This window comes from Lithobates pipiens, unplaced genomic scaffold (genome assembly GCF_037356315.1).
Source record: "Lithobates pipiens isolate NorthernLeopardFrog02 unplaced genomic scaffold, aLitPip1_a1.2 Scaffold_30, whole genome shotgun sequence".
Taxonomy (NCBI): domain Eukaryota; kingdom Metazoa; phylum Chordata; class Amphibia; order Anura; family Ranidae; genus Lithobates; species Lithobates pipiens.
In genome coordinates, this window is record NW_027507791.1 from 60555345 (window position 1) to 60792608 (window position 237264).

At 45.1% G+C, this 237264-nt stretch overlaps 1 protein-coding gene across 13 annotated transcripts; it reads right to left on the reverse strand.

Moving 5' to 3' along the window:
• Positions 1-26047: 26047 nt before the first annotated feature.
• Positions 26048-202535, reverse strand: LOC143942903 (CD48 antigen-like). Of its 13 annotated transcripts, none has more exons than XM_077464319.1 (8): positions 202471-202535; positions 131269-131589; positions 91373-91639; positions 82036-82134; positions 76139-76216; positions 74520-74592; positions 55093-55208; positions 26048-34164 (listed from the first exon to the last, which is right to left on the reverse strand). In XM_077464319.1, exons 1-7 carry the CDS (start codon positions 202523-202525, stop codon positions 55118-55120), a joined length of 984 nt encoding a protein of 327 aa, XP_077320445.1. In that variant the 5' UTR covers positions 202526-202535; the 3' UTR covers positions 26048-34164; positions 55093-55117. The 13 variants fall into 13 exon arrangements, 10 of the variants coding, with proteins under 10 accessions (XP_077320445.1, XP_077320444.1, XP_077320443.1 ...); XM_077464318.1 differs by having other exon boundaries at positions 74520-74596; XM_077464317.1 differs by having other exon boundaries at positions 55104-55208; positions 76139-76240.
• Between the last annotated feature and the right edge of the window lie 34729 nt (positions 202536-237264).

Sequence of the window (237264 nt, forward strand, 5' to 3'; positions counted from 1 at the left end):
TGCATACTGGAAGTTTTCCAAGTTCCTTTTTTGTCCTTCACGCATATTTGCCTTCACTAACTTTCCCAGCATGCTCTTCTGGGCCCATAAACTTATAGCCTAGTCACTTAGCAATGTATTTTGTCAGCTCCATAGTATTGCTTTCCCCTAAACACCACCTAAAATGTGTACAAATGTTATGTGTGTGCTTAAATTCATACAGAGCCAGAGGGTTTTTTTTGGTGGGCCAGACTCATTAGAAACCCCCCCCCCAACTGCTAGGTCAGCTGATAGCAATCCTCTATCTGATGACTTTGCCAAACCCAATACATACTATACCTACCTTTTTTTCTGGTCAGATTTATGTATGAATTCACCAAATCATGTAGTGCAAGGGCCTGCCTCATAATTTTCAAATGCTACAGTTTAAAGTTTTTTTTTTCTCATATTATTATCTTGATAGGTAATAGCAGAATGTGAAAATGTGCTTCCATTTGTTCCTTTTTTTTGTATTATGACACTTCTTACCTGTCCGGTGGGCTGCCAATAGTGTAAGTAAGGAGGGGCTGGCCAAAGTATCACACATTATTTATGCATTCAGCTCTCAATGAAGTGGAGAGGGTTACCTGTCCAAAACGACCCCCCTCCCCTAATTTTTTGCAATGGGCCATCAGATGGGGGGGGGGGGGGGGATCTGGTAAGGGGACCTCACACTTTTGGCTTTAAATACTCATTTCCTAAAATGTTATACTGATCTTGGCCAAAAGTGTTTGTGTCTAATCTGCTTGCAATGTTGATGTGCAAAATGACAATTTTTTTTTCTTGTTTGACTCCACAGTTTCCTTCAACGCCACAGGAATGGCAGACTTTGGCCTCCCACTTTGCCAGCCACTGGGACTTTCCCAATTGTGGAGGTGCAATTGACGGGAAACACATCCGCATCGTCCCACCCCCCAACTCGGGGTCCTACTATTATAATTACAAGAGGTATAATAGTATTGTGATGTTGGCGGTGGTGTCAGCGACATATGACTTGTATGTGGACGTGGGGAAAAATGGCCGTATGTCGGATGGTGGAGTGTTTGCACGGACGGAGTTCTACTGGCGTCTCCAGAGTGGCAGTCTGGGCTCGCCACCTCCAGAGGAGAATGTCGAAGCACTCCCCTTTGTTTTCGTCGCAGATGAGGCGTTTGCTCTGGCAAATCATCTGATGTGGCCTTTCCTGATGAGTACCCTCACCCCGGATCAGAGGATCTTTAATTTGCAGCTGGCCAGAGCCAGAAGAGTCGTGGAGAACACTTTCGGGATAATGGCCAGCCGGTTCCGCCTATTTTTGACTCCAATCCACATGGCGGAATATAAACAAAATCATTTTGTGCTTTCGTGCTGCGTTCTGCACAATTTTTTGAAAAAACACTCAGCAAACTATGTGGCTTCAGTTGGGCCTGATGCAGACTTGCCAGAAAATGTCAACCTCGCGGCTAAAAGCCGCTTGGCTGTTATGCAGGAGGAGCGGGAGGGGACGTCCCCCCCTCCCGCCACCTCCTGCCGCTGTTACCGGTGCTCCCGCTCAATGGGGAGCACCGATTCACGATCCGATGCTTCCGGCTGCTGGGGAGGAACTGGAATGATGCCGTAAGCGGTGTCATTCCAGTCTCCTAACAGTAAACACGGAAGCAACGTCATGACGTCACTTCCCGTTTACTCGGCTGCCAGTGGCACCGGTTTTAAAAATATATACAGCATTCAGAATCGCCGTTTACAGCGATCTGAATACTTTGAAGTGTAAAGGAGGGATTGCGGGTCTTTTAGACCCCCGGTCCCTCCATAAAGAGTACCTGTCACCACCTATTACTGTCACAAGGGATGTTTACATTCCTTGTGACAGCAATAAAAGTGATCAATTTTTTATTTTTTTTAAACAATTTATTCATTTTAAAATAAATAAAAACGAAAAAATGTTTAAAGCGCCCGCTGTCCCCGCGAGCTCGCGAAGCAAAGAAAACGCATACGGAAGTCGCGCCCGCATATGTAAACGGTGTTCAAATCACACATGTGAGGTATCGCCACGATCGTCAGAGCAAGAGCAATAATTCTAGCACTAGACCTTCTCTGTAACGCTAACCTGGTAACCGTAAAAAAAAATTTAAGCGTCGCCTATTGAGATTTTTAGGTACCGTACTTTGTCGTCATTCCACGAGTGCGTGCAATTATAAAGTGTGACATGTTTGGTATCTATTTACTCGGCGTAACATTATCTTTCACATTATGCAAAAAAAAATGGGAAAATTTTACTGTTTCTTTTTTTTTAATTCATGAAAGTGTCCCTTTTCCCAAAAAGTTGTGTTTAAAGCACCACTGCGCAAATACCACGTGACATAAAATATTGCAACAATCGCCATTTTATTCCCTAGAGTCTCTGCTAAAAAAAATATGTATATATAATGTTTGGGGGTTTCAAGTAATTTTCTAGCAAAAAATATGGATTTTAACTTGTAAACACCAAATGCCAAAAATAGGCTTAGTCATGAAAGGGTTAAAAAAAAACAACCACAAAATTTAAAACAAAAAAAATGATTGGGGAGATGTGACAAATTAAAATATTGTATTCATGAAATGAGGAAAAGAAATAAAGAAATATGTTTTGGAGAAGTGTGTGTGAATATGAGCAGCAAAACAACTTCATTCTTGTAGCATTATAAAGAAAAAGAGAATGCGCTGCATTAAAGAATTTTTAACATTGCAGCGTGACGAATGTGCTATATCGATTACGAATAGTAGTTTAACCTGACCGAGCACTACCGTCTCAGAATTTATTCTGAGCATGCGTGGCACCCTGTCCGTCGGACTAGGCTACACACGATCAGAACTGACGCGCATTGGATCATGTTGTCGGAAAAATGTATAGCCAGCTCTCAAACTTTGTTGGTCGGATATTGCAACGGAACCAAATCCGATGGAGCCCACATATGGTTGGATTATCCGACAAACATGGTCCGATCGGACATTTTCCGTTGGAATATCCGACCGCGTGTACAAGAGCTAAGGCATATGCAGCTGGTGAGTGCAAGATTTGAAGGGGAGTGGAGTCAAAGACACTGTGGTGTGGTGGAAGAATCCTGCTTGGAATTTTTAGAATATTTTGATATTTACTGGCTTTCATTTAAATTATGAACTTTTGACACTTTTTTTATTACTTATTGGACTCATTTAATTTCACTTGTTTTGAGCCAGAGTTTAATTGTCACTTTATATCACTGGCTGCTATTTATTTATTTATATATTTGTATATATACGCTTAGTATTGTCCAGACAATGTGGTTTGTTAATTTCATTATATCATTTCCTATTTTAATTTCACAAAAGGAAAAAAGGAATACTGTTTAAACTTTAGTTATTTTACAGAGTTCCCAGCTCTTTCCCGCGGCTCCAGCCACTACAACTGATATCACCTGCTGGGCGATCAGGGGGTTAAACCTTTTATTAGGTAATGTATGGCAGGTGCCCTGAAGCTATAAAAAATGAACTGAACTAATGAATGCATTCTCTGGAAACCCTTTCATCTCAAGTAGGTAAACATGGTTGCATTTATAATGCCTTAAAAGTTAATGAGGTGAATCAACATTCATTATTTACCAGAGTTTCCAGCTCTCTCCTGCACCTCAAGCCACTACAAAGCCAAGTGTTCTTTCTTTCTTTCCTCTCTAAAGGAACAGGCATGCGTGTCTGCCCAATGTGGAACATTAACAAATCAATTGCTGGATCATGCATTTGTAGCACCCTCTACTTTAGGTAGGTGCTAGAAGTAGGATTTTTGTTAGTGCAGGTAAATGTAATCAGGCCTAGCTGCTTGTTTTGATCTGTGTGGGCTGGGAGTGGTCTAGAGCAGCAGCAGGTGACTTACATGCAGCATCACTTCTCGGTTACTTCCCTTTGGCTTCTAGACGATGCTAGAAGAGAGGAGGGGAAGAAAGGTGGAGCTGCCTGGGGTGTCCCCAACTTGGATTGGCAGGGGTCAGGCCTCCTTAAATACCTAGAGTCAGCTCTGCTGGGGAGGAGTTGTCGGGTAGAAGAAGCTGGAGATGGAGCACTAGGTTGTCGGGGCTTTTGAGGTACACCCCAGACTGGGGGGGTGACCTTGGGCCTGTGGGGTTCGGGTGCAAGTCGGAACCTTTCTAAGTAACAAAGAAGGATCTGGACAAGAGACACAGAGAGGGACCGAGAAGGACAGTGAGAGCTAGTGTTGCCAGGCAAGTCTCCAGGAGGGATCCATCGGAGTGCAGCCAGGAGGGCTGGTGAGTGACAGGCACAGTTGGGATAGCTGGGGAGGCATGCTACAGCAGACTAGGAGAGTGCAGTCTGAGATGGATGCAGAGCCAGCAGGAGAGACTGTGATGACATGGGAAGTGGAGTCGGGCAGCTGCAGCCAGGAGGGCTGGCAGGGCCTGAAGAGGACTGACTAGGAGCAGTGGTCCACCAAAAGTCCAACAAGCACTAAAGACATTCCTATGCTGCTACACTAAAGGTGCCCGTGGTCCCTGCCTGCAAATGGCAGTTGCTAAGGCCTGACAGTCAGGGTTGGGCCTACCATGTGCTAGCTGTGCCTGGAACCAAGTATTGTACAGGAAAGGGGGAGACAGTCTTCAAATAAGCATTGTGCTGGAGGAGACTGGAGCTCTAGAAGTGTAAATAGAGGTTCCAACTAATCATCCAATCTATTCTACTATTGACTTTGGGCATCCCATACTTTCCCTTACCCCATCCAAGTTCAAAATCCTTCAATAAAATACAAAACAAACATATGGACTGTTTATTGTTTCAAGAGTGACTGGGAAGTGAATGTAGGCAGGGCAGGCTGACAGGTGGACCACAACTTTCAGCAGACCCTACTGGGGTACCGATACACATTACCTGACAGCTGGATTATTAAAAGAACATTAAAAAAGGTTTTGAATAAATGCCCAGTTTAAATAATTATTACAGTGTTTGCCTTAATCAATCAAGGGTTTATAATAAAGATTAAAAGGTTGTTCACTTTGGAAGGAAATTTTTTAAAGAATTAGATGAGGCACCATTGACTTCCATTATCCAATCATGTGCAAACAGTGTTTTTTTCATATGATTGAGTATTCTTTTCAATGTGAATTTTCATCCTATTCACTAAACTAAGGGATAATCCCCTTTGAAAAGTGAAAAACCTATCTGCCTTTAGTAAATAAACCCCACCGTCACCTTGCTCAGGCAGATATTTGTAAAAGGACCCCTTTATATTTACTTTGCCATCAATCCCTGTCCAGGGGTCCTTCCTCCATGCTGCAGGCACCATCATCTTCATCCAGTCTTCTTTGACCATCTTGATTTTCTGTAGTGAGATGATGTGACTGTGCGCATGCACAGCAGTTTATTCATCTTGGTGTATGCTGAAATTGGCAATTGTCAAGGTACCGTATTTATCGGCGTATAACAATCGGGGGAAAGTCGTGGGTGTGTGTTATACGCCGATCCCTACTGTCTGTGAGTCTAAAAGACCGAGCGCTGCCGAAAAAGACCGAGCGCCGCCGAAAAAAACCGAGCGCCACCGAAAAAGACCGAGCCGTCTGCTCGGCTCTGCTCGTAGTCCCGCCTCCCTGCTGTTTCTGGAGCGAGCGCTGCCGAAAAAGACTGAGCCGACTGTACTGTGTACTCGGCTCGGCTTGGCTCGCAGTCCCGCCCATACTGGGCGGACTGCAAGCCGAGCCAAGCTGAATACACAGTAGAGTCAGTCGGTCTTTTTCGGCAGCGCTCGCTCCAGAAACAGCAGGGAGGAGGGACTACGAGCGTAGCCGAGCAGACGGCTCGTTCTTTTTCGGCTGCGCTCGGTCTTTTTTTGGCCGCGCTCGCTCGGTCTGTCTCGGCGGCGGGATATTTAAACAAAAAGTTAAGCAAGGCTGCAAACGGTGCTGGGCAAGCTGGAAATGACACTGGCAAGCTGCAAATGACACTCTGCAAGGCTGCAAACAGCGCTGGGCAAGCTGCAAATGATGCTGGGCAAGCTGCAAATGACACTGATCATTCTGCAATGATGGACAAGGCTGCAGATGCACACTGATAAGGCTGCATTGACGGGCATTTAAATGTAAGTTTTTTTTTCCTTAAATTTCCCTCCTAAAACTTTTTTCCTTAAAATGCCCTCCTAAACTTGGGGGGCGTGTTATACGCCGGTGCGTGTTATACCCCGATAAATATGGTAAATAAAAAGGCAAACATAAAAAATAAATAAAAGGCAGGTAAGAGTCCTTTATTGCAGAGGAGACATAGTGGTAATGATTTACTAAGGAAAAATAAACCGTTCACTTTGCAAGTGAAATTGCATATTCTTTAATTCAGATTTTTATTTATAAAAATGTTTTTCCCATTTTACAAACAAAAATACAAAAACAAAATAACTACACACCTCTCAGGATGGCACAAACAATCCAACAATACAACACAAAGCAAAAAAAAAAAAAAAAGAAGAGGAAGAAAGAAGAAAGAGGAAGGAGCACAATCATCATATGAGTAAAGGAAGGATAGACTTCCTTATAGAGTTCCTAAAATAGTAGGGGGTGAGATGGCGCAAAAGACCAAACACAGAAAAGTCTCTTATAAATTATAAAAAGGATGAGGAATACAATAATTTGTCCAAAGTTTTTGTTCAGGGTAAGGGAGGATAATCAATGTAAGTATAGTAGTAGTCAATATAAAATATGCACCGTTGGCAGCAGCCTTGAGAGGAAAAGCACAACTCTGAAAAAATACAATTGGAGAAGTTGAACACGGACTCCCACACGGACACGGACCCCCAGTGACTCCGGACCCCCCTTTTTACTTATATGCCCGATTACTGCATTCTCTTGTGAGTAGCCACTTGGTCATTTGTTATATTACATTAAATGCATCTTTAAATACTGCACTTTTCCTCTTCTCTGAAAATCCCCTTGTTAATGAGTATTTGCCTTCAATAAAGTTTCTCTTCCGCAATAAAAAGCCTGAGCGCCTCTTTTTTTTATTTTTCCATGAAATTTCAATTTAGCAACTATTGAGATAAGATAGCAGTAACACAGAGTGCATTGTTTAAAATGATTTATTGGATGTTATAGACTTTAGACTTGCATTGGGATAAGGAGCAATACAACCTCTGTATATCTCTGAGCATCTCAGACTCCTAAGTCCTTTTTCCTGACAGACTCCATGGCAGCCTACGTATGGGTTAATCTCGCCTCTCATACCTGAAAGGACCCCACTCCCATAAATCTTTGCTTCTGAACAGAGACTGTGTTCCTTTTTTGTCCTCCTCCTAGGACCAAGGTGTTTGCTTACCTCATGAAGAGTTCCGGTCCAGTCCTGTTTGCACGAAGATCCTGAGGGTGATTATGGATTCCAGCAGTCCCAGCTATTAGCCGGGGGGAGACGGGCAATATATGCAATGCCATGAAGAGCTTACTAACCTGCCATTGGCAGGCAAGGGGCAATTTGGCCATACATCCTTTGCTATTAGCAGGAGGCCTCTATTTTGATGTCCCATTCGTGCAGTGGGTGGAGTACCCCCAGTCAGGATGGATCGGGATCGTCCTGTGGCGGTATCGTATTGATTTAATCATTTATCATTATGGCAGCCTGTTTTTGTGTGTTGTTTGTCATCTCCTTTTTTTTTTTCCATTTCCTGGTACGTATGGCGGCTGGAGCGCATCTGCGTTCCAGTCCGCCGCCTCTTCCGTTCGTTCTGCGCAGGCACGTGCCTCATTCGGATTGAGGCTTGGTCCGAACGTGTGCAGTTTTCGGAAGACGGCGGTGATCGCGCATGCGCGTGAACTCCGCTGACCGACTCCAGGGGGCGTGGTGACGTCACCATCGGCGCCAACATTTAAATAGCTGTCAGATACAGCTATGGTTGGGATTGCTCTGCGGGAGAAAGGCGGCTTCCCGGTGTGCTGTGTGTCTTGCTTGGAGGTATGTTCTGTTTGCCAGTAAGCTTTACTATTTGATTCCTGTTGGATGCTTATGGTGTTTCGAATCTCTACAGCATACAGACTTTTTCATTATGGACGTATCATCGCCCCCCAGTGGCCAACCCTTACACTGCAGGTAGGAATATTATTTTCTTCTGCTGGTTTTATTTTGGGTAATTACTTTTGTTTTTTCTTGCTGTAGTCTTTTCTTCTCTATTTAGCCCTTCTAGGTCTGAACGTCATTTGTCGGCACGCAAAGATACTGACCAGTCTACGTTACAACATCGTCATTCTACGTCAAGTTCTAGACGCTCTAGATCACCCTCCAGACACCATAGAGATCGGTCAAGATCTGGATCTGGTCGTCATTCAACCCACCGTTCCAGAGGGTAAATGATGATGAAAGCCTGCTGGGGTTGTAAATCTCACATTCCAGAGGGTAAATCTCTCTGTGAGTCTTGTTATTCCAGAGCTATGAAGGAAAGAGGAGCTGGAGACCAGCAAGTGGAAGCATTGGTCAGGAAGGTGGTTCAAGAATCTCTGAACAAAGCAGAGTCTGATTGGATGTTTAATCCTCCTTCCGTTACAGCTCCAGTCGATGTAGACGCAGACCCTGTAATTCCGGGTCCCTCCAGACACAGTGTCTCTCCAAGTGAGTCTTCGGACAGTGAGATTGATGAATCAACTGCAGGTTTTGATTTTTCTCTTATTCTGCAGCTGGTCAGAGTGGTCAAGGATGCTCTAAAATGGGAAGATCCAGTTGAAGCACCCTCTAAACAGAGGAAGTACTTTAAGCACCTTAAGAAGGATCGTCTGAATTTTCCCTTCTTGGGTGAGCTCGGTGAGATTATTTCAGACGAATGGGGAAAAGTGGAGAGGAAGAACTCCTTGATTTCCAAGATTGCCAAAATGTACCCGTTTAAAAGTGAAGACGTTAAATATCTGGATTCAGCCCCTCTTATTGATGCGGCACTGATGCGTCTGGTCAGGCATGTTACACTCCCTCTTGAAGATACCGTTTCGTTCAAGGATGGTTTAGAGAGGAACATTGACACCGACCTAAAGCGCATTTATATCACTGCAGGCATGGCCTGTAAGCCAGCTCTGGCTCTTGCAGCATTATCTAAAGCCATGGAGTCTTGGACGGATGATGTTGGTGTGGCTTTGTGAAGTGTTTCTGAAGAATTTATACGGAGCTCACCAGTACATGAACTGAAGTTAGCATCAGTCTTTTTGGGGGAAGCAACCCTTGATATTATCCGCCTAGTGGCACGTGTCATGCTCTCCTCAGTTACTGCGAATCGCGCTTTGTGGCTTCGTCCGTGGGTTGCAGATCCTGCCTCTAAACAGGCATGGTGTAAGATTCCCTTTGAGGGGCCCTCCCTCTTCGGGAATAAACTTGATTCTGCCATTACCCGTGCTACTGGGGGAAAATCAGGGTTCTTACCCCAGGATCGTCGCCTCTTGAGTCAGAGGAAAGTTCAGCCCAGACAAGAACAAGAGCGTGCTAGAGATGCTCGCCGTTACAGGCCTGGTCGGGAATTTAGGAAGAACTGGAGAAGAACTCAGTCTTCAGGCCAAAAATCCTCTAAGTCAACTACATCAGGGGGTAGAGAGGCTTCTAAGTCCTTTTGATGTGGGGCCTGTCCAGACGGAGCAAGTAGGGGCTCGGCTACTCCATTTTCGGGACGTCTGGGCAGCCTCGATTCAAGACTATTGGACTGTCAAGACGGTTTCCTCAGGTCATTCCTGGGTGTTCAACAGTCCGCCCATTTATCAGTTTGTTCCTACAATCCTACCACTTGTGGAAGAAAAAAGAAAGGTACTCCTGTTTTACACAGATTCCCTGTTGGCCCAAGGCGCTGTCATTCCGGTCCCAACCAAGGAGAGATTTCAAGGGGTCTACTCCTCCCTTTTTATGGTCCTCAAAAAGAATGGCTCCTGAAGACCAGTCATCGACCTAACGCATCTGAACTCCTTCATCAAGAAGGAAAAATTCAAGATGGAGACATTACTAACAATACGTCATTCAATACAACCAGGCGACTGGTTGATTTCCATAGACTTGAAGGATGCTTATTTCCATGTTCCGATCGCAAAAGAGTTTCAGAGGTACCTTCGGTTCGCAGTGGGCCAATTACATCTTCAATTTGTATGTCTCCCGTTCGGGCTTACAACATCGCCTCAAGTGTTTTCGAAGCTCTTACTGGCTGTGGTAGCACTAATCAGGATCAAAGGTATACGATTACACCATTACCTAGACGATCTACTGTTGCTTTCCCAAGACAGAGAACAGCTACTGTTACATCGAACTCAAGTCATCTCGACACTCATGGAATTCGCTTGGCTGTTGAACCGGGAAAAAAGTAATCTGGACCCAACTCAGTCTTTGATTTTTCTCGGAACCAAGTTCAACATGGTCGAAAGTACCATTTCCCTGCCGGTGGAGAAAATTCCAGTGATCCGAGACAGGATTCAGCCTGCATTGCATTCCCCTCTTCACAGAGCCTCACAGTGCCTCAAGATAATTGGCACTATGGTATCCACAGCCCCCATGATAAAGTGGGCACAATGGAGGATGCGTCCCTTTCAGAAGGGTTTTCTTCTACAATGGGACCAGGGGTCTCGGACCATCTGGTCAGGATAACCCCCTCCATGTGGGAGAGTCTCTTCTGGTGGCTTCAACGAAAGAACCTCCTCAATTGCCATTCCATAGCTCCCGTCTCTTGGATCACAGTAACGACGGACGCCAGCAACAAGGGCTGGGGTGCCCTGTGTCTGTCAGAAATAGCCCAGGGCGTATGGGAATTTCCAGCCCAAGAGGTAGTATCCAATGTTCTAGAGCTTTGTGCTGCTCTCTGTGTTCTTCAAGCCTTTTCTCACCTGATTTCGGGGACCTCGGTTCTCCTAAGGATGGACAACACGACAGCAGTATCTTATATCAAGAGACAAGGAGGCACCCGCAGTCTCTCTCTGCTGAAGGAAGTAAGCCCGATCATGTCCTGGGCTCAGATGAACTTGTCAAATCTGATGGCGGTTTATCTCCCCAGAATTCAGAATGTCCAGGCGGACTTCCTATCAAGGTTCTCCCTGGACAACAACGAGTGGTCTCTCCATCCCGAGATACACATGGATTCTGTCTCTGGGGATCCTGCCAGAAGTGGACCTGTTTGCCTCCCCGTGCAATTTCAAGCTGGAGAAATATTATCCGAGGTGTCGTTGTCCCCAGGCCTTCGGTATGGATGCACTGACGGATCAGTGGAAATTTCGCACGGCTTATGCCTTTCCCCCAGTTCTGGTCATCCTGCGATTCCTTTCAAGACTCAGGTGGGAGAAAATCAAGGGTTTCCTACAGACGGGACTAGACCTGTCACTATCAGTGAGTTCCTTACGAGTTCAAATTTCGGCAATTTCTGCATTTACTGGCGTTTCCTGGGCCAAACACTGTCTTGTCAGACAGTTTTTCAGGGGAGCAATAAGACTCAGACCCCAGAAAAAAAACAAGATTCTCCAAATGGGATCTTCCTTTTGTCCTGGATTCCTTTTCAGAGGAAAGGCCTGAGCATATGGTTCAATCATCTATCAAGGCTCTTTCTCTCAAAGCTGCCTTCCTGGTGGCTATAACATCGGCCAAGAGGGTCTCCGAGATCAGCTCTCTGGGTTGCAAAGAACCCTGTCTGACGTTCTTTCCGGATCGTGTGGTCTTGGTTCCCATGTTAGGGTCAAATCCTAAGGTCACATCTGTATTTCATGAGAACCAGGAGATTGTTCTTCCTACTTTTCGGACTTCCGGAGATTCTAACATTCATCCTTTAGATGTTGGAGAAGTTCTAAAACAGTACTTAGAATCCACAGCTCCCTTTCGGACTTCTCACCATCTCTTTGTTTACTTCCATGGAAAGAATAAGGCCGCGTACACACGCGGGGACTGTTCGCTCAACTTTGTCCGCTGAACAGTGTTTCGGTGGACAGTCCGCTCGTGTGTGGGCTTTCAGCGGACAGTTTCAGCGGACAGTCTGCTGAACAAAGTTTTTCGGAAATTCCGAAAAACTGTCCGCTGAAACTTTGTTTCAGCGAACAGTCCCCTCGTGTGTAGGCTTGTTCGTCAAACTAAGTTCCGCGCATGCTCAGAAAGGATTTACACGCCGAAGTTTGCATTGCAGTGTATAGGACGTCGTTTTCTAGTCCCGTCGTACGTGCCGTTCACGTCATCGCGCACGGTTTCAGCGGACTGTTAGTTCGTCGTGTGTGGGCAAGTCCGTCCATGCTAATTTAGAGCGGACTGTCCGCTGAAACTGTTTGACGGACAAAGTTGGGCGAACAGTCCCCGCGTGTGTACGCGGCCTAAGGGATTGCGTGCTTCTTCGAGAACCATTGCAGCTTGGATTGTTCAGGCTATTCAAGGGGCTTATAAAGCTAAGAGTTTGGCTCCTCCAGAGGCTGTGACAGCTCATTCTACCAGGAGCGTTTCAACATCATGGGCGGCTGCTCGTCATGTTTCTCCAGAAGTGATCTGTAAAGCGGCCTCATGGTAATCAATTAATACCATTATGACACATTATTTTGTTGATTATCTTCGGTTAATTTTGGTTTACATGTCTTATCTGTTGACGGTGCCAATTAAACCTTTTTTTCTGTTAACCAGCAATTTCCCACCCGGGTGTGTATGGCTAGTTATTTCCCATACGTAGGCTGCCATGGAGTCTGTCAGGAAAACGGAAAATTTATATCAAATACTTACCGTAATTTTCCTTTCCTGATGGACTCCATGGCAGCAGGAGTTCCCTCCCATTTGCTGGAGTAGGCTAAGTTACGGAACACAGTCTCTGTTCAGAAGCAAAGATTTATGGGAGTGGGGTCCTATGAGGTATGAGAGGCGGGATTAACCCATACGTGGCTGCCATGGAGTCCATCAGGAAAGGAAAATTACGGTAAGTATTTGATATAAATTTTCCGTTTTCTATTTACAATTATGTCACTTTTGTGCTGTTCCTACTTAAAGTGGGGTAGCACACACACAAAAAAATAAAAATCCTTAATATTCCTAAAAAAAAACAAAAAAAAAAACATTTGGAATTTTTTTTTTAACTCAACTCTAAATGGCTGTTGCTAGGGGGTCCCTCGTAGTCTGCCTCCTTCAGTGCCTGGGCTCTGCCCCCTCCCTCCTGTCGATCATCTGGTACACGTGACAGGTCCCAGATGATTGCACGGTCACTCACAGCGCGTGGCGCTGCTCGCGCAAGCGCAGTGGGTGCCCGGCTGTGAATCCACAGCCGGGCGCCCACACTTACAATACCGGCGCCGCTGAACGGAGGAGGGGACGAGTGGGGCTTCAATCCCCCGCATCACTGGACCCTGGGACAGGTAAGTGTCTGATTATTAAAAGTCAGCTGCTGCAGTATTTGTAGCTGCTGACTTAATTTTTTTTTTTTTTTTTTTTTAAATGGGCACCCTACTTTAAGAACTAAAAACTCAACTCTGTCCCTTACCACATTTGAATCAATCTGTAGATCCAACCTTACAATGAAAAGATTGATACTGTATCTCTCCTATATTCTGAATTGGAATTCCCCTATTAGGCAACTTCTCTAACCAAGTTCCTCCTTACTGCACTCCGTGGGAACATGTACTCAACAAAACCCTTACCCCTGAAGAGTGCAATGATTATTCTATTTAACCACATAAGCCCCGGACAATTTTGCTGGCCAAAGACCAGAGCACTTTTTGCGATTCGGCACTGCGTCGCTTTAACTGACAATTGCGTGGCCGTGCGACGTGGCTCCCAAACAAAATTGACGTCCTTTTTTTCCCCCACAAATAGAGCTTTCTTTTGGTGGTATTTGATCACATCTGCAGTTTTTTTTTTTTTTTTTTGCGTTATAAACAAAAATAGAGCAACAATTTTGAAAAAAAACGCATTATTTTTTACTTTGCTATAATACATATCCCCAAAAAATATATAAAAAAAACATTTGTTTTCCTCAGTTTAGGCGGATATGTATTCTTCTACATATTTGTGGTAAAAAAAATCGCAATAAGAGTATATTGATTGGTTTGTGCAAAAGTTATAGCGTCTACAAAAAATGGATTTGTTTTATGGCATTTTTATTTTTTTATTAATATTTTTTTTTTTTTTTATCGTGACTGCGACATTATAGCGGACACTTTGGACAATTTTGACACATTTTTGGGACCATTGTTCATTTTTACAGCGATTGGTGCTATAAAATTGTATTGATTACTGTAAAAACGACACTGGCAGTGAATGGGGTTAACACTAGGGGGTTAGGGAAGGGTTAAATGTGTCTTGGGGAGTGTTTCTAAGCCCTTGTACAGAGGGTCGGAGATTCCGTCGGACTGTGTCCGATCGGAGCGTTTTGTCGGATATTCCGACTGTGTGTGGTATGCATTGGACTGTTTCCGTCGGAATATCCGTCGGACCAAATTTTCCAACTTGCCGGAAATATTTTCCGACAAACTGCTCCGATCGGACATACTCCGATCACGTGGAGAGAATTCTGATCGGACAAAGTGCCACGCATGCTCAGATCAAATTCCTACATCAAAGCTATTGGCTACTAGCCTGAACGTAGTCCCGTCGTAACAAAATTACGTCATCACGTTCTGAACGATCGGATTTCCCGACAACTTCGTCCGACCGTGTGTATACAACAGTTTCGGACAAAATCCGACGGACAAAATCCGACGGATTTGGTTGTCGTATTCTCCGATCATGTGTACAAGGGCTAACTGTTAGGGGGATGGTCTAGGAAAGACACTTCACTGATCATAGCTTTTGATCACAGGGAGCAGAGATCAGTGTCAGTGTTACTTGGCAGAACGGGGAGATGTTTGTTTAGCATCTCCCCATTCTTCAGCTCCCCGTGACCCGACTCACGGAGCTCCCGGCAGGGTCGCGCACGCGCCGCTGGCGTCGTGCACGTGACCACATGCCAGCAAATTCAAAGGGACATACCAATAAGCTCATTTGCCCAGCCGTGCCATTCTGCCTATGCTATGTGGTCTATGTGGTCACCAAATAAACCATTGCCCTTGGTTCCGGCATGAAGCTCTCAGGTTCTGGTACGGTATGCAAGATGTACAGAGCGCATGCTCCAGTGATGTCACTAACTGCATGCAGGGTAACTATCTCCTAAATGGTGCACATTTGGGAGATTTTAATTTTACCATCATGTAAGCTTTATTATAGGCTTTACTAGCACTTTAAACATGAATGATTGCTTTAGCAGGAACTTCCTGGCTTATGAATCATAATAGCGGGAGTTTTGTCATCACGGCTCCGGCCAATTGCACGGCTGGAGTACGTGATCCCAAAATAAAGACCGGGAAAGATGTTAGCCCTCTCTTAGCGGTGACCAGGCGCAGCATGAGGTCTTTGTTCTAGGGTAAGTATTCCATAATGTACTAGTATGCAATGCATACTAGCACATTATACAATTGCCTTACAGGTGTTTTTTTTTTTTTTTTCATTTTACCAGCCGTGGTTTACAACAGCTTTAAAAGATATTTCATAGGTAACGATGAGCATAGTGATTTTGGCAAAATTGAATTGAATAATGTATTTTGCAGTAATTAAAGGCTTTACTGTTATTGTGATAATTAAATTAACGGAATCGAACTCAATCTGTAAAAACTCTCTTATGATCATTGATCTGATTGGGAAATCTGCTTGGCAAATATTCTACTTTTGCTTTCTTTATTTGGGGGAGTGCATTTTTGGCAGTAGTGTTATTTTGGGTAGTTTAATTTAATTTAGTGCTCTTTGTATTTGTGATTTTTTTTTTTTTTCTTATGCATCGGTTTTTTTCTTTACTGTTGCTTTACTATTTATTTTACTTTTTTAATTGTCTTTTTTTTTCTTTCTCTGAAAAAATGTAAAACAATGCGGCTAAGTTCAGGACAGATGAAGATTTTGACTAGCAGAAGAGGAATCAACACAAGGGACATATCCTACCAACTTTAAGTTATGTCCCTTGTGCTTTTGTTTTGTTTGTGAATTTGTTTGTTACTAACACTAAATTGTTACTAAACCCAGGACCCTGCATTCACTATATCTGCCTTCCATAGTACATAGAACATGGATATGAAATCATTTTAGTAAAAATAAACTACTAAATACCCTTTCTCATCAGCAGTGTATAACAGTCTTTTGACTTCTATCAGTGCCTGGTTAAAGCTTGTAGGAGGAGTTTTCATACCGCACTGGCTGTCCTATGAGGATGTAGGACCCCTGATCCTCTGTCTGGAAGGTGCTGATTGGCTTGATCTCCCAAGAAAAAAAAAAAACTGTGTAGCAAACTGAGCATGTGCAGCCTGACTCCAGTAACTGTCCTATCCGGACCTGTTTTGGAGAAAATGCAAGGAGGGGAGGATCTGTGCATACAGGATCAAACAGCCTTTTTACATAATGCAGAGGATTAACCCCTTAGGTTCCACCGTGAGTATATAAAGCATGCTTTACTGCATATACAGACTGATTTTACTGTTGTGGCTTTAGTTACACTTTACCTCCACATCATTAAAAACTATCAATAAATGCTGCATTGCATGTTGCTCACTTAGTTACTATTTTTTTGCATTCTGCAAAATACCTGGTTGATCCAGCTGTTCTCTATCTCCCCCTCCTGTACATGTCCCCAGTGCAGTTGGGTATTTTGGCAGCTAGTGCACATGCTTAGTTTTTTACCCCGAGCATTCTCCCCCACCATCACATCTGAGCAGCCCATGTGACTATAAAATTACACATGTGCGTGTATTCACAGTGCTAAATGACAGTTCACTCCCTCTTTTCCCTTCCATGCACACTAACCAGCTAAACACAATGAAGGCGGGATGTTACAGTTTGATTGATGGAGGCTTCACCTCCCTGATATTCTAAGACACTGGAGGGGCGCGACACAGAAACACTGTAACTGAAATCCGCCCACACCATAAAAAAAACCAAAGACTTGATTTCAAATATATATTTGTATGGCAAATAAACAGTTTATTGATATTAATTATTTCTTTTTACTCTGTATTTTTACTCTGATGTCCCGATCACGGCCGCCGGTGATCGGCTTTTTTTTTCTCTCCTCGCGCTGTCAGCGCGAGGAGGAATAATAGCCGATTACCGGCTCCGTTCTATCACATGATCAGCTGTCATTGGCTGACAGCTGATCACGTGATAAGGGGTCGGGATCGACCCCTTGCACGGATTGGTGATCAGGCGAGTCTCACGGACTCGCCGATCACAGAGAGCGCCGCGCGCGCCCCTCAGGGGGCGCGCAGGCCGCTCGTATCCGGGACGACGTCAATAGACGTAGTCCCGGAAATGTAGGTCCGCGCTGATGCCGTCATTTGGCAATAGCGCGGATCTGTAGTGGTTAAACCAAACATGGAATGCTCTTTGATACACAAATGAACCACTACAAGGTTTCCTCTTCCTGATGAAGGAGCCACATAGTCTCTGAAACGTGTCAGGTGGAGGATACCAGATTGTATCATCTTGCTGTTTCAGTTGGTGTATTTTCAGCTTTTCATATCATGTATAATTCATGTTTCCTGTATTTTACTGATGATTCATATTAAATATCTGTTTTCATCAATTTATCTGTTACGTGTTTGAAGTGTCTATGAATAGGGATGGCCGAACTGTTCGCCCAGCGGTCGGTTCGCGGCGAATTTTGCGTGTTCGCGATTCACCCAATCAGCGGACTATTGCCGCTGTTCGCCCGGCGGACATATGTGTTTACATTGTGAAAGAACTTTGACCCATGATGACACATCATGGGGTACAGGACAGCCAATTGAGACATTTCAGCACATGGACAATTGGACATTCCCCCTAACTTATAAATATACCTGATCTGGCGGCCATTTTACATTCTGTCTTATGTCAGTTTAGGGACAGGATGCTGTGTGCAGCAGGGAGAGACTGTAGTGACACAAATCGCTAGCTATTAGGTCCACAAAAGTCCTTTTAAGGACTGGTATAGGTGTAGTACAGTATATAGAGTTCAGTGCACTGCAGTGCTGGTGATTGCTGCAGCAGCCTGTCTTTTGTCAGTGTAGGGAGGGACAGGGCGCTGTGTGCAGCAGGGACAGTCAGTTTACTAGCTATTACTATTAGGTCCACAAAGGTCCTTTTAAGGACTGGTATAGGTGTACAGTATATAGGGTTCTGGTGCACTGCAGTGCTGGTGATTGCTGAGTGCACTGCTGACTGATTCTGCAGCTGTCTTTTGTCAGTGTAGGGACAGGACGCTGTGTGGAGCAGGGGAAGTCAGTTTAATCACTAGCTATTACTATTAGGTCAACAAAGTTCCTTTTAAGGACTGGTATAGGTGTATAGTATATAGGTTTGTACACGTATAATATACTTTCTTCCAAATATAGAAAGGATATTATACTTGACTGCTGCCCGATTCTGCAGCAGTCCTTTATCAGTATGGGGACAGAGGGACAGTCTGCAAATCACTAGCTACTAGATTCACAAAGGTCCTTGTAAGGACTGGTATAGGTGTACAATATATAGGGTGCTGGTGCAGGGCTGCTGACTGCTGCTCTATTCTGCAGCAGTCCTTTATCAGTGTAGAGACTGAGGGACAGTCTGCAAATCACTAGCTACTAGGTCCACAAAGGTCCTTACAAGGACTGGTATAGGTGTACAATATATAGGGTTGTGGTGCACTGCTGCTGACTGCTGCCCTATTCTGCAGCAGTCCTTTATCAATGTAGGGACTGAGGGACAGTCTGCAAATCACTAGCTACTAGGTCCACAAAGGTCCTTGTAAGGACTGGTATAGGTGTACAATATATAGGGTGCTGGTGCACTGCTGTTGACTGCTGCCCTATTCTGCAGCAGTCCTTTATCAATGTAGGGACTGAGGGGCAGTCTGCAAATCACTAGCTACTAGGTCCACAAAGGTCCTTGTAAGGACTGGTATAGGTGTACAATATATAGGGTGCTGGTGCACTGCTGCTGATTGCTGCCCTATTCTGCAGCAGTCCTTTATCAGTGTAGGGACTGAGGGACAGTCTGCAAATCACTAGCTACTAGGTCCACAAAGGTCCTTGTAAGGACTGGTATAGGTGTACAATATATAGGGTGCTGGTGCAGGGCTGTGCTGCAGATTACTGCCCTATTCTGCAGCAGTCCTTTATCAGTGCAGGGACTGAGGGACAGTCTGCAAATCACTAGCTACTAGGTCCACAAAGGTCCTTGTAAGGACTGGTATAGGTGTACAATATATAGGGTTGTGGTGCACTGCTGATGAATGCTGCTCTATTCTGCAGCAGTCCTTTATCAGTGTAGGGACTGAGGGACAGTCTGCAAATCACTAGCTACTAGGTCCACAAAGGTCCTTGTAAGGACTGGTATAGGTGTACAATATATAGGGTGCTGGTGCAGGGCTGTGCTGCAGATTACTGCCCTATTCTGCAGCAGTCCTTTCTCAGTGTAGGGACTGAGGGACAGTCTGCAAATCACTAGCTACTAGGTCCACAAAGGTCCTTTTAAGGACTGGTATTGGTGTACTATTTGGTTTGCAGTAAATAGGAGTGTAATACACGTATAAAATACTTGCACACATAGAAAGAATAGTATAGTGTGTTTCCACTGTGCAGCATTGTGACTGCTGAGCGGTTCTGCAGCGATACTACAAAGAGTGACAAACACAATAAAAAAAAAAAGTATTATAAGTGGTGTGATAGACCAGTGGCCCCCAAAAACGACAGATTAAAGCGGGGTGTTATATACCTTATTCCACATACAGTGGTGTGAAAAAGTGTTTGCCCCCTTCCTCATTTCCTGTTCCTTTGCATGTTTGTCACACTTAAGTGTTTCGGAACATCAAACCAATTTAAACAATAGTCAAGGACAACACAAGTAAACACAAAATGCAATTTGTAAATGAGGGTGTTTATTATTAAAGGTGAAAAAAAATCCAAACCATCATGGCCCTGTGTGAAAAAGTGATTGCCCCCTAAACCTAATAACTGGTTGGGCCACCCTTAGCAGCAACAACTGCAACCAAGCGTTTGCGATAACGTGCAATGAGGCTTTTACAGCGTCCTGGAGGAATTTTGGCCCACTCATCTTTGCAGAATTGTCCTAATTCAGTTACATTAGAGGGTTTTCGAGCATGAACGGCCTTTTTAAGGTCATACCACAACATCTCAATAGGATTCAGGTCAGGACTTTGGCTAGGCCACTCCAAAGTCTTCATTTTGTTTTTCTTCAGCCATTCGGTGGTGGACTTGCTGGTGTGTTTAGGATCATTGTCCTGCTGCAGAACCCAAGTTCGTTTCAGCTTGAGTACACGAACAGATGGTCGGACATTCTCCTTCAGGATCTCTTGGTAGACAGCAGAATTCATAGTTCCTTTTATCACGGCAAGTCTTCCAGGTCCTGAAGCAGCAAAACAGCCCCAGACCATCACACTACCACCACCATATTTTACTGTTGGTATAATGTTCTTTTTATGAAATGCAGTGTTCCTTCTACGCCAGATATACTTGGACACACACCTTCCAAAGAGTTCCACTTTTGTCTCATCGGTCCACAGAATGTTGTCCCTAAAGTCTTGGGTATCATCAAGATGTGTTGTGGAGAAATTGAGACGAGATTTCATGTTCTTTTTGCTCAGCAGTGGTTTTCTCCTTGGAACTCTGCCATGCAGGCCATTTTTGCCCAGTCTTTTCCTGATGGTGGAGGCATGAACGCTGACCTTAACTGAGGCAAGTGAGGCCTGCAGTTCCTTGGACGTTGTTGTGGGGTCTTTTGTGACCTCTTGGATGAGTCGTCGCTGCGCTCTTGGGGTAATTTTGGGCGGCCGGCCACTCCTGGGAAGGTTCACCACTGTTCCATGTCTTCGCCATTTGTGGATAATGGCTCTCACTGTGGTTCGCTGGATTCGGAAAGCTTTGTAAATGGCTTTATAACCCTTTCCAGACTGATAGATCTCAATTACTTTCTTTCTCAATTGTTCCTGAATTTCTTTGGGTCTCGGCATGATGTGTAGCTTTTAAGGATCTTCTGGTGGACCTTACTGTGTCAAGCAGCTCCTATTTAAGTGATGCCTTGATTGTGAACAGGTGTGGCAATAATCAGGCCTGGGTGTGGCTAGAGAAATTGAACTCAGGTGTGGACAACCACAGTTATAGTATGTTTTAACAAGGGGGGCAATCACCTTTTCACACAGGGCCATGATGGTTTGGATTTTTTTTCACCTTTAATAATAAACACCTTCATTTACAAATTGCATTTTGTGTTTACTTGTGTTGTCCTTGACTATTGTTTAAATTGGTTTGATGTTCCGAAACACTTAAGTGTGACAAACATGCAAAGGAACAGGAAATGAGGAAGGGGGCAAACACTTTTTCACACCACTGTACATACTGCACTTCTCTAGAGAATTTTGTTACAGGGTTATTTAAAAAATGACAGGCAGAGGAAGAGGCAGGCCCTTCTGCAGGGGTGGTAGGGGTAGGGCAGGAGCAACAGGCTTGAGCCAAAGTGGCAAATCGCAGAAGGTGCGTGCGATTACGTCAAAGGTTGCACCAGACTTGGTTGAGTGGCTCACTCAGCCTTACTCTTCTGCACCCTCCTCATCTTCTCGATCTGCACCCTCTTCTTCACTCTCTGCTATGTGCACCCCCAAAGACACTACCACCAACACCACCACCATATACCTTCCGTTTGAGTCACAGGAATTATTTTCCGATCCATATCAAGACATTTCCGATGCGCAGCCACTCTTGGCATTGGATCAGGAAGAGGGGGTAGCAACAACCGCCACTCAGGAGTCTGATGACAGTACCCAGATCAGCCCAAGGAGGAGGTTGGTCCCCACTGTTGCTGCCTACTCCGAGATCTCTAATTATAGCGGTGGGGAAGGTGACATCGATGATGACGTGTCTAGTGATGTCACATGGGTGCCCACAAGAGAGGAAGAGGAGGGGAGTTCAGAGGGAGATATGGACCAGCTGATAGGGAGGAGAATCAGGAAGAACTTACATTGCACAGGAGGGACAAAGCAGACTGCGAATGTATCAGGAGCGAGGCATCAACCATGTACGGTCACATCTGGCGCTCCCAGGATGGCGGCACATGGCTCCGCAGTGTGGGCTTTTTTTAACATGTCCGCTGCTGACAATAGTGTTGCCATCTGCAATATTTGCAGTCAACGCATAAATCGTGGTAAGCCCAACACTCACCTAGGGATGACCGCCTTAAGAAGGCACATAAGCTGCCATCACCGAGCCCAGTGGGAGCAACGGAACACACAAAGCCACACTCCAGGCTCTCACCGTCCAGCCTCGTCTTCTACTTCTCCTTCCACTCTCTCCTCACAATTGTCCTCCATTCCACTTTCCATCACGCCATCCTCATGTTTTTCTGCAAAAAGGCAGACTTCCGTGGGCCAAATGCTCGAGCGTAAAAAAATGATGGATAACCCTCTTGCCCAACGGTTGACGGCTGGCTTGTCAGAACTGATAGCCCGCCAACTACTGCCATATAAACTGGTGGACTCGGAGGCCTTTTGAAAATTTGTGGCCATTGGAACACCACAATGGAAGGTCCCAGGAAGCTATATGGCCATGTTCAGCGGCAAGTGAATGTATCTCTGGCACACAGTGTCGGTGTCAAGATACATCTGACCCAAGACACGTGGTCTAGCAAACACGGGCAGGGAAGGTATATCACTTTTACTGCCCACTGGATGAACCTTCTGACGGCCGTCAAGCATGTAACCCGTGGCACCCATGTAGATTTGGTTTTACCGCCACGGATTGCATGCAGGCGTCGCTCTTTTTCTCCTCCTCCTACTCCATCCTCCTCCCTCTCCTCCTCGGCTGACTCCTCCTTTTCCGCTGCTAGCGTCTCTTCCACTGCACCACCCAAGCTCCCCAGAACCTATTTGACATGCCAGGTGAGACGTTGCCATGCCGTGCTGCGTCTGTTGTGCCTGGAAGCCAAGAGCCACACTGGCCCGGCACTCCTTTCAGCTTTGCATTCACAGGCAGATCAGTGGCTAACACCGCTCAATTTGACAGTTGGTAAAGTGGTGTGTGACAACGGTGACAATGTGCTTAGCACATTGAAAAAGGGCAAAATTCCGCACGTGCCATGCATGGCACGCGTCTTAAACTTGATCATGTAGCTATTCGTTGTCAAATACCCTGGGGTCCAGGACATCTTACGGCAGGCAAGGAAAATCTCGGCCCATTTCAGAAGATCTTACACGGCCATGGCTCACCTTACTGACATTCAGCGGTGACACAATCTGCCGGTCAGACGTCTTTATTGTGATTGCCCGATGCGATGGAACTCAACCTTCTATATGCTTGATAGGCTGCTCCAGCAGAAACATGCAGTTAACGTCTACCTGTACGAACTCTGCCGCAGAACTGATTCTGGGAGCTGGGTTTTTTTTCGCTGCGCCAGTGGCTGCTCATGCGCGACACATGCAGACTTCTGCGGCCATTTGATGAGATCACCAAACTGGTCAGTCGCAACAATGGCGCCATCAGTGACATGGTACCTTATGCCTTCTTTATGGAGCATGCATTGCATTGTGTCATTGATCAAGCCATGGAGGAGCAGGAGTGGGAAGATGAGGAAGTCGCAATGCTGGATGAATTCCCAGGGGGGCCTCTCTATCTGAGACAAATCAACAACAGGAGTCTGAAGAGGAGTCAGAGGAGGATGGTGCCAGGGCGGATGAGGAGGAGCAAGAAGAGCATGCTTTAAACCTTTCTGGGATCCTTGTTGTTGTGCATGGATGGGGAGAGGAGAACGAGGAGGACGACATTATCCTGGATGATGAGCAGGAGTCAGGCCACCACACCGCTTCCAGTTTAGTGCAAATGGGGGCCTTCATGCTCCAGTGTTTTAACAGGGACCCCCGTATAAAAAGCATAAGGGTCAAGGACCAGTACTGGGTGGCAATGTACTTAGACCCCCGGTACAAACACAAAATGGCGGAAATGTTACCACCGTCACAGAGGGCTGTCCGAATGGAGCACTTCCAGGGCTTGCTTCGATAAATGTTGCATTCTGCTTTTCCGTGCGCTGGCAGAGGAGGAATTCCCACTCCCAGAGAAAGAGTTGCGGATAACAATCCAACAGCGCCTTCAAGAAGAGGGCGGTTTGAAGATGTGTTGGTGACTTCTGATATGAGGTCATTCTTGCAGCCAACCCATCGACAGGTCTCATCTGGATCCAGCATCAGGGAACACCTAGACCGACAGGTGTCTGACTACATCAGGTTAACGGACGATGTGGACGCTCTGAGGAGTGATGAACCCCTGAACTACTGGGTGGGCAGGCTTGACCTCTGGCCAGAGCTTGCCCAATTTGCAATGGAACTGTTGGCTTGCCCCTCGTCCAGTGTCCTGTCCCAAAGGACGTTCAGCGCAGCAGGGGGGATCGTGACCGATAAGTGCACTCGCTTAGCTCACTTAGCTCAATGAGGCATGGATCTCGGAGGAATTCAACACATGTGACCAGTAGACCATGTATATCTCTATAAACTATTTATTTAATCGAGCACACAGACCTTTTTTCTACATTTGGCTCACTTCCTTGTACAAAAAAAGCACACCGTACTATATGCCCGTCCCCTTCCGATTTGAAGCGGTTGAGCGGTGTCTTGTTTTTGGGGCCCAGCAGCGAGTTGCTGGTATCATTGCTGCTGTCAGTGCTCTCTATCTTTGTGCTGGTGTCAGTGCTCTCTATCACGGTGCTGGTGTCAGTGCTCTCTATCTCGATGCTGGTGTCAGTGCTCTCTATCACGGTGCTGGTGTCAGTGCTCTCACATTGCTGGTGTCAGTGCACTCTATCACGGTGCTGGTGTCAGTGCTCTCTATCACAGTGCTGGTGTCTATGCTCTATATCACGGTGCTGGTGTCAGTGCACTCTATCACGGTGCTGGTGTCAGTTCACTCTATCTCTGTGCTGGTGTCAGTGCTCTATATCACGGTGCTGGTGTCAGTGCTCTATATCACGGTGCTGGTGTCAGTGCACTCTATCATGGTGCTGGTGTCAGTGCTCTCACGGTGCTGGTGTCAGTGCACTCTATCACGGTGCTGGTGTCAGTGCTCTCACGGTGCTGGTGTCAGTGCACTCTATCACGGTGCTGTCTTCAGTGCTCTATATCACGGTGCTGGTGTCAGTGCTCTATATCACGGTGCTGGTGTCAGTGCACTCTATCACGGTGCTTTTGTCAGTGCTCTCTATCTCGGTGCTGGTGTCAGTGCTCTGCATCACGGTGCTGGTGTCAGTGCTCTATATCACGGTGCTGGTGTCAGTGCACTCTATCACAGTGCTGGTGTCAGTGCTCTCACGGTGCTGGTGTCAGTGCACTCTATCATGGTGCTGGTGTCAGTGCTCTATATCACGGTGCTGGTGTCAGTGCACTCTATCAAGGTGCTGGTGTCAGTGCTCTATATCACAGTGCTGGTGATCATCTCCTGCACCCTCTTCATAGCCCATCCTGACCTTTCCTCTCCTCCATTGCCTTCATGTGCTCCTGAGTCTTGAATTGTCAAAATTTCACATATAAAAAAAGAATGCTTATAGTTGTCGATCCCAGATTCACCTCATACATGTGTTATGTCAGTGTCCATGTGGTGGGACTATGTGTGCACAGCTAGTAAGTATTTTGTGGCTGAAAATATGACCTGTAGTTTTTTAAAGTTCACCTGCCATTGAAGTCAATGGGGCCCACCGCAAACTTTGCAGTTCGCAAACTTTTGCCCGTGTTCGCGGTTCGCGAAACGTCCCGTCGGAAGTTCGTCCATCTCTATCTATAAAGTCCCACAACTGGAGAACCTCTATGTCTATATTCGTAATTTAAGTATATGGCACACTCTGGAGTCTAATCACCGATACCCCCTATAGTAAAATCTCAACATTGATCATTCCTTCTCATAAAAAATATTTTTGTTTTCACAATTCACCTCTTTCTGATCACCAGCTCGTGTCTGTGCCTATAGAAGAGACAGTGGTATTACAAACATATGTTCCTGGTTATAGATACTTTTATGTTAGCACAGCTAATTTATTACTGAAGTGACAAAGCATACAGACAAAATTGCTGAAAAATAATTATAATATATATAAAAAAACAGTGTAAACATCATCATTTTTGCTTGTTGATACAAAATCAGAAATTATGGCAACAGCAATGTTTGCATAATACAGACATCAGGTGAGTCACATGGTGTTTCAGTTTTCACAAGGTTGTTTGACTTTACATTTTCCTTTGTAGAGCTGCTGATTTTTAGTTTAACCTCTAGGCCTGTAGATTAAATTTCTCACGCACAGATCCCTGTGCTATGAGAACATTTTCCTCAAAATTCTACAAACAATACCAAACGTGAAAGGAGTTTGTTTGAAATCTTTTTAAATGTATTAAAAATAAAAAATGAAAACAAAATCCCATGTACATAAGTATTCACAGCTTTTGCCACGACACTCACAATTGAGCTCAGGTGCCTCCTGTTTCCACTGATCATCCTTGAGATGTTTCTACAACTTGATTGGAGTCTAAATTACGTTGATTGGACATGATATGGAAAGGCACACACCTGTCTATACAAGGTCCCACAGTTAATAGTGTATGTCAGAGCACAAGCCAAGCCATGAAGTCCAAGGAATTATCTGAAGACCTAAGAGACAGGATTGTAGCGAGGCAAAGATCTGGGGAAGGGTACAGAAAACATTTCTGCAGGTCCCAATGAGCACAGTGGCCTCCATCCTCTGTAAATGGAAGAAGTTTGGAACCACCAGAACTTTTCCTAGAGCGGGCCACCCAGCCAAACTGAGCGATCGGGGGAGAAGGGCCTTAGTCAGAGAGGTGACCAAGAACCCAATGGTCACTCTGACAGAGCTCCAGCATTTCTCTGTTGAGAGAGGAGAATCTTGCAGTAGAACAACCATCTCTGCAGCACTCCACCAATCTGGCCTGTATGGTAGAGTGGCCAGACAGAAGCCACTCTTCAGTAAAAGGCACATGACAGCCCACAAGGAGTTTGCCAAAAGGCACCTAAAGGACTCTTAGACCATGAGAAACAAAATTCTCTGGTCTGATGAAACAAAGATTGAACTCTTTGGCCTGAATGGCAAGTGATATGTTGGAGGAAACTAGGCACTGCTCATCCAATACCATCCCTACAGTGAAGCATGGTGGTGGCAACATCCTGCTGTGGGAATGTTTTTCAGCTGCAGGAACTTGGAGACTACTCAGGGTCAAGGGAAAGATGAATGCATCAATGAACCGAGACATCCTTGATGAAAACCTGCTCCAGAGTGCTCTGGACCTCAGACTCGGGTGAAGGTTCATCTTCCAACAGGACAATGACCCTAAGCACACAGCCACGATAACAAAGTAATGGCTATGGAACAACTCTGTGAATGTCCTGGAGAGGTCCAGCCAGAGCCCAGACTTGAACCGGATTGAACATCTCTGGAGAGATCTGAAAAGGTCTGTGAACCGATGCTTCCCATCCAACCTGATGGAGCTTGAGAGATCCTGCAAAGAAGAATGGGAGAAACTGCCCAGAAATAGGTGTGCCAAGCTTGTATTATCATACTCAAAAATACTTCAGGCTGTAATTGGTGCCAAAGGCGCTTCAACAAAGTATGCCATTTTTGTTTCATTTTTTATTTTTAATAAATTTGCAAAGATTTCAAACAAACTTCTTTCACATTGTCATTATGGGGTATTGTTTGTAGAATTTTGAGGAAAATAATTAATTGAATCCATTTTGTAAAAAGGCTGTAACATAGCAAAATGTGGAAAAAGTGAATCACTGTGAATACTTTCCGGATGCACTGTATCTACACTGAAGCTGTGAACATGTGCTTTGGCTAAGGCTGGATTCACACCTATGGCAGTTTTAGTGCTTTTTGAATTTTGCAGATTTGCACTACAGATCTTGTTCCATAGGAAACCATGTTACATGGACTGTAGAGCAACCATGCAAAATGCAAAAAGCACAAAAAATGCCTAAAGCAACATAATGAGGCTTGGAGGTGAGTAACAGCTATTCCTGATCAGAATGCATATATATTCAAGTTGTTAGGATATAATAATCGAGAATTGGAGAGTTGACAGAGGTGACAGAGTATAACATTGTACCTGAGCATTCTTAGTATTTAAAAAGAGGATAACATAGCAAAAATAAAAGCAGAAATTACAAAATCAAATGAGTGAGTAATAAAGTCATGCCATTTCTTGCCTGAAGATAACACTGTACCTCCTTTCCACAGCAGCTTCCGCTAAGAAAAGAAAGATACAGCATTACAAAGAATTACAGGGCGATTGGGTACAAAAGAGCAATGAAAGCTGGTACAGTTTAGGAACCTTTAGTTGTGCTTTTTGCAAAAGAACAATTTTAACTGCTCTTACTGGAAAGAAGCCTTTCAGAACTGATGGTATTAACTTCTTTGCTGCATAGTCAACTCATATCTCCATGTTCTTTGCATAGGTCTTAGGATAACAAGCTAGGTTGTCAAATTTTCATACTAACCTTGGAATAGCAAAACATTTTATTCAAAGCGGAGTTTCACCTGGAAAAAAAAAGGACACTTACCTGTCCAGGGATCCAGCGATATTGGCACCCGAAGCTGACCCCGTCCCTCGGCTCCAGGTGCAGGTGCCGCCATCCTTACTAAGGGAAACAGGAAGTGAAGCCTTGCAGCTTCACAGCCTGTTTCCTACTGCACATGCGCAAGTCATACTGCACGCTCTGAATGGCCCCTGCTGTCTTCTGGGACCAGTGTGTCTCCCAAAAGGCAACGGGGGGGAAGGAGGAGGGCCTGGACATTGGGTAGTTCGATGCACAAAGTGCATCGATCTTTCCCCAAAAGTGGGAGCAGATACCTAGATTTGACAGGTATCCGCTAACCCCTGAAAGGTGCCAAATTTGGCACCGGGGGGGATCCGATCCGCAGAAGTTCAATTTCTGGGTAGAACTCCGCTTCAAATCACCACTATGGAGTCTCCTTTCCAAACGGAACATTCCCAGTTTTCTTAACCTTTCATTATTACTGAGGTCTCCCATTTCATATATTTATTTAACCCCTTCCCACCGACTGCCTCCCGGCCTTTTGAGAACCTGGGAGGCCGAGGCGGGCATTTGGGTCATGCGACTGCTGTGATTGGCTGCCACAGCGGTCACATGATCAGAAAGCTCCCAATTGCATGTATGCATTGAATGTTACCGATTTCCGCAGGCTACCACGCTGGGAGCGCGCAAGGAGCGCGCTCTCAGTACGGTAAATTATAAACACAGGGCTGCATATATGCCGCTGTTCGGCATCAAGGCCTACCCGCCGACAGACCACATATATATGTACGACCAATGCCAAGGATTTAATTGTCTGCCACTGAACCTGTCTGAGCATTAGTAAGACCCCATCTGGAATATGCATTTCATTTTTGGGCACCAGTTCTCAAAAAGGATATCGGGGGAAATGGAGAAAGTGCAGAGAAGGGCAACCAAACTGATAAGAGGCATGGAGGAGCTCAGCTATGAGGAAAGATTAGAGGAGCTGAATTTATTCAGTTGGGGGGGGGGGGGGGGGTATACTCACCATGTATGAATCCATGAGTGGTCTTTGTAGTCAGCTTGGTGTTGAGTTATTCACATTCAGGTCATTACAGAAGTAAAGGGGGCACTTTTTATGTCCATAAAGAAAAAATATTGGAAAGGCTTCCTCGCAGTAAGAGCTGTGAAAATGTGGACTAGACTCGGTAAAGAACTAGTTATGGCCAATTTAGCAGATATTTATTCACGTTTTAAAAAAAGAGCTGGATGTATTCCTAATGCCGCGTACACACGATCGGACTTTCCGGCAGACTTGGTCTGGCGGACCGGAATCCGTCAGATAATTCGATCGTTTGTGGGCTCCAGCAGACTTTTTTTTCCCAAAAGTCCGATGGACCTAGAAATAAAACATGTTTCAAATCTATCCGACGGACTAAAAATCGTCAAAACCGTTCATCTGTGTGCTAGTCCAATGGACCAAATACGATGCAAGGGCAGCTATTGGCTACTGGCTATTGAACTTCCTTATTTACGTCATCACATTCAAAACTAATGGACTTTCGAACGGACTTATCTGGTCGTGTGTGGCCAAGTCCGTTTCATTCAGAATGTCCGTCGGACCTCCGCCGAAAGTCCGTCGGACCTAGTCCGTCGAAAAGTCCGGTCGTGTGTATGCAGCATTAATGTACCAAATATAACTGGATATTAACATGCATAGGTATTAATGCCAGAGACTTGATCCAGAAAATATCCAATTGCAAATCTCCAATCCAATGGAACAGATTGGATCATGTTTTGTTGAGTTTTTTTGACGTCCTCTGGATCACCTGTGTGTATATAATTTTGTATATAGAGGTTTTCTATTTGTTTGTTTTTGTATTGGTTGAGCTAGATGGATTTCAACTTAACTATGTTATTACAGACATCCCAACCTGCAAAAACTAATTTCAGGGAGGTAGCAAAACCTAAACGGAGAGCTTGCTCCGGTGTTCTGCCATATAGTGTCCGGGCATCATATAGTGTCCGCCCCGAATCTCCGAAGCTGAACGGCGCCTGCGCCGTGAGTGGAGGTGGTAGCCCCACCATCCAAGCGGACATAGGGTTGTGAATATTAGAGGGCCGCTCGCACACGCTTCGGGCTAGGCCTCGCTGCGCTCGGCTCTTTAATATTCCTACTCTATGTCCACTTGGATAGTGGGGATAGAACCTGGACTCACGGCGCAGGTGCCGTTCATCCTCTGCAATTTTCAGAATCTGTGTTGCTGTGTACTGCGCATGCGCAGTACACAGCGGACACTATCGGATGGGGGACCTTATATGATAGGACACCGGCAGCTGTCCGCTATAGTATGAACCCGGCGTTAGAGTGCTATATACAGTGGAATTATTTCATCATTATTTTTCATAATATATTTCATTCGAATTATGAGTTTTTATCTCTCTTTAATGCAATACAGATTGTAATTTTGCGGCTTCTGCATGACATTTGTGTGATCCAAGTTAGCTTACAAAAATTTAGCTGCCATATGAAGAATATACAGTACAAAAAATATTTGAACAACACATATACACACATAGAAACCTTAGAATTAAATATAATGAGAACAGTAATCAACATCCCCTAGAGTCTAGACCACCAGGGTACAGTGTATAATACTCAAAACTAGATCAGACATGTTTACTACAACCACTGCAATATTTTACCATTTATATACAACTTATTTCCTGAAACTACAGCACCAGTATTCTAACATTGGGCTACTCATTCACTTCGGGATAAGCACAGTATCCCTGATGTTTAGTCATTTATTTTGGAATACAGCACCAAACACATTAGTTACCAGCAATGGTGAGGATCTCATAACCTGCAGGCTGCTGCTCTATGTTCAAATGTGTCCTTCATTCCTCCAGATACTGCCCACAATCTTCCAGTGCTGCACGGGTTAACAGCAGCGGCTGTCAGTGTGAAGCATTTGCGCGGCTCGGCCACTCCTCCCTGCCCCATCAGCCATTCACAGAACTTATATTATTATTGTCCCACAATGCATCACGTTCTGCGCATGGAGGAGCGGATGAATGACAGGATCTCTCCCGTAGGCATGTGCACAGGGTGTGCTGGATGTGACTGGGCCCACCCTAATCACCCTGTGTGTTGCCGATTCCCCCTGCTTCCTGATGCCCCCTGTCTCTCCGTCTGCAACACTGCCAGCTTCCCTCCACTCCCGTCCCACCGCTGCAGGAGATGTTTCAGTATGGATGAATGAACACAGTGAGTAATCTGTACTGATCACAGTGTTCATTAACCACTTGTTTACTGGGCACTTAAACCCCCCTCCTATCCAGACCAATTTGCAGCTTTCAGCGCTGATGCACTTTGAATGACAATTGCGCGGTCATGCTACACTGTACCCAAATTAAATTTATATCATTCACCAGCCCCCCCCCCCCAAATAGAGCTTTCTTTTGGTGGTATTTGATCACCTGTGTGATTTATTTTTTTTGAAATGTAAAAATACCGAATATTTTTTATTTTGTTCTAAAATTTTAAAACGGGTAATTTTTGTCCGTCATTGATGTACGCTGATGAGGCGGCACTGATGGGCACCAATATTTGGCAGTGATGGGTGGCAGTGATGGGCACTGATCTGTTACACTGATAGGCAGCACTTCTAGGAGGCACTGATTGGCACCACTGGTGGGCATTGATAGGTGGCACTTGTGGGCATTGATAGGTGGCATTTGTGGGCATTGATAGGTGGCACTTATGGGCATTGATAGGTGGCACTTGTGGGCACTGTTAGATGGCATACAGTAAGTGAGGAATAATTGCCTCTTCCTTTTCGGGACCAATGTCCCTTTAAGATGAGCCGGTGATCTGCTTTTTTTTTCTCCTCCACTGTCAGCATGAGGAGAAAAAAAAATGATCACAGAGCTTTTGTTTTGATCATGGGATCAGCTGTCATTGGCTGACAGCTGATCACATGGTAAGGGGCCGGGACTGGCCCCTTACTCGGATCGGTGATCACCCGAGTCTCGTTGACTCGGTGATCACAGTGCGCACAGGAAGCGTGCACAGGGGAGGCCGTCATATAACGGCCTCCCGGGAATTCAGGTCCGCTCTGTGGTTGTCAAGTGGTTAACTGAATCATAGTAAACTTTTTTCTATGCTTCAGTTTGTGAATGAACAGGAAGCCAATCAGCACAGAGCACTTCTTATTTGTTCACTGTGCAGTGCAGCTGAGGCTGCAGAGAAAGGGACTGGGGAATCTCTGTCCTCCTCTCTCTGTTTAGACCCTTGGTATTTCACCAAAGCCCCCCAACAGGGGTTCCTAAAAAAAAAAATTGTACAAAAATAATAAAAATAAAAACTACTGACACTGTCCGCTGCTCTGCTGATATTCACTCTAAAAAGAAACGAAACAGAGGGTGCACCAGCATAGCGCATTCCCTTAGCAATTAAAAAAAAAAAAAAGCATTTGATAGATACTCAAAAACAAAGGTTAAAGTCAAGCCTGATGTCATATCCACCAGATGCTCATCCAGCGTGGCCCACTGGCCAGTCACAGTCGTGGAAGAAAGAGTCCAAAAAAAACTGATGCGTTTCGAGGGGTGTTCCCTCTTCTTCAGAGCTCTAAAGAAGAGGGGACAACCCTCTAAATGTGTCGACGCGTTTCATACACTTTACAAATAATAATACATTGTAGCAAAAGGTAATGCACTAGGCTGGTGTGCCCTCTGTTACTATTTGGGTGTTCCCTGATCTGATGAGAGTGGCAGCACAGCCAATGCGGTGGCTAGACCAGTGGAGACCTCTGTTTTCAATCAGCTGCCCAGCAATTTCTCAAGTGCGGGAGCATTTGTTTCTTTTATATTTCTGCTCATATTTACCCGCAGGACATGGAATATATACCATTGTAGGTACCTAATTAGTTTGGTGCTGTATCTCCCCCCCACCCCACAAAAAACTAAAGAAAGTTACTACTTTAAAGTAAAAGTTGTGAAGCTGCCATGTTGCATACACAAGCTCAAAAATGCTACTTCCTCAATCTTTTATATAGCATGATAAAACACAGGTCACAAATCAAATCTGAAAAAAATACAATAAATATGTTTAATTTGACATTTCAGCTATCTGAAAAAATAAAATAAAAATTGATTTGCCCTTACTTCCTGTTCCAGTGACGCAATGGAAAGTAAGAAAGTCTTGCTACAGTTGACACAGACAGCAATAAGCTTTTACAGAGGATCGTATCTTATAGTAATTGAAATACTTTTCATTTTCTGGGAACATCTCCCAATTTCTATTTGTCCTGGTTATCATTGTCTTGTTATCAAGTATTGGAACCTCAGTCATGTTTCAAACGTTGTCCTTGTCCTTCCCTGTATGGGGAACATTCAATTTTTCCTGTCCTCTCTAAAAACCTTCACCCAAGGGGAAGTCTTTCCAATGGAGACAGAGGCAACAACACAACACTATACCTGATTAAACAAAGTCCACAATCTTAATAGTTTCCCTAACACACTTTTCTTCGATATTATGCTTTTACAGTTGTCAAAATCCTTCATGCTGGAAGATCCAAGATGGTCTTCTTCTTCACAAATGCAATCTGTACCTTGAATTTTGAGACTTGTCATCTTCAGACATCAACCTTTTAGGCTTTTAATAAACAAATACATTTCATTTCATTATTTCATGAGCTTAATACCAATAAAGAACATTGTTTTAATAAAAAACAAGAAAAAAAAGACATTAACAAAACATTATCAAGATGGAGGTTACATAGAAGGTTATTGGGTTGAGTAGCCCAGTGGTATCACAATCGTCCCTGCCCTGTATGGACCTCTGCAAGTAGGTAGAGTTGGGAGTCCTGCGGGGGGGTTATTGCTCCTGGAATCCTTTGAAGAAATGTATTAAATGTAGCGTGTAGGGCCATTGGTAACCGCATTTCTCCAATTGCAGCCAGACCCAAGAAGTCAGTCCTTTAACTGGTTTTAGTTATATTTTGTTAGGTGATAACAACTTGGATAGGGTGAAAGGATGTATGGGATTACCAGGAGATAATGAACACAGCAAAATTGGGGGCAATCTTCCTTTTTCTCTGTACAAAAATCCTGAACTGCTCCCTTCTGTACAAACTCACAGTCCTGGATAGGTCAATAGCAAGAGTCCATTACAGACTAAGGGCTCTAGGCCCTTCTGGAAAGTAGCACAAACTTGAGGTAATTGCTTGCAGGTGTGTATCCCCTCCCTCTGTGGATCTGCTTCCAGCTCCATTACTCAGCAGGTCCTTCTTGGGACATCTCCATCTTCCACCTACCTCCCCTTGCCAGAATGATTCACCCATACTTAAGGGCTGGCTTAACCCCCTGCCAGGCCCACGGTCTGGGGATTGACCAAGCTCCCCTGAGTAAGCAGATCCACCCTCCTAGCCTACGCCCTCTAGTTTCCAGAACGTTCTACAACTTTCCAGAACCTGGAGGAGGCACCAGAGCCTTGCCTGTATGAATCATTTAGCCCTGAACTCAAGTAAACCCTGCAACAAAGAAACTTGTGATATGGTATGAAAAAACACATAAAGATCATTTATTAAATATAAAAAAACAATGACAAAGACATCTGATCCTCCTGGGATCTTAAAAGCATAAAAACCATTGATCGTAAAGAATATAAACTGACAGATGTTTTGTGATAAATTGCCCCTGGAGTCTTTTGTTTGTGACTTTAAGGTAATAGAGAAGCTGCACTGCCACCAATCAGCTGGAACATGGGGACTTGGTGATTGTGAACAATCCTCACCCAGAAAGGGGAAAAGCAAAAGTTAGTCAAGTGCAGATAAATGGAACTATGTTCCTGAAGTCACTCACTGTTAGTAGATGGACTGCGGGACTGGGGCGCCGCCGCTCTGAGCCTGTGGGGTGGAGGGGAGGTATTCTGTCCTGCCCCGTGTGATGGTTCAGACTCTGGGACAGAGGTGCGGTGCGGTGCACGCTGAGTGGTATAAACCGAAGTTGGACGCAAAGTGGCGTCCGCCTGGCGTGACTGGAGACTTGGAGCGCAACGCACAAGCCTGACGTATAGTGCCGCTTGTCCGAGCGGCTGTTTGTCACGTGGAGAGCTCCGTAGTGAGGAGGGTTGCCATACCGACTGGCCTGCTTACATGTTTCGCGCGTATGCGCTTTTTATATTTAATAAATTATCTTTATGTGTTTTTTCATACCATATCACAAGTTTCTTTGTTTGCGCTGTTTCTTGATTGTTTATTTTCTGTATCTTATTCCACCAAGTCCAAAGTGGTTCAACAGCTGCACATTGACACCAACTATAGGACATCATCTTAAATAACGAGTATCTTATCATATGGATAACCGTTCTTAACAAAGGGATTATTTGTTTGTGTGCCAATGACTCTTTTTGTTCAAGTAAACCCTGACCCAGGTTTTATGACTTAGACTTAGTCCTGAGCCAGACTCAAACACTACTAGCACATGCTACACGTGCTACATGAATATGGGATTTGAAGAGTGATTCACATTGCTGGAATCCACCTAAAACATGCAAGTCCTTTTGCCTTTGCTGAGCAAATGTAGATTTGAAATGAATTGTTTTACTATTTTTGTCTCTTCACCTTTACCACGTGTTCAGTTATGCTATCAACAAGCTGATAATATTGTATGAAGGTGAACTTGCCAATATGAAAATACATCTCTAATCTCTTGACGTCTAGCTTTATAGTGTTTAATAAACAAACTTAATATCATGAGTTCAAGCTTTATACAAAACAAGAACATTGTTTTATAAAAATAAAAAAAAGTCTAAATTAAGCAAAACAATAAACCAAAAGAAATCTGGGTTTTAATGTCAAGATGGAGGCTACAGAGCAGAAATACATTTTTAGGCCTCATGCACACGGACGTTTTTACAGCCACTTTTTTGAGCTTTTTTTGCAGCTTAAAAACGGCTGTCCATGTTAGTCTATGGCTTCATGCCCACCTAGGCGTTTTTGAGCTGCAAATGGCATAGGCGTTTTTAAGCTGTAAAAAAAACCCAGGACCAGTGCGTTCCGTGGCGTGGAGCTAGAGCTGTAAAAACGCGAATCGCGGGAAAACGCGCAAAAACGCGCATAAACGCGCAAAAACGCGCATAAACGAGCAACATATTTTCTTTGTTTTCTGAGTGCTATAGCCAAGAGATGTGTTTCTTAAAAAACGCTACTTAACGCTAACGCTAAAAAACGTGCAAAAACGCCAATGCAAAACGCGGTAAAAATCACGTTTTTAACAACAATTTTTCCAGGCATCGGAGCTAGCTTTGCAGCCAGTTTTTTAAAACGTCCGTGTGTATGAGCACTTATTGTTATTAACTTGCATTGTATAACACCAGTCCCACCAACTTCCCTGGAGCTTTACTGGATTGAATTCTGGATAATTGACCTTATCACTGGTAAAAGGGTACCGAGGGCCTCCATAATGTCATCTGTCTTGATCTAAATTGAGTTTTGCATGTCTTTAACCACTTGCCGACCAGACGCCAAACTTTTACTGCAGCAGAATGGCATGGCTGGGCGAAACAACGTTATGTCTTGCTCCGCCCTGTGGCCACTAGGGGCACGCCCCCCCGGAGCCAATGCGAGTGACCGGCGAGCGAGATGTCTGCTTTGCTCCCGAGATCGCTTGTGACACACGAGAACCGGGATCTGTGTGTGCAAACAAACAGATCTTGATTCTCTGAGGGAAGAAGAGACAGATCGTGTGTTCATACAGAGTATGAAAAGCAATCTGTCATCTCCCCTAGACAGTCCCATCCCCCCCTTCAGTTAGAACACAGCGGGAACACAGTTAACTCCTTGATAGCCCACTACTGTTAACTCCTTCCATTCCAGTGACATTTTTACAGTAATCAGCGCATTTTTATAGCACTGATCGCTGTATAAATGCCAATGGTCCCAAAAATATGTCAAAAGTGTCCGTTGTGTCTGCCATAATGTCGCATTCCCGATAAAAATTTCAGATCGCCACCATTACTAGTAAAAAAAATAATAATAATAAAAATCTATAAATCTATCCCTTATTTTGTAGACGCTATAACTTTTGAAATATATGCTTATTGCAATTTTTATTACCAAAAGTATGTAGAAGAATACATATCGCCCTAAAAAAAAAGGGGGGATATTTATTGTAGCAAAACGTATAAAATATTGTGTTTTTTTCAAAATTGACACTCTTTTTTTTGTTTATAGCGCAAAAAATAAAAACTGCAGAGGCGATCAAATACCACCAAAAGAAATCTCTACTTTTGGAAAAAAAAGGACGTCAATTTTGTTTTTGGTGTAGCGCCGCATGACCGCACAATAGTCAGGTAAAGCGACGCAGTGACGAATCATAAAACATGGCTTGGTCATTCAGCAGCCAAATCTTCCGGGGGTGAAGCAGTTAATGTTTAGCAGCAATAAAGCTTCTCTATGGACAGCAGTGCCATGCAGACCTACCCTTGTAGGGAATGTTGCTGTCCTACTCACCTTTAGTTTATAGCTTGTCACTATAATTATCCTAATTTTATTAGGGCTCGGAACTATGGAGCACCTCAGGGGCATATGAAATCTAGGACAGATTAGGGGCAGGATCTAACGTCAGTTCATTTAAAACCGTTAGATCAGTTACATAAAGATGCTGGCGGGTTGAGTAGCCTTCTGGCATCACAAAAAGCTTCAATGTCTCCCCCTTTACCACAAACAGCCTCTGAAAGTAGGCTTGTTGGGTAGGCGAGGTGGGCAATAAACACACAGGGTCCTGTTTTGCCAAGAACTTTTTTTGGAACATCCAAACCAACAGAACAAGCAGGCCCAAAGGAAAGCTCACCCATCCAGGGCCACTTACAACTGAGCAGCAGATAATCAGTGGACAAAAGACTCTTGGATGCCGACAGCATCTGCCACGAGGAGGGAAGTGTGGCCTGGTGGTCCAACCCAAAGGGGAGGCTTCCTGGAGAGGTAGACATAAACCTTGCTTCTCTCCCTACTCCACCAGAACCTTTCCTTATCACTTCCACTGTCCCTGACAGATAGGATTTCTGTCCTTAACCTGTCCACTCCCTAAATGTGTGCCAAGCCCAAGACCCAGAGTTCTAAATAGATTCTGGCTGAATTAAGATGGCCACCAAAGCCACATGGGGCACCGCCATTCACATGGGAAAGCTACTCCCCACGAGCAAAAAAACCATAGAGTCCCTCCCGACCATGGGTTTCAGGAAAGAAATGTGCTTGATTCCCTCATCAACACAGGCAGTGTTGACAGGGGAATCCCTCCCACTGAGCCATTGTATTCTCCTGGTGGGGGGGGGGGCAGGGGAAGCCATCCTCGCCAGAAGAAGACAGTGATTATTCCTAGTGGCTATCCTAGTGGCAGCCATTCAGTGTCCTCCACCCCTCTCTACCAATCTCTCCACTGGCTTCCACTCACCCAACGAATAAAATTCAAAGTACTAACAATAATTTACAAAGCCATCCATATCTCTGCCCCCAGCTACATCACTAACCTAGTCCCAAAATACAAACCAAGCTGCTCTTTTCGGTTATCCCAAGTAGGGATGAGCTTCGAGTTCGAGTCGAACTCATGTTCGACTCGAACATTGCCTGTTCGCCTATTCAGCGAACAGTGAATAATTTGGGGTGTTTGCGGCAAATTCGAAAAGCCGCGGAACACCCTGTACAAGTCTATGGGAGAAATCGAAAGTGCTAATTTTAAAGGCTAATATGCAAGTTACTGTCCTAAAAAGTGTATGGGGACCCGGGTCCTGACCCAGGGGACATGGATGCAAAAAAAAGTTTTAAAAACTGATGTTTTTTTTGGGAGCAGTGAATTTAATAATGATTAAAGTGAAACAATATAAGTGTAATATTACTTTAAATTTCGTACCTGGGGGGTGTCTATAGTATGCCTGTGATGGGGCGCATGTTTCCCGTGCTTAGCACTGTCCCTGCACAAAGTGTCATTTCTGCAGGAAAAAAAGTAATTTAAAGCGGGAGTCCGCCGTTTTTTTTTTTAAAAGCCAGCAGCTACAAATACTGCAGCTGCTGACTTTTAAAATAATGACACTTACCCGCCCAGCGCGCCCGCGATGTCGGCACCTGAAGCCGATCTCTCGATCATCTCTCGGGTGCTGCCGCTGCCATCTTGGGTATGGGAATCAGGAAATGGAGTCTTGCGGCTTCATTTCTCGGTTCCCTACTGCGCATGCGCGAGTCGCACTGCGCAATAAGGATGGTCCCCGCTGTCTCTGGGATCCGTGTTTTCCCAGCAGGCAGCGGGGGACCTTCAGAAAGGGGCGTAGATTCTGTGGAAAGGGGCGTAGCTTCTGCAGAATCTACGCCGGAAGTGGGTACAGATACCTGTACTGTGCAGGTACCTGCACCCCCCTCCCCCCTGAAAGGTGCCAATTGTGGCGCCAGAGGGGGGGGGAGGGTTCCAATGAGTGGAAGCTCCACTTTAGGGTGGACCTCCGCTTTAAAATCACTCGCGGCTATAATGAGTTGTCAGCTCCCCATAATACAGAGAACGATCATTGAAAGTCATTGATAAAAAAAAAAAAAGCGTGGGGTTCCCCCAAACTCAATTACCAGGCCCTTCAGGTCTGGTATGGATATTAAGGGGAACCCCGCGTCAAATTAGAAAAAAAATTGACGTGAGGTTCCCCCTAAATATCCATACCAGACCCTTCAGGTCTGGTATGGATAGTAAGGGGAAGGCGGCGTCAAATTTAAAAAAAAAATAGACGTGGGGGTCCCCCTAAAAATCCATACCATACCAGACTTTATCCGAGCACGCAACCTGCCATCTTCTGTCTCCACGAAGGAGACACTGCCGGATCTCGGTGGCCTGACGTTTCTTATATGAGGAGGGTGGGGCCACCCGTCACCTGACCCCACCCCCCTCTGACGCAAGTCGGGAAGCCGGGCTTCCCCAATGACATGTGGGTGACCCCGCCCCCCTCTGATGTAACGCACGTTTCCGTTAAAGTTCACACGAAGTTTAGGTCTGTTCGCAGATTCTGGTGCGAACCGAACCGGGGGGTGTTCGGCTCATCCTTAATCCCAAGACCTCCCGTTCTCTAGCTCCCTTGTCACCTCCTCCCATGCTCGCCTCCAGGATTTCTCAAGAGCTTCTCCCATCCTTTGGAACTCCCTACCCCAAGCTGTCTGACTGTCCCCTAATCTATCCATCTTTAGACGATCCCTGAAAACCCTTCTCTTCAAAGAAACCTATCCTGCTTCTAACTAACACTTATTTACTTATCTCATCTCCCCACAGCTATTACCTTTTGTATCAATTGACCCTTCCTTTTTAGATTGTAAGCTCTAATGAGCAGGGCCCTCTGATTCCTCTTGTACCAAATTGTAATGTAAGGCCGCGTACACACGGGCGGACTGTTGGCTCAACTTTGTCCGCTGAACAGTGTTTCAGCGGACAGTCCGCTCGTGTGTGGGGCTTCAGCGGACAGTTTCAGCGGACAGTTTGACGAACAAAGTTTTTCGGAAATTCCGAAAAACTGTCCGCTGAAACTTGGTTTGAGCGAACAGTCCGCCCGTGTGTAGGCCACTTTCGAAATGAGCAAACTGTTCCCGCTCGGAGGGAAGTCTGCTCATTTCGAGCGCGTGTGCAGGTAGGCGGGGCCCGCGATGGAGACGTCGCGGGCTCCGCCGCCTGGAATGGACTTAAAGGGGAACCCCAAAGCCGAAAAAAATCGGCGTGGGGGTCCCCCCAAAGTCCACAACAGACCCTTGTCCGAGCACGCTACCCGGCCGGCCAGGAAAGGGGGGCGAGCGAGCGCCCCCCCCCCCTCCTGAGCCGTACCAGGCCGCGTGCCCTCAACATGGGGGGTGCCTTGGGGAAGGGGGGGCCGCGCGGCCCCCCCACCCCAAAGCACCTTGTCCCCATGTTGATGAGGACAAGGGCCTCTTCCCGACAACCCTGGCCGTTGGTTGTCGGGGTCTGCGGGCGGGGGGCTTATCGGAATCCGGGAGCCCCCTTTAATAAGGGGGCCCCCGGATACCGGCCCCCCACCCTATGTGAATGAGTATGGGGTACAATGTACCCCTACCCATTCACCTGTAAAATAAAAGTACCCAAAAAAAAAACACAACACACGAGATAAAATATTTTATTGCACAGCTCCGGGGGTCTTCCGTCTTCGGGGGTCTTCTCGCCGGACTCCTCCGCTATCTTCTTGTAGCTCTTTTGCTAGCGGAGGAGTCTGTATTTCTTCCTCCCCGCCGCCGGCCTCTTCTCCCGACTTCGGGGGTCTTGTCCCCCTCTTCGGTTCTTCTGCCGGGCCACCGCGCCTTCTTATAGCTCTTTTGCAGGCGGTGGCCCGGTCTTGGTACGCGCTCGCTCGCCCCCCTTTCCTGGCCGGCCGGGTAGCGTGCTCGGACAAGGGTCTGTTGTGGACTTTGGGGGGACCCCCACGCCGATTTTTTTCGGCGTTGGGGTTCCCCTTTAAGTCCATTCCAGGCGGCGGAGCCCGCGATGTCTCCGTCGCGGGCCCCGCCTACCTGCACACGCGCTCGAAATGAGCGGACTGTTGCCTCGTGTGTGGGCGAGTCCGCTCATTTCAAAAGTTGCGCGGACTTAGTACGACGAACAAAGTTTGCCGTATTTGTCCGCTCAAAAAGTGCCGTGTGTGGGCGTGTTCGTTCATTCAAAAGTTTGAGCGGACTGTTTGACGAACTTAGTTTCGGCAGACAGTCCCCGCGTGTGTACGCCGCCTAACTGTAATGTCTGCCCTCATGTTGTAAAGCGCTGAGCAAACTGTTGGCGCTATATAAAACCTGTATAATAATAATAATACTAGCCGCTAACGATAATCGCATGTAAAATCCGGCAGGCTGGTTGTATCCAAGTTAAACGATCAATCAACTTAGTACATTCAGCCTGTCCATACATGGTTCAAATACATCTATAGCTAGCCTTAGACGCACATGTAAATCCAGACTTCGATAATATATGTGGAAACTAAAGAGTGATTCACTTTACTGGTATTCATCTAAAACAGGCAGCGACAATGGTCCTTTTATCTTTTCTAAGCAAATACAGATAAAGAATATGATGTTTGCATTCAATAGGTGCTTACATTTTAGTGCATCTTGACCTATCATATAATGCTAGGATTTCAAGGGGATTTTCAAAGGGTGTAACAGATAAGATTACATTCAGAAAGTTTATATTCTTCCCAGTAACTAAAAAAGTTAATGTATTTGTGTGCTGGCTGGGCGTGGGCCGATAATAAGCCCTTGCTATTCTGAAGTCTGACCTTTTGAAGAGCGCCGGGATTTGTTTTTTTTAGTTTGAAGATAAAGTAATGAAGGTTCATAACCTCTTTTGTGTTTTATATGCTATATTTGTCTCCTTCCAAAGCTAAATAACAATTGACTATTGTTGGATTTTCATAAAAATGTTCTTATTTTGTCTGTTTCTTAAATTGGGAGGTCAGTAACATTAAAACTAGACTCCCACAAGGGATTGTTTTCTGATTGCTGTAAATCGGAGGTACACTGTGCCCACCTTAGTTACTCAAATAGATGGTGAGGAGGTGGATTTTCCTATATATAGCCCTCTTATTTTGTCTTTCTTAAAGTGGGGTGCCCTCTAAAAAAAAAAAAAAAATGTAAAAGTCAGCAGCTACAAATACTACAGCTGCTGACTTTTAATAATCGGACACTTAACCTGTCTCAGGGTCCAGCGATGCGGGGGGAACGAAGCCCCCCCTCGTTCCCTGCTCCGCTCGCAGCGCCGGCATTCTTACTGTGGCTTCACAGCCGGGCACCCACTGCGCATGCGTGAGTGGCACCGCGATACGCTGCACAGTCATCTGGGACATGTGACAGGTCCCAGATGACTGTGCGGAGCCGAGGGGAAGTGATGGCACCAGCCCAGGCAATGAAGGAGGCAGACTACAAGGGACCCCCCTAGCAACAGGCATTTAGAGTTGAGTAAAAATAATTATTTTTCCAATTAGTTTTTTTTTTTTTTTTATGAATTTTAAAGTGGAGGGCCACCCTGAAAAAAAAAAATCTAAAAAATGAAAAAAAATCTAAAAAAAAAAAATGAAAAAAATTATTTTTTTTACTTACCAGAAATGCCTGTTGCTAGGCACATAATCCTAATCTTCCTCTTCCTCCTCCATGAAGATCTTCTGGTCTTCTCTCCTCGCCGCGTTGTTTTCTGGGTAATGGGTCGCGCTGTGTTCTGGGAACTGTGTGTTCCAGAACACAGCGCGTCCCATTCACAAAGCGCTGCGTGACTCGCGCATGCGCAGTAGGAAACGGGCAGTGAAGCCGCAAGGCTCCACTGCCTATTTCCCTTAGAAGGAATGGCGGCGCCGGGACCCGAGAGTCGAGAGACGGGTCGGCCTCGGGCGGCCGACATCGCGGGCGCCCTGGACAGGTAAGTGTGCTTATTAAGTCAGCAGCTGCAGTGTTTGCAGCTGCTGACTTTTTTTTTTTTTTTTTTTAAACGGCCCTCCTCTTTAAGCTATTTTTTTTTTTTTTGGTGGCAACACCACTTTAAGTTGGGAGGTTATTAATATGAAAAGTAGACGCCCACATAGATTTGTTGTCTGACTGCTGTGAGTGTGAGGTACTCTGTGACCACCTTGGTTACGGAAAGATATACTGAAGAGGAACAGACATGCACAGCTCCTATTAGGGGGCATGGCAAATATTAACCATGCCATACCCACCAAGATCGCTAAAGACTCTACATCTCCTTAGACATGTGCAGTTCATTTAGTTCTGAATTCAAATTTGGACAAATTTTCGTTTTTCAAAACTTCGGATGTATTCAAATTTCCGAATTACAATAATACCGAATTTCAACTAATTTGAAAAAACATTTTGGACGGAATGTGAATCGATTCGAATAGTTTTCAAATTTAAATCGTTTTGGAAATTCCAAAGAGAATGAAATAGAACAGAAAATAAAGGAATAGAATAGAAAATAATATAACAGAACATAAAATATTATGCTTTCCAAAGAGAATAAAATATAACAGAAAATAATGGAATATAATAGAAAAGATTATAACAGAAAATAAACTATTATGATTTCTAAAGATAATAAAATAGAACAGAAAATAAAGCAATAGAATAGAAAAGATTATAACAGAAAATAAAATATTATGATTTCTAAAGATAATAAAATAGAACAAAAAATAAAGCAATATAATAGAAAAGATTATAACAGAAAATAAAATATTATGATTTCTAAAGATAATAAAATAGAACAAAAAATAAAGCAATATAATAGAAAAGATAACAGAAAATAAACTATTATGATTTCTAAAGATAATAAAATAGAACAGAAAAGAAAGCAATAGAATAGAAAAGATTATAACAGAAAATAAAATATAAAAATGTCCAAAGAGAATAAAATAGATCAGAAAATAAAGGAATAGAATAGAAAAGAATATAACAGAACATAAAATATAACAATTTCCAAAGAGAATAAAATAGAACAGAAAATAAAGGAATAGAATAGAAAAGATTATAACAAAAAAAAATATTATGATTTCTAAAGATAATAAAATAGAACAGAAAATAAAGCAATAGAATAGAAAAGATTATAACAGAAAATAAAATATTATGATTTCCAAAGAGAATAAAATAGAACAGAAAATAAAGGCATAGAATAGAAAAGAATATAACAGAAAATCAAATATAAAAATGTCCAAAGAGAATAAAATAGATCAGAAAATAAAGGAATAGAATAGAAAAGAATATAACAGAAGATAAAATATAACAATTTCCAAAGAGAATAAAATAGAACAGAAAAGGGCCCAGAATAGAAAAAAATAATAGAATAGAAAATAATTATAACAGAAAATAAAATATTATGATTTCTAAAGATAATAAAATAGAACAGAAAATAAAGCAATAGAATAGAAAAGATTATAACAGAAAATAAAATATTATGATTTCTAAAGAGAATAAAATAGAACAGAAAATAAAGGAATAGAATAAAAAAGAATAAAACTGAATATAAAATATTATGATTTCCAAGGAGGATAAAATAGAACAGAAAAGGGCACAGAATAGAAAAAAATAATAGAATAGAAAATAATATAACAGAAAATAAAATAATATAATATAACAGAGTAAAAGAGAACAAAGTAGAAAATAAAAGAACAGAATACAATAGAAATGAATAGAATAGAATAAAAAAGAATTGAATAAAATAAAAAGAATATAACATTCTTCTGAAATTCAAATTTCAAATAGAAAATATTTGAATTTGTATACATAAGAAAACAATAAACAAAGAATAGAATAGACTATAATGGAATAAAGTAGAAAAGAATAGAATTAGAAAAACAATAGCATAGAATAGAAAGAACATAACCGTTTCCCAAAATTCAAATATAATCAATTTGAATGTTAATAGAATAGAAAAGAATAGATTAGAATAGAGTAGAAAATAACAGAAAAGTATAGAAAAAAAAAAAAAAAGAATATAATAGAATAGAAAGAATATAACTACCTGCTGAAATTCTAAATTTAAATAGAATACCTTTGATTAGAAATGAATAGAATAGACAAGGATAGAGTAGGATAGAATGAATTAGAATGGAATAAAAAATAAAATAAAAGAATAATAAAACAAAGTGTGTAAAAACCTTTGTGATCAAGTTGGAAGTAACTAAACATGTTAGGGGTGTGGCTACACGGCAACTGAATCTTGACGCTGTGAGTGTTATCTGCGGGTGTGAGCGAGGAGGGGTTGGAAACTCAGCACACAGGCACCCGGCATGTAACTAACATATACCATATGTCTTTATTTGTGATGTAAGCGCAGGCATTTACTAGCCATTGGGACTACCGGGAGTTTCCCGGTTAACCGATGGCTCAGTGGGCCGGTTTCAGTGGCCGCCTAATTTGCCTGTTGAATTGTTTCTCAACTGGGAAGGTCCGCGCCAATCTAGCCATCAATCACCGACAGCTGGCACCTGATGGGTAGATGGAGATTTAGCCAGCATGCAAACTAGCGCAGGAAGCGTCTGCGATAAGTTCTCTCTCATGTCACGCAGCGCTGCTCCCCGGCGGCCCCTCCTCTCTTCTCATCCATCCCCATTTGCTTGTGACATCATCTGGGATGGATGAGAAGAGAGGAGGGCTGCCAGGGAGCAACGTGACATGAGAGAGAACTTATAACAGATGCTTCTTGCGCTACTCTGCATTTGAAGAAAACAATTAGTAAATGCTGTGCCCCATGTACTCTGATGTGCCCCATGTACTCTGATGTGCCCCATGTACTCTGATGTGCCCCATGCACCCTGATGTGCCCCCTGTGCCCTTATGTGCTGTGCCCAGATGTCCTGTACCCTGATGTGCTATGCCCTGATATGCTGTGTCCTGTACCCTGATGTGCTATGCCCTGATATGCTGTGTCCTGTACCCTGATGTACTGTGCCCTGACGTGCTATGTCCTGTACCCTGATGCGCCATGTGCCCTGTCCCCATGTACCCTGATGTGCCATTTGCCCAGTACTGATGCACCCTGTCCTGATGTGATGTGTCCTGTGCCCTGATGTGCCGTGTAATGATGTGCCTAGTTCTGTGCCCTGATGTGCCCTGTCCTGATGTGCTGTGCCGTGTATTGATGTGCCGAGCCCTGATGTTCTGTGTCCTGTGCCCTGATGATGTGTTCTGTACCCTTATGTGATGTGTTCTTTACCCTGATGTGTTGTGCCCTGTCCTGATGTGGCCTGTTGGGCCCTGATTGTGCTGTGCCCTGATGTGCACTTTACCCTGATGTGTTGTGCCCTGTACCCTGGTGTGGCCTGATGTGCTGTGCCCTGATGTGCTGTGCCCTGTACCCTGATGTTCTGTGTAGTGATGTGTTGGGCTCTGTACCCTGATGTGCACTGTACCCTGATGTGGCCTGATGTGCTGTGCTCTGTGCCCTGATGTGCTGTGCCCTGATGTGCTGTGCCCTGTGCCCTGATGTGCACTGTACCCTGATGTGGCCTGATGTGCTGTGCACTGTACCCTGATGTGGCCTGATGTGCTGTGCCCTGTGCCCTGATGTGCTGTGCCCTGATATGCTGTGCCCTGTGCCCTGATGTGCTGTACTCTGATGTGCACTGTACTCTGATGTGGCCTAATGTGCTGTGCCCTGTGCCCTGATGTGCTGTGCCCTGATGCACTGTGACCTAATGTGCTGTGCCCTGATGTGCTGTGCCTTGATGCGCTGTGCCCTGATGTGCTGTGCCCTGATGTGTTGGGCTCTGTACCCTGATGTGCTGTGCACTGTACCCTGATGTGGCCTGATGTGCTGTACCCTGATATGATGTGCCCTGATGTGCTGTGCCTTGATGTGCTGTGCCCTGATGTGCACTGTACCCTAATGTGCTGTGCCCTGATGTGTTGGGCTATGTACCCTGATGTGCACTGTACCCTGATGTGGCCTGATGTGCTGTACCCTGATGTGCTGTGCCCTGTGCGCTGTGCCGTGATGTGTTGGGCTCTGTACCCTGATGTGCTGTGCACTGTACCCTGGTGTGGCCTGATGTGCTGTGCCCTGTGCGCTGTGCCCTAATGTGCTGTGCCCTGATGTGTTGGGCTCTGTACCCTGATGTGCTGTGCACTGTACCCTGGTGTGGCCTGATGTGCTGTACCCTGATGTGCTGTGCCCTGTGCCGTGATGTGCTGGACTCTGTACCGTGCCCTGATGTGCCCTGATGCGCTGTGCCCTGATGCACTGTGCCCTAATGCGCTGTGCCCTGATGTGCTGTGCCCTGATGCGCTGTGCCCTGATGCGCTGTGCCCTGATGTGCTGTGCCCTGATGTGTTGGGCTCTGTACCCTGATGTGCTGTGCACTGTACCTTGATGTGGCCTGATGTGCTGTACCCTGATATGCTGTGCCCTGTGTCCTGATGTGCTGTGCCTTGATGTGCTGTGCCCTGATGTGCACTGTACCCTGATGTGCTGTGCCCTGTGCCCTGATGTGCTGTGCCCTGATGTGTTGGGCTATGTACACTGATGTGCACTGTACCCTGATGTGGCCTGATGTGCTGTGCCCTGATGTGCTGTGCCCTGTGCGCTGTGCCCTGATGTGCTGTGCCCTGATGTGCTGGGCTCTGTACCCTGATGTGCTGGGCTCTGTACCCTGATGTGCTGTGCACTGTACCCTGGTGTGGCCTGATGTGCTGTACCCTGATGTGCTGTACCCTGATGTGCTGTGCCCTGTGCCGTGATGTGCTGGACACTGTACCGTGCCCTGATGTGCACTGTACCCTTATGTGCTGTGCCCTGATGTGCTGGGCTCTGTACCCTGATGTGCTGTGCCCTGTGCCGTGATGTGCTGGACACTGTACCGTGCCCTGATGTGCACTGTACCCTTATGTGCTGTGCCCTGATGTGCTGGGCTCTGTACCCTGATGTGCTGTGCCCTGATGTGCTGGTCTCTGTACCCTGATGTGCTGTGCTGTGTATCCTGATGTGCTGTGCCCTGGGCCAGTCTGGATGAAGTCCAGGGCCACATTTTTGTCCCAGTCCAGCCATGTGTAAGCGCATAAATTTTTCCTTAAAATCAACAGAGCCAATAATGTAAAAACCTCTTGGGTAACAATTTTATCTGTACATGTGGAGAAAGCTGTCATCCATTTGAATCTGAGGGGATCAGAGTGGAGATTGGGTTGATCATCTGCATAAAGCTTAAAGTGATTTAATCACACACTTTATGAAGAGTTGCACTTTTTTCACAACTGATTCATTGTTGATATTTGAATTTATTTATGATGGACAATTATTTTTGATTTTATTATGAACACTTTTGAATGATTTCTTATATTCTTTTGTGCTACTGTGATTGTGTAGATTGACACTACATTGTTTTTCGCCCTTTTTTTTAATCATTTGCATTTTAAGTAGCAGCACATATATTAACATTTATACTCAGTTCAATAGCGCAGTGCTTATATGAGAAAATAATAGAATAGAAAAAAATAAACAAATAGAAAAAATAATAGAATTTAAAAACATTACAATAGTATAGAACAAATTTTCCTTTTCCTGAAATTCAAATAGAATCAATCTGTTTTGAATAGAAAAGAATAAGAATAGAATAGGAAGATGGTAATATTCTATTCTACTCTATTGTTTTTTTTTATATACTATTCTGTTATTTTCAATTCTAATCTATTCTTTTCTATTCTATTCAAATTAAAATTTCTATTCTCTTCTATTGTTTTTTGAATTATATTATTTTCTATTTTATTCAAATTTCAGAAGATGGTTATATTCTTTATATTTTATTCTATTTTTTCAATTCTATTTGTTTCTATCTTATTCATTCAATTCGATTCTATTTTATTTACTATTCTAATTTGTTCTGTTTTACTCTATTGCATTATATTCTTTTATTTTCAGTTATATTATTTTCTATTCTATTCTATTTTTTTCTATTCCATTCCTTTATTTGCTATTCTATTTCATTCTCTTTGGAAATTGGCAAACTATTTGAATTCAAAAACAATTCAAAAACTATTCAAATTCGAAAACTATTCAAAACTATTTGAATTCTATAAAAATTTAAAAATATTTGAATTCGAAAACTATTTGAATAAAAAAATTATTCAAATTTGAAAACGTTTTGATTACTATTCGAAATGAATTAGAAAACTGTTTGAATTTCGAAAATTTTAAACAATTCGAATTGTATAAATGAAACAAATTCCAAAAACAAAGTAAAAAAGAATTTTACTAAATGAATTTATGTAAATAACAAATCGAAACTAAACAAATAGTTTTTAGTTTTTATTCTGCACATGTTTACATCCTTCTTGCTGGCCACAATTCTGCAGGACCATGCTTACCACCAGCAAGATCGAAGCAGGCAGGGGGACTCTCTGCAGTCTAAGCAATTCTGGTACTGGCTTCAAGATGCTAGTGATAAATGTCTTAAATTCCTTTATATGTTCATAACTGGCAGAGGTATAGGACCTCAAACTGCATGAAGCCTATGAATAGAAAAAAAAATCTAAAATAAACTTCTTACACCTTGTAAAAGATGGGTCCCACAATACTTGCCCGTCCTTTCACCTGGGCTTCTGATCATTGCTCGGTTGAACAGTTGTTAGCTAAAGAATATTCAGCATCTGACACACGCGCACACACACACACGCACACACACGCACACACACACACAGAGGTTTATTTGATGCTCGGTCCCCCCTGCTACACACTGTGGTTCAACCCGGCGCCTGCACATCACTAATGTGATCCTACAGATCTGTAGTTACAAAACAAAAGGCCAGTGAGAGGAACCACAGCATGCAGTGGGGGGATGTACAGTGCCTTGCAAAAGTATTCACCCCCTTGGCATTTTTCGTGTTTTGTTGCCTCACAACCTGGAATTAACATGGATTGTTTGAGGATTTGCATCATTTTTTACAAAACATGCCCACAACTTTGAAGATTTTTTTTTTTTATTGTGAAGCAAACAACAAATAGGACAAAATAACAGAAAAAGTCAATGTGCATAACTATTCACCCCCCTAAAGTCAATACTTTGTAGAGCCACCTTTTGCAGCTATCACAGCTCCAAGTCGACTTTGATAAGTCTCTATGATCTTGCCACATCTTACCACTTGGATTTTTGCCCATTGCTCATTGCAAAACTGCTTCAGCTCCTTCAAGTTGGATGGTTTGCACTTGTGAAAAGCAATCTTTAAGTCTGACCACAGATTTTTTATTGGATTGAGGTCTGGGCTTTGACTAGTCCATTCCAACACATTTACAGTGCCTTTTGCCACATTTCAGGCTTCAAACATAAAAATATAAAATTTTTATTTTTTGTGAAGAATCACCATGCCTTTATGGAGTCGGGAATCCAAAACTTGACTAACCTCATATTTTAGATTATCCTCAGAGACCGGAGCCAGGGTAGCGAGAGGAAGAGAGGACTTATTGAGGACTAAAGGCTTTTTAGGAATGGGTAAGGGCATGATAAGACCATCAGGAGTCTGAGCAGGGTCCCCCAGACCCTTAGACCCCTTTCACACCAGGGCGTTTTTCAGGCACTATAGCGTTAGAAATAGCGCCTGCAAAACGCCCTAAAGAAGCTGCACCATTGTGTGCAGTGTGAAAGCCTGAGGGCTTTCACACTACAGCGGTGCGCTGGCAGGACGTTAGAAAAAAAGTCCTGCCAGCAGCTTCTTTGGAGCGGTGAAGGAGTGGTGTGTTTACCGCTCCTCCACCAATGCTGCCCATTGAAATCAATGGGGCAGCGCTGTAATGCCGCCGGCAAAACGCCGCTATTGCGGCATATTGCCGGCGGTTTTAACCCTTTCGCGGCCGCTAGCGGGGGTAAAAGCGCCCCGCTATCGGCCGAAATGCGCCGCAAATCCGGCGGTAAAACGCCGCTAAAAATAGCGGCGTTTTACCGCCGACGCAAGGTGCGGTGTGGTGTGAAAGGGGTCTTAAAGATGAGCTAGACATCCAGCACAGGACCACCAGACTGAGCAAAGCTCAGTAGATCCCTGAGGTCAGGTTGGTTAGAAGGTGATGTGTCAGAAGAGTCAAGCTGGATAGCTGAAACACAAACAGAATGCAGAGAGCCCTGAGAAAAAGATTGAAAACCCCACCTGGTTGAATGTGGCAGTCTATCCAAAGGATGGCTTGAGCCTCTTAAACGGGTTTGAAGGGACATAGGAGCAGTAGGGTGAGGCCAGGTTACAGAAGGTCCTGAACAAGAAGCAGGAAGCTCACTGGGCATGGGCTGGACTGGCATAACTGGTGCAGAGGCCGACTGAATAGTATTGTCAGGTGTAGTGACCATCTCAATCGCATCACAGAGCATAGCGACTGTGGAACTTGCGGACAAGTTAGCCTGACTGTGCCTCCAAGGGAGATTAGGGACAGGCAAAGGTAAATGGTTATGCAAACTGGAGTGAATGATCGACTCAGATTCATAGGTGGGCCCCTCATCCAGAGTACCACATGATCTAGAGAGTGCATCAGTCTGACTATTGCAGGACACATCCCAGAGATCGCTATATACAGCGGAAAGAGCAGAAGATACTGGGATGGTGGCAACAGGAAGTTTCTCTTTTGGGGTACCCTTGAGTAGGCAGGAAGAGGAACAGGAGGAACTCCAAGCCAGGATCTGTCCAGCAGACCAGTCAACGTGTGGAGAATGGAGCCGTAACCAACGAAGACCTAATATGATAGGAGATGAAGCCTTAGGTAAGACAAAGAAGGATATCCACTCCTGGTGGAGTGTCCCTACTGACAACTTAACAGGAAGGGTCTGGAAGCGGATAGGGCCTCCTGGGAGAACAGTGCCATCAATCGCCAAGACCGCCAATGGCGTTGTAAGGGGCAAAAGGATAAGTCTCATGGAGGATGCAGTTTCTCAATCCATGAAATTGGCAGCGGCTCTGGAATCCAGATGTGCTGAGACCGAACGAGAGGAAGCACCAACATGAAGCAACACAGAAAGGAGAAGACGAGAAGGTGAAGGTGATATTTCAGGGTCTAATACTCAACCTTCCAGATGTATTAGCCCTGAGCGTTTTTCCGGACGAACAGAACAAGTGTCACGGAAATGACCTTTGGCCCCACAATAGAGGCATAGGCCCAGAGTTCTAAACCTAGCGCGTTCTTCAGGAGATAACTTTGTCCAGCCCAACTGCATAGGTTCCTCAGCAGGCAGGGGGTGCTCCTCGGATCAAAGAGAAAGGAACTGGGAGCTCAGGCTGCCTAAAGAACGGGGAGTGCTGGCGTCTTTTTTCCAGGGCCCTCTCCGGAAAGCGAATATCGATCTGGTTACACAAGGTGATGACACTGTCCAGATCAGCAGGAAGGGATCTTCCTGCTAATTCATCCTTCACTCTATCAGAGAGACCATGTAAAAAGGTTGCAACTAGGGCCTCATTATTCCAGCTCAATTCAGCTGTGAGGATACGGAACTGAAGAGCATACTGTCCCACAGAAGCGGACTCTTGACGGAGACGTAAAAGAGCGCTAGCCACTGAGGAGACACGACCCGGTTCCTCGAAGATATTCCGAAAAAGTTTCAAGAAATCAGACAGGCTAAAAACCACTGGATCATTCAGTTCCCACAGAGGGGCAGCCCATACTAGAGCCTCGCCGGACAGGAGGGAAATGATATATGCTACTTTCGCCTGATCAGACAGGACGTTTTGGGGCTGAAGTTCAAAATGAATTGTGCACTGGCTAAGGAACCCCCTGCAAGCCTTGGAGTCCCCAGAGAAACGGGCCGGAGCTGGTAGTTGTAATGAATGTGTGGCTGCAACTGATGCGATAGGTGCAGCGGCAGATAGAGGTTGAGGTTGTTGAAGCAGGGGTCCTAATGAGGCCTGAACCTGTTCAAAACTGGATGCCAAATCCTGAAGGAATCGCATCACCTGGGTCTGAAGTGATTCTTGGGTCTCAAGTCTGCGAACTAAGCCCTGCAATGGATCATCTGCGTATAGCGGCACATCAGCTGGGTCCATGGCTGATCAAACTGTCAGGTCACCTGAGACCAGGTGACAGATGCACTCCATAGGAGTCGTAAGTGCACTGCTAGGTAGTGGACCTTAGGCCTGACTGCTGCGGATTGTACTCAGGGAGCTTCAGGACACAGGTCTACTGGATCACTAACACAGATCCCAATGGGAGCTAGAGCATGGAATCCCCAGGGCACGGAGTTTAAGAGCCAGTGGGTGTTCGCCAGAGCCTCCAGTGGTGAGGATGGACTTCGTTGCAGTCTGGCTCCAGGTCGCGGCCCCTAGAGTCTCACAGCTCACACTCACAGTAGACTACAGGAGAAGGAAGCAGCAGGCTGAAATTACAAGAATAGTAAGGGGATAAGGCAGAGGTCAGGGCAACTAGCAGACAGGAACAACAGAGTACACGCCAAAGGTTCAGGGTCACAGGCAGACAGGGATGGTCGGAGACATGCAAAAGGTCAAGGTCACAAGCAGACAGGAATCTCTGAGAACACAAAAAGGTCGGTAACAGAGTCAAACGTAGAGCGCAAGCAGGAAACAGGAAGCCAAACACACAGTGGATACACAATGGTTGATCAGCACCACTGGCTTGCAGTGCACAGGTTAATATAGGGCTCCCTGATAGGGTCTGGGGTGGAGCCATGCTTAGAGGAGAGGTTATAAAAACCACCAGGTGGAAGTGGCTGGCCTCTTAGTCTGAACACATGAGGAGAGGTAAGCAAACAGAGGAAGATCACTGCATAACCATGACACAAACCCCCTTAAAGGAGAACTAACCAAAAAAAAGGTCAATTAAATCCTTTTTTTACCACTCCTATTCCTTTATAATGGCTTTTAAACTTTACAAATGCAGCAATTCAGAATTTTGATGAAAGGTTTAGCACTGGCGAAACTTTTGAAAGATAAAAAGTGCATTGTATATACAACTATAGAGATCAGACCAAAATGAGGGACAAATGAGGAGGAAAGAGGGACAGAGGGACATTGCTCCAAAATTTAGGGGCAGTCCCTCGAAATCTGGGACAGTTGGGAGCTATGAGGGCTTGCATCATTGACCAAGAAGTAGAAGACCCACCAACCTGAAACTCACATCCATGAAACGTCTCATCTATTTTCTTTGATAGCTTGTATAAAGAGTTTTAAATTTTTGAGGGGGAGGACCCACATGGTTGTCTCTTTCATGCCAAGCAAATGTCTGTAAAAATAAAATATACAAAGCAAAAAAGGTGAAAATCTTGGGTGGTGCCTTTAAAAGGGGGGCGTGAGAAGACTTTATTACATTGTTCTCTAAGGGGAAGCAACTTTTGGCCTTATGCTGGACAATGCACCAAGTGGTAAGAATGCTTAGGGCAGTATACACCCAGGGATGAATGCTCATGGCCCATAGTGCCCTAAATGTTACTACCACTTTGAGCACCATCAGACCCACCCAGCATCAGCATCTTTTAGCCTCTCATAGAGTTTTACAAGTTGCCGCAATCGGGGCTTTCTGCACAAACCAAAATGACAGGATTCCATGCAGTATAGCTAAACACCAAATCTGCATGGGACTTAACCACTTCAACTCCAGAAGGTTTGCCCCCCTTCATGACCAGGCCATTTTTTGCGATATGGCACTGCGTTACTTTAAAGTGGTTGTAAACCCTTACAGACCACTTTTACCTACAGGTAAGCCTAGATTAAGGCTTACCTGTAATATCTCCTAAAACTACACGGTTTAGGCGATATTTGCGTAGTAGATAGCGGCGTGCAGGCACACTGAGCGTGCCATTGCTAACGGCGAGCATGCCGTTAGTGGCGGCATGCGCGGGAGTGACGTCATTGCGGCTCCAGCCAATCACAGTACTAGAGTCGCGATACCTGGAAGGAAGATGGACGCTTCATGGAAGAGGGGACAGCGGTGACATCGCTGGCTCCTGTGTCAGGTAAGTGACACATAATGGGCTACGATGCAATGCATCGTAGCCCATTATGCTTTACTTTTGCAGGGAAACAAAGAGGAAGTAAAACCCACCAGGGTTTATATCCTCTTTAACTGACAATTGCTTGGCCGTGCGACGCTGTATCCAAATAAAATGGACGCCCCTTTTTTCCCACAAATAGAGCTTTCTTTTGGTGGTATTTAATTTTTTTTGCGCTATAAACAAAAAAAAAAAAAAAAAAAAAAGACCAACAATTTTGAAAAACAAAAAATTATATATTTTACTTTCTGCTATAAAACACATCCAAGTCAAAAAAATGTAAAAATGCTAAACGCTCATAAACGTGCCTAAACTATGAGTTTTGGAGCATTCAGCATTTTCAAATGTACATTGATTATAATGGAAAATGAGCAGAGGGGAATGTTTTGGGAAAAAAAACACGTATAAAAGCAAATGCCAATAAACTCTCCTAAACTCTTGTGCAATATGAGCTGTTTTATATCGCTTTTTCGGCTCCTAGTGTGCATGGACACTAAGGCTGCCTTCACACCTGTGAGTAGCATCTTTAACCACTTGCTGACCACTGCACGCCAATATACATCGGCACAATGGCCAGCAAGTGGTTCTGTACGTCCCCTTTAATTGGCGGGGCTAGCGGGCGTGCCCGTGCACGCCGCGTACAGCGGGACGTGCCCGCGGGACCCATGGACTCTATGGCCGCCAGTGTCCCGGCGATCATGTCATGGATCCGCAGAACAGGGAAATGCCTATGTAAACAAGGTATTTCCCCATTCTGCCTAGTCACATGACAGAGATCACTGCTCTCTGTGGAAGCCCACCGCCCCCACAGTTAGAATCACTCCCTAGGACACACTTAACCCCTTGATCGTCACCTAGTGGTTAACCTTCCCTGCCAGTGTCATTTACACAGTAATCAGTGCATTTTTATAGCACTGATCGCTGTATAAATGACAAAATAGTGTCAAAAGTGTCTGGCGTGTCCGCCATAATGTAGCAGTGCCGATAAAAATTGCAGATCACCGCCATTACTAATAAAAAAATAATAATAATAAAATTGCCATAAAACTATTCCCTATTTTGTAGACTCTATAACTTTTGCGCAAACGAATCAGTATACGCTTATTGCGATTTTTATTTACCAAAAATATGTAGAAGAATATATATCAGCCTAAACTGAGGAAAAAAAATTGTTTTTTTATATATTTTTGGGGGATATTATAGCAAAAAGTAAAAAATATTGCTTTTTTTTTTACAAAATTGTCACTCTTTTTTTGTTTTTAGCGCATTAAATACCACCAAAAGAAAGCTCTATTTGTAGGAAAAAAAGGACATCAATTTTGTTTGGGTGCAATGTCGCACGACCGCGCGATTGTCAGTTAAAGCGACGCAGTGCCGAATCGCAAAAAGTGCACTGGTCAGGAAGGGGCTAAAATCTTCTGGGGCTCGTTACGCATTTTTCCAGTGTTTTTGAGCAAGATTTTGGCTATTTTTTTATGCACGTTTTTATATAGTGTTTTTGAGCTTTGCTGTTTTTTTTATTAGCCAATAGAGAGAACTATCATCTGTTGCATCATTTGGTGGTAGGTATATCAGATTTTTTAGCTTTTCCATTCGTTTTTATTTATTTTATTATTATTCATTTATTATTATTATTATTATTTATTTATTTTTTTTTCATTAGGGTAAGGGGTTTGTGTTAAGGTTAGGTTATGGTTAGAATTAGGGGTGGGGTTAGGGTTATTTATTTTTATTTTTTTGTTAGGGTTAGGGTGTTAATATTACTACTACTACTACTACTACTAATAATAATAATAATACAATACAAAAAAAATCATAAATAAATTCAATACATGAATACTAAGTACTAATAAAGAAATAATTAACCCCTAAACATAACCTCTAACTCTTAAAATAATAAAATAACATAATAAATAACTAAACACCCTAACAATAAATACATTATTATTACTTTATTAAAAATGTTTTCTAAATTAAATAATAATAAATAACTAAACACCCTAACAGAAAAGAAAAAAAAACACTAATATTTAAACAAAAATTGGAACCCACCTACCCTGTGGTGGATAAGGTGCTGCTAGCCCAATTGCAATTGTAAGGAAAGAAAGAGAAGAGCACTCCCAAGGGCTTTTGTGCAGCTTACAAAAAAATTTACTTGTTGGATATATAAAAAAAAAAATATGCTTTATTAGTGCAATTTGGTATAAAAATCAATAAAAAACAGCAGCAACAGCATGAGCTCTGGTATATATCGAAAATGTAAATAATAAATGTCCAAGGGACACTAACATTCAACAATACACAAGGAAACTATGTCTCTGTGACTATGTTATTGTTAGAAAAAACCCCAGCGCGTTTTAATCATATTTTGTTTGCGATCTTCTTCAGGGGAATATATGGACTTCTTCAATGAAGAGATTGATGTGTGACCAGTGCAAGATAAAAACATTGAACCAGGATATTCTCAGGGCGATCAACCATCAAGGAAGTGAGCAAGGAATCCAGTTGAGCCTTGCTTAGATGTATATATGTCCCAGAAAGAATGTATTAATATATCCACTCAGGGATAAGCAATTAGCGGACCTCCAGCTGTTGCTAACTACAAGTCCCATCATGCCTCAGAGTCTTGCTATGCCTCATGGGAATTGTAGTTCTGCAACAGCCGGAGGTCCGCTAATTGCATATCCCTGCACTATATACTATAACTTGTGAGGATCATATTGTAGATTGACCAGCAGATTCATTGTTCAAGGGGTTAATAGTATCAAACTTTCCTCGCTGTTGTGGCACCCAAATGCTGCATAGGGTCCTTTATCACCACTCAGTCCAATCTTGCAGCTGTCCAGTGTGATGTCAGCATGAGAAAATGATTATTATTATTATTATTTTTTTGTGGGGGAGGGGTTTGGGTGTTTTAATAATAATAATAATAATAATAATAATAAATAATAAAATGAACACTCAAACAAAAAAATGAATGTAACAATAATAATAACAATAAAATTACTTTTAAATATACATTTTGATTAATATTTTAAGGTTGGGGGTTAATACTTATCATTTATGAATAATGAAATATTAGTATTTTATTTATGATGATTTTTAGTTAGTTGTGTATTTATTTAACATTTATTTATTCATATATTAACAATTTTATTGATTTTTTTTTCAATTGAATAGAAAACCTGCAACAAATCAAAAAAACGTGCATTTCTATCAATTTCTATGGGAATAACAACGCGCCAAAAACACTGAAATCAGCATGACATGTCAGGTATCTATTTACTCGTATACCATCATCTTTCACATTGTACAAAAAAATTGAGATGACTTTAATTAATAAAAATGTAAAAAACTGTAAAGTGTATTTATTCCCCAAAAAAATTTGTTTAAAAGACCGCTGGGCAAATAAAGTGTGACATAAAATATTGCAACAACCCCCATTTTATTCTCTAGGGTCTCTGCTAAAAAATGCTATGTATGTATACTTATAATCTTTGGGTGTTCTAAGTCATTTTCAAGCAAAAAATATTGATTTTAACTTCGGAGCAACAAATGTCAGAAAAGGGCTCGGTCTTCAAGTGGTTAAAAACACATTACGAAAAAAAAAATGAAAGTAAAAAAAAACGAACAAAACGATTATAGCTTCCTTTTTAGTAATGTGCAAGTTCCTTTATTCTATTCTGATGAAACAGAAAAGTAAATGTGGAACAAAGGTGAAACAAAGCACATTCTTGTTCTGCATTACTTCACAAAAGAAGTGCTGAAAGTGACATGACATACACTCCCTAAAAAATAACTTGCTTCTTTGTATCTAAGGTAACAAGTCTTGGCAGGAGATTGATTGATTTAACGAAAACTTGGTTTAACTAGTTTGGCGGTTGTTCTGGCGGACTTATTTGTATATAAATATATCCTTTGCTTTATCTCCCCTGGCAGGTGTGTGGTGTTTTAACTGGCAATAACTGTCTTTTGAAACCTAATTTTGAATATTTTATCTTTGTAGAACCTGCCGTTGGTTCTAATATATTTCAGGATATCCGTCTTTAGATAAGGTGTTAGCAATCAATTTTCTAGGCCAAGTATATTTTCTTCAACGAAATACCGGTTGATCTTGCCAAAACTCCATTGTCCTTGTAGACTCCTGTGCACTGAACTATCTCAAACCATGTTATCACCCTTTCCAGCTATCCTCTGAAAGCTACAAATAAACTGTGCAATGAAGATGAGGACAGGGGATGCGTTTGTTGATCTGATTAGGAAAACAGCCAAGAGTGACAACGCTGCTACACATAGATGCGGTGCAGTAAGTATGTTGTGAGGGTGGTCTTTCTAGGACAGGAAGTGTGTAACTGGCAGGATCATCAGTGTCAGGAAGCTGCTGTGAAACGTCGGCGATGGGACGTGCGCACACTATTGGCCATAGAATCGTGCACAGGCAAATATATATCCCCAGGAATGCGTTTGCACGTGCGCATGCACGCAAAAAAGCACGCACTCGCGGGAGCGCGTCCAGAGCTTCCTTTGGCACCAGACGGCCTATTTAAAGCACAGACTGGTCTGCTTGAATCCTGTATGATATTGGTTGCTGACCTGGCCTGCTATTGCCCGTTTAGGCTCTGAGGAAAGGGGTTCTCCCCCGAAACGTGTCAGTAATTTTGAGGTATCATTTCGATCCACTCAACGTCAGGTCCTGCCTTGCCGATGTTCAGAACAGTGGATTTTGCTTTATTGATTTTGCCTTCCATCAATACTCGTTTGTGAGTATAATACATCTTGCTGTTTTATATTATATATATATATATATATATATATATATATAAAGTGGGGGTATCCAACCTGTGGCCCACAGGTTGCATGCAGCCCAAGATGGCTATTAATGCAGCCCAACACAAAATTTTTGTAAAAATGCATTTATACTTAATGAACACATGTGGTAGAAGAAAATATGACAGTGTCTCCTTACTGGACTTAAGTATTTTAAGACTAATGCCGCGTACACACGATCAAACAATCGGGTGGAAAAGTCCGGCAAACTGAAGTCCGCCGGACAATCCCCCGTTTGTAGCCTCCGGCATACTTTTTTACGGCGGACTTAGAAAGTCGTTTTGCACTCCAATCTTCCCGCCGGACTCGCATTTCGGCGGACAATCCGGCCGTGTGTGTGCCAGTCCGCCGTACTTTTGAAATGAACTGACTTTTCCCGCCCGGAGAAAAGTCCGCTCATTCGAGCGGGTCTCCAGGTAGGCGGGGCCCGCGAAGGAGACGTCGCAGGCCCCACCACCTGGTATGGACTTAAAGGGGAACCCCAACGCTGAAAAAAATCGGCGTGGGGGTCCCCCCAGGTCCACATCAGACCCTTGTCCGAGCACGGTACCCAACTGGCCAGGAAAGGGGGGATGAGCGAGCGCCCCCCCTCCTGAGCCGTACCAGGCCCTCAACATGGTGGGGTGCCTTGGGGAAGGGGGGCCGCGCGGCCCCTCCACCCCAAAGCACCTTGTCCCCATGTTGATGAGGACAAGGACAGAAGACCGGGCCACCGCCTGTAAAAGAGCTAGAAGAAGGCGCGGTGGCCCGGCAGAAGAACTGAAGAGGGGGACAAGACCCCCGAAGTCGGAAGAAGAGGTCGTGACGAGGAAGAAAGCCGGGCTCCTCCGCTAGTAAAAGAGCTAGAAGAAGATAGTGGAGGAGTCCGGCGAGAAGACCCCCGAAGCTGTGCAATAAACTATTTTATCTTGTGTGTTGTGTTTTTTTTTGTGCTTTATTTTACAAGTGAATGGGTAGGGGTACATTGTACCCCATACTCATTCACATAGGGTGGGGGGCCGGTATCCGGGGGCCCCTTTATTAAAGGGGGCTCCCGGATTCCGATAAGCTCCCCCCGCAGACCCCGACAACCAACGGCCAGGGTTGTCGGGAAGAGGCCCTTGTCCTCATCAACATGGGGATAAGGTGCTTTGGGGAGGGGGGGGCCGTGTGGCCCCCCTTCCCAAAGGCACCCCCCATGTTGAGGGCACACGGACTGGTACGGCTCAGGAGGGGGGCGTTCGCTCGTCGCCCCCTTTCCTGGCTGGCCGGGTAGTGTGCTCGGACAAGGGTCTGATGTGGACCTGGGGGGACCCCCACGCAGATTTTTTTCGACATTGGGGTTCCCCTTTAAGTCCATACCAGGTGGCGGGGCCTGCGACGTCTCCTTCGTGGGCCCCGCCTACCTGGAGACCCGCTTGAAATGAGCGGACTTTCCTCCACGTGTGTGGGCGAGTCCGTTCATTTCAAAAGTAGGGCGCATAGTACGGCGGACTTAGTACGCCGTATTAGTCCGCTGAAAAAGTGCCGTGTGTGGGCAAGTAGCCCGTTCGGAAAGTCCGACGGACAGTCTGGCGGGAAGTCCGCCAGACTAAGTCCGTCGGATAGTCCCCTATGTGTGTACGCGGCATAAGTTTTATCCTACCAAAGAAAAAATATCCCGCTCTTCAGAACCACACCTTATTCAAGTCTTTGGTAGCACCTATATTTGTAAGTAGGGATGAGCTTCGAGTTTGAGTCTTGAACATTGCCTGTTCGCCTGTTCGGCGAACAGTGAACAATTTGGGGTGTTCGCGGCAAATTCGAAAAGCCGCGGAACACCTTGTACAAGTCTATGGGAGAAATCGAAAGTGCTAATTTTAAAGGCTAATATGTAGGGATGAGCTTCGTGTTCGAGTCAAACATACGTTTGACTCGAACATCGGCTATTCGCCCGTTCGGCGAATACCGAACGTTATGGGCCGTTTGCGTCAATTTCATGTGGCGCTCACGGCCGCAGTGCATTGCTGGCTCATGATTGGCCAAGCATGCACTGTGACCCCGCATGCTTGGCCAATCACAGCGCCGGCAGCAAGGAGAGCCATGATTGGCCAATCATAGCTCAGGCTGTGTAGTACACGCCCCACACTATATAAGGCCGCCAGCGCGGCGGCCTTCTGTAGTGTGTTGGTGTCTGTAGGAGTTAGTGGGTGTTCTCTGTGTACCTTCAACACAGTATACACCGTTTGTTATTGGCCGATTTAGCGTTCTTGCTCTTCTGTAGTGGTTGTTGTCTGCGTGCCCTGACCGCAGAATACACCATTATATTCCCCTATATAGCTAACTATCTTGCTCTTTTTTGAGCTTGCAGTCAGTTGTAGGAGATTGTGCGTGCTGTCTGCGTGCCCTGACCGCAGAATACACTGTTATATCCGTCTATATAGCTAGCTATATTGCTCTTTTTAAATAGAGCTTGCAGTCAGCTGTAGGAGATTGTGCATGCTGTCTGTGTGCCCTGACCGCAGAGTACACCGTTATATCCACCTATATAGCTAGCTATATTGCTCTTTTTAAATAGAGCTTGCAGTCAGTTGTAGGAGATTGTGTATGCTGTCTGTATGCCCTGACCTCAGTATACACCGTTATATCCACCTACATAGCTCTTCTCTAATTGAGCCATCTGCCATCTGCAGGAGTGGGTGTTGTGTGTGCCTCCAGCACAATATACACTACCCAATTGCTGGTTTTCCCCATCTCCCTTCAGGCCATTACCATGCCTGGAAGGCCAGCAAGGAGAGGCAGACAGGCGCGAGCCGATAAAAGATGGCAAGCAGGCTCTGTGTCTAGAGACAACAGTGCTGGTCGTGGACGCGATGCATTGTCATCATCAGCACGTGGCCATGGGACACGCTTGTCCTTCTTTTCGGCAGCTGGACATGTTGAGCTGCAACATGCCGAAGACTTGGTAGAGTGGATGACCAAGCCCTCTTCATCCTCCTCATCCTCTCTCACCCAGGCTCAGGGTACTAGCAAAGGAGGTGCCAACGCATCGTCTTCCCTCCCCTCAATGTCATCATCATTGACTCCTTCCCTAGACCCACCACGTCCTCCTGAGGAGTCTCCTGAACTCTTTGAGCACAGTGTTGGGTACATGCTCCAGGAGTATGCCCAGTGTTTTGTAGGCTCTGATGATGATACTCAGCTAGAGGAAGGCAGTAGCGTGAGCGCAGAGAGAGGGGATGCTCAAGAAGGACAGCAATCTGGCAGTCATGTTCCACAAGCTGCAGCATACTGCCAGGTTTGCTCCAGCGAAGAAGAGGGAGGGCATGATGAGGGCACTGACTCCACGTGGGTGCCTGGTAGGAGGGAGGAGGAGGAGGCACATGTCTAAGAGGCAGGATGCCCTCCGGGGGCCAGCTTAGGGGCAGCACACTGACTGAATCTCACCGCAGAGCGCCGCCTGTGCAGGGCGCTGCCTATTCGTGTTATTCTAAAAGTTCTTTGGTGTGGGCCTTTTTTGAGACGAGTTCATCAGATCGCACAGCTGCTATTTGCAACATATGTCTCAAGCGTATCGCGCGTGGCCAAAACATCAGCAGCTTGGGCACCACATGCTTGACCAGACATATGTTGACCTGCCATGCAGCTCGTTGGCAAGCGTACCTCAAAGACCCACACCAAAGAACAAAGCGGACCTCTCCTTGCTCCTCATCAGCTGGGATCTCCAACCCCACTAGACCTTCAGTCCTCTCTGAAACCTGCTCTGAGAGGAATGAAGGTGTAGAATTAGGTGTGTCACAGCCAAGTGCTTCCGGGCACTCTGCTAGCAGTACACCCACGTCCGATTATAGCAGGCAAATGTCCCTGCCCCAGCCGCTGGACCGCCGAAAGAAGTTCACTCCCAACCATCCACATGCCCAGCGGTTGAATGCTAGCTTGGATAAATTGCTAGCACTTCAACTGCTGCCTTTTCAGTTGGTAGACTCGGCCCCCTTCCGTGAGTTTGTACAATGTGCGGTTCCTCAGTGACAGGTCCCCAAACGCCTTTTTCTCACGGAAGGCGATTCCGGCTATCTACCGGCATGTGGAAGGCAATGTCCTTGCCTCGCTGGACAGGGCGGTAAGCGGTAAGGTGCATATTACCGCTGACTCATGGTCCAGCAGGCATGGACAGGGACATTACCTGTCTTTCACGGCCCATTGGGTCACTCTTCTGGCAGCTGGGAAGGATGCAGGACAAGGTGCAGTAGTGTTGGAGGTTGTTCCACCACCACGCCTCCAAAATGCTACTATTGGTTGTGACACACCTCTCTCCTCCACCCCTTCTCTTCTTCTTCCTCCATGGCCTCTTCCAGTGCTCTGTCCTCAGAACCAGCGGTGCTCCGTAGGCGTTCCAGGGGCTACGCAAGTACGCAGGCAAAACAATGCCATGCCGTGCTTGCGCTGGTTTGTTTGGGGGACAGGAGCCACACTGGGGAAGATGTTTTGTCAGCTCTGCAGGGGCAGGCCGAGAGGTGGTTGATGCCACGCCAGCTTAAGCCAGGAATGGTGGTTTGCGACAATGGCACCAACCTTCTCTCCGCCCTCCGACAGAGACAACTGACCCATGTGCCCTGAGTGGCTCACGTCCTTAACCTGGTGGTGCAGCTGTTCTTGGGCAGGTACCCAGGCTTACAGGATGTCCTCAAGCAGGCCAGGAAAGTCTGTGTGCATTTCCGCTGATCATTTAATGCCTGTGCTCGGCTGGCTGAGCTCCAAAAGGAGTTGAACCTGCCCAAGAACCGCCTTATATGTGACATGCCCACCAGGTGGAACTCAACATTGGCCATGCTGCAGTGGCTGCACACGCAGCAGAGGGCCATCAATGAGTACCTGTGCGACTACGGCACCAGGACAGGGTCAAGGGAGCTCGGTTTTTTCTCACCACGCCAGTGGGGCATGATCAGGGATGCAAGCACTGCCTGTCACCGTTTGAGGAGGCCACAAGGATGGTGAGCAGTGACAGTGCATGCATCAGTGACACTGTACCTCTTGTCCACCTCTTGGAGCATACGCTGCGTGGAATAATGGACAGGGCACTTGAGGCAGAACAGAGGCAGTAAGAGGAGGACTTCCTTGCCTCTCAAGGCCCCCTTTATCCAGACAGTGTTCCTGCTGTGCCACCCATCAAACAGGAAGAGGATGAGGAGGAGGAGGAGGATGATTGTGTCAGCATGGAGGTGGAGGCTGGCACTCAGCATCAGCAGCAGCAGCAGTCTTGTAGGGATGATATACAGTCCCAAGAAACCCGTGGACTTGTACGTGGCTGGGAGGAGGTAGCTGCGGATCATGTTGTCCTTAGTGACCCAGAGGACTCCGGACCGAATGCCTCAGCTAACCTACGCTGCATGGCCTCCCTGATCCTGCAAAGCCTGCGGAAGGATCCTCGTATTCTTCGGATCAAGGGGAGGGACCATTACTGGCTGGCCACTCTCCTTGATCCACGGTACAAGGGTAAGGTTGCCGACCTTATCATGCCGTCGCAGAGGGAGCAGAGGATGAGACATCTCCGGGAGGCCTTGCAGAAAGGTCTGTGCAACGCGTTCCCAGAGACTGGGAGGTTACAAACTCCTGGTCCTGGACAACTGGTTGCTGAGGCATCGGTCAGAAGGAGCATTTAATTAAAATTTTTGATGCAATGCTTTGCAGCAGGGCTCATTCCTGCACCACAACTAGAGTATATGGGAGAGGTTGCAGTGTCGTGGCACCAGCACCAGCGCCAGCAGCCCAATTTTTCAGCCCTTGTTTAACAGGGGCGTTTAATTACAATTTTTGATGCAATGCTTTGTAGCAGGGCTCATTCCTGCACCACAACTAGAGTATATGGGAGAGGTTGCAGTGTCGTGGCACCAGCACCAATGCCTAAGGCCCAATTTTTCAGCCCCTGTTTAACAGGGGCATGTAATTACAATTCTTGATATAATTTTTCACAGCAGGGCCCGTTCCTGTGCCCACCGAGAGTAACTGTGAGGACTTATAGTGTTGTGGCACCAGCACCACAACCACCAAAGGTCAATTTTTCTACCACTGTTCAACAATGGCATGTAATTACAATTCTTGATATAATCGTTCACAGCAGGGCACTCCAGCGCCCACCATGAGTCACTTTGAGGGCTTACAATGTTGTGGCAAAACCAACACCTTGTTCTGCCATTTCTGCAGAGCATATAGGGCAGGCCCCTACTTTAAACATCCAACTTACAAACGTCTCCTACTTGCAAACGGAAGGAGACAACAGCAAGTGAGATGAAAAAAGATGGACAGCAAAACAAATTATACAGGGGTGATAACCCTTCCCTATGTTTTCTAAAAAGCTTAAAAATAGATTTTTTAACTGGAGCTACACTTTAAAAATGTACCAGTTGAAAATTACAAACAGATTCTACTTAACACAACAAACCTACACAGTCCCTGTCTTGTTTGTATACTGCTGTTCTGAGTATATAGGGCCTGGGTACGGGGTTCCCCTTAATATCCGTACAAGACCCAAAGGGGCTGGTAATGGGCAGGGGGGCTACCCATGCCATTTTTCTCAATGATTTTCATCCATATTGCCGGAACCAGATATAACATTAAAATCGCAAGCAGTTTTAAATGACGTTATTTCCGTTAAATGTCATTTTGTGCAGGGACTGTTCTAAACACGGGAAACACGTGGTACTTCACAGGCATACTATAGATACCCCCCAGGCACGATATTTACAGTAATATTTCACTTTTTTTTCACTTTAATCATCATTAAAATCAGTGCTCCCGCCAAAATGGCCATTTTTAAAAACATTTTAGGCATTGACCCATGTCCCCTGGGGCAGGAGCCAGGTCCCCAAACCCTTTTTAGGACAGTATCTTGCATATTAGCCATAAAATTAGCACTTTTAATTTCGAAACGTTCGAGTCTCATAGACTTCAATGGGGTTCTAAAGTTCGTATGAATTTTGGGTCCGTTCGAAAGTTCTGGTGCAAACCGAACCGGGAGTTGTTCGGCTCATCCCTACTAATATGCTAGTTATTGTGCTAAAAAGTGTTTGGGGACCTGGGTCCTGCCCCAGGGGACATGTATCAATGCAAAAAAAAGTTTTAAAAACTGCTGTTTTTTTGGGAGCAGTGATTTTAATAATGCTTAAAGTGAAACAATAAAAGTGTAACATTCCTTTAAATTTCGCACCTTGGGGGTGTCTATAATATGCCTGTGAAGGGGCGCATGTTTCCCGTGCTTAGAACTGTCCCTGCACAAAGTGTCATTTCTGCAGGAAAAAAAGTCATTTAAAATCACCTGTGGCTCTAATGAATCGTCGGCTCCCCGTAATACAGAGAACAGTCATTGAAAGTCATTGATAAAAAAAAAAAAAAAAAAAGCGGGGGGTTCCCCCAAATTCAATTACCAGGCCCTTCAGGTCCGGTATGGATTTTAAGGGGAACTCCATGCCAAATTAAAAAAAATGGCGTGGAGTTCCCCCTAAAAATCCATACCAGACCCTTTATCCGAGCACGCAACCTGGCAGGCCGCAGGAAAAGAGGGAGGACGAGAGAGCGCTCCCCCTCCTGAACCGTACCAGGCCACATGCCCTCAACATTGGGAGGATGCTTTGGGGGTCTTTGACCCCTCAAAGCACCTTGTCCCCATGTTGATGAGGACAAGGGCCTCATCCCCACAACCCTGGCCGGTGGTTGTGGGGGTCTGCGGGTGGGGGCTTATCAGAATCTGGAAGCCCCCTTTAACAAGGAGACCCCCAGATCCCGGCCCCACCCTGTTTGAAATGGTAAGGGGGTACAAAAGTACCCTTACCATTTCACAAAGAAAGTGTAAAAGAATGTTAAAAAAGACACACACACACCGTTGAAAAAGTCCTTTAATAAAAATAAAAAAAAAATGAAAAAAAGATTCCAGCGGTGGTAATCCACTCTTGCCTCCACCTCCACTCTTGCCTCCTCTGTCTCCACTGGCAGAGACACTGTGGGGATCCCGGCAGCCTAACATTTCTTATATGAGGAGGGCAGGGAACACCTGACCCTGCCCCCTCTGAAGCAAGTGGGAAAGCCTGGCTTCCCCAATGATGTGTGGGTGACCCGCTCCCTCTGATGTAACTCAGGCTTCCATTACATCAGAGGGGGCGGGGTCAGCCACACATCATTGGGGAAGCCGGGCTTTCCCACTTGCATCAGAGGGGGGCAGGGTCAGGTGACGGATGGCCCCTCCCTCCTCATATAAGAAATGTCAGGCTGCCGGGATCCCCGCAGTGTCTCTGCCAGTGGAGACAGAGGATGGTTGGACAGCGCTGCGCTGGAGGGAGAGATCACCTGTCGCTGGATCAGATCAGCCATCGCTGGACCCCGGAGAGATGATCATCCGTCAATGGATAGCAAGAGTGGATTACCACCGCTGGAATCTTTTTTTCATTTTTTCTATTTTTAATAAAGGATTTTTTCTACAGTGTATGTGTGTGTGTGTGTGTGTCTTTTTTAACATTATTTTACACTTTCTTTTTGAAATTGTGAGGGGTTACTTTTTTACCCTCTTACCATTTCAAACAGGGGGGCGGGATCTGGGGGTCCCCTTGTTAAAGGGGGCTTCCAGATTCTGATAAGACCCCCGTCTGCAGACCCCCACAACCACTGGCCAGGGTTGTGGGGATGAGGCCCTTGTCCTCATCAACATGGGGACAAGGTGCTTTGAGGGGTCGCAGACCCCCAAAGCATCCTCCCAGTGCTGAGGGCATGTGGCCTGGTATGGTTGTGTGCTCCGATGAAGGGTCTGGTATGGATATTTAGGGGGAACCCCACGTTATTTATTTCTTTTTTGACGCGGGGTTCCCCTTAATATCCATACCAGACCTGAAGGGCCTGGTAATTGAATTTGGTGGAACCCCACGCTTTTTTTTTTATCAATGACTTTCAATGACTTTTCACTGTATTACGGGGAGCCGACAATTCATTATAGCCGCGAGTGATTTCAAATGACTTTTTTTTCTGCAGAAATGACACTTTGTGCAGGGACAGTTCTAAGGACGGGAAACATGCGCCCCTTCACAGGCATACTATAAACACCCCCCAGGTACGAAATTTAAAGGAATATTACACTTTTATTGTTTCACTTTAACCATTATTAAAATCACTGCTTCCAAAAAAACGTCAGTTTTTAAAACTTTTTTTTGCATTGATACATGTCCCCTAAGGCAGGACCCAGGTCCGCAAACACTTTTTAGGACAATAACTTGCATATTAGCCTTTAAAATTAGCACTTTAGATTTTGACAGTTCAAGTCCCATAGACTTTAATAGGGTTCTAAAGTTCACACGAAGTTTAGGTCTGTTCGCAGGTTCTGGTGCGAACCGAACCGGGGGGGGGGGGGGGGGGGGGTGTTCGGCTCATCCTTATTTGCGAGACACTATTTTCAAGGATGAATCACATGAAGGGCAAAATAAGAACCTAAATATTTGATGAGCACCTTGTAGACATGTGCAGAGTAAAATATTTCCTTTCGGAATTTCGTTTTCGTCCGAAAACTTAATTTATTTAGTTACTCCCGAAATTCGTTTTTATTTATTTCGTTTTTTCGTTCAAAAATTGCATTCGTCCGAAAATCCACATGAATTACGGTCGAATCTGTCTTTGAAGGCTTATGGTGTCTGTCGAATGTATAAAGAAGATTCGACGGAGCTAGTATATAGCATACTTTAGAACCCTATTAAAGTCTATGGGACTCCAACGTTCAAAATCTAAAGTGCTAATTTTAAAGGTTACTGTCCTAAAAAGTGTTTGGGGACCCGGGTCCTGCCCCAGGGGACATGTATCAATGCAAAAAAAAGTTTTAAAAACGTCAGTTTTTTCGGGAGCAGTTATTTTAATAATGATTAAAGTGAAACAATAAAAGTGTAATATTCCTTTAAATTTCGTAGCTGGGGGTTGTCATAGCATGCCTGTGAAGGGGCTCATGTTTCTGGTGCTTAGAACTGTCCCTGCACAAAGTGTCATTTATGCAGGAAAAAAAGTCCTTTAAAATCACTCGCAGCTATTATGAATTGTCGGCTCCGTAATACAGAGAACACTCATTGAAAGTCATTGATAAAAAAATAAATAAATAAATAAAAAAAAAAGCGTGGGGGTCCCCCAAATTCAATTACCAGGCCCTTCAGGTCTGGTATGGATATTAAGGGGAACCCTGCCTCAAATTTAAGAAAAAATTTGATGTGGGGTTCCCCATAAATATCCATAACCAGACCCTTCAGGTCTGGTATGGATATTAAGGGGAACCCCGCGTCAAATTTTAAAAAAAATTGACGTGGGGTTCCCCCTAAAAATCCATACCAGACCCTTTATCCGAGCACGCAACCTGGCAGGCCGCAGGAAAAGAGGGGGGGACGAGAGAGCGGCCCCCCCTCCCTCCTGAACCGTACCAGGCCACATGCCCTCAACATTGGGAGGATGCTTTGGGGGTCTGTGACCCCTCAAAGCACCTTGTCCCCATGTTGATGAGGACAAGGGCCTCATCCCCACAACCGTAGCCGGTGGTTGTGGAGGTCTGCGGGCGAGGGGCTTATCAGAATCTGGAAGCCCCCTTTAACAAGGGGACCCCCAGATCCCGGCCCCCCCTGTTTGAAATGGTAAGGGGGTACAAAAGTACCCCTACCATTTCACAAAGAAAGTGTAAAAAATGGTTAAATAAAACAAACACACTTTTGAAAAATTCCTTTATTAAAAATAAAAAAATAAAAAAAAAGATTCCAGCGGCGGTAATCCACTCTTGCTATCCAGCGACGGACGGTCATCTCTCCAGCGATGGCTCATCTCATTCAGCGAAGCGAATCCATCCTTCTTCTGTCTCCGTGGAGGAGACACTACAGGCATTCCGGTGTTCTGCCTAATAGAGTCCGCCCATCAAATGGTGTCCGCTCCGTACTGTGCATGCGCAGTACGGAGCAGACGAAGCTTCGGAAAATCTCCGAAGCTGAACGGCGCCTGCGCCGTGAGTGGAGGTGGTAGCTCCACCATCCAAGCGGACATAGGGTTGTGAATTTGAGAGGGCCCCTCGCGGGCGAGCTTTGCTCGCCACGCTTCGGGCTCGGCCTCGCTCCGCTCGGCTCTTTTTTATTCTAACTCTCTGTCCACTTGGATAGTGGGGATAGAACCTGGACTCACGGCGCAGGCGCCGTTCATCCTCTGTAATTTTCGGAATCTGTGTTCCTGTGTACTGCACATGCGCAGTACGCAGGGGACACTATCTGAGGGAGGACGCTATTTGACAAGACACCGGCGGCCTGACGTTTCTTATATACGGAGGGCGGGGCCACCCGTCACCTGACCCCGACCCCCTCTGACGCAAGGGGAAACCCGGGGTTCCCCGTGACGTATGGGTGACCCCGCCCCCCTCTGATGTAACGGAAACCTGCCTGTGTTACATCAGAGGGGTGCGGGGTCACCCATACGTCACAGGGAACCCCGGGTTTCCCCTTGCGTCAGAGGGGGGCGGGGTCAGGTGACGGGTGGCCCCGCCCTCCGTATATAAGAAACGTCAGGCCGCCGGAATGCCTGCAGTGTCTCCTCCACGGAGACAGAAGAAGGATGGATCGCTGCGCTGGATGAGATGAGCCATCGCTGGAGAGATGACCGTCCGTTGCTGGATAGCAAGAGTGGATTAGCACCGCTGGAATCTTTTTTTTATTTTTTTATTTTTAATAAAGGAATTTTTCAAAAGTGTATTTGTTTTATTTAACCATTTTTTACACTTTCTTTGTGAAATGGTAGGGGTACTTTTGTACCCCCTTACCATTTCAAACAGGGGGGGCGGGATCTGGGGGTCCCCTTGTTAAAGGGGGCTTCCAGATTCTGATAAGCCCCCCGCCCGCAGACCTCCACAACCACCGGCCACGGTTGTGGGGATGAGGCCCTTGTCCTCATCAACATGGGGACAAGGTGCTTTGAGGGGTCACAGACCCCCAAAGCATCCTCCCAATGTTGAGGGCATGTGGCCTGGTACAGTTCAGGAGGGGGGGGCGCTCTCTCGTCCCCCCCTCTTTTCCTGCGGCCTGCCAGGTTGCGTGCTCGGATAAAGGGTCTGGTATGGATTTTTAGGGGGAACCCCACGTCAATTTTTTTTTAAATTTGACGCGGGGTTCCCCTTAATATCCATACCAGACCTGAAGGGTCTGGTTATGGATATTTAGGGGGAACCCCACGTCAAATTTTTTCTTAAATTTGAGGCAGGGTTCCCCTTAATATCCATACCAGACCTGAAGGGCCTGGTAATTGAATTTGGGGGACCCCCACGCTTTTTTTTTAATTTATTTTTTTAATTTTTTATCAATGACTTTCAATGAGTGTTCTCTGTATTACGGAGCCGACAATTCATAATAGCTGCGAGTGATTTTAAAGGACTTTTTTTCCTGCATAAATGACACTTTGTGCAGGGACAGTTCTAAGCACCAGAAACATGAGCCCCTTCACAGGCATGCTATGACAACCCCCAGCTACGAAATTTAAAGGAATATTACACTTTTATTGTTTCACTTTAATCATTATTAAAATAACTGCTCCCGAAAAAACGGACGTTTTTAAAACTTTTTTTTGCATTGATACATGTCCCCTGGGGCAGGACCCGGGTCCCCAAACACTTTTTAGGACAGTAACTTGCAGAATCTTTTCTCTCTGTCAAATCTTTTTTCTCTTTCGAATATTTTCTCTATATAATCTTGGACTAATAGAGGTAAGGTTAGGCACATTCGACCACAGGTTCTATAGACAGATTGTTATTGTCAGAGTCATGTCGAATCTCCTATTCTATATCGAACTGTTGTAACAATGAAAACGAAAATAAAGCATTTATTTATGTCGGATCTTTCATTTTTCGGATTTTGTGCTTTCGTTATCGTTTGTCAAAACGAAAACGAAAATAGCTGAAATTCGGACGAAAATGCATTCGGACGAAAACGAATGCACATGTCTAGCACCTTGAGAATTCATTGAGAATTGCTACTACATCCATTCAAACAGATATTCTTCCATTAGTTTATCAAAAACAGTGTTAAATATTGCACTAAAGGAAAGCAAAAGGAGGAGAGAGGAATTTATTCAGTATATAAGTATAAAACAACACTAAAAATTTGTGTGAAAAATGTTGGAGCACTTGCAGAGTGCTAGAGCGGGTCTGGAACTTCCACGTGCAGTGTCACAGAAGGACTGCCAAGAAGTCTCTATTGAGGGATCCATCAGCGCCGTGGGTTAGCCGCAGCTGGAGCCTCAGTAAGCCTCATGGAGACATCGGCTGTGTGTCTCTGGGTGGGAGTGGTCCAAGGCTGTCAAACTGGGGAGCCGCCCACACGCTATCTGGCCAATCAGGTTGTAAAGGATTGTTTCTTATTTTAAAAAAATAATATATCATACTTACCGCCACTCTGCAGCTCGTTTTGCACAGAGATGCACAGCATTCTTTTCTGGGGTCCTCCTGGCATCAAATAAGCCCCTAGGCGCGCTGCTATCAATCTATCCAATTAAGAGTCAGGAACCCGTGGAGAGAGGGACAGCGCTTCCCCGCCGAGGGGATGAAGGAGCTCAGGTAAAACGGGGGGCTGGGCCGGTGACTGCCAGGTACGAGGGTTTACAACCACTTTAACTGGAATAAGTTCTTGTTAGGCATCCAACCCAAGTGTCAATCATTAACCAAGCTATGTTCTACAAAGCACAAGAGCAATATTTGATATAAGCAGTAAAATGCTTTAGTTATTTACCTGAGTGGTGGGATTATCATTGGGAAAGGTTGTTTTATAATACAATGTGTTAATTTCTTGTTGAATTTGTTCTCTACCTAGAAAAAAAGTTATAGGTTTGGTAAGCTTATTCACCCGTTGCTTCTTATACTGTAGCATTTGAGTACTCCAATGGTCAGCTCTGCTCTGCTGCCAACCAAGGGATTTCACTCTTCATACTACAACAAAGGTATTCTTTAAGGTGTTCCCATCATTCTTCTACAGTCTCCAGAGCATAAACAAGTTAAAAATCCAACAAGGAAAGCGGGATGGGTTCATAATGGATTCAGCAGCTAGTCCTTGGCTGACCAAACTATTTCCCTTAAGTGTTGAGGGCTGACCTTTCTAAAATTGAACTGCAGCAATTTGTTTCTCATTTGGGATATTCATCCCCGTGACCCCAGTAGAAGTTATAACCAGAATCAGGAAAACACAGACCACAATAAAAACATTGCCAGATATTACAACCTTTCCCCACACTACTTGAAATTAATTTTTGCTTTGCCCCATCACTTCCCACCCCGAGGGGACTCACTCTAAAAAGTATACAAATGGTAATACAACTCTGACAGAGGCTCTGAACCTTCCTTGTCGCCAATAAAATAAAATATGTTGACAGGAGTTGAACTTCCAGAGCTGATTCATTTGATGTGCCTGGCGAGTTGAGGACAAGTCCATTCTCACTTGCTAACCAGGTACTGAGATATCTTCTAGGTAGTCCAGGTAGCTTAGACATGCACATAATTCTATGAGTGTGTGGGATATTTATGGGTAAATTAGAAATGAATGGGTTTATGGGTAAATCATGATTCTATGACTAAACCCCAGTAGAAGGGGCGGAATGTGTCAAGGGAACCAGGTTGTGAACTGTTCTACTTACTTTAAAAAAAAAAAAAAAAACATACGAGGAACTACAGAAGTCCAGAGTGCAGTCTGGTTTAATATAGGTGTCTCCAAACTTTTTAAACAAAGGGTCAGTTTGTTGTCTTTCAGACTTTAGGGAGGCCAGATTGTGACCAGTGGGGGTAGCCATAAGGTTGGTGGTCAGCAGGAGGAGGAGTAGTGCCCTATAATTGGTATTAGTGGGAGGAATAGTTCCCTATTATTGGTGACAGTGGAAGAAATAATGGCCCATAGTAGGTGTCAGTGAGAGGAATAATGTGAGGAATAGTGCCCCAAGGATCAGATAAAGGCTAGAAAAGGGCCCTGGCCCTTGGGCCACAGTCTGGAGACCCCTGGTTTAATAGATAAAGGAGGATTCAAAGCCCATAAAAAAGACCAGCACTCTTGGCTAGAGATCATGGTCTGTGAAGTGAGGCAGGGGCAGTCTATGGGCTTTTATAGCATTTATTTGCATGCAGTTGAAAATTCAAATAACTTACAATGATAAGAATTGTATTTCTTACACAACTGACAATACCATGTTTACACATACACAATGGGAGTCATTAGACTTATTTCTCTAAGCTGTAATACAGGTGTTCTTTACGATAGTTATTAGTGTTTTCAGCCATGTCACTGTTATTTGCATCTCTCATTGGCTGTCATTATAGGAAAAAAACTGTTATAGATTAGCAGTTGGCCAATTGTCACATACGCACCATGCTCTTCCTCTTCCTCAGATGAACGATGGATTGTCATTTGTGTCTGTTCACCATCCTCAGTCAACTTTGATGACCCTAAGGGCCAGAAATTGAAGTAAGCTTCAAATGAAATTTTGAGGGGAAAGAGGTTGTAACAAACATTTAATGTATTGCTACAATACAAAATTTCTATCAGCTAAATCTTATGTCAAATAAAAAAAAAAAAAAAAAAAAAAGGTGATAAAAATATCATACACCTGTAAAAAAAAATGTGCAAAAATACAATGTGTGTGCAAATTGATACAAAATACACCCCCACCTGGCTGCTGCGAACACTAAAAACGTGTTTGCTTCACATTAATCAAAATATATGCCAAATCAGTGCTGCACTGCCAATCATAATAATGTGGAATAATATATTGATAATAAACATAATAAATCCAACCTGTGAATAAGAAAATGTGCAAAATACAATAACAGTGAAAAAAACAATAACCTAATGGCTATTAGCACAAAAAAAATGTCCAAAACCAGTGCTGTGCTACCAATATAAAAATGATGCAACACAAAAAATAATAGTGATGAAAAAGTCATCCAAATTAAAAACTTCATCCAACTGTGCACAACAAATTGAAAGTGCTGGTGCTCTCCTCCACCTCAGTGCTCTAGCCGCTCACCTTAAAATCTGACACCTGTTTTACCAGCAGATCAGATAAAGCCGATTCCCTGTGGGAGAAATCAATGAACTGGCATGGCATGGAGCTGCTAATCCCTCCATGTCACCCTCTTTCTCCTTACTGGCTTCACCAGTTTCAGACCTCCCTCAGATAATTCCGGTAAAACATAGGGATAAAAACACGAGATCTAGTGCTCTCTGTATGCCAGTGGTTTATTTCTCCATTTAGAACAACATAGAAATACTCACAAACAAAGCACTTCAGCAGTGTGGGCTAAAAACACAAGATGAGACAACATACTCACAGGATGACGTCACCAACTTCAACCCCCCCCCCCCCCCCCCCCCTATACGCGTTACATCAAATGGGCGTGACTTCATCAGTCGCCCTTTAGGTTCGGGTTCCTAGAGCTTCCTGCCAAACGGCACAAAGGTACCAAACCACTGGATGTCAAGGGATGGTCTCCAAACCAACAAACCGTTCAAGGGTTCGGCAACAAATAGAACGATCAAGCTATTGATCTGATATTAACCTTGGTGGCTTCCCAGATGGGGAAGCAGTGAAACTTCTGACATCCAGTTGGGTGTGCAGAATAGCAATATGTATATTGAACAAACCTAATAGTCTCCAGGATCCTTGTCTTCAGGATCCACGGTCGTTAAGTGGTGATGAGGACAATAATTTACAGTGGCTTGCAAGCCATGATATCTGTGGGTAGAGTCTCAGATCCGAGAACCTCCTATTCTCCTTCTGAGATCCAACACCTCATACAGCGTGGCCAACAGTGTCTTTCAATCAGACAAGCTATATCTAGATGCTGGAGACCAAGAAGTGAAGGCTCACATGGAGGTCTCACATTTAATGGTAGTATTTTAGTGTTTGAAATCTTATGGAGGTCAGGGTGCCTACTCCAAAACATCAAGTACATTAGAGCAGGGGAAACCCTACAGCATTTAAAGGATAGAATCTTCTGTTCCATACTGTAAGTATTGAATTGTATACAAGTAAGCCTAGAGGCGGCATTAAAGGATAGATGAGGATCAGTCATGTCCTCACTCTCTGTGAACCAGTAACTGTTGCATATCTTGGCAAACCAATTCCAAAGGACCTGGGCAGGTAGTTTGTTCCCCCTGAGGTCTTCCAAATAGTGTGGGACATATTGTCTCACTCTCCATTAGGAGGGATAAGACATCCTCAATATGGCCTGTAACACTGAAGAAGTATTTTGTATGACTAATAGGTCTAGAAGGATCTCAGATATCCAAGTATCAAGCCATAAACTACCTTGTTGCTGAAATTATTAGGTAAAGTGGTTCTAGTCTCTTCCTCAGAACTATACAGAGGTCTGCATCTTTGCATCTGGGTTAGAACATCATTCTTCTTACATATCCAAACTAAAGTGTTTGGAGTAATGTGGCACGCTCAACGGTGAACAGTGGGTGTAGCCAATTGCATATAGTGCAGGCCTGTGTAATATACAATATAGTGTATATAGTGCAGGCCTGTGTAATGTACAATATAGTGTATATAGTGCAGGCGTGTGTAATGTACAATATAATGTATATGTAGTGTGTAATGTTTGGTGGGGAACCTCCCAGTGTAATTTTGGGGGGTGGGGGGAGGTCTCCTGGTGTAGTATGGGGCCTGTATATAGGGAAATTATTAGTAAATTATATGAATTATCAGATGTTCACATCAATGGAGGATAATAAATTCTGTACTCAGATATCTAAATGTTGAGTTAATCACATGCATAAACACACACTTAAATGAATACAGATACTGAGCTATATACATATGCTCAATTACATACAGTACATGCACACACACACACATACATATACATACATATATACACACTCAGATACATGCATACACACTCAGATATATACAGTGTGACGATCCGGGGTGATTAGGTTCAAGTGGTGAATGCAGTTTTCCAGAAACGTGCCACTCCAGACTGCGTTTTTAGAGCACGACAGCCCACTTTTATTTAAAGGTGACAAAAAATTCAAACAAACAGTAATCTTCCCTCGCATCACTGTATAAACACAAACTATAGCCTCCTGGCTTACGGCACTCATTGTTAGCTTCCTGCTGTTTTGGTCATGGGCCACATCTGCCTGCTACAGACCTGCACACACAGGCTGCCACCTGCAGCCTTAGACTCCGAGACCTCCTGTCTCTTTCTCATGGAGTAGTCTCCTACTGGGACCCTCCCGACCTCCCAGGCCAGACTTCCTGTCTGTCGGGTTGGGTTGTCTCCAAGTCTGAGCCCTGGAATCTATCTATACCTGGGATGATTATGAAGCCAGCACACAGGTGTACAATTAGTAAGCCTACCAACATCAGGCATACACTGCTCATATGCCCCTGTGCCATGGGGTCGCATCTCCACATCAGATTCATGCATACACACTCAAATATATACACATACACGCATACACACTCAGATATATACTGTACAGATACATGCATACACACTCAGATATATACTGTACAGATACATGCATACACACTCAGATATATACTGTACAGATACATACATACATACACACTCAGATATATACTGTACAGATACATGCATACACACTCAGATATATACTGTACAGATACATACATACACACTCAGATATATACTGTACAGATACATGCATACACACTCAGATATATACTGTACAGATACATGCATACACACTCAGATATATACTGTACAGATACATACATACATACACACTCAGATATATACTGTACAGATACATGCATACACACTCAGATATATACTGTACAGATACATACATACACACTCAGATATATACTGTACAGATACATGCATACACACTCAGATATATACTGTACAGATACATACATACACACTCAGATATATACTGTACAGATACATGCATACACACTCAGATATATACTGTACAGATACATGCATACACACTCAGATATATACTGTGCAGATACATACATACACACTCAGATATATACTGTACAGATACATGCATACACACTCAGATATATACTGTACAGATACATGCATACACACTCAGATATATACTGTGCAGATACATACATACACACTCAAATATATACTGTACAGATACATGCATACACACTCAGATATATACTGTACAGATACATACATACATACACACTCAGATATATACTGTACAGATACATACATACATACACACTCAGATATATACTGTACAGATACATACATACATACACACTCAGATATATACTGTACAGATACATACATACATACACACTCAGATATATACTGTACAGATACATGCATACACACACAATCAGATACATGCATACACACTCAGATATATACGATACATACATGCACTCAGATACACATAAAAAAGGTATAAATACACTAGACACAACCACAACATGCTGTGAGATGAATACATACATATGTAGCTTGGTAACGGGCAGCCAGCTTCTCTCCTCCCCTCTCTGTCCTGCTGTCCTCTCACACTCGGTGCAGCCCGTCCACACTCACAGCTCCTCTCCGATACATTGGTCTGTCAGAGTGAACAGTCCTGAAAGGGCTCCCGAAACTAGAAGCAAAGCATCGGAAAATGCGGCCAGGAGGTTCTGTATCCCTCCACAGAGAGAAACAAGTCCCTTGTAATTAGGGCTGTTTCCATCTTGACAATTACAAATATGTGAAGATAGGTGAATATCCGATACATGTTATGGAAGCAAGATTCTATTTAAGCTTTTATGGGGTTGCTATGGAGGTTGGAAGAGTTGCCCAAACCAACACCAGATATCACCTATTATATAAAGTTAATTTTCTTTTACCGTTCTTAACCTGGTTAAGCCAGCCATAGATAGTTCAAATCTCGGCTGGTTTAGCAAGGACTGGCTGTGATCCAAACCATCTATAGGCAAGCTGATTTTACCCAAGTCGATCCATGGGTCAGCTTGGGTACAACCAGCATGTCGGATTTTCAACATGTGATTATTGCCAGAGGCTATAGCTGCTAGCATAGACGGCTCCCCGTGCTCCTCCCCCCCCCCCCCTCCTCCCCTCCTCCCTGCCAGGAGAATACAATAACTCTGCAAGAGGGATTCCCCCATCAACACTGACTTTGTGATGGGTGAATCGAGAAAATTTCTCCCCTGCAACCCGTGGTTGCAGGAAAGAAAATCAAATCATCTAGGCTTTAATGTATTAGGACAATGTGTGAAAAAGCATATAGTGAAGAGGTTATAGTAAATGACCACATTTCTTAAAAGACTTTACAAGAAAAATATGATAATAAGACCACAGTTCTAGGGGCCCAGGAGAATTGTGATATTTACATATACTAAAAACCATAGACCCACAAGTAGCAGGAGTCTTTTTCTGTATTAATATCCATTTTAATGTATGCAAGTGGACATTAGTCTTGAGCAGGCTATAGATGGAGCAATTTTCTTTCCTGTAATCACTGTTCGAAAGAAAGAAAATCACTTGAATCCTCCGCTGGACCTATTGTGTCCTCCCAGACAGTGAACTGCCCCCACCGGAAGAATACAAAGTGAATATTGCTAGCAGCTATAGCCGCTGCCAATAATCACATGGAAAATCTGCCAGGCTGGTTGCACCCAAGTTGACCGATCAATCAACTTTGGTACAATCAGCCTGCCCATACAAGGTTCGAATCTCAGTTGGTCCCTGCTGAACCGGTTGAGATACGGACAGTCTATGGCTGGCTTAATTCAGTATAAACTACAGTGTACAGATTGACCTTAAAGGGGTTTAAACCCTTACGGTATTTCACCTCAATGCATTCTATGCATTGGGGTGAAAAACCTCTTGTAGTGCACCAGCCCCCCAGAGCCCCTGTTTTACTTTCCTTAGCCCATTCGTTCCTGCTCAAGGCGGTGTCTCGGGTCCTGATTGGATAGATTGATAGCAGCGCAGCCACTGGCTCCCGCAGCTGTCAATCAAATCCAATGATGCGGGAGCCGGAGGCGGAGCCGAGTCCTGCTGTCTGTGTCAATGGATGCAGCAGTGGGACACGGGAGCGTGCTGGCACAGGCGTCCCGAGGGATAGTGGTTCTCCAACTAGGCACTCGAGAAGAGGAGGGGCCAGGAGCACCGTGGAGGAAACCCAGAAGAGGAGGATTAGGGCCACTCTGTGCAAAACCAACTGCACAGAGGAGGTAAGTATGAAATGTTTGTTAAAAAAAAAAATGTTTAGATATCCTTTAATTAGTATATACCTTTTCTTCTTATCTTCCAAATCACCAAAAGCAATATGAACAGCATCAGGAGCAATGGAATAAGTATTATGTACGACATGCGATTCACTGCACCACCATCTGCAATGAAGTAAAACAAATGCAATATGATTTAATATAAATTGATTCTATCAAGAGGATATTAATACTGAATAAAATACTTTTAACAGTGTGCTATTGTATTAATAAATTATATGTATCAGTTGTGTAAAGGGATTTCTAATGCGCAAACCACATGGAATGAAGGCAATCTAAAACTAATTACAGTAGCTACCAACAGAAAAAAGTGCTCACACACAAAGTATAAATGACGTAAATAAGACTGTGGCGCTTACTCAGCTAAAACTAAATGAATAATAATAACAAATAAAAATCAACATATAGGATAATATATAACCACTAAAAAGTGATTAAGCAAAAAAAATGTGCAACAAATAGCAATTAAGCAAGTAAAGTGAAAAAATAGTGCTCCAATCTGATGAACAATATGTACAAATACAATAATTGTGCAAGCATATGACAATTAGTGGAAATGACAGTCCGGAACTTAAAATAGCGCAGCAAGTTCTTTGTGCAAAAAATGAAATGTATCAAGTCCAATGTGTAAACAAAGTCTCTTATATAAAGTGCAATCAACTCCAAATCAGGTGCTAAATGCAGGCATGCAGACTATTCCATCCAATATACCCTGAAGGGTCTGGTATGGATTTTGGGGGGGACCCCACGCTTTTTTTTTTTTTACATTTGGCGCAGGGTTACACTTAATTTCCATATAAGACCTGAAGGGCCTGGTATTGATTTTGCGGGGACCCCCCAATTTTTTTTTTAATTTTTGGTTCGGAGTTCCCCTTAATATTCATACCAGACCCAAAGGGCCTTGTAATGGACTGGGGGGAGGGGCATGCTCTTTTTTTCCAATGAGTTTTATCTGTATTGCAGAGACCTGACAATTCATTACAACCGCGATCAGTTTTAAATGACAATTTTTCCTTTTAGAAATGTCATTTTGCTGTGGTATTGTTCTAAACACGGGAAAAATGTGCCACTTTACAGGCATACTATAGACACCCCCCAGGCACGATATTTAAAGGAATATTTCATTTTTACTTTAAAGCGGGAGTCCGCCGGGACTCCGCGTTTATTTTTTTTTTTAAAAGCCAGCAGCTACAAATACTGCAGCTGCTGACTTTTAAAATAGTGACACTTACCTGTCCAGCGCGCCCGCGATGTCGTCACCCGAAGCCGATCTGTAGATCGTCTCTCGGGTGCTGCCGCCGCCATCTTGGGTATGGGAATCAGGAAATGGAGCCTTTCGGCTTCATTTCCCGGTTCCCTACTGCGCATGCGCGAGTCGCGCTGCGCAATAAGGACGGTCCCCGCTGCCTCTGGGATCTGTGTGTTTCCCAGCAGGCAGCGGGGCACTTGCGGAAAGGGGAGGGCACTTGCGGAAAGGGGCGTAATCTACGCCCCTTTCCGCAGAGAGCTATCCCGGAAGTGGGTGCAGATACCTGTACTGTACAGGTATCTGCACCCCCCTCCCCCGTGAAAGGTGCCAATTGTGGCGCCGGAGGGGTGGGAGGGTTCCGATGAGCGGAAGGTCCACTTTAGGGTGGACCTCCGCTTTAAGCATTAAAAAATCACTGCTCCCCGAAAAAACTGTTGTTTTTAACAAGTTTTTTTGCATTGATACACGTCCCCTGGGGCAGATCCTGGTACCCCAAATGCTTTTTATGACAATAACTTGCATATAAGCCTTTAAAATTAGTACTTTTTATTTTTCATGTTAATGTCCCATAGACTTTAATGGTGTTCTGGTTGTTTTAGAATTTGTCGCGAACACCGCATATTGTTCGCTGTTCGCAGAATATCCGAACAACCAAAGTTCGGCCCAAACTTATGCTCGGGCCGAACCGTTCACCCATCCCTAATCTCAATATTTCCACTGTCAGTTGCAAAAGAAGCACAAATATACTATTATACTAAAGAAAGTAAACATCCAGATGATGACAAATTGTATCATTTTGGTTTCTCTATATCCAATTAAAAAATATTAGCTGATATAACCAAATGAAAAATGCTATGAATGAAGCATATGCATCTTTCCATTGTGCACAAGTAATTGACTGCAAGATTCAATCCCAGTATATTTACAGTATACACAGTGGTGTGAAAAAGTGTTTGCCCCCTTCCTCATTTCCTGTTCCTTTGCATGTTTGTCACACTTAAGTGTTTCGGAACATTAAACCAATTTAAACAATAGTCAAGGACAACACAAGTAAACACAAAATGCAATTTGTAAATGAGGGTGTTTATTATTAAAGGTGAAAAAAAATCCAAACCATCATGGCCTTGTGTGAAAAAGTGATTGCCCCCTAAACCTAATAACTGGTTGGGCCACCCTTAGCAGCAACAACTGCAACCAAGCGTTTGCGATAACGTGCAATGAGGCTTTTACAGCGTCCTGGAGGAATTTTGGCCCACTCATCTTTGCAGAATTGTCCTAATTCAGTTACATTAGAGGGTTTTCGAGCATGAACGGCCTTTTTAAGGTCATACCACAACATCTCAATAGGATTCAGGTCAGGACTTTGGCTAGGCCACTCCAAAGTCTTCATTTTGTTTTTCTTCAGCCATTCGGTGGTGGACTTGCTGGTGTGTTTAGGATCATTGTCCTGCTGCAGAACCCAAGTTCGTTTCAGCTTGAGTACACGAACAGATGGTCGGACATTCTCCTTCAGGATCTCTTGGTAGACAGTAGAATTCATAGTTCCTTTTATCACGGCAAGTCTTCCAGGTCCTGAAGCAGCAAAACAGCCCCAGACCATGACACTACCACCACCATATTTTACTGTTGGTATAATGTTCTTTTTATGAAATGCAGTGTTCCTTCTACGCCAGATATACTTGGACACACACCTTCCAAAGAGTTCCACTTTTGTCTCATCGGTCCACAGAATGTTGTCCCAAAAGTCTTGGGGATCATCAAGATGTGTTGTGGAGAAATTGAGACGAGCTTTGATGTTCTTTTTGCTCAGCAGTGGTTTTCTCCTTGGAACTCTGCCATGCAGGCCATTTTTGCCCATTCATTTCCTGATGGTGGAGGCATGAACGCTGACCTTAACTGAGGCAAGTGAGGCCTGCAGTTCCTTGGACGTTGTTGTGGGGTCTTTTGTGACCTCTTGGATGAGTCGTCGCTGCGCTCTTGGGGTAATTTTGGGCGGCCGCCCACTCCTGGGAAGGTTCACCACTGTTCCATGTCTTCGCCATTTGTGGATAATGGCTCTCACTGTGGTTCGCTGGATTCGGAAAGCTTTGGAAATGGCTTTTTTAACCCTTTCCAGACTGATAGATGTCAATTACTTTCTTTCTCAATTGTTCCTGAATTTCTTTGGGTCTCGGCATGATGTGTAGCTTTTAAGGATCTTCTGGTGGACCTTACTGTGTCAAGCAGCTCCTATTTAAGTGATGCCTTGATTGTGAACAGGTGTGGCAATAATCAGGCCTGGGTGTGGCTAGAGAAATTGAACTCAGGTGTGGACAACCACAGTTATAGTATGTTTTAACAAGGGGGGCAATCACTTTTTCACACAGGGCCATGATGGTTTGGATTTTTTTTCACCTTTAATAATAAACACCTTCATTTACAAATTGCATTTTGTGTTTACTTGTGTTGTCCTTGACTATTGTTTAAATTGGTTTGATGTTCCGAAACACTTAAGTGTGACAAACATGCAAAGGAACAGGAAATGAGGAAGGGGTCAAACACTTTTTCACACCACTGTATATATATACACACAAACAGTATATAATTATCCACGCCTACTACTGCATATTAATGCACCTAGGAATATCCTTGAACACTTTATATAAGAAAATGATGGCTCACACCAATCGGAATATCCGTCGGACCAAATTTTCCAACTTGCTGGAAATATTTTCCGACAAACTGGTCCGATCGGACATACTTCAATCATGTGTAGAGAATTCCGATCGGACCAAGTGCCACGCATGTTCAGATCAAATTCCTACATCAAAGCTATTGGCTACTAGTCCCATCATAACGAAATTACGTCATCACATTCTGAATGATCGGATTTTTCGACAACGTTCGACCGTGTGTATGCAACAGTTCACACAGTGACAAGATCCGAAGGACAAAATCTGACGGATTTGGTTGTCGGAATCTCCGACCGTGTGTACAAGGGCTAAGACACGTTAGCCAGAAAAAAAAACAATATATGTAGTTCAAAACAGAAACCCCCCAGAATATGCTTGTAGGCAGGTGCAGTTTACTTTTGCCACTGCAGGTGGTGCTCAACCACAAAACCACAACATCATTGTAGGGGAGAGGATGTCAAGAGGATCACAGTTCCTCTATGGTTTCCTGTGTCATTGGGGAAGTGATCCGGTTGGATGTGAATGTGACTCTAGCAGCCATCTTGGGTGAGGCAGAGCATATTTAAGGCTTGCTGGGAATTTCACACATGGGTAGTGTAGGGACAGGTCACCCATCTGACAGCAAGGCTAGCTGTGCTGCCCTGTAATACAATAGGGTAATAAATACTATTGTGGTAATGTAAACTACTGGGCACATTTTTTAGCTGTCCCCATTGTTTTAGATGAGTTTCTGTCAAACACTGAAACCAAGTTATGTCAATAAGGATTAATAATAGTCTAACATTGACCCTTGCACTTATGGTACTACAATTCCATTTGGAGTTTGGAGTCATAAATGCTTTCCTCGTTAGGCCTCATGCACAATAGATGTTATAAAAATATTTAGCTGTTAAATACTGCGTTGAAAGCATTTTTCAGCATTTGAATCAGTGTTTATAAGCGTTTTTTAGCAAAACAATACTTCAACAAAGTTTTCAGTTTTTAATCAGCATTTTTAAGAGTTAAAGCGTTTTTTAAAGTGGAAAAAAAATCTTCAAACCCACTAGTTCTTGGTTAATTTTCCAGCCAGAAAACACCCCCGCCAAAAAATGCTGATGTGTGCATGGACACATAGGATAACATGCTGGGGAGTTTCCTGGCTGTAGAAAAGAAACAGCAGCTGTAAAAAAAAAAAAAAGTCCAGTGTGCATGAGGCCTAAGAACTAAAAGGGATAATATTAGAAGAGATAACACTAGAAGCCACACCACAAAACAGAAGAAAAAAAAGGGCCAAGGCCAAGAACCTCGTTTTCTGCAGTTGATTGAATGCCTAGAGTCCTGTTTACTATGGAAATTGCAGACCAGCAAATGGGAAGCTAAGTGACTTTTAGTGTATCCTTTATACAGATTAGTATATTTTCTAGGAAAGGATAGGTAGCATGTGTGTTGTATGAATATTCATAGCAGTCTGTTATGTCTTGACTTGTGGTCCTGTGACTGTAAATAGTTTGTATGCACATCATTCTTGCTTAGTAAAGCACATTAATACTGCTACAGAGTAAGTTTCCTTAACAGCTTAAGGACCGCCTCCTGCACATATACATCGGCAGAATGGCACGGCTGGGCACAAGCACGTACCTGTACATTGTTCTTTAAGTGCCCAGCTGTGGGTCGCGAGCGCGCCGGCGGCGGCGCGCTCCCGACCTGGTCCTGAGCTCCGTGACCGTGGCCGTGAGACTAATGGACCCGATCGCTGCTGGTGTCCCGTGATCGGGTCACAGAGCTGAAGAATGAGGCGAGGTCTGTGTAAACAAACCTCTCCCCGTGCTTCCCTGTGTGGCCGTCACCGATCTTCTGTTCCCTGTTATAGGGAAAGACGATCAGTGACGTCAGACGCCAAGCCACGCCCTCTAGAGTTAAAAAAAAAACACACACACACTTAACCCCTCCCCGCCCACTAGTGGTTAACTCCTTCACTACCAGTGTCATTTACAAAGGAATCAGTGCATTTAAATTGCACTGATTGCTGTATAGATGACAATGGTCCCAAAAATGTGTCAAAAATGTCCGATGTGTCCGCCATAATGTCGCAGTTACAATAAAAATCGCTGATCGCCGCCATTACTAGTAAAAAAAAAAAAATATTAATAAAAATGCTATAAAACTATCCCCTATTTTGTAAACGCTATAAATTTTGCGCAAACCAATCAATAATCGCTTATTGCAATTTTTTTTTACCAAAAATATGTAGAAGAATATGTATCAGCCTAAAGTGAGGAAAAAATATGTTTTTTATATATTTTTTGGGGATATTTATTACAGCAAAAAGTTAAAAATATTGCTTTTTTTTTCAAAATTGTCGCTCTATTTTTGTTTATAGCGCAAAAAATAAAAACTGCAGAGGTGATCAAATACCACCAAAAGAAAGCTCTATATGTGGGAAAAAAAGACGCCAATTTTGTCTGGGAGCCACGTCGCACGACCACGCAATTGTCAGTTAAAGCGATGCAGTGCCGAATCGCAAAAAGGGGCCCCCAAACATTATATATGGTTTTTTTAGCAGAGAATAGAGAATAAAATGGCGGTAGTTGCAACTTTTCATCTCCGACGGTATTTGCGCAGCAATTTTTCAAATTTTTTGGGGGGAAAAAAACCTTTTCATGCATAAAAAATACAAAAAAAAAAAACCAGTAAAGTTAGCCCAATTTTTTTGCATAATGTGAAAGATGATGTTACCAAATAAATAGATACTTAACATGTCACGCTTCAAAATTGCACACGTTGGTGGAATGGCAACATCTCTTGTAATAGGAATAGTGCATGCCAGGTCCAATTTACAGTGGGGTCAAAAAAACAATCTCAGTTTTCCAGATGAGGGGGCAGCAGTTTTTAAAATGCAGAAGCCGGCGTGATGTCATAACATTGTGTCCGGCCTCTGAATGATCATAGAGACTCCCGGGGACCATCTGACCCACCGGAAATCTCTATGGTCAGCATCCGGTGCTGATCAGTTCCTTCTCCGGTTTGCCGATCGCAGGGGTGAGCCCGGAGAGCACCGGAGAGGAGATGTCCCCCTCCCACTGCCTGTAAGAATGATCAAGACACTATCATTGTTTTTGTGGTGTAGGGAATCACTGGCGCTAAAAGAAGATATCAGAATAATGCCTGTAGCTGCAGGCATCATTCAGATATCACTGCTCAAACCCGACGACGTCATATGACGTTGGGCGGATGGGAAGAGGTTGAGCCAAATACATTACAATCTCATTTTGCAAATCTTCTATAGATTTTCCCATGGCCTACTGTATTATCTATATATTAAACTACGCAGTTGTTGATGAAACCAAAATTGTACAGTCATAATGAAACCCGGGGGGCTAGCTTCAGTCTTAACCACCAGCTATATAATAGCCACAGTTTACAGCAAATACATAAGTGTGTAATGACTAAATTCTTATGTAACTGATGACCACAGCACGCTATGCTCCAATGGTCCACATTTAGTGATCTATATCTGCTTCTCACTCAGACAAGGCCACTCTCTTGCCCTACATCCACCATTCTCAACCAGGGTTCTGTAGAACTTTAGGGTTCCTCCTGAGATTCCTAATGGGTTCCTTGAGCAATGATGAACTGATATCCCACTTGCACTAACCTTCAACATAAGAGGGAAATCTTCTACTAACCATAATTTTTTTTTTTTTTTTTTTTTTTAAATAACAAACATGTTATACTAAGGTTTGCAGGGGTTTTGCACAGAGGGGCCTGATCCTCCTCTTCTGTGGTCCCCCAGCAGCGCTCCTGTCCGCATTGAGTGCCTCCAAGGGGTCACTCTTGTGGGCGCTTTCCCGAGTCCTGCTGCTGCGTCCATTGACACAGACAGCAGGTCTCGTCCCCTCCCCCGGATCCCGTGTCACTGGATTTGATGAACAGCAACGGGAGCCAATGGTCCTGCTGCTATCAATCTGTCCAATGAGGACCCGCGACAGCGGCCGGAGCTGCAGGGCTCATCCTCGTCTTACCATGTGATCAGCTGTGACCAACCACAGCTGATCATCGTGTGAACCAGAAAGTGCAGGTAAACGGCATTCCTTGGTTCACGCTGATTGACGGCTCTCCCTGTCAGCACATTGATTATTAGCCCCATCAGATGTGCCACCACAGCTGCTAAAAGTGCCCATAAGCTGCTAGTCAGTGCCCCATAAAAAAATGGATGACAGTGCCCCTCACAGTGCCAATTAGTGCCCAGCAGTAAAACCTGTCAATAACTCATCATCAGTGCTGCCCATCAGTGCCAATCAGTACCGCCTGTCAGTGCCTATCACATCCGCCTGTCAGTGCCCATCACAGCCACCAGTCAGTGCCCATCACAGCAGCCTGTCAGTGCCACCTATCAGTGCCCATCTGTGCTGCCTATCAATGCCCATTAGTGCTGCATATCATTGTCACCCATTGGTGCCCATCAGTGCTGCATATCATTGCTGCCTATCAGTGCCCATCAGTTCTACATATCAGTGCCACCTCATCAGAGCCACCTCATCAGTTCCACCTTATCAGTGCCCATCAGTGCCACCTAATCAGTGCCCATCAGTGCCAGTCGGTGAAGGAGAAAACAAAATGTTATAACTGAAACAAAGAAAAACTTTTTTTTCAAAGATTTCGGTCTTTTTTAGTTTGTTAAGCAAGAAATAAAAATTAAAAAATATTGTTTTTTTTCAAAATTGTTGCTCTTTTTTTGTTTATAGCGCAATAAATAAAAACTGCAGAGGTGATCAAATACCACCAAAGAAAGCTCTATTTGTGGGAACAAAATTCTAAACATTTTGTTTGGGTACAGTGTAGCATGACCGCGCAATTGTCATTTAAAGTGTGAGAACGCTGAAAGCTGAAAATTGGCCTGGGAGGGAAGGGGCGAAAGTGCCTGGTATTGAAGTAGTTAAAGTAGAGGACATTTCTATACCAACATTCTAACACCAATCTCTCTAGCCCTGACAATAAAAAATCAGTACACAGACCTTTTTGGAATCAGCTCAGAAACGATCTCCAGCGGCGGAAGCTCTGATCCCATGCTTCGCTGTGTAGACGGGTGCAGAGGACACATCCATCAGCAGAAGCCCCATAGTAACTCTATGGGTGACTTCACTTGCCATTGTCGGCCGTGTCCTCTGCAGAGCTTCCGCCGCTGGAGATCAGGTCGGATTGCTTGCAGAAAAGAGAGCTAGAGAGGTTAGTGTTAGAATGTTGGTGGCTATAAATGCAGGGATTTTAGCCTGGTCATCCACTTTAAATGTGTTATTTGAATAGACTGCCTAATACACTCAAAAAGGTGCATGCATTATTTTATGTAATGTGGTGTACCACAATGCATGCCAGTGCATCACAATGTGTGGTGGTGCACTTTAATGCAGCTGCATTGGTATGCCATTAAGAATGAATGTCCTACCTTGTGCATTACACCTTTCTCGTTTGGAGACATTCTTCCGGTCAGCAGGATTGTGTACTGTACACTGGAACTCCATGTCCCAGGAGTAGTTCAGTGATAGGTGAATTGTGTCTCCACTATCTTCATAGACAGAGTCAGTGTGCTTGTATATCCAGTTATAGTTCAATGGTGATGAGTTTGTTGGTACAGAACATTGAAGAGTCACATTACACCAGTAACTGGTCCTCTTATCAATTACAAAATTTATAACTGGTTCTGGGACAGGCTCTGAAATCACAGAACAGGAAATTCAAGTTATACCATGTAATATTTGAACAGTGAAATTTTTTTAAATGGCTTTATAGTAAAAACATAAAAGAGATCAGCTTTTATGTAAATAATGGTAATAAAGTATTTATGTACTTTGGAGAAGCCATATTTGCTCATCACGTAGTCAGATCTGCTTCCTGTTCTGCAGTACTACACAGTGATTGTGCTTTACTGCTCCTTCCCACAATGCAAGTCTATGAGGTCAATTCACTAAATGTTATCACATGTGAAAACAGTATCATATGTAGCACTGCCCCCTTTGGGGGTTGCTTAGAATTGCATGTTCTTTTGCGTAGTCTTGACCCAGTGAGCTTTCCAGCCCAACTGACAATCTAGGTTCAGACATGTTGCGTATACCTTTAAATAACACACTGACACAATGCAGCTTGTTTTAGGTCTCCCAGATTTACTTAATCAAGAGAAGAGTCTTAAACAAGGTATTAGTCAGCCAAGTCCTGGATAAACAGCCAAAACTCAGTTGTGATAATCCCCAAATGCAATTAAATGACAGATACGTAATATCTAACGAAAAATTACTTGTATCACCACAGAGTGCACACCGGTGCGTGTTATCGCGAACGGGTGCGCGCGGGTGTGTGCGACTGTTTTTGGCGCCCAGAGGGCTATTTAAGGGAATCTGTCACCAGGGCCGCTGATAGGCCAGTACAACTGGCCCTGTTGTACTGGGCCCGGCCAGCAGGGGGGCCCAGGCAACCTAAACAGAGACCTAATTAATGTTAAAAAAAAAATCCCCCAGCCACCTTGACTGAACACTATCAACTACACCAAACCAACTGAACACTCTCCCCCCCCACCCCTTGCCGTTCTTTTTACATTTTTTTTAGGCCGATAGCTCAATAGGCAGGGGGAGGGACTATTTTCTCTATTTCGGACACGGAAGAATGTCCTCTCTGCGCCCGCTCCTCATGCTGGCTCAAGTTCCGGCCAGCGCGTCCTCTATATTGCCTTCCCTGGCGCGGAGTGATTCCTCCCCTTCTGCTATGTTCTTCACTCGGCCAAAAAAAGCAGAGAGAATCGGAGAAAAAGCAGAGAGACGAGCGCTGGTACCGGAAGAAGCAACAGGATCAAGGAAGAAGTGACTCCTGGGGCACGGCTAACACAGAACACAGGTGTGTGCTTGCTTGGGGGGGGGGGGGGGATTCAAGATCTACTACTACTGCAGCAGCATCTTTACATTATGCCATTGGCAGCATGGGTGGCACTGTCTGCAGGTAGCACATGCGTTATGGGCAATAATGCATGCGGCATGGGTGGCACTGTTACAGCAGAATATGGCATTGGCATCATGGGTGGCACGGTCTCTGCAGGCAGCACATGCATTATGGGCCATAACGCATGTGCTGCCTGCAGAGACCGTGCCCCCCATGCCGCCAATGCCGTAATGTGCTGCAGACAGTGACACCCATGACGCTAATGTCATAACGCATGTGATGCCTGCAGAGACAGTGCCAGCACTGTCAGCTAGTAGCACATGCGTTATGCCATTAGTGTCACGGCTGGCACTGTTTACAGCACGTTACAGCATTGGCGGCACTGTCTGCCGGTAGCACATGCTTTATGGCCCATAACGCATGTGCTGCCTGCAGAGACAGTGCCACCTGTGCCGCCAATGCCGTAAGATGCTACAGACAGTGTCACCCATGCCGCCAATGCCGTAATGTGCTACAGACAGTGCCAGCCATGCCTATCGCTTGTAGACAAACCTGCACGTTGTTTCAAGACGGGGTCTGGGGAGGGGCTGGGATGGGGCGGGGCTGAAGGAGGGACCATGGGCGGGGCCAGGGGTGGAGCTGAAGGGGGCCCCGTCAGGTAGGCTGTACGGGGCCCCATGATTTCTATCAGCGGCCCTGTCTGTCACTGTGCCTCCTTGCTGTCCAGTCTACAGCGTTTCCTGTGACCCTGCTACCTGTTACCAGTTGATTTGATTCCTGTCTACCTGGCTTGTTCCTGACAATGTCTGTTTGCTGCCTGCCTCTGACCCCGGCCTGTCTGACTACTCTTCTGCCTCTTCCTTTGGATTGATCGCTGCCCGCCTGTTACAGACCCGGCCTGTACCTCGACTACCTTTCTGCCTCCGTTTGGTACCTGCGCTGCTCGCTAGTATTGATCCAGCCTGTCTGACTCTGCCTGTGTTCCCGCCTGACCTCACAGCACCTTCCTGCAACCTGCCGATCCAGCCCTCCTGCTGTACTACAAGACCCCCTTCCTGCTGTCAACTCTTTCAGAGTTCCTGCCAAGCTCAGGCACCTCCGTACTTCCACTGTTCTAGTGTTCCTGCCAGGTTCCTGTGCACCACTTCGCAGCCTGCAGATTCTGAGCTCCTGCTGCACTACAGAACTCCTCCCAGCTGTCTGCAGTGTTCCAGTCACCAGTTCCAGCTTGCTGTTCCTGCCTGCCTTTCTCTAGCTACTTCAGAGGTCCAGACCAGTCCCACACCTGCCATCTATCAGGCACTTGTGCCCTCTGAACTCTTGAGTCCCTGTCTCCACTACCAGGGGTTCTCGAGCCAGAGGCTTACAAGAGGCCGCTCCCTGCATTCTAGGCTCCAACACCAGGTACATAACAGTACTGGACAGCCATGTCCGAGCCCACGCAGGGAGCCTCTCCCATGGACGAACTCTGGCCTTACTCAGGCGGTGAAGAGCCTGCAAGAGGGCTTTAGTCAGCTGGAGGAACATGTCCAAGCCCTGTCTGCATCCACACCCTCTGCTTCTGGGACTTCTGTTGCACCTTCAGTGGTGATGATGCCGCCAGAACCCAGGGTTCCCACACCTGAGAGTTTCTCAGGCAACCGGCGTAAATTTAGGACATTCCAAAATGCTTGCAAACTTTTCTTTGTCCTGCAACCAAGGACCTTTTCTCTTGAAGCCACCAAGGTGGGGTTTGTTATTTCGCTGCTGGCAGGTGAACCCCAGTCCTGGGCTCATCGTCTCCTGGAAAAGAAGGATCCCTCCCTTGATACCTTAAGCACCTTTTTTCAGGCCATGTCTTTCCTCTATGAGGATCCGCAGCTAACTGCCACCGCAAAGGCAGCTCTGCACGCCCTGCAGCAAGGCCACAGACCCGTGGAGGACTATGTGTCGGAATTCAGACGTTGGAGTTCCGACACAAACTGGAATAATGCTGCCTTATGGTACCAGTTTCGTATGGGTCTTTCAGAATCCTTAAAAGATGAACTGGCCCAAGTGAGCAACCCTGGGACTTTAGAAGCCCTCATTGACCTCTCCATCCAAATAGACAGACGTCTAAGAGAGCGACGCATGGAACGATCCTCTGGCACTTCTCATCCTGTTTGGATGTTGCCACGCGTGCCTAGTTCTCCCCATTCAACCTCTTCAGTTCCTGCTACGGCCGCCTCCAGAAACCTATGCAGCTGGGCTTGCTTTGACCTTCTTTGACCCCTGAAGAACGCCAATGCCGTCGGGCCCATAACCTTTGCCTGTATTGTGGAGAACTGGGACATTTTGTACGAACTTGCCCTGCAAAGCTTCGTAAGTGCTTTTCCATTTATCCTGCTCTTACTTCCGTTTTGCCGAACAGTATTACTCATCTGGTTGTTCCTATTCTCTTGCAGCTCCCAGGAGGGAATATTCAAACCAACGCTATAATTGATTCAGGGGCTTGCAGCAGCTTCATGGACTTGTCTTTTGCTTCCAAACATCACATACCCATTCGGCCTAGAGCGAAAGGACTTTCAGTGTATTTGGCCAATGACTCTACTCTTAAATCAGGGCCAGTAACTCAGGAGACTTTACCTTTGCTTACCACCATTGCCGGGACTCACCAGGAGTTACTGTGTTTAGATGTCATCAAGTCTCCACTATTTCCCATCATACTAGGCATGCCCTGGCTGAGACCCCATAATCTGCAAATCGATTGGATCTCGGGGAAGATTGAATTCCTCTCACCCTACTGTCATCAATAGGGATGAGCCGAACACCCCCGGTTCGGTTCGCACCAGAACTTTCGAACGGACCCCAAATTCGAACGAACTTTAGAACCCCATTGAAGTCTATGGGACTCGAACGTTCGAAATGAAAAGTGCTAATTTTAACGGCTAATATGCAAGATACTGTCCTAAAAAGGGTTTGGGGACCTGGCTCCTGCCCCAGGGGACATGGGTCAATGCCTAAAATGTTTTTAAAAATGGCCGTTTTGGCGGGAGCACTGATTTTAATGACGATTAAAGTGAAAAAAAAAAGTGAAATATTCCTTTAAATATGGTGCCTGGGGGTGTCTGTAGTATGCCTGTGAAGTGCCACGTGTTTCCCGTGTTTAGAACAGTCCCTGCACAAAATGACATTAAACGGAAATAACACCATTTAAAATTGCTTGCGGTTTTAATGTTATATCTGGTTCCTGCAATATGGTTGAAAATCATTGAGAAAAATGCCATGGGTAGCCCTCCCTGCCCATTACCAGCCCCTTTAGGTCTTGTACGCATATTAAGGGGAACCCCGTACCCATATTAAAAAAAGGAAATGCGTGTGGCCCCCAGGCCCTATATACTCAGAACAGCAGTATACAGGCGGTGCAAACAAGACAGGGACTGTGTAGGTTTGTTGTGTTAAGTTGAATCTGTTTGTAATTTTCAACTGGTACATTTTTAAAGTGTAGCTCCAGTCAAAAAAACTATTTTTAAGCTTTTTGGAAAACATAGGGAAGGGTTATCACCCCTGTATAATTTGTTTTGTCGTCCATCTTTTTTCATCTCACTTGCTGTTGTCTCCTTCCATTTGCAAGTAGGAGATGTTTGTAAATTGGATGTTTGAAAGTAGGGGCCTGCCCTATATGCTCTGCAGAAATGGCGGAACAAGGTGTTGGTTTTGCCACAACATTGTAAGCCCTCAAAGTGACTCTTGGTGGGTGCTGGAGCGCCCTGCTGTGAACGATTATATCAAGAATTGTAATTACATGCCATTGTTGAACAGTGGTAGAAAAATTGACCTTTGGTGGTTGTGGTGCTGGTGCCACAACACTATAAGTCCTCACCGTTACTCTGGGTGGGCACAGGAAGGGGCCCTCCTGTGAAATATTATATCAAGAATTGTAATTACATGTATATGGCAGAGGTTGCAGTGTGGTGGCACCAGCACCAGTGCCTAAGGCCCAATTGTTCTGCCCCTGTTTAACAGGGGCGTTTAATTACAATTTTTGATGCAATGCTTTGCAGCAGGGCTAATTCCTGCAATAAAACTACAGTATATGGCAGAGGTTGCAGTGTGGTGGCACCAGCACCAGTGCCTAAGGCCCAATTGTTCTGCCCCTGTTTAACAGGGGCAGAAAAATTGGGCCTTAGGCACTGGTGCTGGTGCCACCACACTGCAACCTCTGCCATATACTGTAGTTTTATTGCAGGAATTAGCCCTGCTGCAAAGCATTGCATCAAAAATTGTAATTAAACGCCCCTGTTAAACAGGGGCAGAACAATTGGGCCTTAGGCACTGGTGCTGGTGCCACCACACTGCAACCTCTGCCATATACTGTAGTTTTATTGCAGGAATTAGCCCTGCTGCAAAGCATTGCATCAAAAATTGTAATTAAACGCCCCTGTTAAACAGGGGCAGAAAAATTGGGCCTTAGGCACTGGTGCTGGTGCCACCACACTGCAACCTCTGCCATATACTGTAGTTTTATTGCAGGAATTAGCCCTGCTGCAAAGCATTGCATCAAAAATTGTAATTAAACGCCCCTGTTAAAAAGGGGCAGAAAAATTGGGCCTTAGGCACTGGTGCTGGTGCCACCACACTGCAACCTCTGCCATATACTGTAGTTTTATTGCAGGAATTAGCCCTGCTGCAAAGCATTGCATCAAAAATTGTAATTAAACGCCCCTGTTAAACAGGGGCAGAAAAATTGGGCCTTAGGCACTGGTGCTGGTGCCACCACACTGCAACCTCTGCCATATACTGTAGTTTTATTGCAGGAATTAGCCCTGCTGCAAAGCATTGCATCAAAAATTGTAATTAAACGCCCCTGTTAAACAGGGGCAGAACAATTGGGCCTTAGGCACTGGTGCTGGTGCCACCACACTGCAACCTCTGCCATATACTGTAGTTTTATTGCAGGAATTAGCCCTGCTGCAAAGCATTGCATCAAAAATTGTAATTAAACGCCCCTGTTAAACAGGGGCAGAAAAATTGGGCCTTAGGCACTGGTGCTGGTGCCACCACACTGCAACCTCTGCCATATACTGTAGTTTTATTGCAGGAATTAGCCCTGCTGCAAAGCATTGCATCAAAAATTGTAATTAAACGCCCCTGTTAAACAGGGGCAGAACAATTGGGCCTTAGGCACTGGTGCTGGTGCCACCACACTGCAACCTCTGCCATATACTGTAGTTTTATTGCAGGAATTAGCCCTGCTGCAAAGCATTGCATCAAAAATTGTAATTAAACGCCCCTGTTAAACAGGGGCAGAAAAATTGGGCCTTAGGCACTGGTGCTGGTGCCACCACACTGCAACCTCTGCCATATACTGTAGTTTTATTGCAGGAATTAGCCCTGCTGCAAAGCATTGCATCAAAAATTGTACTTAAACGCCCCTGTTAAACAGGGGCAGAAAAATTTGGCCTTAGGCACTGGTGCTGGTGCCACCACACTGCAACCTCTTCCATATACTCTAGTTTTATTGCAGGAATTAGCCCTGCTGCAAAGCATTGCATCAAAAATTGTACTTAAACGCCCCTGTTAAACAGGGGCAGAAAAATTGGGCCTTAGGCACTGGTGCTGGTGCCACCACACTGCAACCTCTGCCATATACTGTAGTTTTATTGCAGGAATTAGCCCTGCTGCAAAGCATTGCATCAAAAATTTTAATTAAACGCCCCTGTTAAACAGGGGGAGAAAAATTGGGCCTTAGGCACTGGTGCTGGTGCCACCACACTGCAACCTCTGCCATATACTGTAGTTTTATTGCAGGAATTAGCCCTGCTGCAAAGCATTGCATCAAAAATTGTAATTAAACGCCCCTGTTAAAAAGGGGCAGAAAAATTGGGCCTTAGGCACTGGTGCTGGTGCCACCACACTGCAACCTCTGCCATATACTGTAGTTTTATTGCAGGAATTAGCCCTGCTGCAAAGCATTGCATCAAAAATTGTAATTAAACGCCCCTGTTAAACAGGGGCAGAAAAATTGGGCCTTAGGCACTGGTGCTGGTGCCACCACACTGCAACCTCTGCCATATACTGTAGTTTTATTGCAGGAATTAGCCCTGCTGCAAAGCATTGCATCAAAAATTGTAATTAAACGCCCCTGTTAAACAGGGGCAGAACAATTGGGCATTAGGCACTTCTGCTGGTGCCACCACACTGCAACCTCTTCCATATACTCTAGTTTTATTGCAGGAATTAGCCCTGCTGCAAAGCATTGCATCAAAAATTGTAATTAAACGCCCCTGTTAAACAGGGGCAGAAAAATTGGGCCTTAGGCACTGGTGCTGGTGCCACCACACTGCAACCTCTGCCATATACTGTAGTTTTATTGCAGGAATTAGCCCTGCTGCAAAGCATTGCATCAAAAATTGTAATTAAACGCCCCTGTTAAAAAGGGGCAGAAAAATTGGGCCTTAGGCACTGGTGCTGGTGCCACCACACTGCAACCTCTGCCATATACTGTAGTTTTATTGCAGGAATTAGCCCTGCTGCAAAGCATTGCATCAAAAATTGTAATTAAACGCCCCTGTTAAAAAGGGGCAGAAAAATTGGGCCTTAGGCACTGGTGCTGGTGCCACCACACTGCAACCTCTGCCATATACTGTAGTTTTATTGCAGGAATTAGCCCTGCTGCAAAGCATTGCATCAAAAATTGTAATTAAACGCCCCTGTTAAACAGGGGCAGAACAATTGGGCCTTAGGCACTGGTGCTGGTGCCACCACACTGCAACCTCTGCCATATACTGTAGTTTTATTGCAGGAATTAGCCCTGCTGCAAAGCATTGCATCAAAAATTGTAATTAAACGCCCCTGTTAAACAGGGGCAGAAAAATTGGGCCTTAGGCACTGGTGCTGGTGCCACCACACTGCAACCTCTGCCATATACTGTAGTTTTATTGCAGGAATTAGCCCTGCTGCAAAGCATTGCATCAAAAATTGTACTTAAACGCCCCTGTTAAACAGGGGCAGAAAAATTGGGCCTTAGGCACTGGTGCTGGTGCCACCACACTGCAACCTCTGCCATATACTGTAGTTTTATTGCAGGAATTAGCCCTGCTGCAAAGCATTGCATCAAAAATTGTAATTAAACGCCCCTGTTAAACAGGGGCAGAAAAATTGGGCCTTAGGCACTGGTGCTGGTGCCACCACACTGCAACCTCTGCCATATACTGTAGTTTTATTGCAGGAATTAGCCCTGCTGCAAAGCATTGCATCAAAAATTTTAATTAAACGCCCCTGTTAAACAGGGGCAGAAAAATTGGGCCTTAGGCACTGGTGCTGGTGCCACCACACTGCAACCTCTGCCATATACTCTAGTTTTATTGCAGGAATTAGCCCTGCTGCAAAGCATTGCATCAAAAATTTTACTTAAACGCCCCTGTTAAACAGGGGCAGAAAAATTGGGCCTTAGGCACTGGTGCTGGTGCCACCACACTGCAACCTCTGCCATATACTCTAGTTTTATTGCAGGAATTAGCCCTGCTGCAAAGCATTGCATCAAAAATTTTACTTAAACGCCCCTGTTAAACAGGGGCAGAAAAATTGGGCTGATGGCATCAACCAGAACCAGAAATGTTCTTCCAACATATCAGCGGAGGAAGAAGAGGATAGATAATCAACATAACAGGACAGTCACTCAGCATCAGCATAGGCAGTCTTGAAGGGATGTGATATTTCCAAAAAAATTATTCTGTTACATCAGCTTCAGGTGCTTGGTAGCTGTGGGTGATCCAAGACTAATTCATCTTGATGAAGGTCAGTCGATCAACTGATTCGGTGGACAGGCGCACCCTGTGATCGGTAACAAAGCCACCAGCAGCACTGAAGGTGCGTTCCGAAAGAACGCTGGATGCAGGACAGGCCAGTAGCTCAATTGCATACTGTGCAAGCTCTGGCCAGTGATCCATCCTCAAGACCCAGTAAGCCAGAGGATTTTCGGTGGGAAAGGTGTCCAAGTCTGACCTTGCCCCTAGGTATTCCTGCACCATGTAAATCAGACGCTGGTGATGGCTGCTGGAACCGATCATACCTTGGGGATGCGGACTAAAAAATTGTCTGAAAGCATTAGTCAGACAGCCACCTTCTCCACCACTCCTTCTGACCGATGCCTCAGCAACACGTTGTCCAGGACCAGAAGTTTGTAACCTCCCAGTCTCTGGGAACGCGTTGCACAGACCTTTCTGCAAGGCCTCCCGGAGATGTCTCATCCTCTGCTCCCTCTGCGATGGCAAGATAAGGTTGGCAACCTTACCCTTGTACCGTGGATCAAGGAGAGTGGCCAGCCAGTAATGGTCCCTCTCCTTAATCCGAAGAATACGAGGATCCTTCCGCAGGCTTTGCAGGATCAGGGAGGCCAAGCAGCGTAGGTTAGCTGAGGCATTCGGTTCGGAGTCCGCTGGGTCACTAAGGACAACATGATCCACAGCTACCTCCTCCCAGCCACGTACAAGTCCACGTATTTCTTGGGACTGTAAATCATCCCTACAAGACTGCTGCTGCTGATGCTGAGTGCCAGCCTCCACCTCCATGCTGACACAATCATCCTCCTCCTCCTCTTCCTCCTCCTCATCCTCTTCCTGTGTGATGGGTGGCACAGCAGGAACACTGTCTGGATAAAGGGGGCCTTGAGAGGCAAGGAAGTCCTCCTCTTCCTGCCTCTGTTCTGCCTCAAGTGCCCTGTCCATTATTCCATGCAGCGTGGACAAGAGGTGGACAAGAGGTACAGTGTCACTGATGCATGCACTGTCACTGCTCACCATCCTTGTGGCCTCCTCAAACGGTGACAGGACAGTGCATGCATCCCTGATCATGCCCCACTGGCGTGGTGAGAAAAAACCAAGCTCCCCTGACCCTGTCCTGGTGCCGTAGTCGCACAGGTACTCATTGATGGCCCTCTGCTGCGTGTGCAGCCGCTGCAGCATGGCCAACGTTGAGTTCCATCTGGTGGGCATGTCACATATAAGGCGGTTCTTGGGCAAGTTCAACTCCTTTTGGAGCTCAGCCAGCCGAGCACAGGCATTAAATGATCGGCGGAAATGCACACAGACTTTCCTGGCCTGCTTCAGGACATCCTGTAAGCCGGGGTACCTGCCCAAGAACCGCTGCACCACCAGGTTAAGGACGTGAGCTACACAGGGCACATGGGTCAGTTGTCCCTGTCAGAGGGCGGAGAGGAGGTTGGTGCCATTGTCACAAACCACCATTCCTGGCTTAAGCTGGCGTGGCGTCAACCACCTCTCGGCCTGCCCCTGCAGAGATGACAAAACATCCGCCCCAGTGTGGCTCCTGTCCCCCAAACAAACCAGCGCAAGCACGGCATGGCATCGTTTTGCCTGCGTACTTGCGTAGCCCCTGGAACGCCTACGAAGCACCGCTGGTTCTGAGGACAGAGCACTGGAAGAGGCCATGGAGGAAGAAGAAGAGGAGGGGGTGGAGGAGAGAGGTGTGTCACAACCAATAGTAGCATTTTGGAGGCGTGGTGGCGGAACAACCTCCAACACTACTGCACCTTGTCCTGCATCCTTCCCAGCTGCCAGAAGAGTGACCCAATGGGCCGTGAAAGACAGGTAACGTCCCTGTCCATGCCTGCTGGACCATGAGTCAGTGGTAATATGCACCTTACCGCTGACCGCCCTGTCCAGCGAGGCAAGGACATTGCCTTCCACATGCCGGTAGAGAGCCGGAATCGCCTTCCGTGAGAAAAAGTGGAGTCTGGGGACCTGCCACTGAGGAACCGCACATTGTACAAACTCACGGAAGGGGGCCGAGTCTACCAACTGAAAAGGCAGCAGTTGAAGTGCTAGCAATTTAGCCAAGCTAGCATTCAACCGCTGGGCATGTGGATGGCTGGGAGTGAACTTCTTTCGCCGGTCCAGCAGCTGGGGCAGGGACATTTGCCTGCTATAATCGGACGTGGGTGTACCGCTAGCAGAGTTCCCGGAAGCACTTGGCTGTGACACACCGAATTCTACACCTTCATTCCTCTCAGAGCAGGTTTCAGAGAGGACTGAAGGTCTAGTGGGGTTGGAGATGCCAGCTGATGAGGAGCAAGGAGAGGTCCGCTTTGTTCTTTGGTGTGGGTCTTTGAGGTACGCTTGCCAACGAGCTGCATGGCAGGTCAACATATGTCTGGTCAAGCATGTGGTGCCCAAGCGGCTGATGTTTTGGCCACGCGAGATACGCTTGAGACATATGTTGCAAATAGCAGCGGTGCGATCTGATGCACTCGTCTCAAAAAAGGCCCACACCAAAGAACTTTTAGAATAACGCGCAGAGGCAGCGCTCTGCACAGGCGGAGCTCTGCGGTGTGATTCAGTCGGTGTGCTGCCCCTAAGCTGGCCCCCGGAGGGCATCCTGCCTCGTTGGACATGTGCCTCCTCCTCCTCCTCCTCTCTCCTTCCAGGCACCCACGTGGAGTCAGTGCCCTCATCATCCCCTCCCTCTTCATCGCTGTAGCAAACCTGGCAGTATGCTGCAGCTTGTGGAACATGACTGCCAGATTGCTGTCCTTCTTGAGCATCCCCTCTCTCTGCGCTCACGCTACTGCCTTCCTCTAGCTGAGTGTCATCATCAGAGCCCACAAAACACTGGGCATCCTCCTGGAGGAGCATGTACCCAACACTGTGCTCAAAGAGTTCAGGAGACTCCTCAGGAGGACGTGGTGGGTCTAGGGAAGGAGTCACTGATGATGACATTGAGAGGAGGGAAGACGATGCGTTGGCAGCTGCTTTGCTAGTACCCTGAGACTGGGTGAGAGAGGATGAGGAGGATGAAGAGGGCTTGGTCACCCACTCTACCAAGTCGTTGGCATGTTGCGGTTCAACATGTCCAGCTGCCGAAAAGAAGGACAAGCGTGTCCCATGGCCACGTGCTGATGACAATGCACCGCGTCCACGACCAGCACTGTTGTCTCTAGACACAGAGCCTGCTTGCCCTCTTTTATCGGCTCGCGCCTGTCTGCCTCTCCTTGCTGGCCTTCCAGACATGGTAATGGCCTGAAGGGAGTTGGGTAAAAAAGCAGTTGGGTAGTGTATATTGTGCTAGAGGCACACAACACCCACTAACTCCTGCAGATGCCTTTATTATAGAACACCAGAGATAAAGGGGTATATACAGATGTATACTGTGCTGTGCTGGAGGCACACACAACTTCCAATAACTCCTGCAGATGGCAAGTGGGCTCAAATAGATAACAGCTATGTAGGTGGATATAGCGGTATGTACTGGGTACAGAGCACGCAGACAGCACGCACTATCTCCTAACACTACTGACTGCAAGCTCTATTATAAAAGATAGATCACTAGCTATATAGGTGAGGTGAATATAGCGGTGTATACTGCGGTCAGGGCATGCAGACAATAACCACTACACAACAGCAAGATCGAAAATCGGCCGACAACGATCGGTGTGTACTGTGTTGAAGGTACACAGAACACCCACTGCTTCAGACCCCAACACACTACACAAGGCCGCCGCGCTGGCGGCCTTATATAGTGTGGGGCGTGCACTACACAGCCTGAGCTATGATTGGCCACAGGCATCCTGCCTGTGGCCAATCATGGCTCTCCTCACTGCTGGCGCTGCGATTGGCCAAGCATGTGGGGTCACAGTGCATGCTTGGCCAATCATGAGCCAGCAATGCACTGCGCCATCGCAGTGCATTGTGGGCCGTGAGCGCCACACGAATTTGGCGCGAACAGACCAAAATGTTCGGACTTCCCCGAACGGACGAACAGCCAATGTTCGAGTCGAACGTACGTTCGACTCGAACACGAAGCTCATCCCTAGTCATCAACATTGTCTACCGGAAGTCACTGATGCCCCTTCTTCTCTACTATGCCTAGAAGTGGAGGCTGAGACCCGTCAAGCTGTACCCGAAGTTTATAATAGCTTCCTGGATGTTTTCAGTAAGAAGGGTGCAAAAACTCTCCCTCCACATAGGCCGTACGATTGCCCAATAGAACTTCTTCCCGGAGCAGAGATCCCTTTTGGAAGAATTTTCCCCTTGTCATAATTGAAATTAGGGACATTGAAGACTTACCTTGATGACAACCTAGAAAAAAGGGTTTATCCGAACCTCCACCTCCCCGGCGGGCGCGGGAATTTTCTTTGTGGAGAAAAAAGATCACTCCTTATGTCCATGCGTAGATTATCGGGCACTTAACAAAATTACAATTAAGAACTGTTATATCCTCTGCCTTTAGTGCCAGAACTGTTCCAAAGACTGGGGTTTGCAGTAGTGTTCTCCAAGCTGGATCTTCGGGTGCCTATAATCTAGTCCGCATTCGGAGTGGAGATGAGTGGAAAACCACCTTCCACACACGGGTTTGGGCACTTTGAATACTTAGTTTTGCCTTTTAGCCTTTGCAATGCCCCTGCCACATTCCAACACTTTGTGAATGACATTTTCAGAGACTATCTTGACCTATTTGTTATTATTTACTTGGATGATATTCTGATTTTTTCCTCCTCCTTAGCTGAACATCGAGAACACATTAGAAAAGTTTTCGCACGACTCCGTCTTCATTGTTTATACGCCAAACCTGAAAAATGTATCTTCAAACAACAGAGCATCCAGTTCCTTGGTCTGATCATTTCAGTGGAAGGCATTAAAATGGAAAACCAAAAATACTCAAGCACAAAAATGGATATTAAGTGCAAATAAATATCAGATTAAACAAAAAGGAAAACAGCTGCAAACACTCCAAATAGGCCATCCACCCAAAAAATAAATAAATAATGATATAAATAGTGTTGCGCTATCTTCAGTAATAAAATCAAATCAATAAAAAAGTACCCAGTGCTTAATTATCACAAATTGATATTAGATCAACCAAATACTACAGTGGTGTGAAAAAGTGTTTGCCCCCTTCCTCATTTCCTGTTCCTTTGCATGTTTGTCACACTTAAGTGTTTCGGATAGTCAAGGACAACACAAGTAAACACAAAATGCAATTTGTAAATGAAGGTGTTTATTATTAAAGGTGAAAAAAAATCCAAACCATCATGGCCCTGTGTGAAAAAGTGATTGCCCCCCTTGTTAAAACATACTATAACTGTGGTTGTCCACACCTGAGTTCAATTTCTCTAGCCACACCCAGGCCTGATTATTGCCACACCTGTTCACAATCAAGGCATCACTTAAATAGGAGCTGCTTGACACAGTAAGGTCCACCAGCAGATCCTTAAAAGCTACACATCATGCCGAGACCCAAAGAAATTCAGGAACAATTGAGAAAGAAAGTAATTGAGATCTATCAGTCTGGAAAGGGTTATAAAGCCATTTCCAAAGCTTTGGGAATCCAGCGAACCACAGTGAGAGCCATTATCCACAAATGGCGAAGACATGGAACAGTGGTGAACCTTCCCAGGAGTGGCCGGCCGCCCAAAATTACCCCAAGAGCACAGCGAAGACTCATCCAAGAGGTCACAAAAGACCCCACAACAACGTCCAAGGAACTGCAGGCCTCACTTGCCTCAGTTAAGGTCAGCGTTCATGCCTCCACCATCAGGAAAAGACTGGGCAAAAATGGCCTGCATGGCAGAGTTCCAAGGAGAAAACCACTGCTGAGCAAAAAGAACATCAAAGCTCGTCTCAATTTCTCCACAACACATCTTGATGATCCCCAAGACTTTTGGGACAACATTCTGTGGACCGATGAGACAAAAGTGGAACTCTTTGGAAGGTGTGTGTCCAAGTATATCTGGCGTAGAAGGAACACTGCATTTCATAAAAAGAACATTATACCAACAGTAAAATATGGTGGTGGTAGTGTGATGGTCTGGGGCTGTTTTGCTGCTTCAGGACCGGGAAGACTTGCCGTGATAAAAGGAACTATGAATTCTGCTGTCTACCAAGAGATCCTGAAGGAGAATGTCCGACCATCTGTTCGTGTACTCAAGCTGAAACGAACTTGGGTTCTGCAGCAGGACAATGATCCTAAACACACCAGCAAGTCCACCACCGAATGGCTGAAGAAAAACAAAATGAAGACTTTGGAGTGGCCTAGCCAAAGTCCTGACCTGAATCCTATTGAGATGTTGTGGTATGACCTTAAAAAGGCCGTTCATGCTCGAAAACCCTCTAATGTAACTGAATTAGGACAATTCTGCAAAGATGAGTGGGCCAAAATTCCTCCAGGACGCTGTAAAAGCCTCATTGCACGTTATCGCAAACGCTTGGTTGCAGTTGTTGCTGCTAAGGGTGGCCCAACCAGTTATTAGGTTTAGGGGCAATCACTTTTTCACACAGGGCCATGATGGTTTTGATTTTTTTTCACCTTTAATAATAAACACCTTCATTTACAAATTGCATTTTGTGTTTACTTGTGTTGTCCTTGACTATTGTTTAAATTGGTTTGATGTTCCGAAACACTTAAGTGTGACAAACATGCAAAGGAACAGGAAATGAGGAAGGGGGCAAACACTTTTTCACACCACTGTATATATATCAAATACTAAAATATAAATAAAAATTATAAATAATAAAAATGATAAATTGTGCTTTCAAAATATAACCACTAAAAGTGCCAAGTAAAAGTTCTAAATATAAGGTGAAAGTGCCAATTGCAAGAAAAAACCTTGATAAAATAATAAGGGATAATAAGGAGGAAACACGTCTCCCTGCAATATTCCTCTCTTCTAGTAGATGTGATTATCTAATATCCCAAAAAAAAAAAAAACTAAAATGATATCACGTGTTTAAAAAAAATATATATATATATAAAAATATAACACCTGGCAAACAACGTAGATATATAAATAATATTAACCCAAAATAGATCGGGGCGGTGGGAAAATACCTAGAAAAAAATAAATTTAATAAAATAAAAAACACCAATTAGGTAATTAATCAGATGAAGTAAATAAGATCAGTAAGTTAATGGTGCAAATGCCACAGCCAGTGTGCCAGATAAATAAATGCAGCTAAATTAATCATTGTGCCAAATAAATAATCAATACAACTAAATTCAATTATAGGTACTAGTCATCCAGAAAAAGGTCCCCATTGTTAAAAAGCATAATATGCTTAAGTAAGCATAAGTATTGCATAGAATGTACTTATGGTCGGAGCCCTCCACTCTAAGAGATATGAAAGAACACATAAACACGTCACAAGACTAACAACATAAAATAGACCTTAATTGTGCCCTTGGTCTGCTGTAAGGTAAGCCCTGGTGAGCTGGGCGGTGAGCCCTGGTCTGCTGGGCGATATGCCAAGAGAAGGCTGCATACCTTAAAGCGGGAGTCCACCGGGACTCCGCGTTTTTTTTTTTTTTTTAAAAGCCAGCAGCTACAAATACTGCAGCTGCTGACTTTGAAATAGTGACACTTACCTGTCCAGCGCGCCCGCGATGTCGGCACCCGAAGCCGATCGCTCGCTCGGCTGCCGGGTCCCGCCGCCATCTTGGGTATGGGAATCAGGAAATGGAGCCTTTCGGCTTCATTTCCCGGTTCCCTACTGCGCATGCGCGAGCCGCGCGGCGCAATCCGGACGGTCCCCGCTGCCTCTGGGAGCTGTGTGTTTCCCAGCAGGCAGCGGGGCACTTGCTGAAGGGGGCGGGCGCTTGCGGAACGGGGCGTAACGTACGCCCCATTCCGCAGAGAGCTAGCCCGGAAGTGGGTGCAGTTACCTGGATTATCCAGGTAACTGCACCCCCCTCCCCCCTGAAAGGTGCCGATTGTGGCGCCGGAGGGGGGGGGATTCCGATGAGCGGAGGTCCATTTTAGGGTGGACCTCCGCTTTAAGAAAGGAAATGGATGTTTCTGTAGAGAAAGGTGTTTTTTTTTTTAACAATACATTTTTATTATAAATTTCCACATGAATTACAACAAGGCACATCAACAAATGTATGATCCAACCATAGTGACAAGTACATACAGAAGCAGTATGGGGGTAGCACATTAAACATAAAATAGAAAAAAAAAGAACGTTAAGTTCGGCATTGCGCCTTTCCTGGAGACTAAAGATCTGTCTAAGCAAATGCTGTTCTAGCGTAGACAAAGATAAGCCAAAGCAAATGATTGTAGTACAGACTGAAAGATACGGTTTAATGGAACATTCTGCGAGCTCATCGACAAAACATATACTTAAGGGATGAGTATGGGAAAAACTTCCCAAAGGAGAGGGAAAACAGAAAATAGGGGACGTACGTCCCACCGGCCCGGGCGCCCCTTCCGGGATCTAGCTGCACCCGAGCCAGTCGGCCGCACCCCCCCTCAATTCAGGTTATGAAGTCATTCCCTCTCAGGATACTAGTTGTTTTCAGTTACGCTATACGCTTCTTATACCAGTTTAGCCATGGTTCCCATTCTGTGTAAGCCTGACTATATTTGCCCAAGGAGGAGGCGAACATTAGCTCATAGGAAATATGTAAGTGCGCTGTCTGGAGGACCCCGAGGAGCGAAGGTACTGTCGTCGACCTCCACCCTCTGGCCAGCTCCAGGCGCACACTCAGGAGAATATGGGTTGCAATTTTCCTTAAACTAGGAGGTAATTCTTCAATGCCTAGAGACAGTATAGCTAGACCCGGGCATGGGTGCACAAGGGTATTAGAGATCATGGATACTACGTTAAATACATAATTCCACAGAGGTTGGATTACCGGGCACTCCCAGAAAATATGGAAGAGTGTGCCTCTGTGACCGCAGTTTCTCCAGCATAGCGGAGAGGCTTGAGGGTATAGCAGGCTATTCTAGAGGGAGTTAAGTACCACCGCAGCAGCAACTTCTGGTAAAGTTCCCACATGTTGGCACTTCTAGTGGTCTTATAAGTAGAGGAGATGGCAATACGCCATTGTTCAACGGTATAGGATTCGGACAAGTCCAACTCCCACGACCGCATGGAGGGGGTTTTAAGAAGAGTCGTTTTCTGCTGTAGAAGGCTATACATTAATGAGATTCCTCTAATAGATGTGGTAGGGTTTGTGAAGTAAAGGTGAGCCCTCCATGGTACAACGATGTTCGGGTTAGGGAGAGTCGAGAGTAGGTGGGAGATTTGATTATAGGTGAAGATGTCGCCCGGTTGCAATCCGAACTCCATTTGCAATGATCTAAAGGTTTTTGTGGCCGGTCCTATTTGCAAAGCACTAACTGCAGTGACACCTTTGGCTAGCCAGTGTTTGACATTTAGGTTTGGGATCAGGAGTTGAAGACAAGAAAGGGGTAGTGGGATGGATTTGGAAGGAGCGTCAGCCAGGGGAGTGTGAACTAGGATTCTCCAAGCCTCTATGGCTGCCACCATAGGGGGAGAAATATCAGGGGGCAGAGTGGACATAAATCTAGCTGCCAAGAGTAGATCAAGTGGATTTTTATAAGGACATAGGTAGTTTTCCAATTCAATCCATCTAGCCTTGACCCCGCTCTGGAACCACTGTCTGATTTGTGCCAAGCACGCCGCCAGGTAGTAATCTTTTAGCGCAATATGTCCTATTCCTCCTGCCAATCTAGACTTAATAAGTTTATGAAATACACACCTGGCTTTTTTCCCCTGCCACAGAAAATTATTCAGCATAGCTTGAGCTTTAGTAAAGTATGTGTTAGGGGTTGGAATAGGGAGAGTGCGAAATAGGTATATGAATTGGGGAAGCATGGTCATTTTAAGTGCCGCCAGACGGCCAGACCACTTTAGATAAAGAATGCAGTTTGTGTTCCAATTGTTGAAAAAATGTTGCGTAGTTTGTCTCAACTAACTGTGCCGTCCTAGCCGTTAATGTAATACCTAGATATTGTATCCCATTGACGTTCCAAGAATAAGGGTAAGTGTTTTCCAGGCGGGCCTGGACGACAGGGTCAATACCTAGACCCTACTTTATAAAAAAGATATTCGGTTGAATAAAGTCAAAGCATCAGAAATTGCAGCCAGAGAAGACTCCACCTCAGTCACAATCAGAATTATGTCGTCAGCAAATAAACTAATAACATGACTGTCCGAGCCGACTGGAAAACCCCTGATTGTAGGGTGGTTTCTAATATATATAGCTAGTGGTTCCATTAAGAGGTTGAATATAATGGGGGATAATGGGCACCCCTGTCTCGTACCATTAGAGATCGTGAAAGCGGTGGACAGGACTCCGGATGCGCTCACCCTGGCCGAGGGGTTTGAGTACAGAGCTAGAATAGCCGAGAGTATATTACCGGTAAAACCAAATGCTTCCAAGACCCTCCTCATATAGAGCCAGTGTATGCGATTGAAGGCCTTCTCTGCATCCAGAGTCAGAAGCAAAGAAGGCCTTCGTTGTTTCTCGGCCATGTGAATGATATTAATCATCCTGCGGGTGGCATCCGACGTCTGTCTGCCCAGGGTAAACCCCGTTTGGTCTGGGTGAACAAGGTCAGGAAGTAGTGTGACTAGACGCTGAGCAATCAACTTGGCGTATAACTTAACGTCAGCATTTAGGAGTGATATCGGCCTAAAATTAGAGGGGGTATCGGGAGTCTTCCCTGGCTTGGGTATAGTAACAATTATTGGTGATAACATTTCAGAAGGGAAAGAGGCAGAGGCGGCCGCATCATTAAAATCGTTTACTAGATAAGGGATCAGTACCGGGGCAAACTCTTTATAATATTCCCCCCCAAAGCCATCTGGGCCTGGGGATTTATTCAAAGGCAAGGAGGCAATGGCTTTATGGACATCAGTATCAGTAAATGGTTCATTTAGGGATTGTAGTTGGCTGGTTAGCTGGGGATGGAGATGGAGGACAGGAAGTCATCAATCGCACCTAATTGTGGTTGGGGCATCAAGGGATCTGTTTTAAGGTTATATAAAGATTCATAGTAAGAGCTAAATGCATCAGCTATTTGTTGGGGGTGATATACTTTTTGTTTAGTCACGGGATGGGTCATGTGAGGAATCTTAGATTTGTGCCAATCACCTCTCAGGTTACGTGCAAGGAGTTTGCCTGCTTTGCTGCCATGTACATAGTAATTCATCTTAACTTTTTTGGAAGTTAGTTCAAAATCTTCCAGAAGCAAGAGTCTAAGGTCATGTCTGAGTTGGGTCAGTTTATTAGATAAGGGCAGAGTGGTATGGGTCTTGTTTTGTGTCTCAATGTCAGCAATTGCTGTAGTTAGCTCGTTAAGGCGCCGCAGCCTCTGCCTCCTTGCCCTCGCTCCCAGCTGTATCAGAATTCCCCGCATATACGCCTTATGGGCATTCCATAACATACAATTGTCACCCACAGTACCATCATTATTTTCAAATAATTCCCGAAGGCGGGTGTCTACAGTGGCTCTAGAGTCCTTCTGTTGAAGAAGATAGGTATTGAGTTTCCACAGTGGGCTCTTCTGCGCCGCTGTTGGGTCGGCAATGGACAGCACCACTGGGGCATGATCCGCCCAAGAAATGGTGCCAATGTTGACATCCTTCGACAACAATAATACCCTGTGGTCAACCAAAAACAGGTCTATACGTGTGTAGACTCGATGGGGTGAAGAGAAAAAAGTAAAATCCCGTTCAGTCGCATAGAAACAACGCCAGGCGTCATATAGGTTGTTGCTGTGAATAGAGGGAAGTAGTGTAGCCGCCTTCCGATGGGAAGTCGAGGTGGAGTCACACGCCGGGTCTGGAGTAGCGTTAAAGTCACCGCAAATCACTAATAAGCCCTTTTGGATCTTCCGGATTTTCCTAGTAAGCTTGTTGAAGAAATGAACTTGGTGCACATTGGGGGAATATACTGTGGCAATTGTGTAGGTGGAGGAATTTACTTCACAGATCAGGATTAAAAATCTGCCTTTTGGGTCCTTAACCTCCATATGTAGCTTAAACGCCACAGTATCCCTAATGGCTATAAGAACACCTCTGGATTTGGAGTCAGCATTGGCTGTGAAGACATAGGGGTATTTGCCGTGCGAGCATTTGGGGGGAGCTGAGGAGTTGAAGTGCGTCTCCTGCGCGCAGACAATGTCACTGTCGTGGAGTAGAGCTTCACGCCAGAAGGATTTTCGTTTTACGGGGTGATTAAGGCCTCTAGCATTAATGGTGAGGATCTTCAAAGCCATACTCTGTGGGGGCTATGTGCTGAGAAGTAGCGATGGTACGGGTCTGAGGTGGTGAAGCAGACAACCGGGGGATAAAGGGGTTGCATAAATGAAGAAAGTGCCACAGCCATTAATAAAAAAGGTGTACTCGCAATGCCGACTATTGAAACATAGGATCCTCCCGGAGGACCCGGAGTAGTGGTGTACCAGTCGTCCCAGGTGCCCGCCAACAAATCCTCCAGTAGGGTCTCAAAGAGTTTCGCTTCTCTGGCCGTTAAATGTCTCGGGGAGCAGAAACAGAACAAATTATAAAAAAGAAAAGAAGAAAACATGTAAGAAAAATAAGAAAAGAACATAGTTCAGGACCGCTGACCACCAACAGGGTGCTCCTTTAAGTAACTAACAAGTCACCCGCAGTCAGCGGATAACTGCTGTTATTCGTGGGGGTTTAGTCCGACCAAATAGGTCACAGCCCTACACTTCAGGGATAAAAAGTGTCTCAGGACCAACCAATAAAGTTCATGTATGAGAACGTGCATTTTTGCTGGTGACCTCTTTCCAGACCCTGTCAACTGGTCTAGGGGTGCTGGTGGTAGGGGAGGTGGTCACCTCTTCAGGAAGAATATCCCACTTTCGCAGGAGAGCAATACCCTCCTCTAAGGAGGATATCGCATACGTGCGATTGTCCCGTGTCACAACAAGCTTCGTAGGATGGCCCCATTTGTATACTACTTTGTGGTTTCGGAGAGCCTTTGTAACTGTGTTTAGGTTCCTCCTTTTCTGCAGGGTATATTGGGATAAATCTGCAAAGAACTGCAGGTTTTGATACTGTGATGGAACAACCTCCCGCTTTCTCATGTAGACCATGAGGTTTTCTTTAACATGAAAAAAGTGTAAGCGTAGGAGAACATCCCGCGGTACTTGCTCCAAGTGGGAAGGTTTGGGTAGCCGGTGTATTCTATCTATGGTAACATCAAGATCCGTAAGCTCAGGGATAAGGGTTTTAAAGAGAGTTGTAGCGTAGGAGTTTAGGTCAGATTGTTGAACTGATTCGGGGACCCCCCTTATTTTCAGATTGTTCCTCCTGGACCTGTCTTCCAAATCGGCTAATTTCGCCTTAACCCATGTAGTGTCGCTATCTTTCTCCTCATAGGCATCAACCAAGTCATTAATTGTATCAGCATATTCGCCCATTTTCACCTCAATATGATCCACCCTGTTGCCCAGATCTTGGATGTCTCGGTTAAACTTAGACATGCAGGACGCCATATCCGATTGTATAGTGCTTCTGAGGGATAGCAGCATGTCTTTTAACACAGTGTCTAGCACTGGCTGATTAAGCGTAGGGAAGGATTCAATTGATTCCGGCATGTCTCTTGTGTCATCTCCGGATTCGGGGCCTGGGCTGTCCAAGGTATGTAATCCGTTGTCATCCAGCCTGGGTTTGGACTTAACTGGGCTCCTGATAGCTGGGGAAGGCGGGGGTGAAGGCTGGAGTTCGGTTAAGGGGTTTAGTTTAGCAGGATTCCCTGAGTTAGCGTGATTTCGTGCTGCTGAGGCTACAGGGCCGGAGTAGGCCTCGGCGCCATCTTGCTTACCCTCCATGCCTTTGGTGTGGAAGAAGTCCGTTAAACGGTGCGGGTGTCTTGAGTTCCGCCGTTTGTTAGGCATGATCCGGACTGTTGCCCCTGCTAGATCGCCGGTTTTCCGAGTGAAATCGGTGCTCCGATGGTCCGCTGTTAGCCGCTGAATCCCTGAAGCGCTGGAGCTCTGGTTCTATGCGACCATCCGGCTCCGCTGCAGGCCACGCCCCCCGAGAAACGTACTTTAAGAGAAGTACTCTGAGAAGGGAAATGGGTGGGTGGGTACCTTGCACTGGAACCGACACAGACCGTTGTGGGTGGTCTGATTATATACCCTCCGGGCTCCTCCCATAATTATGGGCCACCATACTGGCCCTCTTATTTATGGTCGGAGCCCTCCGCTCTAAGAGATATGAAAGAACACATAAACACGTCACAAGACTAACAACATAAAATAGACCTGAATTGTGGCCTTGGTCTGCTGTAAGGTAAGCCCTGGTGAGCTGGGCGGTGAGCCCTGCTCTGCTGGGCGATATGCCAAGAGAAGGCCGCAAAAGATTTGGTGTAGGGAGGTAATTATTAATTTATGTACAGCAAGACACTACGGGGCAAAGTTTCTAAAGGCTCAGGACATTTCCACTTGTGGATTGGAGATGTATGGAGTAAAGCAGGTGGGTTTCCGCCTGCCCATCTTTGATCGCGTGGACTGGGACCCTCTTTCGTGAGGCTGCTGATGCTGCTCCAATGCGAAAGAATGTCCAAGAAAATGACCAAGGTCCTGGCCTAATTTGCTCAAAAGGAACCTGACGTGACTAATGAACTGGTTGCTGCCTGGGGTACCAATCGGGAACGGTAGTAATGGGCTGTCCTGCGAGAGATCAAACATATGGGCCAAAAATTGATCTAGGATGGACACGGGCCACCAGGCTTTGAGAGTTTGGAAAGGTTTGATGTCAACCCCTGGACCGGACTATTGTGTTTTGGACACCCTGAGGAGCAAGATGAAGTAAGTCTGATGGCGTGTGAGGTGGCGTCTACGTAACACTTTACAACTGGGATGGTGACAGTATTCACTGGGGCGTAAGAAGCTGTAGAAAGCCAGGTAGATGGCTGCTTGAACGACCAGGCTGAATTTAGCCAAAGGGGAATGTGACAGGATGAAAGACATGTCTCAGAATATGGCGCTGGTGACGGGAAGCCGTTTGATACTGATTTGGGGTCATTGCCTGTGAATACCACACAACATGGTCTTGACCGTATGACCGGCAAACAAGACGGTTTGTTAGGATCTCATAAGGGGATGAAATACTGGATGTCAGCTGAGTGGGGTCTAAGGTATTGTGTGACAATGCCAACTGTGTGTGGTGGCATAATATGAAGACCAGGATGTGATGGAGAACTCTTGGTATTGCTCTGGGGTTTGAGGCTAGTAACCTGACATGTAGTAGAACCTCTAGGCTGCACGGTAGGCCTTCAGGGTGTTGTGAGATAATGAAAGATTAATAAGGCAGGTAGCGTCGTGAAAGTGTTGTTTGAATCCGAGGTTAGCTACGGCCAGTGTGGGATAAGAGACATGGTCGGGTCGGTTCCAGGTTCCTGAAAAAAATAACGAAGCAAAGTTAACGGGTAGTACGTCGGCCAGATTATTGCGTTTGTCTGGGATTTGGACGCATTGGACGTAAGATTGGTGCTGTGGGGATAGTGGCACCAGCCTGCGCAGGAAGGCCACGATGGCCGGCTACTAGGACCTCCTTTATTCATAATACTGGCTGTGGCTTGGTTGTCTGTGGCGAACATCACTGTTTGTCCTGCCCAGTTGTTGCACCAGACTTGAGCTGCTGCGACAATGGGGTAGAGGTCGAACAAAGAGGAGGACTAACTGAACCCAGGAATCAAGAGGATTTCTGACGGCCATGGCCCTATAAACCCAAGTTGGCCAAAAATTGAGGCGAGGACCTGTGGAGGCTGCGGTGACCATGACTACCTGAGATGAAAAGAGAGATGCTGAGGGAATACACATTGGCATGCCATTCCAATTTGTGAGAAATTCGACTCCCATGGGCAAATCTGCTATAGCTGGCACATCTTAATTTAAGAATTTAGTCAGGGTCTTTACCTGGAAAAGAAACACTAAAAGGTGGGAGGTAAAGGATCACCTTGAGTCTGGCTGCTGCCTTGGCTGAAAATGAGCGGTGATAGTCAAAGGATGGGCACCCTGCGTACTTGTGACCTGCTGCATGCAGATACGGGTCCAATTCTACCCTCCTGTTGGGGTTGCTCTGCCTAGCATGTCTCTGACTGTCCCCAAGGCCAGCACAAACTCTGTGACAGTGAGCTTGCGATTAAGTAAAGGGTCTCTGGCCTTCAGGATGACGGAGACATCTCCCCGCGAATATGACTTGTTCTAGGCCAAGTTGTGTACTGCTATGAGGAGGGATGCTAAGTTAACGTTGTTGTCATCCAAGATGTCCTTCTAGATGCCCTGCTAGGTCAAGGTGTGCAGGGAAGACTATGGTGCAAAAGTTGGGTGTATCTGTAAGTGAAGGTACGGGAATGACGGTGGTGACTGGAGCTGGTAGGGGCACGGCTGGGCGTACCTCCAGGGCTATCACTTTGCTTGGACTTCGGCGACTGCTGTTGACAGTGTGGTTACCCAGGAGTGCAGCTGAGTAGTCGCAAAGAAGATAGACTGAAGTGGTGCCTGGAAGGGCTGCCACTAGCGGTGGAAACAGTAGCCTAAAGGCTTGGTTTCCTGGCTGCGGCAGGGTAGGATTTACTGCTATGAGTATTTTTTTATTGGTCTAAGCTCTTGTGAGACTGTAAACCTCCGCTTGCTGAGCCCGTAAAGGGTGATGGCAGGGCTGAGGCAAAGTCCTCACTGTCTGCCTGCGACATGGCGTCAACTAAAAGCAAGGGGGGGGGGTGCGTATGTTTGAGGTAAGTTGCAAAGGTAGGAGGGGATAGTTGCGTTTGGGTAGATAAGATGAAAGGCGGAAGGAAACAAGAAGAATAGGACAAGGAATGACAGCCATAGTGACAGTTGGTTTGCGCTCGAGCGCTGTTGAGTGTGACTTTAGAAAACTCAAAAGAATGCGTGACAACCGAGGAAACCTGCGTTACATCAGAGGGGGCGGGGTCACCCATACGTCACTGGGGAACCCCTGGCTCCCCTCACCAGCGTCAGAGGGGTGGGGTCAGGTGACGGGTGGCCCCGCCCTCCTAATATAAGAAACGTCAGCACTGGGATCCCCGCAGTGTCTCCGGAGTGGAGACAGAAGGCGGATGTATGGACAGCGCTGGACTGAGAGATCCCCCGTCGCTGGATATGATCATCCATCGCTGGATAGCAAGAGTGGATTAGCACCGCTGGAATCTTTTTTTTATTTTTTTTATTTTTAATAAAGGAATTTTTCAAAAGTGTGTTTGTCTTATTTAACCATTTTTACACTTTCTTTGTGAAATGGTAGGGGTACTTTTGTACCCCATTACCATTTCAAACGGGGGGGGGGGCTGGGATCTGGGGGTCCCCTTGTTAAAGGGGGCTTCCAGATTCTGATAAGCCCCCCGACCGCAGACCCTCACAACCACCGGCCAGGGTTGTGAAGATGAGGCCCTTGTCCTCATCAACATGGGGACAAGGTGCTTTGAGGGGTCACAGACCCCCAAAGCATCCTCCCAATGTTGAGGGTATGTGGCCTGGTATGGTTCAGGAGGGAGGGGGGCCGCTCTCTCGCCCCCCCTCTTTTCCTGCAGCCTGCCAGGTTGCGTGCTCAGATAAAGGGTCTGGTATGGATTTTTAGGGGGACCCCACGTAAAATTTTTTTTAAATTTGATGCGGGGTTCCCCTTAATATCCATACCAGACCTGAAGGGTCTGGTATGGATATTTAGGGGGACCCCCACGTCAATTTTTTTAAAAAATTTGACACGGGGTTCCCCTTAATATCCATGTCAGACCTGAAGGGCCTGGTAATTGAATTTAGGGGAACCCCACGCTTTTTTTTTTTTTTTATCAATGAATGAATGAATTGTCGGCTAATACAGAGAACACTCATTGAATGTTCTCTGTATTACGGGGAGCCGACAATATAGCCTCTAGTGATGGACGAACTTCCGACGGGACGTTTCGCGAACGCGGACCGCGAACACAGACCGCGAACGCGGACCGCGAACGCGGCCGATAGTTCGCGAACCGGAACGTTCGCGGCAGGCCCCATTGACTTCAATGGGAGGCGAACTTCGCAAACCTTTAGGTCAAATTTGCAGCCACAAAATAATTATTAGCTGTGCAAACATAGTCCCACCGCATGGCCAATGACATAACACATGTATGAGGTGAATCTGGAATCGACAACTACAAGCATTCTTTTTTTATATGGGAAATTGTTGTGACAATTCAGGACTGTGGAGCGCATGAAGGCAATGGAGGAGAGGGAAGGTCAGGGACCAGGGTAGGCAAAGAAGAGGGTGCAGGAGATGATCACCAGCAGCGTGACATACAGCAATGACACCTGCACCGTGATAGAGTCATCTGACAGCAGCACCGTGATACAGAGCACTGACATCAGCAGCGTGACATACAGCAATGACACCTGCACCGTGATAGAGTCATCTGACAACAGCACCGTGATAGAGAGCACTGACATCAGCAGCGTGACATAAAGCACTCACACCAGCACCGTGATATACAGCACTGACAGCAGCACCGTGATAGAGAGCACTGACATCAGCACCGTGACATAAAGCACTCACACCAGCACCGTGATATACAGCACTGACAGCAGCACCGTGATAGAGAGCACTGACATCAGCACCATGATATACAGCACTGACACCTGCACCGTAAGCAGCCCCAGGAGGAAGTCAGCATAGCACAGGGATGGTGGGAGCCCCTCATAATGAGCATAGCACAGGGATGATGGGAGCACCTCAAAATATGCACAGCAGAGGTACAGCCCCAGGAGGAAGTCAGCACAGCACAGGGATGGTGGGAGCCTCTCATAATATGCACAGCAGAGGTACAGCCCCAGGAGGATGTCAGCACAGCACAGGGATGGTGGGAGCCCCTCATAATAAGCAGCCCCAGTAGAAATATGACACCGCTTAACCTCTTCAAAGAGGAGGGTACGGGCATATAGTACGGTGTGCTTTTTTTGGACAAGGAAGTGAGCCAAATGAAGAAAGAAGGTCTGTGTGCTTGATTAAAAAAATTGTTTATAGACATATACATGGTCTACTGGTCACATGTGTTGAATTCCTCTGAGATCCATGCCTCATTCATTTTGAGAAATGTGAGGTAGTTAACACTGTCGTGAGCTAGGCGAGTACGCTTATCGGTCACGATCCCCCCTGCTGCGCTGAACGTCCTTTCGGACAGGACACCAGATGAGGGGCAAGCCAACAGTTCGATTGCAAATTGGGCAAGCTCTGGCCAGAGGTCAAGCCTGCCCACCCAGTAGTCCAGGGGTTCATCACTCCTCAGAGCGTCCACATCGGCCGTTAACCCGAGTAGTCGGACACCTGACGGTCTAGGCGTTCCCTGATGCTTGATCCGGATGACACCTGTCGATGGCTCGGCTGAAAGAATAACCTCATATCCGAAGTCAGCAACACATCTTCAAACCGGCCTCTTTTTGCAGGCGCTGTTGGATTGGTACCCGCAACTCCTTCTCTGGGAGTGGGAATTGCTCCTCTGCCAGCGCACGCAAAAGCAGAATGCAGCATTTCTCGAAGCAAGGCCTGGAAGTGCTGCATTCTGACAGCCCTCTGCGACGGCGGTAACATTTCCGCCATTTTGTGTTTGTACCGGGGGTCTAAGTACGTTGCCACCCAGTACTGGTCCTTCACCCTTATGCTTTTTATACGGGGGTCCCTATTAAAACACTGGAGCATGAAGGCCCCCATTTGCACTAAAGTGGAAGCGGTGTGGTGGCCTGGCTCCTGCTCATCATCCAGGATAATGTCGTCCTCTTCATTCTCCTCTCCCCATCCACGCACAACAGGGATCCCAGAAAGGTTTAAAGCATGCTCTTCTTGCTCCTCCTCATCCGCCCCAACACCATCCTCCTCTGACTCCTCTTCAGACTCCTGTTGTTGACTTGTCTCAGATAGAGTAGCCCCCCCTGGGAATTCATCCAGCATTGCGACTTCCTCATCTTCCCGCTCCTGCTCCTCCACAGCTTGATCAATGACACGACGCAATGCACGCTCCATAAAGAAGGCATAAGGTACCATGTCACTGATGGTGCCATGGCTGCGACTAACCAGTTTGGTGATCTCCTCAAATGGCCGCAGAAGTCTGCATGCGTCGCGCATGAGCAGCCACTGGCGCGGTGAAAAAAAACCCAGCTCCCCAGAACCGATTCTGCCGCAGAGTTCATACAGGTAGACGTTAACTGCACGTTTCTGCTGCAGCAGCCTATCAAGCATATAGAAGGTTGAGTTCCATCGCGTCGGGCAATCGCAAATAAGACGTCTGACCAGCAGATTGTGTCGCCGCTGAATGTCAGCAAGATCTTCTGAAATGGGCCGAGATTTTCCTTTCCTGCCACAAGATGTCCTGGACCCCAGGGTATTTGACAACGAATTGCTGCACGGCCAAGTTTAAGACGTGTGTCATGCATGGCATGTGCGTAATTTTGCCCTGTTTCAATGCACTAAGCAGATTGGCACCATTGTCACACACCACTTTACCAATTGTCAAATTGAGCGTTGTTAGCCACTGATCTGCCTGTGAACGCAAAGCTGAAAGGAGTGCCGGGCCAGTGTGGCTCTTGGCTTCCAGGCACAACAGACGCAGCACGGCATGGCAACGTCTCACCTGGCATGTGGAATAGGTTCTGGGGAGCTTGGGCGGTGCAGCGGAAGAGACGCTAGCAGCGGAAAAGGAGGAGTCAGCTGAGGAGGAGAGGAAGGAGGATGGAGTAGGAGGAGGAGGAGGAGAAGAAGAGTCATGCCTGCATGCAATTCGTGGCGTTAAAACCAAATCTACGGCCGTCAGAAGGTTCACCCAGTGGGCAGTAAAAGTGATATACCTTCCCTGCCCGTGTTTGCTAGACCACGTGTCTGTGGTCAGATGTATCTTGGCACCGACACTGTGTGCCAGAGATACATTCACTTGCCGCTGAACATGGCCATATATCTCTGGGATGCCCTTCTCTGAGAAATACTTCCATCCTGGGACCTTCCATTGTGGTGTTCCAATGGCCACAAATTTGCGAAAGGCCTCCGAGTCCACCAGTTTATATGGCTGTAGTTGGCGGGCTATGAGTTCTGACAAGCCAGCCATCAACCGTTGGGCAAGAGGGTTATCCGGCGTCATCATTTTTGTACGCTCGAACATTAGGCCCACGGAAGCCTGCCTTTTTGCAGAAACACGTGAGCTTGGCGTGATGGAAGGTGGAGTGGAGGACAATTGTGAGGAGAGAGGAGAAGGAGAAGTAGAAGACGAGGCTGGACGGTGAGAGCCTGGAGTGTGGCTTTGTGTGTTCCGTTGCTCCTACTGGGCTCGGTGATGGCTGCTCATGTGCCTTCTTAAGGCGGTCGTCCCTAGATGAGTGTTGGGCTTACCGTGACTAATGCGTTGACTGCAAAGATTGCAGATGGCAACGCTATTGTCAGCAGCGGACACGTTAAAAAAAGCCCACACTGCGGAGCCATGTGCCGGTGTCCTGGGAGAGCCAGATGTGACCGTACATGGTCGATGACTCGCTCTTGATACATTTGCAGTCTGCTTTGTCCCTCCTGTGCAATGTAAGTTATTCCTGCTTCTCCTCCCTATCTGCTGGTCCATATCTCCCTCTGAACTCCCCTCCTCTTCCTCTCTTGTGGGCACCCATGTGACATCACTAGACATGTCATCATCAACGTCACCTTCCCCACCGCTATAAGTAGAGATCTCGGAGTAGGCAGCAACACCGTGGACCAACCTCCTCCTTGGGCTGATCTGGGTACTAACGTCAGACTGCTGAGTAGCGGTTGTTGCTACCTCCTCTTCCTGATTCAATACCAAGAGTGGCTGCGCATCAGAAATGTCCTCTTGATATGGATCGGAAAATAATTCCTGTGACTCAAGCGGAAGGTATGTGGTGGTGGTGGTGGTGTTGTTGGTGGTAGTGTCTTTGGGGGTGCACATAGCAGAGAGTGAAGAGGGTGCAGATCGAGAGGATGAGGAGGGTGCAGAAGAGTAAGGCTGAGCGAGCCATTCAACCAAGTCTGGTGCGTCCTTTAAAGTAATTGAACGCACCTTCTGCAACTTCCCACTTTGGCTCAAGCCTGTTGCTCCTGCCCTACCCCTACCACCCCTGTGGAAGGGCCTGCCTCTTCCTCTGCCTGTCATTTTTTAAATGACCCGGTGACAAAACTCTCAGTCCCTATACCGATGAAGGACTGCTGCAGTATAGGGCAGCGGTCAGCAGTAGTGCACCTCAACCCTATGTATTGTGGACCGATACCAGTCCTTATAGAATAGCAGACTGTACCTCACTCAACCCTATGTACTGTAGCACCCTATATACCTTACCAGTCCTTATAAGGACTTTTGTGGTCCAAGTAGGTTGTGTGTGAGTGATTAGCAGACTGTACGTCAGTCCCTATACCGATGAAGGACTGATGCAGTATAGGGCAGCGGTCAGCAGTAGTGCACCTCAACCCTATGTATTGTGGACCGATACCAGTCCTTATAGAATAGCAGACTGTACCTCACTCAACCCTATGTACTGTAGCACCCTATATACCTTACCAGTCCTTATAAGGTATTTTGTGGACCAAGTAGGTTGTGTGTGAGTGATTAGCAGACTGTACGTCAGTCCCTATACCGATGAAGGACTGCTGCAGTATAGGGCAGCGGTCAGCAGTAGTGCACCTCAACCCTATGTATTGTGGACCGATACCAGTCCTTATAGAATAGCAGACTGTACCTCACTCAACCCTATGTACTGTAGCACCCTATATACCTTATCAGTCCTTATAAGGACTTTTGTGGACCAAGTAGGCTGTGTGTGAGTGATTAGCAGACTGTACGTCAGTCCCTATACCGATGAAGGACTGCTGCAGTATAGGGCAGCGGTCAGCAGTAGTGCACCTCAACCCTATGTATTGTGGACCGATACCAGTCCTTATAGAATAGCAGACTGTACCTCACTCAACCCTATGTACTGTAGCACCCTATATACCTTACCAGTCCTTATAAGGACTTTTGTGGACCAAGTAGGTTGTGTGTGAGTGATTAGCAGACTGTACGTCAGTCCCTATACCGATGAAGGACTGCTGCAGTATAGGGCAGCGGTCAGCAGTAGTGCACCTCAACCCTATGTATTGTAGACCGATACCAGTCCTTATAGAATAGCAGACTGTACCTCACTCAACCCTATGTACTGTAGCACCCTATATACCTTACCAGTCCTTATAAGGACTTTTGTGGACCAAGTAGGTTGTGTGTGAGTGATTAGCAGACTGTACGTCAGTCCCTATACCGATGAAGGACTGCTGCAGTATAGGGCAGCGGTCAGCAGTAGTGTACCTCAACCCTATGTATTGTGGACCGATACCAGTCCTTATAGAATAGCAGACTGTACCTCACTCAACCCTATGTACTGTAGCACCCTAGACAGACCAAGTTACCAGTCCTGATAAAGAGCTTTGTGGAACAAGTGAGTTGTGAATGATTAGCAGACTGCAGCAGAAGGGCAGCAGTCAAGTATAATATTCTTTCTATATTTGGAAGAAAGAATATTATACGTGTACAAGCCTATTACCATACCACTGATACCAGTCCTGAAAAGAACCTTTGTGGAACTAATAGTAACAGCTACTGATTAAACTGACCCTCACTGCCTAACACACAACTTCCTGCATGTCCCTATATAAACTGGCAAAACAGAGGCTGCTGGAACAATAACTGGTCACTGGAATAGCACTTTTGTGGACCTGATAGTAACAGCTAATGATTAAACTCACTCTCCCTGCAGCACACACCGTCCTGTCCCTTTCTCTAAACTGACAAAAGACACGCAGACTGCTGCAACAATCACTAGCACAGCACTGCCTATACTGAACTACACCTAACACCTATACCAGTCCTGAAAAGAACTTTTGTGTACCAAATAGCTAGCGATTTGGGTCACTGTAATCTCTCCCTGCTCCACACAGCAACCTTTCCCTATAGTGACAGAAGAAAGAATGTAAAATGGCCGCCGGATCGGGTGTATTTATAAGTTAGGGGGAATGTCCAAGTGTCCATGTGCTGTAATGTCTCAATTGGCTGTCCTGTACCCCATGATGGATGTGTCATCAGGTCAAAGTTCTTTTACACAGTAAAAACACGGAAGTCTGCCGGGCAAACGGCGGCAATAGTCCGCCGATCGGGCGAATCGCGAACAGCCGAAATTCACAGCGAAACGACCGCCGGGCGAACTGTTCGGCCATCACTAATAGCCGCAAGTGATTTTAAAAGACTTTTTTTCCTGCACAAATGACACTTTGTGCAGGGACAGTTCTAAGCATGGGAAACATGCGCCCCTTCACAGGCATACTATAGATACCCCCCAGGTACCACATTTAAAGGAATATTACACTTTTATTGTTTCACTTTAATCATTATTAAAATCACTTCTCCTGAAAAAAATACAGTTTTTAAAACTTTTTTTTTGCATTGATCCATGTCCCCTGGGGCAGGACCCAGGTCCCCAAACACTTTTTAGGACAGTAACTTGCATATTACCCGGTAAAATTAGCACTTTAGATTGTGAACGTTCGAGTCCCATAGACTTTAATAGGGTTCTAAAGTTCACACGAAGTTTAGGTCTGTTCGCAGGTTCTGGTGCGAACCGAACAGGGGGGTGTTCGGCTCATCCCTAGTTGTGACATAGCTCGCCCTACGTGTTGCACGCCAAGTGCTTTTTCAGGAGCTAAAGGCAAATATTATGTGTGAATAGAAAGGGAAAAGATAAGCAACATCATAAATTTGATGCCCCCTCAAAATAATTCAACACAGCCATTAATGTCTAAACCGCTGGCAACAAAAGTGAGAAAACCCCTAAGTGAAAATGTCCAAATTGAGCCCAAAGTGTCAATATTTTGTTTGGCCACCATTATTTTCCAGCTCTGCCTTAACCCTCTTGGGCATGGAGTTCACCAGAGCTTCACAGGTTGCCACTGGAATCCTCTTCCACTTCTCCATGACAACATCACGGAGCTGGTGGATGTTAGAGACCTTGCGCTCCTTCACCTTCCATTTGAGGATGCCCCACAGATGCTTAATAGGGTTTAGGTCTGGAGACATGCTTGGCCAGTCCATCACCTTTACCCTCAGCTTCTTTAGCAAGGCAATGGTCGTCTTGAAGGTGTGTTTGGGGTCGTTATGTTGGAATACTGCCTTGCGGCCCAGTCTCCAAAGGGAGGGGATCATGCTCTGCTTCAGTATGTCACAGTACATGTTAGCATTCATGGTTCCCTCAATGAACTATGTAGTAGAATTTCATATTAACCAATATATTTTATATTATTCATATTAATTTGCATATGTTTTATTGATAATATCATTATTATTCATTATTATTCATATTTTTATTCATATTACCATTATATAGTAGTGGTCTTATCAATATTATTATTCAGTAGTAAAGCAGTAGTTATTCATCTTTATTAATGTATACTATGTTATTGTCATGGTTATGCAGTGATCTTCCTGTGTTTGCTTACCTTCCCTCATGTCTTCAGACTAAGAAGCCAGCTACTTCCACCTGGTGGTTTTTATAACCTCTCCTCTAAGCATGGCTCCACCCCAGGCCCTATCAGGGAGCCCTATATAAACCTGTGCACTGCTGGGCTCAGTGCTGATCAACCATTGTGTAGTCTTTGTTTGTTAGCTTCCGCTTGCCTGCCGTGTGCTCTGCTACCGATTTCCGTTACCGACTTTGGCGTGTTCTGACTATCCCTGCTTGCCTGTGACCCTGACCTTTTGGCATGTACCTGACCATTCTGTTCTGCTTGTGACCCCAACCTTGTCTTTGTCCCTCATCCTTGTCCTCCTGTTGCCTACTGTGGGTGTGAGCTGGGGGACCCTGGGGGTCACGACCTGGAGCCAGTTGCAGCCAAGACCATCTTCACCATTCGAAGCTCTGGTGAACACCAGCTGGCTCTTAGACTCCGCGCCCTGGGGAATCTTACGCTCTTACCCCAGTGGGATCTGTCCCCCGTCTGCAGCAGTCAGCCGTAGGGTCCACGACCTTGCGGTGCACTCCGCATCCCTACGGTGTGCACCTGTCACCTCGCTTCAAGGTGACCTGACAGTTATTCCATAAATATAGAGAAAGTCTTCATTTTTAAATGTTGAACTTTAGATGACCTCTCTGCTTCATGCTGGTATTTTTTATAGGATAGTCACAAGTTTACTGGGTGAAAGTGTAATAGGATTGTTCATAGTTTTTAAGTTCACTAATTAGAAGAGAAACACTTTGAAAGCAGTTGAACTACAGCCTGATAAGATAATATTCCTTAAAGGTAATAAATAATCATTGTCAAGAATTAGTTATAACTTCTTATACTGGTGGTTTTAAAATAATTATGTGGAATATGGGAAAGTTATGTACATTAATTGTCGGTCGGAAATTCCGACAGAAAATGTCCAATCATACCATATTGTTGGATAATCCGACCGTGTGTGGGTTCCATCTGAATTTTTCTGTCGGAATGTCCAACCAACAAATTTTGAGAGCTGGATATAAAATTTTCCGACAACATGATCCGATCGGACTTTGTGCCACGCATGCTCAGATCAAATTACGAGACCAAAGCTATTGGCTACTAGCCGCAACGTAGTCCCGTCACAACGGATGAACGTCATCATGCTCCGTATGATCGGATTTTACTACAACTTTGTCCGACCGTGCGTATGCAACACCAGTTTTGGACAAAATCCGTCTGAAAAAATCTGACGGATTTTGTTATCGGAATGTCCGACCGTGTGTACAAGGGCTAAGACATATTACACATAAGGTGGAGTTATTGCAAGTTAATTTTCCCAAAGTCGTAAATCTGTTATCCTTGAGTTGGTAAAATCTTATCAGGACAAGGAGGGTTTGATTTGATGGATAAAACCATAGACAAAACCAATTATAAATAATTTTAATAAACATATTAATTCCCGGAATTCCTAAGTTTGTCTGTTTGTATGACAGGTGTCAGATTTATGGTTAGATACATTGACGTAGATCTTAGCAACCAATCATTCTGTACCTAATATGCTTGCATTGTAAGAAACTGTATAAATTAGACATGCATCTTGTAATACTTTGAGCACAAACCTGTATGTTCCTAGCTGTTGTTTATAAACCTGCATCATTGAGGTCCTGCCTGGTTCGATACGTTATTATTCTACTTCAGTTGGTTGCCCGTACGGGGACAACATCACCTCAACTCCGATCTTGCCTAACTCCATGCTGGTCAGGCACTAAGCTCAACACAATATTGCGCCATTTATATCAGGTTATCAGACACCTATTTCCGAAAGTTCTGCATTGTGTTGTGCCGTGTTTTGTTAGCTCTAGGAAGGGCAGGTGGTTGTTGTAGAGGTGCTTTGGGTGGGGGTCATACTCAAAGGGTCTGGTACAGACTGGGAGGGGACCTCAGGCCATTTATTTTTTGTTTATTTTTTCACTAGCCGGATGTCAGCAATTGTAACCGCAATTTTAAATGGGATTTGACTTCTTTAGAATTAAAATGTTTGAGATAGCTTGTTCTATATCTATGCTACAGATGCCACACTTTACAGGCACAGTAAGGGGACACCCCAGGCACTATATTTAAAGGAATTTTTCATTTTTATTGTTGCACTTAAATTATTATTAAAATCACTGCTCCTGAAAAAAACAATTGTTTTTTTTTTTTTTTATTGATGCATGTCCCCCAGGGAAGTACCCATACAGGCCTTCAAAATGGGCACTTTTGATTTTCCCTGTTCAGCTCCCATAGACTTCAATGGGGTTTGCCATTTGGATTAGATTATTTCCCCTGTTCGAGAGCTCTGTTGCAAACCTAACAGGGGGGTGTTGGGCCCATCGCTAATGTCCAATTTTGGTGAGGCTGTGCGAATTGTAGCCTCATTTTTCTGTTGTTAGCTGACAAGAGTGGCACTTAATGTGGTCTTCTGCTTCTATAGCCCATCTACTTCAAGGTTTGATGTGCTGTGCATTCAGAGATGGTATTCTGCATACCTTGGGTGTAACAAGTGGGTATTTGTGTTGCTGTTGCCTTTGTATCATCTCCAACCTGTCTGCCCATTCTACTCTGACATCAAGAAGGCATTTTCCTCCACACAACTCCCATTCACTGGATATTTTCTCTTTTTCGGACCATTCTCTGTAAACCCTAGAGATGGTTATGTGTGGAAATCCCAGTAGATCAGCAGTTTTTGAAATACTCAGACCAGGCCATTTTGATGCTGGGTTTGAACTTCAACAAGTTGTCTTCACCACGTCTAGATGCCTAAATGCAAAATGCATTGAGTTGCTGCCATGTGATTGGCTGATTAGCAATTGGTGTTACCAAACAATTGAACAGGTTTTCCTAATAAAATGTCCAGTAAGTGTATATACAGTATATTATATATATATATATATATATATATATATATATATATATATATATATATATATATATATATATATATATATATATATACACAGATCAGTTATGACCACCTACCCATAGCTCCCAACCTCTTTCCTCCTCATGTGTCCCTCATTTTGGTCTGATCCATATAGTTATATATAAAATGCACTTCCACATGATGTAAAAGAAAAAACAGATTTATCAAACCAGGCCACCTTATTCTATTGCTCTGTGGTCTAGTTCTGATGCTCATGTACCCATTGTAGGTACTTTTGGCTTTATGGTACATGGGTCAGCATGGGCACCCTGACTGGTATGCAGCTTTGCAGTCCCATACACAACAAACTGTGATGCTCTATCTGCTCTGACACCTTTCCATTGAAACCAGTGTAGCACTAACCCCCGAAGGAGCTGCTGGTTTTATTGGGCTTACTGTTACCTTCTTGACCTCGTGTACGTCTAGGGGTTTCCCGTGGTAAATGGCCCAAAGAACTGTAGAAGCTGACACTGGATCCTCTTTTTGGGATATTTATTGAAAAGATAACACAGTTTCTCAATGCAGGATAGAGGGTTAGGAAGGAAGTTCAGGTACCTTTGGAACTGCAAAAGATAGGAAGACTCTATATAGAAATCCAGAGAATTGCTGTTTCACAACTGGATTCTCACAACTACCGGATAGGCCTTCTCTCACTAAGCTTAGCAACCGATAGGGTGTTTAAATAAAGCAAAGTCTCTGCCACAGACTTGGATGTAGAACACTTGAATAAAGTCTCTGCCACAGACTTGGATGTAACTGAGGGACGCAGGTAAATTTAGAGAGCTATGATACGGTACCAGTATCTCGCAGCCGGTCCAGCGATACCGTATGAGTGTAGATCCATTGTGTCCTTCAACTGAGCTCCAGGCTCCTTCTGAGAAGCCAGCCTTATGCATGGCCTTCTCCCGAGGGGTCCTCCCCTTGGTGCTTTTCCAGTTGCTGGGCCTCACCACAGATGAGACAGTACCGGACCACCTTTGAATCCTCCTCTCAGTTACATCGCTTTGGGCTATCCAGCCCCGAGACTCGGAATTGGGTGGATCCGCACCCCAGGCCATAAGGGCCATAGGGGCTGGTCAGGAGGGCCATGACCAAACAGACAGAAAGATCTTCTGGACCGGAACCCAGAAGCATGTGATGTCAGTACCTTAAATACCCTCTTCCAGAATGCACAGCAGGATGACACTCCCACTGGGCTGATTCAGAGACAGAATGGCACTCAATACGCCCATCCAGACTGCGTTCTCACACTTGCCAGCGGTGACAGCGACACTTGTGGCCAAGGAGAACCCAGTGCAATCCAACCAGACTGGTACTGAAGCCATAATTTGGGATAATCAATCCTAAAACCCAACAGGGGTTTTAGGAAATATTAAATTGAAAAAACATATAGCGCGTGATCGTCAGGAGCCAGCGCTACACCAGCATTAACTCTTTACAGCAATTTGAACTACAGTAGCTTTTCTATTGAATCAGACTCTACAGGCCAGCCTTTACTCACTAGGTACATCAGTGAGCCTTGGCCACCCATGACCTTGTCCCTAGTTCATTGATTTCACTTTTTTGGACCACTTTTTGTAGATTCTGACCATTGCAGACCGGGAACGTCCCACAAGAACTGCATTTTTGGAGTTGTTCTGACCTAGCCCTCTAAGCCTATGCAATTCAGCCTTTGTCAAAGTTACTGAAATTCTTACACTTGCCCGTTTTGTTCTGCTTTCCACACGTTGACTTCAGGGACAACATGTTCACTTGTTGCCTAATATATCCCAGCCACTTTTAGGTGCCATTGTAACAAGATAATCAAGGTTATCCATTTTACTTGTCAGTGGTCATAATGTTGTGGCTTATCGGTGTACGTCCTTCATAGTCTGTATCACCATCATCCTAGAAGGTATAAGCATTTATGAGAGAGTGGCTCACCGTGTACTGGTTGAAACTCACTTATTGAGCTTCTAAAGGAAATGTTCTTTGCAATTGAGATGTGATAAACAGATATTTCCTTACATATGTCCTACAGCTTCTTCTGGTGTAATAAAGCTAAACCTATTCAATGACCTGAAAACTAGTGTGTAGCATTTCCGTTCACAAATGGCTGTAATCAGAAAAACTTAAACACAAAGCTTTCTTTTTGAAAGAGACCCTTTAAGGGCTATCCCAACATATAATTTGATTTTCTTGTGATACCTTCAAATGTATACGTACCATATACCATGAGAATAAGATGTTCAAAACGATCCTCCTCTCCAATAAGAACAAATTGTACAGTATAATTTCCACTGTCCTCCATCCTGAGATCCTCGATATGTAATGTTGTTCCATTATGAAGCAATTTCAGCCGTCCATTAAACTGATTTATGTAGAACTTTGTCTGATGATTATCGATCTGTGCAACTTTGTATGACTTTTCTTTGCTCATAAAATTCCAGTTAATCTCTTGTACTGGAGATGGGAGGCTCAGGCTACTGGATAGATCTACAGACTGGTGTAGGAGTCCAATCACTGGGAAAAAATGACCCTGGTTGGCTGTAGGAAACAAGACACATAAATCAGAGACAGAGGTCTTTAAAGCGGATCTTCAGTAATTTTTTCACTTTTCCATCTATTAATCTTCTGCCCTTGTTGTTTTAACTTTGGATAGTAAATCATTTTTTTTTATGCCAGTAAATACCTTATACAGCCCACTTCCTCTTCTTGTCTGGTCATTAGCCTAGGCTTATGACTAGGGATGAGCTTGATGTTCAAATAAGACTCGAACAGTGGGTGTTTGCCCGTTCGCCAAACAGCGAATATTATGGGAAGTTTGTGTCGTCTTTTTGTGGTGACAGCTGTTATATAGCCAAGAACTGGGGCACCGAGTGACGGAACCGGGTGACCCTGTCCCTTCTGATGTCATGTGATGTCAGAGGGGGCGGGGTCATCCACTTACATCTCCGGGTATCTCCACCCTTGGCTATATAACAGCTGTCAAAGGGAAAAGATGGCAGTCGGCGGGACACCTTCCATGGAGGTGGAGTTTTTCCGTTTTTTTTTGTTTTTTTTTCTCGGGACCGCCAACTCCTTGATTGAATATGGATTTACATTGTGGGACCCTTTTTTTTTTTTTAATAAAGCAATTGTTTTTACTTTTTTGGTGCATGGGTAGGGGTACAATGTACCTCCTGCCCATTCACATAGGGGGAGCAGGATCTGGAGGCCCCCTTGTTAAAGGGGGATTTTGGATTCAGATAAGCCCCCCACCTGCAGACCCCCACAACCACCGGGCAAGGGTAGAGGGGATGACCCCAAAGCACCCTCCCTATGTTGAGGGAATGTGGCCTGGTACGGTTCAGGAAGGGGGGAGCGCTCTCTCATCCCCCCTTTTCCTGCGGCCTGCCAGGTTGCATGCTCAAATAAGGGTCTGGTATGGATTTTGGGGGACCCCACGCCATTGTTTTTAAAGTTTGGCGCGGAGTTCCCCTCAATATCCATACCATATGCGAAGGGCCTGGTATGGATTTTGGGGGGGACCCCATGCCCTTTTATTTTTTAAATTCTGGTGTGGAGTTCCCCTTAATAGTCATACCTGACCTGAAGGGCCTGGTAATAGACTGGGGGGGGGGGGGGAAACGCACGCCGTTTTTTTCAATTATTTTTTTTATGTAGATTGGCATTACATTACAGCTGCGAGCAGTTTTAAATGACAGTTTTTAATTTTGCTGCGGTACTGTTATGAACATGGAAAAAATTAGCTACTGTTTCAGGCAGACTAAGGGGACCCCCCAGGCACGATATTTAAAGGAATATTTCATTTTTATTGTTTCAATTTAAGCATTCTTAAAATCACTGTTTCTGAAAAAACGTCCATTTCAAAAACTTTTTTTTGCATTGATACATGTCCCCTGGGACAGGACCCGGTTCCCCAAACACTTTTTATGGCAATAACTTGCATATTAGCCTTTAAAATGAGCACTTTTGATTTTTCACGTTCGAGTCCCATAGACTTAAAACGGTGTTCGCGTGTTCCCACAAATTTTTGTCTGTTCGCATGTTTTGGTGTGAACTGAACCTGGGGGTGTTTGGCTCATACCTACTTATGACATCATGCACAGCCCTCTCTCTCACTCTTGTTAGAGTTTGCCAGGAAGAGAGGGAGGATGAGTCATAAGAGGGCCAATGAGAGCTTCAGAGCTGGAGGTGTGCCTCTGTGTGTCTGTGTAAATCCAGGAAGTAAACAGGCAGTAGCTTCAGCTGCCCACAGTTAAAGTGTCTGCAACCAGACTAAGTGGAGGGAGATTTCTGCAGCATATTTGGCAAGTACAGAATCACAGTATATATAAAATAATATGCAAATTAGTTGGAGGGAATTTTCAGAATGGCAAAGATGTGTGTTTTTTTTTTTTTTTTTTTTTACAAATTATGTGTGCAGACTGCAGTTCCTCTTTAATTCTTGCTTATATTATTTAGTAAGACACAAAGCTTTTTTTTTTTTTTTTTTTATTGCTTGAACTTGATAGCCATGTGTATTTTTTCAACCCGATTTATGATGTAACTTGTGATGTATGATATTTGTCTAACCACCAATACTTTTAAAGTGTTCCTCTACTTTAAAGGGTATATATAGCCACAGCTTTTTATCCTGTTGAGTAGCATGGGGAAGGATCAGTACTCCTGTCAAGTTTGTATTACTGGAAAAAGAGTGATGTCTGTGTATTTCTGTTGATGCACACATTGTAGGGAGATACAGCTCTAGTCCCTGAATGCAAGAGTGGCTGCATAGGACACTGTAATGCCGCGTACACACAATCAGAATTTCCAACAACAAATGTTTGATTGTTGTTGTCGGAAATTCTGACCGTGTTTAGGCTCCATCGGACATTTTTTGTCGGAATTTCCAACAACAAAAATTTGATAGCTGGTTCTCAAATTTTCCAACGACAAAATCCGTTGTCGGAAATTCCGATTGTGCGTACACAATTCCGACGCACAAAATTCCACGCATGATCGGAATCAAGCAGAAGAGCAACACTGGCTATTGAACTTAATTTTTCTCAGCTCATCGAACGTCTTGTACGTCACCACGTTCTTGACATTCAGAATTTTCAACAACATTTGTACGACCGTGTGTATGCAAGACAAGTTTGATCCAACATCCATCGGAAATAAATCCAGGATTTCGTTGTCGGAATGTCCGATCGTGTGTATGCGGCATAAGAGAAAGCAGCCATCCTGAAACAGGAAACCTGGGGCAGTGATCATGGCATCAGCTTAACCTGGAACATGGACGAGGACTAAAAGATACATAAGCTGCATACTCAGTAAGTTACAGTATTAACTACTTAGTAGAGATGCAACTAACGATTAGTTTCTCTGTCGACTAATCTATCGATTATTTTTTTGATTAGTCATCGACTACACGATTATTTATTTATTTATTTTAATTAATCTAGTGTTTTTTTTTGATTAGCTAATTAATCACCTTACAAAAACCTTACAAAATGATAAGTACATAAAAAAAATAAAAAGATAAAGATAAAAGAATATAACTAGTACATACAGATATATATTATATATAAGTATGTACTTATATTCTTACCTTTTTTTTATGTACTTATTTTTTGTAATGTTAAGATATAAGAATATATATATATATATATATATATATATAACCTGCTGCTGCCCTCCCGAACTATATAAGCATTATATGCTGTGTTTTTATCATCTTTATGTGAGTAGTTTGTGTTTAAAAACAAAAATTAAATCTTCTACTTAAGCGGTGAGCACTTAGATCTTTTCTTTTTTATCCATGACCTGGTGTCCTTGCTGAGATCTAAGGAGACGTGAGAGAAGTTTATGATCCGTGTTAACTCTTTTGATACCCGCTTGCATGACCACTTGTTTGCACAGGGGTCCATGCCATAAGGCGAGAGTGATTAGTTAGACCGGAGGTGAAAGGATTGTCACGCTACTGTGGAAAAATAATAATTACTTACGTCAGTGCTACAGTTTGAATTTAAAACATATTTGTGTGAACTGTGAAGTTGAGTCATGGATTGTGGATACTAACTAGTGTCGGGGGATTGTATATAGTGTATACCACATTTACCACTGACTAATGCAGAGTTGCAATGCAAGGAGATCAGCTAAAAGTAGTTGGATCTGTACGTGCGTTATAATTAATCAAAATCAGTCCATTAATTGATTTAAAAAAAAAATCAATTATTCAAACACGAAAATTTTAATCAGTAACAGCCCTAAATTCTAGTATATATACACAATAGCTTGTAGATGCTATAACATTCATGCAAACCAATCAATATACACTTATTGGGATTTTTTTTATTAAATGAATGTAGCAGAATACATTTTTTCCAAAATTCCTGAAATTAGATTTTTTTTTTATTTTTGTATTGGATATGGTTTATAGCAGAAAGTAAAAAAACTTTTTTTTTTTAAATTTTTAGTCTCTTTTCGTTTATAAAATAAAATAAAAACAAAAAAAAAACAGAGATGATCGAATACCACCAAAAGAAAGCTCTAATTGTGTTAAAAAAAAATTATTACCAATTAAAGTAGCACAGTGCTAAATAGCAAAAATGGCCTGCAAATGAAGGGGATAAAATCTTCCGGAGCTGAGGTGGTTAAACCTGCTGCTGAAAGCGAAGATCATTTTTCTTTTCAAACATTTTTATTGGTAACAATCAGATAACAATTAGTGATGGACGAACTTTCGACGGGACTTTTGCGAACGCGGCCGATAGTTTGCGAACCGTAATGTTCGCAGCGGGCCCCATTGACTTCAATGGGAGGCGAACTTTGCAAACTTACAGATCAAATTTGCAGCCACAAAATAATTACTAGCTGTGCAAACATAGTCCCACCACATGGCCAATGACATAACACATGTATGAGGTTAATCTGGGATCGACAACTACAAGCATTCTTTTTTTATATGTGAAATTCTGACAATGCAGGACTCAGGAGCACATGAAGGCAATGGAGGAGAGGGAAGGTCAGGGTAGGCAAAGAAGAGGGTGCAGGAGATGATCACCAGCAGCGTGACATACAGCAATGACACCTGCACCGTGATAGAGTGATCTGACACCAGCACCGTGATAGAGAGCACTGACATCAGCAGCGTGACATACAGCAATGACACCTGCACCGTGATAGAGTCATCTGACAACAGCACCGTGATAGAGAGCACTGACATCAGCAGCGTGACATAAAGCACTGACACCAGCACCGTGATATACAGCACTGACACCAGCACCGTGATAGAGAGCACTGGCATCAGCAGCGTGACATACAGCAATGACACCTGCACCGTGATAGAGTGATCTGACACCAGCACCGTGATAGAGAGCACTGACATCAGCAGCGTGACATACAGCAATGACACCTGCACCGTGATAGAGTGATCTGACACCAGCACTGTGATAGAGAGCACTGACATCAGCAGCGTGACATAAAGCACTGACACCAGCACCGTGATATACAGCACTGACACCAGCACCGTGATAGAGAGCACTGGCATCAGCAGCGTGACATACAGCAATGACACCTGCACCGTGATAGAGTGATCTGACACCAGCACCGTGATAGAGAGCACTGACATCAGCAGCGTGACATACAGCAATGACACCTGCACCGTGATAGAGTGATCTGACACCAGCACCGTGATAGAGAGCACTGACATCAGCAGCGTGACATAAAGCACTGACACCAACACCGTGATATACAGCACTGACACCAGCACCGTGATATACAGCACTGACATCAGCAGCGTGACATACAGCAATGACACCTGCACCGTGGTAGAGTGATCTGACACCAGCACCGTGATAGAGAGCACTGACATCAGCAGCGTGACATAAAGCACTGACACCAGCACCATGATATACAGCACTGACACCAGCGCCGTGATAGAGAGCACTGACATCAGCAGCGTGACATACAGTAATGACACCTGCACCGTGATAGAGTGATCTGACACCAGCACCGTGATAGAACAGCACTGACATCAGCAGCGTGACATACAGCAATGACACCTGCACCGTGATAGAGTGATCTGACACCAGCACCGTGATAGAGAGCACTGACATCAGCAGCGTGACATAAAGCACTGACACCAGCACCGTGATCTACAGCACTGACACCTGCACCGTAAGCAGACCCAGGAGGAAGTCAGCATAGCACAGGGATGCTGGGAGCCCCTGATAATGAGCATAGCACAGGGATGGTGGGAGCCCCTCATAATATGCACAGCAGAGGTACAGCCCCAGGAGGAAGTCAGCACAGCACAGGGATGGTGGGAGCCCCTCATAATAAGCAGCCCCAGGAGAAAGTCAAGTATGTGCAAGTATTTTATACGTGTATTACACAACTATATACTGCACACCAAATAGTACACCTATACCAGTCCTTAAGGACCTTTGTGGAACTATTAGCTAGGGATTAGCAGACTGTACCTCAGTCCCTATACTTATAAAGGACTGCTGCAGAATAGGGCAGCAGTCAGCAGTAGTGCACCTCAACCCTATATATCGTGGACCTATACCAGTCCTTAAGGATTAGCAGACTGTACCTCACTCAACCCTATATACTGTAGATAGCTATACCTTACCAGTCCTTATAAGGACCTTTGTGGATCTAGTAGGTTGTGATTAGCAGACTGTACCTCACTCAACCCTATATACTGTAGTACGCTATACCTTACCAGTACTTATAAGGACCTTTGTGGAACTAGTAGGTTGTGATTAGCAGACTGTACCTCACTCAACCCTATATACTGTAGTACGCTATACCTTACCAGTCCTTATAAGGACCTTTGTGGAACTAGTAGGTTGTGATTAGCAGACTGTACCTCAATCCCTATACTGATAAAGGACTGCTGCAGAATAGGGCAGCAGTCAGCAGTAGTGCACCTCAACCCTATATATTGTGGACCTATACCACTCCTTAAGGAATAGCAGACTGTACCTCACTCAACCCTATGTACTGTAGTACACTATACCTTACCAGTCCTTATAAGGACCTTTGTGGAACTAGTAGGTTGTGATTAGCAGACTGTACCTCAATCCCTATACTGATAAAGGACTGCTGCAGAATAGGGCAGCAGTCAGCAGCAGTGCACCTCAACCCTATATATTGTGGACCTATACCAGTCCTTAAGGAATAGCAGACTGTACCTCACTCAACCCTATGTACTGTAGTACACTATACCTTACCAGTCCTTATAAGGACCTTTGTGGAACTAGTAGGTTGTGATTAGCAGACTGTACCTCAGTCCCTATACTCATAAAGGACTACTGCAGCAGAAGGGCAGCAGTCAAGTATAATATTCTTTCTATATTTGGAAGAAAGAATATTATACGTGTACAAGCCTATTACCATACCAGTCCTAAAAAGAACCTTTGTGGACCTAATAGTAACAGCTACTGATTAAACTGACTGTCCCTCACTGCCACACACAGCTTCCTGCCTGTCCCTATTTAAACTGACAAAACACAGGCTGCTGCAACAATAACTTGAATAGCACTCAAAACGATATCCTATACTACTTTACCATCCCAGTCCTGAAAAGGACTTTTGTGGACCTAATAGTAACAGCTAATGATTAAACTGACTGTCCCTCACTGCCACACACAGCTTCCTGCCTGTCCCTATTTAAACTGACAAAACACAGGCTGCTGCAACAATAACTTGAATAGCACTCAAAACTATATCCTATACTACTTTACCATCCCAGTCCTGAAAGGGACTTTTGTGGACCTAATAGTAACAGCTAATGATTAAACTGACTGTCCCTGCTGCACACAGCGTCCTGTCCCTCTCTCTACACTGACAAAAGACAGGCTGCTGCAACAATGACTTGAATAGCAGTGCCTCAAACCTATATCCTGAACTACACCTAACACCTATACCATACCAGTTCTTAAAAGAACTTTTGTGGACCTAATAGCTAGCGATTTGGGTCACTGCAGTCTCTCCCTGCTCCACACAGCAACCTCTCCCTATAGTGACATACGAAAGAATGTAAAATGGCCGCCGGATCGGGTCTATTTATAAGTTAGGGGGAATGTCCGAGTGTCCATGTGCTGTAATGTCTCAATTGGCTGTCCTGTACCACATGATGGATGTGTCGTCATAGGTCAAAGTTCTTTTACACAGTAAACACGGAAGTCTGCCGGGCGAACAGCGGCAATAGTCCGCTGATCGTGCGGACCGCGAACAGCCGAAATTCGCTGCGAAACGACCGCCGGGCGAACTGTTCGGCCATCCCTACTGACAATTTTGGTCTAACAAAGAGAAAGTACAATGAACAGAGTACATTTTGGTAAATCTGTGTAACGGAGACATATTGAGAGAGGTGATAAATGGTTTAGGTCGGCAAGGATATCTTATACAATCTGGTAGATATCATAGATTGCTATATCGAAGGGAGCAGGGGCTCATTAACACAGACAGGGTTGTGGGGGTGAGCCTGTCAGTGCTCAGACCATACGTCGCACACTGCATGAAATTGGTCTGCATGGCTGCCATTCCAGAAGTAAGCCTCTTCTAAAGATGATGCAAACAGTTTGCTGAAGACAAGCAGACTAAGGACATGGATTACTGGAACTATGTCATGTAGTCTGATGAGACCAAGATAAACGTATTTGGTTCAGATTGTATCAAGTGTGTGTGGTGGCAACCAGATGAGGAGTACAAAGACAAGTGTGTCTACAGTCTAACATGGTGGTTGGAGTTTCATGGTCTGGCACTGCATGAGTGCTTCCGGCACTGGAGAGCTACAGTTCATTGAGGGAACCATGAATGCCAACATGTACTATGACATATTGAAGCAGAGCATGACCCTCTCCCTTCCTTTCATTGCTAACTAAAGAAGCTGAGGGTAAAGGTGATGGACTGGCCAAACATATCTCCAAAACTAAACCCTATTGAGCATCTGTAGAGGAACCTCAAATGGAAGGTAAAGGAGCTCCGTGATGTCGTCATGGAGGAGTGGAAGAGGACTCCAGCGGCAACCTGTGAAGCTCTGGTGAACTCCATGCCCAAGAGGGTTAAGGCAGTGCTGGAAAATAATGGTGGCCACATATTGACACTTTGGGCCCAATTTGGACACTGGCAACAAAAGTGTACTCACTTTTGTTGCCAGTGGTTTAGACATTAATGGCTGTGTGTTGAGTTAATTTGAGGGGACAGTAAATTTACACTGTTATACAAGCTGCACACTCACTACTTTACATTGTAGACAAGTGTCATATCTTCAGTGTTGTCACATGAAAAGATAGAATAAAATATTTACAAAAAAATGTGAGGGGTGTGAGCTACTGTATTTCTTTATTACGTATATAGCTTTATCTTTTCCAACACTCTTCCCTCTTTGATACTCATTTTCTTTTTATTATATAGTATGACAAACCTTTAAAACTGTTAGCAGATTTTCTGAAATGTGATTACCTGCACTCACAAAAAGTACTTAATTTACAACAAGCCTCCACTGGTATACTTGGAAAGTACTGATTTAACCATGACATCAGCTGGCCTGTAGTTCAACTCAAAAAGGCCTGGTTCACACTGGTGTGACATGGGATCCAACTTGTGAGAGCACAAGTCGCATGATGTATTAAATTAAATGTGTTCCTATGAGAGCCGTCTTAACTGATTCTAATTAAGTAGCTCCAAAAGAAATATGAGTTACTTTTGTAGCCACATTGACTTCAATGAGCACATGCAAAAAAAAAAAGAGCTCACACTTCATGTGCTTTTCAAGCATTCCCATAATGGGCCCCAAACAAGCTCCTGCACAGCATTTCACGTTGCAAAAATGCATAAAAAAAACCTCAAAATTGCCTACAGAGTGAATGTGGGGCTTGCTGTTACGCTGTATGTAGGGATGAGCTTCGTGTTCGAGTCGAACGCATGTTCGACTCGAACATCGGTCGTTCGTGCGTTCGCCGAATTCCGAACGTTTGGGCCGTTCGCGGCAAATTTCGTGTGGCCCACAATGCATTGCGATGGCGCAATGCATTGCTGTCTCACGATTGGCCAAGCATGCACTGTGACCCCGCATGCTTGGCCAATCGCAGCGCCAGTAGCGAGGAGAGCAATGGTTGGCCACAGGCATCCTGCCTGTGGCCAATCATAGCTCAGGCTGTGTAGTGCACGCCCCACACTATATAAAGCTGCCTTTCAGGCGGCCTCGTGTAGTGTTTGTTAGCATCTGAAGCAGTGGGTGTTCTGTGTACCTTCAACACAGTTACACACCAATCGTTTTTGGCTGATTTACTATTTTGCTCTTGTGTAGTGGTTACTGTCTGTGCCCTGACCGCAGTATACACCACTATATTCACCTCACCTATATAGCTAGTGATCTAGCTTTAATAATAGAGCTTGCAGTCAGTAGTGTTAGTGCGTGCTGTCTGCGTGCTCTGTACCCAGTACATACCACTATATACACCTACATAGCTGTTCTCTATTTGAGCCCGATTGTCATTTGTTGGAGTTATTGAAAGTTGTGTGTGCCTCCAGCACAGCACAGTATACATCTGTATATACCCCTTTAACTCTGCTGTTTTCTGGTTATTGTCTGCGTGCCCTGACCGCAGTATACACCGTGATATTCACCTCACCTATATAGCTAGTGGTCCATCTTTAACAATAGAGCTTGCAGTCAGTAGTGTCACTCAGGAGATAGTGCGTGCTGTGTGCCTGCTCTGTACCCAGTACATACCGCTATTATCCACCTACATAGCTGTTCTCTATTTGGGCCCGATTGGCATCTGCGGGAGTTATTGGAAGTTGTGTGTGCCTCCAGCACAGCACAGTATACATCTGTATATACCCCTTTAACTCTGCTGTTTTCTTGTTATTGTCTGCGTGCCCTGACCGCAGTATACACCGTGATATTCACCTCACCTATATAGCTAGTGGTCCATCTTTAACAATAGAGCTTGCAGTCAGTAGTGTCACTCAGGAGATAGTGCGTGCTGTGTGCCTGCTCTGTACCCAGTACATACCGCTATTATCCACTTACATAGCTGTTCTCTATTTGGGCCCGATTGGCATCTGCGGGAGTTATTGGAAGTTGTGTGTGCCTCCAGCACAGCACAGTATACATCTGTATATACCACTTTAACTCTGCTGTTTTCTTGTTATTGTCTGCGTGCCCTGACCGCAGTATACACCATGATATTCACCTCACCTATATAGCTAGTGGTCCATCTTTAACAATAGAGCTTGCAGTCAGTAGTGTCACTCAGGAGATAGTGCGTGCTGTGTGCCTGCTCTGTACCCAGTACATACCGCTATTATCCACCTACATAGCTGTTCTCTATTTGGGCCCGATTGGCATCTGCGGGAGTTATTGGAAGTTGTGTGTGCCTCCAGCACAGCACAGTATACATCTGTATATACCACTTTAACTCTGCTGTTTTCTTGTTATTGTCTGCGTGCCCTGACCGCAGTATACACCATGATATTCACCTCACCTATATAGCTAGTGGTCCATCTTTAACAATAGAGCTTGCAGTCAGTAGTGTCACTCAGGAGATAGTGCGTGCTGTGTGCCTGCTCTGTACCCAGTACATACCGCTATTATCCACCTACATAGCTGTTCTCTATTTGGGCCCGATTGGCATCTGCGGGAGTTATTGGAAGTTGTGTGTGCTTCCAGCACAGCACAGTATACATCTGTATATACCCCTTTAACTCTGCTGTTTTCTTGTTATTGTCTGCATGCCCTGACCGCAGTATACACCGTGATATTCACCTCACCTATATAGCTAGTGGTCCATCTTTAACAATAGAGCTTGCAGTCAGTAGTGTCACTCAGGAGATAGTGCGTGCTGTGTGCCTGCTCTGTACCCAGTACATACCGCTATTATCCACCTACATAGCTGTTCTCTATTTGGGCCCGATTGGCATCTGCGGGAGTTATTGGAAGTTGTGTGTGCCTCCAGCACAGCACAGTATACATCTGTATATACCCCTTTAACTCTGCTGTTCTATAAAAAAGGCATCTGCAGGAGTTAGCGGGTGTTGTGTGCCTCCAGCACAATATAAACTACCCAACTACTGTTTTACCCAACTCCCTTCAGGCCATTACCATGTCTGGAAGGCCAGCAAGGAGAGGCAGACAGGCGCGAGCCGATAAAAGAGGGCAAGCAGGCTCTGTGTCTAGAGACAACAGTGCTGGTCGTGGACGCGGTGCATTGTCATCAGCACGTGGCCATGGGACATGCTTGTCCTTCTTTTCTGCAGCTGGACATGTTGAACCGCAACATGCCAACGACTTGGTAGAGTGGATGACCAAGCCCTCTTCATCCTCCTCATCCTCTCTCACCCAGTCTCAGGGTAGTAGAAAAGCAGCTGCCAACACATCGTCGTCCCTCCTCTCAATGTCATCATCAGTGACTCCTTCCCTAGACCCACCACGTCCTCCTGAGGAGTCTCCTGAACTCTTTGAGCACAGTGTTGGGTACATGCTCCAGGAGGATGCCCAGTGTTTGGTGGGCTCTGATGATGACACTCAGCTAGAGGAAGGCAGTAGCGTGAGCACAGAGAGAGGGGATGCTCAAGAAGGACAGCAATCTGGCAGTCATGTTCCACAAGCTGCAGCATACTGCCAGGTTTGCTACAGCGATGAAGAGGGAGGGGATGATGAGGGCACTGACTCCACGTGGGTGCCTGGAAGGAGGGAGGAGGAGGAGGAGGAGGAGGAGGCACATGTCCAACGAGGCAGGATGCCCTCCGGGGGCCAGCTTAGGGGCAGCACACCGACTGAATCACACCGCAGAGCTCCGCCTGCGCAGAGCGCTTCCTCTGCGCAGAGCGCTTCCTCTGCGCGTTATTCTAAAAGTTCTTTGGTGTGGGCCTTTTTTGAGACGAGTGCATCAGATCGCACCGCTGCTATTTGCAACATATGTCTCAAGCGTATCTCACGTGGCCAAAACATCAGCCGCTTGGGCACCACATGCTTGACCAGACATATGTTGACCTGCCATGCAGCTCGTTGGCAAGCATACCTCAAAGACCCACACCAAAGAACAAAGCGGACCTCTCCTTGCTCCTCATCAGCTGGCATCTCCAACCCCACTAGACCTTCAGTCCTCTCTGAAACCTGCTCTGAGAGGAATGAAGGTGTAGAATTAGGTGTGTCACAGCCAAGTGCTTCCGGGAACTCTGCTAGTGGTACATCCACGTCCGATTATAGCAGACAAATGTCCCTGCCCCAGCTGCTGGACCGGCGGAAGAAATTTACTCCCAGCCATCCACATGCCCAGCGGTTGAATGCTAGCTTGGCTAAATTGCTAGCACTTCAACTGCTGCCTTTTCAGTTGGTAGACTCGGCCCCCTTCCGTGAGTTTGTACAATGTGCGGTTCCTCAGTGGCAGGTCCCCAAACGCCACTTTTTCTCACGGAAGGCGATTCCGGCTCTCTACCGGCATGTGGAAGGCAATGTCCTTGCCTCGCTGGACAGGGCGGTCAGCGGTAAGGTGCATATTACCGCTGACTCATGGTCCAGCAGGCATGGACAGGGACGTTACCTGTCTTTCACGGCCCATTGGGTCACTCTCCTGGCTGCTGGGAAGGATGCAGGACAAGGTGCAGTAGTGTTGGAGGTTGTTCCGCCACCACGCCTCCAAAATGCTACTATTGGTTGTGACACACCTCTCTCCTCCACCCCCTCCTCTTCTTCTTCCTCCATGGCCTCTTCCAGTGCTCTGTCCTCAGAACCAGCGGTGCTCCGTAGGCGTTGCAGGGGCTACGCAAGTACGCAGGCAAAACTATGCCATGCCGTGCTTGCGCTGGTTTGTTTGGGGGACAGGAGCCACACTGGGGCGGATGTTTTGTCAGCTCTGCAGGGGCAGGCCGAGAGGTGGTTGACGCCACGCCAGCTTAAGCCAGGAATGGTGGTTTGCGACAATGGCACCAACCTCCTCTCCGCCCTCCGACAGGGACAACTGACCCATGTGCCCTGTGTAGCTCACGTCCTTAACCTGGTGGTGCAGCGGTTCTTGGGCAGGTACCCCGGCTTACAGGATGTCCTGAAACAGGCCAGGAGAGTCTGTGTGCATTTCCGCCGATCATTTAATGCCTGTGCTCGGCTGGCTGAGCTCCAAAAGGAGTTGAACCTGCCCAAGAACCGCCTTATATGTGACATGCCCACCAGATGGAACTCAACATTGGCCATGCTGCAGCGGCTGCACACGCAGCAGAGGGCCATCAATGAGTACCTGTGCGACTACGGCACCAGGACAGGGTCAGGGGAGCTTGGTTTTTTCTCACCACGCCAGTGGGGCATGATCAGGGATGCATGCACTGTCCTGTCACCGTTTGAGGAGGCCACAAGGATGGTGAGCAGTGACAGTGCATGCATCAGTGACACTATACCTCTTGTCCACCTCTTGGAGCATACGCTGCATGGAATAATGGACAGGGCACTTGAGGCAGAACAGAGGCAGGAAGAGGAGGACTTCCTTGCCTCTCAAGGCCCCCTTTATCCAGACAGTGTTCCTGCTGTGCCACCCATCACACAGGAAGAGGGTGAGGAGGAGGAAGAGGAGGAGGAGGATGATTGTGTCAGCATGGAGGTGGAGGCTGGCACTCAGCATCAGCAGCAGCAGTCTTATAGGGATGATTTACAGTCCCAAGAAACACATGGACTTGTACGTGGCTGGGAGGAGGTAGCTGCGGATCATGTTGTCCTTAGTGACCCAGAGGACTCCGGACCGAATGCCTCAGCTAACCTACGCTGCATGGCCTCCCTGATCCTGCAAAGCCTGCGGAAGGATCCTCGTATTCTTCGGATCAAGGAGAGGGACCATTACTGGCTGGCCACTCTCCTTGATCCACGGTACAAGGGTAAGGTTGCCGACCTTATCTTGCCATCGCAGAGGGAGCAGAGGATGAGACATCTCCGGGAGGCCTTGCAGAAAGCTCTGTGCAACGCGTTCCCAGGGACTGGGAGGTCACAAACTCCTGGTCCTGGACAACGTGTTGCTGAGGCATCAGTCAGAAGGAGCGGTGGAGAAGGTGGCCGTCTGACTGATGCTTTCAGACAATTTTTTAGTCCGCAGCCCCAAGGTATGATTGGTTCCAGCACCCATCGCCAGCGTCTAATTTACATGGTGCAGGAATACCTAGGGGCAAGGTCAGACTTGGACACCTTTCCCACTGAAAATCCTCTGGCTTACTGGGTCTTGAGGATGGATCACTGGCCAGAGCTTGCACAGTATGCAATTGAGCTACTGGCCTGTCCTGCATCCAGCGTTCTTTCGGAACGCACCTTCAGTGCTGCTGGTGGCTTCGTTACCGATCACAGGGTGCGCCTGTCCACCGAATCAGTTGATCGACTGACCTTCATCAAGATGAATCAGTCTTGGATCACCCACAGCTACCAAGCACCTGAAGCTGATGTAACCGAATAATTTTTTTTTAAATACCACATCCCTTCAAGACTGCCTATGCTGATGCTGAGTGACTGTCCTGTTATGTTGATTGTCTATCCTCTTCCTCCTCCGCTGATATGTTGGAAGAACATTTTTGGTTCTGGGTGATGCCAGCAGCCCAATTTTTCTGCCCCTGTTTAACAGGGGCGTTTAAGTACAATTTTTGATGCAATGCTTTGCAGCAGGGCTAATTCCTGCAATAAAACTAGAGTGTATGGCAGAGGTTGCAGTGTGATGGCACCAGTGCCTAAGGCCCAATTTTTCTGCCCCTGTTTAACAGGGGCGTTTAAGTACAATTTTTGATGCAATGCTTTGCAGCAGGGCTAATTCCTGCAATAAAACTAGAGTGTATGGCAGAGGTTGCAGTGTGATGGCACCAGTGCCTAAGGCCCAATTTTTCTGCCCCTGTTTAACAGGGGCGTTTAAGTACAATTTTTGATGCAATGCTTTGCAGCAGGGCTAATTCCTGCAATAAAACTAGAGTATATGGCAGAGGTTGCAGTGTGATGGCACCAGTGCCTAAGGCCCAATTTTTCTGCCCCTGTTTAACAGGGGCGTTTAAGTACAATTTTTGATGCAATGCTTTGCAGCAGGGCTAATTCCTGCAATAAAACTAGAGTATATGGCAGAGGTTGCAGTGTGATGGCACCAGTGCCTAAGGCCCAATTTTTCTGCCCCTGTTTAACAGGGGCGTTTAAGTACAATTTTTGATGCAATGCTTTGCAGCAGGGCTAATTCCTGCAATAAAACTAGAGTGTATGGCAGAGGTTGCAGTGTGATGGCACCAGTGCCTAAGGCCCAATTTTTCTGCCCCTGTTTAACAGGGACATGTAATTACAATTCTTGATATAATATTTCACAGGAGGGCCCCTTCCTGTGCCCACCCAGAGTAACTGTGAGGACTTATAGTGTTGTGGCACCAGCACCACAACCACCAAAGGTCAATTTTTCTACCACTGTTCAACAATGGCATGTAATTACAATTCTTGATATAATCGTTCACAGCAGGGCGCTCCAGCGCCCACCAAGAGTCACTTTGAGGGCTTACAATGTTGTTGCAAAACCAACACCTTGTTCTGCCATTTCTGCAGAGCATATAGGGCAGGCCCCTACTTTCAAACATCCAATTTACAAACATCTCCTACTTGCAAACGGAAGGAGACAACAGCAAGTGAGATGAAAAAAGATGGACGACAAAACAAATTATACAGGGGTGATAACCCTTCCCTATGTTTTCCAAAAAGCTTAAAAATATTTTTTTTGACTGGAGCTACACTTTAAAAATGTACCAGTTGAAAATTACAAACAGATTCAACTTAACACAACAAACCTACACAGTCCCTGTCTTGTTTGCACCGCCTGTATACTTCTGTTCTGAGTATATAGGGCCTGGGGGCCACACGCATTTCCTTTTTTTAATATGGGTACAGGGTTCCCCTTAATATGCGTACAAGACCCAAATAGGCTGGTAATGGGCAGGGAGGGCTACCCATGCCATTTTTCTGAATGATTTTCAACCATATTGCAGGAACCAGATATAACATTAAAACCGCAAGCAGTTTTAAATGGTGTTATTTCCGCTTAATGTCATTTTGTGCAGGGACTGTTCTAAACACGGGAAACACGTGGCACTTCACAGGCATACTACAGACACCCACCAGGCACCATATTTAAAGGAATATTTCACTTTTTTTTTTCACTTTAATCGTCATTAAAATCAGTGCTCCCACCAAAACGGTAGTTTTTAAAACTTTTTTTTGCAGTGACCCATGTCCCCTGAGGCAGGAGGCAGGTCGCCAAACCCTTTTTAGGACACTATCTTGCATATTAGCCGTTAAAATTAGCACTTTCCAATTCGAACGTTCGAGTGCCATAGACTTCAATGGGGTTCTAACGTTCGTACCGAACGCGGGGGTCGTTCGCAAGTTCTGGTGCGAACCGAACCGGGGGGTGTTCGGCTCATCCCTAGCTGTATGCTACTATGTGAATGCACACCAGTCAGTAATACAGAAAAGTGACCTCTGATGTCTGCACCATGTATATAACAGATAAACTGCTTCTCAGTCATTTTGAGCAGCATCTCCTAAAGTGAAGTGTTTTTTAAAGGCAGTGAAAATCAACAGGTTCACTTAAAGATGAACTCCAGGCAGATATAAAAGACACAAATTACTGCCTCTCCATGATTATGAATGCATCATTGCATTTTTTTAAACTGAAACAGTGTAATGCCGCGTACACACGATCAGAAATTCCGCCAGCAAAAGTCCGATGAGAGTTTTTGGTCGGAAAATGCGACCGTGTGTATGCTCCATCTGACTTTTGCTGGTGGAATTCCAGCCAGCGAAATTTTTTGGTCGGAAAAAGTTTTGATTGGAAATTCTGATTGTCTGTACCGATTTCGACACGCAAAATTCCTACGCATGCTCAGAAACAATTTGACGCATGCTTTGATGCAAGCATTGAAAACTTAATTTTCTCGGCTCGTGGTAGTGTTGTACGTCACCAAGTACTTGACAGTTGAAAGTTCAGCGAACTTTTGTGTGACCGTGTGTATGCTTGCCAAGCTTGAGCGGAATTCCATCAGAAAATTTCTGATGGAAAATCCGCTCATGTGTACGCAGCATAAGAGTGCATTTACTTAGGGGAAATATGGGCAAAGCTTTTTTGGCCCTACTTTTCCTATGGATCTCAGGAGTGCAATTCATTCTGCTCTCCTGTGACATCACTTAGCCGGTCCAGGCTCAGGAAAGATCCTGACTTTAACACTACGGCAACATGGCTCGGCTGCGCAAATTGTCGTCATACGTCGCTTCTATTTGTGGCCACTAGGGGCGCGCTCCCACTGCTCACCCCTGAAGCCAATGTGAGTGCTCGGCAGTCGCGATGACCGCGGGGCTCTGGGGATCACTTGTGACACGGCAAGAACCAGGATCTCTATGTGTAAACACAGAGATCCCGATTCTCTGAGGGGAGAAGAGACTGATCGTGTGTTCATACAAAGTATGAACACAGATCTATCTCTTCCCCTAGCTAGTCCCATCCCCCCTTCATTTGGAACACACACTAGGGAACACAGTTAACCCCTTGATCGCCCCCTAGTGTTAACCCCTTCAGTGCCAGTGACATTTTTACAGTAATCCATTCCTTTTTTTTTAGCACTGATCGCTGTATAAATGACAATGGTCCCAAAAATGTGTCAAAATTGTCTGATGTGTAATGTCGCCATCAAGATAAAAATGGAAGATCAACGCCACTACTGGTGTAGCGCCGGCTCCTGAAGAGCACACGCTATATGTTTTGAAATTTAAGTTACACCTAAACTGCAGTTTGGTTTGGGTATAATTGTTCTAAATTTTGACCTCGACATCAGTCTGACTGGACCATAGGGTGTTTGGCCTGGCCATAGGGGGCACTGTCTCTTCTGGCAGGCATAGAACCACAGTCTGGTTGGGTGCTTTAAGCTTACTTTCTCTTTGAGCCCGCCCAGTGGCAGTGTCACTCTTGCTGTGCTTTCTGGGAGAGGGTACTTAAGATGTCAAGTGGTTCGGGGTTCCGGTCCAGAAGTATGTTCTGACTCCATGGTCCTGGTCCTCCTGACCCGCCCCCAGGAAGGCTATGGCCTGGGATGCAGATCCACCCGACTTTGTGTCTCGGGGCTGGCTAGCCCGAGGCAAAGAAACTAAGGAAAGGATTCCGAGGTGGTCCGGTGCCGTCTTCGGTCGTGGAGAGGCCCAGCAACATTGTAGCTATCCAGGGGAGGACTCTTGAAAAGAAGGCCACGTACGGGTTGGCTTCTTAGCAAGAGCAATTTCATGAGTATCGCCGAACCGGCTGAAAGATCCTGGTACCACACGAATGTTCTACAAATTCTGGTTTCCTACCTGTTCTACAACAACTTCTGTTGCAGAGACTTACTCCTGTATGTTCTACAACAACGTCTGTGGCAGAGACTTGTTCCTGAGTTAAGCACCTTGTTGGCTGCTAGGCCTTGTGAGAGAAGGACTATCCAACCTGAGTGAACATCCAGTTGTGAATGGCTATTCTCTAGATCTAGTCAAGATAAGCAAGTCCTTTATTTTTGACTTTGACACTAAGCCCCTGTACACACGGTCGGAGATTTCCACAACCAAATCCGTCGGATTTTGCCCGTCGGATTTTGTCCGTCGGATCTTGTCCGAAACTGTTGCATACACACGGTCGGACAAAGTTGGTGAAAAATCCGATCTTTCAGATCGTGATGATGTAATTTCGTTACGATGGGACTACATTCAGGCTAGTAGCCAATAGCTTTGATGTAGGAATTTGATCTGAGCATGCGTGGCACTTGGTCCGATCAAAATGCTCTACACATGATCGGATTAGGTCCGACCGGCCCAGTTGGTCGGGAAATATTTCCAACATGTTGGAAAATTGGGTCCGACAAGGGCTTAGAGTACCTGAACTTTCCTCCTAACCCTCTGATCCTATTTTAAGAGACTGTTCGTTAACTACGTTTTTGCAAATGAATGAATGAAATACTTGTATAGCGCACAATGCGAACTGAATCGCCTCTAGGCAAATAAAAATCCCTTTATGTGATTCTGTCATCAGTCTCTAAAGTTTTTGGGCCATCTACCATGGGAAACCCCTAGACGCAAATCGAGGTGAAGAAGGTAACGGTAAGCCCAATCAAACCAGCAGCTCCTTCGGGGGTCAGTGCTACACTAGGAAAAAAAAATAATAATAATAAAAATGCTATAACTCTATCCCCTATTTTGTAGACGCTATAACTTTTTCGCAAACCAATCAATATACGCTTATTGCGATTTTTATTACCAAAAATATGTAGGAGAGTACATATTGGCCTAACCTGGGAAAATTTTTTTTTTTTTTTTAACGGGGATATTTATTATAGCAAAAATTAGAAAATATTGTGTTTTTTTTAAAAAAATTTGCTTTTTTTTGTGCAAAAAATGAAAACCCGCGGAGGCAATCAAATACCACCAAAAGAAAGCTCTATTTGTGGGAAAAAAAGGACGTCAATTTTGTTTGGGTACAACGTCGCATGACTGCGCAATTGTCAGTTAAAGAGACGAGGTGCCGAATTGCAATGGTTAAAGTTGGGATCCACAGAGATGCCTGGACTGGCAGTTGGCTCAGTCTCTGAGCAAGCCACTGAGAGCCTGAACCAGCCGCACCCATTCCGGCACAGCTCAGTTCTCCAGTGAGCGCTGGAGGAACAGGACAAAGAGGCGGGAGTCACCAGCTCTATGCTCGCTGAAGACTGGAAAACAAGCGATCATCGTTTTTTGATCGCTCTGTTCTCAGTATTAGAAGCATCGGGGAACAGATGCATCATTGTATTGATGTTGCATCCGCCTAGGTGAGCTTATATATATATTCTTTTCCAAGGATTTTATTGGAGCTTTCTTAGGGCTCATGTACCCTGCTGCTGGTAAACAGACGTTAGGAGCAGTTGGGCATTTTTTTCAACTGCTCCTGAACTCTCCTCTACATTATCTTATCAGTACATGTACACAGGGTTGTTTATAGTTGTTTCTAGGCAGTTGCTTTTAGAGGCTTTTTTTGGAACCCAAAAAAATGCATTCAGATACTGAGTTTTGAGGCATTTCAAACGCCAAACGCGTCTAAACGCGGCAACTCGTGTTTAGCCGCACTTCGTTTACAGGCGTTTCTCTTTTTTGGCTATTTTGAAAAAAAAAAAAAAATTCAAACGCTTCTAGACGCAAACGCAGCTAAATGGCTGTTTTTAGATGCTGGTTTTTAGCTGTCAATTTAAATTGTTCAGGAGGGGTTGAACAACGTCCCATGTACGTGAAGCCTTAACAGATTCGAGGTTTACAAAGAAAATGTCAACATGACGAATACATCAAAGTACATAGTCATACACAATAAGTTCATAAATGATGTCATACATGTCAGATACATAACAGTATCGTAAAAGATAAACCTTGTCATATAATAAGAGGCCAGGTGGCAAACTCGGGTCAAGAAGAGGACAGATTCTTGACACAGATTTAGTACTCTATGTTCAGCTAATATATTTATACTTTGCATTACATATATCCCTCACGTACAATAATTAGTGTGTAAATAAACAATTATACCTGGCACTGATAAATTTTATTTTTGTATGCTAAATTAGAATATCCATCTTCCTTTTCCTCATCCTGTATGGAATATTCCTTTGTATAGGACACTGCTGGACATAAATAAGCATGACCTGTAACTGCATTTTTCTTAAAAATATTTTTATGCTGTCATACCAGTATTTACATTTTATCTAATATTATTTTATGATTTAGCTAATTTCACAATTTTGTATCTCTAGGACATCTTTAGTATTCACATGTTGTTTGTGCTTTTCTAAAAGGCCCTGGCGAAGCGAGGTTCCCGCAAAACGCATAAGCCACATTTTATGATACTCTAAACCAGGACTCGCACAACCTGGATCAACTTAACAGTACAATTGTATTTTCTCTTAAACTGTAATGATTTAAACATTTTCATCCAGGGATTAGGGATGAGCCGAACACCCCCCCCCCCCCCCGGTTCGGTTCGCACCAGAACTTTTGAACAGACTGAAAATTAGTGCGAACTTTAGAACCCTATTGAAGTCTATGGGACTGGGACGTTCGAAATAAAAAGTGCTAATTTTAATGGCTAATATGCAAGATATTGTCCTAAAAAGGGTTTGGGGACCCGGCTCCTGCACCAGGGGACATGGGTCAATGCCAATTTTTTTTTTTAAACTGACGTTTTTTCGGGAGCACTGATTTTAATGACAATTAAAGTGAAAAAAAAGTTAAATATTCCTTTAAATATCGTGCCTGGGGGGTGTCTATAGTATGCCTGTGAAGTGGCACATGTTTCCCGTGTTTAGAACAGTCCCTGCAAAAAATGACATTTAACTGAAAAAAAGTCATTTAAAACTGCTTGCGGTTTTAATGTAATATCTGGTTCCGGCAATATGGATGAAAATCATTGAGAAAAATGGCATGGGTAGCCCCCACTGCCCATTACCAGCCCCTTTGGGTCTTGTACAGATATTAAGGGGAACCCCGTACCCATATTAAAAAAAGGAAAGGCGTGGGGCCCCCAGGCCCTATATACTCAGAACAGCAGTATACAGGCAGTGCAAACAAGACAGGGACTGTGCAGGTTTGTTGTGTTAAGTAGAATCTGTTTGTAATTTTGAACTGGTACATTTTTAAAGTGTAGCTCCAGTCACAAAATCTATTTTTAAGCTTTTAGGAAAACATAGGGAAGGGTTATCACCCCTGTATAATTTTTTTTTGGCGTCCGTCTTTTTTCATCTCACTTCCTGTTGTCTCCTTCCGTTTGCAAGTAGGAGACGTTTGTAAGTTGGATGTTTGAAAGTACGGGCCTACCCTATATGCTCTGCAGAAATGGAGGAACAAGGTGTTGGTGTTGCCACAACACTGTAAGCCCTCAAAGTGACTCTTGGTGGACGCTGTAGCGCCCTGCTGTGAACGATTATATCAAGAGTTGTAATTACATGCCATTGTTGAACAGTGGTAGAAAAATTGGGCCTTTGGTGTTTGTGGTGGTAGTGCTGGTGCCACAACATTATAAGTCCTCACAGTTACTCTCGGTGGGCACAGAAACGGGCCTTGCTGTGAAATATTTCAAGAATTGTAATTACATGCCCCTGTTAAACGGGCTGAAAAATTGGGCCTTAGGCACTGCTTGCTAGTGCCACAACACTGCAACCTCTCCCAGATACTCTAGTTGGAGTGTAGGAATGAGCCGTGCTGCAAAGCATTGCATCAAAAATTGTATTACATGTCCCTGTTAAACAGGGGCTGAAAAATTGGGCCTATACACTGCAACTTCTACCATATACTCTAATTGTAGTGCAGGAATGAGCCCTGCTGCAAAGCATTGCATAAAAAATTGTGATTACACGACCCTGTTAAACAGGGGCTGAAAAATCGGGCCTTAGGCACTGGTGCCATGACACTGCAACCTCTCCCATATACTCTATTTGGAGTGCAGGAATGAGCCCTGCTGCAAAGCATTGCATCAAAAATTGTAATTACATGCCCCTGTTAAACAGGGGCTGAAAAATTGGGCCTTAGGCACTGGTGCTGGTGCCATGACACTGCAACCTCTCCCATATACTCTATTTGGAGTTCAGGAATGAGCCCTGCTGCAAAGCATTGCATCAAAAATTGTAATTACACGCCCCTGTTAGACAGGGGCAGAAAAATTGGGCTGGTGGCATCACCCAGAGCCAAAAATGTTCTTCCAAGATATCAGCAGGATCATTAAGGAGGAAGAGGATAGTCAGTCAACATAACAGGACAGTCACTCAGCATCAGCATAGGCAGTCTTGAAGGGATGTGACATTTCCCAAAGAATTATTAATCTACATCAGTTTCAGGTGCTTGGTAGCTGGTGGTGATCCAAGACTGATTCATCTTTATGAAGGTCAGTCGATCAACTGAGTCGGTGGACAGGCGCACCCTGTGATCGGTTACAAAGCCACCAGAAGCACTGAAGGTGCGTTCCGAAAGAACGCTGGATGCAGGACAGGCCAGTAGCTCAATTGCATACTGTGCAAGCTCTGGCCAGTGATCCATCCTCAAGACCTGGTAAGCCAGAGGATTTTCGGTGGGAGAGGTGTCCAAGTCTGACCTTGCCCCTAGGTATTCCTGCACCATGTAAATCAGACGCTGGCAATGGTTGCTGAAACCGATCATACCTTGGGGCTGCGGACTAAAAAATTGTCTGAACGCATCGGTCAGGCGGCCACCTTCTCCACCGCTCCTTCTGACCAAAGCCTCAGCAACACATTGTCCAGGACCAGGAGTTTGTAACCTCCCAGTCTGTGGGAACGCGTTGCACAGACCTTTCTGCAAGGCCTCCCAGAGATGTCTCATCCTCTGCTCCCTCTGTGACGGCAAGATAAGGTCCGCAAAATTACCCTTGTACCATGGATCAAGGAGATTGGCCAGCCAGTAATGGTCCCTCTCCTTGATCCGAAGAATACGAGGATCCTTCCGCAGGCTTTGCAGGATCAGGGAGGCCATGCAGCGTAGGTTAGCTGAGGCATTCGGTCCGGAATCCTCTGGGTCACTAAGGACAACATGATCCGCAGCCACCTCAATCCTCCTCCTCCTCGTCCTCTTCCTGTGTGATGGGTGGGACAGCAGGAACACTGTCTGGATAAAGGGGGCCTTGAGAGGCAAGGAAGTCCTCCTCTTCCTGCCTCTGTTCTGCCTCAATTGCTCTGTCCATTATTCCACGCAGCGTATGCTCCAACAGGTGGACAAGAGGTACAGTGTCACTGATGCATGCACTGTCACTGCTCACCATCCTTGTGGCCTCCTCAAACAGTGACAGGACAGTGCATGCATCCCTGATCATGCCCCACTGGCGTGGTGAGAAAAAAACGAGCTCCCCTGACCCTGTCCTGGTGCCGTATTCCCACAGGTACTCATTGATGGCCCTCTGGTGCGTGGGCAGCCGCTGCAGCATGGCCAACGTTGAGTTCCACCTGGTGGGCATGTCACATATAAGGCAGTTCTTGGGCAGGTTCAACTCCTTTTGGAGCTCAGCCAGCCGAGCACTGCCATTAAATGATTGGCGGAAATGCACACAGGCTTTCCTGGCCTACTTCAGGACATCCTGTAAGCCCGGGTACCTGCCCAAGAACCGCTTTCCCACCAGGTTAAGGATGTGAGCCACACAGGGCACATGGATCAGTTGTCCCTGTCGGAGGGCGGAGAGGAGGTTGGTGCCATTGTTGCAAACCACCATTCCTGGCTTAAGCTGGCGTGGCATCAACCACCTCTCGGCCTGCCCCTACAGAGCTGACAAAATATCTGCCCCAGTGTGGCTCCTGTCCCCCAAACAAACCAGCGCAAGCACGGCATGGCATCTTTTTGCCTGTGTACTTGCGTAGCCCCTTGAACTCCTACGGAGCACCGCTGGTTCCAAGGACAGAGCACTGGAAGAGGCCATGGAGGAAGAAGAAGAGGCGGGGGTGGAGGAGAGAGGTGTGCCACAACCAGTAGTAGCATTTTGGAGGCGTGGTGGCGGAAAAACCTTCAACACTACTGCACCTTGTCCTGCATCCTTCCCAGCTGCCAGAAGAGTGACCCAATGGGCCGTGAAAGATAATATGCACCTTACCGCTGACCACCCTGTCCAGCAAGGAAAGGACATTGCCTTCGACATGCCGGTAGAGAGCCAGAATCGCCTTCCGTGAGAAAAAGTGGCGTTTGGGGATCTGCCACTGAGGAACCGCACATTGCACAAGCTCACGGAAGGGGGCCGAGTCTACCAACTGAAAAAGGAACAGTTGAAGTGGCCAAGCTATCATTCAACCGCTGGGCATGTGGATGGCTGGGAGTGAACTTCTTTCTACGGTCCAGCAGCTGGGGCAGGGAAATTTGCCTGCTACAATCGGACATGGGTGTACTGCCTTCAGAGTACCCGCAAGTACTTGGCTGTGACACACCTAATTCTACACCTTCATTCCTCTCAGTGCAGGTTTCAGAGAGGACTGAAGGTCTAGTGGGGTTGGAGATCCCAGCAGATGAGGAACAAGGAGAGGTCCACTGTGTTCTTTGGTGTGGGTCTTTAAGGTATGCTTGCCAACGAGCTGCATGGCAGGTCAACATATGTCTGGTCAAGCATGTGGTGCCCAAGCAGCTAATGTTTTGGCCACGCGAGATACGCTTGAGACATATGTTGCAAATAGCAGCGGTGCGATCTGATGCACTCGTCTCAAAAAAGGCCCACACCAAAGAACTTTTAGAATAACGCGCAGAGGCAGCGCTCTGCACAGGCGGAGCTCTGCGGTGTGATTCAGTCGCAGTGCTGCCCCTAAGCTGGCCACCAGAGGGCATCCTGCCTCATTGGAGATGTGCCTCCTCCTCCTCTCTCCTATCAGGCACCCATGTGGAGTCAGTGACCTCATCATCCCCTCCCTCTTCATCACTGGAACAAACGTGGCAGTATGCTGTAGCTGGTGGAACATGACTGCCAGATTGCTGTCCTTCTTGAGCATCCCCTCTCTCTGCATTCACGCTACTGCCTTCCTCTAGCTGAGTATCATCATCAGAGCCTACAAAACACTGGGCATCCTCCTGGAGCATGTACCCAACACTGTGCTCAAAGAGTTCAGGAGACTCCTCAGGAGGACGTGGTGGGTCTAAGGAAGGAGTCACTGATGATGACATTGAGACGAGGGAAGAGGATGCGTTGGCAGCTGCTTTGCTAGTACCCTGAGCCTGGGTGAGAGAGGATGAGGAGGATGAAGAGGGCTTGGTCATCCACTCTACCAAGTCTTCGGCATGATGCGGCTCAACACGTCCAGCTGATGTTTTGGCCACGCAAGATACGCTTGAGACATATGTTGCAAATAGCAGCGGTGCGATCTGATGCACTCGTCTCAAAAAAGGCCCACACCAAAGAACTTTTAGAATAACGCGCAGAGGCAGCGCCCTGCACAGGCGGAGCTCTGTGGTGTGATTCAGTCAGTGTGCTGCCCCTAAGCTGGCCCCCGGAGGGCATCCTGCCTCGTTGGACATGTGCCTCCTCCTCCCCCTCCTCCTCTCTCCTACCAGGCACCCACGTGGAGTTAGTGCCCTCATCATCCCCTCCCTCTTCATCACTGGAGCAAACCTGGCAGTATGCTGCAGCTTGTGGAACATGTCTGCCAGATTGCTGTCCTTGAGCATCCCCTCTCTCTGCGCTCATGCTACTGTCTTCCTCTAGCTGAGTATCATCATCTGAGCCTTCAAAACACTGGGCATCCTCCTGGAACATGTACCCAACACTGTGCTCAAAGAGTTCAGGAGACTCCTCAGGAGGACGTGGTGGGTCTAAGGAAGGAGTCACTGATGATGACATTGAGACGAGGGAAGAGGATGCGTTGGCAGCTGCTTTGCTAGTACCCTGAGCCTGGGTGAGAGAGGATGAGGAGGATGAAGAGGGCTTGGTCATCCACTCTACCAAGTCTTCGGCATGATGCGGCTCAACACGTCCAGCTGCCGAAAATAAGGACAAGCGTGTCCCATGGCCACGTGCTGATGACGATGCACTGCGTCCACGACCAGCACTGTAGTCTCTAGACACAGAGCCTGCTTGCCCTCTTTTATTGGCTTGTGACTGTCTGCCTCTCCTTGTTGGCCTTCCAGACATAGTAATGGCCTGCAGGGAGATGGGAAAACCAGCAATTGGGTAGTGTATATTGTGCTGGAGGCACACAACACCCATTAACTCCTGCAGATGCCTGTATGAGAGAACACCAGCAATAAAGGGTAGATACAGGTGTATACTGCGCTGTGCTGGAGGCACACAACACCCACTAACTCTTGCAGATGGCTCTATTAGAGAACACCAGCAATAAAGGGTAGATACAGGTGTATACTGCACTGGAGGCACATGACACTCCACTAACTCCTGCAGATGGCTGTATTAGAGAACACCAGCAATAAAGGGTAGATACAGGTGTATACTGTGCTGTGCTGGAGGCACACAACACTCACTAACTCCTGCAGATGCCTTTATTATAGAACACCATTAATAAAGGGTAAATACAGGTTTATACTGTGCTGTGCTGGAGGCACACAACACCCACTAACTCCTGCAGATGGCTGTATTAGAGAACACCAGCAATAAAGGGTAGATACAGGTGTATACTGCGCTGGAAGCACACAAAACCCACTAACTCCTGCAGATGGCTGTATTAGAGAACTCCAGCAATAAAGAGTAGATACATGTGTATATTGTGCTGTGCTGATTTTATTCTTAAAATCAGATTATGGAATAAAATCTTTACAATTGCTAATTTTTATATTCGGAATCATGATGAAACTACGACAATTGCGTGTTATCTTAGTCTCTTAGCAGATTTTGCAGAAGGCACTATCTTCTTGGGAGGAGATTTTAATCTAACTTTGGATCCTATATTAGACACCTCAGATCAACGATCGAATATTTCATACTCTCGTTTGAGGACACTCAAAAATAAACTTTTCGAACATAGGTTAATTGACCTATGGCAGACCCTAAACCCTAAAGATCGCAATTATACATATTTTTCTCTAGCACATAAATCATATAGTAGGCTAGATTCTTTTCTAACAGGCCCTAAGGTGTTGGAATGGAACCCTTCAATAGAAATTGGATCATTCATTTGGTCCGACCATTCACCAGTATTTCTAACAATAACTCCTCCCCAGATTCAGGGTACAAATTGGTCTTGGCGCTTGAATGATACACTTAAGCTAGATCCAACTTGTCATAAAGCAATTGCGGAGGCAATTGACAATTTAGTTTCCGATCATGAACAGGACGAAACTGCTCTACCCTTAAAATGGGAAGCCTTAAAAGCGGTAATATGAGGGGTGTTCATTCAACACGGTTCACGTCTTAAAAAAGATAAATCGAAAATCATCGAAAATACTTTATTAAAACTCCATACTTTAGAAACCTTAAATAAAGCCCACTGCTCTCCAGAAATATCAGCCAATATATTCTCTACAAGGATGTCCTTACTACAGTTTTTCAAATCGTCTCAGAGCTCATACCAACAAAGACGTTCTGTGGGAAGGTATAGATTTGAGAACAAGTGTGGGAAAATGCTGGCTGACACATTACACCCACACTCACCACAGACCTTTATACCAAGTATAAAGAAATCATCGGGAGAATTGACATCAGATCCACATGCGCTACAACAAACCTTTAGGGAATACTTTTTGGCCCTTTATAACCTGGCCCCACCACCAACATTGGAGGATAAGGGAGCTGGAGACTATCTTATCAATGAATGTGTACGGGAAAATGTCATTTCGACAATAGGTGATGACACTAAAGAATCTTTGGATTCTTCATTCTCGCTCGAAGAACTATTAGAAGTAATTGCCAATATCCCAGCAAATAAGAGCCCGGGTCCAGATGGGTTTACATCTAAATTTTATAAAACTTTCAAAGAACATATAGCCTCATTTATGCTTCAAGTGTTTAACTCTATTTCTTCTAATAACCAATTTCCAACACAGACTTTAGAATCCCATATCACTTTGATTCCTAAACCAGAAAAGGATTTAACACTTTGCTCTAGTTATCAACCTATATCCTTGATTGGGATAGATATAAAATTATATGCTAAATTGATTGCGCTCCATCTTCAACCACCTCTCCCAAGCTTAATACATACGGACCAGGTAGGATTTGTTCAAAGTAGAGAAGCACGTGATAACACGATTAAAACTTTCCCATTAATGAATCATGCACAAAAGGCTAAAATACCAGTATGCCTTCTCTCAGTCGATGCGGAAAAGGCATTTGACCGGGTGGGATGGCTTTTTCTTAAACACTCCTTGATGCAAATAGGACTAGGGTGAAACATACTCCATAAGATCATGGCACTATACACTAAACCTGTGGCTAGAATAAAGATCAATGGATCATTGACAACAAGTTTCAATATGAAAAAAATGGTACCCGCCAGGGATGTCCACTATCCCCTTTGCTTTATGTCATAGTAATGGAGTACTTAGCAACAGCTATTAGATGGAATCCTTCCATTGCTGGCATGCAGATAAAACAAAGGGAAATAAAATTAGCCTTGTTTGCTGATGATTTATTACTTTATATTACCAACCCACATATTGCATTACCTTCTATACTATCTGAATTCCAGCGTTTTGGGACACTGAGTAACTTTAAAGTAAATGTATTAAAATCAGAAATTCTTAATGTGTCACTTACACCTGAACAAGTTATGATGCTGAGAACTAATTTTTCGTTTTTGATTTGTTCTTCAGCACTAAAATATTTAGGTGTTAAATTCCCCACAGATCCAAATCATCTATACTCAATGAATTATATTCCTCTTTTGCAACATACTTTACAAGATCTAAAAAAATATAATGTTAAGCAACACTCATGGTTTGGGAGCATTAATATATTAAAAATGGATATAATACCGCGATTCTTGTATTTTTTTCAAACTATCCCTGTTTGTGTTCCTAGATCATTTTTTTCCACTCTACAATCAGCTTTTACAAAATTTATCTGGGGCCATAAAAAACCAAGACTACAAAAGAAATTATTATCACTGCCAAAAACTAAAGGAGGTGCGGGCGCACCAGACCTGTATTATTATTATGTTTCGGCAGTCTTGACTAGACTGGTGGATTGGTTTCATTGTCCTGATACTAAACAATGGGTAAAACTAGAACAAGGATTGAATCGATTTGACATTAAGGTGTTGCCCTGGTTAGACTTTTCTATTAGCAATACCCACCGAGAGTTGCTATAGACTATGCCCTCTCCTACATCCCATTTGTTGAATATATGGGCTAAAACAGTTATACAACTAGAACTTTCCTCTTATGAATGACCTATGACACCTCTATTTGGCAACCCTCATTTCCCACCGGCATTAAATAGGACAAGTTTCCTTATATGGAATAAGGAATCTCATTATAGATTGAGCCATATTGTATGTCAGGGAACAGTCCCGTGTTTATTAAACCTATTTCCTACACAGTGACCATCATTTACGCAAATGTTGGAATATTGGCAGTTACTGTCATTTTGGTCTTCTATCACCTCAAGTAAATCCCTGGGTAGAGATTTAACACAACTTGAAATTCTCCTGACACACGATCAAAAACCAAAACACGTTTTATCAGCACTATACAAGATGTTTATTATTAAAAACCACCCAGAGCCCCCGGAATATATAAACAAATGGGCTAATGAGATTAATGTTCAAATTGAGGTTGGGGAATGGGAGAAGGCATTTAATCCAACACACTGTTTGTCACCAACAATTAAAGTACAAGAGACAAACTATAAGATTCTCTCAAGATGGTACTGGAGTCCAGTGACACTCCAGCGTATATACCCAGAAAAATCTGATATATGTTGGCGGTGCCATAAAGACAAAGGCTCACTGCTCCATATCTGGTGGGAATGCCCCCAAATTTATAGTTTCTGGGAAAAGATTATGCAATTGTACACATTAGTTACTGGGGAGGTAATTCCAAATACACCTCAAATTACCCTCCTCTCTATGTTACCGGGAACATATAAAAACATCAAAAAGAATCTTCCTGGGCACTGGTTGACGGCAGCAAGAAGGGTAATACCGCGGCACTGGCAGTCAACTCAGTCTCCCTCGGTCAACGAATGGGCCTTAGAAATGGATAATATAGAGAGAATGGAGATACTTTTAGCACAAGAATTAGATACGTATGAGAGGTGCCTCCTGATTTTCGACCCCTTGGAGGCAGTATAGGAAAGTGATAAGAAGCTGAAGGAAGAAAAAGGAGGAAAGAAATGGAAGGAAAGATCCTGACGGGGAAAAGAAAAGGGGAAGAGAAAGGAGAGAGGGAAAGGGAAGGAAAGGTAAAAGAGGGAAGGGAAGAAAAAGAAAGAGGAGAAGAGGAAATTATTGTGGCCGACGGAGGTGTTAGACAAAGTTTTAGTGCAAGATATACCCCCCCCCCCCTTCCTCTGCTTCTTTTTTTTTCTTTTTTTATGTGGAAAAGTATCCAAGATTTGTGTGAAAAAACAAATATGACCTCTATGTATGTAAGTAACTGTATATGTTTGAAATTGTTTAAATATGTGTAATACTTTATAATAATTTAAAATAAAAATTAGAATAAAAAAAAAAGAAGAATACATATTGGCCTAAACTGAGGAAACATTAGTTTTATATACAGTATATTTTTTGGGGATATTTATTATAGCAAAAAGTAAAAAATATTGCTTTTTTTATTTTTATTTTTTTTATTTATAGCGCAAAAATAAAAAACACAGAGGTGATCAAATACCACCAAAAGAAAGCTCTATTTGTGGGAAAAAAGGACGTCAATTTTGTTTTGGTGTAACTTTGCACGGCCGCGCAATTGTCAGTTAAAGCGACGCAGTGACGAATCCCAAAACATTATTCTGGTCAGGAAGGGGGTAAAGCGGTTAACAAGTCTTTTTTCTGTACTTGTGACATTTTAAAGGGATTAAATATAAGGAAATGTACTGCATGGGTTTTTTTTTTTTGCCGTGACATACACAATCATATTTTTTATCTTATGGCAAGCTTCTGTTAATCAATGTCACCAAGATAAAAATAGTCCTTTAAAGCTTTGGCGTTACTTTGACATTTATGCTATATTGTGTACTTTTCTGGTACCATTTAAAAGCTTTCACTAAATGACTTCCTGATGGGTTCCATAATGGCTATGATGTCAAATGCACCTGACATTTACACAACCTTGAAATAATAATTATGGATAGAGTAGTGTTTTTCCACTTTTATGATAAAATAGTATGCTAAGCCAATAACTAGTATCAGTAGTGAGCAGCTGCCAACACAAAATATGTTCCCACGCAGTGATAAAAAAATAAATATTAATAAATGTGACACTTTCTCAGTGATCAAAGTAATAATGCATAGAGCATAGAAGTCGTAAAAAAGCAACTCAATGACATAAAACACATAACTCATCAGCAATTGGAAAATTACACATGAACTTAAATGATAAAATCAATGAACTAGTATAAAATTTCACACGATATCCCTACGCTTTTTGACCTATTTGGTTAAGGGTCTTCTTCAGGGAATTTTGTTCTATGTGAAAAAGAAAAAGATTTATGAATTATATTGTCTATAAATACATTGTTATTTTGCATAATCATACTGTTCTATTATAATAAAGTTGAGTGTGTTTACCGCTTCCTGACGAGAAAGTTGCATCTCCTAGCAAAATGAATTGCTGCTCATCTAAAATCCCACCAAGCCCTGATGGTCCCAAGGTGTCCTCACATTCCTCCCTCGTCCCCCACGGAAGGAGGCCCACCTCCACACAACTTACAGGAAGTCACCCCTTAGTAGGACCTGGGAGAGAAGGTTGGGGCACCCACAATTTTCTAGATTACAAAGTTTAAAAAAGGTTTTGTTTATTGTAGCCCTCAAGCATTGCTACAGACAGACTAATCAGGGTTTAATGGTGTATATACATAAATAGCAATATATTATTTATATATATATTAGCCCATAATTAACATGGTGTTGCCTCTTCTTCTGCTCACCCCTAAGTGACTAATCCCCGCCCCCACTATCCATGTTACCTATGCAAACCACACCTCTTAGCTCTCTCATTGCACCAAACCCATTCTAAAACCTTTTTAACCACCTCCTTCCAGGATACACCCTATGCAACCACTAACAGCAACCCCCAGTCATGTGGGCCCACCACCCAGGTTCCCTTTGCTCCGGGCCTGTTCTTTATGTCTGTATCTATAATTCATTCTGCTCCCTTGATGTTTTCCTTTGTACCCACCTATTCAGAGAGCAGAGACTACAAGTGTGAGTGATGACGAGCAATGAGCCTGAGTGAAAGAGTACACCCCCAACATCCTTTTAGAAGGGCATGTTGCTCCCTGCCTGCCACTATATGGTGCAGACTTTGGCTGTTGCTCAATTAACGATCCAGAAGTAGATCTGAAAAAAAATAATGAAGCGACTGATTGCCAAACTGCATAGCTAAAGTCCAGTGGTGCTAGCTCTCTCTCTTAAACATGTACATATAAAGGTGATTGGAGATGTGGTCTTTTACTCTCGCCCAGATAGAAAAAGCAGTACAGTTACGAAGAGCATTATGTAAATCTCAGATATTTTATGTTTTTACATCTGTCGCATAGCCTTTAGCAAGGGAAAGATCTCTGGGCACCCAAAATGGGTTGGCTGTTTGTTGTCTTTTCTTTTGTCATTTACTGCACCAGTAAATTGTTGTTGGACTCTGGAATCATTGGCTTGGCTCTCTTTCTGGTGTATAGGAACTGCTCAGTTTAACCAGTTCCCAGCCGGCGCACGCGATGTACGTCGGCAGAATGGCACGGGCAGGCATAGTGGCATACAGGTACGTCCATTTTTATATGCCGCCCTGCCATCACGTGCACGCTGCCAGCGGTGCGCTCGCGTACTGGTCGGGACCCCCGTGAGTCCAGTCGTGGATCCCACTGACTCGATCGCTACGGGGATACCCGTGATCGTCTCACGGGGCAGCTGAACGGGGAGATACCATTGTAAACAGCATCTCCCTGTTCTGCCTAGCAACAAGTGACACTGATCTCTGCTCCATGTGATTGGAGCAGAAATCAGTGTTCACTAAAACAAAGCCCACCCCCCCACAGTTAGTAACACGCCCCTAAGAACACTTAACCCCTACACTGCCACCCCCTGGTTAACCCCTTCACTGCCAGTGTCATTTACACAGGAATCACTGCATTTGTATAGCACTGATTGCTGTATAAATGACAATGGTCCCAAAAATGTGTCAAAAATGTCTGATGTGTCTGCCATAATGTCGCAGTCACAATAAAAATCGCTGATCACCGCCAATACTAGTAAAAAACAAATTAATAAAAATATCATAAAACTATCCCCTATTTTGTAAACGCTATAACTTTTGCGCAAACCAATCAATAATCACTTATTGCGATTTTTTTTTTACCAAAAATATGTATAAGAATACGTATCGGCCTAAACTGAGGTAATTTTTTTTTTATATATTTTTGGGGGATATTTATTATAACAAAAAGTAAAAAATATTGCGTATTTTTCAAAATTGTCGCTCTATTTTTGTTTATAGCGCAAAAAATAAAAACCGCAGGGGTGATCAAATACCACCAAAAGAAAGCTCTATTTGTGGTAAAAAAAGGATGTCAATTTTGTTTGGGAGCCGCATGGCACGACCGCGCAATTGTCAGTTAAAGCGACACATTGCCGTATCGCAAAAAGTGGTCTGGTCTTAAGCCAGCAAAATGGTCTGGTCTAAAAGTGGTTAAGAAACCTCTATTTTAAGGAGGTCACCTACCCCAAGTCATTTGGTTCTACTAAGAACGTATTTTCTACTGGTAGAGGATGCATATTTAGTGCCTCATTTCCACCTCAACTTGTCTTCCCCTGTTTCTTGGAGGCACCCCTTCCCCAAATACTCAGGCTGCTAATACTGGTTTATTCTAGAGGGGATGCATTAGAGAAAATGAACTCCTTTGGACTTCTTCCCCACCACTTTCAGTAGTGACAGCTTGTCTCATGAATCTGCTCCTTTTTTCAAGTTTTGTCTTCAACCATCTCATCAATGTCATCACATAAAATGCTTCTGTGGCCACTTGTCTGGCATTCTAAGTAATGGTTTCAATGGCCTGCTCACATTTTGCACCAGAAGACTGGAGCATCGGCTCCCAAAGTACAAAGCATAGGGTAGGTAATCCTCTCTATTACATCTTCCTAGGCAAAATAGGCAATATATATTGGAACAGGTGGGGGAAAGGTGCATGCAGTATATATTGGATTAGAGTTCTGCTACAAAAATGCTAGATATGACACTGATTGGCTGTTCATGTTTGTCGATGCTAGTGAAGAAACTGGACCGGAGGGCTCCTTTATGATGTAAATGGTAAGTTCTTTGTAAAAAAAGTAACATAATATAACAGAGTAAATTCTGTGAACAGTAGATAGGTATGACTTATTAGACAGGAAACTACCTAGGTATTTCAGTGGTGAAGTGCTTTTAAATAGCCTTCCAGGAAATAACACAAACTAACCACACGATGCTGCACACACTTTAAATTAGATCTGTAATCTTCAAAAACTTAGCTAGTGACCCCATTTAAATGTAGGTACCCAGAGCGTCCAGAGAAGCCCACCTAATATGCAAAATAGATAAATCAATGTAGGCTTCAACATTAAAAACACAAAGATGTACTGCACATCTTGTTAAACATTATAAGGATAAGTACATGTAGCGGCGACACTTTGGACAAGGTGTCCGCTATGTACAAATTTATTTTTTTGCTCAGAACAGTAAAGGGGTCATCAGTTTTTCTGGGCTGTATTATAGTTCTGCCTGGTCATGTGTACAGTGGGTGCCCATGACAGGCTTAGAACCAGGCCTGGTTGGACACTTTAGGTATCGGCGTTTCCCGGGACCAATCAGTGGGTGCGTCTGGCCCCGCTGAGGAGTCTGGGGAAGGGTACTTAAGATGTTGAAGTCATGTGTTCGGGGTTCGTTCGTGAGGCCAGAACAGCCTGTTCCTGTAGCTGGACCGGGGTAGCCTCGCGAGGGGTCCAGGTCACGGGAGCGTAGGCCGCCCCGCAACATGGTCAGTTTGGCTAGCCCCATTAGACACGCATGGTCTGGGGTAAGGATCCATCTGTTCCCGAGTCTCAGAACCGGCTGGTCCGAGGCGCAGTAACAGAGGGAGGATTCAAGGTGTCCGGGTGTGCTCTCAGCTTGGAGGGGCACCGCAGCTCGTGCAAGCGACCGGGGGAGGACTCTTCGAAGGAGGGCCAACAAGCTGGCATCCCAAGAAGTGCCTGGTTGCTGGGTTGTCAAGGACACTACCGAATACATGTTTCCCAGTACTGCCAAGGAGACAGAGAACGTTCCAGGTACTGAGGAAAGGTTCCTGTTCACTTTCAGTTGAAAATGTATTCAAGGTCAAAGACTTTGCAAGTTCTGGATTGAAGTGCTGACTGTCATAATCTCTGGCTAGAGATTTGTTCAGCTTTGAACCACCCAGCTGCGCGTGGTTACTCTCTGGGTTGTATTAGAGACTTTCTGATTATTAGCAATTCAAGGTGCCTGAGTTCTTCACCCTTGCCCTCTGTTCCCATACAAGACTGTGTTTGTTGGATGTTACCCCTGCAAATAAAAACCTTTCTAAAAGACTTTTATGGTGTCAGCGTCCAAAGTTGTTGGGTACTAACCCTGGGAACCCCTAGACATGGAAGAACAAGCCAAGCGGAGGTAAGCGGTAAGCCCAAAAGTCAAGGCCGCCCCATCAAGGGTTATGGCCGCTATATACACACACAGCTATAGCTCTTGAAAATCTTGAAATGAGCAGCAAATATTGTAAGTGCTTACTTCAGCAGTATAAATTGCAAAGGCTTTACTTTCACTTTAAAGAAGAGCTCCGGTCAGTAAAAAAAAAAAAAGTTAAAACTAACAGCTATAAATATTGTAGCTGCCTATTTTTTTTTTTAAAAAGACACTTACCACCCCAGCAAACAAGCGCTGTAATCACCAGGGCTGGTTCTTCGCCAGTCTTCGGGTCCCCAGCACAGCCATCTTGCTTTTGGGAAGTCATCTGTGACTTCTGGGTGTTTCACAGTCAACTTCCCACTGTGCACATGTGAGAAACTCTCAATGGTCTTGCAGTCCTGCAGTCTATTGGGACTTGTGACATGTCTCAGGAGGTTGAGGATGGGGAGGGAGGGCTGAAATTTAGCTCTGCTCGTCTGGGTGAGCAGAGCAGAAGTGAAAACTTCCCCCTGACAGAAATGGGGGGGATAGGAGCAGAAATTCTCTTTTCAGTAGACACAAACAGCAAAGGACTGGCGCTCAGGATAAAGGTATATAAGTCAATGTGATCTAAAATGTCCAGGAGTAAGGGTAGACAGTGTTCAAGTAAGGGGAGATGACATTTCCTAAATGGTGATGATGATGGGTCTTGAGGGTGAGACACATAATAAGGGCTCAGCTTTTCTCAGGAGTGAAGCCATTTCTGGATTGCAGCATAGGGTGAAACAGAAACTTGAGACTCGAGAAAGGAGCGCGCATGCTTCATATGAGCTTTGCACATTCTCTGAAATGCGTTGTGGTTTCCCCATACTCCGGAGATGTCACATGCCGAGAGGCGTTATGCTCCGGGCCACTCACATCTGGTCACAGTTATCACACATCAGCCGGCTTCTCTCCTTGGTTCACCACGGTTCTCGCGGCGGGCTTGCAGCTCACACAGGAGATGTTGTAGACGAATCTGGGGGAATTCCTTCCTTATTGTTCATCATTTCTTACCTCCATGTAAGTGATGGAATATCTTTGTTCTTGTTCAATAAACATTTTTCTGTTTCTCCCTCTCTTTTCAGGAGAAGTTCTGCTTTAATCCAATAGTGAACTTTAAGTGTAATTCAAAATAAAACTTTATGTTTTGAATAGAGTGGGAAATAGTTAAATTGATGATCAGTGGGAGAAAGGAAGAGTATTGGTTTTCAGTGGGGGGAAGGGGGAACATTGATACTCGGTAGGTGAAAAGAGGGACATCTGTGCTCACGAGGGAAAGAGGATGCATTGGTTCTCAGGTTGGGGTCTTTGGTCGCCAGTGAGTTACATCCACTCTGCATCCTAAGCTATTGCTTTACTCCACCTGTCTGCCAAAACTACGCTGGACATGGCGCTCTATGTTGGGAATGAGATTTATCTGCCTGAAAGAGCAGCTATAAAGCCAGAGCTGGATGCTGGAATAATCATTTCAGTACCTGGCAGTGGGACACCATCCCCTTGACCCCAAGATTGAGTTGAACTCCCCAGATGGTCCAGGGCAGTGATGGCGAACCTTGGCACCCCAGATGTTTTAGAACTACTTTTCCTGTGGTGCTCAACTTAACTGCACAGTGCATGAACATTATCCAAAACATCTGCGGTGCCAAAGTTAGCCATCACCGGTCTAGGGGAATCAAGGACTGTTGGAAGGTATGCAATAAAAAAATATAATGTCATTTCAAAAGTTGTTTTCAAAGCATTTATTAAAAGATTAATGGGTCCTGCCATGGGGGTGACAACTGTCTTCCAACTTCAATCCTGCATTATCACGCACTCAGACATGCTCTAGATAGTGACTCCAAGGGGCTGTGCAGACTCATAGACACAGTCCTCCCTTGTCACCTTCAGGAAGCTGGTTCACAGCTACGGTGTGCAGCCAATGATGGAGTAAGTGCATGTAGACCAGAAATGGTTAAAGAAGACTTAAGATGCTTATCTCAACCGTACATTGTTTGTGGGGTCAGATATGTTTTTGCCTTCGTTATCATTGGAACATTCTACAACCACAAATGGGGAGCAGTTGAAGCAACAGACTGTAATGATGATAGCAGTACTGAACCTTTTTTTTCCCATACAGCTACCATTATTCAATCTATAAAGAGAATATATGTCAGTATTTCTATTCACTTATTATACTATTACATACTCCATGTATTACATATTTTTCAAATTAGGGTAGGTTTTGATAACATAAATAAAAAATGGCCAACTTGCTTGGAAATGACCTGGACTGACAACAGTGATGTCATATTCCTTCCTTGTAATATATTTGCTTCTTGGGGTTTATTTTTTGGGAAGGCTATCTGAGAGAGCAGAGCCAGGGACAGAGCCTCATTTTGCTGCATCAGCAGTTATTCATTGTACTTAGATAGCGGTGGTTGGATTGTACCACTCATTTTAACATACCCTTTATAAAGAGTTGATAGTTGGTGGCAACAGAAAGAAACAGAACTTTAATGTTTTTTAGGCCAGCATATCGAAAATCAAAAAGGGAAGGGTAGCGAGGAGCAGCACTTACTGCTTTAAAGTGTGTCCTGCTGTGACAGCGGGTTGGGACTCCTCTCCCCCGCAGCTGCTGTCACATTTAAAATTCTTATGGTTGTACAGGGCTCTGCCCTCATGTCTGTGTCATTCATTCATAGGGATCTGTAAATTAATAACCTACAAGTCCTGTCTCCCTCAGTGGCAGATGGACTTGTAGTTCAACTTCTCAGTGGACTCCATACAGTGGTACGGGCAGAAAGCTGGAAGGAAAGTGTGCAGGAGCCTGACATTGCACCTGGGATCTGCTGATTGTGGGTGCAATTCTTTGCAGGCTCGTGTAGGAAATAATGAATGCCCTTTGTTTTTTTTTTTCAGAAAAAAAAAATGCGCATTTGCTGTTTTTGTTCCTAAAATGTGAACCTATACTTTAAGCTTGTCATATCGGTGCCGACTGTTGCACACTAAAATGTGAATGTATTTACCAGTAGAGTTTTTGTTTGTGATTTTAAACACAAGGTGTTTTTACTGGTATAATGCTATTTGGAGCACTGCATATCTTTTTTGTACATGCTGCCTGGATACAATGTCATGTGAATATGACGAAAGTCAATGGAGGAAGAATGACAATAATAGGGGGTTTGTCTCCCTCTAAAAGTGCATGAGACCTGAAATAGTAGTAAGGTCAGATACTTCTGGTGAGTGGGTACTTACAGGCAGTGGCGGCTGGTGGTAAATTTTTTAGGAGGGGGGATGGCAAACAGTGCACCCACAGTTTAATTCGCTATTGTCACACAACTGGGTGTGATCAGGGCACAGTGCTCTGCGCCTCAATCCCATCCTTTTTTGAAGCCTATTAGATCCTCAGGGTCTAATCACATGCTTTAAAAAAAAAAAACCTGATTGGAATCCATGCGTCCGGAGGCCTGCATGTAGATTAGGGGGCTGGATGCATTGATGGGCGGCACCCGTGCACCCCCTATGGACGGGTCACCACTGCTTACAGGTGGTGGACACACATGCTGATGAGATTTTGCTAATTTTTGCCAAATTCCTGTGCACATCACATGCAATGTCTGTGCCGCGCAATTTGAGCCTCACATTTTGTATGGCTTAAATTGCATTGCATTCATACTAAAATGGTGCAGGACCCTGTTTTCCCACACCTGAATTGCATCACATGGGTGCTCACAGCCATGCGATGCAATTCTGGCAATAGCGCTGCATTTTGCGATCTTTGAGGGTGTCGTTAATTTACCATGGACACTCACAGCAGATCGCATGGACACCATGCAATTGCTATGCAGTGTAATGCAATGAAGGGAAACGCAGTAAATCTTGTGTGTTTCCCACATCACACAAGTGTGAACCAGGGCTGAAGTATATAGAAGGATGAATTATGGACACGGTTTCATTTTAGAGACTTTGCATGGACATAATATTTCACTAGTACTGTATATTTAAAATAAATAGCGCAAATTATTTATGTATACAGATACAACATATACTTGGTGGTTATTCCTGGAACTACAACAGGAGAAGTAAACTGCAACACTTCTGCAGCTAGATTTCACTTTTTGCAGAATATGGAAGTGGAAGACTTCCTCTAAATCTAAGTTTAGGTTCACATCTGTGCAGGTGGGTTTCGCTGCTGGTCCACACCTGTTCCTGCAGCTGCAACCACCCACAAAGAAGACTGCGCTGAATGCATGCGGGTGCCATTAATCCTAATAGCACGCCACTCCCACTGGAAATTGCTCCCACACTGGGAGCCACACTGCACTTGTGGTTCCCATGTGGGCTACGATTTCCAAAATGCTACAGGGACCTTTTCCCTGCATTTCAGGAGGCACAGCAGACCGTTCAAATAAATAGCCTGCCAGGTTTGCGTGAAATTCGGCTCACAGAGTTGTATATATGTGTTATATGCACACTCAACAAGACTCTGGTCTGGCCGCACCTGGAGTATGCTGTCCAGTTCTGGGCACAAGTCCTCAGGAAAGATGTACTGGAAATGAAGAGAGTACAAAGAAGGGCAAGAAAGCTAATAAAGGGTCTGGAGGATATTAGTTATGAAGAAAGGTTGCGAGCACTCGACTTATTCTCTCTGGAGAAGAGACGCTTGAGAGTGGATATGATTTCATACCATATTGGTGACCCCACAATAGGGATAAAACTTTTTCACGGAAGGGAGTTTAACAAGACACATGACCACTTATTAAAATTGAAAGAAAATAGCTTTAACCTTAAACTACATAGAGGGTTCTTTACGGTAAGAGCGGCAAGGATGTGGAATTTCCTTCCACAGGCGGTGGTCTCAGCGAAACAACGATTAGATAAGCACCTGAACGACCACAACATACAGGCATATACAATGTAATACTGACATATAATCACACACAAAGGTTGGACTTGATGGACTTGGGTCTTTTTTCAACCTCACCTACTATGAAACTATGTAACCTAACCCGAATGAAAACCTGGGCTTACTTCAGGAAAAAGAGCTACACAAAAGGGCACCAAAAAAGCCCACTTATAAAGACCCTCTCTAGTGGGGCGTGGTCTGCCGGCGAGCATGATGGCTGCTTAGACACAGAGCTTCGTACACTGGGCAGAGCTCCGACAATGGCCAGAATCCACAGACAATCTACAGCCATCCAGCCTCCTAACACACAGGACACCCTCCTGTTTCATGTCCCAAAAAAAGAAAGAAGATAACCGGCCGAAAAAGCTGACAGCCTTCTCTCTCAAGGTATCACCTAAGGTTAGTGCTGCCCAAAATGACGCCGGCGCGGCTGTGGCTGCAGCACAATCCCCATACACGGATCTCCCTGATGATCTACAGGGAGATCAAGTGCCAGAACTGCTGCCCCTATCTCTTGATCAGAGGAAGCCCACATTCAGGGAGCCCTTCTAAGGCCGTAGGCCGTAGGAGGCTTGATGATCCCTCATCCCCAGAGCAAAGTGTGGCCTATCCATTTTAACCCTCTCCAGTCAAACCAGGCCCTTCATTTCTTGGTAGCTGCCTTTCCTACCACAGGACAACCTGTACTAGACATGACTTTAAAGGACATGCTCCTCTCACTGCAGACATCACCGATGTCTGATCTGTCCTACCTTATAACCAAATTCTCCTCAGACATTAACAGTTTGGGAGACATGGTCTCTTTTATAGAAGAAACAATGGAGGAATGCACCACAACTGTGAAGGATCTTGTGGAAACACACGATAAAGTGATAGATGAACAGTCCTGGATCAAGGCTAAATTGGCAGATTTGGAAGACCACTCTCGCAGTAACAACGTGAAAATACACTGTATATCTGAATCAATACTACCTGCTGAGCTTCCAAAATATGCGAATGACCTCATGCACGCTATCCTTCCCAATGCCACTTTGCTAGAAATCTCCATAGACCGCATACACATTATTTCCAAACCGCCTCATCTAGCTGCCTCAGTACACAGAGAAGTGCTTATGAGAGTGCATTTTTTCCCTGCTAAAGAAATGCTCCTAGCGGCTGCCATATCAGCTGGAACCTTCCCTGCGCCATTCGCTGACACAGCTCTATCCAGATCTCTCAAAATATAGATCCCATCACCAAGGCCACGCACAATCATAAAATTCAATACAAGTGGCGATACCCAGCAACCCTACTAATTACAAAAAATGGTGCCGATCATGCTATATCCACCCTTACAGGAGGACTAAAACTCTTATACACCTGGGATATTATTCTAGACCAACCAGAAGACTCCAGCCTTCCTTTGCAGCAATGCAAATCTCCATACAACCGTCGCAACCAGCAGAAAAACTATGGATGACACCTGCGACCTCAAACCGTGGATGGGTCTTTCATATGTACACCTTTCTCTCCTCAGTTACAAACATATAGCTATCTTATAGATCTGTTTATCAATTGTTGACACTAATGCCCAATACACACGATCAGACTATCCGGCGGACAATCCGTCCATGTGTGGGCTCCGGCTGACTTTTTCTTTCCAAAAGTCTAGCGGACTTAGAAAGAAGTTTTGACTCAAAATTGTCCGCCGGACTCGGCAATCCGGTGGACAATCCGGCCATCTGTGTTGAAATGAACAGACTTGCCCACACGGAGAAAAGTCCGTTCATTTTGAACGCGGCTCCAGGTAGACGGGACTAGCGAAGGAAGTCAGTGTTTGATTGACACCTCGCTGGCCCTGTCTTTTGCTAACTCTTTTACTAACTTTCTTCTTCTTCATCGCCACCGCCTGGAGGTCTTCTTCCGACTTCGGGGGTCTTGTCCTCCTCTTCAAGGGTCTTGTTCACCTCTTCGGTTCTTCTTGCCGGGCCTCCACTTCCTTCTTCCAGCTCTTTTACTAGCGGTGGCCCGGTCTTCTGTCGTCGCTGCCGCCACAGCCTTCTCTTCTTCTCTTCTTCCTTGAGATGTTGACTCGACGCTGTGTCTGGCCGAAATGACAGGGACACGTTGTGCAGCGACTTATATAGGGACAATGGGCGGGGTCACCAGATGATGTCACTTGGTGACCCCGCCCCCTTTTGATGTCACAGTCCCGGGGGATGCTGGGACTGTGACATCATAAGGGGGCTGTGTGGGCAAGTCCGTTCATTTCAAAAGTCAGGCGGACTCCCACCATAGTCCGGCGGTTTGTCTGCCGGGCCTAGTCCGCCGGCAAAGTCCGGTCTTGTGTGGGCAGGTCCGCTCATTCGGAAAGTTCGGCGGACCTCCGCTGCAAAGTCCGGTGGTTTGTCTGCCAAGCCAAGTCCACCGGATAGTCCGATCACGTGTACGTGGCATAACTGTTCTCCCCACATTGCGGATTTGCTATTTTCAGATTATTCGATCATTCCCCATCTTCAAATACGATCCAGCTCTTTTAAGTTGAATTTTTTCTTTTTCCCTTTAGTTCTTCTTATTTTAGTTGTAGCTATACATACCTTGAAGTGCCAGCATCACCGTGAAGTGCCACAAATATATCATATCCGGATCCACTTCATCACAGCAGAAGAACCAGGAGCATCAACTGGAACACCTCTACCAGAACCAACTAACTGCAAGTCCCTGCATACTAAACACTGATCATTTCCATGCTACTCAACATCCTAACTACAAACGAAAATGGACTTAACCATCCTGCCAAGCGCCACTCCCTATGGAAAACTGCCCAAGACTGTGACATTCTATGTGTCCAAGAGACTCACTTCTCCTCATCCGCAACCCCTAAATGCTCCAACAAATGTTTCCCACACATCTTATAGGCTTCCTTTTCTTCCAAAAAAAGAGGAGTCCTAATTGCAGTCAAGGACACAGTGACCTTCCAGTCCCATCAGGTGACTCTAGACCCGAACGGTCAGTATATTATACTACAATGCACTATTAACAAGGTTTCCTATACTCTGATAAACCTATATGCACCCAATGACCACCAAATGCGCTTTCTCAAGCGTCTCATGCAATCCATTTATCCCATCCAAAGAGGCCATGTGATTATGTGTGATGACTTAAACCTGGTACTAGATGTTCACCATCCAAGAGACGCAAATCCCCTCTGAAAAAATTTCTACTTGACCAAGACATGCTTGACATTTGGCGATGCCACCACGGGTCTGAGAAAGATTACACATATTTTTCCCCACTTCATAAAACGTATTCAAGAATTGATCTTTCCTTGCAGATATGTGGCCTCTTCAAAAGGCCAATTCTTCAACTATCCATACCATGTTGTGGTCAGACCACTCGCCCATCAGCATCTCAATTGCAGACTCCCCACCACAATCTAAAACCAATCTCTGGTGAGCAAATCATTTTATACTGCAAAAGCCAACATACTCTGCAGAGATCACCACTCTACTCTCTGAATTTTTCACCAACGTGGGATCGTAACCCGACTACAGCATGGTATGGAATACATACAAGGTATTTATAAGAGGTGTCTTAATACAAATGAATGCTTATATGAAAAAAGAGACGACGCAGCGACTAGACTACCTTACGACTGCCATAACAGACCTAGAAAAAAACAACAAAGCAAATCCACAGGCCATACATTTGGCTAAGCTTCTATCCCTAAAGCAAGAGCTTAGAGCCCTTCTCTTGCATTCCTTTGAAAAAACACAATGCAAATTGAAGGCTGTGGCTTACTCCACCTCAAATAAGGCGTGGAAAGCTCTAGCTAGATGCCTAAAGGGATATCAAGGAAGAACCAAAATAGCCTACCTAATTCACCCTCACACAAAAGAAAAATTGCTAAATCTCCAAGACATTGCTGATGCCTTCAGCTCATATTATAGTGACCTATACAACATTAAACTTGACGCCCTGACTCACCAACCCTCTATTGATGATATTCATGCCTTTTTAAACCATGTAAACCTCCCACCCCTAAATGAAACACAACTTGACTCCTTGAACGCACCTTTCACAACCTCAGAACTACACTCTGTCATCAAATCTCTCCCAACAGGGAAAGCCCTAGGTCCTGACGGACTGACTAGGGAATATTATAAGCAATTCTCTCCGGTACTCACTCAACATATGACTACCACATATAATGAAGCAGCTTCCTCTTCTTCATTCCCTCGTGAAATGTTACATGCAATGATAATCACCCTCCCAAAGCTAGGGAAAGAACCGACTACTCCCCAAAACGTTAGGCCATCTCTTTACTAAATCTTGATTTAAAAATATATGCAAAGGTTATTGCAACCCGACTAAATAACATACTGCCCACCCTAATTCACTGCGATCAATCCGGTTTCACCATGGGTCGCCAAGCGCCTGACACTACCAAAAGGCTTATAGATATTATTCACCATGCTGAGTCCCGCAGAATGCCTTCTCTGCTTCTGTCTTTGGATGCGGAGAAGGCGTTTGACAGGATTCACTGGACTTATCTCCACAGAGTCCTTCTTAAATTCAGCCTCAAGGGAAACATTCTGCAAGCTACCCTAGCCCTATACACAACACCCTCTGCAAAAGTATACTCATCTGAAATGCTATCCCAATTATTCCAAATAACCAACCGCACGCACCAAGGATGTCTATTATTGCCCTTGAACTTTAATCTACTTACGGAGCCTCTAGCAGAACACATCAGAACCAACCCCCTCATCTCTAGCCTCACAATTAATAGATCCCAACATAAAAGTAGTTTATTTGCTGACAATGTCATCATAATGGTCAACAACCCAACCTCTTCCCTTGCAGCAATTCAAGACACTCTCATGCGGTTCAGCAAGGTATCATACTACAAAATAAATGAAACCAAATCATTAATACTCAACTTAGGTATAGATGCTATGACTACACATCTATTACAATCTCAGTTCCCTTACAGCTGGGCAGAAAAAAGTATCTGATACCTAGGCATTCAGCTCACCAAATCAGTTAAACATCTTTTTGCGTTTATGGTCAGGGAGACTAGCATCACAATTGCTCTATCTCTTTAGAACAATACCCATCCTGATACCTCAATCCTATTTTAACTCCCTACAAACCATTCTAAACAAGTTTATTTGGCAAGGTAAGAAACCCAGAAGTGCCCACTCGAAACTTATCAAACATAGATTAGCAGGAGGATCAGGATACATAGACTTTGCAGACTTTGCAGATTACTACCAGGCCACCATACTAACACAAATACGAGAATGGTTTAGTCTTACCCCTAACACCCACTGGGGACATATAGAATCCTTTTCACTCATCAGATCAGACCTTAAAACTTGGACTTTAGGGATCCCTATCCCATATTTAGGCATCAATATACCGAATACTCTTTCACCTACAATGAAAGCCTCAGCACATGCATGGAAAACAATTACAGAAATAGCATTACCACCCTCGCAAACCATATCACCCCCTCACTAACACCAGACCTCTTGCTATTCCAATGGATAAGAAAAGGTATCCTTCACATTCAAGACCTGTTCTCCAATTCCAAAAAACCTTCTCCCAATTGAGAAAAGAGTTTGCACTCCCAGCCTCTGAATATTTTACTCACCTATGGGTAATTCATTGCTTATCCTCCCTACCCAAACCAAAACGAATGTACTCCTTACCTTCCACCATATGGTCCTTGTTAACCCACTCATTCCCTACATGGAAAGGCATCATTACTCTGAAACACCTTACACCAGAAAAAGGACTTTATTAAACAAACCTCACATCTACACTGGGAATCAGACTTGGGAGACTCCTTCACTGAGGAACAATGGCAAAACGCATTCAAATCTATATACCAATCTACCTGTTGCCCAGCCCTATGGGAATTATCCCAAAAGATCTCTCAAAGATGGTACCTAACTCCTACCAGACTTGCCTCTTGATTCCCAATCAACTGATTCCTGCTGGAGATGCCAAAAAGCAAGGGGAGACCTATTCCATATCTTATGGGCATGTCCTAATATACAGCCTTACTGGTCCACTATCTTCCAGATCTTAAGAAAGGTCTCCAAATGTCACATCCTCTTCTCTCCCATACTGGCACTCCTAATGCAGTGTACACACCAGCGGAATTTCCAACAGAAAAAGTCAGACGGAAGCTTTTCAGCATATATTCCGATCGTGTGTATGCCTCATCTGACTTTTTTTCGACAATTCGAACGGACCTAGAAATAGAACATGTTCTAAATATTTCCGACGGAAGCAATTGCTATCGGGAAAACTGTTTGTCTGTTTGCTGTTCCAACGGACCAATAACGACGCATGCTCTGAAACAAGTACGATTGGCTACTGGCTATTGAATTTCCTTTTTCTAGTCCCATCGTACGTGTTGTACGTCACTGCGTTCTTGACAGTTGGACTTTGGTGTGATTGTGTGTACACAAGACAGTTTCAGATGAACTCCGTTGGAACTCCATGGGAAAAGCCTTCAGGGTTTATTCTGGTGGGAAAACCGGTCGTGTGTATATGGCATAAATTTAACAATATGAATCATCCCTACCCCCTAAGCCCTTGTACACAAGGTCAGAGATTCCGACAACCACATCCGTCGGATTTTGTCCGAAACTGTTGTACACACACGGTCGGACAAAGTTGTCGGAAAATCCGATCGTTCAGAACGTGATGACGTTATTTTGTTACGACGGGACTACGTTCAGGCTAGTAGCCAATATCTTTGATGTAGGAATTTGATCTGAGCATGCGTGGCACTTTGTCCGATCGGAATTCTCTACACATGATCGGAGTATGTCCGATCGGAGCATTTTGTTGGAAAATATTTCCGGCAAGTTGGAAAATTTGGTCTGATGGATATTCCGATGGAAACAGTCCGATGCAGATCACACACAGTCGGAATATCCGACAAAACGCTCCGATCGGACACATTCCGTCGGAATCTCTGACCGTGTGTACAAGGGCTAAGAATTATAATCACACACATCCTTTTAGCAATCAGAAGCAGCATCAATCGCCTGTGGAAATTGGTTACAACTCCCACTATTAAGAAAACTCTTGAAATGGTAAACACACACTGAAGTTACGAACTCATGATGTCAAATAAATAGTGTAGCTCTAAGATGAAGCCCGAAAGGGCCACAATGGATAGATAAAATCAAAGTGAAAATTAAATAAAAGAGACCTGTGAACAAAACAATATATACACAAAATCACAGTGATGAAATAGTGATATGGAAATACTGGAATACTGAACACTGGTCAAATGGCCAGTGTCCACATACAAAAAGTCCAATAAATGGAAGACTGGCTCTTAATCCTAGACTGGAACAGGTATCATGTAGTAAGAGCAGACTATGATGGTGTTATTAAAATATATTCTGATGAGAGGATGGGTACTCTTACCAGAACAGGTGGAAGCACAAACCGTATGGCGGTGCGTCAAAAAGGCTTGTAGAACTGTTTTCCCGATGTAGTGTGGTGCCAAGCTGGAAACTGGGACGAAGACTGTACACCAATCTGCACACAATTGGATGGTGGTTCCCGAGCAATGATATCAAAGCAAAGGTTTCCAGGATATCCAAACCAGTCCAAAAAAATGGTGTTTCAGAGGGCAGTCATCAGTAGGAAGCAGGTGGTGCTGGCCAGATGTGTTTCAACTAAATAGTCTTCCACTTGGGTATATCCTGACCTCCCCACATTGCTACTGAATATATAAACTAAAACATAATTACATAATTGCAAGAATCCACCCCTATCATCATGGTGGAACCGGAAGTGAGCCTGGCAACAAGCGTCTCAACACTCACTCCTATTACATAACAAAGAACAATAGGAACATGTGAAACAGTCGTACCTCCAAACAGATCTGTATCTCTTGGTCACTGGCCATTTGACCAGTGTTCAGTATTCCAGTATTTCCATATCACAATTTCATCACTGTGATTTTGTGTATATATTGTTTTGTTCACGTCTTTTTTATTTCATTTTCACTTTGATTTTATCTATCCATTGTGGCCCTTTCGGGCTTAATCTTAGCGCTACACTATTTATTTGAGATTACTGTTTTGACTTTGTTTGTGTGTTAGCAGCAACCTTTTTGGGGGTTTAGCGTAGCATTTTGCCCCTATTCACACAAACTCATGATGGCCTCTAGCAGTGTTGCCAACCGCCCATGTTTTTACGGGCAGCCTGTAAAAATGGGGTTATTTCTTCATGCCCGTGAAAATCCGTGAATAAAAAATCTTGCCAGTAAAAAATATGACGGTCCTGGCTCGGAACTGTGCATGTGCAGTTCCGAATGTAGAACAGGCTTAGTATTGCCTCTGTAATATATGCAGAATATTGCTCTCTGAAACATTGCATTGCATTTTCTGGCTAAACTGATAGCAGGAGGAGAGACTCTATTTCAGGGATATGCAATTAGCGGGCCTCCAGCTGTTGCAGAACTACAAGTCCCATGAAGCATAGCAAGACTCTGACAGCCACAAGCATGACACCCAGAGGCAAAGGCATGATGGGACTTGTAGTTTTGCAACAGCTGGAGGTCCGCTAATTGCATATGCCTGCTCTATTGGGTACAGCTGCAGGATCGAAGGCAGATTGGGTCCTGCTGTAATTAACAAAGAAGCCCACCCCTAACAACAAAAACAATGAAAGACAGGATTGGATAGCTGCCCAGGAGAGCTGTGATTGGGGGAGAGAGAGGAGGACACAGGAGGAGAGACAGACTGGCTTTGTGGCAGGCAGACAGAAAAAAAAGTATCCCATGTGTTTATCTCTTGAGCACTTCCAGAGACTGTGACTCTCCTAAAGGAAGGTGCACACTTGAGAGGGGAGTTTGCAGTGTGTTATTCTGCCTGATTACTGAAGATGTGCTAACAGTGCAGAGATATCTAGAGACCAATTTCAGTGCTGCAGCAATCATCATCATTATCCTGTTTGGAGGTCTCTGTGGCCTGTGTTGCTCCCATGACCATCCAGTCAACTGAGACAGTGATCAATCTACCAGGAAGGAAGATATATCAAGTGCATCTAATGGTGAGAGATCTTCTGCCATCCTTGTGTATGTGGATCTAGCTGCTAGGTCCTATTTACTGTTAATGCAGCTTTATCTGAAGGTGGATCTCCATATCTGTTAATCATTGTGACACTTTGTGAAGATACCCCTTTCCATTCTGTGGATTACAAATATTACTTCACAAAAGCCTGAGTACTCAAACACAGGATTTAAAGGGCCCCACCGCTGGCAGACTCTGTGTGTGTTTGTGTGAATATAATTCCCACTGGCCAGTGGTTAGCTAGAACCTACAAGACCTAGGTAGGATCTTATAGTCAGTAATATCACTTTTGGGAAATTGTTGAACATTATTCTTTGTATTGTACAGTTTTGTTCACTACTTGTTCAGTGCATTTCAGGCAAGGCCTCCCACTGGCGGTTAAAGTGAATGAACACAAATCCTGTTTTCCTTTACTGAGAAGTTGTAGTATATTATTGCACTTAATATTTGTATTCTGTTAATCAGTTTATCTCTTTTCAGGGCTTTTTGCTAGTTCTAATAAAGCCCAGCTAAAAGTTTAAACAATGTTTTCGTGTTACTGAGATCCTGGAGAGGGTGAGCCATCACTGGTGTGGGACAGAAGACCCGTATATTACAGTGGCCCTTGCGGGGGTGGCGCTACACGAAGCATGCATGCAAGCATGCTCCAATGCATACTGATGATTCTGACACTACTGCGCCTGCTACTTGTCTTGTTCCCTCCCCGCTTCCTTCCACAGCGTGCCTTATTCGATTTCTGCACAGGAGATGCTAGGAGCCGGAGGGGAGGAGTCAGCCTACAGTGGAGCCGGACCGACTGTCTTCAGCCTAGCAGAGGAGGGTAAGCTAGTGATTAGCTAAATGTCTCATATTGCCTTGTCTTAGTGGGCAGGAGGAGGGGCAGAGAATGGGCTGTGTATCATGCTTGTTGTGTACAGATCTGCATTGCTATTTGCTTCTAAACTGACTATGGAGGATGTTTTCTGAGATCTCCCCCAATCTCTAACTATTACCTGCAGTGCTCACCAGTCCAGTCCAGGCACAGCCTCCTCAGTCCTCTCCAGAGTTATCACCGCATGTGTCTGGTTTGGGGCACTACAAATCCCAGCATGCCAGGAGAGGGGAGGCAGCAGCAATATGATTTGGTAGATTTTCTGATGAAAAGTGCTGCTGTATATTGTGTATGTATAGTTTGTGTGTACCGTTTGCTCATAATAGAATTGATTATGTATTGTGCTTGATGGTCTTGAGGTGTTTATTCATATATTTTTATCTGAATAAGTAGTAGTGAGCACATTTTGGTCTTCTGTATCATGTCTGCACTCTCTGACCATCTCCTGTAGTATATCCACAGTCTGTGACCGTCTGCTGTAGCATATACGCAGTCTCTGACCGTCTCCTGTAGTATATTCGCAGTCTCTGACCATCTCCTTTAGTATGTCCGCAGTCTCTGAGCGTCTCCTGTAGTATGTCCGCAGTCTCTGACCGTCTCCTGTAGCATATCTGCAGTCTCTGACCATCTCCTTTAGCATGTCCGCAGTCTCTGAGCGTCTCCTGTAGTATGTCCGCAGTCTCTGACCGTCTCCTGTAGCATATCTGCAGTCTCTGACCATCTCCTTTAGCATGTCCGCAGTCTCTGAGCGTCTCCTGTAGTATGTCCGCAGTCTCTGACCGTCTCCTGTAGCATATCTGCAGTCTCTGACCATCTCCTTTAGCATGTCCGCAGTCTCTGACCGTCTCTTTTAGCATGTCCGCAGTCTCTGACCGTCTCCTTTAGCATGTCCGCAGTCTCTGACCGTCTCCTTTAGCATGTCCGCACTCTCTGACCGTCTCCTTTAGCATGTCTGCACTCTCTGACCGTCTCCTTTAGCATGTCTGCAGTCTCTGACCGTCTCCTTTAGCATGTCCGCACTCTCTGACTGTCTCCTTTAGCATGTCCGCAGTCTCTGACCGTCTCCTTTAGCATGTCCGCACTCTCTGACCGTCTCCTTTAGCATGTCCGCAGTCTCTGACCGTCTCCTTTAGCATGTCTGCAGTCTCTGACCGTCTCCTTTAGCATGTCCGCAGTCTCTGACTGTCTCCTTTAGCATGTCCGCAGTCTCTGACCGTCTCCTTTAGCATGTCCGCAGTCTCTGACCGTCTCCTTTAGCATGTCCGCAGTCTCTGACCGTCTCCTTTAGCATGTCCGCAGTCTCTGACCGTCTCCTTTAGCATGTCCGCAGTCTCTGACCGTCTCCTTTAGCATGTCCGCAGTCTCTGACCGTCTCCTTTAGCATGTCCGCAGTCTCTGACCGTCTCCTTTAGCATGTCCGCAGTCTCTGACCGTCTCCTTTAGCATGTCCGCAGTCTCTGACCGTCTCCTTTAGCATGTCCGCAGTCTCTGACGTCTCCTTTAAAAATGTCCGCAGTCATTGACCGTCTCCTTTAGCATGTCCGCAGTCTCTGACCATCTCCTTCAGCATGTCCGCAGTCTCTGACCGTCTCCTTTAGCATGTCCGCAGTCTCTGACCGTCTCCTTTAGCATGTCCGCAGTCTCTGACCATCTCCTTTAGCATGTCCGCAGTCTCTGACTGTCTCCTTTAGCATTTACGCAGTCTCTGACCGTCTCTTTTAGCATGTTTGCAGCCTCTGACTGTCTGGTGAAGGATAAAACCCAGACCCACCAAGCTGGAGCCATTTGACTGATCCCTGCACGGTGCACCTGAGAGGAGGTCAGTGACAGTGTCACCAGGCCAGTCTGAGGGGGAATCACTGATGTAAGGGGGCACTGATATAAAGGTTTCCTCCCTATATTAGTAACCCCCCTTACCTTAGTGTATTCACTGTAGGGAAGGTGGTCTCTGGCAGGTCCATCTTTAATATTGATTGGACCCTGGGCAAAAATTTTCTTTGGCCCCCCCACCCCCCATACAATTCCACCCTCCACCTGCTCTGAGACATACAATAAATAGCAGCTAGACTTAAAATCAGTTTACTGTATCAGATCAGGTAGCAATTGTGTTTGGTTACCAGCTGTTACAGCATATCATTACTGCTTACTGACTGGTTGCTAGAGGTTACAGCACACATTACGGTTCAATGATTAGTTGCTAAAAGTTACAGTAAATGATTTCTGCTTGTTAATTGGTTGATAGAGATTATTGTACAGTAATACTGCTCACTGACTGGTTGTTATGAATGCCGCCGCTATTTACATATGAATGCCGGTTATTTACATGTAAACACAGGGTCTGCAAGTGAGCCATCTGTAAACAACAATAGGGCAGAGCTGGGCAGCATTAGTACCAGCACTTCACACTGAGATATCGGGAAACAGCATGGGACAAAAACTTAAAGGGACAAGGGAATTTAACCTGGGATAGTTGGTAAGTATGAAGCAGCTGCTTTGGGCCCCACAACAATGACAGGGCCCATGGCAGCTGCCCGTTTTGCCTTGCCTTAAAGACAGCCCTGGTCTCTGGTCACCAGAGTGTCCCCCACATCAGAGTTCCTGGCGTTCCCCTTTACGTCAGAGTCTGCAGTATTCCCCCTTGCAGTGCAAGGGGGAACTCAATCTGTGGACCCTGATGTAATTGTGAACTCTGATGTAAAGGGAACACAATGGACTCTGATATAAGGTGGTCTCTGGTCACCAGAGCCTCCCCTCTACATCAGCGTTCCCCCTTAGATCATGATTTGCAGCGTTCCCCTTTACAAAAGAGTATATATATACAGGTGTGAGGGGGCTGACATATATACAGGATTGGGGGGGGGGGGGGCTGATTGCATACAGGTGAGGTGGCTGGTGTGGGGATTCGGTAGGATGGCCCGTGGTCAGGCTGGGGGGAGGGGGGGGGGCAGCATGAATCAGAATTCCTCCCGGGTCCTGGAAGGGGTGCAGGCTAGAATTGCCAGCTGTCAATAATAGCCGGCATCCAGCTTGTAGCAGATCAAGGTAAACACGATGCTTCTGCAATTTTTTACATTGGAAAATTAGGTAACGTCATGTAAGTACTGCAAGTCCCTGTACCTCCTCAAAGTACAGGAGCACAGGCATGACCAGTGTAACCCAGATATACCACCCTTAATCTGTTACAGCCCCTTTATACTTTCTTCCCACCTTTACCTTGAATGAAAGATCACACTGTTCTTATGGAGTATAATGGCCATAACAGCCTTTATTAACCACTTCCCGACCAGCGCACGACGATGTACGTCGACAGAATGGCACGGGCAGGCATATTGGCGTACAGGTACGTCCAATATTCAATGCCGCCCTGCCATCGGGAGCGCGCTGGTCGGGACCCCCGTGAGTCCGGTCGCGGGACCCGCGGACTCGATCGCCGCGGGCATCCCCGTGATCGTCTCACGGAGCGGCCGAATGGAGGAAATGCTGTGTAAACAACATTTCTCCATTCTGCCTAGCAACTAGTGACGCTGATCTCTGCTCCATGTGATTGGAGCAGAGATCAGTGTTCACTAAATGAAAGCCCAACCCCCCCACAGTTAGTAACACACCCCTAGGAACACTTAACCCCTACACTGCCACCCACTGGTTAACCCTTTCACTGCCAGTGTCATTTACACAGGAATCACTGCATTTATATAGCAGTGATTACTGTATAAATGACAATGGTCCCAAAAATGTGTCAAAAATGTCCGATGGGTCCCCCACAATGTCGCAGTCACAATAAAAAAAAATCGCTGATCGCCGCCATTACTAGTAAAAAAAAAATAATAAAAAATTATTAATAAAAATGCTATACAACTATCCCTATTTTGTAAACGCTATAACTTTTGCGCAAACCAATCAATAATCGCTTATTGCGATTTTTTATACCAAAAATATGTAGAAGAATACGTATCGGCCTAAACTGAGGGAAATTTTTTTTATATATATATATTTTTGGGGGATATTTATTATTAAAAAAAAGTAAAAAATAATGCGTTTTTTTCAAAATTGTCGCTCTATTTTTGTTTATAGCGCAAAAAATAAAAACCGCAGGGGTGATCAAATACCACCAAAAGAAAGCTCTATTTGTGAGGAAAAAAGGAGGTCAATTTTGTTTGGGAGCCACGTCGCACGACCGCGCAATTGTCAGTTAAAGCGACGCAGTGCCGAATCGCAAAAAGTGGTCTGGTCTTTGACCAGCAAAATGGTCCGGTCTGCAAGTGGTTAAACAAACTGAAGTAAAACTCCAAATTAACTTTAAATATATAACAATATATATATATAACCACAGAGAAACAACATGTTTCAACCCCAATTTATTGGTCAGTGGCGGAGCTACCCCCTTTTACCACCGTATATATCACCAGTACACTGCGGGACCTTTACCAAACATCATAGGCCTCCAGCTGTACCACTCGGAGACAACCCCTTTTCCCACAGTGCAACCAAACCAGTATTCATCAATCTTTTGATGAAATACACCGGAGGGCCATACTACCAATGAGCCCCCCACCCCTTTTACCACATCTGTTACTGCTACCGTCACTGATGTGGGTGGTAAAAACTGCCTCCTCGTGTGATCACTTTCGCCAACTGACTCCCGCTCAGCTCCACCCCCTTTATCAATGGCTCCTCCTGCTCCAGCCTCGCCCATTGCTCCGCCTAACTCCAAACCCTCTTCACAGTGTGTCAATGGGCACACTGTCATGTCCGGACCTCCCCTAACGTTCCCCTGCTGTCCACTCCTGCTCTGGTCCTCTCTGTGCTATTGCAGCTCTGTCCAATGTCTCCTTAACATAATGCTGATTGCAGCAAGCAATAGATCACCTTTTGAAGTGATCTATTGCAGCTCAGCTGCATGAGGCTCAATCAGTTGTTCACTAACTTGTTTAAGCCCCCAATAAAAAAAAAAAAAATTATATATACATATACACAGTATCTCACAAAAGTAAGTACACCCCTCACATTTTTGTAAATATTTTATTATATCTTTTCATGTGACAACACTGAAGAAATGACACTTGTCTACAATGTAAAGTAGTGAGTGTACAGCTTGTATAACAGTGTAAATGTGCTGTCCCCTCAAAATAACTCAACACACAGCCATTAATGTCTAAACCACTGGCAACAAAAAACGAGTACACCCCTAAGTGAAAATGTCCAAATTGGGTCCAAAGTGTCAATATTTTGTGTGGCCATCATTTTTTTCCAGCACTGCCTTAACTCTCTTGGGCATGGAGTTCACCAGAGCTTCAAAGGTTGCCAGTGGAGTTCTCTTCCACTCCTCCATGACGACATCACAGAGCTGGTGGATGTTAGAGAAGTTGAGCTCCTCCATCTTCCATTTGAGAATGCCCCACAGATGCTCAATAGGGTTTAGGTCTGGAGACATGCTTGGCCAGTCCATCACCTTTACCCTCAGCTTCTTTAGCAAGGCAGTGGTCGTCTTGGAGGTGTGTTTAGGGTCGTTATTATGTTGGAATACTGCGGCCAGGGCAGGACTTAGGGTGGTGGGGGCCCCTGGGCTTGAGTCACTTTCGGGCCCTACCTTCTATACATTACCGCATTTATCGGCGCACAACATGCACCCCAAGTTTAGGAGGGAAGTTTAAGGAAAATTTTTTAATTCAAATGCCCATCAATGCAGCCTTATCAGTGTCCATCTGCAGCCTTGTCCAGTGTCATTTGCAGCCATGTCAGTGTAGCCTTGTGATTGCAGTCTTGAAGTTTAAAAATGGCGCCATGGAGATACAGAGTCTTGTGTATCTCGGGTCCTCTCGCAGTCCCGAGCGGAGTCAAGAGTAGCCGGGTGTACTCGGCTCGGCTTACAGTCACACCCAGTCCCTGTATTATGTCCATCGTAGGGCGGGAATGGGCGTGACTGTGAGCGGAGCCAAGCCAAGCCGAGTACACTCGGCTATGTATCTTGGTGGGGCCCCTGTTGGGTGGGGCCCATGGGCTTGAGCCCAGTCAAGCCCAATGGTAAGTCCAGCCCTGCCTGCGGCCCAGTACCAGAAGGGAGGGGATTAGGCTCTGCTTCAGAATGTCACAGTACATGTTGGAATTCATGGATCCCTCAATGAACTGTAGCTCCCCAGTGCCGGCAGCACTCATGCAGCCCCAGACCATGACACTCCCCCCACCATGCCTAACTGTAGGCAAGACACACTTGTTTTTGTACTACTTATCTGGTTGCAGCCACACACACTTGACACCATCTGAACCAAATACGTTTATCTAAAATAAGGTCTACCAGACCTACTGTGCATGTGCGTGCCGTGATTGGCCGCGCAGTCATCTGGGACCTGTGATGTGTCCCAGTTGACTGCCTAGAGGGAGGGGGAGAGCTGATCTCCCTTCCTGCACCAAGGGAAATTATGTCAAGAGCACAGGCGCTGAAGGAGGCAGACTACGAGGGACCCCCTAGCAACAGGTATTTCAAGGTGAGTACAAAAAAAATTCTCCAAATGTTTTTTTTTATGTACATTAATACATTTTTTTTTTTTGGGGTGGAACTCCACTTTAAGCTGTTCTTTGGGGAATTATACTGAGTCTGGGCTATTACCCAGACCATGACACTCCCACCATCATGCCTAACTGTAGGCAAGACACACTTGTCTTTGTACTCCTTACCTGGATGCTGCCACACACACTTGACACCATCTGAACCAAATATGTTTATCTAAAATAAGGTCTGCCAGACCCACTGCGCATGCGCACACCGCACCGCACTATTATTGGCCGTGCAGTCATCTGGGACCTGTGATGTGTCCCAGATGACTGCCTAGAGGGAGGGGGTAGAGCTGATCTCCCTTCCTGCACCGAGGGAAATTACGTCAAGAGCCCAGGCGCTGAAGGAGACAGACTAAGAGGGACCCCCTAGCAATAGGTATTTCGAGGTGAGTACAAAAAAAGTTCTCCAAATGTTTTTTTTTAATGTACATTAATGTTTTTTTTGTTTTTTTTGGGGTGGAACTCCACTTTAAGCTGTTTTTGGGGAATTCTACCGAGTCTGGGCTGTTATTCAGAACTCGTTTGATCTATTGCCCTCCTTTGTAAAATAATACTACTTTGCTTACTACAGTAAAAGCTGAGATAATATAAACATATTGACTTGTCATTTAAAGGTGCTTGTCTAAAGATGTCTGAACCCAGAGTGTCAGGTGGGTTGGAAGGTTCACAGAGCCATGGTGATGCAGATGAACAGGTAAATCCAACTAGCCCCCAAGGGGGCCATGCTACAACTGTATGAGAGGAGCCCTAAACATGTAAGTAAAGTAATTCGCTTACCGTACATTTGCTAAGAAAGAGTAGACATGTCATCCATAAGAGGGTTGCGATCTGCTATCAGAGGTTGGTGGTTAAGAGGCTAAAGTTTGCAAAGATCAGCCAAGAAGCTACTGGAATGTAGTGACAGTCCTAGGCAGAGGTCGGCAGGCACACGGCTGAAGTAAGCTGATGTCAGCCAGGAGGCTGCTGGATTGTGATGAGCTGGACCCCTGTGACTAGTAGAGCTGAAACGCAATCAGCCAGCTGGTACAGAAGATTCTGGGAGCTCTCAACCCACTCGACAACACTCAGTTGTGGTCCATAAGGAGGCATGGCTATGCAATTCCAGGCCCTGCCCCTTTGTCAAACCAAACCAATATTGGTTTGACAAAGAACGGGGCCATGAAAGGCATAACAAAGCCCCCTTATGGAAGTGACATCATCCCGACCACAGCCGAGTGGGCTGAGGGCTCTCAGAATCCGCTGTACTAGCTGGCTGCTTGTGTTTCAGCTCTACTAGCCACAGCGGTCCAGCTTGTCATGATCCAGCAGCTTCCTGGCTGGCATCTGCTTACTTTAGCTGTGTACCTGCCGACCTCTGCCTAGGACTGTCACTACATTCCAGTAGCTTCTTTGGCTGATTGCCGCAAACTTCAGCTGACTCATGAAAAGAAGAAGTGTGATACCAATAAAAACCTCAGTCCACGCAAAAATATTTGTTTAAGAATACAATTAAAAAGGCAAAAAAATGTATATAAAAAAGTATATTAAAAAAATAGGAATTCCAATCACTGTGATGAAAGTGTTTTGTGCACTCCTCATCAATTCCTTCTTATAGTGCTCCACCAACCGCCTGTGTAAACTACACACACACACCAACCATACGTTCTGGTTCACACTATCGCGATGCGTGAACCAGCACAATTCCAGTGCCACTTCCCGCATCGCATAGAACTCGCAAGCAGTTCACACTGCCCTATGTGAACCACTGCGGGTGTCAATAGAACGTTAATAATGCAGATATTTACCAGCACACCATGGATCAACAAGATAGGGTCCAAGCTGATTTTTTTATTCCATGATCACATCAAAAAGCAGTGCAACGTTTCAGAGCCACTCGGTGCCCCTTCGTCAGGCATGTGACAAAGGAGCACTGCGTGGCTCCGAAACGTTACACTACTTTGCGATGTGATCATGGAATAAAAAATCAGCTTCGACGCTTGACTATGGTATTAACTATGGCTTGTTACCTGCTATACCAATAATCCCACCCTTCCATCTAATGACCACACAACCAGGACCGTATTTAAGACAGGGCAAAAGGGGCAGCTGTTGTGGGGCCCAAAGCAGCTGCCTCATACTTGAAAACCATCCCAGTTTAAATTCCCTTATACCTTGATGTTTTAGTCTAGTGCTGTGTCTCAATATCTCAGTGTAAACTTCTGCTGCCCAGCTCTGCCCTATTGTTGTGTACAGATGACTCACCTGCTGCCCTTGTGTTTACATGTAAATAACCTGCATTGATATGTAAAGAGCAGTGGCACTAATATGTAAATAGCCGTGGACCACCACACTGATATGTAAATAGAGGTGGCATTCATATGTATATCATGTCCCCTGAGGTCACATCCACCATCACTTCTGCTGAAGGCTGCCCACTGGGGAGGTAAAGGGGCATGCTTGAAAGACCTGCCTACAACTATAGTCATTAAGCCTAACATCAGCCTGTTCTGCAAAAGTAAGCAAATTGGAGGTGGAACCCTTCTTCAAAATAGCATGGGGCCACAGCACCCTGAATTTTGGTGCATGTGAATATGCAGGCAGGCAGTGGGAAGATGAAGTGCTGTAACCTTTAGAAACCAATTAGTGAGCAGTAATGCTATGCACTAATCTCTTGCAACCAATCAGTGAGCAGTAATAATGTGCAGTAACCTAACAACAAATTAGTGAGTGGTATAGATATTAGGTAACCTCTAGCAATAAATCAGTGAGCAGTAATAATGTGCAGTAACCTCTAACAACCAGTCAACAAGCTGAAGTCATGTGCTATAACCTCTAGAAAATAACAATGAGCCATAATGTGTGCTGTAACCTCTAGCAGCCAGTCAGTGAGTGGTAATGATACACTGGAACCTCTGGCTACCAATCGCAATTGCTGCCTGATCTGATTCAGTAAACTGAATTTGAGTCTAGTTGCTATTTATTGTATGTCTTAAAGCATGCGGAGAGCGAAATTACGTGGAAGATGGGGCCCAAGAAAAATGTTTGCCCAGGGTCCAATCAATATTAAAGACGGCCCTGCACACAACACTGAAATGGAGTAAATTGGCCATAGCAGCCATTTTATTAACCTATTATAAATATCAAATATTAGGAGGATTCAAACCTGTGTGATAAGTGGAAAATACCCTTTTGTCGACGGCTGAAACTTCTACTTATTAGTTAAACTTTGCTATGTTACAATATGAAGATGTATTAAGTGGTACTAAAGTCCACTATCACATGTTCTTTTTAGGGCCCCACCAGGTGATCTAGTGGGCTAGTATGCACAGGATATTTGCACAATATAGCATGTTTACCTGTCACACTAAATCCTCCAGAGCTGCATTGTAATTAATCTGGCAGGTGCCAGGGGCTTCCATTTTCGCACAGTCTTAGCCGCAGCAATGTCACTCCTGAGCAGTGGTTTGTAGTCCCATCACTGCGACACAGATCGGGGCTGTAAATATACAATGAGCCATGCATGCACGGATCTCTCATTGAGCACATGAGGGCTGACAGGGAGGAGGAAGGATTTATGACAGAAGAAACTGCTTGTGTCTCTTCTTTCATAAATATCCGGTCTTTCAACTATTTCATTAAAATTGAAGTTTTCTACTAGTGTATACATTTCTTTTTCTTAATTAGCTCCTGAAGAAGTTCGAAATGAAGAAGATCCACAACCTGGACCGTCACATACTGGTAAACGTAAAGACGTATTTATCAGTTGGCCCCATATAAAAAGTGTGACAAAATAACAAAAATATTAATTTCTCAAGCAGATCAGCTGGAAAATTTAATCTCCAATCAGGATGGAGCAGTGGATGCTGTACCTCAAACAAGTACCGTATTTATCGGCATATAACACGCACCTTTTTCCCCCTAAAATCAGGGGAAATTCATGGAATGCGTCTTATATGCCGATCCCTGGCGATCTCCGCTGTCTGTGAGGGCTGCTGACATTTACTGAGCCGAGCGTACTGTGTACTCAGATAGGCTCGGCTCTGCTTGCAATCACGCCCAGTCCTGCCTCCTAGCCTTTACATCCGCCATTGGACTGGTGTTGTGTTCATCATAGGAGTTGGCCAAGGGGTGGGACAGGGGCGTGACTGCGAGCGGAGCCGAATAGCTGAGTACATGAGTACACAATACACTCGGCTCGGTCTATGTCGACGACGAGAAGAGCCGAATATTTTGGCAGCAGTAAATTTAAAACCCAAAGGCCGCGTACACACGGGCTGACTGTCTGACGGACTTGGTCCGCTGAAAAAGTCCGCTGAAGCCCACACACGAGCGGACTGTCCGCTGAAACACGTTTCAGCGGACAGTCCGCTCGTGTGTGGGCTTCAGCGGACTTTTTCAGCGGACAGTCTGGCGGACTAAGTCTTTCGGAATTTCCGTAATATTGTCCGTCCAAACTTGGTTTCAGCAGACAGTCCGCTCGTGAGTAGGCAAGTTGGACGGACTAAGTATGGCGCATGCTCAGAAAGGATTTACACGGCCGAAGGTTGCATTGCAGTGTATTGGACGTCGTATTTCTAGTCCCGTCGTACGTGCTGTACACGTCATCGCGCAAGCTTTCAGCGGACTGTCTGTTCATCGTGTGTGGTCAAGTCCGTTCATTCAAAAGTAGGACGGACTGTCTGTCAGATTGTCTGACGGACTTAGATGGACAGACAGTCCGCCCGTGTGTACGCGGCCAAACATGCTGCAATTTTGGGGAAGACTGCAGATGGACACTGGGGAAGGCTGCAGATGGACACTGCAAGACTACAGATGGACACTGCAAGGCTACAGATGGACACTGGGCAAGGCTGCAGATGGAGAATGGGCAAGGCTTGCAGTTGGACAGTGTGCAAGGCTGCGAACTGCGAGCGGAGCCGAGTAGCCGAGTACATGAGTACACAGTACACTTGGCTCAGTCTATGTCAGCGGTGAGAAGAGCCAAATATTTTGGCGGTGGTAAATTTAAAACCCAAACATGCTGCAATTTTGGGGAAGATTGCAGATGGACACTGGGGAAGCTGCAGATGGACACTGGGGAAAGCTGCGGATGGACACTGCAAGGATGCAGATGGACACTGGGCAAGGCTGCAGATGGACACCGGGCAAGGCTTGCAGTTGGACAGTATGCAAGGCTGCATTGATGGGCATTTAAAATGTAAGTTTTTTTTCTCTTTAACTTCCCTCCTAGAAGTTTTTTTCCTTAAACTTCCCTCCTAAACTTATGTTATACGCCGTCACATGTAATACGCTGGCGCGTGTTATACGCCGATAAATACGGTAAATCTACAAACCGACAAAACTTTTCTTTATTTATTTTTTCTGTATATTTCATACTAAGAATCGTTTTGAATAATTTTTTTATTTATTATTTTGCAGATCAAGAAAGAGTGGAACATGCACAGCTAATAATTCTTCTTCTGACCCTATACGGGTTCCCAGAGGAAGGAGAAGAAGGCAAGTGCTAGCTAACAGAATAGAGGAAAGCTTAAAGAGGAAGTAAACCCTGATGAGTTTACTTCCTCTTTGATTCCCTGCAAAGGTAAAGCATAATGGACTACTATGCATCGCATAGAAGCCCATTATGTGTCACTTACCTGACACAGGAGCCAGGGAAGTCACCGCTGTCCCCTGTAGTTCCGAGCGTCCATTTCTTGGTGGGTCTCGCTGCTCCGGCGCTGTGATTCACCGGAGCAGCGATGACGTCACTCCCGCGCATGCACACGGGAGCCGACACTCGCGGCATATCACCGTGATCTGCGGCTTACCCAGTGCGCCTGCGCCCCAGACAGTGGTGGCTGTGTTCAGGTAAATATCTCCTAAACCTTAGGTTTAGGAGATATTTCTTGGACCTACAGGTAAGCCTTAATCGAGGCTTACCTGTAGGTCAAAGTGGTTTGTAAGGGTTTACAACCACTTTAAGGGATAGACAATCTATCCAAGATTCAATGCAGAACTGAATTTTTTGGCAAAATGAGACGTTCCAATGACAACATGGAGCGTCTTACTACTGCAGTTTTGCAGCATCAAACAATATTCCAAGAGATGCTAGAAGAGCATAAAAAAATTCCCTTGCTCTTCTGCATCTTGTTGGTCAACCAAGCCAACAACTGGCCCCCATGGATGATTTAAAGGGATTGTAAAGTGAATTTTTTTTTTAATTTAAAATAACAAACATGTTATACTTACCTCCACTGTGCAGCTCGTTTTGCACAGAGTGGCCCCGAACCTGCTCTTCTGGGGTCCCTCGGCGGCTGTCTCTGCTTCCTCCCGCAGATGCTTCTCACGTTCATGTGAGCTCCCTCGCATGGTGAGAAGCATCTGCGGGCGCGCTCCTGTGATACAGCCGGCGGGTATAGCCGCTCGCTGTATCACACGGCCCCGGCGCTCTGTGTCAGTGGATGTGATTGACAGCAGCGCGAGCCAATGGCTGCGTTGCTTTCCATCCATCCACTCCAGCCAATCAGCGGCCAGGCTTAACGGTGGAAAGGACGTCGGGGGACGAGCGTGGGACTTTCGAGGGGTGAGGTAAGTAAAACGGGGGGGCTTGGGGTGCAGGCACTGTCAGATGTTTTTTCACCTTAATGCATAGAATGCATTAAGGTGAAAAAACATGTACCTTTACAACCCCTGTCTTGGTTGTTTGAAATTTATTATATTTTTCATTAAAATATTTTTTTATCAGAAATCCAGTGTGTGTTTTTTGTTTATTTTTTATTGAACTTTAGTAAATGCGAAGAGAGGGAACAGTAGAACAATCTAAATCATGGGTCTTCAAACTATGGCCCTCCAGTTGTTCAGGAACTACAATTCCCATCATGCCTAGTCATGTCTGTGAATGTCAGTTTTACAATGCCTCATGGGATGTGTAGTTTCACAACAGCTGGAGGGCCGTAGTTTGAGGATCCCTGATCTAAATTAATGCAACATTTGGTTTCAATACCCTTAGCCTTCATAACAGCAGTACCTTTTAGAGCTTAATTTTTTTGAAAACTTGCACAAAGAGGCATTACAGGTACCAATGGACAGCAATTTAATACATAGTTAAAAACACTATCATTGTTATGTGAAACAGAGTTCAAACAGGCAATGAGAGGAGAGCTCTGACAAAAAAGCACCACATCCCAGAAACTATAAACAAAGCAAGGAAGGACACTGGGGTTTTAAAACAAAACCCCGGGACTTTTTAGGTGCTAAATTGTAAACTGTAAAGTTAGTTAAGGTGACATAAGCAATATGCTCAAACAAAAAAATTTTTTTTCATTTGAGCATATTGCTTATGTGACCTTAATTAACTTTACAATTTAGCACCTTAAAAGTCCCGGGGTTTTGATTTAAAACCCCAGTGTCCTTCCTTGCTTTGTTTATGTGAAATAGAGTTGTGTAGGAGGTTGACCATCAACACCAGCGGCTACTAGACAGCCTACAAACTACAAACTTGTGTAGGAGGTTGACCATCACCACCAGCAGCTGCTAGACAACGTACAAACTACAAACTTGTGTAGGAGGTTGACCATCACCACCAGCAGCTGCTAGACAGCCTACAAACTACAAACTTGTGTAGGAGGTTGACCATCACCACCAGCAGCTGCTAGACAACTTACAAACTACAAACTACAAACTTGTGTAGGAGGTTGATCATCACCACCAGCGGCTGCTAGACAGCCTACAAACTACAAACTTGTGTAGGAGGTTGACCATCACCACCAGCGGCTGCTAGACAGCCTACAAACTACAAACTTGTGTAGGAGGTTGACCATCACCACCAGCGGCTGCAAGACAGCCTACAAACTTTTGCACCCGAAACGATCTTTTCCATGCAAAGTGAGCTGAGGAGTCTGCTTAGCTACTGGCACCTGCCTGCCATTTGAGCTAGGGAGGGGACGGAGGGTGTGCATCCCTTTTATGGGCCATCAGAGCGGCCCAGGGGGGAAATTGGAACCCTGCCCCCCCCCCCCCCCAGGGTGACCACATTTCCAAACTGCCATTCAAGGACAATTTTGCCATGGATAGCTGCACCGAGTAGGCCTTCACCAGACTGACACTAGGGGTGATCGGGAGGATGAAGCGGCAGCAGCCATCAGAGGACTTCTGTCCCTGCCCACCACCTATCAGTCACCTATTACAGAGCCAAAGGAAGTGCTCCAAAACTCTGTTGGCTCTGTGCTTCGACAGCAGCAGAGAAGGCCGAAGTTCCCCAAACCCTGAAGCTTCCTCTCTCCCCCTCAACATTGCACCCATGCCTCTCCATGTCGCACGCCCTACCCCAGGGCCAGTCTGCCCCTGATTTTCCACCTCTCTGAGTGCCGCATTGGGTCCAATGTGTTCAGCATGCATGTGGACTGTTTCTAACTTCCTTACACCAAAATACCCGCTGTGGATGTGAAAATATCAGTAACATTCTACTTCTGCCACAGCTCCACTGCATGGCAAAAAAAACATGCCAGAGTTGGGTTTTAATTAAACATAGATGCATTTAGAAGCTGATTGGCTACCATGCACAGCTGAATCACATTTTGCAATCTCCAGCTTCAGTAAATCAACACCAGGGTGTCTGGGGCTATGAACCTGCATTGCTGTAAAATTGAGCATTGGCTGTGAATGTTGCACATGGCTCTCACAGTGGTGTATATGGTTGCATGATCAGAAAACACACACACACATAAATATGAGATATATGTACTTTTTTTTGGTGAAAGATATATTTTTGTTTTTGAGATTATATATATATATATATATATATATATATATATACACACACACACACACACACACACAGATATACACACACACACACAAATATACATATACACACACAGACATAAATATACGCATACACACATATCTATCTATCTATCTATCTATCTATCTATCTATCTATCTATCTATCTATCTATCTATCTATATATCTCTGTGTGTGTGTAATTGTATAGTTAAAGCGGTGTTCCGGTCGTTTTTTTTTTTTTTTTTAAAGTCAGCAGCTACAAACACTGTAGCTGCTGACTTTTAATAAGGACACTCATATGTCCAGTGATCCCGCAATGTCGGTTGTTCGAGGCAGATCCGTCAATCAGATTGGCTGCCGGCGCCTCCGTCTTAACGAAGGGAAACAGGCAGTGTAGCTTTGCGGCTTCACTGCCCATTTCCTACTGCGCATGCGCGAGTCGCTGGGCTCTTTGTGAATGGCCCTGTTGTTTTCTGGGACACACACACATGTCCCAGAAGGCACCGGGGCAGCTAGCTGAAGAGGAGGTAGTGCAGCGGAATAGGAAGAGGCAGATTAGGAAGACTGTTTAGCAACAGCGGTTTCAGGTAAGTTTAAAAAAAAAATTAAAAAAAAAAATCTTTTTTTTCTTTTTTTTTAAGAATATTAATGCATTTTCTTTTTTTTGGACGGCCCTCCACTTTAATGTAATTCTAACCTGCTGTTGATGTATTTTTCGCTGCAGTAGAGTACGTTTTTACTTTCACTTTTGGCCACGCAGGCAGATGGACAAAGAAAGAAGCTATTCACTGGCAGAGATCTCCTCTTTCTTCCTGCTAACTCCACCTCTTTTGCTGGAGAAGCAAGAAAGGAGAACTTGAAAGAGAAGCGCACTTGAGAACTTGATAAAGTGGCATCTCTGTTTACTAAACGGGCAGTTTCTGTTGCAGGGAATGCAGCCATTCTGTGTACTGAGATGAGATGAGGAGAATAGTTCTCCAGTACTCATCTCAGTATATTAACCACTTTCAGACCGGACCAATTTGCTGGTCAAAGACCAGACCACTTTTTGCGATTCGGCACTGCGTCGCTTTAACTGACAATTGCGCGGTCGTGCGACGTGGCTCCCAAACAAAATTGACGTCCTTTTTTTCCCACAAATAGAGCTTTCTTTTGGTGGTATTTGATCACCCCTGCGGTTTTTATTTTTTGCGCTATAAACAAAAATAGAGCGACAATTTTGAAAAAAACGCATTATTTTTTACTTTTTGTTATAATAAATATCTCCCAAAAATATAAAAAAAACATTTTTTTCCCTCAGTTTAGGCCGATACGTATTCTTCTACATATTTTTGGTAAAAAAAATCGCAATAAGCGATTATTGATTGGTTTGCGCAAAAGTTATAGCGTTTACAAAATAGGGATAGTTTTATAGCATTTTTATTAATAATTTTTTATTATTTTTTTTTTTACTAGTAATGGCGGCGATCTGCGATTTTTATTGTGACTGCGACATTGTCGGGGACCCATCGGACATTTTTGACACATTTTTGGGACCATTGTCATTTATACAGTAATCACTGCTATATAAATGCAGTGATTCCTGTGTAAATGACACTGGCAGTGAAAGGGTTAACCTGTGGGTGGCAGTGTAGGGGTTAAGTGTTCCTAGGGGTGTGTTACTAACTGTGGGGGGGGTTGGGCTTTCATTTAGTGTACACTGATCTCTGCTCCAATCACATGGAGCAGAGATCAGCGTCACTAGTTGCTAGGCAGAATGGGAAAATGTTGTTTATACAGCATTTCCTCCATTCGGCCGCTCCGTGAGACGATCGCGGGGATGCCCGCGGCGATCGAGTCCGCGGGTCCCGCGACCGGACTCACGGGGGTCCCGACCAGCGCGGGAGCGCGCCGCCGGCGGCGCGCTCCCGATGGCACGGCGGCAACGAATATTGGACGTACATGTACGCCAATATGCCTGCCCGTGCCATTCTGTCGACGTACATCGTCGTGCGCTGGTCGGGAAGTGGTTAAATTAACAATGCTCTGAGATAAACGGTGATCATCATGATCTCCGCTTATCACAGTTTATTAAAGCCGACACTTAAGCACTGTATATGTATAGTTGTCATACCTTTTTTGGAAGTGGTTTACACATTGGATGTCATTTTATTGTATTACACAGTATTTCATTACGATCAGCAATTCTGTATTTATTTGCACCATGCACTTTATCACATAGTGCTGCACGTTTTCTCTATACATTAACTCATTACTGAAACCCCCTGCGGATCGCAACTGCAGGGCAGTTGCAAGAAAAGTGCGCGGTGCGTGGGTTTCCCACATCACGTTCTGGTGTGAATCAGCCCAGAAACATCTGAGCCCTTGTACACACGGTCGGACATTTCAACAACCAAATCCGTCGGATTTTGTCCGATGGATTTTGTCTGACGGATTGTGTCCGAAACTGTTACATACACACGGTCGGACAAAGTTGTCGGAAAATCCGATCTTTCAGAACGTGATGACGTTATTTCGTTACGATGGGACTACGTTAAGGCTAGTAGCCAATAGCTTTGATGTAGGAATTTGATCTGAGCATGCGTGGCACCTTGTCCGATCGGAATTCTCTACACATGATCGGAGTATGTCCGATCGGTCCAGTTTGTCGGAAAATATTTCCAGCAAGTTGGAAAATTTGGTCCGACGGATATTCCGACGGAAACAGTCCGATGCAGACCACACACAGTCGGATTATCCGACAAAATGGTCCGATAGGACACATTCCGACGGATTCTCCGACCGTGTGTACAAGGGCTAACTGGTTAGCAGATGGATATAAAAATGGAGAAAAATTACTGCGCTACTAGTGAGAAATGGTGTGTAAGCTGCCAGCTCCAACAATAAGACTAATTGTAAATAAAAAATGTGATAAAAAGTGCAGCATTACAAATGCTTGTATATCCAAATGTAAATTGAGTAATAAGTGAACATATACAACAGCAGCTAAACTGTATTGTTCTCGGGAAAACAAAAAAACATTCATTCATCTTTCAATTCAGTTCAATTCAAAGCTATTAATGGTAACCTTATTACAAATAACACCTAAGAATCAAGTGACTTCATATAAACAATTTTTTTTTTTAATAAAGTGAAGAGATATATATGAATGAACAATACAAAATAAAGTGTGACGTCAGTAGATAATTAAATCTCGGTACATATCAGCACAATATGAAGTCCATCAATAATGAGTATCATGTTGTATTCCTCCTTAATAAAAAAAATATATATATATTCCCCCCAGACCAGTCCCCATATCCAAACAATAATCATACAGTATATCACAATGATAGTGATTTGGTGTGAGCGCCATGTATGTGTGAACTGAACACAATAGCATCTGAATTTTTAACATTCACAAACCTGGGGAAAAAAATCAGCAGACATTATTGGTTATATTTTGGAGTAATTATCCGGGAATGCACAAAATGATATAAATGTTAAAATTGGGAAAAAGTACAAGACAATGCGTTGTTTCTAATATTTCATTTTTTTCCCCCCAACAACATAGGAAGTAAAAATATCTCCAACAGAAATTGTTACTAAATTAATGCTATACAATACGTTGGGTTAGACTATAAACACGTAAAGGCTATGAAGTGTGAAAGCACATAAAGATAGTAATGCACTAAATCATTGTTTCTCAAATAGTGATTATCTCTTTTACACATATTCTTATTATCTCTTCTGTCTGTCTCCTTATTTACATTGATACATTTACTACTTTGTGTTATTTTATTACTATTAACATATCAGTGCTTCTCAAATAAGAGCTTAAAATAAAACAGTCCTATCTTCCTTATGTGTGTTGTATTATTTGTTACATTTCTATAATATTGTGAGCATTAGATACTACACTTTCTGTTCTCTGGGTATTTCTGCCAGCATTGATCTCTATTCTCTAGATATAAATGTATATAATCTGTATGTACTCACCACAAGTCATGCAAAAATAGAGTAAACCGAAGAGGAGCTCTGTTCTTAAGGTCATCTTTCTGAAATATAGGTGTACAATAGAAGAGCAAAGCTGAGCACATGTTTCACTGACTCCTCCCAATCTCTCTGCAGCCAGTAGCAGAAGGCATTTCAAAATTTAATTCTAAAGTCCCTTAGAAGAAATTGTTGTCGTCCATACAAAATTGAACGCTAAGGTCCCATTCACATCTGTGCAGGTGCGATTCTGCGTGCTGCGATCTTGCGCGTTTTCATGCTTTGTTTATTTCAAAGAGCTGCATTACACGCCAAAATCGCACAAAATAAGAACACAACCCCCCCCCCTTTTTTTTTTTTTATCACGCTGAACCAAAAGGCATAGTATGCATCAGAAGGTGCATCGGGGTGCCATTAAGAATGAATGGCGCCCTTATTTTAAAAAACACTCAAAATCTAACCCCTCCACGCTTAAAGGGGTTGTAAAGCTTAGTTTTTTATTTTCTAAATAGGTTCCTTTAACCACTTGCCTACTGGGCACTTAACCTCCCTGGCGGTACGATTATTTCGGATTTTAGGTGCTAAAAGAGGTACAATTATTTTGCATGAAAATTTGACGTTTTATATTGTAGTCCTGTAATTCTTAGGAATAACTCACTTAAATCTGTCCAAACCAGAGTCTAGCAGACATCCCGGGTATGATAAAGTTTGAAAAATGAAATCATAAATTATAATATAATGAATAATTATACCAAATATTAATATAACAATAATAAAAATAATTCAATAATGTAATCAAATCAAAAACAGTGAAATTTGCTCAGTTGCAGAATTGTCACTGTCATTACTTTTCAGTATTTGATGACGGATCTCCCCACAAATCGCTATCCCTCAATTCTGCGAGTGATTCCAATTTATTATCGCTGTTTTCTAGCTGCTCTAAAATAATTTTTGATGTAAAAGGACAGTTTTGGTTGCTATGGACAATCTCCAGTTTCCAGGCAGAATGAACAGTTTTTATAATATAAAACTACATGCAGGGCACTGGGCAGACCACTAGGGACAAAGGGGATGTGAAATAATTACATACAGCAATGTAATCTGTAAGATTACATTATACTGTATGTATAGTGAGTGTTTCACTTTTTGAATTTGGCGCCGATCTCCGTCCCCGTGCGTCGCAGCGCTCGCAGGGCACGGAGATCGGCTCCATGATAGATCGAGCGAGACACGGCTCTCTCGTACAGCGCGGGGACATTGCTGGATCCGAGGTAGAAGGTAAGTTAATGTCCTCCTGGATCCAGCGATGCGGTCCCGAGTCTGGCTCGGGGTTACCGCTTTTGGTATAAAAATTCCACCCCGAGCCAGACTCGGGAATACCGTCAGGGGGGTTAAACACTCCTCCTGCCCAGACCAATTTTCAGCTTTCGGTGCTCTCACACTTTGAATGACAATTACTTAGTCATGCAACACTGTACCCAAATTCATTTTTTGTCCTTTTTTCCCACAAATAGAGCTTTCATTTGGTGGTATTTGATCACCTCTGGGTTTTTTTATTTTTTGCGCTATAAATGAAAAAAGACAGAAAATTTTGAAAAAAAAAAAAAAACAAACGCATTTTTCTTTGTTTCTGTGATAATATTTTGCAAATTATTAATTTTTCTTCATAAATTTTGACCACAATTTATACTGCTACATATCTTTGGTAAAAATAGCCCAAATTCGTGGATATTATTTGGTCTGTGTGAAAGGGTAAAACAAACCTTAATGCATAAGCACAGTTTTATACTTTGATATAGGTTAGTAAAACCGTACATATCATAACAACCTCTCTGTTGAAATGATTGGAAAGCTCTTCAAAAGCGCTCAAATGTTTTACTGGCGGTTTAGAATTGCATCAGTGTGAAAGGGGCCTATATCTTTCATAAGTGACACTTTAACCGCTTCCCGACCGGCGCACACCGATGTATGTTGGCAGAATGGCACGGATAGGCACATAGGCGTGCGCAGCAGTCGGAACCGCTATGAGTTGGGTGTCTGCTAAAAAAAAAAAAATTATATATATATATATATATATATATATTTTAGCAGACACCCTAGGGAATAAAATGGCGGTCGTTGCAATTTTTCTGTTACACGATATTTGCACAGCAATTTTTCAAACGCGTTTTTTTGGGGGGAAAAACTGTTCAATGAATATTTAAAAAAAAAAAACACTAAAGTTAGCCCGATTTTTTTGTATAGTGTGAAAGATGATGTTACGCCAAGTAAATAACAAGTCATGCTTTAAAATTGCACACGCTTATGGAATGGCACCAAACTTTGGTACTTAAAAATCTCCATAGGTGCTGCTTTAAATTTTTTTACAGGTTACATGTTTAGAGTTACAGAGGAGGTCTAGTGCTAGAATTATTGCTCTCTCTCTAATGATCATGGTGTATGTAACCTGTGTGTATCTGGCTCTGATGCTAGCCAGTGCCTCACCAGCCACTGACCTCACTGCATGCCCCTGGTCAGAAGGAGAGAAAGCAGAGAGTTGATGAGTGTGGTGCTATTCTTTCATTATCCAGTGATACCACCCTACTCCTTAAGGCTATGTTCACACTATTCCGACCTGGAAGTTGCACGACTTCTGATCCGACTTTGCCCTGCAACTTAATGTCCGACTTCCATGTGACTTCAATGAATGGCATCTGACTTTGAGTCTGGTATGGATCTTGAGAGGGAACCCCACACCCCAAAAAATGGCATGAAGTCCCCCCCTTTGGGTCTGGTATGGATTTTGGGCCCCCCCAAAATCCATACCAGACCCTTATTTGAACACGCAGCCCGGCAGGTCAGTAAAGGGGTAGACGAGCAAGGGCTCCCCTAGTGTACCATAGGAGGCTATGTGTCCTCAACATTGGGGGTGAGTGCTTTGGGGCAGGGGGCATTCTGCACCCCTCCACCCCAAAGCACCTTGTCCCCATGTTGATGGGGAAAAGGGCCTCTTCCCGAGAACCGTGGGCTGTGGTTGTGGGGGTCTGCAGACAGCGGGCTAATTGGGATCTGGAAGCCCATTTAAACAAAGGGGCCCCCAGATCCTGGCCCACCTCTATGTGAATGAGTAAGGGTACATTGTACCCCTACTCATTTACCCAAAAGTGTCAAAAATAAATAAAAACAGTACTGTAAAAATGAAGACTGTACCCCGTCGTAGCTCCAACGTGTCTTCTTTTGCTGGTGATGTCTTCTCCCTTCAGTTCTTCTCCCTCTTCCCGCCCTTCTCTCTCCATTGCTGATGTCTCCCTCCTCCAGTTCTTCTCCCTCCATTGTGATGTCTCCCTCCTCCAGTTCTTCTCCCTCCATTGTGATGTCTCCCTCCTCCAATTCTTCTCCCTGCTGCTGTCTTCTTCCTCTTCTGCTGGTTCTTCTCCTGCTCAATCAACCAGGGCCGTCTTTACCGCAGGGCAAAAGGGGCAGCTGCCCAGGGTCCAGTTATTGTTGAAGGGCCCCGAAGCATTTGCCCCTTAATCCGCACTGCCCGCTAGGGTTTTTTTCTTTCAGCCACCTCCGGCACTGCTCACTTCCGACACTTGTAAATACTCCTCTCTCGACAGGCCACTCAAACCTCTCCTTCCTCTATACATCGATCTCTATAGGAGAGCAGAGGAGGGAATGGTCTGGAAATCTACACAGACAAAAGCTCCTCCTGACTGGCAGCCTGCATGGGTACACTGTCAGTACTCCTCTGCAGCACCACTCTCTGAAAGCTCTAGGTGGTAGGAGAGGAACTGGGGGGGATGGATGCTGAGCTCTAAAGTGGGGAAGAGAGCTTTCTACTTGGGGGGAGATGTACACAGTGCACCCCGCAACCCTGCACTCCGTACACAGTGCACCCCTCAACCCTGCACTCCGTACACAGTGCACCCCTCAACCCTGCACTCCGTACACAGTGCACCCCTCAACCCTGCACTCCATACACAGCGCACCCCTCAGTCCTGCACGCCACACACAGCGCACCCCTCAGTCCTGAACTCCACACACAGCGCACCCCTCAGTCCTGCACGCCACACACAGCGCACCCCTCAGTCCTGCACGCCACACACAGCGCACCCCTCAGTCCTGCACTCCACACACAGTGCACCCCTCAGTCCTGCACTCCGTACACAGTGCACCCCTCAGTCCTGCACTCTACACAAAGTGCACCCCTCAGTCCTGCACTTCACACACAGCGCACCCCTCAGTCCTGAACTCCACACACAGCAGACCCCTCAGTCCTGCACTCCATGCACAGCGCACCCCTCAGTCCTGCACTCCTTACACAGAGCACCCCTCAGTCCTGCACTCCTTACACAGCGCACCCCTCAGTCCTGCACTCCTTACACAGCGCACCCCTCAGACCTGCACTCCTTACACAGCGCACCCCTCAGTCCTGCACTCCTTACACAGCGCACCCCTAAGTTCTGCACTCTGTACACAGCGCACCCCTCTGTCCCGCACTCCGTACACAGCGCATCCTCTATAACACCAGTCATTTAACGGCTTTAACATCTTCCAGACCCCCCCATGCACATATACGCCGATAGGGCAGCCATTCGTGATCTGGCATTTCCAGATAGGTGGCATGTATGTGCTCCTGCCGCCCCATCTGTGCTGTGATTCGGTACTGCACAAGTTGGTCAGCAGGTCCTGGCCAATGATTTTTGGCCGGGACCTACTGATCGTCTTAACGAATCACAGTAAAGAGCTCTGTGTTTACTAACAACCCTGGGCTCTGTACAGGGAGAAGTGATGTGACTGTTTTTTTATCAGCCACATTTATTAGTAAAAGCGGCACACATCACACACATTACACATCGTTAGGCATACAATTGACACCTTGATTGCCCCTAGATGTTAACCCCTTCATAGCCAGTGTCATCAGTACAATGTCAGTGTATAGTATTAGCACTGATCACTGTATTAGTGTCACTGGTGATGTTAGTGTCAGTCAGTCTATTTAAAAGTTTAGGCTTACATCCACACATGGCCAAGTCTTTCTGCTTTCCTGTAGCTCATGGGCACATCCATTCTTCGGACACTGTTCTTGGCATATGGTGGGGTAAAAAAATTGGGTGCCAATCACTTCATCACTTCTGAAGACCTGTTGCTGATGACTTCTGGGGAGCAAAAGAAGACAAAACAGAACACTCAGAAAAAAATATGGCAGCAGTTCTTACCCATACGGGCAATAGGGTAACTAAATCACCAAACCTCAAATGTAATGTAGCGGCATTTGCTTTTTGGGGGTTCAGATGGTAACCTTTGGGTCTGAAAGAGCCTCCATAATTCAGATCTATGACTATGTAAGAACATTTATAGCCTCTTGATCTGCTCAGTGATTGTGGGCCCTATGACCCTATAAGATTTGTCACAATTCAGGCTACACTGTTTATTTCCTCAGCAATATATAAATATACGGTAAATAAATCTATCTATCTATCTATCTATATATATATATATATATATAAGTGAGGCATAAAGGCAAAAATGCAACAACGTGAAAATGTATATATGTTATGATAGTTGCAGAGAACCTTAAAATTCATATGTTGAGAGCTAAAGGATAATAATCATAATCATCATAGTTTAATAATCATAATCAACATAATCATATTGGGTAATAGCGACTGATGAAACTCAAATTTAAAATAGAAATTAAAATAGAAGATAGAAAATAAAAAATATAGATAAAATTGGCAACGTACGTCAGATCCTTGGGTGTACACATCTCCCTCTAGATTTTATTTAAATGAATTATTTTTTAGTGTTAATATCTATAGGAATATTGGGAACAGATTGGATGGTATTGGATAAGTGCAACTACATACCTCCCAACTTTCTGAGATGGGAACGAGGGACACTTATTAGCATAAGAATGTAGGCATAGGACACACCTCTTGCCCTGCCCCCTTAAAGGAGATTTATACAAAAAAATGATAAGTTAAACCCACAAGTGCTTTTTTTTTTATCACTACTATTCCTTTATAATAATAGAATGGGTTTTTAAATTTACAAATGCAGCAATTTAGAATTTGGATAAAAGGTTTAGCACTGGGAAACACTTTTTGAAAGATAAATAGTACACTTTATATACAACTATATAGATCAGACCAAAATGAGGGACAAATGAGGAGGAAAGAGGGACAGAGGGACTTTATTTCAAATCAGGGACAGTCCCTCCAGATCAGGGATGGTTGGGAGCTATGCAACTATATATGGATAATTAGGAGCAAAGTTTGGGACTTTATATGAATCATGCAGCCAGTGAGATGACATGACTAGTGTACAACATATATGCATCATGCTACAACCTTTCCTACTCCCTTAACCTTACTTATTAAATAAAAGCCATACCACATTTTGGAGTAAAATAGGCCGTAGCAGCCATTAACTTTATTAACAAAACTGTATAAATATCAAAAATAGATATCTCTTTTAAATAACATGAACCAACAACGTAAACAAATAACGTAAACAAATAACACCCCACATTCCTGATGACTCTCAACTCCTCCTAGTGTTGGTCTTTGCAGGTCCACCAATCATCAACCATCTGTAATCAAAATGGACACTGCGGTCCCTCTGACATGGGTTATTAGGCCTCAAGCCGACACGCTGACTCAAAGACGCCCACTTACCGCAGTGCCCCCATCCAAATTTCCAGCTAACCTTAGTTAACTTAGTTACCACCCTCGGGACCCATACCACCGCTAGGTCCTGACTCTGCATTCCGAACTCTTTTCTTTTACCCGCAAAGACCAAACGCCAGCCACTGCCACGACAATGCCACTCTTGACCTGGAATAAACAAAAACAGACACACAACACCACAAAGAAAGAGACAACCTGCACTACTAATCCAATATTAGGAAGGGAGGGCGGGAACTGTCCTGATGGAGGGAGGGGTTTCCTTTCCTTAACTTAAACCTCTCCCTGCCTTAACTTTCCACCTATACCTGACCTTCTAAAATCCCCAATCCCTTCACCAATGACTGTAATGTTACCACAGTCATGCCAGCCCTCTGCCTATGTGTTCTGTTAACCCTCTCGGTGACGGGCTTCTCTCGACATAATGATGTCTGGCAGGTAGTACATGTTTGTGACCATTGTCTTTACTCATACTCATGATTGGTCTGTGAGTACGAGTGGGTGATTTATTTTTATATGCTTTTTCCTTTTCTTTTTTTTTTTAAAGAGTATTTATTGAGAAATGAAACAGACATAATATTACATATGCAACAAAAGAAAGTGCAGTACAGTAGGACCATCATCGCAGATGAGGTGCACGAAGAGAAGGAGAACAGAGTAAGGCTGCAACATATTAATCGTACATCACATACTGTAACAAAAGAACCAAATAGCAAGTAATAACTCAAGTAAAACAGAGCAGCAAACTAACAGTAACTGGATGGATCCTGAGGCAAAAGGTTGTTGCGATAGCAATATAAAGTTAACCTAGAAAATGACATTTCCCAAGATTTAGTAAAGATAAAAAGGGGGGGGGGGGAAGGAAGGAAGGGTCACATACAGGAAAGGGCAAAAGGGGGGGGGGGAGAAGGAGGGGGAGGGGGCAAGGAGCCATGGGTTCTCGTGTCTAGTCCCAGGGGCGGGGGGTTCCGTAGGGTGGATCCTGGGGGTAGTGGGTTGTTGAGAGCAGATTAGACATTAGGGGGGGGGGAGGCCGACCCCCAGAGCAGATGAAGGAGCGCCATAGTAGAAAAAGGTGTAGTGGTCCAAATTGGTAATGTCCACCGGGGAGAGAGTGAGTGATATGAAGGGATGCCACAGCGCGTAGAAGCGAGACTTCGCTTTTTCGTCCCGAAAGTTTGCGTTGCATCGGTCCTTGTAGAGGAGTGAAAGGAGGTCTTTCTGCGTCTGATCAACGGAGGGGGGAAGAGAAGAAGTCCAGCTTTTCAGAATAGATTTCCTGGCTAGTAGCAAGCAGAGAAGAGCCCAGTCTTTGCGGGAAGGTTTGCAAGGCGTGCTGTTTGGGGGCACGAGGCCACCGGTGGGAGACCACGGAAGCAAGAGGGGGTCCCAATAACCAAAAATGAGGAGGAGGGGGTCCTTTGGTAATTTCAATAAGGTAACTTTGAAGATGTAGGCGAGTATCCGGTCCCAGAATGATGAGATGTAGGAGCAGGACCAGAAGCGGTGAGCCAGCGAGGGCCTGTTGAGAAGACAATGGGGACACTTGGTGGTGTCCTGATCAGTGGCAGATGGAAGGAAGGGAAGGTATGCCCTGTGGGCAATTTTCAGTTGCGATTCTCTCCAAAGTTCGTTGGGAGTCAGTCGATAGACTTTGTTGAGACCTTGCAGAATTTTGTCTACTAAATCCGGGTCAGGAAAGTCTTTCTTCCAATTGGCGACAGATGAAGATGTCAGGGGGGAGGAATATCGCTGGAGCAAAGGTTTGTAGACATCAGATATTTTGTAGGTATCATCCCTGAGCAGACGGTCCAAGAAAGTTAGGGTGAAGCGTTTATGTTCCTCTCTGCAGATGTCATTTAGGTAGCTGGTACATTGCCTATAATGAAAGGCATGGGCTGGAGGGAGGGAAAACTTTTCTGCTAGGAGAGCAAATGGCAGAGGGCGGCCAGAGTCCAGGTCACAAAGTGTAGCAAAGCTGGTGATGCCCTTCTCTTTCCAGAGGTGGAATGGCTTGTGGAGAAGGCCAGGGGAGAAAGCAGGGTTCCCCTGTATCGGGAGGTGTCTGGAAACAAAAGGGGGGAGCTTGAGGCACTTCCTGGTTTCTCTCCAGGCTATGGCAGTGTCCCGGAGTAGGAGATTGTGTTGAAGCAGTGGTGGTACCGATTTCCACCGGCAGTGTAGGAGAGCTGTCAACGAAAGTGGAGAGACCATGGCGGCTTCCATAGAGTAGTTGGAGTATCTGGAGGATTGGGATATCCAATCCAAGCCAGTGCGTAACAAACATGACAAATTATACAATCTTAAGTTAGGTAAGCTAATACCCCCCTCGTGTCTGGGAAGATGCAACTTTTTTAGGGCTATACGTGGGTGTTTGCCCTGCCACAAAAAGGAAGAAAAAGCTGATTCCAGAGTCTTGATGTCCTTGTGGAGAAGGAGCAGAGGGATGGTCTGGAGTGGGTACAGTAGCCTGGCAAAACTAACCATTTTTAGAAGGTGGCATCTTCCCAGAAGCGAGAGAGGCAGATCCATCCAGTTCACCATTTCCTGAGAAATTTTTGTGATCAGGGGGGGGTAGTTAAGGTGGTAAAGGGAGGAAGGCAATTTACCAATTTTAATACCAAGGTAGGTGATGTGGGAGCTAGCGGTTGTGAAGATAGAGTGTTGCGTCCAGGGGGGTTTACGATGGGAGCCTATCGGGAGGATTTCGCTTTTGCTGTAATTTATTCGAAGCCCTGAGCAGGATCTGAAGACGTCAAAGACCTCTTTAATGGTGAGCATGTCGGAGGCAGGGTCCGACGAAAAAATGAGCACATCATCAGCAAAGAGGGAGGTGCGCAGATCATGTTGGCCTATGCGGATACCGTGAAGGGGGGCTTTGTGTGATAAATATCTGGACAGGGGTTCTAGGGCGATATTAAAGAGGAGCGGGGAAAGTGGGCACCCCTGACGAGTGCCCTTGTGCAGGTGAAATTCATCTGAGAGAACACCAGCCGCAACTAATTTAGCTGCAGGGGAAGAATACATGGCTTTGATAAGGTGGCAGAAGTGGCCCTTGAAGCCCATTTCGGATAGGGTCATAGAGAGCCAATCAAAACTGACATTGTCGAAGGCCTTTTCCGCATCTAATGTTATAATGGCAAAGTCCCCATCGGGGTTGTTTTTTGCATGTTCCAGGGCGAGCATAAACTTACGGATGTTCAAGGTGGCAGTTCTGCCTTTCACAAAGCCAGATTGGGCAGGGTGAATTTGGGAGGGAATAATGGCAGCTAGTCTAGTGGCTATTATTTTGGACAGTATCTTGACATCCAGGTTGAGGAGGGAAATCGGCCTATACGAGCCTGGTTCGAGGGGGTCCTTCCCCTTTTTTTAGAGGAGTTTAATAACAGCCTGGTTCCCAGAGGGGAGATATGGACCACCGGACCAGGTGCCATTGTATACCTTGTGGAGTGTGGGCTCTGTGATGGAGGAGAGGGTTTTATAGAATTCACTGGTGAAACCGTCGGGACCTGGAGCTTTGGACGGGGTTAGTGTGCGGATCGTGGAGGAGATTTCGGCGAGTGAGATGGGGGCATTAAGGGCTTCTAATTGTTCAGAAGTGACTTTAGTTAGGGGCACACTATCTAGGAAAGAGCGGGCGGAGGCATTATCTATAGGGTCTGGAGCATAGAGGGCCGTGTAGTAGTTTAGCATCACCTTGTTAATTGCTTGCGGGGTGGAGTGAAGGACACCCTTCGTATCTTTAAGAGAGGTGATGTGCGTCGGATGGAAAGCGCCTTTGCACAGCCTCGCTAGGAGTTTACCCGCCTTATTACCAAACTTGTGGAGCGTTGCGTCAAGTTGAGATCTTTTCGCGCGTTCGAGTGTGTCCGCCCAAGTGTCAAAACCTTGCTTGGCTGCCTGCCATTCGGCTGTACTGTTGGGGGAGTCAGTAGTGGAGAGGGATCTTTGGGCTAGATGTAGTCTCGCGCTGGCGCGTTTATAATGGGACAGGGCGTTTCTTTTGAAGGAAGACGCATAGGAGATGATTCGGCCCCTGAGAAACGCTTTACCAGCATCCCAGAAGAGGTTGGGGGAATCAGAGTGGGGGGAATTCGCTTCCGAGTATTCACGCCAGGATACCGCCATAAAGTGTTGGAAGTCAGGATTATTGTGGAGATAGGAGGGGAAGCGCCACAGTCTAGGGTGTGGTGGGAGATCTAAGTTGTCAAGTCGAATTAAGATCGGGGTATGATCAGAAATAGCAATGTCAAGTATTTCTGCTTCAGACAGATTGGGGATGAGATCGTCGGATCCGAAAAAATAGTCGATTCTCGAGAACATGTTATGGGGGTGGGAGTAAAAGGTGTATTCCCTGTCTGCCGGGTGAGACAGGCGCCACAGATCACGAAGATGTAGGGACTCCATGGTGGAGGCAAAAACGGAGGTGTCAGAGGGAGCGCTTTTTAATCTATGTCGTGGGGGAGGGGATCTGTCGTCTACGTGGTGAAGGATGTCATTGAAGTCACCGCCGACCAAATGGGGGGTTTGGGTGAAACGAAGGAGCCAGGAGGTCAGACTGCTGTAAAAGGATTTACCGGGGCTATTGGGAGCGTACACGTTAGTGATCACTAGGTCTTTGGTTCCCAGGCGAATATGCACTGAGATGAGCCTGCCCTGAGAATCTGAGTGTGTGGACAATACTTCGCAGGGGAGGTTTTTATGTATCAGCAGGAGAACACCCGCCTTACGGTTAACGGCATCTGAGCCTAGGACCTTTCCAACCCAGAGTTTCTGCATGCGATGAAAGTCTGGAGCGGATAAGTGGGTTTCCTGTAGGAGGGCAATATCTGTTTTCAATCTTTTTAGGTGCCGTAGGACCTTCATTCTCTTATTGGGCGATCTTAGGCCTTTCACATTCCAGGATATTATGTTCATGTCAGGGGGGGCGAGAAGGGGAAATGAGCCGATGTTGTATATTTAACGCTAGCCGGTGGACCGAGTAGGCCAGATTGTAGATTGGATAGAAAGAACCCGGTGTGGCAGTGGAACCCGTAAAGTGTGACGGACAGAGGGGGGACGTGGTCTCCGATAGAAAGATAGGGGGGGGGAGCAGGGGGTATGGGGAATAAACTGAAACACATACATAAACAAAAACATTGGAGCGAACTTCGCTTTTTTCCGCATGGAGTCACTGTGTAGGCCAGCCCCCAGTGCACGACCCAAGGCATGGAGCAAAAGCACTCGGGTGGGAGTATGAGCAAGGTTAAAAGTGCTAAGGGAGAGCCAAAAAAGAATACGTGCCATGGTACGGCGCTAGTCTTACACAGTGAGTCCAGAGGGAGCACAATAACGTCATAAGACATGTAAGGAGGGAGCTTCGTAGATATATGTAGTTTAAACATTTTAGGATAAAGACCCAAAAAAGAAAACAGGGTAGTTTACAGGGGGAGCATATATATAAAAGAAAATGTGGACCGTAAAAATATACGTAGCAAAAAGAGCATATAAAAAACAAATAAACAATACAAAGGTACTAGTGTAATCAAAAAGTACAACATATATAATGGCCGCAATAGCGGCAGGGCCACGTCTAAGCGAGGACAGAGAGTCAGTCGATGTAGAGGTGGCCAAGAAAACAAAACAACGGTGGTGTGATTTCTGCATAGTAGCATAACTTGGCACGAGGCCTAAAAATAAGAGAAACCGGGTAAACATCAGGCAGAGCATCATCCTTGCCTGATCGGATGAATGAAAAACTAACAAGGCAACTTACAAGTCTGATGGACCCGGCAAAAGGGTCACCGGAAAGGTGAGCAGAGGAGGAATCAGGGAGACTGCCATGTCTTCACCGAGGGGTATCACGGGGATGGCGGTCCGGGGCAGAGGGCCTGAACCGTTTGGGCGAGTCTTTCCGTGGGCTCCTTTGGTCCAGGGAGCGGTTAAGCGATGATGGCTTGGATGGGGTGTGGGGGTGCGAATCCGAGTGAAGAGAGCGTAGAAATGCCTCCGCTTCGGAGGGATCTTGAAAGGTCAGCTGGTCTCCGTTTGGAGCTTTGAGGCGCAGGACAGCCGGGAAGGCCAGGGAGAACTTGAGTTGCATTTTGAAAAGTTCCGAGCATACCTGCTGGAATGCTTTCCTCTTCTTGGAGACCTCGATGGAATAATCGGCGAAAATCAGGACCTTGATTCCATCCAGTTGAAGAGAACGGGTTTGTCTGAACTTCTGCAGGATCAGGGCCTTGTCAGAGTAATTGAGGTACTTTGCAATTATGGGTCTGGGGGATTTGCGTTCAGGTGCGGCGGGACCCATACGGTGGGCCCTCTCTACCGTGCAGGGGCCCGGGAGGCCCAAGGCTTCTGGGATGCGAATCGCACAAAAGTCAGATAATTCGGAGGTCTGAAGCGACTCAGGGATGCCAACGAATCGCAAGTTACTCCGTCTGGCCCTATTCTCCAAGTCATCGAGCTTCTGTAAGATGTATTGGTTTGTCCTGTCCTGGGAGCGTTCAGTGGCTTGGGCCTGGTATAATTCCTCCTCCATGTCTGACACGCGGTGTTCCAGGTCGTTTAGTCTGGTGTGGTGTTCGCCTATTTGGGCCTTTAACTGTTGCATGCCTGCATTTACGGCCTTTTCCACCGATGCAGAGATCATGGGGGATAATAGAGCAGCCACGGCCTGGGCAATGCGTTCCGTAGTTGAATCACCAGCAGGGGTTGTGGGGAGAGTGCCCTGGGACGGAGGAGCTTGAGTGGTCAGTGGGGGTTGTGCAGAGCGAGGGGAGGATGGGTCACTGCTCACCTCCATGTCCGTTGTGCGCTGCGAGGAGAAGGTAGCCGAGTAGGCCGAAGCCGGGGCCTCAATTTGCGGCCGCGCCGCGGTCGCGGGCGGCGCCGCGTTCGTTCGCGCGCCGGATTTCTCCAGATACTTGTCCATGGCTTAGAAGGCTATGGCAGAGGTGGATTGGTGGTTTCCCAGCCGCTCGGCCGAATTTATAAGCCGATTACAGGGTCGCGCTGCGGGAGCTGAGTGAAGGAGCAGTCACTCCATGCGGCGCCGGAACCGGAAGTGCTTTTTCCTTTTCAACCATCATTCTATCTAATACTTATTCTCAATACTCTTATAGACACTTACAGTGCATCTGCTCCTGAAGAGTGGTAATGTAGCCACGAAACGCGTTGAGCTGTTTAATGCCCTTTGTACTACAATCATATACTATCTAGTCTATGCTCTTCCTTGGATCCTACCAATTTGAATATATTATATTTTTATCATTGTGGAGACACATATCAATGAGTCTGGTTATTCTATGATGTTACTATTGTGAAACCATTCTGCTGCTATATTAATGTGTTATTATATCATGTTGTAAAGCGCTGCGCAAACTGTTGGCGCTATATAAAACCTGTATAATAATAATAATAATAATAATTATATATAAAATATATTATGTTTTGGAATTAAAGTTTTTCCATTTTTTTACCTTAATTTGTATGTACCTTGTTACTATACATCAGCAATGGTCACAAACATGTACTACCTGCCAGACATCATATGTTGTGTCATCTCCCTGGCTGCATGATTCATATAAAGTTCCAAACTTTGCTCCTAATTATCCAGTTGTCAGGGTTGGAGGTACATTTTGATGTCCTCATATAAAGTCCCAAATTCTTTGTTCCCTTCTTCATATCGGTCCTACTAGGGATGGAATCATGTGCCAAACATGGTCTATATTTTATTGGGTAGCATACAGTATATACCTAGCACTGTGGAGACACATACTGTATCAATGCGTCTGGCGAAACTATGATGTCATTTTTGTGTTACCACTACGCTGTTATTCCAATTTGCTACTTTGTATTACATTTTGGAATCTATGTTTCCCTAGTTTTATTGCATTACATTGTGTATACTATATTATGTTCTAATATAACACATATGTTCAAAAACATGGTGTACCCAGCAGACATCATTACGCTCCGCTACCTTCCTGGCTACATGATTCATATTAAGTCCCAAACCATGCTTACAAAGTACCCAATTATCAGGAGTGTCCTCAGTTTTTTACCTTTTTTGATTTCAGCTATGCAACTATGTGTGGATGAAAGGCAATAATCTATATAGACTGAGCGGTCGGTGATTGACTGGGGAGAATTAATATTCATAATTCTGTTATTGGTTCTTCTCACTCTGACTACTGGAACCTCCACAGCAGTAGCAAGTAGAAGCAATGAATGAGATTGAGACCACCAACAGAACACAGAAAATGTAAAAAAAAACCTTAGGCTTGGTACAGCCTAGCTGTTTCCAGCAAAAACAAAAAGAATATTTTAATGTAGTACTAAACCCTCAGGCCGCGTACACACGGGCGGACTGTTCGCCCAACTTTGTCCGCTGAACAGTGTTTCAGCGGACAGTCCGCTCGTGTGTGGGCTTCAGCGGACAGTTTCAGCGGACAGTCTGACGAACAAAGTTTTTCGGAATTTCCGTAAGACTGTCCGCTGAAACTTGGTTTGAGCGGACAGTCCGCTCGTGTGTAGGCTTGTTCGACAAACTAAGTCTCGCGCATGCTCAGAAAGAATTTACACGGCGAAGGTTGCATTGCAGTGTATTGGACTTCGAATTTCTCGTCCCGTCGTACGTGCCGTTCACGTCATCGCGCAAGTTTTCAGCGGACTGTTCGTTCGTCGTGTGTGGTCGAGTCCGTTCATGCTAATTTTGAACGGACTGTTTGTCAAACTGTTTGACGAACCTAGTTGGGCGGACAGTCCGCCCGTGTGTACGCGGCCTCAGAGTATTTCAGTTTAACATACTAAGCACTATAAAACATTTCTAATGCCGCGTACACACGACCAGACTTTTCAACATCAAAGGTCCGACGGAACGATTCCGGCAGACCATTCGATCGTGTGTGGGCTGCAGCGGACTTTTGATTTGCAAAAATCCGACAGACTTTAGAAATGGAACATGTTTCAAATTTTTCCGCCAGAACTCCGCCGGACCCAGTTCCTACCGAGAAATCCGCTCGTGTGTATTCTAGTCCGACGGACAAAAACTGACGCTAGGGCAGCTATTGGCTACTGGCTATGAACTTCCTTATTCTAGTCCGGTCGTACGTCATCACATTCGAATCCGTCGGACTTTGGTGTGATTGTGTGTGGCCAAGTCCGTTCATTCGGAAAGTCCGTCAGAACTCTGTCAGAACTCCGTCAGAACTCCGCCGAAAGTCAGTCGGACCTAGTCCCTCGAAAAGTCCGGTCGTGTGTACGCAGCATTAGAATTCTTACTACTTTCAATGCTGCCTGAAGGGAATGAAGGATGGAAGCGCACACCAAAAGCTGCCCAGTTCCAAATATGATAGAAAGCCTTCAGCTCTGCCTACTCTAAAGTCACTCCCTCTAATGCATTTCACCCACTCATGGGCCTTATCCTCTATAATTAAGTCAATAAGTGGGTGAAATGTGTTAGAGAGGAGTGATCTGGGAAGAGGCGGAGCTGAAGCCTTTTCAGTTGATGATTGGGTAAGACGATCCCTTGGGGAGATGCACCTGCAGGGGGGAGTGAATCACGGGGTTAACCTTAGAGTGGAGCTTTTAGTGGTGCTCATGTTTGTGTTTTAATGCTCTTTGCTCCAGCTTTTTTGATGCTGCTTTCCTGAACTTCCTGAAAGAGTTAACAATGGACTGCAGTCTAGAGTCAGTCTGTTAGTCTACAGCAGTGGTTTCCAAACTGCGGGCCGGGGGCTGGATGTGGCCCTTTACTTGTTTTTATTAAACCCTTGGGGTACTATTCTATCCACTGACACCAACAATGGGGGAATATTCCTCCCATGGACACCATCAAAAGGGCAAAATTCTTTCCATTGACACCAACGATGCCCCACTATTCCTCCCACTGACACCAACAATGGGGCACTATTCCTCCCACTGACACCAATGATAGGGCATTGTTTACTTACACTGGCTGGCACTAGTCCGGCCCTCCTAAAGTCTGAAAGACAGTAAACTGGTCCTTTGTTCAGAAAGTTTGGAGACCCCTGGTCTAGAGAATGGAGAGGGGAGGAGAAGCAGGGGAGTGCTATGCCATGCTAGGCTACAGAGCTGCATTTCTATTGATGTAACAGTGTAGAGAGACACAATCTAGTCCCTGCATGCAATGGTGACTCCATAGGATGCTGTAGGAGAAAGATAACACCCTAAAACAGGACAAATGGGGCAGATCATGGCACCAAATGGAATATAGGCAAGTATTAGAAGTTAAAGAAGCTGCCTCCTCAGTAAATGATTAAATCAGGTGCGGAAAGTGCCTAAAAAACTGAGGGTTTAATGTCACTTTAAGGCAAGGTCCCTACATTTACATAAAGGTGCATTTATACACATACATATAATATTATTATTATTATTGGAAGTTTTGAGAAGATAATTCAGCAGAACATTACTTTTTTTTTTTTGGTTCATATGTTTTAACATTACATTATGTCTCAGTGAGGCTAGCACCTATTATAACCACAGGGGATGTAGTCCAAGAACATTAAAGAGCAATTGTTCTCACTTCTAGTCAAGGTGTAAAAAGCAGCCCATGCTTGGGTACAAGATGCGTGTTATATTACAGAAAAGGAAGACACTAACCACTTGCTAACCAGGATTTGTCATAAATTAAGAATTGGAGGTACGAACTGACAGGAAGCAGATCTACAATAAAAAGAAAAAAAAAAAAAAAAACACTTACTAGCAGAGCGCTATGTCTTTCCTGCAATAAAATAAACCTACCTGCATGTTTGCAGTGCTGTGCAAAATGTACGCTGAGCTGGGCACACGCAGCTCAGTTTATACTTTTGGCATGGTGCCAATGTAGCATGATGGGTAAGAGTTATGTCATCCTGCGCTGGCTAATCAAGACCAGAACACGTAAAAAGAGGTAAGTAAATGTTGAGCAGAGGTAAGTAAAAGTTAAACCCTTATATCAGACACAGTAGCATCACAGAGGCGACTGGATATATCCTAAGAGATTACTGCTCAGGTACTCTCAGGCCGCGTACACACGCGCGGACTGTTCGCCCAACTTTGTCCGTCAAACAGTTTCGGCAAACAGTCCGCTCAAAATTAGCATGGACGGACATGGCCACACACGACGGACGAACAGTTTGCTGAAACCGTGCGCGATGACGTGAACGGCACGTACGACGGGACGAAAAATACGACGTCCTATACACTGCATTATAACTTTCGGCGTGTAAATCCTTTCTGAGCATGCGCGGAACTTAGTTTGACGAACAAGCCTACACACGAGCGGACTGTTCGCTGAAACAAGGTTTCAGCGGACAGTTTTTCGGAAATTCCGTAAAACCTTGTTCGTCAAACTGTCCGCTGAAACTGTCCGCTGAAAGCCCACACACGAGCGGACTGTCCGCCCAAACACTGTTCAGCGGACAAAGTTGGGCGAACAGTCCGCCCGTGTGTACGCGGCCTCAGTCTTCGGAGTTTCCTTTTAATAAGATATGACACTAAACCTGACCCATGGCTCCGACTCACACACACTCATGGTCTATTAGTCAGGGGGCTAAAACTTTCTTCACAACTAAGTTGTAAATAGCTTTTATCCTGTGGTTCTATGTAAGGTCACTTGGAAGCCATGCCAGGAACCCAGTCTAAATACACACGGGACATGGATTTTCCCAGCATATGGTCCAGACAGAAGACCCACTGCCCACCTTCACCCAACCACCACCAGTCCCCAAACTGAGCAAGTTTTTACACTTACCTGTTGTTCCCCATGTATAGGGCACCATGGGTATAAAACGACTCAGGTATGGAAGGCAACATAAACTGTTCATTTCAATATGGCGACAAATTGTGCATTCCAACTTTAAGCAAATCAGTCCACTCTGTTCTGCTCCATATATATTGTAAGTCCCATTCAGTTCTATGTCCAATCTCAAGATGTCATGTCACAAGGAGCTCAGGCTTCCTGGTGGACCCACTAAGGAGAAAGGAAAAAATGCCATTCTGCTAGATAGGGAAAACCCATCAAAAGGTGAACAAACAGAAGAAAAACAGCGCCAATCTAAGTGCAGTATTTTTAGATCACAGACATTTAATTTGTAAAGTAATACACTCACTCTCTACCAGAAAGTTTCAGGCACATCATGTATTTAAAAAGGTCTCTGGGGGACATCGCAGGGCTCCCGAGGAAAAGCGGTTTCTCATTCGGCTGTGTCTCTCGTCCGGTGGCGCCGGTGGTTCCCAGCGTCGCACGGCCCGGTGTAGCAGCGTCAGGGAAGTCCGTTCGTTGGTACGTTGGAGGCGCACTGCGATGACGTTCGTTACGTTTTACGTTGCACGCGTTCGGAGCATGCGTGCTCCTTCATCAGGCATCTCGACCACCATATTGGAAGTGGTTTAAATAGGGAAAGAGCAGTTCTAATTCGTCGGTCGAATTGGGGTTCCACCCTGTGGGGCGGAACTATTACGACCAAGGCATGGTGTTGATGAGCTATGTGCTGCAGGCTTGCTGCATATTGTGCGTGTGCCTATATAGGAACTTGGCAATTGTGAAGGAAAAGTTTAGTTTATGTGTATATATAGATACAAATTAAAAATTAATAATTAAAAATTAGTAATTAAAAATTAATAATGTGGAAAAAAAATTTTTATTTATTTTTATTAAAAACACGAAAATATTTTTGTAAAAAGAATTTTGTAAAGGGAGTAGAAAATGGAAATAGATATAAAAGAATTGATAAAAGGATTATTGAAAATTGAAAAATAAAAATAAAAATAAAAGTAAAAGTAAAAATAAAAATAAAAATAAAAATAAAAATACAAAGAAATAAAGAAAAAAAGAAAAAAAGAGAAAAAAAGAAAAAGGGGCAAAAATACTAAGGGTATATTTCTTTGGTGGGTATTAGGACGTAAGATGGTAAGAGGAATGCATATTGATAGAATTTGATGCTAAGAAATTTGATATTATAAGATACAATGAAAAATGATGTTCAATAAAAAAATTAATTATTATATATAAAAAAATATATTGAATAAGAAGTAAGAAATATTGTATTGAGATTGTATATGTGTACATTTTGATACACATACACACACTTATGTACCCACTTATACATACACATATATACACACACACACACACACATATGTGCATGGACTCACATGCAGTGGGATCAGAAAAGGCGCGTCAATTTTGATTTGTGGTAGGGGAGGCGGGGGGGAAGGGAAATTTAAGTCTCATTAAGAAAGTATAGTGGGTAAAAGTTAAATAACTGAATTGATTTCTATGTCTTCGTTGAGGCCTCCGGGCGTGAGAGTGTCCAACGTGTATATCCAAAAAGTTTCTCTCTCGCAGAGGCGTTTGAAACGCTCTGCGAGGGGGAAAGATCCAGGTATCTGTTCGAGGGCCCAAACTTGCATGCCCTCTGTGAACCCTTGGTGGTGTTCTTTAAAGTGCCGTGGGATGGTGAGGTTGGAATCCCCTTCTACTGATCGGCGATGTTCGCCGAACCTCTTTCTTAGGGTGCGAATGGTACGCCCTATATAAAGTAGGTTGCAAGGGCAGCGGATCGCATATATTACAAACTCAGAGGAGCAGTTGTAAAATTCTTTCAGTTGGTACGTATTACCCTTAGTGGTAAAGGATTTTTGGCGGTGGTGGACAAATTTACAGGTAAGGCACTTTAGTTTTTTGCATTGGTACATGCCCTTCAGGGTGAGAAATGTCCTGAGTGGCTTTGGCTTGTTATTGGTTGTTTTTAATTTGCTCGGGGCGATAAAACTTTTTACATTGCGAGCTCGACGATATGTAATCCTGGGGGTATCTGTTATAGAGGTTTTTAGTAGAGGGTCTTCTAGAAGGATACTCCAATGGTTCTTAAAGATCTTTTCCATTTTTTTGTGTTGAGAGTGATATTGGGTTATGAATCCGGTGCTGTGGGTTTGGGAATGGGCAATCAGTTTGTTTGGCATGGTTTCATATGGTTGGGGTGTAGCCGGGTGTGTTTCTAGCTGGGTGTCCAGGAATTTGGCAAAGGCTCCATCTACTAGGGTGGGGGGATAGCCTTTGTCTTCGAATTTTCTTTTAAACAGGGTACCTTGCTCGATGTAATCTGAGTTATGAGTGCAATTTCGTTTTAAACGATTAAATTGGCTTTTTGGGATATTGGTAATCCACCTCCATCAAAAGGTGACTCTTCATTATTAGTCAGGTTCAAGACTAGGAATCCCCACAAGGGCCCAACCAATCTTTCTTAATGACTTCTACTCCCTCTCTTATAACTAACTATTCTCCTCCCATGAGCTCCACCCATACCCCTCCCCCTTCCCCGCTATACCTATGCCTAACACAGTAATGGAGACTCCTAGAGGGGAAAACAAAAAATGCACCTCTAACCCAGAATAGCCAACAAAGGGGTCCTATACGCATGTCTGACTCCGACTTTCTCATCTCTGACAAAATGAATATGAGGAGAAGCCACATACATGATAACAGTGGATATATTATACCTGGCAGCTGGAAACATGAAAACACCATAAAGATTTTTTCTTTACTTCCCAAATAATATGCCATCTGAGGATAATTTAGGTATTTGTATTAGTAATCACTGACTACTAACCTCAGCTTAGAGCAACCAAAAACAAAAAAAAAAATAAAAAAAAAAGGAAAAGGCTGCACTTAACAAGTTAAATAAAAAAAGGACAGCAGATACTGTAGGTAGGCTGAATTAAAAGAAATTAAAGTATGCATTTAAAAGAATCCCTCTGCCTTATAAACTTTCCTAAACCTAAAAAAAAAAAAATCCATAAGCTCCGCCTTTTAAATAGTCAACTCCTGTTTGCAACACACCACCTACAACAGAACCACATAAATCTTCATTATTGTGATTCAATGCATGCTTCTAACCGGGACAGATGTTTTGAATAGCAAATGTCCAAAATAATTACTAACATATCAAGGGTGACATCTAGTGGAGACTTTAAGAATTAAAGGGTAATTTCACTTTTAATGAACCTTCTCAATAGTTCTCCTCTCTCATTGTTTTATAAACTGTTTACCCAAAATGCAGTTAAGAAATCTTCACCATGTGGGCAGAATGACATAATAACTCTCCTTTCTTCTTCTTTCCTGCTCAATACTGCATGCGTGGCTTTAACTCTATTCACTTCACTTGCACAGAAAAAAATATCCTTTTGAGCCCCGTCTAACAGTGTGTAAAGCAGTCGGCTTACTTGCATAATTGATCTATGAGTTTCTGCGCTCCATGGGGGTAGGCGATGGTGCTGATTCTTGGCAGGTAGCGCAGACAGCATTGTATCCTCTACCTAGATAAAGCCAGATGCCTCGGCCATTTGGTGCTTAGGTCTTGGCTGAAACCAAAGAACATTAAATCAAATCATATTCTGCAGCTATTGCCTTTTGTACCACCACCCCCTCCCTTTAGAATGTAAGCTCTACGAGCAGGGCCCTCCTGTACCTTTTGTATTGTACTGTAATTGTGTTGTCCCCCCCCTATACATTGTAAAGCGCTGCGTAAACTGTTGGCGCTATATAAATCGTTAATAATAACATTATAATATTCCCATGCTGGCAGAAAATTGGCAGACTTTTCTGAACTTCCCCCAGTAATGGACACGGGGTACTTATGTCTTGGAGGAGGTGAGAAGGTGTTTAGGATTGCTGCCAGCATGGGCTGTGTGCTACTATCTGGATACTGAGACTGCTGGGACTTGAGGTTTCGTATTAGCTGTGGTTACTGCCCTGTGGACTATTTCCCCTTGCTGTGCTCCACTACCCTCACAACTGCTACCTTTGTGGTCCTGAAGCCATGACCAGGACACCCAGCCCTCTGAGGACCCATGATTAGCACCTTTGCCCACTGTCCTCTGGGCCTCCTCTCTCTGCTACGCTACCTGAATCTCCCAAGCTGCAAAGCTGCTGTCTGCTGGTGAGTCATTTGACTCCTGCTGTGCCAAACCCTGTTCTGCCCAGATCTCTGCCCTGTGTGCTGGACACTTAATCCTTGCTGCGCCCTATTTCCGCCCAGAGGGTCTCTGCCACTTGCTGTGCCTGCTGTTGTCCTGTGCACTGTTCCCTGTTGCTGTACCATATTTCCTCTCCATGGACGATTAACCCTTGCTGTGCCCTGTTACCGCCTGGATGATCCCTGCCCCTTGCCATGTTTATTGTTGCCCTGTGGACTGTTCCCTGTTGCTGTACCATATTCCCCCCCTATGGACGCTTAACCCTTGCTGTGCCCTTCAGTCTCATGGATGGTGTGTACTTGGTGTCTACCTCCTTTACTCTTACATCCAATATCACCAGAGGGGAAGTCCCAGAATAAAAAACAATAACGCGATAATCGTGCAATATGTTTATTTTAAAATATCCTTATGTAGCACTAACCCCCGAAGGAGCTGCTGGTTTTATTGGGCTTACCGGTACCTCCTTGACCTCGTGTCCATCTAAGGTTTCCCATGTTAGATGGCCCAAAGAAATGCAGAAACTGACACTGGATCCTCTTTTTTGGGTTATTTATTTAGAAGATAACAGTTTCTTAATGGAGGGTAGAGGGTTAGGAGTAAAGTTCAGGTACTTTTGGACCCCAAAAATAGAAAGTCTCATATAGAAGAAATCCAGAGATTAACCGTTTCACAGCTGGATTCTCACAACCACCAGATAGACCTCCTCCCACTAGGCCTGGCAGCCGGTAGGGTGTTAGGTAAAGCAAAGTCTCTGCCACAGACTTGAATGTAGAATGCTTGAGAAAAGTCTCTGCCACAAACTTAAGCATAACCGAGGGACATAGACAAATTTAGAGTACTATCATACTGTACCAGTACTTCTCAGTCCGGCGATACCGTATGAGTGTAGATCCATGAAGTGTCCTTCAACTGAGCCTCCAGGCTCCTTCAGAGAAGCCAGCCTTGCGCATGGCCTTCTCCCGAAGTGTCCTCCCCTGGATGCTCCTCCAGTTGCTGAGCCTCTCCTTAGATGAGACGGCACCGGACCACCTTTGAATCATTAAGGCCCCATATCCATTCAGGCCTGTCCCTGCAGTTGTTTCGCCTCAGGCCATCCAGCCCAGAGACTTGGAATTGCATGGATCCACACCCCAGGCCAGGAGGGCCATGGGGGCTGGTCAGGAGGATCAGGACCAAACAGACAGGAAAAAACTTCTGGCCTGGAACCCCAAAGCACGTGATCTCAGTACCTTAAATACCATCTCCAAGAATGCACAGCAGGAAAACACTCCCACTGAGCTGGTTCAGAGAGAAATAATGGCATTCAATATGCCCAGTTAAACTGCATTCTCATACCCGCCGGCAGTGACAGCGACACCTGTGGGCAAAGGAGAATTCAGTGCGATCCAGCCAGACTGGTACTGAAATCATAATTTAGCAAAATTAGCCCTAAAACCCAACTGTGGTTTCAGGAATATTCATTTTCAAAAACCATATAGTGCATGCTCGTCAGGAGCCGGCGCTACACTTATTAAAAACATATGCCAATGCAATTTATGTGCAATAAGGCGGCACACCAGCTGTAATCGCCTGTAAAGTTACAATCCTCACCACTGAGACGGACATGACGTCAGCAAGACCCGAAAGTTTAGCTACTGCTAAGACCTCAATACATTTAACCAAAAAGGCGACATCAGGACTTGCTGATGGCATTAAAAAGTTGGTATGACCATGGGAAAAATGCATCGCAAAGGAAATTTACTATGTAGAGCAGTGATGTAATTTGTTTTTGAAATTCTTAATAAAAAGAGTTAAAAGAGTGGAGAAACTTTAAGAACCCTCGTATATACATTGTTACATTAGTTCAAACTGGACCAATTTAACCATGTAAAAATATCCAAACCTGGAATTCTTTAATGTACAGGTCACATAAACAAATACAGAAAATAAATGGGAGGGAGTCATGTCCACCTGATGTACCACACAGCATATAGAGTGCAATGGGCAGGAGAAGATTACATAGAGTCCCTTCCATCTGATGTCAGTAGGAAGAAAAAATGCCTGGGGCCAAAGTGGGTAAAGGGGAGGTAGGATGTTGGAGAGTCTTCTGCCAGTGGTCCATGGGGGGGAAATGCCCTGGAGTCAATGGTCCCTTGGAAGAAAAAAAAATGCCCAACATTTTTGGGTGAAAAAAAATGGTTAAGTGAGAGGTAAAAATGGCCAGCATCAGCAGCTAGGAGAAGGGTATTGGTGGTCAGTGCAAAGAAAAAAAAAACATGATGTAACATGCAACAGGGTTGGGGAGAATGAGTATTATCGGGTAAAAGTCCCCTTTAAAGTGGGAAAAAATAAAATCTATGCCATGTAAAGGAGAAGCTTTATTCTTACCTTTCCATTGGTCAATGTGTTAAATCTCTCTCGTGAAGACCTCCAGGCACAACTCCTCAGTAACACTCCAAAGTATGTCAGATACAGTAATTGTCTCTGCTGGGCGGTTTAGCTCCAGCCAACCCTGTATATCAATAGAGGACAGCAGGCTGGCTGATTTTTTATAACTGAAAAAAATATATTTATTATAATAGATATATTACACTCCCTAAAACACAGCAAAGGATCATAGTATGTTACATTGCAAACAGTCTCCACCCTGTAAATCTACAAGCACTTGGTAAAATAGACTGCCCCATAGCAGAACATCCTGCTATTACTCTTCACAGACCTTATATGTGCCATGTAATACAGAGCAGACTACAAAGCTATGAACAATAGGGTGCCCTTTTTGGTACACTATATCCACAAAATTGTGTGCATACCTAACCATCATGCCTACTAAATTAACAAAATGTATAAGAATAACAACTCAAAAAATTGAGTTCAGATGTTCACGAGGGATGAGCCGAACACCCCCCGGTTCGGTTCGCACCAGAACTTTCGAACGGACCTAAAATTTGTGCAAACTTTAGAACCCCAAAGAAGTCTATGGGACTCGAACGTTTGAAATAAAAAGTTCTAATTTTAATGGCTAATATGAAAGATATTGTCATAAAAAGGCTTTGGGGACCTGGCTCCTGCCCCAGGGGACATGGGTCAATGCCTAAAATGTTTTTAAAAACATCCAATTTTTCGGGAGCACTGATTTTAATGACGATTAAAGTGAAAAAAAAGTGAAATATTCCTTTAAATATCGTGCCTGGGGGTGTCTATAGTATGCCTGTGACGTGGCACGTGTTTCCCTTGTTTAGAACAGTCCCTGCACAAAATGACATTTAACAGAAAAAAAAATCATTTAAAACTGCTTGCGGTTTTAATGTGATATCTGGTTCGGGCAATATGGATGAAAATCATTGAGAAAAATGGCATGGGTAGCCCCTCCTGCCCATTACCAGCCCCCAGTCAAAAAATCTATTTTTAAACTTTTTGGAAAACATAGGGAAGGGTTATCACCCCTGTATAATTTTTTTGGCCGTCCGTCTTTTTTCATCTCACGTCCTGTTGTCTCCTTCTGTTTGCAAGTAGGAGACGTTTGTAAGTTGGATGTTTGAAAGTAGGGGCCTGCCCTATATGCTCTGCAGAAATTTGCGCCTAAGGTGTTGGTGTTGCCACAACACTGTAAGCCCTCAAAGTGACCCTTGGTAGGCGCTGGAGAGCCCTGCTGTGAACAATTATATCAAGAATTGTAATTACATGCCATTGTTGAACAGTGGTAGAAAAATAGGGCCTTTGGTGGTTGTGGTGGTGTTAGTGGTGCTGGTGCCACAACACTGTAAGCCCTTGTACACACGGTCAGACATTCTGACAACCAAATCCGTCGGATTTCGTCCGACGGATTTTGTCAGACGGATTTTGTCCGAAACTGTTGCATACACGCGGTCGGACAAAGTTGTCGGAAAATCTGATCGTTCAGAACGTGATGACATTATTTCGTTACGACGGGACTACGTTCAGGCTAGTAGCCAATAGCTTTGGTCTAGGAATTTGATCTGAGCATGCGTGGCACTTTGTCCGATCGGAATTCTCTACACATGATCGGACAAAGTCCGATCGAATCATGTTGTCGGAAAGTTTTATAGCCAAGCTGGAAAACTTGGTCCGTCGGATATTCCGACGGAAACAGTCCGATGGAGCCCACACACGGTCGGATTATCCGACAACACGGTCCAATCGGACATTTTCCGTCGGAATGTCCAACCATGTGTACAAGGGCTAAGTCCTCACAGTTACTCTCGGTGGGCGCAGGAACGGGCCCTGCTGTGAAATATCATATCAAGAATTGTAATTACATGCCCCTGTTAAAAAGGGGCTGAAAAATTGGGCCTATACACTGCAACCTCTCCCATATACTCTAGTTGGAGTGCAGGAATGAGCCCTGCTGCAAAGCATTGCATTAAACATTGTAATTACACGCCCCTGTTAAACAGGGGCTGAAAAATTGGGCCTTAGGCACTGTTTCTGGTGCCACGACACTGCAACCTCTCCCACATACTCTATTTGTAGTGCAGGAATGAGCCCTGCTGCAAAGCATTGCATCAAAAATTGTAATTACACGCCCTTGTTAAACAGGGGCCGAAAAATTGGGCTGGTGGCATCACCCAGAACCAAAAATGTTCTTCCAAGATATCAGCAGAGGAGGAAGAGGATAGACAGTCAACATAACAGGACAGTCACTCAGCATCAGCATAGGCAGTCTTGAAGGGATGTGATATTTAAAAAAAAAATATTCGGTTACATCAGTTTCAGGTGCTTGGTAGCTGGTGGTGATCCAAGACTGATTTATCTTTATGAAGGTCAGTCGATCAACCGAGTCGGTGGACAGGCGCACCCTGTGATCGGTTACAAAGCCACCAGTAGCACTGAAGGTGCGTTCCGAAAGAACGCTGGATGCAGGACAGGCCAGTAGCTCAATTGCATACTATGCAAGCTCTGGCCAGTGATCCATCCTCAAGCCTCAGTAAGCCAGAGGATTTTCGGTGGGAAAGGTGTCCAAGTCTGACCTTGCCCCTAGGTATTCCTGCACCATGTAAATCAGACGCTGGCAATGGTTGCTGGAACCGATCATACTCTGGGGCTGTGGACTAAAAAATTGTCTGAACGCATCAGTCAGACGGCCATAACCATGAGGTTCACTTTGTTCTTTGGTGTGAGTCTTTTAGGTACGCTTGCCAGCGAACTGCATGGCAGGTCAACCTATGTCTGGTTAAGCATGTGGTGCCCAAGCGGCTGATGTTTTGGCCAAGCGAGATACGCTTGAGACATATGTTGCAAATAGCAGCTGTGCGATCTGATGCACTCTTTCAAAAAAGGCCCACACCAAAGAACTTTTGGAATAACGTGCTGAGACAGCAGCGCCCTGCACATGCGGAGCTCTGTGGTGTAATGCAGTCGGTGTGCTGCCCTTAACCTGGCCCCTGGAGGGTATCCTGCCTCATTGGAGATGTGCCTCCTCCTTCTCCTCCTCTTTCCTATCAGGCACCCACGTGGAGTCAGTGACATCATCCCCTCCCTCCTCATCACTGGAGCAAACCTGGCAGTATGCTGCAGCTGGGGTAACCTGTCTGCCAGATTGCTGTCCTTCTTGGGCACCCCCTCTCTCTGGGCTCACATTACTGCCTTCCTCTTGCTGGGTACCATCATCAGAGCCTTCAAAATGCTGGGCATCCTCCTGGAGAATGTACCCAACACTGTGGTCAAACAGTTTGGGGGACTCCTCAGGAGGACATAGTGGGACTAGGGAAGGAGCGACTGATGCCAGGGAAGAGGCTGCGTTGGCAGCTACTTTTCCAGACAAAGTACCCTGAGCTTGGGTGAGAGAGGATGAGGAGGATGTGGATGGCTTGGTCATCCATTCTACCAAGTCTTTTGCATGTTGCGGCTCAACACGGCCAGCTGCCAAAAAAAGGACAAGCGTGTCCCACGGCCATGTGCTGATGAGGATGCACCGTGTCCACGACCAGCACTGTTGCCTCTAGACTGTATTTGTATGAGAACACTGGCAATTGTATTCAGGTAAGCTTTAGGTGCGCACTGTGCAAAGGACACAGTACATTAAGTGAAAATACTGCAGCTCCCTGCCTGTCAGCATATTATGAAGAGAATAACAGGAACGGATCTAGCTAAACTGAATGCAGTGTATAAATATATATACACACAACACCCAGGATGTATATATATCCTCTACACACTGTAACTGATGCTAACTGACTCGCCCGCCTACTCTATCTAACTCAAATTAAATGACACTGTCTCTCTCTCTCTCTCTCTCTCTCTCTCTGTCTTTAACCACCACCACAACACACTACACAAGGCCCTCATGCAGGCGGCCTTATATAGTGTGGGGCGTATACTAAACACCTTGAGACATAACTGGCCAAAGCCACCCTGGCTTTGGCCAATTATGGCTCTCCGTTTTTTCTGCGCTGTGATTTGCCAAAGGTCATAGTGCATGCTTGGCCAATCAGCAGCCAGCAATGCACTGCGATGCCGCAGTGAATTATGGGCCGTGACGCGGCACTCGAATTAGCCACGACCGGCCCATAACATTTGGAATTCGCCAAACAGATGATGTTCGAGTCAAACATGGGCTTGATTTGAACTCGAAGCTCATCCCTAGTTATGATAAAGAGCTTGAAAGGCGTGGAAAAATTTGCCTTTGAATCCATATCTTTTTAGTATTATATCCAGGAAATTCCAGGATACACTGTCGAATGCCTTATTAATATCGAGGCTGAGTAATAGGACTGATCTAGAGTTGGTATTTGCATCTTGAATTATGTTTGTTACTAGTCTAATATTGTCAGTAATTTGTCTACCTGGTATGAAAACTGATTGATAAGGGGAAATCAGGGAGGGGATTATTGATGCTAATCTGTTGGCTAACAATCTGCTGAATATCTTAAGGTCATTGTTAATTACCGAGATTGGACTATAATTTTGAGGCAATGTATGGTCTTTGTTTGGTTTTGGGATGAGAGACATATTTGCAAGTAACATTTCTTCTGGGAATTGATCTCCTTTACTTTCAAAATATTTTATTTTTGAATACAGCTTAGGAAACAAGAGATAGGCTCACACGGCCAGCAGATGATTTAACAAAACATTTGAACCATGCACAATCAAACATTTGAACAGAGGAAAGCTATGTCTTTTAGAATCTGATCCAACCAACATAGGGTTATTAAGGTCCAGGAACCTAACGTATACCAGTACTCTAGAAAGGTAGAGCACTGTTCAGGGAAGAAAACTATCTAAAGAAGTCCCCTACAGATTCCAGGACCTGGGATAAGGAAAACACCCTAGCGGTCCCTGGGCCACTCGGCACCCCTCGCGGGATCATGCTGTGCCAAGTGAGGGACCTAGCCAGAGGGCTCCCATAAGTAGGAGGCCAATCCCCCCCACCCCTAAACCCACAAAACGGATCATATCTGACATCATAATAAGGACATGTGAAAAAAAAAATTTGAGGTCAGCTGTCGGCCATACAAGCCAAACATAACCACAAAGAGAAGTAAAGAAGGGAGAAGAAAAGGAAAAGAGGGGGAAAGATAAAGGGGAGGGGGATCAAGTAGAATGGTCCATAGTTAAACCAAAGGACTGTGCTATCTACCCAAGTTCTGATGCTCTAGAAGCAATAATAGGTGATCATAGCTCCAATGGGGCGTGGATTAAGGAGATGCCCATGAGCGTAGCCCATGGTTCCCAAACAATGTCAAATTTAGCGCGTTTATCAGATATAATGCTAGCCATTTTCTCTTGAGCCATGATCCAGGAGACTTTCCTTTGAGCCGCCTTGACCGAAACTGAGGGCTGTTTCCAAGCTTTTGCAATGGTGAGCTTGGCTCCTATTAGAATAAATCTGATCAGACTCATAGAATGCTTGGGGATCTTGATAATTGGAGCATTAAGAAGAGCAATGGTAGGGGACCGGGGGACCCGGCACCCAGCGATCCCGTCGATAATTTTAAAAATTCTCATCCAAAAGGGTCGTAACCGGGGACACTCCCACCACACGTGGGCCAGCGTACCCCTGAGGTGACAACCCCTGAAGCACAGCGGATCAGCAGAGGGGTATATGCCGGCCAACCTAGCCGGGGTGTAGTACCAGCGTAGAATAACTTTTAGGGGAATTGATCTCCTTTAAGAATGTTGTTGTATAATTTTGTTAATTTTGATATTAGAAAATGGTGATATTGTTTATAGTAAAAAGATGAGAATCCGTCTGGGCCAGGAGCTGAATTTTTCTTAAGGGATTTAATTATTAGGAGTAGTTCTTCTTCTGTGTAAGATGTGTTTAATTTATGTTTGTGTTTGGGTTAGCTTTGGAATAACAGGATTTTTAAAACAACTTACCTGTAAAATCCTTTTCATTGATGCTGGGACTGTGACGTCTTAAGGAGCGGGGTCACCATGTGACATCACCCAGTGACCCCGCCCCTTATGCCTATATAAGTCGCCGCGCCGGGGGCCAACAGCATTACAGCGGGAGAGAGCGTTGTGTCAACATCGGAAGAACAGAAGAAGGAAGAAGAAGAAGGTGACGATAAGGATGAACGAGAAGACCAGGCCAACGCTAGTAAAAGAGCTGGAAGAAGATAGTGGAGGAGCCTGGCAGAAGAACCAGAGAGCAGGAGAAGAGGCCGGAAAGTGCGTAGAAGTCGGAAGAAGACCCCCAAAGTCGGAAGAAGACCCCCGGAGCTGCCTACCTTTCCCTCAGGTGCATGGGTAGGGGTACGATGTACCCCATACTCATTCACATAGGGTGGGGGCCAGGATCTGGGGGCCCCCTTATTAAAGGGGGCTCCCAGATTCTGATAAGCCCCCCACTCGCAGACCCCGACAACCAATGGCCAGGGTTGTCGGGAAGAGGCCCTTGTCCTCATCAACATGGGGACAAGGTGCTTTGGGGTGGGGGGACCGCAGGGTGCCCCCCTTTCCCAAAGCACCCACACCCCCTTGTTGAGGGCATGCGGCCTGGTACGGTTCAGGAGGGGGGGTGCTCGCTTGTCCCCACTCCCTTTCATGACTGGCCGGGGCTGCTTGCTCAGATAAAGGTCAGGAATGGACTTTGGGGGACCCCCACGCTGTTTTTTCAGCATAGGGGGTTACCCTTAAAACCCATACCTGGCGATGGGGCTCACAAGGTGTCAATCTCACCGATGAAAGCGGCGACATTGACTTCCTTCTCTAGTCCTGTCGTACCTCAAGTCACGTTCAAAATGAATAGACTTTAGTCTGTGTGTGGGCTAGTCCGTTCATTTGGAAAGTCTGGCAGACTAACACACACACGAGCGTTCTAAGTCCGCCGGACTTTTGGGAAGAAAAAGTCCACTGGAGCCCACACACACAATCAAATTGTCTGGCGGACTCTGGTCTTGACATTGTTCCTGCCAGATCTTTGAAAATTGCAGGAGCCTTCCCCCCACCCGAGCGAGCGGGGGCGCCCCTTCATAAAGGCTTTAGCATTCCGATTTGTGGGCTTTCTGCCCCAGGACCTCTTTTGACCCTGGTGCTGCCCTTGGGGTCTTCCCCTAGAACCTGACCGTGGAGGCCGTCGAGACTGCCTAGAGGCTGATGCCCCTGGCACAGGTGAGGAAGCACGCTTAAAGGAGAAATGTTTCAACTTCTTCTTTACTGGTAAAAGAGAGCTTTTCCCATTAGAGATCCTTTGGATGTATTCATCCATATTGTCCCAAAATAGCCGTTTACTATGAAAGAGGAACTGGCCAAGAGTTTCTTACACGGTGCTTCGGCTGACCAATTTTTCAGCCACAGAACTCTGCGAGAATGCACTAGTCCTAGCATAAGCCGTGAGGCTTGAATGATAGAATCTTTCATAGCATCTACTGTGAAACATATTGCATCTGATATGCCAGCCCATTGATGGGCCTGCTGATCAGGCAGAATTTTAAGTATCTCCACAAACTGTTCCTTAATGGATTGAGATACACCAAATGCCGCAATGATCGGCTGCGTTACTGAACTTGCTAAAGACATATTGCTTTTAGAAAGAAGTTCCAACTTTTTATCTGTTGGATCCTTTAACATTAGCACATTATCCACCAAACATGTGAGACTCTTGTTCACTGAGGCGATTGCAGCATCAATTGCTGGAACCCCCCATTTCTTATAGAAATCCTCCTCCATAGGATATAGTGTAGAAAATTTTCTGGGAGGATAATACTGTTTATTCGGATGTTCCCATTCAGAATATATAAGCTTTTTTAGACATGAATGAATAGGAAAAGCATCCCCAGATGGGGGAGGTTTTAGTGATGCCAAACCAGAGATGGGTTCATCAAGAGCCTGCGCTGCAGGCAGCAAAAAGGTTGAACGAACCAATTTAGTAAGAGAGTGTACAAGCAACCTGTCTTGTGATGCTACTCCCTCTATATTAGGATCCTCAGAAGAGGATATATTAGTATCTTCCAAATCTCTTGGAAGATCTTCCTGATCCCCTGCTCCTTGCACCTCAATATGAGGGTCCTGAGCACTGGATGGGGATCTGCTACATTTAGACCCACTATGGAGAGTGATCATAGCATCAATCTTCTTTTCCAAATTAGTTATGGTAGAAGAGGAAACCTCCTGTGTGATATATATAGGGAGTGAAGTGTCCAGCGCAGCTGCAACAACAGTCTTCTCTGACAGCTCAATCTGATCGGCCGCATCACTCTCAGAGGAGGATGACATTCTTTTGGAAATGGATTTAGTTTGTTGTGAAACCACTGACCCCTTAGAACTTAGAACCTTAGAGGAGTTCCTGGTCCCTCTTCCACTCATAGCCTGAAGCACAAAAGCAGAGGCACTACCAAAAAGAATGTACACTGCTAGGTTATAGTCCAGCGCTATAAGCTGCTATTATTACCTAGCCTGGTAAAGTAATAATGTGTCAAAGAGAAATGCCTGTGTCACCAAACCTGAAGTAAGCCACCTCTGCTCATGTGTCCCTCCACAGCCAGCAGCAGCCACACACACTGTTCTTTAAAAACATCCTCTACCTGCATCCAGCATCTGACACTGTTAGCCCCACCCCTGTGCTGATTATGCCCCCCTTATTTTCAAAAGAAAGTGTTTTCCCGCGCGAGTGGCGGACTCCAGACGCTCAGAAAACAGCTGACATGGCGGCGGGGGAAACCACCGCTGAGCGGACGCGCGGGTTGTTGTTTTTTTTTCAAACAAAGAATGGTTTCAGCATACAATTTCACCGAAGGGGTGAATTTCAACATGGGGGGGCGCAGGAGGAGAGACCAGTCCCCCCCCTTTCTTACCGGAGGATCTGCCTGCTTTGGCCGGAGGAGAAGGAGGAAATGATAGCTCCTGACACAGCGCTGTTTCCAGCATAACACGTTGAGTGCTCAATACAGCCCCCAGTGGTGACACATAGGCATGACAACATTATAAACTTAAAGGAGAAATTCATAAGAAAATCCAAAAATATTTCTTAGAAATCTCCACTTATCTTCCCGCTGCAGGGTTATCTGAGATAAACAGAATCTTCACCCTTCACGGTGGGTTCCAAAACCTTCAGGAACAGGGTAACTTAGAGGTTACCCACAATTCTAGACCCGCAAAAGCACCCTGCCAGTAAAAACTTTATGGCCTTACTACCAAAAAGTACTGGCTCCCAGGGTCCAGCTTTCTAAAAAGAGAAGCATTTGCAAGCAAAACCTAATTTCTTTGGACACGAGGAGGCCCGGGTACCATTCCTTAGGCCCATTAAGGACACTCTGAACGGATCTGGTCAGCATGGCTAGCCCCAGCAAGGATTGCTTCCAGTGGAGCTCCGCACAACACATCTTTACTCGTGACCAAAACCTTAGACACTGGCAAAAAAACTGAAGTACTCCCAGTAGTGGGAGGAGTTATATAGAGAGTGGCCTATTAACCCACATAGTAACTACTATTGCTCTGTGTCCCCTGATGCATGAAAAGAAAGGGAGTTTATCTAACCAAGATAGTGCTGAAGATGCAATGGATGAAGTGGGTGCTGAGAGGAGATTTGAATAGAATTTTTTTGAATATAGATAGGATTTCTTGGGGATGAGTGATCAAATGATTTGAGCTATTCTTTGTCATGGTTATGCAGTGATCTTCCTCTGGTTGCTTACCTCCCCTCATGTGTTCTGACTAAGAGGCCAGCCACTTCCACCTGGTGGTTTTTATAACCTCTCCTCTAAGCATAGCTCCACCC

Excerpts from the sequence above, each read along its gene's own strand:
- LOC143942903 (XM_077464317.1), bottom strand. The coding sequence starts at position 202,525 with ATGACCTTAAGAACAGAGCTCCTCTTCGGTTTACTCTATTTTTGCATG. Across the intron at positions 131,590-202,470 it reads CTATTTTTGCATGACTTGTG|CCAACCAGGGTCATTTTTTC; the intron begins GTGAGTACATAC and ends TGTTTCCTACAG. Across the intron at positions 91,640-131,268 it reads TCTTATTCTCATGGTATATG|AGCCTGTCCCAGAACCAGTT; the intron begins GTACGTATACAT and ends CTGTGATTTCAG.